This window comes from Homo sapiens, chromosome 2, assembly GCF_000001405.40.
Source record: "Homo sapiens chromosome 2, GRCh38.p14 Primary Assembly".
Lineage (NCBI taxonomy): Eukaryota > Metazoa > Chordata > Mammalia > Primates > Hominidae > Homo > Homo sapiens.
This window is the reverse complement of record NC_000002.12, coordinates 151,215,427-151,503,784: the sequence shown is the minus strand read 5'-3', so window position 1 is coordinate 151,503,784 and position 288,358 is coordinate 151,215,427. Positions and strand designations below refer to the sequence as shown.

Here is a 288,358-nt window from a genome sequence, read left to right as displayed (position 1 = left end):
AAGTCTACTGCAGGCCTACTATATTTGAGGCACCAAAGCTAGATGCAACAAAATGGTTAGATTTTTCTCATTGGTAAATTTATTTATTAATGCATTTTAGGCATGCACTAAGTGGTTACAGAAAATGCATAATTTAGTGCCCAGTTTTCAAAGTAGTAAAAATTTTTACTATTTTGGAAAAGACAACATAAATATTCATGGAATTTTCCCCCCTGTTCCTTGAATGTTATATTTGAGAGCTAGATTGTTTTTATGAGTTTCCCCCAAATAGCCCACATGTGGCTGCTATCTAAAGGATTTACGGTCATTTTACCTTTCTGGGTATTCTAATTATTTTCTACAGGTTATGTACAAAGAAAACTTGGGAACAGGCATTCCAACCACTGTGACTCCAGAGATTGAGAGAGTCAAACGCAATCAAGAGAACTTTAGCTCGGTATTTACAAATATATCATATAAGAAACTATTTCCCATAAAAAATTTACCACAATAACCCATCTTTTTTAAAGAAAGTAACATCTTAACAGCAATTCTGTGTGTGTCTGTGTGTGTTGTGTATTATTACCTGACCAAAATTATGTTAATACAAAATGACTCACATTTCCGATTATACTTGAACATTTTCAGTGACTTGACTAGATTTGAAATACTATAAGTAGAATTAACAAGATTCCTCAGCGTTATATAACTTAATGCTTTCCATTGTACTTTTTCATTTCCAGAATTAGCATTGTAGAGTTCATCATTAAAACTGTGAAAAAAGTAAAAACATTATCCTTACTAAATATTACTTACTAAAAAACTGCCTCCTCACATATAACCCCTTCCCCCATTTCCTTCCTTCCTTACTCTCTGTGCCTGTTTTAAATGTCCTCTGGGTACTTTCTTGTATCTCACAGGTTTTGTACAAAGAAAATTTGGGGAAAGGAATCCCAACACCTATCACTCCAGAGATGGAGAGAGTCAAACGCAATCAAGAGAACTTTAGCTCGGTATTTCTTAGGGGGCCAAAAAAAAAAAAATCCCTTAATTTTATTTAAAATAATAACACCTTACAAATGTAAAATTACTAAATTCATATAATGAAAATAATGATACCAAATATTACCTCAGTTTTCAACCCAAATCTAATTTAGTATTTAGTTCTGGTGTGAAATTTTAACTGTGTTTTCTCTAAAACATAGATATTTATCACTTTCTTTAAAAACCTGTAATACTCTGTTTTCTTCCTCCATTCCTCCTTTAATAACAGTAGGTGTTTCTAACTGGTGTAACACAGTCAAAAGTAAAATCTAACACCCTTTCAAAAGGACAATGTTAATTAGAATTTTATTTGTATTTATTGTGGCTGTTTAATGTATTCTTTATGTTTGCAGCTTTTAAGTTTTTTTTTTTTTATGTTTAGATGTTTATTTATTTTTCCATAAGTTTGGGAGGTACAGGTGGTATTTGGTTACTAAGTTCTTTAGTGGTGACTTGTGAGATTTTGGTGCACCCATCACCCAAGCAGTATACACTGCACCATATTTGTAGTGTTTTATTCCCTCGCCTCACTTCCACTCTTTCCTGCAAGTCCCCAAAGTTCACTGTATCATTCTTATGCCTTTGCATCCTCATAGCTTAGTTCCCACATATCAGTGAGAACATACAATGTTTGGTTTTCCATTCCTGAGTTACTTCACTTACAATACTAGTCTCCAATCTCATTAGAGGTCACTGGTTTGCAGCTTTTCTTAAAAGAATGTCATTCTTAAACATTTTCATTCAAAGACAACACAGCAATTCACAGTAAATATAATTTACTTGTCTTGGCTATTTTTTGTATGCTATGTAAGATATAAATTAATTTTTCCTTTGGAAAACTTTCAGTATCATTGAAAGCTAGTATTATTTAGCTTTCAACATTTATTCTTTATTTTGTTCCCCCAAACCTACCTGTCTCTCTCTCTCCTCTTTCTTTGGTTCCCTAATTTAATGTTACCAACAACTCATGGATATTAATTTCAATTAGTTTGAATGCTATTTGATACTCTGGTCTTTGAGAGAAGGCCTACATAAGTCAAGCCACTCCTGCCGGCAGCCTGGCAGCTGTGTTTTACTGATGTCTTTTAGAGACAGACATCCTGTGTGTGACTAAATGTCCAAAGGGGATCTATAGTTAACTCTATTTTTAAAAGTTACTGAGGTACTTCATCATAAAAACAACAATAAAAATACTTCTTTTAGGCTGTTTTTTTAGGTTAAGTCTACCTAAAAAATGATGGGTCCAGGTTGATTTGTTTGTTGGTTTTGTGCACACAGATATTGTACAAAGAGAACTTGAGCAAGGGGACTCCCCTACCTGTCACTCCTGAGATGGAGCGAGTCAAACTCAATCAAGAAAACTTTAGCTCGGTATTTGGGAGAAAGCTCTTTAACTCCATATTAAAAAATAATAATTTCTACAAAACAGAACATCTCACTGTTCATCCCTTTATAATAATCAATTTAACAAAATCTTTTTTTAATCACATCAACTGAATCCTTCTGTTTTCCAGATCTCCTACTCACCATTTGATTCTAACAAACATTTTATACTTTCTATAATAGTCCCTTAAAACTTTTTCTTTCCTTCTCTTTTCATCTTTATGTTGTTGGGACTGTTGAAGTTAATTGATTTCCAGAAAAGAAAAACCAAACACTAAAGCTCTTATTTACTTGGAACTCTTTTTATCTGATGTTTCTGGGTTAGAGATGCAAGAAAAGATACTGGACTTGAAGCCACATATAGAAATGGTGGCTCTTCCTTAGGAACAGGGATCATCTTAACATAGACCCTATTCAGATAAACAATAGCACCAAGAAAGAAAATTGCTCCATATTGAAACCAAAAGAAATCTTATTTGGGGCCAGGCGTGGTGGCTCACACCTGTCACCTCAGCACTTTGGGAGGTCGAGGCAGGCAGATCACTTGAGCCCAGGAGGTCGAGACCAGCCTAGCCAACATGGTGAAATTCCATCTCTGCTAAAAATAGAAAAAATTAGCCAAGCGTGGTGGCACATGCCTGTAGTCTCAGCTACTTGGGAGGCTGAGGTGGGAGGTTCATCTGAACCCTAGGAAGTCAAGGCTGCAGTGAGCCGTGATTGTGCCACTGTACTCCAGCCTAGGCAACAGGAGTGAGACCCTGTTTCAAAAAAAAAAAAAAAAAAAAGGAAGAAAGAAATCTTATTTTGATACTTATTCAAAACAAGCCATTTCATGAATAGAAATCCAGGCCTTCTGATTTTTTTTTAATATACAAATCAGATCATGAGCTTATATTTAATGTTATCTTTTATTAATATTGTTGCTGAAAAACTCTAACACACAAATTATTTGTGTATTATATACAACTCTGAAGCTTCTATATCAAGACCTTAGGTTCACTTATACCTGTGATGGAGAATCAAATGTCATTAGGAAAATTTAGATGGATTTTTTTCTGGGGAGTGGGAATTAATCCAAAATATTTTTAATTGTCAGTTTAAATATATTCTAAAAGTTTGATTCTTTGACATAATTAGATCAGTAACTTTCTTTGGTCCCACTGTCTTTTTGTTCTGTTTTGTTTTTTAATTACTATTCACTAACAATCCTTCAATTTTGTTAAATTTTCAATGTTAATATGTCTTTTGGAATGTTATACTCATTGTTTTCCCTGTGGGTTGTAATTATTATTCCTTTTATTGAAAGGCTTGCAACGATTTTCAAAATTATTTTCTAATTATTTTCTTGTATACTACAGTAAGTATATTATTATTTGTATCTATTTGAAACCTTAATGATCCTGGACTTTTTTTAAAGTAACCATTTGTGTTAATTTTTACACAGATTGCATTTAGGCAAAATTGCCCAGTGGTGCATAAGCCTATTAGATACTGTGGAAAATAGACAATGCCACATATTGAACCTCTATACTTGACCATCTCTACAACAACTTGAACTTAATGACAAGGACCAAATTGCCATATTGCATAGATTTGGCCTGTTAAATATTTGTTAGACCGTAAGACAAACGCTTTTTGTAGAGAAAATAAATACTTGCTAATCTAACTTAAGCAATTTTTCTATTGTACACTGAGTATTTTAGTGGTCTTAGGAAATTATTTGTATTTTTTTCCTTAATTCCTGGCACAGGAAATAAATATATTCAAGTTACAATAAAAAGATGATGAATATCAAATACACTGATATTTCACTAAGGAAATACAAAACATGTTCTCACCCAGATCTGTGCCTGAACAGAGAGGTTGACTTGTTGAATCTGTCTTTTCTGTCTGACGTCTGTAGTTTTATACCAGGTTCCCCACAAGGTAGATGAAAGGGCTGTTTTGACTGCTCTTGTTTTTTCTGGATGCTTTCTTGTGTCATACAGGTGTTGTATAAAGAAAACGTTGGAAAAGGGATTCCAATCCCCATCACTCCAGAGATGGAGAGAGTCAAACACAATCAAGAAAACTTTAGTTCGGTATTTAAAAATAAAAAATCCCTTTAATTATTTAAAAAAATGTTTAAAAAGATTAATGGCTAGATTTTAAAAATCTAATCAACTCATCCCAATAAAAAATTTGACCTGTCTTTTTCCCAACTTAATGCTGCCATTTCCTATGAATCAGTTTTCCCCATTTTGGTAAAACATTAATATAATCATTTAACTTAATAAAAAAAGTGTTCAGTATTATATTCCTGCTTTTACAAATGTAACATTCTCAGTGTCTAAGCATCCACATTTATACTGCTTTGGCAAATTTGATCTGAACCTAAAGCTTAAACAAATGTATTTTGCAAAGATCCGACTATTATCCTCGTTTCTTATTCTAACCTTTTCTATCTCTACTGTTATTTGTACAGATATTTTGAAGTTTCTTTTTTTTAGCACCTTATCATTGCTCTCCATTTGCCTTAAACATCGTTGTTCTCAATGTGTTCACCCAAACTAAAAATTAAATACTCTGACTTCTTTTGAAAGTGAACAAAAGAAGAGTTGTGTGTATGTGTCTCCATATACACAATGTTTGTAAAACCCAAATATCCCTATGTGATTAACAGCATTTTCAAATCAAAAGTAACTTCCTTGGTTTCTTGTCTGTTTCTACTTTTTTCCCTCCTTGTAACAAGGTGGGAAAAGACTAATTGCTCTTTCACGGTTGCTCAGTGCTGCAGAGATTAGTTCAAACAATGAAAATAACAACCTTTCTTTTCCTATTTCTTAGTTTTTGCTGCTCTTTCCTGCATTCCTTTGCTTTTGAAGATGTCTTTAGGCTCAAACAAACAGGTTGAGTCTAAAAGCTTCTGGTATTTCTCTTCCTCTAACTTACTCTCTTCCTCCCTTCCCACTCCCAACTGCTCCAAAGCAGGGGGAAAATGACTGATTGATTGCTTTTTTTGTTCTGGATGCTTTCTCATCATACAGGTGCTATACAAAGAAAACCTGGGGACAGGAATTCCAATCCCCATCACTCCTGAGATGCAGAGAGTCAAACACAATCAAGAAAACCTTAGCTCGGTATTTTGGAAAGAAAGGGGAAAAAATGCCACTTAACTTCAGAATTAAACTGATCTTTACATTTATTTATTTTTGTTTGAAGCCCATTTCCCTTCTTTGCTTCTAATACATCTTATATTACAAAAGGATATACTTTCCCATTTCTATAATACAGTTAATGTCAATTTTTTACTTCATCTGATATTTACAAACAAACATGTTTTAAAAATAATGAATGTTTCCATTTGTGTGGATAACAACACCGAGTTCTAACAGTCTCAAATCCTCATGTGATTGTTTAGGAGGCACCGTACTCACAAAAATGAAAAAAAATAACATGGATAACTCTGACAGCCCTTCCTCAGCAGCTGAAGTCCCTGCTTCTCTAGAGGGTGCAGATTCCCTATCCCAACAACAGCTTCCACTAAAGTAGTCGGTGGCATTTTGTCAGCATATAACTTCTGGCTCCTTGGATGACTGTGTTTTTTCCTCATCCTTAAAAAGTCCCAAGAAATGAAATGTTACTCATGGTTGTTTTTCTGGATGCTTTCTTATCGCACAGGTGTTATACAAAGAAAACATGGGCAAGGGAACCCCTTTACCTGTCACTCCCGAGATGGAAAGAGTCAAACACAATCAAGAAAATATTAGCTCGGTACTTTGGCAAGAAAAGAAAAAAACTACTTATTTAATGATTTTGAAAACTTTCATGATTTAAAATAATACGTATTAATCCTACTTTTTAAAGACAACTTAAATTTTGTGAATTTCTTTAGCAAATTTATCCTTTTTTCCTTTGGGCTACTTCTAGCCTAACACCATTCCCATTTCTATAATACAGTTAATTTCAATTTTTTATTTCATCTGGTATTTTCAATCTTTTTTTTAAAATAATGAGTTTTTCAGTTTGTGTGGATAACACCACTGAGTTCTAACTGTCTCAAATCCTCATATAATTGTTTAGGAGGCATGGTACTCACAAAAAAGGAAAAAAAAAAATAACATGGATAACTCTGACAGCCTTTCCCCAGCAGCTGAGGTCCCTGCTTCTCTAGAGGGTGCAGATTCCCCATCCCAACAACTTCCACTAAAGTAAAGTAGTCGGTGGCATTTTGTCAGCATATAACTTCTGGCTCCTTGGACAACTGTGTTTTGTCTTAACAAGGAAGCTGACCTTACCCTTAAAACCTTTCAACAAATGAAATGTTACTCATGGTTGTTTTTCTGGTTGCTTTCTTATCGCACAGGTGTTATACAAAGAAAACATGGGCAAGGGAACCCCTCTACCTGTCACTCCTGAGATGGAGAGAGTCAAACACAATCAAGAAAATATTAGCTCGGTACTTGGGCAAGAAAAGAAAAAAACTACTTACTGATTTTAAAAACTATTTCATGATTTAAAATAATACATATTAATCCTATTTTCTAAAGACAAATTTTGTGAACTTCTTTCTTTAGCAAATTTATCCTTTTTTCCTTTGGGCTACTTCTAGCCTAACACCATTTCCATAATACAGTTAATTTTGATTTTTTATTTCATCTGATATTTTCAATCATTTTTTAAAAATGAGTTTTTCCGTTTGTGTGGATAACAACACTGAGTTCTAACAGTCTCAAATCCTCATGTGATTGTTTAGGAGGCACCGTACTCACAAAAATGAAAAAAAATAACATGGATAACTCTGACAGCCTTTCCCCAGCAGCTGAGGTCCCTGCTTCTCTAGAGGGTGCAGATTCCCCATCCCAACAACAGCTTCCACTAAAGTAGCTGGTGGCATTTTGTCAGCATATAACTTCTGGCTCCTTGGACGACTGTGTTTTCTTAACAAGGAAGTTGACCTTACCCTTAAAACCTCTCAACAAATGAAATGTTACTCATGGTTGTTTTTCTGGATGCTTTCTCATCGCACAGGTGTTATACAAAGAAAACATGGGCAAGGGAACTCCTTTAGCTGTCACTCCCGAGATGGAGCGAGTCAAACACAATCAAGAAAATATTAGCTCGGTACTTGGCGAGAAAAGAAAAAAACTACTTACTGATTTTAAAAACTACTTTTATGATTTAAAATAATACATATTAATCCTACTTTTTAAAGACAACTTAAATTTTGTGAAATTTCTTTAGCAAATTTACCCTTTTTTCCTTTGGGCTACTTCTAGCCTAACCCCATAATAACAAGGTTGCTTTAATCCATAAAGTTCTAATATCAAGAAGTAACAGATTTTCCTATAAAACATCCTTTTGCTTCTCTCTCTCCAAACTTACTCTCTATCCACTACCCCCAAGGTCTCTTTGTTTTAGATATGCTTGAAATTTAGGACGGGTACGTGTGGGGTGGTGGAGTAGGTCCAATGCGGCTCTTTCTTAAATATGATTTTGTTGTGTTTTTGTGTCAATGACTTCAGGTTCTAATTTACCCTGTCAGATTTGGACAAAGAGACCTTGGGAAAAATAATCCCTGATCCCCTCCTTCAAGAATAATGATATAAATTATGATCCAATAGTAGTTTTGGCAATTATTGATTATCAATTTACTTACTTAAAAATGAAAGTGTCACCAGAATGGCTTTTTGTTTTACCAGTTTTCGTTTTTTGTTTGTTGTTGTTGTTGTTCTTTAGTTTTACTGTAGTCTTTAACTGCAAACTTTAGTAAACCATTTCCCGTAAGCTTGTGCTCTGTGACATTATATATGGTTGTAAATTACCTAGGGATTGAGGTTTGCAGGGGGACTTCAGCTTTCAGTAGCAAACAACCTTGTGGTGTCCACATTTCCACTATCTGTAGGTTTCTCCAGTACTTGAGTACAGTGCTTCTAAAACATTAGCACGCATCAGAATAACGTGCAGGGTTTGTGAAGCCAGATTGCTGGGTCCTGCTCTAGTTTCTCATTCTGTAGGTCTGTTATAGAGGGGGCCAGAGAATTTGCATTTTTAACAAGTTCTCATTACTGACCTTGCTGTCCAAGGACCCCACGTTGAGAATCACTATTTCAACAGAATTCTTCCTCTTCAATGTCATTTCCTAAATCTCCCACGTTTCCAAGAATGACACTGAGGGGAGATACCGAGGTTGAGGATTTATCATGATGTGTTACTATGTTTCTCATTTTCCACTGATTCGCCATGATAGTGATATAAGAGCCAAAAACCTTATTCCTTAATGATAAGCTGAATGTTGTATGAAACTAAAGCAAGAGGCAGAGCATAGAGGATAGCAAAGAAAAAGAGGGTAGGGGAAACCCTTTGCTTTGTCTGAGGGCCTACAGTTTTACTGATATGTCTATGAGAGTTTAAGTGCTGCAAAACAGTCCAGTAAAAAAACAGCTGCTGTGGGCCAGGTGTGGTGGCTCACGCCTGTAATCCCAGCACTTTGGGAGGCCAAGGTGGGCGGATCACAAGGTCAGCAGTTCAAGACCAGCAAGACCAACATAGTGAAACCCCGTCTCTACTAAAAAATACAAAAATTAGCCGGGCATGGTGGTGCACGCCTGTAATCCCAGCTACTCAGGAGGCTGAGGCAGAAGAATCACTTGAACCCGGGAGGCGGAGGTTGCAGTGAGCAGGGATCGTGCCATTGCACTCCAGCCTGGGTGACAGAGCAAGACTCCTCTGTCTCAAAAACAAAACAAAACAAAACAAAAAAAAACAAACAGCTGATGTATTAGGAACAGCCTCAACCTTCTCAGTGTGATTGAAGCTCATGCCTGTAACTCCTGTTTGGATCATCTCTCAGGGGCTTGACATTGAGAGACTAGCGGTAAAATGATGGTGGTTTCTCATCCTTTTGAGGAACACCACAGGTCTCTCTTGCAGTCCTCAAGGGTTTCAGGGCAGGTGCCTATCCTGGTTGTGTCTTGCTGTAACTACACTTAACTTCCTTAGGAAACATACTACTTTCCATCTAACCTAATTGCCCAAATGGTTTGGGGCCCTAAAGATAATCAAAAGTTATCTGTACCATTTCCTTTTTTGGTAACTGTTAACTCTTTTTCTTTTTGGCTTTTTGGACCCATTGGATTCCCATAGGTTTTGTACAAAGAAAATGTGGGGAAAGCCACCGCAACCCCTGTCACTCCTGAGATGCAGAGAGTCAAACGCAATCAAGAAAACATTAGCTCGGTATTGTCTTGAGAAACAAAAGTGCTTTTAATTTTGCAAAATAACTCTTGCAGTTTGGCCTGCTCCTAACCCTGTCCCAGGTTAAAAACAAACAAAATGCCAGTTACATTTGCATCTGCTCTAAATATCACACTACATTTACTGTAGCCATTAACTATTTTTAAGCTTTCTTCTTGAGAGGTGTTCTCACTAATAGTAATAGATTAAACATAACATTTCCCCCCAACTTGCAATATAATTAATAGTGATTATTACCTCGTAGTGACTTTCGGGCATGACTTTGTATCTCACAGGTGTTATACAAAGAGAACCTGGGGAAAGCAACCCCCACACCCTTTACTCCTGAGATGGAAAGAGTGAAACGCAATCAAGAAAACTTTAGCTCGGTATTTTAGAAAGGAAAAATAAATCCTTAAAATCTTAACAGCCCTGGCAAACATGGTTGTACCACTAATTTATCTTACAGTTTTTCCAAAACTTTTGTGTATCTTTAAAAATTCTTCCTTGTCCACTTAAAAACAACAAACCAACCCCACGAGGTCACAGTGATTTTACTTCTTTCTTAAACTTTTGCTTCCTACCGTAACATTTTAATAGCTTTACCTTCAGTGTGATATAACTGAGCCATAACATGAGCCATAACACCAGCTAAGTGATGATTTTCAGACCTGGTTTTCTGCTGTCTGATGCCTAGATGCTCTTTTGGCTTCCCTAGGTATTGTACAAAGAGAACATGAGAAAAGCAACTCCGACACCTGTTACTCCAGAGATGGAGAGAGCTAAGCGCAACCAAGAAAACATTAGCTCGGTATTTTCTAGGACTAAAAAGAAATAGTGCAACAACTTGGAAAATAACATTTTAACATCATAAAAACACGCCTTTCTCATTCAACTGAAAAACACACTAAAATTTTAAAAGAGAAAAATGCAACATCTTGGAAAGTAACGTTTTAACACCATAAAAATTTGCACTTATTCAACTGAAAATTTACACTAAAATAGACATTAACTGTGCTTTTACATTCCAAACCATCATACTAAACATAACAAGTTAATTGCCAATGTTTTCCTTCCCCTATACTTTGAGGTAGTTCTACGTAACCAACTATAACAAATTTACTTCCTAACATCCTCAATCTTCTGCTCTCCTTTAGTTTTAAGATACTTTATGACATGGGTAATACTCTGAAATGGATGCCTTCTTTGGATATATTTTGGGGTTTTAGTGTCTGGAGGACTTTGATTTCTATATTAGCATATTGGTTTATGAAGTCTGGACACAACCTAAGGAAAATAATCACTTGTTTTAAAGGACAGTTCTTTCAAATTCCCTACAATGTCAGATTTAGAGCCAAATACCATCGAATATGTTGATGCTGTAATTCCTAGCAAATTTCAAGAGGTCACTCTCTTTTCAAAATTATACCGTGCCCCTTCTTTGAAAATGAGTTTCATTTTCGAAGTCAAAACAAGTCCTTTCTCTTCCACTGGCGGGCCCTTCTGGTCCCCAGATTAGCCTGTTCCAAAATTGGTCATGTGTCTCACTGGGCCCCTTCAGTTGACCCAAGCGTCCCTCACCAGCTCCTATCCATCTCTATCTGCTGGAAAGGCTTTGAGGTTTCAGATTTAGGACAGCACCACTCATTCACGGTCTCTCCTGCATCAGGTTCTTTATTCTGATAGTTTCCGGAAACAAATACAAGGCAAAGCTGCCTATGTATTGGATACCCCCGAGATGAGACGGGTGAGGGAGACCCAACGGCACATCTCAACGGTGAGTCAGGAATTCTTTAGGATTGGCTGGCTGCCTGTCAGAATGTGTAAAAAGGGATATAGTCACACCATCATATTTTCATAAAGCAAATTCATGACATTTCAGGTGAAATATCATGAAGACTTTGAGAAACACAAGGGTTGCTTCACACCAGTGGTGACAGATCCTATCACTGAACGAGTAAAGAAGAACATGCAGGACTTCAGTGACATTAACTACCGAGGTATTCAGAGGAAAGTGGTAGAAATGGAACAAAAACGGAATGACCAAGATCAGGAGACTATTACAGGTAACTGAGCCTGGGTTGGGGGAGGGGATTAACTTTAAGTGAGGGGGTAGAAGAACAAAAGTAGCATTACCTACATCAAGTCAAAACATAAAGGACTTCAATCTGTTTTTCTAGAGGTGCAAGAAAGCTCCTATTATCTCATAGTTTACAAAGCTGATTTCTACCTTATCTTTGTTCTCCTCTGAGGAAAAGACATGACCCAGAACCTAAGCTGGAATAAGTGTGATTCAATCCTTTGGTGGTTGTTAAAATTCATGCCTTGGTTTTCAAGTTATTGGAAAACTCCAAGAACACTTGTTCTGATCACTGGTTTCCCTTTCAGGTTTACGTGTCTGGCGTACTAATCCTGGTTCGGTTTTTGACTATGATCCAGCAGAAGACAACATCCAGTCCCGAAGCTTACACATGATTAATGGTGTGTTAGCTGAAAAAGGCTTACAACATAAACATCACCATTTAGTATGCTAGAGTCAATGACTTTCATTTGGGCTCTGAAGTTCCTTCCCTCCAGAGTTTTCCATTTTCTGAGCTGCCCATTTGGCATAAAAATACCTTGTTAACTAGTGAGCAAAACTTACTTTCTAGATAAGTTCAAGTTAGAAAAAATTTTGTTTCACTGCCTCAGTGCATGTCTCCCATTATTATCATTTCTAATTTTTCTTCCAAAGAAAAAACAGTAGTAATTCTATTGGAGAAATAATGAAAATACATAAAATACATAGGCAAAGGGAAGAGAAAGGATTTGACCTGTAGGAACTTCCTGAGCTCTATTGCATCAAGGAAGTTTATTCATTACACAAAGCAGGCTGCACAACTTCATTCCTTCTTTTCATGTTAAAAAGCAGAATACTAGCCTGGAAAAGAGAATGAGACCCCTTTTCTACAAACAGTAAAAAAAAATTAGCCGCGAGTGGTGTTGTACACCTGTAGTACCAGCTGTTCAGGGGGCTGAAGTGGGAGGATAGCTTGAGCCTAGAAAGTTGAAGCTGCAGTGAGCCGTGATTGTACCACTGCCCTTCAGCCTGAGCAACAGAGACCCCATCTCAAAAAAAAAAAAAAAGGATATTATGTAGAGACAGTCCTCAAAGGATTTATACTCCAGTTTTCTGATCAAGACACAGAAGTAAATCCATGGTTGCATTCTGACATGTGCAATTTTAAAGGTCTGCCCATGGTATTTTGGGAACACAGAGAAAGACTCTAAATTGATTTGCAGTTAGGGAGGACTTTCTGGAGAAGTTAAAGATGGAGTCTGAATGTGAATATTACTATTTATTCATTTTGGTGAGCCAGGAAAATTGGCAGGGTGGAGGGGAGATGTTACAAATAGACTCTTGGATTTGAAACCTGGCTGTACAACTTAACTGTTCCATGACCTTTGGTCATGTACGTAAGCTCTCATCTGTAAAAATAAGAAAGACAAACCTACATCAGAATAACTGTGAGGGTTTGACCCATGGGAAAGTACTTAAAACCATGCTTGGCAAAGATAACAATAACTGAGATTCAATCACTGTTAGGCATTACTACCATAGAAATTTCATGTTTGCTACATCTCCCCCAACTGCATCTCTCCCAGTCCAAGCTCAGCGCCGGAGCCGGGAGCAGTCACGATCTGCCAGTGCACTAAGCATCAGTGGGGGTGAGGAGAAGTCTGAGCATTCAGAAGCACCAGACCACCACCTTTCGACTTACAGCGACGGGGGTGTCTTTGCAGTCTCAACAGGTACAAGTGCCTGGCGCTGATTTTGGCAGTCCCACCCGGCCAGCTCATTGATGGTTACTATAAGAGATGCTTTGAGTACAAAAACAAATTTAAAAATTTTTCATCCTTTCCTTTAATGAGAAAAGACTAGAATTGTGGAGGGCTGCATGAAGTTAGATGTTTCATTTTCTTTGATTTCTCTTTTTGGAAATCATTCTAAGTTGGGGGAAAAAGACATCACTCAGCTGCTAAACACAGATTAAAGGATACCTAGCCATTTTTCTTCTTATAAAGAATTTGCCCCCTTTTTTTCAGCTTACAAACATGCAAAAACCACAGAGCTCCCACAACAACGATCATCTTCAGTTGCTACCCAACAGACAACGGTATCTTCCATCCCATCTCATCCATCTACTGCTGGAGTAAGTGAATAACAACTCACTTAAATAAATTATTCTTAATTTTTGATATGTGCAAACATGATTATAAGTATTAGGTATTACGGTTTTTTTTAACCAAACCTTCTATTTTATATAATGCTCTTTTATTACATGTTTCATATTAATGATATCAGAAAACTTTCATTATCTAACTCAAATTAATGAAAAGCATTATTCAATAACTTAAAAAAAAAACCCAAACCTAGAGCAAAGCATCAGTTTTGGCTCATTGGTCTCACCTACTATCTTAAACATTTGCTGGGCATAGTGAATCATGCCTATAATGCCAGCACTTTGGGACGCTGATGCAGGAGGATTGCTTGAGCTCAGGAGTTTGAGACCAGCCTAGGCAACATAGTGAGACTTCATCTCTACTAAAAACCAAAAAATTAGCCAGGTGTGGTGGTGCATCTATAGCCCCAGCTACTGAGGAAGTTGAGGTGGGAGGATTGCTTGAGCCTGGAAATTTGAGGTTGCAGTGAGCCATAACTGCACCACTGTACTCCAGCCTGGATGACAGAGGGAGACCCTGTCTCAAAAATCAAGAATGTATAGATGTATGCAATGTGCCCACATATATACATGCCTTATCTTAGATCTCCCCTATTAATATATATAGAAATGGTAAGCCAAATCATCTTCACAGTTCACCAGACTACTTCACAACTCTTAGTTTAAAACCCTGGATCTCATTCATAATATCCTCAAAAGCCTAATACTTTAGGATTGATATGAACAATCTTTGTATGAAGACAACTGTCTTTATTAAATGACATACAAGAAGGTCTAAATAAGTGTTAGACCTATTATATTTAAGGAAGGGAATACTGTAAAGTTCTAATTTTCCCTGAAATAAACCAATGCATTCAATTCCAATATAAATCCCAATAGCATTTAAAGAAACTGTGCTAACCCTAAAATTTGAAAAAGCTGCAAGGATAATCAAGTAAAATTTGAAAATGATAATACTTAAGGACTCAACTAAAAAAGAACAAAACATACTATAAAGCTATTAAAATTAAATATGGATTTAGCATGGCAATAGATACAAAATATCGATTTAGCATGGCAATAGATACAAAAATAGATGAAGTCCAGAAACAGACCCTAAAAGAATTATAAATCAGCAAGAAAGGGGTAAGTTATTTAATTATATGATCTGAGGTAACCAGTTATCTATTTAGTAAAATAATAAAATTAGATACCCATCTCAAAGCATAAACTGTAGCTGTACCAAAGATTTAGATGTAAAATACAAAATTGTAGAAGTACAAAGAATAATACAGAATACTTTTTTTTTATTTTTAGAGACAGGGTCTCACTCTATCACCCAGGCTGCAGTGTGGTGGCATGATCACAGCTCGCTGCAGTCTCGACTTCATGGACTCAAGCAATCCTCCAGCCTCAGCCACCAGAATAGCTAGGACTACAGGTGTATATGCCATTCTAGGCTAATTTTTTTTTTTTTTTTTTTGGTAGAGGCTCACTATGTTGCCCAGGCTGGTCTCAAACCCCTAGGCTCAAGCCCTCTGCCTGCTTTGGCCTCCTAAAATGCTGGGATTACAGGCATCAGCCACTCAGCCCGGCCACAATTATTTTAAAATATAAAGGGGAAAGCCTTCCCAGGCAAATTCCAAAATCTAGAAGTATAAAAGTCTGGCCAATTTGATCATAAAATTTTAAATGTTTCTATAACAAATAAATACAAACATGTCAGACTGGGAGAAAACATTTACAGCATACATAACAAAAATATTAATATTGAAAAAGAATAAAGAACTCTAAAATTCACTGATAAATTATTCCCCTCGCCCTCAAAATAGGACTTGGAAGACTAAGAATAGATAATTTATGGCAAAATAAATATAAATGGCCAACAGAAAAAGGTGTTCACCATGACTAGTAACCAGGAATATAAAAATAAAAGTGCTAGTAACCAAGAATATAAAAATAAGATAAAGTACATAATACAAAGTATCAAATTGAATCAAATATCATATTGTATCATATTCGAACATTTTAACAGAAAACTTAAAAAATTAGGTCAGGAATAGTGGCTCACACCTGTAATCCCAGCACTTTAGGAGGTGGGAGGACTGCTTGAGTCCAGGAGTTTAAGACCAGCCTATGCAACAAGGCAAAACCCCATCTCTATTTGTAAAATTATTTTATACATATATATATATGTGTGTATGTATAAAATAAGTTTAAACACACATGCCATTTGACCTAAAACTTTTACCTTCAAAAGCTTTTTCTTCAGAAATTATTTGCCCAAAGATAAACGGTAGGATGCTCATTATAGTGTAAGAAAAAATGGTGACAACTAAATGTCCAGAAAAATGAAAATGGCTGAATAATTCGTGATATTATTAAAATGTGAAATTCTCTGCAGCAGTCAAAAAGGGTAAGATACAGCTATATTTACATGGAAAGACTTCCAAGCTATATTAAATGGAAAGAACAAATCACAGTATTATTTATAGTAATGTTCCACTTATGCAAAGGGGAAAGGAAATCTATTTGTGAATTTGAATATATGCATGTGATTTTGAATATATGCATGTGAATTTCAAAATGCAAGAAAAAACCATATAGGTTACATCCAAAACTACTAACCAGTGGCTGCTCCTAGGAAGAAACTTTTGATATTATCACTTATTATATACCTCCAAATTATTACAATTTTAACACTGTGGAGGATAGCTTTGAGAAACTTTTACTACTCGTATGCTCCCAAATTCCCAGAGTGAAAGATGACATGCAATAGTGCTACGGGTTTTCAAATTCTTCTCTAAAATACAAGACTGACCTCTTCGAAAGGTAGAAAAAGGCCATAAATAAAATTAGCAGCATATTCTGTCTTTTCTGTCAGTACACACACACGCACATGCGCACACACACACAATTTCATGCATACATAACTTAGTATGAAGTTCATAAAGTGTACAATGATTTTAAGCTTTTTTTCCAACCATCTCCATAATCTAATTTTAGAATACTTTCATCACCATAAAAAAAACTGTATTCAAAACTCTTCTGGTGAATTAAAACAAACAAACAAATGCTGGTGCCCATTGGCATTCATTCTCCATCCCCTTTCTGCTCCATCCAATCCTAGGTATCCATTTCCTGTCACTATATTATTTGGCTACCTAAGACATTTCATATAAATAAAACCATACAATATACTGACCTTGGTGCATGGCGTCCTTTACTTTTGAAGTTCATCCATGTTGTATCATGTGTCAGTACTTCATTCTTGTTACTACCCCATTCTTGTTACTACCCAATAATAGATCTGTATGGATATACCAGATCTTGCTTATGCATTCATCAGTTGGTGGGCATTTAAGTTGTTTCCACTTTTTGGCTATTATGAGTAATGCTGCTACGGACATGGATGTACAAATTATTGTGCAGACCTATGTCTTCATTCTTCTTGGGTATACACCTAGGAGTGGAATTTGCTGGGCCATAGGGTAATGCTGTATTTAACATGTGATAACTGCCAAATTCTTTTCCAAGGTGGCTGCACTCTTTTCCACTTCCACCAGTGGTTTATGAAGGACCCAATTTCTCCACATCCTTTCTAATGTCTGTTATTGTCTGTCTTTTTTATCATCACCATTCTGGCATGTGTGAAGGGGTATCTCATTGTGGTTTTAATAATTTGCATTTTCCAGATGACTAATTTTGAGCATCCTTTTGTGTGCTTTTTGGCTATTTGTCTATCTTTTTTGGAGAAATGTCTATTCATATCCTTTGCCTCTTTTGGTGGGGGAAGGCATTGAGTTGTAGGAGTTCGTCATATGTTCTGGATATTAATTGCCTATCAGATACATGACTTGCAAGTATTTCCTATTTTGTGGGTTCCTTTTACTTTGTTGATGCTTGCACATTCTCTTTTGTTCAACTTAAGTTTGTGGAGTCAGTCATGAGAGATCTTACAAATAGATGTGTGTTAACTGTTGCAAATCCAACATATAATATTTCCCCTTTTCCATCCCCACGAATAGAAAATCTTCCGTGCCATGTATGACTATATGGCTGCTGATGCAGATGAGGTGTCCTTCAAGGATGGAGATGCCATCATAAATGTTCAAGCAATTGATGAAGGCTGGATGTATGGCACTGTGCAGAGGACTGGCAGGACCGGAATGCTCCCAGCCAACTACGTTGAAGCTATTTAGGCATTTCAAAGCATCACACTTGTCTGCAGGACTTACAGATCCTGCAGTCAATGTTTCGGTTTAGACTCTCCACTGTTACCTAAGTTCTCAAGCTGCCTATGGTTTTTCTGTGTCAATGTGATTTATGGTAGTACCATCCTTTCTCCTTTGGGTTTTAAAATAAGTTGCAGAACAGACACTTTAAAAGCTTCTGCAATATTATTTCTGTGCCTAGAGTCTTTCTCCATTATAAACATGTTTTAACATTATTTCTTTTCTAAAACAGGGATTTTGAATATGCCAAACACATTAAAGGAAAAATAGCAGAGATGTTCACCTTTTCCTTGCTGATTGCTAATGCTTATTATTTCTAATTCAGTTCTGAAGTTATAAACTTATAATCAATACAAACCAGCAACTAATAAAACCTCTAATTCTGCAACTCTGTGGATGGAATGAGCATTATTTATGTTTAATGGTTTTAATATCTACCTATAAAAATTCAATGAAGCAAATTGTACATAAAATTACTAAAAAATTATCTAAATTTAAAAAATGTACTGTTATGCCTAAGAGTAGACATTCTCAAAATTCTATCTATACTTGCATTCAGCAAGCTTCTATTACAGTTTTAAGAACATCTGTGGACTCCAATCCTAACTTCAAGGGCATCTTTCCCATCTGTATCCAGTAGGATGGCAGCATGTGGCAAAGGCAAAGGGAGAAGAAGCAACCATAATGGCTTAATGTTTAAGTTTACAGACTGTTCTTCCTAGAAGGTAGGTAAGTCCCTGTAACTTTACAGCCGTAGTAATGCTGCCTCAAGCTTCTTAATGTGTCTGAGACTCACAGGGAGAAAATGCTCTTGTGAAGAGAGCGCACTCACTTGCGAATGACCAACGTACACCTCTATGCCAGGCACTGGGTTAGAGGCTGAAGCTCAAGTGAAGAACAAGAGACAGTTGATGCCCTTAGGGAATTTGCAGACCCAAGAAAAGGCAGATTATGCTTAACCATCCAAATGGTGCCAAATGGTGCTACTCTCCTGCTCCCAAGTCTTCCATCTTGCCTTAAACTGGATAAAAATGCAAGTAGGCAACAATCCTATTGTGATTTCCAACTCCCAAACTTTTAGAATACTAAAGTATATGCTATCTCCATTACAATGAGCCATTTTTTTGTTTGGAGACAGAGTCTCCCTCTGTTGCCCAGGCTGGAGTGCAGTGGCCCAATCTCTACTCACTGCAACCTCTCCCTCCTGGGTTCAAGTGATTCTTGTGTCTCAGCCTCCTGAGTAGCTGGGACTACAGGCGTGCGCCACCACTCTGGGCTAATGTTTGTATTTTCAGTACAGACAGGGTTTTGCCATATTGGCCAGACTGGTCTTGAACTCCTGACTTCAGGTGATCCGACCACCTCAGCCTCCCAAAGTGCTGGGATTACAGGCCTGAGCCACTGGACCTGGCCTGGCTGGTTTAGTTTTAAATTTCCTATTTACTTTATCGGTTTGCCAAGGCACACTTTGCAGGTGCTATTGCAAAGAACAACAGAACCTTTGTCTCTTACAGATTTTTCTTTAAAGCCTGGAAAATGTTCAACATGCAGCTGGCTTTCCAAGATCCTTGAGTTCCACATCCACAAATTCAACCAACCATGAATCAAAAATATTCAGAAAAAAAAAGATGGTCACATCTGTACTGAACAGCTAGACTTTCTTCTTGTGATTAGTCCTTAAACAATACAGTATAACATATTTACATACATTTACATTATATTAGGTATTATAATCAAGAGATGATTTAAAGCACAGGTCCCCAGCCTTTTTGGCACTAGGGACCAGTTTTGTGGAAGACAATTTTTCCACACAGTGGGGAACGAAACTGTTCCACCTCAGATCAGGTGTTAGGTTCTCATAAGGAGCACAAACCTAGATCCCTCGCATGTGCAGTTCATGAAGAATTTACTGCGGCCAGTGAGCTGACAGGAGGCAGAGCTCAGGTGGTAATGCTTGCTCACCGGCCACTCGACCTCCTGCTGTACAGCCTGTTTCCTAACAGGCCATGGACCTGTACCACTCCACAGCCCGTGGGTTGGGGAACCCTGATTTAAAGTATATGGGAGAATGTGCATAGGTTATATGCTAATATTAGGTCATTTTACACTAGGGATTTTAATATCCATAAGGTAGGGGTGGTCCTGAAACCAATACCCCATGGATATTGAGGGATGACTGTATATATAAAAGTAGAGAATAATCCTACATCCACCAACTAGCCTCAAAAATTATCAACTCATGGTTAACCCTGTTTCCTCTCCACCAAACCAATGCACTCCTCTCATTACCTTGTAACTTCCTTATACTGAATCTCATTATAGATTAGTCACCTTTCAGTGTGTATCTTATAAAGGACTCTTAAAACATTAATCACAAGAAAATTAACACACCTTAAAAACTGGCAATCAATATCCAATGTTCTAATCTTCCTGCCATCTGCTTGTGCTTGTTGGTCCAACGATACTAGGGAAGTCCTTTGTATATATCTCCACTACCACGTAGGCTGCAAAGAGCCATCTTCAAGAAACTATAAAAGGGAGAAATTAGGTCTATGGGTTACATCTCAATCAAATCTCACTCAAATGTATGAACTGTATTGTGTCCCACCCTCCCACCCCCAAATTCATGTTAAGTCCTAACCCCCAAGGCCTCAGAATGTGACCTTGTAAATAGGATCCTTGCAGATGCTGTTAATTCAGATGAGGCCCTAATCCAATGGCCTTGCTATCCTTATAAAAGGGAAATTTAGACAAATACACAGGCACATAGGTAGAAAGTCATATGAAGATGGGAGATTGGGGAAATACCTCTACCTGTCAAAAATGGCCAGCACACCACCAAGCTAGCTGGGGAGAGGTATGGGACAGATAACTTCCACACAGTCCTTAGAAGGAACAAACCCTGCTGATACCATATCTCAGACCTCTACTATTCAAAACTGAGACAATACATTTCAGTTGTTTAACTTATTAGGTTTGTGGTACTGTTACAGCAGCCCTAGGAAACTAATACAGTGTCTTTCAACATCACTGTTTACCCTAATTGTTGTTGTTGTTGTTTTCCTTAAAACTATGGAGCTTTTCTTCGGCTGCCATCAACATGCTTGGTTCTGCAGAGGAAGTTAAGGTCATGTTGGGGTGAGGCATTTACTTCATCTGGTGACTAGCCTGGCAGTGCCACCTCTGCCCTCGCCCACACCATGTGGACTGCCTCTCCAAGCTTGCCTGCATCTACTCAGCCCTTATTTGACGAAACCTCTCTTCTAACAAGTTCAATGAGAAACTGAACTCATTAACAACAACAACAACAGAAAAACCACCACCTCTGGATTTAGAAACCAGTGGAACCCATAAAACTATGCATAAATCAGAAAACCTCTGTGGTTAAAAAGCAGGCCATAAAAGGGGAAAAAGAAAAGGAAGGGTTCATGTTTGTGGAGGAATATAACATACACTTTGTGGTATTTGAATTAAACTATTCATACTCATTTCAGATCTCACGAAAACAACAAAACAAAAAACCAAAATGTAGCCAACAAAAACAAGTACCAGAGTTTAGTTTTTATAGTTTTATTTCAGGTAAAAGTGCATTTCTTAAAAAAATGTTTCAATATCCAGTTTCCATTGGCAAGTGATAACAGTTAACCCTCAATGATTCATGAAAAGTTTTACTGTGAATCAAACATAGAATTCTGCCCCCCCTCAACAGTCATAAAGAACCAGAAATAGTAACTGTAAGTGTGCCTACTTCAAACACTGTATAAAGCAGTGGTCCCCTAACCTTTTTTCAACAGGGACCGGTTTCGTGGAGACAATTTCCACAGACACAGGTGTTGGGGTAGATGGTTTCAGGATGAGACTGTTCCACCTCAGATCATCGGGTATTAGATTCTCATAATGAGCGCACAACCTAGATCTCTTGCATGTGCAGTTCACAATAGGGTTCACGCTCCTGTAAGAATCTAATGCCACCCAGGGGTTTGAGACCCCTAGTATAAAGCATTACACAATCAAATAAAACTGACTGCACCATTATTTCCATTATTTGCAGGTAACTGAGGAATGAACAAGTACTTCTGTTAGGCTTCAACTTAAATCATTTTTAAGACTTATCAAATACAAATACTTTGTGAATGTAAAACTAAGCTCTCTTAGCGTTTACCAAATGATCGGGACAACAATATTAGAGGGTTAATAAATGACTGATTTGGCATCTATCAGTCTTTTTGTAAGTGCTATCAGTCAGGTCTATCTACAGGAGGTAGTGCAGAAAGCAACTGATAATTCACAGACCATCAAGGTCCCTTAACATCATGGCAAATACGTAACTGTAGTTTGAGAGTTTAAGTAGGAAAAAGAAGTGTACTTATAAAGTAGTAGTGTTTCCTAGTATCTGTAATTTGAGCAATAGTAAAACACGTAAGTAAAATCAGGAGAAGCCATTCTGGAAAACACAGGGGTAACAGAAATTAAGTAATCAAGACCACATTCTGCCAGCTAGAAGCAAATAACTAAATTGACTAACATGCCATGCATGAGCAAAACCTTCCTCCATAAAAGGGATTGACAAACTCTTTAAAAGGCCAGGCAGTATTTTGACTGTTGGAAGCCATACAGACTCTGCTATACTACTAAACTCAGCCACTGTACCAGGAAAGCAGCTAAAGACAATAAGCACAGCTGTTCCAATAAAACTTTATTTCTGGATACTGAAATTTTAATTTAATATGTTTTCATGTGTCACAAAATGTCCTTCTTTTGACTTTTTTCACCATTAAAAAATGTAAAAACCAGTCTCAGCTCACAGATAGTACAAAAAACAGGTGGCATGCTAGTTTACCAATCTGTGCTCTGTAAAAAACTTAGGAGTTAAGACTGCCATCCTTCAGTTTCTATACTCAAAACCAATTTTGCTCTTAATTGTTTTCTTTTAGAAACTTCCTATTCTATAAAAATAAAAAATTCTTTAGACACTTGTTAGCTATTCAATAGTGTATCAAAATAATTGTTAGACTATACTCTATTTTCAGTTCCATGACACTTTATTTTGAAGATGATCTTCCTAGTTATATGTTGTTTATCCGTTTAAGAAACAAAGCTGCCTTTTGTTGGAAATACTTATTAACTTACTGCTTTTGTGGGAGTATTAATAATGTATTTTAACATAATCTCTCAGGGTATTTATGAACATCAATTATAATACTGTGCTATGTACAGAATAGCTCTCAGAGACTATAGGCTATCAGCTATTTCTGAAGTATACAGGAGTATATAGGACAGCTTGTCTCTCTACTAAATGTACTATGCATTAAAATTCCAGCTCAATCTGCCTTTTCCATTCTCTTCAACTCATCACTTCTCAGTGCATCAACTTCTATCAGCATATAAGCTTGCTGCCCAGTAAATTCAGCTTTATCTACAATTATAAATTGGCACACTGTGGCCAAAAATATTCCCTCTGCTACAAGTAGAGTACAAAAGTTAGAGTTTTTTTCTTACTTGTGACATCAACAATGGAAAATATTGTCTTCAATTTTTTAGGTAAGATGAACGGTTATCTTTTATTCCAACGGTATTTACAGCTTACCATAACACATTTGGTTTTAACTGTTCTTTGGAGAAAGGAAGGCTTAGTATGTAAAGAAAAAAATGATTAGGACCACATCGGAAAATTTAACATTCTATTTCAGAACTGAGTAAATTCTCACAACTGTTTAGACTACTATATTAAATATTTATAGATCTTCAAACTTCAATGACTTACACTTTAACGGCTACTTGCAAAGAGCAATATGTAAAGCCTGGCACATAATATACTTATTAACTGGACATCAGAAAGCACGAAACCCAATTTGTTTTACAGATCAAACTATCAATAAATTTTGATAAATTTTTAAAACCTATTACTTAACTTTCGGCTACATTTTCCTTAGTGCTTTCAGGGTAGTTCTTACAGATTATTTAAATATGTGAGGAAAATCTAACACCTTAACAGAATTCCAAGAAAAACTCACTTTTCGAGAATCATATTATTCAACTCCATCTTTCAAATTTCACTTTACGATGAAACAGGAATTTTCAACCACATAATATAACAGAAAATTAAGTGACCAGAGGTCCGCAGTATAATGACAGGGCATATCTGCTAGACTGACTTATTCATTATAGCACTACTAAATTTAACTGCCAGATTAATATTAGGGGTAGTGTTGATTTTCCATGTTTATTAATAACGATGATCCATAATAGAAGGCAAGATTTATTTAGAGACTAAATATATTCTAATACTTAGAAATCAACTTTTATATTAACAAAAACATAACCCACAAATACTCATGAGAAAATACTTTGTCTACTTTGCCTTATCAATAAGATTCTTTATAACTTGAAATTCTTAGTCTGCCTACTTAAAAAATAAATCGTCCATATTTTTAAAAGGCTCTTAAGCAAAATTCTTAACTTTCTTATAATTTTTGAACTTTAAGCCTTCAAAACCAGTCTGCATCCCCAATTCACAAAATTGACAGTTATAAAAGGACTTGAATCTGCCTGGCTTACCAAAACCTAAAACACAGCCTGAAGCCTCTTAGGCCCATCTACCAGCGCAGTTCACAGGCATCTGCATGAATCACCTGGGACTGTGTTTAAAAAGACTCACGGGGCCCAATGCAGATCTACTGAATCAGAATCCACTTGTTCATATGCACATCAAAGTTTGAGAGTACTATGTTAAAAATCAAAACCTCACTCTAATGTTTCTATACAAAGTACAAGGTCTTTCTAATGGCTTAGGAATAGGATAGACCATGGGTTGCAGCAATGAGGAAACAGTCTCCTCCCCCCACCCAAGTTTTAGTCTAATAATGCCAACTAACTGCTGTTTTATAGCCTCCTAGGCTGAATGACAAATTAACTTCTTGAAAATCAATTATGAAGAATATGAGATGAAACCTAGGCCTTTCTTACTGAATTAAAGTCAAAGTTGGAAGAAAAAAATTAACCCATTTATACTTTCTTTTTAAAAAGCAATTACTCTATTCTCACTCCTTTACACCTTAAAAAAATAAAACTTCACTTATATATTCACGATCCCCACCATTTCCCCCAATTTTGTTTCTTGCCTCACCACTTACTCTTCACATTTTTATGATGTTTAAATTGTAACAGAGTCTTTAACTATCTTATCTTCAAGCTGTACAGAAAAAAAAAAATCCATGGGCAATGTTAGAATTAAACTTTTTTTTTTTTTTTGCGAGACAGAGACTTGCTCTGTCGCGCAATGGCATGATCTCGGCTCACTGCAACCTCCGCCTAAAAGGTTCAAGCAATTCTCATGTCTCAGCCTCCTGAGTAGCTGAGATTACAAGTATGCGCCAACATGCCTGGCTGGTTTTTGTATTTTTAGTAGAGACAGGATTTCGCCACATTGTTCAGGTCAGTTTTGAACTCCTGGGCCAAAGTGATCCACCTGCCGGGCCTTCAGTCATGCTTTTAATGTGCGGGTTTAAATCCTGTTTTTGCCTGTATTATCCAACAGCATTATTTAACCTGATTCATCCTTTAACTATTTGGAATTAGAGTAAAGCTCCATATGATTCAACAATGGTTTTCAAACTTGTACAAGTGGCAAAGCAGCTTTAACAATGAGGTCACTGAAATATTGAAAATTTAAATCCACTCTAAAATCCAAAATAGATTTCATAGATATGGAAATGATGGGCCAGGAGCGGTGGCTCACGCCTGTAATGCCACCATTTTAGGAGGCTGAGGCAGGTGGATATCTGAGGTCAGAAGTTTGAGACCAGCCTGGCTGACATGGTGAAACCCCGTATCTACTAAAAATACAAAAATTAACCAGTGGTGGTGGCAGGCACCTGTAATCCCAGCTATTTGGGAGGCTGAGGCAGGAGAATCGCTTGAACCCAGGAGGTGGAGGTTGCAGTGAGCTGAGATCGTACCACTGCACTCCAGCCTGGGCAGCAAGGGCGAAAACTCCACCTCAAAAAAAAAAGAAAATGGCCAGGTGGGGTGGCTCACGCCTGTAATCCCAGCACTTTGGGAGGCCGAGGCAGGCGGATCACGAGGTCAGATCAAGACCATCCTGGCTAACACAGTGAACCCCTTCTCTACTAAAAATATAAAAAATTAGCCGGGCATGGTGGCGGGCACCTGTAGTCCCAGCTACTTGGGAGGCTGAGGCAGGAGAATGGTGTAAACCTGGGAGGCAGAGCTTGCAGTGAACCGAGATCGCACCATTGCACTCCAGCATAGGCAACAGAGCAAGACTGTGTCTCAAAAAAAAAAAAAGATACTACATGACAATCCTGTATGCCACTAGTTTTTTCTTCTTAAATATGCATAAGACAATTAAGACACATTTGAGTGTTATTATGATCTGACATTTGTTTTATTAACCATTAGAAAAGATCTGAAAAAACGAATTCCATTTTAATAGTGAGACAACACAGTAGAGCTAATCATGGAATATTAATGTTTTGCTATTCGGGAATTACTAAGGGGGAAATTTGCAGGAAACTTTAAGGCAAGAATATTGCAAATAAGTTGCCAAAAATATATGCTTATAGCCATAGCAAAATGAAGATTTAGCATGCTTGTCTTTGCTCCCAAATATTTTTAAATGCAGCTTTATTAAACTATAATGTTTTTAAAATTAATACTTGTGCTTATATAAAATTCAGTGATTTAAGTACATGATACTCATTTGGTCACATTTTCTGCTATTACTGTTCGGCTTCCCAAGAATTTCATTCAATCAGCAAGTTTAGTTCACACAAACGTTAAGGCACAGAGTCATGAAACGAACTGATTTTAATTCTGAAGTGTGTTAAAGTAATCTGCTCCCCTCTGCCCCAAACACATATACATAGCTGCTTATTCATACCTGTTTGCTAAAAACTCATGTGCACCTCCTTACGGTTAAATATAATTTGGGAAATTAATGATGTAAAATGTAAATCATAATTATAATTCCTTTTAAGGAAATTAGTATTTTTCTTTAGTTACTTCAAGCCACAATCCTTAATTCAATGATCCCAGAATTCTTTACAAAACCATCCTTGGTATATGAATATCTTAGACCCAAAAATATCTGTGATTATGATGAATTTATGATGATGAAAAAAGACACCAACTTTTATAGAGATCCCTGAATATACGAGAGCTAAGGAGGCACAAGGATTAAACTTTCTATGACTTGCTGTAGAATGTGTGCCTTGCTAAGTAGGGATTAGCTTCTGAATAAAATGTGAAAACTGAGATCACTCACTCATTCTATTCAAAGAAGAAGTGAGATATACTGTCAGTTAAAAAGATGAAACAAATATGGGAAGTCAGGCACTAATATTAGTTGGCAAATTTTACAAAGGTTTTAATTACATACCTCTTTAAAAAAAGAAAACCTAGGCAACACAGACATATATTAAAAACATCAGTTTCAAATTTCTTCCAAGTTTGCTTTTAAATGAAGGTTTAAAAAGCAGATCAACTCTAGATTTTGTAGTCCAACTTGCTGTGAAATACTGAAACTAACTTTCCTTTAAGAAATCTTAAGGAGGCACACTTTCTAGTGGTGATACCCTCCTCCAAACCAAAAGTAGTAAGAAGGTAAGGGTATGAACAGCAAAGTTGTGTAACATTTTCTTATTTCTATAATTTTACTTATTCTGGATACTTTTAGAAAATAAACTCATGTTTTAACTAAGACTGTTAACCAAGTACAAAACTATTTGTTGTTGCATTTGCAGATACAGTATCCTACAAATATGTGCAGCAAGCCCATGAAGCACTTCCACCGTCGATACTGATATTTCAGTATTTAATATATACAAAATGTTTCTATTGAACAGAACCAAGGTATTCACAATAAGCTGCAGAAAAACCCATGCAATTAACAAAGAATGAAATTTATAAATTAAAAACATTGTCGTCTATACATAATGTACAATCATGCATTTAAAAATGAATACTATACGTCTCATAAGAATAAATTTTCAGTCAACTGCTGCTGCATGAATATTTGCTAATGCAAATGAATAAAATCTTAGTAAATTCTGCATTAATATTTTAACCGCCAGAAGTTGAAACTTTTCTCATTTTTCTTGAAAGCTGTCCAAAGTTGACATATGCAGGAAAAATTCAAATTCTTTCGCATTTCATTTGAGGTTTTTAACCAGTAACAAACTTCCTAAACCTCAGTCCCAACAAACATGAATTAAACAAACCAACAAACAAAAATATAAACACCTTTATCAGTTCAGCAAAAATTCAAATAAAAATGTTCAATTTTACTTAAAGTATTTTACATGTTTCACCAGAATATGCACGGGTTTAAGAAAGCATGAAATAAAATGTAAGTTCTGTTACTAGTTTTGCTTTCACATCTCAGTAAGATAATTAAATTTCCTGAAAAACCACGCATAGCAGCCAAGAATACATATTATGAAAAAAAAAAGGATCTTACATAATGAACTTACAAAATTGAACTTACATAATAAGTCACTGTCCTTCAGGGTTTGAAATGTTATCAACTTTGCAAAGAGTCTCTTCTTTGAAATTGTGCTATTATTTCAGAACTTGTTTCCTCAATCAAGAAATCCAGTGATGTTTAAAAAAACCTTCAATTTTCTCTGAAAATACTAAATAGAATTTTCATGGGATGGTGATCTCCAACGTGACTGTAGATTTTTTATTACAGAGTTTGCCATACAACTTAGTTTCTCGTGCATTTCAAATAGTTGGCTTCCTGAATAATTATGAAGATCTTCTGAATCCAGCTGAAGAGCAAGAGCACTAATCTGTGCCAGAAGGTTTTTGGATAATGGAATTTCTAAAGCAACAGGATCAATTATATCTAAAAGAGAAAAAAAAAACCACAATTAAATCTATACCAGACAAAAATTAAATTTTTTACATGATCTTTTAAGTTAGTCCAAGTGCCTAGGTTTCAAATTGAGAGAGCAGGCTTAAGTCTTCATGAGGACAAGCACACAAAAAAATCTACCAGAGCTGCCGCTGCTGCTTATTATTATTATGAGATGGAGCCTCATTCTATTGCCCAGGCTGGAGTGCAGTGGCGTAATCTCAGCTCACTGCAACCTCTGCCTCATAGGTTCAAGCCATTCTCCCGCCTCAGCCTCCCAAGTAACTGGGATTACTGGCATGCACCACCACATCCAGCTATTTTTTGTATTTTTAGTAGGTGCTGGGTTTCATGTTGCCCAGAGTGGTCTCGAACTCCTGACCTCAAGCGATCCACCCACCTTGGCCTCCCAAAGTGCTGGGATTACAGGCGTGAGCCACCATACCCAACCTACCACTGCTTATTATTCTGTGCTATTCTCATAGATTATTCTGTGCTATTAAAGAAATTTAAAAATGGTAGACTACTTCATTTATTAATATAACTAGAAGAGAAAGTGTATAGTTTAAATCCTTGAGACCTTGATGGAGAAGTTGACAAGAAAAACAAGTAGACACATTTGATGTCCAATCGGTTAGTTTTTCATATACTTCACATTAAACATAAAATAATTGTTGAAATAAGGCATGGTCAAATCAGACTAAAAAAAATAACATATTTCAAGAAAGTCAGCTGATCTTCTAAATAAAATTATCCCACTTTTGCTAAAATATACCTGAGACAAGTCTTTCTTCATCAGGTGACAAAGATTTATTTTCTATTCCATTTACTGTTTTTTCAGAAATATCAAAAACTGGAATCTCTTCTAGTCCACGAGTCTTCACCTTGATTACAGTTGGAGCAGAAAAAAACGCAAAACAACAACAACAACAAATTGAAACTTTACTTTTAATAGGAGTAATAGTACAAACACTGGAAAACATTGCATAGAACCTATGTTCTACCACCCATCACAATTAAGAGCTAATACTGCTAAGAAAGTAGGTTCTAACTACACAAAATAAAGCATTACAAAGTATTTCCTCAAAGAGAGGGTTAGAATTTAACAATATTTCATAATGGTTTTCTCAGGAAATATAGCCATGGCAGCTAAGAAAATTACATTCTATTTCCCAAGTTTAAGAATGTGGTATAAAAAAGTCTATACCAGAGATTTCCAAGCTTAAATAAAATATAGAATTTTTTTAAAAAAAAGAACACAATTTTCTGGCTGGGAGCAGTGGCTCACCCCTGTAATTCCAGCACTTTGGGAGGCCAAGGTGGGTAGATCACTTGAGGTCAGGAGTTCAAGACCAGCCTGGCAAACATAGTGAAACCCCCTTCTACAAAAAACACAAAAATTACGGTGCCTGTAATCCCAGCTACTCGGGAGGCTGAGGCAGGAGAACTGCTTGAGTCCAGGAGGTGCAGCTGCAGTGGGCCGAGATCATGCCCCACCTGCACTCTGGCCTGGGTGACAGTGACACTGTATTTAAAAAAAAAAAAAAAAAAAAAAGGATACAATTTTCTTAAGTGTTCCTAGGACGTATGGACCACTGATTGAGAAAATACTAAGTTCAGAAAGTTAACTTTCTGAAAATAATAAGTTCAGTAACCACATGACTCAGCAATTCCACTTCTAGGTATATATACAAGAGAAATGAAATCATCTATCCATATAAAAACTTGCAGACACAGCAGCATTATTCGTAATAGCAAATGGTGGAAACAACCCAAATGTCTGTCAACTGGATAAACAAAATGTGGTATATACATATAATGCATATTATTCAACCAAAAAAAGTCCAGGACCAGATGAATTCACAGCCGAATTCTACCAGAGGTACAAAGAGGAGCTGGTACCATTCCTTCTGAAACTATTCCAATCAATAGAAAAAGAGGGAATCCTCACTAACTCTTTTTATGAGGCCACCATCATCCTGATACCAAAGCCTGGCAGAGACACAACAAAAAAAGAGATTTTTAGACCAATATCCTTGATGAACATTGATGCAAAAATCCTCAATAAAATACTGGCAAAACGAATCCAGCAGCACATCAAAAAGCTTATCCACCATGATCAAGTGAGCTTCATCCCTGGGATGCAAGGCTGGTTCAACATATGACAATCAGTAAACGTAATCCAGTATATAAACAGAACCAAAGACCAAAACCACATGATTATCTCAATAGATGCAGAAAAGGCCTTTGACAAAATTCAACAACACTTCATGCTAAAAACTCTCAATAAACTAGGTATTGATGGGACGTATCTCAAAATAATAAGAGCTATTTATGACAAACCCACAGCCAATATCATACTGAATGGGCAAAAACTGAAAGCATTCCCTTTGAAAACTGGCACAAGACAGGGATGCCCTCTCTCACAACTTCTATTCAACATAGTGTTGGAAGTTCTGGCCAGGGCAATCAGGCAAGAGAAAGAAATAAAGGGTATTCACTTAGGAAAAGAGGAAGTCAAATTGTTCCTGTTTGCAGATGACATGATTGTATATCTAGAAAACCCCGTTGTCTCAGCCCAAAATCTCCTTGGGCCAATAAGCAACTTCAGCAAAGTCTCAGGATACAAAATCAATGTGCAAAAATCACAAGCATTCATATACATCAATAACAGACAAACAGAGAGCCAAATCATGAGTGAACTCCCATTCACAATTGCTTCAAAGAGAATAAAATACCTAGGAATCCAACTTACAAGGGACGTGAAGGACCTCTTCAAGGAGAACTACAAACCACTGCTCAATGAAATAAAAGAGGACACAAACAAATGGAAGAACATTCCATGCTCATGGATAGGAAGAATCAATATTGTGAAAATCGCCATACTGCCCAAGGTAATTTATAGATTCAATGCCACCCCCATCAAGCTACCAAGGACTTTCTTCACAGAATTGGAAAAAACTACTTTAAAGTTCATATGCAACGAAAAAAGAGCCCGCATTGCCAAGTCAATCAGAAGCAAAAAAGACAAAGCTGGAGACATCATGCTACCTGACTTCAAACTATACTACAAGGCTACAGTAACCAAAACAGCATGGTACTGGTACCAAAACAGAGATATAAGCCAATGGAACAGAACAGAGCCCTCAGAAATAATACCACACAGCTACAACCATCTGGTCTTTGACAAACCTGACAAAAACAAGAAATGGGGAAAGGATTCCCTATTTAATAAATGGTGTTGGGAAAACTGGCTAGCCATATGTAGAAAGCTGAAACTGGATCCCTTCCTTACACCTTATACAAAAATTAATTCAAGATGGATTAAAGATTTAACTGTAAGACCTAAAACCATAAAAGCCCTAGAAGAAAACCTTGGCAATACCATTTGGGACATAGGCATGGGCAAGGACTTCACGTCTAAAACACCAAAAGCAATGGCAACAAAAGCCAAAATTGACAAATGGGATCTAACTAAACTAAAGAGCTTCTGCACAGCAAAAGAAACTACCATCAGAGTGAACAGGCAACCTACAGAATGGGAGAAAATTTTTGCAATCTTCTCATCTGACAAAAGGCTAATATCCAGAATCTACAAAGAATTATTCAACCTCAAAACGGAAATTTTTGAGGATAAACCTTGAAAACATTATGCTAAGTGAAAGAAGCCATTCACAAAAGATCACAAGTTGTACGACCCCACTTTTATGAAATATCCAGAATAGGCAAATCTATAGAGGAAAAGTAGGCATTGGCTGGACAGTGGAAATGAGGAGTGATAGCTAATGGGTCAGTGTTTCTTCTCTGGGTGATAAAAAAAAAGATTCAAAATTAGATCATGGGGAATATTATTTAACTCTGTGAATATATTAAAAACTAACTGCACCCATAGGGTAGGTGAATTTTACACGATGTAAATCATATCTTAATGAAGCTGTTAAAAAAAACCTAATTCTCATAGACTTTCCCAAGACCCATGGAAACTGAGTAAGAAAATACTTTAGAAACTAAATTCAATCTGTGAGACAGAAAATTACTAGTAGTATTGGTTTTCTGAGTAACCAGTTAATGAATGTTTAGAAGATCACAAATAAGTTAATATAAAATCAAGGACCTTCAAGAATACAGCAGAAGTCTTCAGTGGCTGGCAAACCCCAGGTCTGAGAAATTCTGATTCAGAACACTGCTTATTCTATTTTTCATTTATTCAAAACTTCTGATACAGGTTGAGTATGCCTACTCCAAAAATGGAATCTTTTTTGGATGGAATGGAATCCAAAATTTGAAGCTTTTTGAGCACTGACATGATGCCCAAATTCTCTAATGAGCGTTTTGGATTTACAGATTAGGGCTGCTAAACTGGCAAGTAGCTGCATAATGCAAATATCTCAAAATCGAAATAAATCTGAAGTCCAAAACATTTCTGGTCCTAAGCAATTCAGATAAGGAATACTCAACCTGTAGTGTCAATGGATAGAGGGTCTCTGAATGGGTTTCAGTAGTCTGTGAATCCTTCTGAAATTATATACAAAATTTTCTATATAGTTTTACAGCAGGGAAGAATCTTAGCTTTCATCAGAATCTTGAAAAATGCCCATGACCCAAAATGTTCATATGCACAATACTGACAAAAAGGAAAAATAAGAAAAATAAGTCACAAATGTGGTAGGCATCCAAACCAAAATACTGTGACCTACAAATCTGTATGGTTTTGGTAGATGTTTGGATTTGAACATCTAGGTTTTAGCAGTAGCAGCCATGGAATCAAATACCGAATGGTGGAAATGAAAGAGAGAAGGGGATGAACAGAATTTAATGAAAAAACAATTTAAAAATTTATCTGAGGTGCAATGCATAAAGACAGTACAAAATAAATGAATCAATTTCCCTGTGCCATTATGAAGTGATCTTTTAACAAACTTCTGTAACTGTACTGCTACATCATTTATTAATATACATCATAGCTAATATCTAAGTTTTTACCTGCTGCTCATGATATATTCTGAGAGCCTTTTTTACATTGGACACTTTTGGAGAACGGATAGGAAGAGTTTTTATTTCAGATGCTGTAAGAGTACTCAAATCACCAATAGTTTTTATATTCTTAGCTCTAATGAGTTGTCCCAGGCCTCTTGCCCTAAACAAAACAGAAACAGGAAATTATAATTATATAGTTTTATTTATATGCTATTTGCAAGGGTTTATCCAGTTCAATTTCCCCATTTAAGCTCAATCATAACTGAGGTTAGCCCACAGTGAAGACAGGCACATGTATGTGTAATTTAAAACAAAATTCGAATCTGATGTGTATGTCTGGTATAAGCAACAGTACTGGCAACTGAATGAGCCCACTGCGTGCCTTGTGCTTCTACATACATCTCATTAATAGATAATTCTTAAGTACACATAATCCCCTCCCCAACTTTAATCAGAAATGGACTTGGTATGTCTGATACATATTACTGCATCATTAAATTCCTCAGAGAAGTTTAAGAATACTTCATCTCCTATTGGGGATTATGCTACGACAGGGCAGCTTGATAATTCAGTTAAAGAGAAACTATCTCAAGGCATCACAAACTACCTGAAATAATTCTTTTAATCAAGATATAGTGAACGATCTACATGCACGCATTTAAGTTTCCAAGACTTAAAACATCAAGGAAACAAACTTGTAATTAGAAACAAAACAAAACAGCTGATGAACAAGTTTTATGTATGTGAGTCTCATGCTTCTTACATGTGATGACTTAACAGCTGTGTGGTTTTGCTGGTAATCTTTGTAAACTTCATCCTATAAAGTAGAAATGATATTCATATTCCTCATAAGGTTTATATTTGGATTAAACAAGATAATGATATAAGGGTTCAATGCAGCACCTGAAATATTATGCATACATCTTACTATACTAAATGTTTTTCATATTGCCTTATCTGGCCTACCTTCTCAGTTGCATTTTTATTTCAAAAATAAAATGTGTGTGAGAGTACATGCCAATCAATTCTAAACATGAGAACCAAGCAATCAGATAAGTCCTCTTAAATAAGTGGCATCTTGGAATATAAGCAAGAAGCCTAAATAACCACTTACCACATGTTTGATGTAATCTGAGGTAAAATGATGTCAACTGGTGCCACACAGTTCACCAATGGTGGGTAAACACTTTCTGTTGGGCATGGTATGGATTCTTTGGCCATTTCTGAAATCTTAGAATAAATTTCAGAAGCTGTTACACAGAGGTCAACTGACTGAACATGAAAATATAAAGTGACATGAAAACTAAAGCACTTCTTACTAAACACTTCTTTGAGCTCTTAAATTTAGGGCTACGTGATCCTGGGGACAGAAATCCTTTGGCTGAAGTGGTATTATGCTAGATAGAAGAAAGGAGAGAAAAAAACACTCAGAACCCTAGATGACTATAATTTCACAATTTTTACAACTTAGACTGCAATCATTTCTTTAAAAGTTCAAAAAACATAAAAAGAGTAATCTACTACCTAATCAATTACTTGCTGGATCATTACTGCCTCTTACCTTTCTGCTTCTCTTCCTTTCTGCTTACCGTGTACCAGACAAAAGAATATATTTTAAACCAAGGAAGAAGTTTTTCACATATATAGTTCATTTTATGACACATCATGTACATGTAATTCTGTGTCGGTATACATATATGTATATTTTAAAGCCTATAGCTTACCTTAGATTGTGTAGTAGGAGAAGTTTTAACACTTTTTCCTATGGGAGAACTATTGGAAGAATGGGACCTAACAATAGAGCACCGTCTATCAATGTCATCTGCCAATCCTGCTTGGTATATTGGATCTGCAAAGGAGACACGGCGAACCTGAAAACACAGGTCAGGATTTTACTTAACAAAATTAAAGTTTTTAAAAAATTACACCATAAATTTTCATTATGAGGTTACCCAAAAATAGAATGTGGGTTTAGAAAATTTATTTCACCAGAAGTCAGCTGCACAGTTCCTAGCGACTGCCTTCACAGATCACATTAACTCAATACCACAATTCACTCTAATTTTCTATATTTTAAACTGTCTCTGCATAATACCAAAGATTGTGAAAAAGGCACAGTAACAAAAACTTAACGAAGCCAGATGTGGCAGTTAAAAGTGTACGATCTGATTCTAGGAACTTTATGGGATTACCAGACTAGAAAGAAGACTGATGTAAAAACAGAAATGTGCCAGGCGCAGTGGCTCGCACCTGTAATCCCAGCACTTTGGGAGGCCAAGGCGGGTGGATCTCGAGGTCAGGAGTTCAAGACCAGCCTGACCAACATGGTGAAACCTTATCTCTACTAAAAGTACAAAAATTAGCTGGGCTTAGTGGCACATGCCTGTAATGCCAGCTACTCAAGAGGCTGAGGCAGGAGAATCGCTTGAACCCGGGAGGCAGAGCATGCAGTGAGCCAAGATCGTGCCACTGCACTACTCTGTCTTACAGACAGAGTAAGACTCCATCTCAAAAAACAAACAAACAAAACAAAAAACAACTTAATCTCTAGATTCTCAGCAGAAGAATTTTCAGTGTATCTTGCAAAGTTCAGACACATGAATAAGAGTAACAGGGATTTTGAAAGAACATTTTTTTTTCTTTTTTTGAGAGTCTCGCTCTGTCGCCAGGCTGGAGTGCAGTGGCACAATCTCAGCTCACTGCGACCTCTGCATCCTGGGTTCAAGCAATTCTCCTGCCTCAGCCTCCTGAGTAGCTGTAACTACAGGTGTGCGCCACCAGGCCCAGCTAATTTTTGTATTTTTAATAGAGATGGGGTTTCTCCATGTTGGTCAGGCTGGTCTTGAACTCCCGACCCTCAGGTGATCCACCTGCCTTGGCCTCCCAAATCCCATGCCTGGGATTACAGGTGTGAGCTACCGAGCCTGGCCAAAGGAATACTTTCAAAGTGTTGTTTGTTGAAGGCAAAAAACAAGGTGTCATGTCTATATATTCATGCTTGTATATATAAAATGTATTCTACAATGAATAGCAGGTTCAAGTTCAAAATTAAGGAATGCCAACATCATACCTTTTCAGGATATCTATTTTGTTAAGTATAAGACAAGTTGAGTTACGTAAATACATTTAACTTTTCCTATTTTTTTATTCATTCATTCAACAAACTATGTGCAAGGCACAAGGCCTGAAGCTAAAGCAGATATATAGATAATCCATCTTTTCTAAAGTAAAAGATCTATAATTTAGCTGAGGAAATGGGGATATAAATAACTAAATAAGATCACATCTACAAGTTGATGAAGGCACATGAGTTTTTTTTTTTAATTAGATATGGTCTGGAACATGTATGTAAAACGTAAAACAGCATAATGTTCCAACACACAACTACTAAATCTGCTTTATCAATGGCAGTGTTGCCTGCATTCCTAAATCTGTTTCCTCATATGATATTATGGTATGGGGAGCAGAAAAGATGCTAGGAGCCTTATCAATTTTGCCAAAGGTGAACAATGTGCACAGCTGCATAAAGATCTTTAGTGTTGTAAAATGAAAGACTTATCTAAAAGGCTTCAGTCTCCTTTTTTCGAAACCTTTTCTTCTACCTACCTTTTCCCTAGCAACCATTATGGTAAATAATCAAATGAGTGGCCATATAATTGTAATATTTTGTCATTCACCAGAGGTCACTGTATGGCCAAAATATCCCAACCAAATACTGGGTTCCTTAATATTTAGCCTCATTCCCCTTACCTTATTAACAGGTGATGAGATTTCATCTTCTTGGGATCTTTTTAGTCCTCTCTTTAAAATGCTCGTAGACGGAGAAGCCAAAGGAGACCAGACACAGCGTGTCTGCATGCCACTAGGACTGTCATTTGCTGACACAAGTGAAGGATCAAGTTCCCTTAGTTTTTGAGGAGATGCATTATTGTCTTCTATTATTAGCTCAGAGATAGCTGTTCCAGATGCCAGACACTGTGATGGTTCCTCCACTTTCTGTGAAGTATGGTGATCTTCCTGTAAAATATCACTTTCCATTACCATTTGATTGTTATCTAATTTTTCTTCAGATTTACTATACTCAGTATTTGTTTCAGTTTTATTAGCGTCAATGATTCCTTCTTCAGTGCTCATTTCAACTGTGTCACAAACAAAGTTGTCCATTTCTGCAGTCAACATGTTTGTTTCAGCTTCATCAGGCTTTGAGGTTTTGGTAGTTATGCCCTCATTCTCTGTTTCACCATCATGGCCAGTTTCAGCCATTGCCTCGCCGATCATCATTTCTTCATTATTTTTCATTTTGGTATTCGTTTCTTCAGATGAGTGTAGATCAGATACATCATTTCCTCCATCTAGTTCCCCAGCTGCTGTTTGTTCAGAAATCTCAGTTTGAGCATTCAATTTTACAGGTGTAGTATTATCAGAAAGACTAATATCTGAATTAAATTCCTCAGTTGCTACTTCTTTGGCATTCAGTTTAGCTGTGTCTGCTTCAGAGTCATCATTTCTTTTATTTTCTTCTATTGCTGCTTCTTCAGAAATACCAGTTTTGGTTCTCTCTTGTCCATGAAAGCTAGCTTCATTTCCTACATTCAATTCCATAGTTTTTGCTTTCTCTAGATTGGATTCTGTTACTTTACATGCATTTCCTTCAACAGTAACATTCTCTAGACTCAGTTCCATTTTTGGGGTTTCTTCTGGTTTTTCTTCTTTTGTCTCCAAAGATTCCTGTGAAACATTTTTCGAGTCTCCTAAACACGGGCCAACAGTTTTAAAATTTTCATTAGGTGACTCCTGGCTTTCAAGAGACATTGCTTCACTAGAATCCATATCACAAATTTCCTCTCTAAAGTTTACTATTCCAGAAGGAAGAGATTCTTGCATAGTGTTTTCTTTTGATTTGGTTTCAGAAACAATTAATGAATCATTAATAGTATCATTATCCTCTTTGAGACCCAAATGAAAATTCACACTATGATGTTCATCTAAAAATTGTCCTTCAGAATATGGATTAGCTTGAGAAGTTTCTGATGGGCTTACAGGTGCTTGCACATCTGCCTTTTTTGTTTCACTAATCTCTACGTCATTATTTTCTGTATTCTTTAACCCAATGAGTGACTTTTCCTGAGGTTGTGATTTTTCCCCACAGCAATCACAACCTTTAGATCTCCTCACCCTCCTACTTCTCTTGTGTTGGCATTCAAGTGTTTGAAAAGTTTTTTCTGAAAGCGAAGAAATATCTGATATCCCTATTTTTGAGGATTCTCCCAAACTACAATTATCAAAAGAGTCTCGCTTATGTAATCTCTTAATGGCATTTCTAGTCCTTAGATTTGATTCTGGCACAGGTAGACTTGTAAAGGAATATTCTGCATATTTGCTAGTTTCATTTTTTTCCTCACACACATTTGGTAAATCATCAGGAACTTGCAACAAATCTGAAGTTACTGTAGAATCCTGACATATTACAGTATTACTTTCATCTTGTTTTTCGCAAATCGGAGATTTTATGCTTACATCTTCTTCAGAAGTTGCTTTATAATCATGTGACTGATTTTCAGCTTTTATACATTCCTGTTTCACCACTTTCTCTTCTTGATCTTGAATGTCAACACTTTCATTGCTTTTGTTTTTCCATTTTCCAGATCTCTTCTTCCTAGAACCTTCTTCTTTTGCCTCCGAACTATCAGATTCTGAGTTTTCAATGCTGGAAAGCAAACCCTGAGATGCTCTTCTAGTTTGATACCGTGTTCGGCCTCTGACTAGTTTCTCAGAGGACTTATCTACAATGTCCTGGGTACCATCCCCCTCAGACTTAATGTTCTCAGGGTCTGCCTTTTTTTTATTTTGTTCAGTTTCTGCATTAGCACTAGTTTCCCCAAGAGTCTTCTCATGTAAATTACTTCCTTTCTCAATTAAATTCTCCTGTAGAGTTTGTTCAGCAATCAGTTTTTGTTTAGGTAACACATCATCTTTTATATGCAATGGACTCTTCTGAAGAGGTTTTTCTTCTTCCTTACGTCGTTCCTTTTTTTGATGACTATTTTCCTTATCTTGGCTTTCAGTGGTAGACTCTACTACTTCTGAACGTCGCCTTGAAGACCGTCTAAGGGTTTTCTGATTTGGAGTTATCTGAACCTGACTATCCTCATTTACCATTTGATCTGCTGATATTACTACTGGGGGTGTATTCTCTTTGGATTCCAAATTAATTTCTACATTTTTCTCCTCTACAGTATTAGTTTCCAATAATACAGCATTTTCCACTGTTGCTGCTTTAAGCTTTGTATTGTCATGCTCCATTGTAGATTCAGAAAGATGAACCTGATTATCTGACACACATTCTGTTTGATTAAGCAAACCAGGTGGGTTATTTTCTAAGACTACAATGCCTTCAACAGATTCCTCAGTATTTTTCTCCGGCTCAGATCTCATTAAGGGCTTAGACCTTTTATTCCCTGTTTGTTCAGCTTTACCAGCTCTCCGGCTTGATCTCTTAGTTCCATTCACTATTTTTTCAGAATCAGATTTTGAAAAAGTCCCTTCTCTTTGCTTTGCTTTTGGTAGAAAATCTGTTTTAATCATGGTTTCCTGGTTATTTTTCACTGTAACAGTTGATGAAATATTATTCAAGGGGGATGGACTAAAAGGTCTATTTTCTGAACCATCAAACTTCTCCAAAGTAATAAAGGTTTGCCTCCGACTTGTAGGGTATGGGGGAGTTCCAGCAACAGTGGTATTAGAAACTGAACTACTGCTGACAACGAAAGAATTTTCTGTACTAGATGCACATTCAGTTGATGTTTTCCTTGATGAAATTAAAGCTTTTTTTCTTTCATCATTATTACTGTTTGACATTTCTGGACTGGTTTTGTCAAGAGAACCACACTCATTATTCGAAAGGGAGGACTTTTCAAGATGTTCAGCCATACCACAGTCTTCCGTGACATCTTGAGGAATGACAATGTCACTGTCCATTTGCTCCTCCTGCACAGAAATATATACATATATATACACACACAGATTAATAACCAGCAAACGAGTTTGACTTTCTGGGAAAACTTTAGTGTAAAACTTCGGTAACCCAAAGATAATCACTGACATTCAATATATGGCAACTATTCCAAAGTTAGTGGTAGATACCTAACAGTTTGTGTTCCTAATTGTAAATATTCAAGAAAAGCCAAGTACATTTATTTTATACACACACACACACACACACTGACTAGTGTCTGCTGATATTCTGCTAGTATCTGAATGGGAGTTAAAAGGAAATCATACAATAAATCTACAATAAATTTTAAAATTAATAAAGGGAAGACCTACAGACATTTCAGCAGTTTAACAGACTGTATAATGGAAGGGTGATTCTAAAAAGCCCAAAATATGAAATGTCAAACATACCGTAATCATCATCTTAGAATCCTCCTTTGGTTTTCTGGTTAAAGTAGGAATTTCCCTGAAATAAATATTAGTAAGAATATTATTTTTATAATTATTTGAAAATGAATAAAACAGATATAAAAGTTTGATGGCTTCTGTACTTACATAGGCTCTTCCTGACTATACTGAGTAAATAAGGTATCTTGGGAAACATCCAGATTATTATACATGGCAGGAATATCACACCTGAAAAAAACTATATATAAGTAACTTCAAAAACCGGATGATATTCTTACAATTAGAAATTAAACTTATGGCCAGGTACGGTGGCTCACGCCTGTAATCCCAGCACTTTGGGAGGTTGAGGTGGGTGGGCTGCTTGAGCTCAGGAGTTCAAGACCAGCATGGGCAACATGGCAAAATCCTATCTCTACAAAAAATAAAAAATTAGCTGGGCATGGTGGCGTGCATCTGCAGTCCCAGCTACTTGGGAGGTTGATGCGGGAAGATCACTTGAGCCCGGGAGGCAGAGACTGCAGTGAGCAGAGATCATGCCACTGCACTCCAGCCTGGGTAACAGAGAGAGACTCTGTCTCAACAACATAAAACAAAACATAAAAAGAAACGAAAATTACAGTTCTACTAAATTGTTATAAAATCATGACCTAAATGCGTATTTCCCACCTCAGAGAAGAAATTCAGTTTATAAATATTTGGTACATTACTAGGTAGCTTTATACATTATGAAATGCATTTATGTAAAGTATAACTTTTCGCATTAAAATTTAGTACACGTGGCCGGGTGTGGTGGCTCACACCTGTAATCCCAGCACTTTGGGAGGCCGAGGTGGGCAGATCACGAGGTCAGGAGATCAAGACCATCCTGGCTAACATGGTGAAACCCCGTCTCTACTAAAAGTACAAAAAAATTAGCCGGGCGTGGTGGCACATGCCTGTGGTCCCAGCTACTCGGGAGGCTGAGGCAGGAGAATAGCGTGAACCTGGGAGGCGGAGCTTGCAGTGAGCCGAGATGGCACCACTGCACTCCAGCCTGGGCAACAGAGTGAAACTCCGTGTCAAAAAAAAAAAAAAAAAATTAGTACACATATTTTAGTTCTAAACACAAAGTTACACTTTTCTTGCATGAAATCTAAGCCTGAATACCAAATACCCAACTCAAGATAAAAGGCCTACAAACCGCTTTGTTTTGAGAACTTCTTTTTGATGATCAGTTAATATTCTTTCCTTTGCATCTTTTCCTTCTGGAGGTATAAACACAAAGTCAGTAGACTTTTCCTCTTCCAAAAGAATTTCACCCTTTACTTTTAAAGACGAAGATTCAAGTTTCAGCTGCAGATTTGAAAAAATAAGCAAATGTACATTTTAGCTTCCAAATTATTTTCCAATATTTCTATCACTCTCCTCTAATAATGACACCATTTTTCAATAGTGATTATGAAAGTTGATGATACTCATGATCCGTAACAAATTAGTACAATGTTCCCCACTTTCTTTCTGCCTCTAATAAATACTAAGAAAGTAGACAGTATTAAACCTCTTTACGAAGTAGGGAAGTCTGTGCTTAACTACAAAGTATGGACAAAACCGTCTGTCAGGCTAACACATGGAAATGAACTGATTTGGCAGGAGGAGAGTATATTTGCAGCTCTCAAGTTGAGGCATGACTTAGTGAAAGTCGCCAATACAAAATGCCCTACATACAAGTAACTTTGGTACTACAATATTATCTTAATAAATGTTCATTGGAACCATTGCTTTAATTCTATTTATAGTTGCTACAAGAATGTGGCAGAGGTATTCTTAAAAAATAACACTTTTCTTTCATTTCACCAGGGCCATGGTCTCAAGATTCTAGAATAACCTTTACTGGAGGTCATGGAAGAGAGAACTGTTGTCTAAAAGTCAAGTTAACTGGCAACTAGCATGAGCTAGTTGATAAGAACATAGGTGTCTTATCTAGGCATTATTTATTTCTATTCAAAATATTAAGTTCTAAAATAACAATAATCCTAAACAAAAGTTCTAAAATATTTTCTCTTGTGCTACCTATGTTAGTCATTCATAACTAGTCTCATTCCATCTCAAGGGGGCTGCTGCCTGGAATAACTACATGTAACAGTTGCTAAGCATTACACAGAAACTTACCTTTCCTAAACAGGAATCATCACCCAAGGCTTCTGGGTTACCATGCTATCCTAGCAGTCTTTCTACATCAAATGCCCTCAATTCCCCTGCAATCCCAACCTTTATTTAGTCTTTTATAGTTCTTTCATCCAATTTTTAAAGTTGTATGTAAGTTACAATATACTTTATCTTAAAATTTTTGATTAAACTTTTGAAAACATACTTTGGCTGCTGGTTTCATATTTTCTTTTTTATTCTTTGTTTGTGCCAAAAATGAATCTCTTTTTCCATTTGATTTTCTCTCCATGCCACTTATCTTCACATTTAGTTGTGAATTTTCTGTCTGTTTTATTAAAAATGAAACAATTTCATTAAATAGAACGGTAATATTTTGCTTTTCCTTTTCACGTTTTGAAAATTCCTAATAAATAGTAATTGCAAATATTGTCAAAATTTTTCTAATTATTCAATCCCATAAAAATCAAAGAAAGGAAAGCCACTGTCTAATTCAACAGCAAATGGCTTTGGTGTCTCTTTAATAGTAGCTGTTTAATACCATTCAATTTTATGAATTCTGAAAATGAGACATGTCACATAAACACATAAAGTGAATTAAATTACTACATTCAAACACTCTACCTGTAACTGAAAATATTTCTAAGAGAATATTCAAAGCCATAGAACTTTAAACATTAAACAACTGAGGGTTAATAAAGCATGTATGACAGAGCATATTTCCCCTCAACAGAATATATAGCTTTTACAGACCACATTCCACTGAACTCTTTCACAAGTCTGTTAGTTATCTAGTGGAAAATTTTTACTTCAGCCAAAAGCAAATGAGATACTTAGTTGGCTATAACAGTCTTTTTTCTCCCAAAGATTCTAAACAAAATTAGCTATACCCTAGCTGCTCCTGAATAGAAAAAGGTTTTCTAAGAACACTCTAGCTCACAAGTCTATAGTACCCGTGCCTTTAACTACTATATCTTCAGGCAGTAATCAAATATTATTAGCCAAAGAAACTTTGCTCCTAATGCCATGTGACAGCAAAGATTTATTTTCCTGATAGAAGAATTGAGAAAATCAATTTTTTAAAAATAAGAAAATGAACAGCAGCTCTGGCTTAGATATGGCTTAGTAACCATTATTTCCAGTTTTTCCAAAGCAACAATTATGTATTTTACTCTTTGTGAACAGCACAGATGAGGTACCCGAGTTCAAAACAAATGATTAATGACAAGAATTAGAGATTATTTACATGAGAATCTCTAGTGAAAAATCACAAAAGAAATTTCAGGCCACACCACTGACAATGTGGAAAAAGCCTATGTTACAAAACTCTTTTCTGTTCAGGTTCTACTTATTTATAACTTTCAACAAATAACTTAAATGTCCAAAAACAAATGAACAATAAAACCCCCCAACTTACTCCATCAGAATATGGTCCACTGGATTCCTCCATCATTTCAACAGTTTCCAAACCAGGCAACAGGAGCAGAAATTTTTGTTTGGCTTGTGTTAGTACTGGTCTTTAAAAAAGTACATAAAATATATACCTTAAGTCAAGTAGTACTGGTGAACACTGATGATCTGTTAACAACAGCACTTTAATTTTTAGAGCAGCAAAATACATCTTTATTTTTAAATAAAGACTGTTCCTTACTATGTGTATATAAAACTGAGAAAAATTAGGCAATTTTTATATTTTTCCCTGTACTTTTCTGAATTCCAAATTTTTATCATGGAAAATTCCAATAAGAAGTAGAATATTATATAAAGTATTCATGTCTAGCTTTAATAATTATCCAGGCAGGGCACAGTGGCTCACACCTGTAATCCCAGCACTTTGGGAGGCTGAGGCACGCAGATAACGAGGTCAGGAGATTGAGACGATCCTGGCTAACACAGTGAAACCTTGTCTCTACTAAAAATACAAAAAATTAGCCAGGCATGGTGGCACGCACCTTCAGTCCCAGCTACTCAGGAGGCTGAGGCAGGAGAATCGCTTGAACCCGGGAGGCAGAGCTTGCAGTGAGCCCAGATCGCACCACTGCACTCCAGCCTGGGCGACAGAGTGAGACTCTATCTCAAAAAAAAAAAAAAAAAAAAAAAATCATCTATTTCCTGTCCTCCTTGTCTCTTTTATTAAGGATAATTTAAACTGCTTTTCTTGGCTCCTGAAATCAAGATTATTCTAAGCACCAATGAAAAGGTGAAATAATGTTTAATAATTATCATGTATTCCAAATGGTAATATTTCAACTAAGGAATCCTCTGTAACAATACCCCATAAGAAAAGATTATTTGAATCAAAGTATCAATTTATATGATCACAACAGAATAGTTAGTTGTATATAAGTTTTGTTGTTAGCATACTTTAACTCTTCAGGATAAACCAACATCATCACTTTGGCAAAAGTGGCATTCCAGAACTGAGCACTCTGTTTTCGAATCTGTTTATTCTTGTGCAGAAATATTATGCATAATAGTGGGGAGAGTTGTTCAAGAAGTTCACTATCATAAGTTCCGGTGTAGCTGAATTGCAGACAAGCAATAATTTCTCCCAGTAGCTTTTCTAACTAGGAAAAACGAAAAAATAAAAGCAAAACATATACTAAATATTAACTCACAGAATATATGTTGCTATTTCAATTTTTAAAATTAAGACAATTTTAAACTAACCCCCACTGTTGCCTTAAATATATATCCCTCTTTATAACTCGACAAATTATCAGGTGAATTTGCTTTGGTTATTAATATTACAGTTCAATTTTGAACTTATTTTCTATTAACAAAAGAAATTATGTTTTTGTAATAATTATAACAAGATAAATAGTTACCTACATACGTTCACCTAGAAAACTTTGGGTCCAATCGCCATCATATACAAAGGGATGAGCTAAGAGTTGATTAACTAGGCTGGGCTCAGTGGTTCACGCCTGTAATCCCAGCACTTTGGGAAGCCAAAGCGGGCAGACTGCTTGAGCTCAGGAATTTGAGACGAGCCTGAGCAACATGGCAAAACCCCGCCTCTACAAAAAATACAAAAATTAGCCAGGAGTGGTGGTGTATGCCTGTAGTCCTAGCTACTTGGGAGGCTATGGTGGGAGAATCACCTTGAGCCCAGGAGGGCAGGGGTGTGGTAAGCCGTGATCGTGCCACTGCACTCCCAGCTAGGTGAGATTTTGTCTCCAAAAAAAAGTTCATTACTTAACATGAATTTAAAGTATTAAATCCTTAAAAAAAAAAAAACCCTATAAATGTGTTCATATGGTGTTATTAAATGTCCATTAAAAATGAAGAACAGGACAAGCGTGTTGGCTCACACCTGTAATCTTAGCACTTCGGGAAGCCGAGGCAGGCGAATCACTTGAGGTCAGGAGTTCGAGACAAGCCTGCCCAACATGGTGAAACCCTGTCTCTACTAAATACACAAAAAATCAGCTGGGTGTGGTAGCATGTGCCTGTACTCCCAGCTACTCAGGAAGCTGAGGTGGGAGAATCACTTGATCCCAGGAGGTGGAGGTTGCAGTGAGCCGAGATCCTGCCACTGCACTCCAGCTTGGGTGACAAGAGCAAAATGCTGTCTCCAGGAAAAAAAGAAAGAAAGAAGGAATAACCCCTTTAAAAATCAGCAGAATTATGTTTAAGAAAATTATCTAAACTCTATCATTTTCTCATCATGAAAGTATGGTTTATGGAGAATTGTCTATTTTTACCTTGTTGTTCAGACAACTATATACTTTAGGAACTTCATCAAGCCTAGGAAGGATAAAATAGAATACCATTTATATTTCTGCAAGTTAACACTGTACTATCTATCAAGCTAATCCTAAGAAAAAGGTAATAAAGACATAATAAATATAAATTGATGATATAAAAAGGTGCCCAAAGACTTAACAAGTAAAAAACTCAAATACTAAATATTAAGCATAAAACCATCCCATCTTTGAAAAATGAATCACAGAAAATATCTACAATAAACCTCAAAGTAATAATCATATTAACTGCTTGTTTCTGTACATTTCTTTTAGGCATTACTTTTGATGAAATATAGACTTAAAGATTTGCAAAGAAAAGTTCATGGATTTGGAGGTTGTATCGTACTTTATAAAATCTGTTCCTAAAACTTTGTTAATTTATGAAAGATAAACTGTCTTCTGAATGAACCACACAAGCTTGCTATAAAGAATATTCATGAATCCTTTCAAAATGCTTGTACGAGTTTGTTACTGAGGCTTTTTTTTTCTTTCAGGTTTTAAAGCACTGCTTGCTTCGATTCAAATAAAGGGTGATGCAAAATTAATTCAATTTTTTGGAGACCAATTCAGACACATAAATGTGTATACCCAGAAATAGTGGCAAATGTGGGCAATGATTTACGTATAAATAATGTTCAATTGTTATGAGGGAGAACACTAGAAAAACATGTATGTCCACCAATCAGAAATTGGGTAAAAAGTTTAACAGAATCACATGTAGACATTTTTAAAAATGAGATTCTCATGTATATGGTACAAGGACAGAAATCCCTCAGTATCCATGGGGTATTAGCTGGGCATGGTGGCGGCTAATTCCAGGACCACCCTCCTGCCAAGATACCAAAATCCATGGATGCTCAACACTCTAATATAAAACAAATTGTATTTGCATGTAACCTACACACATCCTCCCATATGTTTTAAATCATCTCTAGATTCCTTATAATATCTAATACAATGTAAATAATTGTCATATTGTATTTATTTGCATTCATTTTATTAATTTTTCTAAATAGTTTCGATCCAGGGTTGGTTGAATCCATGAATGCAGAACCCATGGATACAAACAGCCAACTGTATTAAGTGCATACCATATAATTAATTGCAAAACAGCATGCCAAGTAAGCTTTCCTATCTATCATGCATTTAATAGGTATGCTTGTTTGCATAAACAATTCTGAAAAGGTAAGCATTGAAAAGCAAAGGGAAAGGGAAGTAACAGGCAAAATAGACTTCCAATTTCTCTCTCATATTTCTATACTATTTTAACTATCTTTTCAACAAAAGTGTAGTTTATTATCCTCTCCACAAAATTGTCAAGACTACCATCTACAACACAGCTGATTAAAAAATAAAAGTTGCTACCTATATTTAAATTGTATACATTTAATTCAAAGCTACTTAGTCCAAAATACTTACTTTGAGTTTTCATAAAATAATGCCAGAGGTCTTGTTAAAGTTGCAAATATTTTTCGGATCATAGAAGGCAAAGAAATATGCCCAAGTACACTGGAAATAATGCCGGTGATTGAGTTGCCAATAGTGAAGAGGGTATCAGAATGTGCTTCCTTGAAGCTCAGTGTGTGGAAAGAATAGATCACTTTCACAATAAGTTTAAATAAAGAAGTCAATTTCCCTAGGGGCTCATTCTTCTTTTTGGACCAATCTGAAGGTCTCTGTGGTGCTAAAAACAAAAACTGAATTAATTAAAAACTCAAATAAATTGAAAATAGGAGTCACTGTCCACTTTTACAATTTATAGCTCACATTTAAATGTTAGATACATCAAATACATGTCCGTTTGCTGACTGACACCCCAAACAAATCATAACATAATGTACCATTAATGGATAAGTATCACTAGAACATTATCTTTACAAATGAGAATGGGAGACGAAAACTACTTGGCGGATCATGAATATGAATTCCAGAAAAACAAGTTCATTTTTTCTTAGGAATTATAAAATGCATCTCAAACTTTAATTTTACATTTCATAAAATTTCAACAACTAATATGCAAGAAAGTACCAAATTACATAAGATAGGTTCCAAATTTAAATTTTGAAAGTTAGTTTTAAAAACAAAAAATTTCCACTAAGAATGACGGACCATTTTTTTGCTCATCTATAGTACATTGATCCCTACAAATAACATTGAACAAGTCAGAGATACAAAGCTGAGAAAGAATGCAGTAAGTCTACTATTTCCTAGATATAAAGAAAAAGATTTGTCCTAAAAGTACTGTCTGATTTTTTGTACCCTTAGATAATCCCTCTGTAAACATCTACCTAGAAGAATAAACCCACATAGCCCTTGCCCAAAAAATTTACCCATTCCAAAATTACTTGTTTCTCTCAATCAATCCATTCTTTTAAGGAATGAGATCTCAAATTTAACAGAAAACGAATGCTTAATTAAAATTAATCTCATATGGTAACATGAAAAACAAGTGTTGCTACTAAAAGGAAGTTGATCTTTCTCCTTGGAATCAATTTTTCAGACATTTATGTACACTGAAAAACTATATCCAGAAATTCCCTGACAGAATGCTGAGGTGAGGTGACAGCCATTATGTCAGGAGACTGGTTACATACAAGTGAATGATCAAGTTGTAAATACATTGAGGGTAATGAAAACCAGGTTTCTCACTATTAGAGACAGTAGAGAAAAATACAGAAAAGGAATGAATAGCATAATCCATGTGATATTAGATGGTAAATGAAAGTGTATCTAGAGAAACAAGCAATAATTGTGCCACAGTAAGTATTTAGTAATTAACCTTACAGTGGAAAACCTGGCAGATGCCATCCTCAAACAAACAGGAAGTGTTAACATCACCAGTAATGGGAAAATAATGAATTGAAAAAGAACTACAGCATTATTTCTGTGGTACTCCAGTAATGAATGGACCCTGAATCTAATCTTAAAGCAATATGGTAATCCCAGATTGAGAGACTCTAAGAAAGTAAAATTGCCTTTTTTTTTTTTTTTTTTTTTTTGAGACAGAGTCTAGCTCTGTTGCCCAGGCTGGTGGAGTGCAGTGGCATGATCTCAGCTCACTGCAACCTCTGCCTCCTGGGTTCAGGAGATTCTCCTGCCTCAGATTCCCAAGTAGCTGGGACTACAGGCGCGCACCACCATGGCTTGCTAATTTTTGTATTTTTAGTAGAGACAGGTTGTAGCCCTGTTGGCCAGGCTGGTCTAGCACTCCTGACCTCAGGTGATCCACCCACCTCGGCCTCTCAAAGTGCTGGTATTACAGGCGTGAGCCACTGCACCCAGCCTAAAGTTGTTTTTTGAAAGACATAAAAGACAAGACTGAGGAACTGTTCCAGGTTGTCAACTTGTCTAAAACTATACCTTAAAATGGTTCAGAAGGGAAAAAGAATAAAATGTATATTCTGGGGGGAGGGGGGAGCAGATAAGATAAATGCAATCAACCATTAATTGAGAAACCTGAGTAAAGGAATACGAAGTTTCCACATAAACTCTTGCAGTATTTCTCTAAATTTGAAATCATCACAATGTAAGTCACCAAAAAATCCCAAGGTGATCCTGATAATAACAATTTCCTTTCGGTTAGTCTTAACATTGTTTCCTCTTCTCAACTTCTTTTAAAAATCTCCCCATTACCCAAATTTTACAGCAAGAGAACTCTGGCTCTGTTTTGCATGGACACGGAGTGGAAAAGACATTTGTAACTGTGGGTTCCTGAATTGGATATTCGGTTAAATCTAATTTCAGAAGTACCAACATAGGTAAAATTATGTCAAAATGAGACTGATCATCTTCGCTCTATGAAACTTCAGTGGCTTATAATTTCTGACATCATCTGTTATATAATCTTGGTAAACTTATGATTTTCAGAGATAAGCCTATTTTTCTGACACACTGAGGTAATCATATTAGGTCCTGGTCAGACCAAGAGGAGAGCTAAGATCAGTATGTCAAGAACATCTATAACCTATATTTCCACGGCACTCAGGCCGGGATGCTCTGACCTATAATATACTTCAGGAGCTTAACATGTTACTCCATATTGCTACTTAGTAAAAATTCAAAAACCAAAAAAGATTCTAAGAATGTTTTAGAAAACTCATCAATGGCAAATCTTATTGTTAGATAATTTTATGTCCCTAATCTTTAAACAAGAATAATATATCTCAACATCAACTAACATTTTTCATTAATGACAGATTATCACTACCTATATGGTAAGAACATATAAACATAGGTGGATATATCTGACTTCAATGAATCAATTAACAGATTTTAAAAACTATTTGCTACAAAATAACTTAAAACTAACCAAGGCATATGGTTTTAAAAATCACGCAACTTGTTATGATCCCAATTGTCCAATTTTAATCATTTAATTACCATGTTTCAGGTAAACGATGAGTTAAACTTTGTAACATTTCTGGAAAAAAATAACCAATTAACTGATCCCATTGTTTTCTTTTAAATTATAATGTCAATTCAATGACTATTTTAAATCAGGCTTGCAAATAAAAACATTTTAAGTTATGTCTAAGTTTCTTGTCCAGGTAATCCTTCATACCAGATGGAATGAGTAAAACCATTTGTACTATTAGGCAATCTCTAATTAGAATAGTATTTATCTTTCTGCGTTGTAAAAAGGAGTAAAGAAATTTTGTGTGATAGAGATAAGAGAATGATACAGAGCATATGAAAATTAAAAAGAAAAAAGAGAGAGAACATGTATGAAAGCTCCTAGCATAGTAACTAACATGGTTAAACAAGATCAAAAGTTAGTAAAATGAGGTGGCAAAGGTATTAGGACTTCCCCTGGCAAAGTTCAGTACTGCTTATGAAATACTGGACAAACAAAGGTTAAAAAATACATACTTACATTTAACTTTGGGCTGATATTTAATATTATATGGTGAGAAGTCAATGCAATCAACCATTACAGTAATAATATAAATAATTCTATCCACGAACAACAAATTCTAGGGAAGAAAGTACCACTGTTAGAAACATTCAAGTACTGGGACAGTATTCAACAAAAGTAAGCAACATGAAAAAATATAAGACTGTTACTCCCATATATCCTATGTAACACACATGCCACAGCTTACAGTACATTAAGTGCAGCCACCCACGGCTTAACAGAGATCCACTGTGAAAAATGGGTCATCAGGCAATTTCATCTTGTGAGAACACAGTGTACCCACACAAACCTAGATGATACAGCCTACTACACACCTATATAGTCTGTTGTTCCTAAGCTACAAACACATAGCCTAGGCACCTGTATAGGTGTGTAGTTACTATACTGAATACTCTAGGCAACTGTAACAAAATGGTATGTATTTGTGTATCTAAGCATCGAAAAGACACAGTAAAAATACCGTATTATAACGTTCTGCTTAGGATATGTAGCACTAGATTTGCGGTCTGTTGTTGACTGACACATTGTTATGAGGCGCATGACCATACATGATTACAAATCTTTTTCAGTTAACTGCTGAGTCAAACACTGTACTTTCTCTTCCTCAATATTTAAGAAAAATAATTCACTTTTAAGATCCCCATAAAAGCCATCATATCAACCAATAAACTGAGATTGGAAATACTAGGATCACAGATTCTCTATCAAATTCCTCTTGAAAATTATGAAGTAAAAGTTTTCACTAAACCCAGTGGAAACAAAACATAAAAAGAAGTTGCTGGCCAGGACTGGTGGCTCACGCCTGCAATCCCAGCACTTTGGGAGGCTGAGGTGGGTGGATCACCTGAGGTCTGGAGTTCGAGACCAGCCTGGCCAACATGGTGAAACCCCGTCTCTACTAAAAACACAAAAATTAGCCAGGCGTGGTGGTGAATGCTTGTAATCCCAGCTACTCGGGAGGCTGGGGCAGGAGAACTGCTTGAACCCGGGAGGCGGAGGCTGCAGTGAGCCGAGTTCACACCATTGCACGCCAGCCTGCGACAGAGCGAGGCTCCGTCAAAAAAAAAAAGAAAGAATTATTGCTCAGGATGGTGTTTTTAAAGACACATTTGACACAAATTTTCAAGAAGGTGTAATAAATTTCAAGCTAGTAGAATTTAAGAAAAAGGCAGTAACAAGGAACACATTACAATGAAAACATCAGTAGTCATTAATCTCTAATGTATAACAATATGGCATCAAAGTATTTAATAAACATGTTAATATACAGCAAATTCATAATCAGGGAGATACCTGATCCCAAGTGTCTTATAAATAAACAATTATAAAACTACATTATCACAGTTATAACACAGGATGAATTCCAAAATTAGAAGTCCTAGATGATCCTCTCTGATCACAATACAGTAAAATAAAAAATTAATGATAAAATAGCAACACATATCCATAAAAAATTCTCAAATTACAAAGCACCCTTCCAAGTTCCCTGGTGCTATTAAAAAAAAAAGGGGGGGACATCAAAGGCTGGGTGTGGTGGCTCACACCTGTAATCCCAGCACTTTGGGAGGCCAAGGCAGGCAGAATCACCTGAGGTCAGGAGTTCAAGACCAGCCTGGCCAACATGGAGAAACCCCGTCTCTACTAAAAATACAAAATTAGCCAGGCGTGGTGGCACACGCCTTTAATCCCAGCTACTAGGGAGGCTAAGGCAGGAGAATCACTTGAACCCGGAGGCAGAGGTTGCAGTGAGCCGAGATCGCACCACTGCACTCCAGCCTGGACAACAAGAGTGAAACTCGGTCTCAAAAAAAAAAAAAAAGGCATCAAAGTAGTCTATATGATCACTGATGGCAGTAATCAAAGTCTTACATGCATATGTTTGAAAAAAGCTTTAAAACAAAACCATTCAATGTATTAAAGACAAAGAAAAGTAAAAAGCTGTGTAGTAATGATCAATAAAATAAAACTACATGTTGTTTTCCTTGGTAGACTTAGATAAGCCTTTAATTACCAAGTCCAACCAAGAAAAGAGAAGACTTCAGAACAAAAAGGTTGGTGGGCTTGGCATCACGTAGTCCAACCCACTCGGGAGGTTGAAGCAGGATGACTGCTTGAACCCAGGAGGTGGAGGCTGTAGTGTGCATGGTGCCTGTGAATAGCCACTATACTCCAGCTTGGGCAACACAGCAAGACCTCATCAAGAAAGAAAGAAAAGAAAGAAAAAGAGAGAAAGAAAAAAAGAATACAACTGTAGATATGGCATTCCTTTTACACTATATAAATTGGTGAAGAACAGTTTTCTGAATCATTCTAAGAGGTCACTATTGCCATAATACAAAAATTGAACAATGAGAACTCCAATATCACTAATGAAGATATACATGCAGAAAAAAACATTAATCCTATGATAATTTAAAAGAATAGCACTGTAACCAAGAAGTGTATCCCAAAAACACATGATTCAATACAAGGAAGTATGTAAGCAACAACTTTTATGTCCTTCAGCAACAAGCAAGTATGAGGGAAGAACAGACCCATTTATAATGTTAAAAAACAGCTTAAAAACAATAATCAAGTTAGGTTAACTTTAGAAGACCTAAATAAACACAAATCCCTGGAAGGAACAATTTGATTAGAAAGACGTAAATTCTTTTCCGAATTAATCTGTGAATTCACCCTTATCAAAGCCAAGCAAAATCTCAACAGGGTATTTTGTGAAATTTGACAGACTCCAAGTTTCTTCTGGAAAAGAACAAAGGGAGAAAGCCTAACTAAGACCATTTTTTAAAGGTGATAACTGAGGGTCAACCTTCTTCCGATCAGTTATAAAAACCTGCACATTGTTTATTCAGTAGACAGATCCCAGAGATAATCACCATCATGACAGACAATGTCCCTAACCTCATGGAGTGTGGGTGAAATAACATAATAAAGTACAGAAATAAACAATTTCGAGACAGTACTAAAAAGGAAATAAGATGCTATACAACAAAAATAAACAAGCGCGATTAGGTAAGTCCTTTGGAAAAGGAAGCAGAAACCTCATGGGTAGTGTAAGGAGCTCAGATTTTTATTCCAAATCTAACAAAACACTATAATACTTCAAGAGTGACAAGATCTGATTTACATTTTTAAAGTCACTCCGACAAATACAATTAGAATTGTGCTAATAACAAGTAGAGGATATGTATATAAATCCATTTAAAACACTAAAACAATGAACATCTAACTATGGGTAGTGATTATTACTGAGGAGAAGACGTGTGAGGGGGAATTTGCTTTGTTGTTTGTAATCTTTTACAATAAGAACTGTCATTTTTGGCTGGGCGCGGCGGCTCACACCTGTAATCCCAACACTTTGGAAGGCTGAGGTGGGCTAATCACCTGAGGTCAGGAGTTCAAGACCAGCCTGGCCAACACGGTGAAACCCCCTCTCTACTAAAAATACAAAAATTAGCCAGGCATGGTGGTGCACACCTGTAGTCCCAGCTACTAGGGAGGAGAATCACTTGAACCTGGGAGGCAGAGGTCATAGTGAGCCCATATTGCACCAATGCACTCCAGCCTGGGTTGTCGTCCAACAATCACTGTGAGACTCTGTCTCAGGGGCAAGAAAAAAAAAAAGAACTGTTATTTTTACTTTCTTTTATTCCTCATTAAAATATGTGTTAGATATAAGCTATAGAGAAAACAGGCACAACAAATATCATTTCAATAATCTGCATGGAAAAACAACGGTTTCTGTGTGAAGGCCATTACCAGGATCATACACAGTAATAAATAATAGAAAAAAACAAAATGTCCTTAAAATAACAGAATTCCAGGCCAGGTGCAATGGCTCACGCCTGTAATCCTAGCACTTTGGGAGGCCAAGGTGGATCACCTCAGGTCAAGAATTCGAGACCAGCCTGGCCAACATGGTGAAACCCCATCTCTACTAAAAATACAAAATTAGCTGGGCATGATGGTGTGCAACTGTAGTCCCAGCAACTCGGGAAGCTGAGGCAGAAGAATCGCTTGAACCCAGAAGGCGGAGGCTGCAGTGAGCTGAGATCGTGCCACTGCACTCAAGCCTGCGCAGCAGAGTGAGACTCTGTCTCAAAAAATAATAAATAAATAAATAATAGAATTCCAAGTAATGGTACAACCATACTACAGAATACTAGACAGCAGTTGAAACAAATAATAGAGCTATATGGATTGACTTGAAACTGAGCCAAGACAGTGTTTTACGAAAAGTTACATAATTACTTTGGAATAAATGCAATAAGGATTTCATTGGCAAGAATACCATATATTCAAATGCATATGCAAGGATCAATATACAAATGACATGCGTAAACAGAAAGAGGTCTATTCTGGAATGACGCATATCAATCTGTTCCCAACAGCTGTCCTTTCCATGAGGAGGGAAAGAAAGAGGCCGGGCGCGGTGGCTCACGCCTGTGGTCCCAGCACTTTGGGAGGCCGAGGCGGGCGGATCACGAGGTCAGGAGATCGAGACCATCCTGGCTAACACGGTGAAACCCCGTCTCTACTAAAAATACAAAAAATTAGCCGGGCGTGGTGGCGGGCGCCTGTGGTCCCAGCTACTCGGGAGGCTGAGGCAGGAGAATGGCGTGAACCCGGGAGGCGGAGCTTGCAGTGAGCCGAGATCGCGCCACTGCACTCCAGCCTGGGCGACAGAGCGAGACTCCGTCTCAAAAAAAAAAAAAAAAGAAAGAGAAAAGAGACTTATATTTTCTAAGACTACAAACTTTCAAAGGGATTGAATTTAAAGATCTAACAGATACGTATGAGAAAGTGAGGTCCAGGAGAGCAAGGCCCTTGAAGTGTTAATCTAGAATGACACAAGCACAAGGAGATAACACAGTATAGTAAAAGATCTTCACTATTAATGATCCCAAAACTGAATCTTAGAGCCCAAAGACACAAAACTGTTACACAAAGCATACTTGTTTGCAGTATCAACTTTATCACATATAAATAGAGGCAGTAATAGGTGACAGTTCACAAATATTATCTCCATTTACTTGAAAAGAATCCTTTAAAAACAAACAAAAAAAGGTAGCATCAGGACAAACTCACAGAAAAGCCTTCATCTTCCAAACTGGACATTATCTTGGAAGAAAGTTCCTCACAGCACAAGTTCTCTTCTGCTGTTGCCACCAAAGCAGCACAACGAGCAAATGCTCTATATAATTCTGACCAAGTTCTAAGCAAAGTCTTCATGGTGGCCTACCAATAACAACAAAAAAAGAAGTTTTGTTAATATATACCTATCTATCAAAGTTTATAGAATCAATACATCTTTAACATTTTTTAAAAACACTGCAACATTTAGTGTGTCAAAAAAGACACTAACGGCCGGGTGCAGTGGCTCACGCCTGTAACCCCAGCACTCTGGGAGGCCGAGGTTGGTGGATCACCTGAGGTCAGGAGTTCGAGGTCAACATGGCGAAACCCCATCTCTACTAAAAATACAAAAAATCAGCCGGACGAAGTGGCGGATGCCTGTAATCCCAGCTACTCGGGAGGCTGAGGTAGGAGAATTGCTTGAACCCAGGAGGTAGAGGTTGCAGTGAGCCAAGATTGCCCCACTGCACTCCAGCCTGGGCAACAAGAGTGAAACTGTCTCAAAATAAAAAAGAGACTAACACAGGGTAATAACCTTTCCCCCACATCCCAGAGGTCTAACTGAAGAGAGGAAATAAGGCCATGATACCAAAAATTATCAAAGATCCAAAAGAACTTCTCTCGCCCTTCATCATTCTCCTAAGCTAGTAATAAAGTCATAAAGAAGTCTTATTTTAGAAATTATTGTGGGCTGGGCACAGTGGCTCACGCCTGTAATCCCAGCACTTTGGGAGGCCAAGGCAGGTGGATCACTTGAGGTCAGGTGAAACTGACCAATATGGTGAAACTCCATTTCTACTAAAAATACAAAAATTAGCTGGGCGCAGTGGCATGGTCCTGTAATCCCAGCTACTTGGGAGGCAGAGACAGGAGAACTGCTTGAACCCAGAAGGCAGAGGTTGCAGTAAGCTGAGATTGCACCACTGTACTCCAAGCCTGGACGACAATGTGAGACTGTCTCAAAAAAAAAAGAGAAAAAGAAAAAGAAAAACAAATCATTGTGGAAGCTGATTATAAAGGATGAAATAATATTTTCAGAAAAATACAAATCCCTCGGAAATCAATACTTGACAATGCCTTACCACTGGAAATCTCTGTTCTGAAAAAATGTGGTTTACTGGTAAAGTCAATGCACCATAGATGGCACTAAAATTATGTTCTAAGGCATCACCTTGATTTACTTCATTGGTCTAAAACAAGAAAAATAATGAAGTTAGACAAATTACCATCTTATTCTAATCCTAAGTAGTAACATAACTTATTTATAAGTAGTGGGCAAAACTGTGTTCCCCAATGATGAGATTCAAAATAAGTTTAACTCTTAACCCCTCGAACCTACGCATGTAGTCTTATTTGGAAATAAAGTCTTTGCATATGTTCAGATGAGGTCCTACTGGATTAGGGTCAGCCCCAATCCAATGAACAGTCTTTTCTGTAAGAGGAAAATTTGGATAGGCACAGACAACAATACCATGTGAAGATGGAGGCATAGTCAAGTGATGCAGCTACAACCCAAGGAAGGTCAAGGATTGCCAGCAACCACCAGAAGCTGAGAGGCATGAACAGATTCTGTCTCAGAGCTCCAGGAGAAACCAATCCTACCAACTCCTTGATTTTGGATAGCTGGTCTCCAGAACGGTGAGAGAATAAATCCCTGTAGTTTTAAGTCACCAGTTGGCTGTAATTTGTTAATTGCAATCTGGGGAAATTATGCACTATGTTTAAGTTCTAAAAATGAATCCCAGGGCCAACTCCAAAGTCTTCTACTATACATACACAGCATTCCAGCAAAAACTCATACAATAAAAAGGGCCTCTGGATCATTCTAACAGTGGGGAGCTATTTAAGAATGTAAATGACTTTTCTTCCAGAAGAATAGTGTGCTAGCTTGAGTAGCCAAAACAAGGGCTACGTTAACTATAATGTAAAAAGCTGAGCACAGTGGCTCACGCCTGTAATCCCAGCACTTTGGGAGGCTGAGGCTAAGGTCAAGAGTTTGAGATCCGCCTGACCAATACAGTGAAACCCCATCTTGACTAAAAATACAAAAATTAACTGGGCTTGGTGGCGTGCACCTGTAGTCCCAGCCATTTGGGAGGCTGAAACAGGAGAATCGCTTCAACCTGGGAGGCAGAGGTTGCAGTGAGCCAAGATCGTGCCACTGTACTCTAGCCTGGGTGACAGAGTGAGATTCCAACTCAACAACAACAAAAACAACAAAATTCCTTCGAGTTATTTCATTTTTGAGTTACAGCACTATTAGCCCAGAGAATGCATATTCCCATTTAAAGACTGACAAAGAGGCTGACAAATCATAAACAGAACTTGTGCCCCACAGCCTGCCACTATACCCACTTTTGTTAAATAGGTAAACATTGAGGATTTAAGTATTTAAATACACAGATTATTCAACTCTCAATAGATTCCTGACTTAAGGAAATGCTATATGGCTTTGAGGTAATCACCAACGTGGCTTAACTATGGGAATATATAGCCTAGTCAAGATAACCGCTGTTATTCCCTGTTAATAAAACTACTGAAAGAATCCAAGATACAAGAATTTACATCTATGTGAGCCTTCTAGGTTTATAATCACTACTGAAGAAAATGAAGCTGATTAGTCCCCATTAAGTTATAGTTTCTTTACCAGTGAGGGAGAAATGCAATAAAATCAATCAAAAGTACAACGTTTACCAATTCCACCAGAAAAAATATTTACCATCTTCTATTCAAATTCAAACTTCTATTCATTTCCCCAACTGCACTAACAAAAAAAAAAGGTCTATTATCCAAAATACGTAGCAGATTTATTTCATACCTGATTAATCAATTCAGTTAATGGGGTGACTATAACACTCCACATTTTCCAGAGATGCTCCTTATTTTCCAACTGCTTTGCATTTTGATTAATAACATTTAAAACTGAGTCACTGAAAGCTAGTGGTGAAGTTGGACCAGAAAGAACACAGCCTACAAGTGATTCCAAACTGAGAAAGAACCTGAACAAAAAATTATAAAAAATGCATCAACTTTTTGGCAGGAATATATTAATTTAATGTTAACAAAATTCTAAAATAACTGACAAAAAGTTAACGAATTTTTTTTAAAAAAACTTAAACTTATGAAATAGTACATAAATAATCTCATTCATTACATAACCTTTCCAAGACAAAGTTTCAAGTTAAAGTACAAACTTACCTTTCATCTGATACACCACATTCCAAGAAATTGTTGAAAATTAATTGAATTAAGAACAAAGCTGGAGTTCCCTGAAGGAGAAAATGAAGTCAATCTTCTCAGTTACAAAGAATAGAACATTTGTTTTTTATAATTGGTTATTTAAGAAATAAAATTGTTTTAGCATGACAAATTTAACTTTTGGCATTACTTAGGGTATGACAACCATGTTAGTAAAATTATTTCCATATACTGCACACAAAAATCAAGCTCTTGGCCGGGCGCAGTGGCTCACTCCTGTAATGCCAGCACTTTGGGAGGCCGAGGCGGGTGGATCACGAGGTCAGGAGATCGAGACCATCCTGGCTAACACAGTGAAACCCCATCTCTACTAAATAAAAATACAAAAAAACTAGCCGGGCAGGGTGGCACGCGCCTGTAGTCCCAGCTACTCGGGAGACTGAGGCAGGAGAATGGCATGAGACCGGGAGAATTAGGTTGCAGTGAGCCGAGATCACGCCACTGCACTCCAGACTGCGCAACAGCCTGACTCTGTCTCAAAAAAAAAAAAAAAAAAAAAAAATCAAGCTCTTTATAGTCTAATCATAGCTGTTTCCTCTACACAGAAAATCAAGGAATTATGAGATTCCAGATATAAAAAGAACATAGATTTAAAACTTACTGGAATCCCAATGCCTATATCCTAGAGATACTAAGTGCATTTTACATTAGCTTCCAATATTTATGGCAGTAACCAACAGTATTATCGTATATAAACAACTAGGAAACTTTCCTTTTGGAGCCATTTATTTAATCCAGGAAAATAGTTTTTTCATTCACATAGCAGCATATTTAATTCTTTATATTAACTATCAGTTTTTCCTTTAATTTGGTCAATATACTTCAAATCCAATACTCTCAGAATTTTACATAAGGTCATCTTTCTTTTTTTTTTTTTTTTTAAAAAAAAGGGAAATATGCTGGGCACAGTGGCTCACACCTGTAATCCCAGGATTTGGAAGAGCAAGGCGGAGGGATCACCCGAGGTTAGGAGTTCAAGACCAGCCTGACCAACATGGAGAAACCCCGTCTCTATAAAAATACAAAATTAGCCGGGTGTGGTGGCACATGCCTGTAATCCCAGCTACTCGGGAGGTTGAGGCAGGAGAATAGCTTGAACCTGGGAGGCGGAGGTTGCAGTGAGCCGAGATCGTGCCACTGCTCTCCAGCCTGGGCAACAAGAGCAAAACTCCGTCTCAAAAATAAATAAAATAAAATAAAATAAAATAAAATAAAATAAAAAAGGGAAGTATAAATGTTTTTGGCCAATCTTCATCATATTACATTTAAGATACTTGCATTAAGAATATCCATATTAGCAACCTGATATGCTGGTGAACCTAATACTTTCTGAGGAAGTCCTTTAATTGTAATTTCCATGAGGACCTATGAGAGATAAAAGGTTTTACAGTAAATTAGCCGTAAAAATATTATCTAATAAAAATCTGAGTGTTAACTATATCTCTAACAATTACAAGTAATGTTCATTCATTAACGTAAATATAATCTCATTAGTTAAAAAAGATCAAATACATTCATTCACTAACATGAATATATCTGCATCCGTTTTAGAAGTTCAAACACAGAAATATAAAAAGCAGGTAAAGTCTTTAATCTCCAACGATAATATTTTCAGTTCAGAGTCTATTTTCCTAGACCTTCTAAATTTCTGTATATGTAAGTACACAGAAAAACACACAACTTCTTGGGCAGCCAGTTATACACACATTCCTTTAAACCATTAAAGCCATTACACTGTAAATCACTAATGATATTAAACTCTGCAACTAACCTTCATTTTACCTTGTTACGGAATTTTTGCATCAATATATAAAAATACTGCTATATGAATGTCCATTATTTATTCAACCATTTTTCTATTAAGAGACCTTGGGGCTATTTCTATGTTTTTTTATACTACTAATAGAAATTCTGCAATTAATTATACTGGTACCCAAAGCAAATATTCAAAGGACTGCTAATAGTTGGGTCTAAGATTGCTAAATCAAACTGACTGAGCCTACCAAATTGCTCTCCAAAAATACTACCATACTGTCTTTTTTTTCTTTTTTGAGACAGGGTCTCATTGTTGTCCAGGCTGGATTGCAGTGGCACGATCTTGGCTCACTGCAGCCTCAACCTCATGGGCTCAAGTGATTCTCCCACCTCTGCTTCCATAAAAGCTGGGACTAGAGGCATGTCAGCATGCCTGGCTAATTTTTGCAATTTGCCCACCTTGCCCTCCCAAAGTGCTGGGATTACAGATGTGAGCCACCATGCCCAGTGGTAATATACTGGTATGAACATGCACTACATAACTTAAATGTCATAGAAGAGTTATGTCAGTGAAAATACATTTTCACACACTGTCACCTGAAACAGATTAGTAATAATAATAGACAGTATTAGTTTGTTCCTGGCCCATAGTACTTTCCATGTATCAATTCACTTAGTCTTTAACTACTGCTACATTCCCTCTTTACATATGGGGTTAGGCAAAGCCAAGGGAATAGATAAACTGCACAAATTTACTCAGCTAATGAATAGTTAGGCTGGTATTCAACCTAGTATGCTCCAGAGCCCTTGCTATTAACCACTATGCTATACTGCTACAGAACAAGTAACTATCAAAATACATAAAGGAAACAAAATCAGAATTTAAGGGTATTGTTTGTTCCACTGGAGCTTATTTTGAGATGCCCATATCCTCAAAATCATATCCAATTCACTTTTCTTCCTGTACTACACGGGTTTAAAAAAAAAAGGGGTTTTAATACCAAAGTCATTATCTTGGTTAAAAACAGTTAATTGAAAACAAAGTACCAACTATTAGTAGTTTTCAGCAATCTTGTCATAAAATTAAAGGACATCTGAGTTTCTTCAGTTCAAGTTTCATGTCCTTTACCCTAGTTTTTCTCTGTATGGCGGATACTTTTTTCTTACCACGTTGAAGACTTTTGTGGCTGTTGTTATAGTCACTATTAAAAAGGTTTCAAATGACTCTACAGTTAATAGAATGGCACTTATTGCAATAGGACTAAACTGCTGATGAATGCTTGATATAAAAAAGTCTTCCCAAACTAGATTTGTGCAAATATCTTCTATATAAAATTTAACTTCAGAAAATGGTTTTTAAAGTCCAACATACGGGTATTATACTTACCAGCGTTTTTGATACAGGAAATACTTCAGACTTTACTATGCTTTCCAAAGACTTTAATAAGAGAGTCAAAACTTCAGAACCTGGTTTCTCTTTTTTGTTACCTATCAAAAAGCAAAAAGAAGGGTATAGTTCTTTTTTTTTTTTTTTTTTTTTTTGAGACAGGGTCTTGCTCTGTCACCCAAGCTGGGGTACAGGGGCACAACCTTGGCTCACTGCAACCACCACTTCCTGGGTTCAAGCGATTCTCCTGCCTCAGCTTCCTGAGTAGCTGGGATTACAGGTGTGCACCACCATGCCTGGCTGATTTTCATATTTTTAGTAGAGACGGGTTTGCTAGGCTGGTATCAAACTCCTGACCTCAGGTGATCCACCCATCTCAGCTTCCCAAAGTGTTGGGATTACAGACGTCAGCCACCATGCCTGGCTGAGAATGGTGTATTTACTTTTTTTTTTTTTTTTTGATGGAGTTTCACTCTTATTGCCCAGGCTGGAGTGCAATGGCGCCATCTCAGCTCACTGCAACCTCCGCCTCCCAGGTTCAAGCAATTCTCCTGCCTCAGCCTCCTGAGTAGCTGGGGATTGATTACAGGCATGCACCACCATGTCTGGCTAATTTCGTATTTTTAGTAGAGGCAGGGTTTCTCCATGTTGGTCAGACGGGTCTCAAACTCCTGACCTCAGGTGATCCGCCCGCCTCGGCCTCCCAAAGTGCTGGAATTACAGGCATGAGCCACCGCGCCCGGCTAGAAGGGTGTATTTCTAAGCATGTAATTTTAGAGATGACTATACAGAGAGCTGTAAAAATTTATTTTTTCTAAATCAACAATACTAAGTACAGTTGACCCTTGAACGACACGGGTTTGGACGGCATGAGTCCACTCCTATTCAGACTTTCTTCCATCCCGGAAACAGCAAGTTCCACCCCTCCTCTTCCCTCCTTAGTGTACTCAACATAAAGACAAGAATATAACCCGTTTCCACTTAATGATTATGTTTTCTCTTATGATTTTCCTAACATTCTTTTCTCTAATTTACTAATATTGTTAATGAACACAGCATATAATGCACATAACGTATAAATATGTGCTCATCAGCTATTTATGTTATCAGCAAGGCTTCCAATCGATAGTAAGTTATCAGTAGTTAAGTTCTGGGGGAGTCTGAAGTTATATGTAGATTTTGGACCATGTGGTGGGTCAGCACACCTAACCCCAGTGTTCTTCAAACATTAACTACAAATTAAAAACTGGAAGCTACGGTAGTGCAAGAAATACTTTTAAAATAAATTTTATATAGTCAAACAATTCACCGGATGCTATAAAAATCATCTGATCACCACCTGTTTCAAAAAACAACATTTGATCAGTGTAATAGTGCTTACCTGATTCAGTAACTGACTTCACCAAGCTAATTAGCTCCTTCCAGATAGCACTGACAACCACATCTGTCAAACAAAATAAACTTGAGTATTTTAAATGAAGTACATATGACTACGTACTATGACTAACACTCTCCCTTTACTTCCTTACATTAAACAAATAAATTGAACAATACTTAATTTAATTTTCCTCATGATACTCAACCCTGTAGTAAGTTTATAAAACACTATCACTTCGTTTTTGTTTGTAGAAACTAAATATGGTTTATTTTTTTCAGACAGGGTCTTGCTCTGTCCAGGCTGGAGTACAGTGGCACAATCATAGCTCATTGTCACCTCAACAACCTGGGCTCAAGCAGTCTTCCCACATCAGCCTCCCAAGTAGCTAGGACTATAGGTACACACCACTACACCCATCTAATTATTTTTTTTTGTAAAGATAGCACTCTCACTACATTTCCTAGGCTGGTCACAAACATCTGCCTCAAGTGAACCTCCCACCTTAGCCTCTCCCAAACTGCCAGGATTACAGGCATGCGCTACCATGTCCAGCCATAAATGTGTTCCTTAAAACAACTATAACATGTTAACAATGAATTGTGTAACTAAGGGTAATTGTTTTATCTTTTTTTAAATTATCTTTCTTTTCTGAATTGAATGCCCACTACTTTTGGGGCAGAGATTGTTCACGGAGATTCAGAAGGATATCTAACAACCAATAGAAAAAATTTATGTGATTCATTGTGATTCTTTTTCCAACCAGTTAAAGAGCAAACAATTTTTGAAATTTCCTTTCCTCATTATTTGATAGGCCATGTAACACAGGAGTTTAGGCACAGATGCTAGAGCCATAGAGCTTGACACGGTACTACCACTCGTAAGTGACTCTGCATAACTTATGTACTTCCTGTATAACCCATTTTCTCATTTGTAAAATGAACTAACATGGTATGTTACTGCGAAAATTAAATGAATAAATGTAAAGTTCTCAATGCACAATCTGGCCAGTAGGTGGCACTATATAAATATTTGTTATTTTATCTTCATATTTTTTATTTTTTAATAGAGTCTTGCTCTATCACCCAGGCTGCAGTGCAGTGGCACAATCTTGGCTCACTGCAACTTCCACCTCCTGGGCTCAAGCAATTCTCATGCCTCCGCCTCCCGAGTAGCTGGGACTACAGGTATCTGCCAACATGCCCACCTAGTTTTTGTATGCTTTGTAGAGACAGGGTTTTGTCATGTTGCCCAGGCTGGTCTCGAACTCCTGAGCTCAAGTGATCCACTCACCTCGGCCTCCCAAAGTGCTGGGATTACAGGTGTGAGGTACTGTGACTGGCCTATTTTTTCTTCTTTTTAAACACACATTTGAGCAAATAATAAATCAAATTCTCTTACCGGGGGCATCTTTTCCAACTGCAACAAAGCTATCATGAACAGCAGTGATAAGTGTATTTGCATGTTTGGAAAAAAAGGAAGGGCTGCTGATTAACGGATGTTCCAATGGCTCTGAAAGGGAAGAATAAAAGATAATTATGTAAAACAACAGATTTATGAAATACATTTCTCACTATAAAACTTTAAAATGTCTATTAAGTAGGTGTGTTTTCTATAAAAAAAAGATTCATATTTCATACACAACTGTAAAATATTTTGGCTGCGACAAAATAACACCTCTCCTCACCCCAATGCATTAAGTCCTAGACTGTTTTAGTAATTAAAATTATTCTTAAAACCTTTAAATACCTAAGCTCAGCACAAGTTTATTTTGCTTAGCAAAACTCAAGGCTTCTGGACCCAACAAGAAATGAAGCAACATTTCAAGTCCCAAAAGTTGAATGGATGGGATTGTGGCCATTCCACCTAAATTCGAACTCAGGTTCATTCGGGGAGTTCCCGGGGCTCCGTACGGGGAGGAAGCACCTTTAAGAAAAAAAAAAAAAGAGTTAAGTCATACAAGCTCATTTTATATTAGCTACCCAAATGCATACATTTCATTTCAATGAAACTTTTAAAAACAGAGTTTAAATGTCTCAGGCATTAATCCATACCTTGAAATATTAATATGCAGGTATTCTGTAACAAATTTTGAAGACTCAGATGGCAAACAAAATAATACATATGACACACATGTATATCATATGTCTTTCAATGACATACATAAAGAAGACACTTTATAACTGCTGAGATTTTTTTTTTTTTTTTTTTTGAGACAGAGTCTCATTGTACTGCCCAGGCTGCAGTGCAGTGGTACAATCATAGTTCACTACAACCTCAAACTCCTGGGCTCAAGCACTTCTCCCATCAGCATTCCAAGTAGCTGTAACTATAGATGGATGGATACCACTGTGCTCAGTTAATTTTTAAATTTTTTGTAGAGACAGGGTCTCACTATGTAGCACAGGTGGTATCCAACTCCTGGCTTCAAGTGATCCTCCCACCTCAGCCCCCTAAATGCTGAGATTATAGGTGCCTGCCACTGCACCTGGCTGAAGTGTTGTTTTTGTTTTATTTTGTTTTTTTTGAGACTGAGTCTCACTCTGTCGCCCAGGCTGGAGTGCAGTGGCGAGATCTCGGCTCACTGCAACCTCCGCCTCCCAGGATTCAAGCAATTCTCCTGCCACAGCCTCCCAGGTAGCTGGTTATTACAGGGGCCCACGACCACGCCCGGCTAATTTTTTTATTTTCAGTAGAGACTGGGTTTCACCGTGTTGGCCAGGCTGGTCTCAAATGCCTGACCTCAAGTGATCTGCTGGGCTCGGCCTCCCAAAGTGCTAGGATTACAGGCGTGAGCCACCTCACCTGGCCGATGTGTTGTTTTTAATAGCGCTAAGATTCTGGTTCTAAAATCAACAGCTTCATGTTAGCTGCTCTGAGGCTTTTTTTGCAAGGCACCTCACATAATGTACTGAAAAAACATCCGTCTCTTCTAACCACAACAATGCGCTTACAACAGTAATCAGTAATATTAAAAAAAAAAAACAAAAAACAGAAAAACATGATAATGGATTTTTTGGTAATGAACCTAAAAATTATGAAGTGCTTCATTTCAAACGAAAAACACTGAGCAAAACCTCTCAAAGCCTTTTTTTTTCCTACTTCAAAACTATGCTTCTAGGTCAACAAAGCCTGATTAAAAAAGCAAAAAACAAGAATATCTACCTCTTACCTTTGTGTACAGGAGTCATAGGATTTAAACCTGGAGATGTAGCTACATGACACGAATTGCCCTGAGGTGAGGCATTAGAATCAATGCTTATTGTACTTTGAATCAGAGGCACACAAACCTATGGGGTAAAAGAAAACATCGATCTATAAACTATACAACTGTCACAGTTTTTAAAAGCCTCACATAATATAAATTTCATTAAATGGAGCCTTAATATATTCCATTTTACAGATCGTTTCCATGCACAAACAGGCTAAAAAGTGGAATTTGGAAAAAATATGAACATTACAACTGTATTTGCCCTAAATATGTATTACCTAAATTTGTTTATATACATCAACATCTGAACTGTACACATTACTGGTAGACTAATTTTAACTTTTTAAAACTCTGGAAAACATGAACTCAGACAAAGCTCATTTCTAACATCATCCTAGTACCAGTCACATGTAGTTACCAAATAAATTATTCCAATTAATGTATTGGACAAATGCAAAGAATTAGCCTATTGGACCCTTATAATGGTAGAATTTGGAAAATTCATTATGATGCAAATTACATTGTTGACAATGCCCATCTTCAATTATTTCATGTTATATAAATTTAAAACTCAATAATTAAAAAATTAAAAACTGAATAAAAATGGCTTAAGTATATTTATAAGTCCTCCTGTCCAAGAATGCATTCCCTGCTATGCAGCTATTTATATAAAATATAAAATATACCCCTAAAATATACCCCCAGAAGTAAAATGTACCCCCAAAATCCAAAATAAGTGATAAAGAAATGAAAAAGATGTTAGCAGAGCTGCTCCTTTTAACTGTAAAAAAATTCAAAAACCAGGCTGGCGCAGTGGCTCATGCCTGTAATCCCAGCACTTTGGGAGGCCGAGGCAGGCAGATCACAAAGTCAGGAGATCGAGACCATCCTGGCTAACACAGTGAAACCCCGTCTCTACTAAAAATACAAAAAATTAGCTGGGCGTGGTGGCGGGCGCCTGTAGTCCCAGCTACTCAGGAGGCTGAGGCAGGAGAATGGTGTGAACCCAGGAGGTGGAGTTTGCAGTGAGCCGAGATCGTGCCACTGCACCCTAGCCTGGGCAACAGAGCGAGACTCCATCTCAAAAAAAAAAAAAAAAAAAAATTCAAAAACCAAGGATGGAAATAACTGCAAATAACTCAAAAGGTTTAGGTTAAGATTAAACTTTATATCTAAATGCCAGTAAGGATATGCAAATCCTGAAGAATTCGTAAAATCATTGTGTAACAATTAAAAAGAACCTATAAATAGGATTCAGTCATTGGTTATCACTATGCAGCCTAGAAAACGGAGCAAGAAATAAAAAAACAAGAACTGGTCCAACCTTGTATCTACCCAGTGTAGCACTTGATTTCTCTCTTTTTTTTTTTTTTTGAGATGGAGTCTCACTCTGTTGCCTGGGCTGGAGTGCAGTGGTGTGATCTCAGCTCACTGCAACCTCCATCTCCTGGGTTCAAGCAATTCTCCTCAGCCTCCCGAGTAGCTGAGACTACAGGCACATGCCACCACACCCAGCTACTTTTTTGTATTTTAGTAGACACGGGGTTTCACCATGTTGCCCAGGCTGGTCTCAAACTCCTGAGCTCAGGCAACCCACCTGCCTCTGCCTCCCAAAGTGCTAGGACTACAGGCATGAGTCACCGCGCCCGGCTGATTTCTATTTCACTGATGCTGGTTTTCTTCTCAATTATATTCCAAATGCTCTAGGGGAAAAAACCCTTTGTTTAAAATCATAATGCTTGTAGAGTAAGAATGTTTGAGTACTTGCTAATTTAAAAACATTTCAGGGCCAGGCGCGGTGGCTCATGCCTGTAATCCCAGCATTTTGGGAGGCTGGCATGGGCGAATCATTTGAGGCCAGGAGTGCGAGACCAGCCTGGCCACCATGGTAAAACCCTATCTACACTAAAAAATACAAAAAATTAGCCAGGTGTGGTCGTGCGCCTGCAGTCCCAGCTACTCGGGAGACTGACACAGGAGAATCACTTGAACCCAGGAGGTGGAGGTTGCAGTGAGCCGAGATCGTGCCACTGCACTCCATCCTGGGAAACAGAACAAGACTCCATCTCAAAATAAATAAATTAATAATAAATAAATAAAAACATTTCAGGTAAAGGGGCTCCATTTCAAGCAACTGAACAATATCCCTTGTGGGAAATGAATTTAAGTTCTCTGCCAGTAAAGTGAAAGACCTTTTATATGTTCTAGTCTGCTAATAAATAGCAAAAATAACACCACAGGATTACATTGGTAAGAATTTAAGAACACATTAACAAAAACATAAAGTGCTATAGTCAACACTTGTAATGTTACCTGTTCAAAATTAGCAGGAAGATGAGGTCCAAGTCTCATCAGTAAATACCACCAGACTTCTAGTTTTGTTAATGCTAGAGTTTCTGTTCTCACATGGATGGAACTCAAAGGCTGCATTAACAACTTGAGTCTTTTTGCACTACATAGTATATCTTAAAAGAAAATAAGCACACAGTTAAAGAGACGTCCAAGCTAAAGATTAACTCTAACACTAGCTATGCAACAGTCTTTTATCACAGCAAGAGAACGTATTTTAAAATTTTTTTAAAAAAATAAATCCCCAGGCTGTCCTTGCTCTACCCAAAACTTGCATTTTGATAAACTACAGTACAGCTGAACCAAAAACACTCAATAAATCAAAAATATATTTTAAAACAAATAAGTAATATTTATTAGATATTGTGTGCCGGGGCAATTTCCCACCAGGGAATACTTCAGGTTGGTTACAAATGAGGGGATGCTATTGACATCTTAGTGAGTAGAGACTACGGACGCTACTAAACTTCAACACCACACCAGGACAGTCCTGAAAAACAAATTATCCAGCACAAAATGCCAAAACTTTGACAAATACTGTCCTAGCTGCTTTAGCATTCTCATTATCCCCATTTGACAAAGAAACGGAAGCATATGTTTACATTATGTCAAAAAAGGCTATCATTTTAAAAATCAATTATTAATATATTCCATCAAAAATCATTACTACTGGGGCCACTGACTGAATACATTTTTGAAATCTAAATAGATTCATTTAGATTCAGGACTGCCCTATCTTAACAATAATCATATTGTTAAAATTCAGCATAGAAATTAAATCCAATCTTCAGAAAAAACATTTATGCCAAATGAGTAAGACTGGGGATATGTAAAATTAAGACACAGTCTGTGCTAAAATAACTTGTCAAAAAGACCTTAAAAGGGCTGGGCGTGGTGGTTCACGCCTATAATCCTGGCACTTTGGGAGGATGAGGCAGGTTGGTCACTTGAGGTCAGGAGTTTGAAACCAGCCTGACCAACATGGTGAAATCCTACCTCTACTAAAACTACAAAAAGGTTAGCTAGGCATGGCGGTGGCTCCTGTAATACCAGCTACTCAGGAGCCTAAGGCAGGAGACTCGCTTGGACCCAGGAGGCAGAGGTTGCAGTGAGCTGAGATCACACCACTGCACTCCAGGCTGGGTGACAGAGTGAGACTCCGTCCTGAATAAATAAATAAATAAATAACTTGAAAAGGATTCTGAAACATCAATCAGGCCATGTATTTGGTGGAATGGCACTCAACAATGTCTGTTACAACTACTCTGCCATTTAGCTATTTCAATTAACAGTTCTATAAGAAAATAAAGGCTATCACTGTATGAACAAGTTCTCCAGTCCAAGACACTTCCTTTTTGGGGTCTCCTATTCTTTTTGTTCATTCATTCATTCATTCATTCATTCATTCATTCAGAGACGGAAGTTTCACTCTTGTTGCCCAGGCTGGAGTGCAATGGCATGATCTCGGCTCACTGCAGCCTCCTCCTCCCGGATTCTCCTGCCTCTGCCTCCCAAGTAGCTGGGATTACAGGCATGTGCCACCATGCCCGTCCAACTTTGTATTTTTAGTAAAGATGGGGTTTCTCCATGTTGGTCAGGCTGGTCTCTAACTCGAGAACTCAGGTGATCTGCCCGCCTCTCAAAGTGCTGGGATTACAGGCGTGAGCCACCACGTCTGGACTCTATTCTATTTATGAGAAGAGCTCCATAATAATATCTCTACAGTAGCAGAGATTAATTGCCATGCAATAAACCAATCTCCTTTAATTAAAAAATCTGATTTTACACAGGACAGTGATGGGTGCCCAATTTTTGACTACTTTTTCTAGTCGGCCACTGAGCCATTCTACCCAGTAAAATTTAAGTGGATGTGTATATAAGATTCTTAGAAGGCTATTTCTAGGTATAGGTGAGTAAGCTGTGAAGAAGTCTTTTCTGCTCTTCTGCCTTCCCTCCTTCCTGTCTGCAATTAAGACAAATCAAAGATGGCAGAGTAAAAATACAGTCATCTGATTCCTTGATGACTTCCCGGATCCACAGCATCAGTCATGGATTCCCTAGCTCTGAACTTATTTTTAACTTACTATCTTTAAACTACTCTTATTTTATGCTTTAACTTAATTCCTAAAGATTGTAGTCCCAAACATTACCTCACACTTCTGGGTTTACAGTTAGACCCAAATACATGCCAGCTCATAAACATAAAAATAAGCTACAATTTCAATTAAAAATTGTAGTAGAATGAGCACAGTGGCTCACACCTGTAATCCTAACACTTTGGAAGGCTGAGGCAGGTGGATCACTTGAGTCCAGGAGCTCGAGACTAGCCCGGGCAACGTGGTCAAATCCCGCCTCTACAAAAAATACAAAAATTAGCCAGAAATGGTGGCACACGCCTGTAGTCCCAGCTACTTGGGGGGGCTGAGGTGGGAGGATCACTGGAGCCCAGGAGGTCAAGGCTGCAGTCAGCCACTGCACTCCAGTCTAGGTGACAGGGCAAGACCCTAAGTGGGGGGAGGGGGGGAAACTATGCCCCCAAAATGTACCAGTATTTTAAATAAAAGTAATTATAGGGCTGGGAGCAGTGGCTCTTGCCTGTAATCCCAGCACTTTGGGAGACCGAGGCAGGCAGATCACAAGGTCAGAAGTTCGAGACCAGCCTGGCCAGTATGGTGAAACCTTGTCTCTACTGAAAATACAAAAATTAGCCAGACGTGGCAGCGGGCGCCTGTCATCCCAGCTACTTGGGAGGCTGAGGCAGGAGAATCGCTTGAACTTGGGAGGCGGAGGTTGCAGTGAGCTGAGATCACGCCACTGCACTCCAGCCCGAGCAACACAGTGAGACTCCATCTCAAACAAAAAAGAAAAAAAAGGCCGGGCGCAGTACCTCACACCTGGAATCCCAGCACTTTGGGAGGCTGAGGCGGGCAGATCACCAGGTCAGGGGATCAAGACCATCCTGGCTAACACGGTGAAACCCCGTCTCTACTAAAAATACAAAAAAATTAGCTGGGCGTGGTGACGAGCACCTGTAATCCCAACTAATCGGGAGGCTGAGGCAGAAGAATGGTGTGAACCCAGGAGGCGGAGCTTGCAGTGAGCCGAGATTGTGCCACTGCACTCCAGCCTGGACGACAGAGCGAAACTCCGTCTCAAAAAAAAAAAAAAGTTATTATACATTAATGCAAATAATCACAATACAAAACATATTAAAAGGAGGAAGAAATGGGATAAATAATGGTCTTTGGCAGGAAAAATATAGGATAAAAATCAACATTACTTAGCAGCTCTTGTAAACATACAGTGTTAATTAAATCTAAGATTAACTACCACCTAGTTAAGTACTCATACTAACACAGTTTTGGGCTAAATATTCTTTCTTGTGAATATATTATCAGAAAACTCCATTGAACAATAAGAAGATAAGGTTAAAGTAAATCAAAAAGAATGACTTCCATATATCAATATTAAACCACTATTAGGTACTCTTCTAGAGATCCTGAAAGAAGTAAGGTCATCGATCACTGATATTTTTATTCCATGGAAATCACAACTGCTTCCTATCATCTACTGGTTATGTGACCTCTGGATAATTACTCAATCTCTCTAAAATAGTGATTAATAATTACATCTCAGGTCTATTGTGATGATTAAATAAAATATACATAAAGTACTCAACTCAGTGCTAACATGTAAGAAAGCCACAAATAATAGGCTGGGGGCAGTGGCTCACGCCTGTAATCCCAGCATTTGGGAGGCCAAGGAGGGCGGATCACTTGAGGTCAGGAGTTCCAGACCAGCCTGGCCAACATAGTGAAACCCTGTCTCTACTAAAAATGCACAAATTAGCCGGGTGTAGTGGTGGGCACCTGTAATCCCAGCTACTCGGGAGGCTGAGGCAGGAGAATCTCTTGAACCTGGGAGGCGGGGGTCGCAGTGAACCAAGATCCCATCACTGCACTCCAGCCTGGGCAAGAGCGACCCTGTCTCAAAAAATAAATAAATAAATAAAAAAGGAAGCCACAAATCATTATTTTTCACTTTGTTCAGTTTTTGAAATACTGTGAAACAGATTTCATATTTGTGATTTCCAATGCCTAGTATGTGAATTCTATTTTCAGTACAAATTTATTCCTGTTCCCTTAAAATGAAAATAATTCAGTAGTTACTTAACTTCAACTTAAAATCCAAAAAACCAGAAAAACTTCATTTATCTTGCTTTAAGCAAAACAAATTCACAGAAAATCAAAATTGTTAAAATATTACTTACCTGGATTTAAAGCAAAATTATCTATTAAACTCTTCCAAGCAATAAAAGCTATCTTTTTAATCATGGGTGCTCCACTACGAAATCCAAGTTCTTCTAGTTGCAAGAGAGAATTGATGAAACTCCCACTTCGATGCAAGGTCTAAAAAGGGGAAAAAATCATTAAGAAGTTATTTATCTGCATGAAACAGAATAATTGCTATCATTCCTTTATTCATTCACTTAACAGATGCTCTTAGGACTTCATAATCTAATGGGGAGACAAAAGACAAATTATTCACAAAACATAAAGAGATGTGTTAAATGTTAGATATGTTAAAAGTCTTAGGAATATAAGAAAATAAACTTTAAACACACATTCTAAACTCAAGATCACAAAATATATAAAGTTTGAAGAAGCAGACAATGTACAACACAGAACATTTCTAAAACAGAAAATTAGGAGAGCAGATAAATCCCAAACTTTATCAAATCAATACCAAACAAAATATACATTAAAAAATTATATTAGAGAAAAAAGGCATTGAACCCTGAAAATAATAAAAATAACCTTTCAAACAAACTGAATGGAAAATTAAGGAAACATCTTATTTCATGGCTGTAAAAGAAATATTTTTTAAAAACAGTATTATCTGCTAATAAAAAATAGTAAAAGTGAGATAAAAATCAAGAAAACTGAATAACTTTTCTTTTTTTTGAGAGGGAATCTCGCTCTGTCGCCCAGGCTACAGTGCAGTGGTGCCATTTTGGCTCACTGCAGCCTCCAGCTCCTGGGTTCAAGTGATTCTCCTGCCTCAGCCTTCCAAGTAGCTGGGATTACTGGCTAATACTACCACGCCCAGCTAATTTTTGTTTTGTTTTGTTTTGTTTGAGATGGAGTCTTGCTCTGTCACCCGGCTGGAGTGCAATGGCTGGATCTCAGCTCACTGCAACCTCTGCCTCCCAGGTTTAAGCGACTCTCCTGCCTCAGCCTCCCAAGTAGCTGGGATTATAGGTGCGTGCCACCATGCCTGGCTACTTATTTTATTTTTGGTTGAGGCAGGGTTTCACCATGTTGGCCAGGCTGGTCTCGAACTCCTGAACTCAGTCCACCTCGGCCTCCCAAAGTGCTGGGATTACAGGCGTGAGCCACCATGCCGGCCTAATTTTTGTATTTTTAGTAGAGACAAGGTTTTGCCATGCTGGCCATGCTGGCCAGGCTGGTGACTAACTACTGACCTCAAGTGACCCACCCGCCTCAGCCTCCCAAAGTGCTGGGATTACAGACATGAGCAACCACAGCTGGTAGAAAACCGGATAACTTCTGAATTACTTCCAAATATTATGTAAGATTTAAATGGGAATACTATCAAACAAAAAGAAAAATATGAGCTCAGGAGAAAAAAAAACAAAAAAAAAAATTAAAAAAAAAAATAGGCCAGGCACGGTGGCTCACACCTGCAATCCCAGCACTCTGGGAGGCCAAGGCAGGCGAATCACCTAAGGTCAGGAGTTCGAGACCAGCCTGACCAATATGGAGAAACCCCTTCTCTACTAAAAATACAAAAATCAGCCAGGCGTGGTGGCACATGCCTGTAATCCCAGCTACTCGGGAGGCTGAGACAGGAGAATCACTTGAACCTGAGAGGCCGAGGCTGCAGTGAGCCGAGATCATGTTTGCACTCCAGCCTGGGCAACAAGAGTGAAACTCTGTCTCAAAAAAAAAAGAAAAAAAGGAAAATAAAGTACAAAATGGAAAAATGACAAGTAATGCATCACAAATAAAAAATTACATCAACACGAATGCTCCTAACAGGCTATAAACCACATATAATCTTAACAGGCTATAAACCGGTAACAAAAAAAAAAGGTTTAGAAAATAAAAAACACACAAGTTAGCTATAAGAGCTAAAGGAAATACTTCGTAATAGATCTAGCCCAAGAAGTTAAAGACACAAGATGAAAATTATGAAGCACTGCTGAAAGAAATTAAAGACCTAGGCCTGGCACAGTGGCTAACACCTGTAATCCCAGCACTTTGGGAGGCCGAGGCAGATGGATTGCTTTAGGTCATGAGTTTGAGACCAGCCTGGCCAACATGGTAAAACCCCATCTCTACTAAAAATACAAAAATCAGCTAGGCATGGTGGCAGGCACCTATAATCCCAGCTACTCGGGAGGCCGAGGCAGGAGAATCACTTGAACCCGGGAGGCTGAGGTTGCAGTGAGCCAATATAGCCAGGACAACAGAGCGAGACTCTGTCTTAAAAAAAAAACAAAAAAAAAACCCTAAATAAATGGAAAGACATCTGTGTTCATGGGTAGAAAGACTTAACATCAATGAAATGCTAACTACTCAAGGCATTATATGCAGATTCATCACAATCCCTACCATGATTCCAACTGTCTTTTTCACAGATAAAGAAGTCGATCGTCAAATTCACACGGAATTGCAGTCTCAAAAAGCCAAAACAGCCAGGCGTGGTGGCTCACACGTGTAATGCCAGCACTTTGGGAGGCCAAGGCGGGAGGATTACAAGGTCAGGAGTTCGAGACCAGCCTGGCCAATATGGTGAAACACTGTCTCTACTAAAAATACAAAAATTTAGCTGGGCGTGGTGGCGTGCGCCTGCAGTCTCAGCTACTCGGGAGGCTGAGGCAGGAGAATCGCTTGGACCCAGGAGGCAGAGGTTGCAGTGAGCTGAGATCACGCCACTGCACTCCAGCCTGGGCGACACGGACAGTCTCCAGCTCAAAAAAAAAAAAAAAAAAAAAAAATTAAAAGCCAAAACAATCCTGAAAAATAATAAAACCAGACAAACTGACTGCCAAACTTAGCATAAAGCTATAGTAATTAATACATATGATAATGGCATAAGGACAGCCATACAGACCACAAGAATAGAATACTGAGCTTGGATATAAATCTTTACACCTATGTTCAATTGATTTTCAAAAGGGTACCACAGGCCAGGCGCGGTGGCTCACGCCTGCAATCCCAGCACTTTGGGAGGTCGAGGCGGGTGGATCTCTAGAGCTCAGAAGTTCGAGACCAGCCTGGCCAACGTGGTAAAACCCCTTCTCTAATAAAAATACAGAAAAGAAAAAAAAAATGTGCCGAGCATGGTAGTGCGCGCCTGTAATCCCAGCTACTTGGGAGACTGAGGCAGGAGAATTGCTTGAACCCAGGAGACAGAGGTTGCAGTGAGCCGAGATCATGCCACTGCACTCCAGCCTAGGCAACAGAGTAAGACTCTGTCTCACAAAAAAAAAAAAAAAAAAAAAAGGGTACCACAAGGATTTAATAAAAACAACCTCTTCAGTAAAAGATATTGAGGAATCTGAACATCTGCATGCAAAAGGATGAACGTGGACTCTCACCTTACACCATATCCAAATATTCACTCAAAATGGTTCAAAGATCTACATTCAAGATCTAAAACTGGAAAATTCTTAGACGAAAGCATTGGGAAACAAAAATGACACTGGATTTGGCAACAACTTCATGAATATGATGTCAAGTACTAGCAATAACAAAAAATATATATATTATACTTCACCAAAATTAAAAACTCTGCAATGGATATTACCAAGAAAGCAAAAGAGAACCTACAGAACGGAATTAAATATTTGCAAATCACAAAACTAAGGGATGCATATCCAAAACATATAAAGAACTACAACTCAACAACAAAAATTCAAACCTACTCAAAAATGGGCCAAGGACTTAGACATTTCTCCACAGACAATGAAACAAACAGCCAAGAACCAAGTGAAAAGATGTTCAACATCACTAGTAATCAGAGAAATGCAAATCTATACCAAATCAATCCCACTTCACATTCACTAGGATGGCTATCAAAAAAAGGAAAATAAAAAGTGTTGGTGAGGATATTATGGAAGCGGAACCCCAGTGCATTACTGGTGGGAATGTAAAATGGGGCAGCTGCTACAGAAGAGTTTGGTGCTGGCTGGTTCAAGTGGCTCATGCCTGTAATCCAACAATTTTGGAGGCTGAGGCAGGCGGATCACTTGAGTTAGAGACCAGCCTGAGCAGCACGGCAAAACCCAGTCTCTACAAAAAATATGGAAAAAAAAAAAAAAAAAAAAAAAAAAAAAAATCAGCCGGGCTGGGTGGTAGTCCCAGGTAATTGGGAGGCTGAGATGGAAGGATGGTTTGAGACTGGGAGACAGAGGTTGCAGTGAGCGAGGTTGTGCCACTGCACTCCAGCCTGGGTGATAGATAGAGCCAGACCTTGTCTCAAAAAAAGAGTTTGGAGCTTTCTCAAAAAGTTAAGCATAGAACTACTACATAACCCAGCAATTCCACTCTTAAGCATATACCCAAAAAACTGAAAGCAGGAACTCCAACAGATTTGTACACTGGTGTTTACAGCAACATTATTCACAATAGCCAAAAGGTAGAAACAACCTAAATGTCTCTCAACAGATAAACAAAATGTGTTATATACATACAATTACTCAGCCATAAGAATCCAACTTTAATATATGTTATGACATGGATAAATCTTAAAAACTTTATGCTTCCAGGCACGGTGGCTCACGCCTATAATCCCACCACTTTGGGAGGCCGAGGTGGGCAGATAACAAGGTCAGGAGATCGAGACCATCCTGGTCAACATGGTGAAATCCTATCTCTACTAAAAACACAAAAATTAGCCGGACATACTGGCACATGCCTGTAGTCCCAGCTACTCAGGAGGCTGAGGCAGGAGAATTGCATGAACCCGGGAGGCAGAGGTTGCAGTGAACCAAGATCACGCCATTGTACTCCAGCCTGGGTGACAAGAGCGAAACTCCGTCTCAGAGAAAAATAAAAAAACTTTATGCTTAGTGAAATAAGCCAGACACGGAAGGGCATATATGTTATAATTTCACTTTTATGAGGTACCTAGAATAAGCAAATTCAGAGACAGGAAGTAGAACAGACATTACCAAAGGGTGATGTCTGGGTGCAGGAGGAGGGCAGAGGAAGTTTACTCTTTAATGGGTACAGTTTTTGTTAGGGATGATGCACAGGTTTTGGGTATAGATAGTGGTGATGCTTACAACATTATGAATAGATTTAATGCCACTGACTTGTTCATTTACAAATGGTTAGAACATGTATATTTACCACAATAAAAGCAGCACACCCCCTACCACCCAAAACCTGGCTTAATCATTGAACATACAGTTGATTCTCTCTCATTATTCATAGTAGTTATGGTTTTCTATTATATAAAGTAGCCTTGAACACTAAATTGGCAAATACTGAGTGATCACTCCCATGGGAAATACAGGGTTAGGTTCTCTGGACACAACACTTTTGTCAGCTGTTCAATATATAACCTGCTTAACGTCTATTAGAAGATATTTTATACAAATGAATCACTAACATCAAACTCACAGCCAGTAGCTCTATAAATCATGCCTGAACAAAGTTTATTTTCACCATTGGGTATATCACAGCCTTCCTTTGCTTAGGAACACAAACTAGAAAGCACCTGGACCCAAGCTTTAGGTTCCAAATTTAAACAGTGAAACCACCAGGAAAAGCACAGAAAAGTGAAAAATGTGGCATTACATGGATTATAAAAAGGACACCTGTTTAAGGTATGAGAACTAAAACAAAAAGGCAGAGCGTAACCTTGCTTGACCTCAGCTGGAAACATGCACGTTGTGTGACTCCAATTCTTTGCCACTTTGGGTGTCTACAAATGAAAGCAAAAGCAATGCAAGTACTGGTTTCAGATTTACAAATAAATTTTAGTGAGTAGGCATGAAATAATGAGCATCAGCTGTACAAAGGAAATAATGAGCATCAACTGTACAAAGAAAAGGTAAGAAAATAAAGAGTCCAGCATGTAAAAACTGTTGACTGTTCATTAACTGGGCACTTACCCTTCCAAGTAGTTTGACAAACAAAGGCCATAATTTTAACACGTAAGTCTCATTTTTACTCATAAATAGCTTCTGAAGTTCTGAGATTAATTTCTGCAAACAAAAGCAATTAATTTACCAAACAGACTCTTAGAAAAAAAAATCCAATACCAAAGTCTAGGAATAATTTTCAAAAACTGATTCAACCAAATAGTTTTCTCCATAATAAAAATATTACCCCACCCAAGGCCAGGTGCGGTGGGTCAAGCCTGTAATCCCAGCACTTTGGGAGGCTGAGGCAGGAGAATCACCTGCCTCGGCCTCACTCTTGAAGTCAGGAGTTCAAGACTGGCCTGGCCAATATGGTGAAACCCTGTCTCTACTAAAAACACAAAAATTAGCTGGGCATGGTGGCAGACGCCCATAATTCCTGCTACTCGGGAGGCTGAGGCATGAGAATTGCTTGAACCTGGGAGGTGGAGGTTGCAGAGAGCAGAAATCGTGCCACTGTCCTCCAGCCTGGGCGACAGAGCAAGACTGTCTCAAAAAAAAAAAAAAATTTTCCCAAAAGACTCCAAAAGGAAAACTGAAGCATATAGCAAATCCGAGTGAGTTTTTACAGTAAATGCTCTAATACAAACACTCAGATTCTACCATTAACACTTTACTATGTTGGTCTTATCACCTATCTGGCCATCCTACCATCCATCAATCCAACTTTTTTTTTCTACCAATATACTTTACCCTAAAAATGTCAGCATGCATATCATTAACTAGTTTAAATGACACTGTATTTTTTCACAATAATGAAAAAATACATTAATAGCTTCATAATCAACAGACACGTGAAATAATTTTTAGCTCAAATTTATATAAAGAATTTCATATATGCTTTGTTGCAAGCTTGATAAATGGGTTAAAGAAAGAATTTTATGGTCAGGCGCAGTGGCTCATGCCTGCAATCTCAGCACTTTGGGAGGCCGAGGCGGGCGGATCACAAGGTCAGGAGTTCGAGACCAGCCTGGCCAATATGGTGAAACCCCATCTCTACTAAAAATACAAATATCGGTCGGGCATGGTTGCAGGTGCCTGTAATCCCAGCTACTCCTGCTGAGGCAGGAGAATCGCTTGAACCCAGGAGGTGGAAGCTGCAGTGAGCTGAGACTGCGCCACTGCACTCCAGCCTGGGCAACAATTGCGAAACTGTCTCGAAAAAAAAAAAAAAATTATATATGTCACTAAAATTGAATTCATCAGAATAAAGCTATTTATGAGACACTCGAGTTACTGTGTCATACTGAACATTACCACGAAGTCTTCTGCATTTTAAGCAAGTAAAATCCCAGGTTTTAGGGGCTGGGTGTGGTGGCTCACGCCTGTCATCCCAACACTTTGGGAGAGTGAAGTGGGAGGATTGCTTGAGCCCAGGAGTTCGAGACCAGCTTGGGTAATATAGTGAGACCTTGTCTCAAACAAAAAACAAAACAAGACCTTCAAATATGGCTTTCCATGTAATCTAGAGTAAAAATCCATCCTTACAATGGTCCCTGCCATAGTCCTATGTGATTGGGCCCTCTTTTCCTCTCACTCTCATTCACTCCACTACTGTCATACTGCCCAGAGTTCCCAGAACACCAACCAGGTACACAACCATTAGAGCAGGGCCTTTTGCCCTCATAGTTCTCTTGTCTGGTTCTTTATCTACATGGGTAACTCCTACTCTGCCTTCAAATCACTGTTCAAATGTCCTTTCCTTTGCCTTCTCTGACCACCTTACATTCCTTTCTCACAGCACTCTCCGGTCCTTGCTCTTCTCCTTAGTGGTCTTCACTTACTACACTATGTACTTAATTATCTCTCCCACAAGAAAATAAGCTCCATCAAGCCTCTTTTGTTCACTGCTATATTCACAGCGCCTGCAACAATGCACTGCACATATCAGATGCCCAGTAAATATGTTAGAACAACAATGGTTAGAAAACCTAAAACCTGTGGCAAGTAATAACTAGAAAACTATAGAGACTAGGTAAGTTTATGTACATTAAATTTGTATCTACTGGGATTATACAGTAACAACCCAAACATGAGTCAATCAGTTAATGCTCTCCCTCTTTCAGAAATACAATTCCTATTTCCTATTTATTGGGAATGAAGTAAAATGTCTGGATTTTAGCAACAATAGATAGCTCCCTTCCTTACTACTATGTAATGAGCAATGTGCCTTTGCTAACTTATGCAACTCTTAAGGTTTTGATTCAAAGCTAAAATCCTATATCATAGTGCAACTATACCAATATGCCCAGACAGATTTTTTTTTTTTTTTTTTTTTGAGACAGGGTCTCATTCTGTCACCCAGGCTAGAATGCAGTGGTGAGATCATAGCTCACTGCAGCCTCAAATTTCTGGTCAAGCAACCCTCCCGCCTTAGTCTCCCAAGCATCTGAGACTACAGGCGCATGCCACCACGCCCAGCTAATTTTTAAGATATTTTGTAGAGATGGGTCTTCACTATGTTGCCCAGATGGGTCTGGAACTCCTGGCCTCAAGCAATCCTCCCACCTCAGCCTCCCGCTTTGGGACTACAGGTGAGAGCCACCGTACCTGGCCACCAGACTGAATTTTAAGCTTAGTGCAGAACCTTCCGATGCAGTATCCAGAAAATTCTTACATAAAAGAACACTCACAGTAGTCATAAGCTGCTCCGTAATAGATGCTATTTCTTGCTGTTTCTGAAGCAATAATGGCATTCCCATCTCCAGAGCAGTTGCTCCCCGCAAATGTACCTTTTGTGCTGAATGAACCACTAAAGGTATGACCAGTTTTGCCCACCTCACTGCCTCTTCTCCCATTTGAATTGGGGCTTGTTCAATTAGCCTATAATAGAGAAATCAATGAATAATTAGCGTGACCTCATGTTTTAAGTCTAAACAAGCAGTAAAATAGGTGAAACAGAAATATACACAGTACGGCCCATTTGTTTTAGAATATATACAAATATGCATATACACACAAGAAATAGATCTTATTTTTACGAATTTGCACATTATTGCTTTTGTAAATTTTTTTTAAAGAACCAATCTTGTCTTTAGATTGAAACATTTCAGTCATCCCTCAGTATCCCTGGGGGATTGGTTCCAGGACCTCACAATAATGCTCAAGTCCAATATGAAAAGGACAGTATTGTCATTCACCACAGAGCAACGTTTTGGTCAAAGATGCAGCACATTCACAATGGTGGTCCCATAAGATTATGAGGGACCTGACAAGTTCCTATCACCTAGTGACATCATAGCTGTTGTAACACTGCAGTGCAATACATTATTCATGTTTCTGATGACACTGGTGTAAACAAATCTACTGCGCTCTCATTCATATAAAAGTACGGCGCATTTACATATAGAACATAATACTGTACTATATGATAATGATAATAAATGACCGGCCGGGTGCAGTGGCTCACACCTGTAATCTCAGCACTTTGGGAGGCCGAGGCGGGTGGATCATGAGGTCAGGAGATCGAGACCATCCTGACCAACATGGTGAAACCCTGTCTCTTCTAAAAATACAACAATTAGCTGGGTGTGGTGGCACATGCTTGTAATCCTAGCTACTTGGGAGGCTGAGGCAGGAGAATTGCTTGAACCCGGGAGGCGGAGGTTGCAGTGAGCCAAGACCTCACCACTGCGCTCCAGCCTGGTGACAGAGCAAGATTCCGTCTCAAAAAAAATAGTAATAAAAAAACAAAAAATAAATGACTAAGTTACTGGTTTATGTATATACTACACTATAATTTTTATCATTAGAGTTTACTCCTACACTATAATTTTTATCATTAGAGTTTACTCCTACTTGTATTTAAAAAAAGTTAACTGCAAAGTAGCCTTGAGGGTCCTTCAGCAGATACTCCAGAAGGTAGCATCAATCACAGAAGATGACAGCTCCATGCATGTTACTGCCCCTGAACACATTTCAGTATGACAAGATGTGGAGGTGGGAGACAGTAGAATGATCCTGACCCTGCAGAGGCCCTAGGCTGATGTGTTATGTTGCTAACCAAAAAGTTATGAAAGTTAAAAAAAAAAAAAAAAAAAAAAAGAATTTAAGGCTCCTAGAATAAGGATCTAACGAGGGAAAATATGTTTGCACAATTGTATGTTTGTGTTTTAAGCTAAGTATTCTTTTTTTTTTTGAGACCAAGTCTCACTCTGTCACCCAAGCTGGAGTGCAGTGGTGCAATCTCAGCTCACTGCAACCTCTGCCTCCCGGGTGCAAGTGATTCTCAATGCCTCAGTCTCCCATATAGCTGAGATTACAGGCACGCGTCACCACGCCCGGCTGATTTTGTATTTTCAGTAGAGATGGGGTTTCACCATGTTGGCCAGGCTGCTCTCAAACTCCTGACCTCAGGTAATCCACCCACCTGGGCCTCCCAAAGTTCTGGGATTACAGGTGTGAGCCAAAGCTAATTATTCTTACAGGCCTGAACCACTGTGCCTGGCCAAAGCTAATTATTCTTACAAAAGTCAAAAAGTTTAAAAATTTTAAAGTTACAGTAAGCTGCCCAGGCACAGTGGTTCAGGCCTGTGATCCTGGTACATTGGGAGGCTGAGGTGGGTGCACCACCTGAGGTCAGGAGTTCAACTCCAGACTGGCCAACGTGGCAAAACCCTGTCTCTGCTAAAAATACAAAAATTTGCCAGGTGTGGTGGCTGACGCCTATAATCCCAGCTACTCGGGAAGCTGAGGCACAAGAATTACTTGAACCTGGGAGGTAGAGATTGCAGAGAGCTGATATCACACCACTACACTCCAGCCTGAACAACAGAGTGAGACTGTCTCAAAAAAATAAAGTTACAGAAAGTAGAGGTTAATTTATTTTAAAAATGTTTTTATAGATTTAGTATAGCCTAAGTGTACAGTCTTTATGAAATCTGCAATAGTGCACAGTAATGTCCTAGACCTTCACATTCCCTCATCACTCCTTCACTGACTCACCCAAAGAACCTTCAGTCCTAAAACCTCCATTCGTGGTAAGTGTGAGATACAGGTGTACCATTTTTTAATCTTTTTTATCATATTTTTAGTGTACCTTTTCTATGTTTAGGTACACAAATAGTATCGTGTTAGAAGTGCCTACAATATCCAGTACAGTAATATACTGTACAGGTCTGTAGCCTAGGAGCAACAGGTTGTACCATGCAGCCTGGGTATATAGTAGGCTATTCCACCTAGGTTTGTGTAAGTCCTCTTAATAATGTTTGCACAATGATGAAATTACATGATGCATTCCTCAGAATGTATTCCCATCATTATGTGACACATGACTGTATTTGCATATAACCTACGCACATCCTCCCATATACTTTAAATCATTTCTAGGTTACTGATAATAGCTAATACAATGTAAGTGCTAAGTAAGTAGTTGTTATACTGTACTGTTTAGGAAATAATGACAAGAAAATCAGAGTCTGTACATGTTCAATACAGATGCAATTTTTCTGAGACTTTCAACCCTCAATTGGTTGAATCCAAGGATGCAGAACCTACAAAGGGCCAACTGTATTACTTATTGTTATATTACTAAATTCATCATTGTTATAGAAAAGGATAGCCAGAGAACCATGACATAATCTTAGCATCAATCAGAGCATTCAACAGTGGGGAAGTTAAAGCAAGTAACTCAACAAGAAAATTTTAAAGAACAAAAAACAGGGAAGACAGAAATGTCATCAAAGAGTTTACACTTAAAAGAGTTTATGCGTTGGCATGCCTGTTACAACAAAAATGAAGAAGGTACTCTATTCCCTGCTAAACACTGACTGCCTTCCTAAACAACCCAAGCCCACTTATGAGTTTACATTATTTTTTAAATCCTTACACAAACTTTAAGATATTTTTCAAACCTGAACTGTGTATGTTACTAGCAGGAACATAACCAAGACTTCACCTTGAACATGGTCCCAGTAAAAATAAACAAAAAACCTAGTAACCCACACATATCTACTTCCATCTTTTTTCTATTACTTTTTGTCCTTGAGTCGTTTGGTGTAAATGACATTCCCCCCTTTTAATGTCTGTCTCTCATTTAAATCCCAAAAACCCTCTCCTTCAGCTAAATTTATGAAAACTATTCTTCAATTTGCACAACATCCAAATGCATACCTTACGATAACATTTAATGCTTCAAAATCAACAACAGCAGAATGCGTCTCTCCTTTGTTAAACAGTATTTCTAATGAATCAATTATACTGGATACCTAAAAAACGAACCAAATAAATACAAATGAAATAAGCCTGAACTGTTTTTATTGGCATTATAGTTTTTTCTTTTAATTGGCATATAGTTAAGATGGCATACCCAAAAACTATACTCACCATTTTGCCAACCACTTCAGAGGGAAATGTCTGCTTAGATATCACCCAAAGTGCTCTAGTACGTACATTTTTGTCTGAATTCTTAATGGTATCATTCAATTTTGAAAGCAATTCTAGAGCATTTGCCTCTGAAAAACAAGCAGTTTTAATTTTGTATAGAATAGGTGATACTCTTTAAAGTCTCAAATATAAAACTAGAGAAAACAATATACTCATCAATCATAAAATTAAATGTATATCCAGAGAACAGATCAGAGAACCAATGCTGATACCAAACTTCTCCCAAAAACACAAAATTCAGATTAGAGGGGAGGATATACTGAGAGAAAATAAAACAACAGACACCAAATCAGATATCTTGTGCAACTGAAATAACTAGATATCACTGTAGGTTTGAACATACAAGACAATTTTTGGTAAGATGTTTTCAATCCTGCATCTCTGCTCCAAAATGAACAACTCCTGCTTTAGGTTGCTAACACTTCCATGTATAAAAAAGAGCAGGCAGCAGCTTTTCCCTCAAAAACAGATGGTAACAACTTTGACATCTTTATTCCTAACTTCCCTTCTCTAAAGATAAGGGTTTCCTTTACAATGGAAATCATCTAACTATGGAGCAACAGTGCAGACTACTTGAAAACTTGGAAAGCATTAGGTTCTGTGCTTTCATTACCACTTTTAGTTCCAAATTATCCCACATTTATCATGTCAAAGAACTTTTCAATTCAGCATATTCCTTAGTGCATATGCCTGAATAAAAGTTTCCCTTTTTACAGCAATCATGTTTAAATACCCTTTTCATTTGATTTTTTTTGAGACGGAGTTTCACTCTTGCCCAGGCTGGAGTGCAATGGCAACACCTTGGCTCACTGCAACCTCCATCTCCCAGGTTCAAGCGATTCTCCTGCCTCAGCCTCCCGAGTAGCTGGGATTACAGGAATGCGCCACCACACCCAGCTAATTTTTTTTGTATTTTTAGTAGAGACGGGGTTTCTCCAGGTTGGCCAGGCTGGTCTCGAACTCCCGACCTTAGGTGATCCACCCGCCTCGGCCTCCCAAAGTGCTGGGATTACAGGCATGAGACACTGCACCCAGCAATATCCTTTTTTTTTTTTTTTTTTTTTTGAGACAGAGTCCCAGTCTGGAGTGCAGTGGCAAGCTCTGCCTGCCAGGTTCACGCCATTCTCCTGCCTCAGCCTCCCCAGCAGATGGGACTACAGGCACCTGCCACCACGCCCGGCTAATCTTTTGTCAAATACCATTATTTTTAAGAGCAAATTTTGTAGTATCGAAGTTAGAGCTATGTGTAGGTAATGATAATCTAAACATTCTTTTTTTTTTTTGAGATGGGGTCTCACTTATCACCCAGGTTAGAGTACAATGGCACGATCTCGACTCACTGCAAACTCCGCCTCCCGGGTTCACGTCATTCTCCTGCCTCAGCCTCCCGAGTAGCTGGAACTACAGGCGCCCGCCACGGTGCCCGGCTAATTTTTTGTATTTTTAGTACAGACGGGGTTTCACCATGTTAGCCAGGATGGTCTCGATCTCCTGACCTCATGATCCACCCGCCTCGGCCTCCCAAAGTGCTAGGATTACAGGCGTGAGCCACCACACCCAGCCATTCTTTCTTTCTTAAAAGCAAACCTTAAACTACAGGTTCTGAAACTAATCCAGACATAACAGTACTTTTAACAGCATCAAACTACTTATACTTAAAACTTATACTTTATACTCTAAAAATATTAAGTCATAAGAAATTTATCTACCTGATAATTCTGAGGTAATTTTGGGATTATATAAGCAAAACCCCAGGGCTTGTAGAGCAGCACTACTCAGCTCCGAGTTTTGACTGGAAATGTGAGTCTACAAAAACAAAATCACATTTATTACAAACAAGCACAACTGTAAATCAATTTTTAGAAAGCAGAAGTTGATTACAGAACAAGCATATTCATCATGTTACTCCAACAAATCCTTGAGAATACGCATAAAAAATAAAAATAAAAATAAACAAGGAATAAAATCCAAAGGCCATGTGTACAGCTTGGTAAAGAAAGGAGAGGAAACTGGATCGAGATCACCTGAATGAAGATAAAGGATATCTCTACACCTATGAAAGCAAAGAGGTCAACAGATGAAAGATGCTAAAGACATGACAGGGAAAAGGGAGCAAGGCCCTTCCACTGAGTAAACAAGAGACTCAAATCCAAAAGCTAACATCCTAGCTTTAGAGTGGAGTGACATCTCTTCCTCTAAGACTGGGAGAAGGAAGGGGTTAGAATGTAACGTTTATAAAGTATCTATTATTATCTCAATTAATAGTAAAATAAAACAATTTTTTAAACCTTATACATAAGAGAATTTCAATCCATGTCAATCTAGAAATTTTTTTTTTTTTTGAGACAGAGTTTCGCTCTTGTTGCCCAGGCTGGAGTGCAATGGTGTAATCTCAGTTCCCTGCAACCTCTGCTTCCCAGGTTCAAGAGCAGCTGGGATGACAGGCGCGCGCCACCATGCCTATATTTTTGTATTTTTTGTAGAGATGGGGTTTCACCATGTTGGCCAGGCTGGTCTCAAACTCCTGACCTCAGGTGATCCACCCGCCTCAGGCCTCCCAAAGTGCTGGGATTACAGGCGTGAGCCACCGTGCCTGGCTGTCAATCTAGAATTTAAAGCCCAACTCATACCATTTATGTAAAAGCTATAAAAGGCCAAATCTGTCAAAGAGTATCTCAATATGAAAGTTTACTTTTACCCTGTACCCCATTTCCCTTGTACCATTTCCTACTCCAAAGGGATTTATCTTCAAAACCCCCATATCTATTTGAATCAAATATCCAAGGAATCTTCAATTGTTATTCTTGAGCAGGAAGAATAGCAAATGTAAATGGTTAAATATATGAGCAGATACTTCCCTGCAGTGTCTTCTATATTTACAAAACGAAGCCAAAAAATGCAAATCCTAGAGTACAGAATGTAAGGGATATAGCACAGCAACCAGTTGTAAGCAACTAAGTAAGGCTTAATACTTTGAGAGCTACTAGTGTATCTCCTGGATAACAGCTAGTAAATGTTTGTGATTAATCTTCATTAAACTTACTTGAAAGTGTTCCTTAACGATGATGTGTCTCATTTTCAAGAATGTTGTAGATTCCTAGACACAATCCTAGCTGAACTCTGAACACGACATATAAACATGTTCTATTTTACCTGGTATGGTTCCTACTCTGAAAGAATTCAATTATCCTTTCATTGCTTAAAATTGCTTATTGTCCTATTATCAACCTTCCATGTGCATCCAAATAATTTCAGGTACAAATCCTATTTACGAACAATGCAACTTGACTCAAAATGTATGCAGTAAGGCTGGGCACAATGGCCCAGGCTTACTTTGGGAGGCCAAGGTGGGCGGATCACCTGAGGTCGGCAGTTCGAGACCAGCCTGATCAACATGGAGAAACCCCCGTCTCTACTAAAAATACAAAAAAAAAAGTAGCTGGGCGTAGTGGCACATGCCTGTAACCCCAGCTACTTGAGAGGCTGAGGCAGGAGAACGGCTTGAACCCAGGAGGTGTTCAAGCCATTGCACTCCAGCCTGGGCAACAAGAGCAAAACTCCGTCTCAAAAAAAAAAAAAGTATGCAATAGAATTCCTGATCCTATAAATACTCAATACACGAAAGTGCATGTCTTCACATCTAATTATTATAATATGGAATATGATAATGAAGAAAATGGAATAAACACTGATATTAAGTAACTAGCACACAATAAAGTTTCTGCTTACACAAAAAATGTTGATGACTGTGACACCACCAAGAGTAGGCAGTATCTCTGTTAATACTTCGCCAAAAATCACGTTAAAATGTACATGTCTGGATGAAACACTTGTTTAAAGGCACACGGCTGGGCACGGTGGCTCACACCTATAATCCTAGCCCTCTGAGAGGCCAAGGCGGGTGGATCACCTGAGGTCAAGAGTTCAAGATCAGCCTGGTCAACATGGTGAAAGCCCGTCTCTACTAAAAATATTAGCTGGGTGTGGTGGGGGCATGCCTGTAATCCCAGCTACTCAGGAGGCTGAGGCGGGAGAATCACTTGAACCTGGGAGGCAGAGGTTGCAGTGAGCTGAGATTGTGCCACTGCACTCCAGCACGGGCGACACAGCAAGACTCTGTCTCAAACAAACAAAAAGCACAAAAGCTGGGCATGGTGGCACCTACTTGTAATCTCAGCTACTAAGGAGGCTGAGGTGGGAGGATCGCTTGGACCCAGGAGTTCAAGACTGGCTTAGGCAACCTATCAAGACCCCCACCTCAATTTTAAAAATTAAAAACAAAAATAAAAGCACAAGAACAAGGTCATAATAAAAACAAACAAAAAAAATTAAAAAAAGAGAACAAGGTCATAAAAATGAGAACTCAAACTTTGGAGATAAAAGTTCAACTTTTTCATTCTAAAAACAAGGAAATTTAAAAGATGTTAAGGATAGTCAGGAAGCCATTAAGTAGGCAAGTGAAGACAGGAACACAGGTCCACAGTATGATGTCAAACATCATTTCCCTAAAGCAAAAATGATAACGGTTGTAGCAAAAACTGAGGGTGAATGAGGAAAAAGAAATTAATGCTACCTAGATTAGACCAAAGACAATTGTAATTTTAGAAGCACTTACTTAGATGTAGATTCCCAAAAGGAAAGAAAACAGATTAATCTCTGATCTCTGCTTTCAAGAGCACAAACTCAGATTCAAGTGCCCCTAGGCAACTTTAGGCAAATTAAATTAATTTCTTCACCTGCAAAGTGATCATTAAGAAATAATCTCATGGAACCATGGAGAGTTAAGTGATAAAGCGTGTAAGGTAATTAAGAAAGTACCTGAGAAGCTTTAAGTAACAATAAAGAGTATTATAATCAGTATTATTGCTGTTATTTTAGATTCAAAGCTTTTGAGTCAACTGGCAAAACTTTTAAAAACCACCAAAAGTGGCTGGACACAGTGGCTCACTCCTGTAATCCCAACACTTTGGGAGGCTGAGGCAGGCGGATCACCTGAGGTCGGGAGTTCGAGACCAGCCTGACCAACATGGAGAAACCCCTTCTCTACTAAAAATACAAAATTAGCCGGGGCGGTGGCGGATGCCTATAATCCCAGCTATTCAGGAGGCTGAGGCAAGAGAATCGCTTGAACCCGAGAGGCGGAGGTTTCAGTGAGCCGAGCCCGAGCCTGAGCCATTGCACTCTCGCCTGGGCAACAAGAGCAAAACTACACCTCAAAACAAAAAAACAAAACCAAAAAAAAAAACCAAACTACCAAAAGTGAAAAACTGTTTAACAAACAGATACATACCTTTAAAACTTTGTACAGCCGAGGAAGTTTTTTCTCAATTTCTGTAATTACTTCTTTTCCTTCTTCTCCAGTCATACGACTTAAAAAGCAGGAAGAACACAAGTTTAAGTAGTTGACAGGAAAAAAAAAAATACTCTCAAAAATACATGTACAATCTTTTTAAAAATTACTTTCTAACTCCTGCAAATGAATTGACCCAGTAGGTAAGGTCCTTAAGGGTATACAGAATATATAATGCAATATATATCAGAAATGAAAGTAGAAAAACCCTCAGAATAAGTTTTTACATCGAGTACATGCAAGTTGTGACAACCTGACTCCAAAAAGACAGAACAGGGATCCCTATTCCTAGTTACTAACGATTTGCTAAGCCTTTCCAAAGGGTTTTACAAAACTTTAGTACATTTCTATGAAAATTACTTTGAAGCATTTTGCAATTAATAAAAATCAGTGTATTGCTCTGTTAAAAAAACTCTGGGTAGCCACATTTTCCCAACACATCGGAGGTTTACACTGAAGACCCCTCCTCCAACAACTACTTCCAACCGAAACTTTTAAAAATCCCTCGCTTGCAAAACACACGTGCATGCTCCCTCGTTCCAAACACACACCTCAAGCGCAGCAGCAGCAGTACCCGGGAACGTCACCTAGAATACATCTCCCCCGCCCCCCAAGGCGTCCGCGACTCGGGCGTCCTCACATTTGCTAGACTTCTAGAACTCACATTCATTCTACGCGCCCCTCCCAACCACCTTCTTTCTCCCCACTATAGAGCGCCCCACTCTCCGCTACGCCCCGTGGCGGACCTCACCTGGTCAGAGTCAGGTAAGCGTCAGTCTGCCCTCCATGGGAGGCAGAAGGGTCTTCCAAAGTCTCCAACAGCGGCGCGAGGGGGCTCTGACCCCTGGCCGTCATGTCGGCCACCCTGAGGCCCGAACCGGAAGAGGAGAAAATCCAGTGACCGATGGAAACAGCCCCGCGGCGGCCCAGTGTGAGTCCGGCCCTCACACCCGCACGCCCGCCCGGGCCTCACAGCCACGCCGCGTCTGCACCCCAGGCCTCCGAATCACCAAACCCCAGCGCGAACCTCCTCCGGCGCCCGACACCAGACACCTGAGCCCACGCCACATTCGGGCCTGGGCCCGCTCCCGCCACCACTTTCCCGGGCAGCTTTCAACAGAGGGAGGAGATCGGCGGAGGGCGGGAGAAGCCCGGGGAACGAGGCATCTCGCCGCGAGGGGGCGGAGGGTGGGCAGACTGAGGGTTCCCCGCGGCCTACCACTGTCACCCCGATATTTATCCCACCTAGGAAGATCAGGACAGGGTTCTCTCCGCCTCTGCCCCTCAGCACCCAGACGCTGCCAGAGCTCGACTTTCCCAGCTCCGGCTGTTTACTCACGCGTGCGGCGCGCTCCCTCCTAGACCAAGATGGCGGCTGGGCGGGCCCAGGAGTGCGCGGGAGTAGGTTAGGCCTGGCGGGAGAAGTTCGAGCCAATCCAACAGTCAGCGGCACACCGGAGTTATCGATCGCCTCCCTTCCCATCCCTTCCCATCCCTTCCCTGCCCAGCTGCCGCGTCACGCCCCTCTGGTGAGCATCAGGTGGTGGTGTTTTGCCTAAGGCGAGAGACTTGAAATTCAAAATGTGAGTTAATTGCTCAGACTCACTAGACTGAACATAGTGGGCCCTCAGACTAAGTGTTCAAACTCCAAGTCCAGTGCTTGTTGAAGTTTTAGCAACAAATCAGTTAGCAAAAGGAGATAACGTACTGTTGGGTTTAAGACTAAGAGCTGGCCGGGCGCGGTGACTCACACCTTGTAATCCAAGCACTTTGGGAGGCCGAGTCTGAGGTCAGGAGTTCGAGACCAGCCTGGCCAACACATGGTGAAACCCCGTCTCTACTTAAAAAAAACAAAAATACAAAAATTAGTTGGGTGTGGTGGCGCACGCCTGTAGTCCCAGCCACTTGGGAAGCTGAGGCAGGAGAATCGCTTAAACCCGGGAAGCGGAGGTTGCAGTGGGCCGAGATCACGCCACTGCACTCCAGCCTGAGCGACAGAGTAAGAGTAAGACTCCGTCTCTCAAAAAAAAAAAAAAAGAAAGAAAGAAAAAGAAAAGAACTGTATCTCAAGCTGGTCTAGATTCCAGCTGGTCTAGGTTCCATGTGACTTTAGCAAGTTAATTAACCTATGCCTCAATTTCCTCCTCTATAAAATAGGGCTTTTAATAGGTGAAGTGAGAAAAGGTTGGAGAGGCCAATGGTTCTCAGGTCTTAAGCGTACATAACAATGGCCTGGGGATATTCGTTATTAAACTGCAGATTCCTGGGCCCCGCCCATATGCATTGTAATTCAGTAGATTTAGGTAGCTCCCGAGGATGTGCATTCTTCTGTTAGGCCCCTGGGGGGTTGAAGGGTGGGATTTGGCCAGGGCTTCTTCCCTAGAGAAACGTCAGTAAACACAATGACAGTCATTTCTCCTTACTGTGAATATGCTGCTCCTCCCCCGCCTTTTTTTTTTTTTAAGACGGAGCCTCGTTCTTTCGCCCAGGCTGGAGTGCAGTGGTGCGATCTCGGCTCACTGCAACCTCTGCCTCCCGGGTTCAAGCGAGTCTCTGACTCAGCCTCCCGAGCAGCTGGGATTACAGGCGCCCGCCACCACACCTGGCTAATTTTTGTACTTTTAGTAGAGACGGGGTTTCACCATCTTGGCCGTGCTGGTCTCGAACCCCTGACCTCGTGATCCACCCGCCTCGGACACCCAAAGTGCTGGGATTACAGGCGTGAGCCACCGCGCCCGGTCTGCTTCTCCCCTTTTCATATGCCTTCGTGCACTCTCCACAACAGACAGGATTGCATTAACTCTAAATCAGACACATGAAGCCCAGCAGCAATGGAACTCTCCATCATGGGTTCCTGGCCCAGGATTTGAGCCCTCACTCACATGTGCTGCAACTCTCAGCTCTAGAAGTGGGATGTTGCTTTTTGCTCTTCTTTGTGTCATCTGCACTTAGCAAAATGACTGCCAAACGACGCAGTACATACATAGTATGCTTATATATATATTTATTTATTTATATGTATTTATATATATTTATATTTATTTACATATATTTATATATATACACACACACACATACATATATACATATACATATATATATATATATATATATTTTTTTTTTTTTTTTTTTTTTTTTTTTTTTTGAGACGGAGTCTCGCTCTATCACCCAGGCTGGAGTGCACTGACCTGATCTCAGCTCACTGCATCCTCCGCCTCCTGGGTTCAAGCGATTCCCCTGCCTCAGCCTCCCGAGTAGCTGGGATTACAGGCATGCGCCACCACGCCCAGCTAATTTTTTGTATTTTAGTATAGACAGGTTTCACCATGTTGGCCAAGATGGTCTTGATCTCCTGACCTCGTGATCAGCCCGCCTCGGCCTCCCAAAGTGCTGGGATTACAGACTTGAGCCACCACGCCTGCCTCTACCCATTCATTAGAACATAAATTCTGTGAGAACAGGGATTTTGCTTTATTTTTTTCATAATTTCCCATTTGTAATGAAAGGACTACGGTGGTCATGTTGCTTGTATTTCTTTCATATGTATGGTTCTTTGATCTTCCAAAAATGTTATGTTTTAAATTTTATTATTTTTAAAGACAAGGCCTTGCTCTGTCACCTGGGTTGGAGTGCAGTGGTGTGATTGTGACTTACTGCAGCCCTGAACTTCTTGGGCTCAAATGATCCTCCTGCCTCAGCCTTATAAGTAGCTCAAAAATGTTATGTAAGATTTTATCATTGTCATTCCTGTGCCTAAAGTTCTCCAGCCATTCCCATCAGTAACAGGATGGATTTCAAAACTTTTGACATAACATGCAAGCCTATCATGATTGGGCCACTGCTTGTCCTTCATCTCCAGATTACTCCCACTTCATCAGATTCTGAACAGTCTGCTAAGATCTCCAGCTTCTCTGTGTCTTTGAAGACTTTTATTCAGAGCATGTATTTAGAATATTAATTACCTTCTTCAAGAGTAATAAATAAGAGTCAGGTGGCTCACACCTATAATCCCAACACTTTGCAAGGCTGAGGCAAGTGGATCACCTGAGGTCAGTTCAAGACCAGCCTGGCTAATATGGTGAAACCCCTTCTCTACTAAAAATACAAAAATTAGCCAGGCGTGGTGGTGCATGCCTGTAATCCCAGCTACTCAGGAGGCTGAGGCAGGAGAATCGCTTGAACCCAGGAGGCGGATTCAAGCCAAGATTGTGCCACTGCATCGCAGCCTGGGCAACAGAGCAAGACTCCATCTTAAAAAAAAAAAATCAACTAAAATCACACCTTTTTGTGAAATCTTTCCCTCATCTACTCTCCAACCACACACATTCTCTTCATGGAGAATTAAATGCTCCTGCCTCCCTCCTATCATGCTATAGATCTGATAAAATGAGTATCTCATTAATTTATTATTGTTTGGTTATAGGTGTTTGAGTGCAGTGGCAGAGTTGAGAGTTATCCTGATGGGGATTAATTCCATCTGTAATCTCATCTCATCAGTGCCCCTCCCTCCTATTTGACATTTTCTCAATCTGATCTAGAGTGCTAAGGGATTACAGAATGAAAACAAATACCCTTCCCCACCCAGACCCCTCTTCACACACCTTTACAACTTGGTTGCTACCCCAAAACTTCTCTTTTATAGAAATTCCATATAAATTTATATAGAAATATTTATAGCCACCCTCATGGATCTGCTACCTTTGGGCAATAAATTCATAGTACCTAGCACTCAATAAATATAATTTGAAATAATTTGTTCATATATTAATTCATCCATCTATCATCTAACTAATACACGATTTCTATCTTTCCCTCTCTAAATCCTATATCTCTTCTCCCCAGATCATCTTCCCTTTCTAGATGCCTTATATCTGCAATCCAATATTCCTTTCTAACTTCCTCATTTATGTTTTTTTGTTTTGTTTTGTTTTGTTTTGTTTTGAGACAGGGACTTGCTCTGTCACCCAGGCTGGAGTGCAGTGGTGCAAACATGGCTCAATGCAGCCTCTACCTCCTGGGCTCAGGTGATCCTCTCACCTCAGCCTCCTGAGTAGTTGGGACTACAAGAATGCACCACCATGCCTGGCTAATTTTTATTTTTTGTAGAGATGGAGTCTTGCTATGTTGCTCAGACTGGTCTCAAACTCCTGGGCTCAAGCAATTCTCCCACCTTAACCTCCCAAAGTGCTGAGATTATAGTCTTGAACCACCATGCCCAGCCACATTAAGCACACATTACTCAGCAAACGTCAAGCCTATAATCTATATCTATCAATGACTCCTTTCTCTTACTTGTCCCCAGTGGTCCTAATGATTCTCCCTTCTCAATAATTCTTAGATCTACCCACCAATGTGTATCTAAAATCTCAATTTATAGCCTAAATACACCTAAACATATTATTTCTTAAAAAAAAAAAACAAAAAAAGTTTTTATTGAGTGCCTGGTGCCATACATGCCTTATCTTTTTTTTTTTTCTTTTCGAGACAGAGTCTTGTTCTGTTGCCCAGACTGGAGTGCAGTGGCACAATCTCAGCTCACTGCAACCTCAAATGTTGCAGTGTTCAAGTGATTCTCATGCCTCAGCCACCCAAATAGCTGGGATTTCAGGTGTGTACCACCATGCCCAGCTAATGTTTGTATTTTTGTCAGAGACGGGATTTCACCATGTTGACCAGGCTCGTCTGGAATGCTTGACTTCAAGTGATCCACCTTCGTTGGCCTCCCAAACTGCTGGGATTACAGGAGAGAGCCAACACGCCCAGCCCATGCAAGCATTATCTCATTTATTTCTCACAATAATTCTAAGATGAATTACTTTCCTGGATTTACACATAGGCCATGTAAAGCTTAAAGAGTAAATTAAAACAGAGAACTTTAATCTAGCCATGTGTAACAACAAGTCTACTTGAACTACTTTCATTCATCAACATGTAATGAGCTCTACCCTGCACAAGGCACGGTGGTAAAATGGCTTTCATGATAGATTTATTACTGAATCTTGTAAGAAAAATAAAGTGTAAAGTCCTATGGGAGCCCATTATGTAAAGGGCTCATATAGTAATTCGTTTAGTAAAATCAAGTATTCATCTGTAATCCAAATTATTATAGTAAATGCAATGAGCTCAGCTTTGGATCAAAGAAATGAGTGTTTAAATACTTGCTGTGCCACTGTGTGACTTGAGATCCTCCAGAGAAATGCTTAAAGTTACCACATCTTCATCAATAAAATTAGAAGAATATACTTACATCAAAGTTCAGTGCCTAGCACAAATCTTGGCACATAATAGGTATTTAATAAGCATTTATTAAGTGATTGTATTAATTTAAAATTTCTTAATTCTTTTCTAAAATAGAATTAGTTTAATTCTTATCATTTAAAAATTGTGCGGAATTATATAAAAATCAACTCAAGGCTGGGCACAGTGGCTCACGCTTGTAATCCCAGCACTTTGGGAGGCCGAGGCGGGCGGATCACGAGGTCAGGAGATCGAGACCATCCTGGCCAACATGGTGAAACCCCGTCTCTACTAAAAATACAAAAATTAGCTGGGTATAGTGGCACATGCCTGTAATCCCAGCTACTTGGGAGGCTGAGGCACAAGAATTGCTTGAACCCGGGAGGTGGAGGTTGTAGTGATCTGAGATCACACCACTGCACTCCAGCCTGGTCGACAGAGCGAGACTCCGTCTCAAAAAAAAAAAAAAAAAATCAACTCAATATGGATTAAAGACTTAAACATAAGACCTGAAACTGTAAAACTACTAGAAAAAAAAAATGGAAAAACTTCTTGACATTGGTCTGGGTCTGGGCAATGATTTTTTGGATTTCACTCCAAAAGCCTAGACAACAAAAGCAAAAATAGACAAATGGGATTACATCAAACTATAAAGCTTCTGCTCAGCAAAGGAAACAGTCAGCAGAGTAAAGAGACAACCTATGGAATGGGAGAATGTATTGCAAACCACACATCTGGTAAGGGTCAATATCCAAAACATTTAAGAAACTCAACTCAATAGCAAGAAAACATAACGTGATTTTAAAATGGGCAAAGGACCTGAATAGACATTTATCAAAACACAACATACAAGTGTTCAACAGTTATATGAAAACATTTTCAACATTGATAATCATTCGGGAAAAGCATATCAAAACCACAATGAGATATCACCTCACACCTGTCAGAATGAGTACTATCAAAAAGACAGGAGATAACAAATGTTGGCGAGGATGTGGAGAAAAGGGAAATGTTGAACACTGTTGGTGAGAATGTAAATTAATACGGCCATTATGGGAAACTAAAGGGTCCTCAAAAAACTAAAAATAGAATTACCATATGATCTAGCAACCCCATTGCTGGGTATTTACCCAAAAGGCTTGAAATCATCAGTATGTCTCTTCATCAGTATGTTGAAGAGATGTCTGCACTCCTCTGTGTGTTGCAGCACTATTCACAATAGCTAAATTATGAAATCAACCAGTGTCCATCAATAGATGAATGGATAAAGAAAATGGAATATTATTTATTCTACACAATGAAATATTATTCAGTCTTTAAAAAGCAGGAAACTGTTTGATTTGTGACAACTTGAATGGAGCTGGTGAACGCTATGCTAAGTGAAATAAGTCAGGCATGGAAAATACCACATTTTCAGTCAGGGACAGTGGCTCATGCCTGTAATCCCAGCGCTTTGGGAGGCTGAGGTGGGCGGATCACCTGAGGTCAGGAGTTTGAGACCAGCCTGGCCGATGTGGTGAAAACCCATCTGTACTACAAATACAAAAATTAGCCAGGTGTGGTGGCATGCACCTGTATTCCCAGCTACTCACGAGGCTGAGGCAAGAGAACTGCTTAAACCCAGGAGATGGAGGTTGGAGTGAGCTGAGATTGCACCATTGCACTCCGGCCTGGGCAACAAAGTAAGACTCTGTCTCAAAAAAAAAAAAAAGAACCACATTTTCTCGTTTATATGTGGAATCTAAAACCATCGAACTCAGCAGAGAGTAGAGTGGTGGTTATCTGAGACTGGGGGTTGGGGGATAGGAGAAGATAGGTCAAAGTGTACAAAGTCTCATATAGGAGTAATAAGTTTGCTTTTGAGAACTATGAAGGAATATAGTTAATAATAATGTATTGTACATTTAAAAATTGCTAAGAGAGTAAACTTTAAATGTTCCCACCACAAAAAACAATAAGTATTTGAGGTGATGGGTATGTTAATTATCTTTATTCAGTTATTTCACATTGCATTCATAAATTATAACATCACTTTGTACCCCGTAAATATATACAATTATAATTTGTCAGTTTCGAAAAAAAAAAAAAAAATTTTTTTTTTCTTTTTTTGAGACACAGTCTCGCACTGTTGCCCAGGTTGGAGTGCAGTGGTGCCATCTTGGCTCACTGCAACCTCTGCCTCCCAGATTCAAGCGATTCTCCTGCTTCAGCCTCCTGAATAGGTGGGATTACAGGCCTGCCCTCATGCCTGGCTAATTTTTGTATTTTTAGTAGAGATGGGGTTTCCCCATGTTGGCCAGGCTGGTCTCGAACTCCTGACCTCGTAATTTGTCCGCCTCAGCCTCCCGAAGTGCTGGGATTACAGGCGTGAGCCACCACGCCTGGCCTAGAAAAATATTTTTTAAGCCACACATACACAAATAGCACACTACTGACAAATGCTGCACTATGAAGTTTGAAAGAACTTTATTTTCTATGTTATGATTTATGTATAATGGGAAAAATATCTTTTTAATCCCATGGCATGATATAAATTTGTGTTCTGTTCATTTTTTTTCTACTTGACAATCCATGAACAATATTTATATGTTACTCACTGTAGGTGAAGTGTTTTATGAGAAATTATGAGCCATAAATAATTTGTTATTCACTGTAGTACTCATAGATGCAATGTTGTCCAAGAATAATCTTTGCTTCACGGCCGGGCCCAGTGGCTCATGCCTGTAATCCTAGCACTTTTTTCCACCCGAGGTGGGTGGAAAACTGGCGGTCAGGAGTTTCAGACCAGCCTGGCCAACATGGTGAAACCCTATCTCTACTAAAAATACAAAAATTAGCCGGGCATGGTGGTGTGCACCTGTAGTCCTAGCTACTCGGGAGGCTGAGGCAGGAGAATTGCTTGAGCCCAGGAGGCGGAGGTTGCAGTGAGCTGAAATCACACCACTGTACTCCAGCCTGGGCCAGAGAGCAAGGCTCTGTCTAAAAAATAAAATAAAATAAAATAAAAATAAAAAATAAAAAAAATAAAAAAAACTTCAATAAATACCCTTGAAAATGTGAAGTTATAAGGGTTCTGAGAGACATCTGAAATACTGCCCAAGATGATAACTATTTTATTGGCTTTATTTAAAGAAAGTCACCCTTTTTTTTTTCTTTTTAAAGAAAGTCACACTTTGAGGTCTATTTTGGCATTTTAATTTTAACTGATCCCCTGATCGACTTTTCAAGAATTAATACATGGCCAGGTGTGGTGGCTAATGCCTATAATCCCAGCACTTTGAGAGGCTGAGGCAGGCAGATCACTTGAGGTCAGGAGTTTGAGACCAGCCTGGTCAACATGGCGAAACCCCATCTCTAATCTCTACTAAAAATACAAAGATTAGCCGGGCATGGTGGCACGCACCTGTAACCCCAGCTACTCGGGAGGCTGAGGCAGGAGAATCACTTGAACCTGGGAGGCAGAGGTTGCAGTGAGCTGAGATAGTGCAACTGCACTCCAGCCTGGGCAACAAAGTGAGACTCTGTCTAAAACAAACAACAACAACAACAACAACAACAACAAAACAGATAATAGACGAAAAAACTTTTTTATAATTATTTCATCCTATCACTAGTTCATATATAATGAATATACATAGCTAATAACATGCCTTATGACTAGCATGAAATTGTCTATCCTTACTTTCAAATTTCACAGTGTCATCAAATTGTATTAACTGGCCAGGCATGGTGGTTGGCGCCTGTAATCTCAGCACTTTGGGAGGCCGAGGCAACCGAATGATTTGAGGTCAGGAGTTCCAGATCAACTTGTCCAACATGGTGAAACCCCGTCTCTACTAAAAACACAAAAATATGCTGGGCACAGTGGCTCATGCCTATAATCCCAGCACTTTGGGAGGCCGAGGTGGGTGGATCACCTGAGGTCAAGAGCTCAAGACCAGCCTGGCCAACATGGTGAAACCCCATTTCTACAAAAATACAAAAATTAGCTGGGCATGGTGGTGCACACCTGTAATCCCAGCTACTCAGGAGGCTGAGGTGGGAGAATGGCTTGAACCCAGGAGGTGGAGGTTGCAGTGAGCTGAGATCGCGCCATCACACTCCAGCCTGGGCGAGTGACAGAGCGAGACTCCATCTCAATAAATAAATAAATAAACAAAAATTATCTGAGCATGGTGGTGCACACCTGTAGTCCCAGCTACTCAGGAGGCTGAGGCAGGAGAATCGCTTGAACCCAGGAGGCAGAGGTTGCAGAGCTGAGATGGTGCCACTGCACTCCAGCCTGGGCAACAGAATGAGAGACCATCTCATAAAATAAGAAAATAAAAGATAAAAATAAATTGTATTACTTAGGCACAGTGGCTCACGCCTGTAATCCCACCACTTTGAGAGGCTGAGGTGGGCAGATTGCTTGAGTTCAGGAGTTCGAGACCAGACTGGCCAATATGGTGAAACCCTGTCTCATCTCTACTAAAAATACAAAAGTTAGCCGAGTGTGGTGGCCAGCGCCTGTAATTCCGGCTACCTGGGAGGCTGAGGCAGAGAATTGCTTGAACCTGGGAGGCGAAGGATGCAGTGAGCTGAGATCATGCCATTGCACTCCAGCCTGGGCAACAGAGTGAGATTGTCTGAAAATAAAATAAAATAAAATAAAATAAATTGTATTAACCAAGCAGAGCTTTAGTCCTTTAACAGACCAAAGGCCTTATCTAGACAAACAGTTTCACTCTCTCCATTGAGTTGGGCAGAGAGTTCCTATCATTTATGGCCAAACTACTTTTTAGGTGCGAAAATTGAGTCCTCTTGAGTTCATAGTGTAATGACTAAACCTGGAGCTTGATTGAGAAGGTTTGAATCCTGGCTCTACCACTTATTAGCTATGGGACTAATGTGTGACTGTGGCAAGTTACTTGACCTCTTATGCCCCTGTTTCCTTATCTGTAAAATGGGGGTAGTTGCACTAACCTCATAGGCTTCTGAAGAGTATGTAAGTTAATACATACATGGAATTTGCTAAGAACAGTGTGTGGGCATGTGCTATAAATCTTCAGGAAAATGTTAGCCATTCAAACATTATTTCTTGGGTTTAAATAGAACAACACATTTCAAAACCATGAATCCTTCTAAATAAAGAAGCATTTTTCAGGCCGGGCGCAGTGGCTTACGCCTGTAATCCCAGCACTTTGGGAGGCTGAGGCAGGCGGATCAGAATCTCAGGAGTTTGAGACCAGCCTGGCCAACATGGTGAAACTCTGTATCTACTAAAAATACAAAAATTAGCCAGGCATGGTGGCAGGCACCTGTGATCCCAGCTACTCCGGAGGCTGAGACGGGAGAATCGCTTGAACCCAGGAGGTGGAGGTTGCAGTGAGCTGAGATCGCACCACTGCACTCCACCCTGGGCAACAGAGCAGGACTCCATCTAAAAATAAAAATAAAAATAAAAATAAAGAAGCACTTTTCCATTGAAATGGGTTTCCTAGACCACATTAAAAATATGGGACACTCATGCCTGTAATCCCAGCACTTTGGGAGGCCGAGTCGGAAGGATTGCTCGAGCCCAGGAGTTTGAGACCAGCCTGGACAACATAACAATACCCTGTCTCTCTCTTTTTTTTTTTTTTGAGACGAAGTCTCGCTCTGTCGCCCAGGATAGAGTGCAGTGGCATGATCTCAGCTCACTGCGACCTCCGCCTCCTGGTTTCAAGCGATTCTTCTGCCTCAACCTCCCAAGTATCTGGGATTACAGGCATGCGCCACCATGCCCGGATAATTTTTGTATTTTTAGTAGAGACGGGGTTTCACCATGTTGGCCAGGCTGGTCTTTAATTCCTGACCTCAGATGATAGGCCTGCCTTGGCCTCCCAAAGTGCCGGGATTACAGGTGTGAGCCACCATGCCTGGACTTCCCTGTCTCTTAAAAAAAGGGACTACAATCTATCAGTAATAATTTAATGTTATATTTCTGAAAGTGTGGTTCTGGGATCATTGCGTCAGAAAATCCCAGGTTAGCTTCTTTATATGTAAATATCTGGACCATACCTCTCAGGATAAGCCTACTAACCTACATTTTTGATATGCAGTCTAAATTATTCTTGGCAGCACCAAAGTTTGAGATTCCTGCTATGTTCAAGGCACACGTTTTCTATAACTTTGATAAAATAGTTCAACTATTAAATTTATTGTAATTGGAATACAAATATCAGTTTCCAAAAGAACCCAACTATGTATGGCACAAATTCTTTGTCTCCATCTAAAATATATTCATGGAGAGAAAACAAAAATTTTCAGAAGTTCAAGAGCTACAAAACTATGAAAACTGAACCTTGAGGAGCCAAAAGGGAAGCCTAACTCATTGTTATGCTCAGGCCTTCTGGAGAAAGAACATAATCACGCACTTTAGAAAAATGATCCAGTTTGAAGCTGGGTGCGGTGACATGCACCTGTAGTCCCAGCTACTCAGGAGACTGAGGTTGGAGGGTCCCTTGACCCCAGGAGTTTGAGGTCAGCCTGGACAACATAAAAAGACCTAATCTCTTTGAAAAAATGAAACAAAATAAAACAAGAAAAGAAAGCAAATCCAATTTGACTTCATCATCAGGGCTACTCATAGGCAGGATTAATCACTCTCTCTTGATCACTGGTTGAAGAAAATATTTCTTAAACTGCCTATTCTAGTAGACTAATATAATTGAAAAATTAAAATCCTCTAACTGTACTGTGGAAAAAACAGAATTTTGACCTAAATTTGTAAGCCTGATAATCTGCAGTCATAGGATATTGGTAGAAATATAAATTAGTGGCCGGGTGTGGTGGCTCATGTCTGTAATCCCAACACTTTGGGAGGCCGAGGCAAGTGGATGACTTGAGGCCAGGAGTTCAAGACGAGCCTGACCAACATGGTGAAACCCCATCTCTACTAAAAATACAAAATTAGCCAGACATGTTGGCACATGCCTGTAATTCCAGCTACTCAGGAGGCTGAGGCAGGAGAATCGCTTGAACCTGGGAGTTGGAGGTTGCAGTGAGCCGAGATCGCGCCATTGCACTCCAGCCTGGGCGACAGAGCGAGACTCCGTCTCAGAAAAAAAAAAAAAAAAAAAAGAAAGAAGTGTAAATTAGTATAGCCTCTACTGTTGAAGGACATTTTTCAGTATTTATCTAAATTAAAAATTCCCTAAGTCTTTGATGCAAAAATTTCACTACTAGATGATAATCCTACAGATATACACATTCATGTGCAAAATAAAGTATGCAGATATTTGTTCATTGCAGAATTGTCTGTAATATTAAAAGATTAGAAACAACCAATGAGGACATGTTAAGTAGATTAGGGAACATCTACACTATATAATACTTTGCAGCTATTAATGTCCAGTACTAATATACACCAATATCCAAAATATATTTAATGAAAAAAAGGTTCACTAAAAGGAACCAGATTCAGGGAGAACTGGCCAATTCCAGGGCTGAGGCTGAGAAAGTAAAAAGTGCTTAGAAAATGATGGGAACGTGTTAAAATGACTCGGGCCAGCCAGAAGGACTCCCACTGGCTGAATCTGGAACAATGAATTATAACCCATTGATTGAAAAAAGAGCCCATACAGATACTAAAAATGTGCAGATAAAGAAATAAAAGAAGGAGAAGGAATGTCACAGCTAGGAAATCACCATTTTGCAACAATGACATTAGTAATAATTGATTCAGGCAATAATCAGTAGGTGTTAAAACCATTGAGTAAAAGTTTAATGAAGAGCAGTTTCAAAATATCCCTCCATGATATATTTTTTAAGAAGAAGAAACGGTAACTTCACAGTGGAGACACCTAATGAATATCACCAAAACTGGTAAAAGCTGATATCACTGAGATTCCCTGATATGATTCACTGAGGAAACAACATCACTTCTACCTTCATAACCTAAATCTATCCATGAAGAATCAGAAAAATTCATATTGAAGGATGTTCTGTAAACAGAAAACAAAAAAACAAGTCCAACACAAAAGTGGCCTGTACTCTTCAAATGACAATGTCATAAAAGACAAAAGACAAAGGAAAACAGAACTGTTTCAGAATAAAGAAGACTCAACAGTCATGATAACCAAATTCAATGCGTGATTATGGATTGGAAACAACACGTTTTGTTTAAAGGAGTCGTGAAATTTAAAAAAAGACTAAATTTTCTACATTTGATAATTGTGCTGTGGTTATGTAAGAAAATCAGAATAAGAACTCACAAACAGGAAAAGATTGTTCTGTGAGCCATAGAACCAAGTAGCAACCAGAATGAATTTTGTTTTGCTCTTTTTTTGGAGACAGAATCTCCCTCTGTTACCCAGGCTGGAGTTCAGTGGTGCAATCTCGGCTCACTGTAGCCTCCACCTCCTGGGCTCAAGAGATTCTCTCACCTCAGCCTCCCAAGTAGCTAGGACTATAGGCATGCACCACTACGCCTGGCTAACTTTTGTATTTTTTTGGTAGAGATGGGGTTTCACCATGTTGACCAGGCTGATCTCAAACTCCTGACCTCAAGTGATCCACCTGCCTCGGCCTCCAAAGTTTTGGAATTACAGGCGTGAGCCACCAGGCCAGCTCAGAATGAGTTTTAAACTCGTTCATTTGATAAACACAACTCACCTCCGTGAACTACTTTTGCAAGCTAACCAATCAGCATCAGCCTCTCATGTCTGAAAGTCAACCAACCAGAGATGAACTCACTCCAAAAAAAGATGTCTGAGTACCAGCCAACCAACTATAGTAGCATCCGAGTAACCAAGCTTTTAAGGATCCTGCCATCCCATTTATACCTCTGAGAATCTACCCATCCCTGAACTCCATGCTTCCCCCAAACCCTATAGAGTCCAGCAGTCTGCCCTGCTCAGACTCTACCTGACCAGTATAGCTTTCCATTACTGTAGCATGCAAATCCAGCTTTGTCTTTTTGTTTAGATACTGAGTGGTGGTCTTCTAACTCCACCAGACCAGTCAGGCTCAACTTAGGTAACAAAGTTGTGAGTTCTTTTTCAGTTGCCAAAGACCTCCAGGTTGAAGGTCATGTAACCTGAACATGCACAGATGAACCAAGCCTACAACCACTGTCAGAACTTGCTTGCCTGAGGAGTGGGGACTGAATCAAGTGGACGCCACATGGCAGGATCCAGGATCCAATCAGATTGAGCCCTGGGGTCACCCCATAGCAGTATCCAGTTGGATCATGCCTCCCAGCATCACCTCATTGCAAGAGCCAATCAGATCACCCTTCATTACCCTATGCTTATAAAACCTGAGCCAGCCCTCAGCTTGAAGAGACAGACTTGAGCACTTCCTTCTGTTACCTTGCCAGTTGACTGGCACTAAAGCTTTTCTTTTCTCAAAAGCTGCTGCTGTGGTATTGCCTTCTAAGAGCACTGGGAAGTGAGCCCATTAATTGCTCGGTAGCAGTCTCATCCTTTAGTAATTCTGGAGGTTCCACCAAGATCATTTTGAAGACTCTTGGTTGGCAGTATTCCAGGCAATCTTCAGACCAACGGGTGCACTTACTGGGCTCCTTCTATCTAAGTTTCGTTGGTCTACCAGATCAGCTGCCATATGAAATCAGTATCAATAACCATTTGAGCTCTGTTTCCATTGAATCCCTATTACTGCATTTATTCTTCTATTCTAGGATTTATAACTAAGGAGATCCATTAGGACTAGGTGTTTGTACCAAGTAATTAGACAACTTTTGGTTCGGAGAAGCACCATTTACTAATCAGACCCAGGTATTTAATAAGGTAATTATTCCTTTTACTCTGGAGGTGTACCATTTGAAAATGTTTGCCATTAATCCACTTATTCTCCTGCTGCTTGCTTTTTTCTTTTTTTTTTTTTTTTTTCTGAGACAGAGTCTCGCTCTGTCACCCAGGCTGGAGTGCAGTGGCACAATATCAACTCATTGCAACCTCTGTCTCTCAAGTACAAGCGATTCTCCTACCTCAGCCTCCCGAGTATCTGGGTCTACAGGTATGCACCACCACGCCTGGCAAATTTTTGTATTTTTTGGCAGACATGGTTTCACCATGTTGACCAGGCTGTCTCGAACTCCTGACTTCAAGTGATCTGCCCGCCTCAGCTTCCCAAAGTTCTGGTATTACAGGCGTGAGCCACTGTGCCCAGCCTAAACTACTTTCTGTCTCTATAGATATGCCTATTCGGAACATTTTATGTAAATTGAATCATATAACATATGACCTTTTGTGACTGGCTTCTGGCACTTAGTATTTTGTTTTCTAGGTTTATCTACATTGCAGCATTATCGGTACTTCATTCTTTTTGATGGCTGAATAATATTCCATTGAATAGGTATACCCCATTTTGTTTATCCATTTATCAGTTGATGGATATTTGAAGTTGAATTAAAATCCTAGTCTAGAGCCAAATTAAGGACCATAATTAAGAAATTATAGTCTTCAGAGAAATAGCCAAAAATGTGCTATAGAATCCAGGTTTGTAAAAGATGAGTGTTGTTCTAAACTATAGACCTGTACGAAGTAAGTCAATTAATTGTAAGACCTACCAAAAAGAAAAATGTCTAAAAGCAGCAAATCATGAAGGAGATTTAAATAATGCAACTGTAAAATGTTTTAAATATAAAAATATACACTAAATAAAGCAGTTATAGAAGCCTTTATTTTAAGGATATAATAGACAAAGATTAAAGATTATAAATTAGATAAAAATAAAAAATAAACTTTGGGAAACTTTCAGTATTCTGGGTTAGATCTAGTATCTGAAGTAAAAGGGGACTTACCTTCTCTTTTTGTAAATGGGCTTAAACCTAATTTAGGGGATTTAATTTTTTTAATGAATTAAAAATATATAATTGCAAGCTTAGAAAAATATCAACTATATGGTCAACATTTTCAGACATCTTTAAAATATAAACAAACTGGAAATCAATACTTGTTACGGCACATTGTATTAAATAACCCATAGTGTCTCTGTTCTTTAAGATGTTGAAGCCTGTAGATAAGGACATTTGTAAATATCGTGAGCAGAAGGGCCATTAAAGAAACTAACGTGGCCGGGCATGGTGGCTCACGCCTGTAATCCCAGCACTTTGGGAGGCCAAGGTGGGCAGATCACGAGGTCAAGAGTTCAAGACCAGCCTGACCAACATAGTGAAACCCCGTCTTTACTAAAAATACAAAAAAAATTAGCTGGGCGTGGTGGCATGTGCCTGTCATCCCAGTTACTCAGGAGGCTGAGGCAGGAGAATCACTTGAACCTGGGAGGTGGAGGTTTCAGTGAGCCGAGATCGTGCCACTGTACTCCAGCCTGGTGACAGAGCAAGACTCCGTCTCAAAAGAAAAAAGAAAAAAAAAGAAACAATGTATCACACTGGGTAGCTAAAAAACAGGACAATTATCCAAAAATCCATCTAGTCATGTGGCTCCAAGGTAGACATGAGCACCCAACAATTCCGAGTCCTTTTTCTAATTCCCAAGGGAAATAAAACAACTTTTCTGCTTAAAAAAAAGTTTTTTTTTTCCTCTGAGAGAGTCTTGCTCTGTTGCCCCGGCTTGAGTGTGGTGGCCCATCTCAGTTCACTGCAACCTCCACCTCTCGGGTTCAAGTGATTTTCCTGCTTCAGCCTCCCAAGTAACTGGGATTACAGGCATGTGCCACCACGCTCAGCTAATTTTTGTATTTTTAGTAGAGACAGGGTTTTGCCATGTTGGCCAGGCTGCTCTGGAACTCCTGACCTCAGGTGATCTGCCCCTTCGGCCTCCCAAAGTGGCCGGGATTATAGCCGTGAACCACTGCTCCCAGCCAGAAAAAGAAAATTTCTATTAAAAATGACAGTGCCAGATTGCTTTACCAAAAAAAAGATAAGACAGATTTGAACATACATAGTAAATTGTGAAAGACTTAAGGAAAAATAAACATTATTTACCTTGGTTTAATAGAACCACCCAAGTAGTAAAAATCTAACAATTTAATGTCTCAACTATAACTGATATTTTGAGATCATTATCAGAAGAATATTCTTTATTCTCTGTGATAGAAATTGTGCAGAAAACAACATAGGACCCCTGAACTGCTATCCTCGGAATAGCCCAATTACACGATTGTCCCTTAGCTGGCATCTAGAAACTTAGATCTGGGGAGGGTTTTCAACATTTAACTGATAAGAGTGGCTCATTGTACCTAAAACTGTACAAACAATGTGTTTTTTTCTGAATACTTGCTTTTCTTTCTGAGAGTTTGGAATTTGTGTACATGCCAGGCAGGGGATGCCTACATGCTTACCCCCCAATAGAAGCTTTGGGCACAGTGTCTCTAGTGAGCTGTCCTGGTTGGCAACATTTCACATGTATTGACACAACTCATTGCTGTGGAGATTAAGCAAGTCCTATGTGAATTCACTGAGAGAAGCACCTTGGAAGTTTGTGCCTGGTTTCCCCTAGACTGTGCCCAGGTGACTTTTCCCTTTCCTGATTGTGCAATAGGTCAGTAAAGACATATATAGATATCATCTATATGCCTTAGCCATGAGTATAACTATATGCTGAGTCCTGTGAATCCTCCTAGTGAATCATCATACGTGGGAGTGGTTTTGAGGACCTCTAACCCAAACATCTGGACAGGCGCGGTGGCTCACGCCTGTAATCCCAGCACTTTGAGAGGCCAAGGAGGGCGGATCACCTGAGGTCAGGAATTCGAGACCAGCCTGGCCAACATAGTGAAATCCTGTCTCTACTAAAAAATATAAACATTGAAAAAAAATACTTATTACAACTTCAATCACTTTTACCTTCTACCTTGCATTTCTGGTTTTGTAAGAAACATCTCATATACTAGAGCAGTTTTTCCCTCTTCTGCCTACAATATGTGAATGAGCTGTTGATTCGACATAATTATCAAGTACGGTAGTCCCTCCCCTTCTCTGAGGGGATGTTTCAAGACCCCCAGTGGATGCCTGAAACTGCAAATGGTACAGAGCTCTGTATATACTATGTTTTTGTCCTGTACATACATACCTATGATAAAATTTATATTTAGGCACAGTGAGAGATTGATAGCAATAACTAATAATGTAATAGACCAATATACTCTAATAAAAGCTATGTAAATGTGGTCTCTCTCTCTCTCTCTCTGTGTCTCTCTCTTTTTCTCTCTCAAAATATTGTATTGTGCTATGGGCAGCAGAAACCATGGAAGGACTACTGTATTTCAATATATTAGTGATGTGGAAAGAGCTGCTTTCAAATGCAACTGGCCGCCTAGACCCAGCCTTCTGAGGTTTGCCAGTAACTGCTGCCTGTGTACCTTGCCAACATCTGATTCTCTGTAATATTTAAAAGGACTATGCTGTCTTACGTTTTCCAATTGCCTTTGGGGTAGGTGCTGTCTTCTACATCTTGAATAAACCCTTACAAAGGGGAAGCTTTGTGGGAATCTATTGGGAAATGTTTTGAGACATTGATTGGAGCCCTTGAGAGAGAATATTTAGCAGCATTGTCCAAGAACATTGTGGTCATTTTGGATTAAAAAGAAACATACCAAACAAAATTTAAGTTAGGAGAAAAGGCAATTTTCTAACAGACAATGTTTTCTTAGAACTGACATACCTTAGGCTTCTGTCCAAAGTGTACCATTTAATATTTTAAGCAAATCTTTATTACTCTAATTCAAATACGGATACTTTCCTCCATAAATGAGTGTGTAAGACATATTTGTAATTGCTGCAGTTAACATTAAATGTTTCTAGCCTTAAATAGCCTCCCTTTGATCAATTGTTTCCTTATATTCTTGAATTTACCATTCCTGAACAGTTCATTATTAATATAGCTACGACTTATAACAAATTTGTCCAGTAGACTCTGGCAACAGATGGCATTTTCATTTTAGAAAGTCCAAATACTCTGCCTACATTATTTCAGATGGTACGTTTGTGGAATAAAGTATTGAAATATGCCATATAGTCCTCTAAGAATACAGCTTTAGAATAGGAAACAAATTTTTCCAAATACTCAATGATATGTAACATAGTACGGTATCTACTATGATAATTTTTGGACATAGATATTGTGCCTGTATGTATTCTGTTTCATGCCTCTCCACTTCAAATCCTCCCTTCATTGCCTGCCCTGTGAAAATGGAGGTGAGCCCTTTAAAATTTACTCTTTACCAGCCTGCACACTCTGTTAAGCTTTGTCAATAGAGGGTGATGGCTGGGGATGCGGTGGCTCACGCCTGTAATCCCAACACTTTGGGAGGCCGAGGCGGGTGGATCACTTGAGGTCAGGAGTTCAAGACCAGCCTGGCCAACATGGTGAAACCCCGCCTCTACTAAAAATACAAAAATTAGGTGGCAAATGCTTGTAGTCCCAGCTACTCAGGTGGCTAAGGCAGGAGAATTGCTTGAACCCGGGAGGTGGAGGTTGTAGTAAGCCAACATTGTGCCACTGCACTCCAGCCTGGGCAACAGAGTGAGACTCTGTCTCAAAAAAAAAAAAAAAAAAAAAAAAAAAAAAAGAGGCTGCTGGAGAGATGGGGAAGGGACTTTCCTTCCTAGTTTCAGGGTTCCTGCTTAGCAAGTTCCTGCAGTGTATGTGGTTCATGTGGCTCCTTCAGCACCTAGCTCCTGCAGTGTCACGGGGTCAGGAGCACCCAGCAGCCAGCAGCTTCCCCTGGCACCTGCCTCAGATACTTTTGTAATGGAGGGTCTTCCCTAAGACACCTCTCTTTGAACAGCATTCCCCAGAAGCGTGCTTTCCAGCGAGTTCCACCAGTGCTGTACCACAGCAACTTCTCTCCATCTAGTGAGCTAGAGTCACCCTCTCCAGCAAGTTCTGGATCTCAGTCCTGGGGGCTGGAGGCTCCTCCTTGAGTGCTCTTTCTCATAGCTGCTCTGTATATCTGCTTATATCTCCTTATGTGTTTACTTTTCACTAGCCAATCTCTCATTACTCCATTCCAACGTAACAGTACTAGCATAGTAATTATTTTTCTAAAAAATATATATATTTTTTTGAGACGGAGTCTTGCTCTGTCACCCAGGCTGGAGTGCAGTGGCGGGATCTCAGCTCACTACAACCTCCGCCTCCTGGGTTCAAGCGATTTATCTGCCACAGCCTCCTGAGTAGCTGGGACTACAGGCATGAGCCACTGTGCCCGGCTAATTTTTTTTTGTATTTTTAGTAGAGATGGGGTTTCACCATATTGGCCAGGCTGGTCTCGAACTCCTAACCTTGTGATCTGCCCACTTCAGCCTCCCAAAGTGCTGGGATTATAGGCTTGAGCCACCACGCCCAGCCAAAAATAATGCTTTATATTAAATGTTTCCCTGTTCAAATTTCCATGTGGATTCTGTCTCCTGATTGGACCATACTGATACAGATATGAAACATGTATACTCTATCACCCAACTCTTGGCAGATAATAAGAATGTTTATCCTGAGCCAGACAAGGTGGGAAGGTGGCACCGCCTATAGTCCTAGCTACTTAGGAGGCTCAGGTAGGGGGATCCCTTCAGCCCAGGAGTTTGAGGCCAACCTATGCAACATAGTGAGACCCTATCTCTTAAAAAAAAAATTAAAAGAAGAGGCAGGGCATGGTGGCTCATGCCTGTAATCCCAGCACTTTGGGAGGCTGAGGCAGGTGGATCACCTGAGGTTAGGAGTTCAAGACGGGCCTGGCCAACATGGTGACACCCCGTCTCAACTAACAAAACAAAAAATTAGCCAGCCGTCGTGGCAGGTGCCTGTAATCCCAGCTACTTGGGAGACTGAGGCAGGAAAATTGCTTGAACCTGGGAGGTAGAGGTTGCAGTGAGCTGAGATCGTGCCACTACACTCCAGCCTGGGGAAACAACAACAACAACAACAACAACAACAACAAAAACCCTGTCTCCATAAATAAATAAATAAATAAAATATGTAGTATGTAGTATGCTAAGTAGTTGATCAGTTCTAGGGATTTTTTTAAAAAGTAGGAAAGAGGATATAAAATTTTAGGGAAAAGGTGGTTGAAATAAAGGGCCAGGAAGACTTTACTAAGAATATGGCTTTTGAGTAAAGAGCTGAAGGCAACAAGGGAGTGAGTCATGTGGCTATCTGGGAAGAGTACTCCAGGCAGAGGGAACAGCAGGGATCAAGGCCCAGAGTTGAGAGTGTGCTAATACGGCACAGTACAAACACCAGTGTGTCTGGGGTGGAGATAATGGTGGGAGGTGGGACGAGGGGTGACGGGAGATGAGATGACAGAGGTAAGAGGGGGCCAGATCATGATGGGCCTTCTAGGTTACAGGATGGGCCTCCTAGGTCACACTGACTTTCTTCTGAGTGAGACGAGAGGCTGTCACCATTACAGAGAAATAATATACTGTTATTATAAATGCTCTTGTTTGTGCTTGAAAAATACTAAAAACTAAAATACTTGGTGTTTTAGAAGGGAAAAATAAAAATAATTCTATTAAGATTATTTTGTAAGTGATCCCCATTCACTTTCGCAGGGATAGAATTTCAGAAGGCAATGTGAAAATGAGCTGTGTACTGAATTATACACGTATATTTATTTTAAATGAACATATTGACTCAATTAAAGCTAATACCACGAAACTTTGCCTTTGGCATCATGAGACTCACTGTGAGGTTATTAAAACTTAGACAAAATTTAAAAAGTAAAAATAAAAAACTTAGGTACGTAGTGATCTTATTTATAATTGACCGTAAAGTAAATGCTCAAAAATGATGATTTGTATTTTACAAACACTGTTAAGGATTTGGCTCTTCCAGTGGAATCCCAAGAGCCTGTGTCTTTAGGGAGTTTACTTTTCTGCACTTACGCTTTGTGGGATCTGATTTCTTCTAGTGGTTTGCTTTGTTGGGCATTTGTTTAGAAGGAAACAAAATAGCTATGGATATATGCTTTAGAAATCTAAAAAACAACACGAGACATGAAAACAACTTGCTTTCACAATAACAGAGGAAGAAAAAAGTTTTTTTGAGGAGGAAGAGTTGAAAAACAAATTCCTGAAAAACTTCCTTTTAAAAAATATTCAGTCCAAAACCTGAACTCAAATGTTATATTAAACAAAATACTGAATATATACATATACCAACATCGGTACATTTGTTTTATTTTCAGAGAATGATTTTAATATAAAGAACATATTAAATTAAAAGTAAGCATTACTTAAAAAAAAAAACCACCTCCAAACCCACACATAAGCACAGCAAAGAAAAGAGTAATAGAGAAAAGTCTACAAATAAATCTGAGCTGATATTAAATTAAAAACATTCAAATAAAGTAGAATTACTAGACACCAAGAATAATAAAGCAGACATGCAAGAGGATGCTAAGTTGAATAAAGAAAATTAAGTTTTAGACCAGGCGCAGTGGCTCATACCTGTAATCCTACCACTTTGGGAGGCCAAACCGGGTGGATCACTTGAGCGTAGGAGTTCAAGACCAGCCAGGGCAACATGGCGAAACCCCATCTCTACCAAAAAATACAAAAATTAGCCAGGTGTGGTGGCCGTGCCTATAAGTCCCAGCTACTTGGGGGCCTGAGACAGAAGGATTGCTTGAGCCCAGGAGGTTGAAGCTGCAGTGAGCTGTGACTGTGCCACTGCACTCCAGCCTGAGGGACAGAGCAAGACCTTGTCTCAACAAAAAAGAAAAAAAAATTAAGTTTTAAAAATATTTTTGGGCCAGGCGCAGTGGCTCATACCTGTAATCCCAGCACTTTGGGAGGCCAAGATGGGTGGATCACCTGAGGTCGGGAGTTTGAGACCACCCTGGCCAACATGGTGAAACCCCGTCTCTACTAAAAATACAAAAAATTAGCTGGGCGTGGTGGTGGGTGCCTGTAATCTCAGCTACTCGGGTGGCTTAGGCAGGAGAATCACTTGAACCTGGGAGGCGGGGGTTGTAGTGAGCCAAGATTGCACCACTGCACTCCAAACTGGGCGACAGAGTGGGACTCCATCTCAAAGAAAAAAAAATGTGAAGGTAAGAGCAATTTACTGAAAGAATCATCTATATATATTATAAGGATTTCTTTAAATCAGTTGTATAACCTATTTTTATAGGTCTTAGGATATATAATTATAATGTATCTTAAATCTTGCTAGTAAGGTTTATAAGTGATTCAGCCAAATCTGCAGAAGTCATTGTAACCTATCTCTAACCCTACGCCTACTACACTATTGAGATATGGGGGAACCTAGGTCAGCAGTAGTAGATGGTATTTAACATCATTTGAAATATTTCCACACATTTGTTTTTTATTTTTATTTTTGTTTTTTTGAGACGGAGTCTCGCTCTGTCACCCAGGCTGGAGTGCAGTGGCACGATCTCGGCTCACTGCAAGCTCTGCCTCCCGGGTTCACACCATTCTCCTGCCTCAGCCTCCCGAGTAGCTGGGACTACAGGCACCCGCCAGCACACCCGGCTAATTTTTTGTGTTTTTAGTAGAGACGGGGTTTCACCGTGTTAGCCAGGATGGTCTCGATCTCCTGACCTCGTGATCTGCCCGCCTCATCCTCCCAAAGTGCTGGGATTACAGGCGTGAGCCACCGCACATTTCCACACATTTGAATATTCTCGGGAAACCCTAAAGGACTTACATTTATCATCCATATCAATAATAAGAGTGGCTGGGCGTGGTGACAGAGTGAGACTCTGTCTCAAACAAATAATAATAATAAGAGTGCATTGTACTTTTTAAATTTGCACACATTCTTCAATTTTCTATAAATATTACTCCCAAAGAGAACCAAAAAAATGAGAATTCTGATAAAGAACAAAAAACCTATGGAGGTGAGGAAAACAAAGTAAAAAAAATCCATAATCAAGAAAGTGAAAAAGTATTAAATGTAGTAAGAAAACATATAAACAGAGAAATGTTATACAGGCCTTATTTAATATTCACCTTTAACATTAAGTTAATTTCTCCAAGTTTAAAAAAATAACAGTCTTCTGTTCATGGCTTCTTGTTTATGCTTTGTTATCTAGAATTATACTTTAATTCCTCAAAGTTTAAGTCTGCATGAAACTGATTATTAAGAGATGCATTACCTTTCTATCACTGCTGTAAAACATTACAACACACTTAGTGGCTTAAAACAACACTTATTTATTTATTTATTTATTTTTGAGATAGAGTCTTGCTCTATCGCCCAGGCTGGAGTGCAGTGGCACGATCTCAGCTCACTGCATCCTCTGCCTCCTGGGTTCAAATGATTCTCCTGCCTCAGCCTCCCAAGTAGCTGGGATTATAGGCATGCGCCACCATGCCCAGGTAATTTTTGTATTTTTAGTAGAGACAGGTTTTCACCATGTTGGCCAGACTGGTCTTGAACTCCTGACCTCAAGTGATCCACCCGCCTCTGCCTCCCAAATTGCTGGGATTACAGGCGTGAGCCACTGCGCCCGGCCACATTTATTATCTTACAGTTCTGTAGCTCAGAAGTCCAACGCGGGTCTCACTGGTCTAAAACCAAGGTGTTGTCAGGGCTGTGTTTCTTTCTGGAGGCTCAGGGGAGAATCTGTTCCTATACCGTTTCTAGTTCCCAGCTGCAACCCACGTTCTTTGGTTCATGGCTTCCTTCCTCCATATTCAAAGCTAGCAACATAGCATCACTGTGACCCTGCTTTGTTGTCACCTTTTTTTTCTCTGACTCTCTTTTTATGCTTCCTTCATCCACTTTTAAGGACCCTTGCAATTACATTGGACCTATGTGTATAATCCAGGATAAGCTCCCTATTTTAAGGCACTTAATTACATCTGCAAAATTGCTTTTGCCATGTAAGATAATATAGTCACAAGTTTCAAGGATTAGGACTTAGACATTTTAGAAGGATGGAGGATTTCTGCCTACCACAAAAGGTTATGTTTAAAATCCCATTGTCTGACAACTACCTCCTATCTCTCCATTCATTCTCTCTTATACTCTGATTCTACAGTCTTTGAGCCTTTGTGGGAGCTTCACTTCATCAAGTCTACCACTTTTTCAGTGTGCCTTATTTACTGATGTCCTCTCTTCCCTTCTAATTAAACTACATTCTGGCCGGGCATGATGGCCCATGCCTGAAATCCCACCACTTTGGGAGGCCAAAGCAGGCGGATCACTTGAGGTCAGGAGATTGAGACCAGCCTGACCAACATGGTGAAAACCTGTCTCTACTAAAAATACAAAAAATTAGCTGGGCATGGTGGCGTGTGTCTGTAATTCCAGCTACTTAGGAGGCTGAGGCGGGAGAATCGCTTGAACCTGGGGGGCAGAGGTTGCAATGGGCCGAAATTGAGCCACTACATTCCAGTCTGGGTGATGGAGTGAGACGCTGTCTCAAAAAAATAAATACATAAATAAGTGAAATAAGAAATAAAAATCAAAAAAATCTGCATTCCATGGGTTTTTACAATCCCTCCTTTAAGCATGCACACTTCTTCCTCCCTTGCCCCTTTCTTGTTATACTCACACGGCAAAAACCCAGCAGCGGTTAACGCAATTCTCCCTCTAGCCTGTCTTTTTCTCGTGAAGCTGAACGTGGCTAGAAGAAAACACCCTTGCTGACCAGTCTCCCGTTAAATTCCATGACCATGAACTTCAGATGGGCCCTTTGTGCTGCCTGGTAATCACATGCTATTTCCTAGTTCATTCACTTTCCCACTTTCCTAGAAGACTCTTTCATGCCTTCTCTCTTCTCAACCTCTCACATCTACCTTTCCATCCTCACTGTTGGCTCATGACTTGACTCTTTCTTCACTGAGAAATGCAAAGCAAGAAGAAGTTCCTGCAGATTCCTACCATCTATCTTCCCCACCTGTCGACTTCTGTGGCCTCACACTCTGCCTTCCTCCTAAAGGGTCTGGGGGCAGAATCCACAGGGTCGTGATCTTGCATGTGGGATTGAAAGTTTATTTCCAATGACTTTTATCTGAAATCTAGCATGTCTTTCAACTATGAATGTAGTTAATAAATGTAGCATTAGCAGTACCTGTGCTTTTAGCCCCGAAAGACACTACAGATATATGAAACAGTTTTTGTAGAACTCATAAAATATTGTATACGTGTATTACCACTTTGAAATTATTATTATTATTATTTTTGAGACAGGGTCTCGCTCTGTCACTCAGGCTAGAGTACAGTGGCAGTGGCACTATCACAGCTCACTGCAGCCTTGACCTCCCAGGCTCAAATGATCCTCCCACCTTAGCCTCCCAAGTAGCTGGGACTATGGGCACATGCCACCACACCCAGCTAATTTTTTTAGAGACAGGGTTTCTCCATGTTGCCCGGGCTGGTCTCAAACTCTTGGGCTCAAGCCATGTGCCTACCTCGGCCTTCCAAAGTTATGAGATTACAGGTATGAGCCACGGTACTCAGTCTACTTTGAAATTATGGTAGTTACTCGACCCACTGCTAGATCTTATATACAGCATTAATAAACACATGCTTTAATGTATCACAGTTTTTTTTGTTTGTTTTTAGATATGGGGGTCTCACTATATTGCTTAGGCTGGAGTGCAGTAGGGCTATTCACAGGCATAATCATAGCTCACTGCAACCTCAAACTCCTGGGCTCAAGCCACCCTCCTGCCCCAGCCTCCTGAGTAGCTGGAACTATAGGCATGTGCCACCACACCTGGCTTTGATTTTTTTTTTTTTCAATGATTTGATAACTGTGTTTTAATATAATTAGTTTTCTTTGTATTCCTTTATATTTTATGCATTTGAAAACATTATTCTGACCATCCAGAAATTTCACCCATCAAAGAATTTATGGTATATATAAAGGCTAAGAGTCCCTCCTGCAGGTGAATTATCCATGTCCCTCTCTAAATCCAGTCCCTCTATTTGTGCACTAGATACTATCTCCTCTCACTGTGCTAAGTGTCCTCCTTTTGCCCTTCTGGATCTGTTCTCCACCTTCTCCTTGCACTGGGCCCTGGAGCTGATCTCTGTGCAGTATCAACCAGATCTCGTTGCATTCTGACTTCTGTTGGGATGAGACAATGGGAGGTACAAGTAGTACAGAGAAGGGTGGAGGAGGGAGACTTTGGGGTATTTATCCTCAATCCCTCCCCATGGCCTTAGGTGGGCAGAAGCTCTTTTCCGGCTTTGGTTGGGCAACCCTTTCCTGTGGCTAAAGCTCCCTGTCTTGATTTCATATAACTGCCCCTGATTTTGCTCCTTCATGGCCCTCCTGCTTTGTGAGCACCCTGTGATTCACCATTCCTTCTCTTAAGTCAGCCCATTCCTCTATTATAATCTCTCCAGGCTCCCTCTTTGGAGAGTGTCATATGATTTTTGCCAGGGGCCTCACAACTGCATGGGCTCAAAGAAATGGCCCCAGCAGCTCTCCCAGCTGAGTTCATTCATTCTCATCAAGAAAGTCTCCTTTCAGCCCACTTGTCCTTACAGCTACCACTTCCTTGTTAGCCAGACCCACTGTCTCCAATACCTCTCCTTTCTCCTCTAGTTCACTTTTCACACACTTCAGTTGGGCCTTTGCCTCCTCCCCACTGAAACTGCCCATCCAGGTCACTGATGATCTCACAGTGTCAGTAGTTTATAATGCAGCACCCTAACCTATGTTTAATATGTAGTCTATTTATTATGTATATTAATTATTATCTCTCTCCCTCCACCAGAACATAAGCTCCTCAAACGTGGGGATTTTTGTTCCTTTGGTTCTCTGGTATTCCCTAAGTGCCTAGAACAGTGCTTGGCACATGCTTTTTTTTTTTTTTTTTAGCGAAGTCTCACTCTTACCCCCAGGTTTGAGTGCAATGGCTCAATCTCAGCTCACTGCAACCTCCGCCTCCCGGGTTCAAACGATTCTCCTGCCTCTGCCTCCCAAGTAGCTGGGATTAAGTCGCTTGCCACCATGCCCGGCTAATTTTTGTATATTTTAGTAGAGACGGGGTTTCACCATTTTGGCCAGGCTGGTCTTGAACTCCTGACCTCAGGTGATCTGCCTGCCTTGGCCTCCCAAAGCGCTGGGATTACAGGTGTGAGCCACTGTGCCCGGCCGGCACGTGCATTTTTGTTTAATTTAATTAGATGGTAATCATTGCTTGTTTAGGGATGGAAAGGCGTGATACCTTTCCTTACCATCATAAGGCCAACACTCCTATAACAAAGGCAGGCTAACAAAAGAAAAGCATTATAAATTTATTTAATCAAAATTTTATGTGACATGGGAGCCTACAGAAATGAAGACTCAAAGACCCAAGGAAAATTGTATTTTTATGTTTAGGTTTGATGAAGAATAGACGGCCATGTAGAAATGTGATTGGACAAATCATGTGATCTCATGGCAATAGACCAAGTGGGGAGGCCCAGTAAGGCCTGTCTGTCTAGATTCTTCTTGGCCTCTCTGTGTAACACTCCTTCCTTCTGGGTGTGGGGCAGGACTCTTCTGGAATGAGGGTCTGCAAGGGAGAAGGAGGACAGAGAGACCTTTCTAGGTTTTATAGCGTGCTTTTTGGGAGAGGAGTCTGTAACTAGACTTGAGGAAGAGGAATTTTGGTTCTGGTTGCTTTTTTTTTTTTTTAAAGACAGGATCTCACTCTGTCTCCCAGACTGGAATGCAGTGATGCAATCATAGCTCCAGTGCAGCCTCAAACTCCTGGGCTCAAGTGATCCTCCCGCCTCTGCCCCCCAAGTAGCTGGGACTACAGACATGTGGCACTATGCCCAGATAATTTTTAATTTTTTAATTTAAAATTTTTTTCATAGAGATGAGGTCTTGCTATGTTGCCCAGCCTGGTTTTGAACTCCTGAGCTCAAGAGATCCTCTGCCTCGGCCTTCCAAAGTGATGGGATTACAGGAGTGAGCCACTGCGCCCGGTGAATTCTGGTTTTTATGACTTGCTTTGGAAGAGGAAGACTTGGGGCAAGAGGGAAGATGGAAGGAGAAGGTCACAGAGATCTTGCTTCTGAGGCCTTCCAGTCTCCTTTAGCTCAAAGTACTCAGTATCCCAAAGTGTCATACTTTAGGGTATCGTCTGAGTCCCAACATCCCTCATTACCGAGTAACAACTGTGTTTTTTTCTCCCTAAAAAGGTGAAGTGACAAAACAAAAATAAAATATAGATGAATACATGTCATATCTTATAATGGGAATTTTTATTCTCTTAAATAAAAGTTATAGGAGGTCATTGGTTTGGACTTAGCTTCTGCACCAGGCCAAAGAGACCAAACCAAAATGGAGTCACTCATGCTAAAGTTTCACACCACCAACCCGAAATTAGTTGTTTATCTGACCTTCCAAGAAACCAAGAGCCACAGAGAGATAATAGCCAAACCCTCAAACAGACCAGTTTTAGCTGGCATGATAAGGAAGTTGCCTCTGCTTTAACCTTTATAAGAAAAGTAACTTTGAAACAACCAGTCTGCTTTTTGTTTTCTGTTTCTGCTCTCCTCAGCCCTTTTATATCAATAAAACCAACGTCCTCTGCTCAGCTCATCAGAACACTCATTCTATTTTAAAAATGAGGTGCCTGATTCTAGAATTGCAAATAAAAGCCAATTAAGATCTTTAAACTAAATTTGTTGTCATTTTGTCTTTTGACAGTCCTAAACATAAATATGAGAAAAGAGACCTCAGCAAAATCAAGTATAATTGCAAATAAATTTTAACATTTGATATATTTTAAAGAACCATTAAAGTAAAAGACAAAATATAAACTAAAAATTAAATTACAGCATATATGACAAACATGGACATATATAATAATTTCTAACAAATCAATAGAGAAGATTATATCAGTTTTTAAAAATAGTGAAAAAAAGGCATGGAAAAATAATTCACAAAAAAAATTAACAAAAAATTATATAACCATCAATCTCATGAATAAAGAAATGCAAATTCAAACTACAGTGAGGCCTCATTTTTGCCTATCAAAACAGAAAATTTTATTTTAATTAACCTTTGATTCAGTAATTCTATTTCCAGGTCCTTGTCTTAAATAATTAGAGAGGTGCACAAATATGTGTGTTCAAGGATATTTATTGCAACAATATTTATGAAAATGACCTGAAATTCCAACAATAGAGACAGGCTTAAATAATGCATAAAACATTCATATCATAGAATATTTTACAGCTGTTTAAAATCATGTTTTTGTAGAATAATCAATGATTTCAGAAAATGTTTATAAAGTTCAAGATTTAAAAAGTATAATACAAAACTGTACATAGAGCAGGATTCCAAAATTTCAAATGCAAATACATATAGGTACATATATACATATACCACAAATAGAAAAATGACTGAAAGAAAAAAATATGAAAATGTTAACGCTTGTTATTTCTATGCAGTGGGATTATGAGAGGTTTCATTTTCTCGTTTAAAGTTTCCTATATTTTCCAATTTTCCCTAAATTATGTATTGCTTTCACATTTAGAAAAATAATAAATAAATGTTAATAATAACAGTGAGATCAAAGGAGTTCCAAAAGATTCCAACATAAACACTGTGTGTTTTGATCATCCTTTTTTTTTTTTTTATAAGTGGCTAAATCTTCCAGCTAAAAAGTTTTTATTTCCAGTAGAAGTAGTACTTGTATTTTTTCCTTGACTGGATTTGGATACAGGATCCATTGCAACATATTTGATTTGGAAACCTCCAGCTGTCACTGAAGCATCACTTAGAAACTTCAAGGTCATGACATTTCCTGTTGCGGGGAAGGAGGCAAAAGAACAAAGATGTTACTCTCCTTTGATTTGGCTGACAATTCAAAGACTCTTCATTCTCATAGGAGAATATAAGAATTCATGAACAAGATTCCCAGAATTCAGAGGTCGATTCTCAAGCTGAAGAGTCTGTGGTTTCATTGCCGCATGGAACAGGGTGAGAGACGTTTGTATTTTTTCCTTTGGTCCTCCAATCTATCCTACAGGAAATTTTGTCTATTGTATTTATTTATTTATTTTTGAGATGGAGTCTCACTCACTCTGTTGCCCAGGCTGGAGTGCTGTGGCGCGATCTCGGCTCACCGCAACCTCCGCCTCCCGGGCTCAAGCGATTCTCCTGCCTCAGCCTCCCGAGTAGCTGGGATTAAAGGCACGCACCACCACACCTGGCAGATTTTTTTGTATTTTTACTAGAGACGGGGTTTCACCATGTTGGCCAGGCTGGTCTCAAACTCCCGACCTCAGGTGGTCCACGCACCTCGGCCTTCCCAAGTGTTGGGATTACAGGCGTGAGCCACCGAGTTGGCCTCTCTCTTGTATTTAAAAGGTACTCTTGGGCTGGGCCTGGTGGGTCACGCCTGTAATCCCAGCACTTTGGGAGGTCGAGGTGGGCAGATCACCTGAGGTCGAGAGTTCCATACCAGCCTGACCAACATGGTGAATCCCCGTCTCTATTAAAAATACAAAAAATCAGCCGGGCTTGGTGGCGTGTGCCTGTAATCCCAGCTCCTCGGGAGGCTGAGGCAGGAGAATCCTTGAACCCGGGAGGCGGAGGTTGCAGTGAGCCAAGATTCTGCCATTGCACTCCAGCCTGGGCAACAAGAGCAAAACTCCGTCTCAAAAAAAAAAAAAAGAAGATACTCTTTGTAGAAGGAACATCCACAGAATTACAGGAGAATGGCAGGGCAGGTCAAACCAGCGATGGGTGGATGAGTTATTTACTAAATGATGTCAGAGCAACAAGTTTCACATTTATTAGAAATGAAGCTAGATTCCTACTTTACACAGAGTACCTAAACACATTTTACCGTAATATAAAGACCAAAATGTGCTAAATAAAAAGGAAAAACTTTATTATATAACATAAAATATAGGAATATTTATATCTTTTTCAAAAAGGAGGCAAAGGCCTTCTTTTTGTTTGTTTTTGGAGACAGGATCTCACTATGTTGCCCAGGCTGGTCTCAAGCTCCTGTGCTCAAGTGATCCTTCTACCCCAGCTTCCCAAAATGTTGGGGTCACAGGCATGAGCTGCAAATATATATAAACAAAAGCAGAGTATATACATTCCTAATGCTTGCTTTTATCTATTAACTCATTTAACCCCCACAACAACACTGCGAGGTGAGGGGGATACTTTTTAAATATTCATTTTACAGATAAGAAACTGAGGCACAGAGTGACTACTAAGTAGCTTGCCCAAAGCCACAGAACTAAATGGGCAGAGTCAGGTTTGAGCACAGGCAGTCTGGTTTCCGAGTTCATGCTCTGATTCTCAGACTGCTATTTTCTCATATTTGGAAGATTTGCCTAAATATAAAAAAAAAATTTTGCACGAGACAGACTGAGAGAAAATAGGGTTAATATCTCTAATATACAAAGAAATAAAAAAGAGAAAGACAAAAGCGCCAAAGAATATGCAAGAAATATAAATTCATAGGCAATTCATAGGTGTTCAAAGGGCTAATAGACATTTAAAAATGTGTTCAAAAACACTACCAAAAATTCAACTTAGATTATTAATGATACTTTTTTGCTCTTCTATTGTGAGAGAATTCAGAGAATATTCAGCTGGTTAAAATGTAAATTGGTTAGGTATGAGTCGACAGGCCTTATTAAAAAACAAACAAACAAACAAACAAACAAACACAAAAATGGCCGGGCACGGTGGCTCACGCCTGTAATCCTAGCACTTTGGGAGGCCGAGGCGGGTGGATCATGAGGTCAGAAGATTGAGAGCATCCTGGCTAACACAGTGAAACCCTGTCTCTACTAAAAATACAAAAAATTAGCCAGGCGTGGTGGCGGGTGCCTGTAGTCCCAGCTACTTGGGAGGCTGAGGCAGGAGAATGGCGTGAACCCGGGAGGCGGAGCTTGCAGTGAGCCGAGATCCTGCCACTGCACTCCAGCCTGGGCGACAGAGCGAGACTCACTCTCAAAAAAAAAGAAAAGAAAAGAAAAGAAAAGAAAATGTAAATTGGGAGTCAGCCAGGCAAGGTGGTTTATGCCTGAAATCCCAGCACTTTGGGAGGCTGAGGCAGGAGGACAGCTTGAATTCAGGACTTCAGGACCAGCCTAGGCAACATAGCAAAACCCCATCTCTACTAAAAATAAAAAATAAAAATTAGCCTTGTGCGGGAAAATCACTTGAGCCTAGGAGTTTGAGGCTGTAGTGAGCTGTGATGGCGCCCTTGCACTCCAGCCTGGGTGACAGAACAAGACCCTGTCTCAAAAAAAACAAAAAAAAAAAAAAAAAAAAGAAAAGAAAAAGAAATGTAAATTGGCACTGTAGGAATCTATTTTTTTTTAAAGTAGAATTACTGAGTAAAGACAGAGGTTTTAAAATGTTCATTGAAACGTTGAATAACAAAAGAAAAAAATCAGAATCAAATGCCTCAGAATGTTAAATATTAGTACATGACAAATTACAGTATATCCATACAGTGACCTATTAGGCAGTCATGAAAAAGAATTTGAATGATCTAAATATCATACTCTGACATGGAAATATGTCCATAGTTTCCACATATATAATGTTTGTATAATAGAAAAACATCTGGAAGGATGGTCACTACAGAGTTATCAAATGCCTTTCTGGGATGGAGAGGTGAGGAGAGTAGGCACATCCTTACTTTTATATCTCTTATTAATGTGGTAGGATTATGGACAATTTCAGGTTCTTTCTTTCTTTTTTTTTTTTTTTTTTGAGACAGAATATCACTCTGTCTCCCAGGCTGGAGAGCAGTGGCATGATCATGGCTCACTACAGCCTTGACCTCCCTGGACTGAGGTGATCCTCCTACCTCAGCCTCCCGAGTAGCTGGGACTACAGGTACGCATCAGGATGCCTGGCTAACTTTGTATTTTTAAATTTTTTTTGAAAGGGAATCTTACTTTGTTGCCCAGGCTAGCGTGCAGTGGAGCCATCTCAGCTAACTACAACCTCTGCCTCTCAGGTTCAAGTGATTTTCCTGCCTCAGCCTCCTGAGTAACTGGGATTACAGGCACGTGCCACCACACCGGGCTAATTTTTTGTGTTTTTAGTAAAGATGGGGTTTCACCATATTGGCCAGGCTGTCTTGAACTCCTGATCTTAAGTGATCCACCCGCCTTGGCCTCACAAAATGCTAGAATTACAGGTATGAGCCACTGTGCCCGGCTGACTTCTGTATTTTTTTGTAGAGACAGGGTTGCATCATGTTGCCCAGGCTGGTCCCAAACTCCTGAGGCTCACGCCTCTCACCTTGGCCTCCCAAAGTGCTAGGATTATAGGCACGAGCTACCATGCTTGGCCAATGTCTTTATTTTCTATTTTTGTTTTGTAATCTATACCCTGGGTTGAGTAAGCGTATATTTAAAAAGAAAACCAGATCAAAATGTTAATAGTATTATGCTTGATAGGATTTTTTTTTTTTTTGAGATGGGGTCTTGCTCTGTCACCCAGGCTGGAGTGCAGTGGCACAATCTCAGCTCACTGCAACCTCTGCCTCCCAGGTTCAAGCGATTCTCCTGCCTCAGCCTCCCAAGTGGCTGGGACTACAGGCGTGTGCCACTGCACCTGGCCAATTTTTTGTATTTTTAGTAGAGACGGAGTTTCACCGTGTTAGCCAGGATGGTCTCGATCTCTTGACCTGGTGATCCGCCCACCTCATCCTCCCAATGTGCTGGGATTACAGGCGTAAGCCACCACACCAGGCCTATGCTTGATAGGATTTTATGTTAACTGTATCTTATATCTTCTTTTTCTATTACTTTGTATCAATGTCCTCTTCCTGATTTTTTGCTAAATCTTTGGCTTTTTTGTTTTAACTATATTCTTTTCTGTTTCTTGATTTGTTTCTCTTTGAATGATAAATTGTGTGGGTTTTTTTTTTCCCAGTTTCTTGAAGTTGTGCCAATAAAACCCCACCACTGATTTGATTACATTTGGAGTAAGTTGTCTACTTTAGAGAAAAAAGGAAAATGTAAAATTTCAGACTTTTTTTTTTTTTTTTTTTTTGAGACGGAGTTTTGCTCTTGTTGCTCAGGCTGGAGTGCAATGGCGCTATCTTGGCTCACCACAACCTCTGCCTCCCGGGTTCAAGCAATTCTCCTGCCTCAGCCTCCCAAGTAGCTGGGATTACAGGCATGTGCCTCCACGCCTGGCTAATTTTGTATTTCTGGTAGAGACGGTGTTTCTCCATGTTGGTCAGGCTGGTCTCGAACTCCTGACCTCAGGTGATCGGCCTGCCTTGGCCTCCCAAAGTGCTGGGATTACAGACGTGAGCCACGGCACCTGGCCTAGGCTTCTTTTTAACTTCTTTGTTTAATAGGATTCTCATCCCCCAACTACCTCCTACAGCAATAAGATGTTTTCTTTCAACTTTCTGTTAATATAAAATATATTTTCAAGAAAGGAATGAGAGATAAGTAAACGGTTTAATTTAATAGGTTATCTTTCTTAAGGGAGTTTGTAACAGAATAATGAACTAACAAGGTTTAAGCATTAATCATTCGATAACAGAGCAGGAAGTTCCATCTGTTACAGTTATGACGAATAAATTAGAATTGAGTCACTGAAAGGCTGGGGTGTGGGAGTAAGTTAACTAGTAGTATCTGAGTACTTAGAAATTGCAACTCAATGTAGTTTTGTTGTTTATAGTTGCAGAAGTACTGTGATAGTTTTATGACTTGGGAGAAAATAGAGCACTTAAAAATGCCAGCTGCTGGTGCTGGTGATGGAAATAAAATAAAATACTGAATACATGTAAGAAAGGAAGTTTTTAGCCAGAAAATAGCAGTATGGGATAAATTAAAGAGTGATATTGCATATTGAGATAAATTTATGCGACTACAGGGCATTTCTTGAGGTACATTTCTTGGAACAAAGTCACAGAAAATAATGGGGGGGTGGGCAATATTTGGAAAGCACTACCTATTATATCTGGTCTTTTCAGATTTACTACACATGATTAGCATATTAAAAGATCCCTGCTGTCTTCCAGTGAAGAAACCTGTTTGATATTGTTTAACCCAACGTTTTCCAAATTTATTTGACCTTAGAGCCCTCTTCTCATGTAACATCTATTTAAATCTCACAGAACTTTGTTATTTGAAACATTCTCTGGAGAATATTGTACTAAGATAAAAATGTAATGAATATGATGTAAGATTGTTTTAGTGACAAAGATTTTTAATGACTTTATAAATGACTTCAACCCTTTATCAATGAAAAATTTCAGCCATTTTATTAGCACATTTATGGAAATCATAAACTATAGCAATATTTGTGGATTTGCAGATTCAAGACTCTCAGATACATTACATTTTCAGCAAAGAAGAGTTTATACATTTTTTAGTGCAAGCAGTTGGCATAAATCTTTAATTTTTTTTTTTTTTTTGCATTTTACAACCTAGCAAGCTGCATCTGGTGTTGGTTCTTTCAACTTTAAAAAGTGAATAATAACTACTATTTACTATTTAACAGTGTCCCTTTACTTTCAGGGACACTGTAAAGAAACAAATCATAGTTTTGGTCCTCAATTTAAAACCTTACCTGTACTGATGATGTCATCTGGAAGCTCATCTCCACAGTATCTGAAAAGGAATTTTTAGAAAAGAGATGTCACACAAATGAATATTATACAGCTAGTAAAGTGGCTGTTACTGATAATTAAGCCTCTAAGTAATAGCTCATTGTTCCATAATTTTTAAAATTTCTATTGTTATTTTACCTGGATTTGTAAGAGAGAGTAGGAGTTAAAACAAAGTTTGTTATTTGAAATAATCTTCTTACAATATTGATGATATTTTATTTTATTTTATTTTATTTAGATGGAGTCTTGCTCTGTCGCTCAGGCTGGAGTGCAGTGGCGCAGTCTCGGCTCACCGCAACCTCTTCCTCCTGGGTTCAAGCGATTCTCCTGCCTCAGCCTCCCAAGTAACTGAGATTACAGGCATGCACCACACCTGGCTAATTTTTGTACTTTTAGTAAAGATGGGGTTTCACCATGTTGGCCAGGCTGGTCTTGAACTCCTGGCTTCAGGTGATCCTCCCGCCTCAGCTTCTCAAAGTGTTGGGATTACAGGTGTGAGCCACCGCACCCAGCCAATGAGATTTTAAAGGAAAGATATGTGTGGCATTTTTACTTTGTGTAACTAGAAAATTTTGTGCAGCAGATAATTTGAATCTATTTGGAAAAATTAAAATTTTCTTTCTTTTTTTTCAGATGGAGTCTCGGTCTATAGCCCGGGCTGGAGTACAATGGCACAATCTCAGCTCACTGCAACCTCTGCCTCCTGGGTTCAAGTGATTCTCCTGCCTCAGGCTCCCGAGTAGCTGGGATTACAGGTATGTGCCACCACACCCTACTAATTTTTGTATTTTTAGTAGACACAGGGTTTTGCCATGTTGGCCAGGCTGGTCGCAAACTCCTGACCTCAGGTGATCCAACTGCCTCGGCCTCCCAAAGTGCTAGGATTACGGGCATAAGCCACTGTGTCCAGCCTTAAAAATTTATTTCTAATTAATTTTATAAAGTTTTCTTCACAGTTGTAGAAGAATGGGCATATGCTTGGTGATATTAATATTTTGAATTCTAGGATAGACTGATTTAAATCTGGAAAAATTATTTTGGACCTTATAGGTGTAAAAGGATTTGATTTTTATCTGAATCATGACTTGAAAGGAACCCTTTTACACATATAAAAAGGTAAGGGTTTTACAGGTTTCTAAATATGTAATTTATTCTAGAGGAAAAGTCTAAATTTACCTAAAGGGTAAATTATATAATATAAATCCAAGAAATAACAAATTAGCCTGTTCAAACCTCCTAAAGACAGTAGTTTATTATTTTATATAAGATAGGATGTTGCTGTATTGCCCAGGCTGAAATACAATGTTTATTCATAGGCTCCTTCCCAATTCTCAGCACGGGAGTTTTAATCTGCTTGTTTCTGACCTGGGCAGGTTCACCCCTCCTTAGGCAACCTGGTGGTACCCTACTCCTGAGAGGTCATCATATTGATGCTGCTCTTAGTGTGGACACCCCACCAGCATAGCGCACTGTAGCCCAGAACTACTGGGCTCAAGTGCTCATCCTGCCTCAGCTTCCAAAGTAGCTGGGACCACAGGTGTGCCTGCCTGTACTTTGTTCTTAATTCCCCAACTCTACTTTGTGTCTTCATCAAACTATTTTTATAAACTATCTTTTCTCTATAGCAGTAGTCTGTCAGCTAAAGAAGAAAACAAGGCCAGGTGCGGTGGCTCACACCTGTAATCCCAGCACTTTAGAAGGCTGAGGCGGGTGGATCACCTGAAGTCAGGAGTTTGAGACCAGCCTGGCCAACATGGTGAAACCCCACCTCTACTAAAAATACAAAAATTAGCCAGGTGTAGTGGTAGGCGCCTGTAATCCCAGCTACTCGGGATGCTGGGGCAGGAGAATTGCTGGAACATGGGAGGCAGAGGTTGCAGTGAGCCGAGATTGTGCCACTGCACTCCAGCCTGGTGACAGAGTGAGACTCCGTCTCAAAAAAAAGAAAAAAAAAAAGAAAAAAAGATGTAGAAAGAAGAAAACAAAACAAAAAATATTTTCCCTTAAAAAACTCTTCATTTTTGCAAGAAATGCCTTTGGTTTTCTTTGTATTTAAATTACACATTCAAAATCAACATAAAAAGGGATTGAGTTTGTCATTTTTAAATTGTCCCCATTACAATTTTTTCCCCATTAAATTACTATCATGTATAATAGAGAATTGAAAACTGATAGTCTATTGATAATTGATAGTCTAAAATATGGGTTATTAGGTGGGGACCTGAATATATAAAATACCTAATTGTACACTCTTTAATTTGCAATATATCATAAGACACTCAAAATTCAAAGTATATTAAAGATTTGGAGTGTGAAGGAAAAGGTTGTGTTCTAGCATGTTGAAAAGCCAAAGGAAAAATATTAAAGAGAGAAAGGGTTAAACTTTGCTTATTTACCTTACTTCCATAATACTTAGCACAATGCTTTGTAGGAAGAAGAAAGGCAACAATTACTGAATTTATAATCTTTTTTTTTTTTTGAGACAGAGTCTTGCTCTGTCACCCAGGCTAGAGTGCAGTGGTGCAGTCTTGGCTCACTGCAACCTCCACCTCCCGGGTTCAAGTGATTCTCCTGCCTCAGCCTCCTGAGTAGCTGGGATTACAGGCGCCTGCCACCACGCCCGGCTAATTTTTGTATTTTTAGTAAAAACAGGGTTTTGCCATGTTGGCCAGGCTGGTCTTGAACTCCTGACCTCAGGTAATCCACCCACCTTGGCCTCCCAAAGTGGTGTGGATTACAGGCGTGAGACACCGTGCCCGGCCCTATAATCATTTTTAAGGTTGTAAGAAATTAGAACTTAAAAACCTGAACAATTTTTGCAACTCACATATCTTTCTTCCTCCTATTGTTAGTCAGATCTTGAGGTGTTTATAACATAGACTAACTAGTTCTTACAACTTAGCCATAATCCAAAGGCAGCTCTCACTACTTTAATAAGTATGTTATAGTCAGATCTTGAGGTGTTTATAAAATAGACTAACTATTTCTTACAACTTAGCCATAATCAAAAGGCAGCTCTCACTACTTTAATAAGTATGTTGTAGTCAGATCTTGAGGTGTTTATAAAATAGACTAACTAGTTCTTACAACTTAGCCATAATCAAAAGGCACTCTCACTGCTTTAATAAGTATGTTGTAGCAGCCAGCTAAGAAAAATCTTTGTTGAAAAATGATATGGTGCTTTAGGAGAGTAGAACTATTCCAAAATCAATATTATAGGGACAGTTGAGGGAAAATTAAAGAAGCATCAAACAAAATACTGGACGTTCATTTAACTTCCTGTATGGGGACCCATACGTACCTTCCCACAAAGCCATGGACATCATCGTAACTGTCATATATTTCAACATAATCAGCCAAGCAACCTGGGTCATCTTCAAGGTCAAAATCTAAAAAACTCAGGTGAATACGCTGACCATACTTGAGTCTAATGTGCCAGTAGCAGATTTGGTTATCTTCGTACTCATTTGGGAAGCCTGGAGATTTAAAAATTTGCTTTGGATCTGTAAAGACGCCACCACACTCCTTTGCTGAAATGAGAAGAAAAAAAACGTAAAAACCCCAAAGCATTAGGAAAAACATTATCCCTGTTAAAAATGACATTTCTTAGCAATCTATTACTTTTTATGAAATGTTAAATGTCTTAGTATACAGCATCTATGGTATATTATGTATGCTTTTAGCTAAAGAATAAATGTATTTTTTCATCAATAGTTACTAAATTCTCTAAAATGAACATGGACTCTTTGTGAATTTATTTTTATTTTTATATTTTGAGACAAGATCTCGCTCTGTCACCTAGGCTGGAGTGCGGTGACCCAATCATAGCTTATTGCAGCCTTGAACTCCTTGGCTCAAGCAATCCTCCCACTTCAGCCTCCTAAGTAGTTGGGATGACAGGCATGTGCCACCCAGCCCTGGTAATTTTTATTTTTTTTGTGTGGAAATGGATCTTGCAATGTTGCCCAGGCTGGTATTGAACTCCTGACCTCAAGTGAGCCTCCTGCCTCTGCCTCTGAAAGTGCTGAGATTATAAACATGAGCCACTGTGCCCAGCCATGAATTTTAAAAAAGTAAATATAGTAAGAAAAAAATGGCTAGGTGTAGTGATGCTCACCCTTAGTCCCAGCTAATTGGGAGGCTGAGGCAGAAGAATCTCATGAGCCTAGGAGTTTGAGGCCAACCTGGGCAACATAGTGAGACCTCCAGCTCTAAAAAATAAAAATAAAAATAAATTTTAAAATTAAAAGAATTGTAATGTAATTAATTGTACTTTTAAAAATATTTTTATTTTATCTTTTAAGGCATAACATAACAAGTCTTTTGTGCACACGCCTATTTTTTGTTGTTGTTGTTTTTTGAAATGGAGTCTCACTCTGTTGCCCAGGCTGGAGTGCAGTGGCACAATCTCGGCTCACTGTAGCCTCTGCAATTGTTCAAGAAATTCTTATGCCTCAGCCTTCTGAGTAGCTGGGATTACAGGCATGAGCCACCACGTCTGGCTAATTTTTGTATTTTTAGTAGAGATAGGGTCTTGCCATGTGGGCCAGGTTGGACTTGAACTCCTGACCTCTGGTGATCGACCCACCTCAGCTTCCCAAAGTGTTGGGATTATAGGTGTGAGCCATGGCACCTGGCCTATGTCTATGTATTTTGACAAATATATACACATTTATATTACAAACAGCCCTATCAAGATGGTAGGGACTTTGCCCTGTGGTGTCACCATATGTCTTCAGGGCCACAAGCACTTAGAATAATGGATCCCATAAATTCTGCTTGGAAAATCATTATACAATTTCATGATCGCAAGAGACTTTAAAGTCACTCTAATCCACTTAAAAGGAATAATTTATAATTATTCTGTATACTGCCTTTACTGATTTTAAACTAATACCCTAATCCTAATATTTTAAGATTTGATGGAGATATTCATGTTTGTTTTTCCAAGTCATTCATCATTTAACAGATTTCAATATGTTATAAATTGTCATAAGAAAAACAAACACATATAAAACAAAACAAAAACGCTGTCTCAGAATCAGTGGTTTGCAATATGACCTAGAGGGAAAGCTAGGAAGAAGCCCTGGTTAATTTTAATTCCATATCAGGTAAGTGTCTAATGTCTAGAAAAAAGATGCTCCCCAGCCTTTCTATGCTCCTGTTCTGCTTTGATGAAATAAAGCAGAACAGGAGCATAGAAAGGCTGGGGAGCAACAAATGAAGGTCAAGGATCTAGTTCAAGCTTGGTGACTACTCTACACTTCATTTTCTTCATTGGTAAAATAAATGTAGCCATACCTTTCCCATTATCTATCACACAGGGTTATTCTAAGGATAAAATACAGAAAATAATTTAAGGATGTTATGCAACCCATAAGCTATTCTTACTGTATAATAAAATATACAACACATAGTTTGTATGTCTGCATAAGGATGTACATTGCCAGCTTTAGGAGCGAGTTGTTCCATCCCATAGCATCCAATCTTTGTTGTATATATTAATAGATTAGAAAAAATTCAAATATTGAACTAATTTGGCTGCCTATTTGGCTATATTTATTTAGATCTATATTTTATGTTATATCTAGTTACTGCCTCATCTATTATTTAGAATATCAGCTCTAACTTGGTGACATTGATTAATCAATAATGATTGCTTTATTTTTGTGAAGCCATTATTTTTTTTTTTTATTCCAGTGATGTTTCAGTGAGCTGTTCCCCCAGTGCTAGTTCAGGCGGTCAAGTCTCCTTCAAGTTAACCACATCCTAAATAGTCAGCATACCACCAAATCCAAAAGCGAGCTAAATGCACTGAGAATTGGGTAAAAACAAATCTCCCAGGATTCTGTATTCCCAGAGTGTATTCAGCCTCTCTGAGAAAAGAAAGCAACTTATAATAATTTATAATTTAGGATTATATTCTTATGAAAGGGCAATGAAATACTGAAAGGACCATTTCATTGGCACTTCTTCAATGACTCTAGAGTTTAATCTATGGAAATTATCCAGTGGAAGCTCAGAGATCCTAAAGTTTATCAAGTGAAAGAAGAATCAGAGAATACATTTGAAAAGAAGAGTTACTCTTAAGAGTAAAAAAGAGTGGTCTGCATAAATATATTTAAGAAAATGTAAGAGAGGGAGGGAGGAAAGGAAGATACATATTGTTGACATAACTAAATATAGGACTAAATTAGTACTGTATAGTATAGGACTAAATAAGCTTAAAGCATGTCAAAGTGACTTGAAAGTTAAAGTTACATAAATGCACTGTTAAGTATTTATTCCTATTTTGTCTCAGTTAAGACTAGTTGTAGCTGTAGGCAAAAATCTTTCTACTTGGACTACACATAATTTTGAGATATAGGTTAGTTACAGACATGAGAAACTATTCTCCAAATGTTAATATAATTAAATAATAGATTTTATAATAATACACTAAAACCTCACTATGTAACTCTCCTACTGTGTTATGGAATTTCTTATAGGGTAAATCCAAATGGGACACATCTGAGGATGTTTATGATCCTAAATGCCAGGAAGACTTTGTAACATACTGTAATATTTTGTAACATTGTCCTGGTGGAAATATACCCAAAAAGAACAGCCTACTTTTTCTCCAAGAACGTGACCTAAGAATAATTCTTTATAGTAATTATGAGTTAATTTTCTCATTATTTCCTAGTTGCAAGCAAACATGGAAAAAATATGAATAAAAATATATGGTATAATGATAGCTAGTATATACAGTATATAATTGTTAAACCATAGAATTAGAGTTGCTTAGTTTGGAAGTACTAGCATATATACACAAAAAGAAATTAAGGAAAGAATTTATTTGTTTACTTTGTCTCCTTTTCCCCGTTGTATCAAAAGGACAATTTTGAATAGTTACCATTTGGTAGCATCACTTTATTGTTTTAGCTAATTTACTGTGACAAGTTTTTAATCTGCTTTTTTATTTTCTTTTTCTTTATGGCTGGGAAGTTCCCTGGCACAGAGAAGATCTGAATTCTCAGTCCCATCTGCCTAATCATTATTGACTCCTGATTTGGGGTTACTTAATTCTCTAAGTTTCAATTTCCTGATTTCTAAAATAGGTATAACAATAGCTCCTTGAAGAATTATTGTGAATATTAAGTTAGAGTGTAGACGAAGGAACACAACTCAATGTCGGGTATAGTATAAGCACTTTATGAATTGTAGTTATTAGTAGTAGTTATTATTACCAAAATCAATTATTTCTGGAAAAAGTAGCCATTTCTTTTTTAACAACCTCTTAGCAGCATGGAACTGTTTTTGCAAAACATAAAATTATTATTTTTAACACACCGTGTGGGTTGTAGCAATAGGCATCCCATCTTTCACTCCTATTGAGACGGATTCCATAATCAATAATGCCAGTTTTTCCAAATCCACAGTTGGGCCCTGGCTTCACAATGGGGTATCCAACTCTGCCCTTAGCCATCCATCCAGCAGCACAGACATGAAATCCTGCAAGAAGAAAAAGAGTTATGGACTAAACAGGTAAACTGTCTTGGCTAAGCAAAAGTCATCTTAGCAAAGATAGCCACTTCCAATAGTAAGTTTCTTAACTGGTCAAATCCAGTTCATGTAAAAGGGAGAAAATTGCTTCCTTAATTAGACAAAGTGTGAATACACATGAAATATAACTTCTGATTTTTATTGGAAAACTACCTCTTACTTGAAAAAAATGCAAATGGACTACAAATTATTGTGGGTATGAAACTAATCCAAGTTCAGAGCTGGCTTCTTTTCACAAATGACGTATGGAATGCCATGAGACAATTTCTGAAATTATCAATTTTGAAAAAATATTTTCAAGTGGTAATTTAATTTCTATTTTAGGATCAATTAAGATATTTGTAATATCTTATTTATCTATTTTTTGAGACAGAGTGTCACTCTGTCACCCAGGCTGGAGTGGGGTGGTGCAATCTTGGCTCACTCCAACCTCCGCCTCCTGGGTTCAAGCAATTCTCCTGCCTCAGCCTCCTGAATAGCTGGGCTTACAGGCATGCACCACCATGCCCAGCTAATTTTTGTATTTTTAGTAGAGATGGGGTTTCTCCATGTTGGCCAGACTGGTCTCAAACCCCTGACCTCAAGTGATCTGCCCACCTCACCCTTCCGAAGTGCTAGGATTACAGGCATGAACCACCACGCCTGGCCTATTTATTTATTTAGAGACATGGTCTTGCTCTGTCATCCAGGCTAGAGTGCAGTGGCATGAACACAGCTCACTGCAGCCTCCACCTCCTGGGTTCAAGCAATCCTCTCACCTCAGTCTTTAGAGTAGCTGTGACCACAGGTGTGCATCACCACACCTGGCTAATTTTTTAATTTTTTTTGTAGAGATGAGGTTTCGCTATGTTGCCTAGGCTGGTCTTGAACTCCTGAGCTCAAGCAGTCCAAAGTGCTGGGATTACAGGTGTGAACCACTGCACCCTATCAGATATTCATAATGTTTTAGAAGATTTGAATAAAGATAAATTCTCTCATACATTTCAAACAAAGGCTCAGCCCTGTTTCCTTTGCTCAGCCTCAGAGGCTGTTTTAGTATCTGTCAATGCCACCAAGAGCAATTTTACTAGAGGTCCAGGATGGCCAGTAAAGACTATGGGCTTTGTCTCTTCCACTCCAGTTACTATGCCCCATGCCGCCCCCTGATTACAGACCAGCAGTCATCTGGGGAGGCTTTGGGGCATTTGAGAAAACACTCTTATTTTTTTTCTTGAGTAATGTATCAACTTTGCCGGATGTTATCCAGTCAGCAAAGGAGTTCTGAATGGGGGTGGCCCATTCTCCCCAAAGGCCAAGAGAGATGGTAGCAATCCACTTTTGTATAAAGAAGCATGTAACACCAGTTGATTGCTGGGATTTTCACCAGGTCTTCTGATACCATCTTCCCAGTTTCTTTCTGCTTCTATCTCACGACCTTCCTGTCCTCCTTTTCCTTATAGCTTTTGATCCTGAAGTACAAATACATTCTCCCACTTAATGGAAAAAAATTGGGGAAAAAAGCCACTAAATTCAATATTTCTCTACCAAGTAAATTTCCTTGTAAGACTCAATATAGTACTATAGCATCATTTAACAGCCACCATACTGAGAAGTCAAAGAGATAGAACAATACTAAAAAGAATAGCAATGGCATTGAAATTAATGAGAAATTTAAATAATATTGAAATAATGAGGTTTTCATTTTCTTTTGACTTGTATTTTATTAGGTCACACTGGGTTAAGACTCCACATAAGTTGGTGGTACTAGGAACTGTCTGCCAACTCTAGGCAGATGGATAGGAGAAGTCAGAGAGCAGAAATGTCCTAGGGGCTTAGTGATATATCAGAAGGGGGTTGGAGAAAGAAGTCTTACTAGGGCTTAGGAAAGATGGATTTTTTTCCTCCAAGGATAAAAAAGAAGAAAAATCATTGTGAAATCAGTTACCAATTTTTCTGGCTGCCTCTAGCTGCTTGTAAGTTGCGAGATGGCCGCCTTCAAATTCACACACCGCCTTAGCTTCTGCGTAGGTGAGCTTGTATTTGCCAGACCGTGCTTCTCTGTGGTACACACCGGCTGCTCGTTCTGCAAAATCAGATGATGTCATAAAAGCACTGTTGTTCCTTCTTACGGAACAGGGGAAATTCTGTGGCCTCAGCTGGAAGATTACAACAGCTATTGTTCCTGCCAAAGGGCTTTCTGGGTTGGCTGCCTTGGGTAGCTAAGTTTTCACTGTTAGGAAACTTTGGGGAAAAATCTGAATGAGGGGGAATTTTAGGGGAATTTGGGGCCATAAACAGAAACTTTAGGCTAAATTATGTTTTTTTGTTTGTTTGGTTGGTTGGTTTTTGTTTTGTTTTGTTTTTTTGAGACGGAGTCTCTCTGTCTCCCAGGCTGGAGTGCAGTGGCGCGATCTCAGCTCACTGCAAGCTCCGCCTCCCGGGTTCACACCATTCTCCTGCCTCAGCCTCCCGAATAGCTGGGACTACAGGTGCCCGCCATCACGCCTGGCTAATTTTTTTTTTTTTTTTTAAAGTAGCGACAGGGTTTCACCGTGTTAGCCAGGATGGTCTTGATCTCCTGACCTCGTGATCCACCCGCCTCGGCCTCCCAAAGTGCTGGGATTACAGCCATGAGCCACTGGGCCTGGCCTAAATTGTGTTTTTGATCGATAGCCTGAAATAAAGTTTTCATTTTTTTTAATTTTGTATTTTTATTTTGTGAGACGGAGTCTCACTCTGTCGCCCAGGCTGGTGCAATCTGGGCTCACTGCAATCTCCGCCTCCTGGGTTCAAGCGATTCTCCTGCCTCAGCCTTCCGAGTAGCTGGGATTACAGGCATGTGCCACCACAATCAGCTAATTTTTGTATTTTTAGTAGAGACGAGGTTTCATCATGTTGGCTAGGCTAGTCTTGAACTCCTGACCTCAAGTGATCCACCTGCCTCGGCCTCCCAAAGTGTTAGGATTACAGACGTGAGACTCCGTGTCCGGCCTAAAATAAAGTTTTTAATACAACATTGTATTGCAACACTATCCACAGGTGATAAAGTTTTGGCTTTCTGTTGGATTTAAGCTATATAAAAACGTGCAAAGGTAAGCAATAGGGGAAAGAAAAGGAGGTGAAGGCAAAAGAAACTAGTGAAGATGGATCCATTATGTAGGCTCACAATGACGTAGAAAAATAAGCTAAAATATCCAATTGAGGGCAATGACTAATGCAATATAATTAAGAATTTAGGCCGGGCGTGGTGGCTCACGCCTATAATCCCAACACTTCGGGAGGCCGAGGCGGGCGGATCACGAGGTCAGGAGATCTAGACCATCCTGGCTAACACGGTGAAACCCTGTCTCTATTAAAAATACAAAAAATTAGCCAGGCGTGGTGGCAGGCACCTGTAGTCCCAGCTACTCGGGAGGCTGAGGCAGGAGAATGACATGAACCCGGGAGGCGGAGCTTGCAGTGAGCCGAGATTGCGCCACTGCACTCCAGCCTGGGCGACAGTGAGACTCTGTCTCAAAAAAAAAAAAAAAAAAAAAAAAAAAAAAGAATTTAGTAAGACAAATAAAAACTGAGGAAAGATCTGAAGGGATCCAAAGCAAATACTAAATTAGGGAAAAGAAAAATAGATTCAAACACAGCAGAGAAAAAACTGGACACACCTAACTACCAGTTAATGCCTCAATTTTTTATCTGATTTGTCTTTTTTAGTTCACATATTTTTCCCAACATATTTTAGGCAGTGTTAAGTCATACATGAGTTGTCTTCCAATAGATCACTGTTTAAATGGATTGTTTTGAGTTTGGAGTCCCTTCTACCATAGAAACAATGTGAAAAGATTCCCAGGACAATAGTCATAACATTAGCTCTGTAGTTAGCTCTAATAGTTCTATGTAGTCTGACATTATGGTTAAGTCTCTGTATTCTGACCTGTGCAATCAGCCACCCTTAGGACCATTTGCAGTGAGGACATACATATTTCTTGGCACCAAGAAATGAATCCAGGAGAATTAGAAATATAGTTCTTTGTTTTCCACCCCAAACTGAAGTTGACATTGCCACAGCTCAATAAGAGAGGGTGCTTGTTTTTCTGAACTCCAAGGATCCTGCTCTTATACATTACATAGTAAATCCCATTACTCACACACAGAGGACCTTAGTCAATCTGATGCTCGAGGTCAGAGAATACCAGGAACATCAGTCAAGTTGTTTCTCTATTGAAAGATGCCTGCTGCCCAGTGTCCTTCATACGGCAAAGCCTCATTAAACTTTTGCTAGTTTTCAATTTAGTTACTTTGAACATCATACCACGGGGTATTTTGCTAGGTGCTGTGGGTCAGGTTCTATCCTCAAGGAACTTGGACACTAGTGAATATTTTGAATTTCTTTATCTTGAAATAGAGGAACACTAAAGCTTTTGGTAGAGACAGGAGGCCTGTTTAGCTTACTTACGTATTATAATAGAGATTGTTGTTAATCATTAAAAATGTTAAAAATTATATTTCCTAAGAATACAGATTAAAAGACCTGTATTTGAAAACAAATTTTGTAAAAATTATTTTAATGTATACAAAGTTTTCTCAAACTGATTTTCTTCATATTTTATTTCAAAATTAAAATGTGATGTATACGGAAAAAATGAACGGAGATTTGGCCGGGCATGGTAGCTCATGCCTATAATTCCAGCACTTTGGGAGGCTGAGGCGGGTGGATCACCTGAGGTTAGAAGTTCCAGACCAGCCTGGCCAACATGGTGAAACCCCATCTCTATTAAAAATACAAAAGATTAGCCGGGTGTGGTGGTGCACGCCTGTAGTCCCAGCTACTTGGAAGGCTGAGGCAGGAGAATTGCTTGAACCAGGGAGGCAGAGTTGCAGTGAGCAGAGATCATGCCACAACACCCCAGCCTGGGCGACAGAGTGAGACTCCATCTCAAAAAACAAAAAAACCAAACCAAAACAAAACAAAAAAATTAACAGATTTAAAAAAATAATAATTTTAAGTTTTCCTCCAAGTAATTTTTCATTTTTTAAAAATCTTTTATTTTAAATTCGGGGGTACATGTGCAGGTTTGTTACATAGGTAAACTCACATCACAGGGGTTTGCTGTACAGATTATTTCATCACCCAGGAATTAAACCCAGTACCTCTGTTCCTCTCCCTTCTCCCACCCTCAGTAATTTTTCTTAAACTTTTGGTACCTACTGAAACTTGTCTAGTAATAACATAATAACAGAAATAGCAAAAAATTTTTGTTATAATTTCTGATTTAATTTATTAAATATTAACATTCCACATTGTTCCTCTAATAGCGCCAAACTTCCCAGTATGTTGCCATATGAACAAATAGAGAACTCTTGGAGTATGTACCTGACAATTTTAAATAAGGTGTTTTATTAAAAATATTTCTCAATTCAGAATTTTGAGCTATTAAGATGGACCTTTGTACAATGAATCCTAATTTTACCTTTCAGAAGCAATAATATTTTATTAATTTATCTAGTCAATAGTCATTTATTAAAACTGAAAATTTGTTTAATAAATGTTTTCTCCTTTTAGTGAGTGGCGGCAGTAGAAATGGACTTTGGTTCCACTGCTGTTTCTACCATGGAGTTGTATAACCAGATGAGCCTCAGTTTCCTCATTTGTCAAATGGGACTAATGATAGCTTCTGGACCATAGAAGGAACTCAAGATACGTCACTTTTCCTTTCTTTCTTTTTTTTTCTCTGAGACAAGGTCTCACTCTGTCACCCAGGCTTGAGTGCAGTGGTGAGGTCACGGCTCACTGCAACGTCTGCCTCTTGGGCTCAAGTGATCCTTCCACTTCAGCCTCCTGAGTAGCTAGGACTACAGGCATGCACCACCACACCCAGTTAATTGTGTTTTTTTTGGTAGAGACAGAGTTTCTCTATGTTGCCCAGGCTGGTCTTTTTAATTCCTGGGGTCAAGCAATCTGCCCACCTCAGACTCCCACAGTGCTAGGATTACAGGTGTGAACCACTGCATCCCACCTTCCTTTCCCTTCTTTTTCAGATTCAACAATAAAAATAATTGCTTATCTGTGCATTTTTTATTCTCATGATCCATGTAAAATGATTGTAATTTCTTGTCCTTAACTGTGGTTTGTTTTTGTTTTAAGTACTATTTTAAAAATTAGATGATACCAGAGTTAAAATAAGCCTTAGGGATCCTTTACTTCAACCTTATCATTTTACCAGATTGGAACCATAACCTAGAGAATTTAAAGTAAACTTGTCCAACTTGCGGCCTGCCAGGACGGCTTTGAATGTGGCCCAACACAAATTTGTAAACTTTCTTAAAACATTATGAGTTCCCTGGGCCAGGTGCGGTGGCTCACGCCTATAATCCCAGCACTTTGGGAGGCCAAGGTGGGCGGATCACGAGGTCAGGAGATTGAGACCACCCTGGCTAACATGGTGAAACTCTGTCTCTACTAAAAATACAAAAAATTAGCCAGGCGTGGTGGCGGGTGCCTGTAGTCCCAGCTACTTGGGAGGCTGAGGCAGGAGAATGGCGTGAACCTGGGAGGCGGAGCTTGGAGTGAGCCGAGATGGTGCCACTGCACTCCAGCGTGGGCAACAGAGCGAGACTCTGCCTCAAAAAAAAAAAAAAAAAAAATTATGAGTTGCCCAAGACAATTCTTCTTCCAATGTGGCCCAGGGAAGGCAAAAGATGGGACACCCTAGATTTAAAGTGTCCTGTTCTTGATAGTTGCTAACAGATGTATCCCTTCTAATCCAACTATCTTTCCTTCCTAAATGGTTTCTAAAAAGATTATATTGATCCAACCAACTATAAACATCTGTGCTAGGCTGGCTGGTCAAAAATTTGCCCCAGATTGAAGCAATTTGCAATTATCCTGACCCTCAGATTTGTAGCATACATTAATAGACGTTTGAATTTGCTTCTCTCTACCTCTGGGGCAAAACTTCTATTGTCCAGGTTTATATTTTTGTAACATATGACAACACTTTAAAAGACAACTCTAAATTACTTGATTATTAGAGGGTTTGATAATATTTCAAAGTTTATCTGCCTGGATTTAATTCTTACTAGCTTTATGACATTTAAAAAAAATCCTGACAAATATGAGTGTATTTCCTATATTTGACTGTATTCAACTAAAATAAAGAGATGGGCTCATTCCTCTACTAAATTTCAGATCCCGTCTTGGCCAAATGGATCACAGTGAAATTAGTTCACTGGCTCAAGCTGAAAAAAATAGGCGGCAAGGCTGTGCATTACAAATTAGGCTTTTTAATGAAATCCGCATGGTTGCAGTTATTACCAGAGAGAAACATGCTGAAAGGGAAAATATTCTACAACTGTGCTGTTTAGAAAGCATAAAATCAAAATCTAGGTTAATTTCGCCTTCTCTTTATTTCTTTATTCTATGCAAGAATCTATGCATTTTTCCCCAAGAAATTCAATTTTTTTTTACTATTAAACACAATAATGAACATAGAGCAATATCAATTTGTATCATGAGAATTAAAGCATTGTTTAGCATACTGTAATCTAAGGGGTGTTTTGGATTTTCTGCATTTTCCTTTTTTGATCTATTGTTTATCTTCACTGTTTGGCCTGTCTCATTCCTTACATTTAACAAAACAAAATAACAAAAGAAACTTTCCTTGTCTAACAAAAGGGTCAGAAAAGTATTTATATGGATAGTAGAAACAGAAAGAATCAAAGTGGTAAGAATGCATTCAGAAGGAGAAACATTTTTCACTTTTTTCTGTACTGCAAGCTGGCTTGGTCAAAATAGTCAAAATGTTTGAAAAAACTAAGATATAGACTATAGCTCAGAGTCCATGAAGCAATTATTATAAAATTTTCGTAGACTCCAATTTACCTGTTAGGATTCTGAAATCTGATTGCAAATGCATTGACATAAAAACAGAAGACTATATTGGAGTTTCTAGTTGGTTAAAGAAATACTCCTCACTGTACTACTACATCTGCTTTGAAAAGTTTAAAAATATATTTTCATACTGAATATAAATATTAACTGCTATTTTCTACTGAACAATTCACTTTATAAAATGCTATTTTTAAATTTTAGAGGACAAGAACGCTTAAAAAAAAAAAAGCGTATGTATTCCAAAGGCTATCTTTCCTAAGCATTTTCTTTGAGAACATCAGCCTTGTACAGAATAGAAAAAGTTACTGCTTTAAATTTCCTTCTCCATGATTTAAAGAATTGACATTCTCAACAAGAGGCTCATGAGTGAAGGTTCTTACCAAGCCATATGGAGTTATGAAAAATTCCATCCTTGAATCCCCATCCTTGAGTGTCTTCCCATAGCAAGAGAAATAAGTAAATTAAGATGATCATATCGTCAGTTGTAGTGAAGTAACAGCCTGTTAGGGGCTGCTCACAAATTCTCAGAGCAGTGGCTGAAATGTGACTGAAACATCTGGTTTCCACATCTTTTAAATAGTTTTTTTCAACTGTGAGGTCAGCAAGTACTCTCCAATGGCATTTTCCGCTGTAGAGTTACACAATTATCTCAGTGTCTGAAGCAAATCCTCTGACTCATTTGCATTGGCAACCAAAACTAAGGAGATAGAATGATCATCTATGTTTTAAAATTAACTTACTAAGAACGGAGTTCATTTATTGTTAGTCACAAACACTTTTCTGTTAGAAAGTTTGTGTAACTTGATGCAGATTTAGCAGTGATTAAAAGAAAATCGAACTTCAGTAGGAATTTCAAGATAAATCCTAAATGTCTTATTTGCAGTGTCAATTATGGGATATGGGGTTAAACACTAATCTTTTATTGGTAATGTTGGACTGGCTTTTCTAAACATTGTCAAGCCTGTGTAAAAAATTTAAAACAAAAAGTATGCACAGCTTGGAGAATCCTAATTTTTCTCCAGTGATATATGACTTCCTTATTCTCTGCCTGCTTTTCTTCCAGGGTGGGGTCTGTTGCAGTCTTTGGTGTGTTATGGTCAGCAGCTAAATAAATGTATCAGCTCCCAGAAAAGTATTTCAATTTCAGAGCGTCAGGATGTTCCAGCAGCTTTGGGATGTCCTATTATAACACAGTTTTCCCAGGCCACAAATTCTTGAAGTGTTGGGAGAAAGGTGGGTAGACTAACAAAGTTAATAAAAACTTGTCCCTAGCTTCCCTAGACCACTCTAACTTTGAAGAAGACGATCAAGGTAATAGATAATAATTATTACAGTAAAGTCATCATGTCTTCAAATATCCCAAACTTTCCTCTTCCTTTGTGTAGAATCCTTGGGTAACATATCTGATAATACTCCCACTACCGCTGATGCTAATGGCATTTCCTATTGTTCATTGATAGCCATTTATTGGCAACTTTTGATTTTTTTACAAAATTGGTCATTTTTTGCTACTTAGATTCTCTACTTTTGGTCTCAAATTGCTTCCCATTCACTCCTATTATAGCATTCATTTCTCCCATGCTTTCTTAGTCCCTCCAATGATGTTGGAGTTCTTTGAAAAAGCCAACTTGCTAGACATGCTCTGGTTTGAAGTTAGCTTTGAATCCCTTAGACATCTTTGCTTTGAACATCTCAGGTGTGTTCTGGTCTCATCTCTTCTCAAAAGAGCAGTTATGGGGATGTAGGCTGAGAGTACAGAATTTATTGGATGCTCACTGAGGTATACATAAAGTTACTAGCATTGAAAATCTTTATTTTGGACTGGTGGCACATGAAAGATGAGGGAATTGTATCCAAGTTCACAGATAGGGTTAGTGAATTTAAGTTTGTTGCAAAAGAGAAAGGTATAGTTTAGACCAGGTGGGTGTGACTATGGAGAAGACAGGCATGGTTACTGAGAGCAAGATTCATAGGTAGTTGGAAGGAATAAACCATGATATTTCTTTGGAAAGTATAATTATATGCGTATTTTAAGTTTGTGGTTTAGGAAGTAAATATAACTTTAGTTGTGCAGTGCTACAGCAAAACCTTCCCATAGTCTTTCCAATTCTTTTCTTGTCACATCCTCCAGCTGTGCCCTTTCTGCATCTCTCTCAAGCACCTAATTTCCCCCTAGTTCTCATTTATCAAAAATTACTCTCAGGAAAGGGTTTGCAATTAATCTTTAGTTAGGCCAGATAACTAAGAACAGATACCCTTCTGTGTTCATTTGCATTTTAATGAAGCTCCAAGTAGAGCGAAGTGTGAATGTTCAACTTCTTTTAACACGAAAATTTAATGAGTTGCTTTGATGAATTAACCCGATCTGGGGTGGAGGATTTCTTTCTCCCCTCTCCCAACTCTCATGCAGAATATAAATATTTCCCCTTACCTCTGCATAGTGTCTGAAAATCTCATCCTCCATATCATCAAGGAAATAGAGAATAATGCCTAATGATGTAAGTTCTGATTTTGAGGGGCATTCAATAAAGGAAAGAGGAAATGGGGTTTTCATATGGAAAAGATGCAGAGGGTAATCCTGAGGACGAGAGAGAAGAAAAGAGAGAGTAGCAAAGGAAATGTTGCCTATGAACTTACCTTGGAAGTTGTCTAAGAAGCACCCTCTGCCCAGCCTCCAGCACACACCACCCAGGATAAGCCTCATGAGGAGCTGAGAGAAGATACACTGATAAAAGTTCCTTTCAGGCCGGATGCAGTGGCTCATGCCTGTAATTCCAACACTTTGGGAGGTCGAGGCAGGAGGATCACGAGGTCAGGAGTTTGAGACCAGCCAGACCAATATGGTGAAACCCCGTCTCTACTAAAAATACAAAAATTAACTGGGTGTGGTGGCTTGCTTCTGTAATCCCAGCTACTCAGGAGGCTGAGGCAGGAGAATCGCTTGAACCCGGGAGGCGGAAGTTACAGTGAGCCAAGATCGCGCCACGGCACTCCAGCCTGGGTGCCAGAGCCAGACTCCATCTTAAAAAAAGAAAAAAAAAGTTCCTTTCAAGGTTCTGGAAGACTTAACCAGTCAAGTATTTTGCCTTCTCAGAGGAATGCCCTCCCCTTCCACTATCTCTGGGTCAAGATGTGCAGTGGCTCCTTTCGCACATATCACCACTAGCTGAAAACCCAGCAAGACTGCTTTTTGTAGAGGAGTTCCTGTTTTGGTTGCTTTTCTACAATGTTCCAATGCCCGTAAGCCTAAGCAGCTATTAGATACCTAAAGGCATGGTGGAGAGAACTCCATATCTGAATTGGGATAGGGCTGCACTGAACAAGCTTAAGATCTCTTAAGCTGCCACGATAGTTAATGATGTCACTATTGCACAAAGTTAACTGAAAAAATGAGACACTAGCCAGTGTGGTGGTGTGTGCTTGCAGTCCCAGCTATTCAGGAGGCTGAGGCAGGAGGATCACTTGAGCCTAGGAGTTGGAGGCTTCAGTGAACTATGATCATATCACTACACTATAGCCTGGGCAACAGAGCGATATGCTGTCTCGAAAGAAAAAAAACAGCAAGAGAGACGCTAAAGTAGAATTTTAAACATCTATTAGCAGTTAAGAGGAAATATTTTATATCCTTTTGACATGCTGAGTCTCAGCTGACAGGAAAAAGGGATGGAGAAGTGTCAGGTGAATATAGACAGGAGAAAAAGAAAGAGAGAAGGAAAACAGGTTCTAAGACAACATGTCTGATTATACTTAAGACTGGATTTGAATGGCAAGATGTGCAAAAATGCAATTCTTTGATACACTGTATGAAAATTAAAATATAAATTATATCCTTTATTAAGCATATGTTGCAATCTTGGAAAGAGCAGGAAAAAAACCAAGATGAGATTAGCAAAGGGTGGAGCTCCGTGAATCACAAAATATGTCAATACAGGACATTTTTAACACTGCCAATAAGGACATAAAATTGCAATACAGGAATGCCCCACCCATCCCAGAATCTCCACATGGACTAGGATAGGAATAAAAGCAATAAATGAAGAAAAACCCATTCCCCTTGAGTGTGACTTAAAATGATTGGAGAGAAATTCTTATGTGTGACATAGAACATACTTAAAGAAATGAAACATGTGGCATTGTACTCGTTCATTCAATAATCAGTGCAAACTTTTACAGGGTCAGTGAGCAGGATAGAGCCTAACTAGAACAATGGGAAATCTTTGGAAAAGTGAAATATTTATTTATTTATTTTTTTGAGACAGAGTTTCGCTCTTGTTGCCCAGGCTGGAGTGCAATCACAATCTCGGCTCACTGCAACCTCCACCTCCCAGGTTCAAGCAGTTCTGCCTCAGCCTCCCGAGTAGCTGGGATTACAGGCATGCGCCACCATGCCCGGCTAATTTTGTATTTTTAGTAAAGATGGGGTTTCTCCATGTTGGCCAGGCTGGTCTCGAACTCCTGACTTCCAGTGATCTGCCCACCTCGGCCTCCCAAAGTGCTGGGATTATAGGCATCAGACACCATGCCCAGCCTATTTAATTATTGTATATCAAAAAGCTTTGAGACAGTGAATATGAGCCTATGTACAACACCGAATGGAATAATGCACTTTCAAGTTTATGGGTAAACAGATGTCAGAAAGAGATCCAAAATTGATGTCGGACTTCCAGTTGTTAATGCAGTGTGACAGTTGTTAGTAATCTTCACCAAATATTTCCAGCTTGTCAACTTCCAGCAAACATGATAGCATTGTATGTGTGTCCCTCTGTGGTTTGGTGGAACCATGTGATTATTTTTGGCTAATGAGATGTGAGCAAAAATTATGTATGTCATCTTAGAGTGAGAATTTGATTGCTAATGCTCCAGAACTCTTTCCTTCTGGCATGGCGGGAAACATTTGTGATGACAGCTGCTCTTTCACCCTGATTCCAATTGATCCCTGGATTTTATATAACATGAATGAACTATAAACTTTTGTTATTTTACGTTATTGAGATTTTGGGGTCATTTATTACTGCTAGCATAACAATCTATCCTGATTTGTAGGAAGAAGTGAGCTAATATAGATATTAAAACAAAGGGTAAGTTTAAAAGGTTAGCAGTCTAAGGACATTCAGATGCAAAAACTAAGACAAGAAGGAGAAATACGAAGAGGAGGAAATAAGAATGAGGAAAAGAAGACAGTGATTAATGGATTTAATATTCTTCCTCTGCCCACCTCCCAAACTCCTAATAACACACAGCTCCTCGATCTATGATTTGCCTCTCCAAATTTATTGACCAGTACCCCCCCCATATGCATTTATTCCAATCAGACTGCTTCCTGTTCCTCTAAGTCTTGAAAACATGTCTTCTTTCCTTGCCTCTTGTCTTCTCTAACTAGTCAGGGAATCACCGAACTCAGTGTTAGAAACCAAGAGATCAGCTGGCTCAAATTCTACCTGTTGTAAATCACTGCTATGCTGCCCTTATTTATTCATTTATTATTTGAGAAGTGAGGTCTTGCTATGTTGCCCAGGCTGACCTCCAACTTCTGTGCTCAAGTGATTCTCCTGCCTCAGCCTCCTGAGTGGCTGGAACTATAAGTGAACATCATCACACCTTCGTAACCTGAAATCCTTAAAACTTTGGCTCATCCTTAAACTGAGGCCTACAGAGTAAGTCTTACTTCCATCGGCTTTCAGGAAAAATTTCTATGACCTATGAAGCCCGGAGCAAAGAATCAAGCACATATATTTGAAAACAAATTTAAAATATGCTCACTTAAAATTTCCCTTTTAAATATTTTTACAAGATAGGTTCTAAAACATTACGTTTAGAGTGATCCTATGTGATAAAAGGTACATCTTGAGCCTAGAAGTTCAAGGCCAGTCTGGGCAACATATTGAGACCCTGTCTTTACAAAAAAAAAATTTAAAAATTAGCTGGGCATGGTGGTGTGTGCCTAACTATTTGAGAGGCTGAGGCAGGAAGATTGCTTGAGCTTGGGATGTCGAGCTATAGTGAGCTATGATGGCGTCACGGCACTCCAGCTTAGACAACAGAGTAAGACAGCAAGACTCTGTCTCTGTCTCTCAAAAACAAATGAAAAAAATTAAAAACAACAAATAAAGAAAAATATATGTGTAAATATATGTAAAGGGAAAGTCCAGAAAGATATACACACAAATGCCAAATATCTCTGCATGGTGGAGTTATGCTTTGATGATTGGGAGCTTTCTAATTTCCTCTTGTTTTTTTTTGTATTAAATGAATTTTTGTCTAATAAATATATATCATTTGTGTAATGAACATGCATCATTTGTGTAATGAATAAGAAAAGTTATAATTCATATACATATATTTATTTTTTATTTTATTTTTGAGACATATATGTACATATATTTAAAGGTCTTGGCCTAATTGACACAGCAATGAGACTGTTAAAGAATATTTGCTTATTTATTTTTATTTTTTTATTTGAGTTTCTTTTTTTATTTGAGTCTTGCTCTGTCACCCAGGCTGGAATTAAAAAAATAAAAATAAAAAAACTAAAAAAAAAAAAAAGCAAGCAAGAAGATGGTAATATATATATTTTTTTTTGAGACAGAGTTTTGCTCTTGTCACCCAGGCTGGAGTGCAATGGCACGATCTCGGCTCACTGCACCCTCTGCCTCCTGGGTTCAAGGGATTCTCCTGCCTCAGCCTCTGGAGTAGCTGGGATTACAGATGCCCACCACCACACTCAGCTAATTTTTGTAATTTTAGTAGAGACGGGGTTTCACCATGTTGGCCAGGCTGGTCTTGAACTCCTGACCTCAAGTGATCCACCCTCCTCGGCCTCCCAGGTGCTGGGATTACAGGCATGAGCCACCACACCTGGCCTAGGATGGTAATATAATTTTTGAAAATAAACTTTTCCTTTCCATCATGTAGGCAGAGGCTACAGTGAGCTGAGATCATGTCACTGCACTCCAGCCTGAGTGACAGAGTGAGATTTTGTCTCAAAAATAAAATAAAATAAAATAAAATAACTGTGAGAACAAGAGTATTAGGATTTTACAAATTCCTAAGAAACTGGAGTATTGTGTTTTTAACCAAGTATGTGGTTAAAAGGAACTATTGTCTTTCCAAAGAAAAACAGATTAGTCATTATAGGATGAAAGCCAAGTAATAATTCATAGATTTGTGCTAGGTTACATGGCACAGAAGGTTACTTTTTTAATTTTAATTTTAATTTTTTGAGACATGGTCTCACTCTGTCATCCAAGCTGGAGTGTGATCATGGCTCATGGCAGTCTCAACCTCCCCAGGTTCATTTTTGTATTTTCTGTAACGATGGAGTTTTGCCATGTTGGCCAGGCTGGTCTTAAATTCCTGGGATCAAGTGATCCTCCCGCCTCAGCCTCCGAAAGTGCTGAGATTACAGGCATGAGTCACTGTGCCCAGACAACTTTTGGATAACTCCAGTGTACTTGAGGTCTATATCTTAGCGTCTAAATAGATATTTAATTTTTTGCAAATGTTTACTGAGGGCATTGTTTATGTTGAGCATTATGCTGTATATAGTAGGTAGGGATATAAAGATTAATAAAATATCATCTCAAAGAGTTCACACTTTCCTATTTGGAATATTCTCAAGTTGATTTGATTATTCACTTGGAAGTTTTGGAAAGGGGTTTAGTTAAATGTAATGCTATGTCCATTGTCATTCCACATCCTCTGGCACAGTGAAGGGAAAAATCTACCAGGAAAATGTTTGATCTTAGGATCTTTGGTACTGATAACGCTGGCAAGAGTAGCTGCCACCAGGGCTAGTGGCTTTGTCCATGAAGTATTAGATATAGTTAGGTAGGCCGAGTGCATCCTTCTTCAAAGAAATAATTTGTGTCATCGGAAACAGCCTGCCTTTAGAGACAACTTCCTTTCTGCCTTGATGTCCTGCTCAATTGCTATGGACAAGATCTTTGCATCTTCTTCCACTCATCATCCCTTCTTTCAGTACAACAGGTAGGATGAAGGGAAGGAGAGAAATCAAGCACATCTCCTAGATCTTTCACCTCTGTTACCAAGAAGCATGAGTGAGAGAAATCCTAGGTTTCATTCTTGATTTCTCTCACCAATCTCATCCAATCCACTTCCATGTCCTGTGGTCTCTACCTTCAAAGACAAAATGGTAGCAGAGATTGTTGGAAGATTACCACAAAGGTTCTCTTTTTCCTGGGCACAGTCACAGACTCTATTTCCCTGCCCTTTGCCATTTTGTGCAGTCAAGTGGCTAGATTCTAGCTAGTAGGATGTGAGTTAACATGAAGTATAACACTTTCTGTCCAGGCCCGTGAGGCGTTTGCTCATTTGCGATCTGATGCCTGAATGAGGACTTTTGAGACTTTGAGGAGAGTGGAACCAAAAGACAGAAAAAGCCTCATTTTCTGTGTGACCAGGTAGAGGGGATTGCACCAGTCAGGAACACCAAACAAAATTCTACTCGGTTAAGCCACTGGGATTGGGATTTACTTGTTACCCTAACTAAACAATACCACTGATTGGTCTGCCTCTTTCCATCTCTATGCTACCACCCCAGTCCATGACACCACCATCTCTTGCTTAGACTGTTATAATAGCTTCTTATCTCCTCCCTTTCTCTTTTGCTACCTAGAAGTCATTCTCTGTAAAGCAACCTGGATGCTGTTTTAAAAGCAGAAATCAGACCTTGTAACTTCCCTGCTTAAAAACCCCTCAAGTTTTCCTGTAGCACCAAAAACAACATCAATCACTTGATCCTGGCTTCCAAGCTGCCCGCCATTTCCCATGCTCTGGGTCTTGTCTACTTCTTAAACCTCACCCATCCTGTCTTAACTTGAGCATGCCAAGCTTGTTCCCACTATAGGGATTTTGCAATCACTGTTTCCTTTTTTTGTGATAAATCTTCCCTTCGTCTTCTTTCTTGCATTCAATCTCAGCTTAATTACTACCTCCTAGGTGAGGACCTTGTTACCCAATCTAAAGTAGCATTCAGTCACTTGTATTTTAGGACCCTATTTCTTTTTTTTTTTTGAGGCAGGGTCTCATTCTGTCACCCAAGCTGGAGTGCAGTGGCATGATCTTGGCTCACTGCAAGCTCTGCATCCAGGGTGCAAATGATCCTCCTGCCTCAGCCTCCCAAGTAGCTGAGACCACAGGCATGCACCACCATACCTGTCTAATTAGGACCCTATTTTCTTAAATGTCAGGTTTTTTGAGGTATAATTTATGTCCAGTAAGAGTTATCCTTTACAAGGTATACCATTCTATGAATTCCAAAAAACACATTCAGTTGTGAAACTGTCACCGTCACAATCAGGATGTAGAGTATTTCCGTTACCCCAAAAAGTTCCCTCAATATCACTCTACTTTAGATCTCTGCATTGAATTTATCACCATCTAATATTCTTACTTTATGTATTCATGTATCTTTTCATTCATTTGTTTAATTGTTGTCTTCTACTAAAATATATGTCCATTTAAACAGAGATCTTATTTCCTCACTCACCTCTGAATCCATTGGTATGCTGTAGAGTCTCAACAAATATTTTTGAAGGAAGGAAAGTGAGAAGGAAGAAAGGCAGGGAGGGAGGGTAGGAGGGTCTCTATGACTTCACATGTCCAGAGGGGATGTGTAATAAAACCTTTTCTAGAGTGCTTTTGAGGACCACAGGAGATGTTGACTAAAAGCCCCTAGCATCATGCCTGGCATTCAGTAGTCTACAGTTCATGTAGTTACCATCGCCTTTGAAGTTAGTTTATCAGTCTTCCTTGGCCAGCTTGATGTTTTCAGTAAGACTGGTCTTCTTCTTCTTCCTTTTGCTGTTTTGTTCCATCATGCTGCCTTCTACTGGTCCAGGGCTTTTTTCTCACTAGTGAGACAACTTGACAACTTTTCAAGGCATGCAGGTCACTGACCTCTCTCGGCAGCCTCCATACTAGCAGGAAAGGGAAGCTTTCAGGTTCCTTCTTGCTCTGGCCAATAATTGCATGAATTTCTTTCACAAGACCCACGGTCCTATATTAAGGAGTGAGATAAGGGATTCTCTATTGTCTCCTGTCTTTACAGCTCCAGTGACTCAGCAGACAAGCTCACTGATATGGTTCTCGTCTTGAATTGTAGCTCCCATAATCCCCAGGTGTTGTGGGAGGTAATTGAATCACGGGGGCAGTTACCCCCGTGCTGCTGTTCTCATGATAGTGAGTGAGTTCTCATGAGATCTGATGGTTTTATAAGGGACGTCCATCCTCCTTCCCTCGGCACTCACTTCTCTCGCCTGCTGCCATGTGAGACATGCCTGTTTTGCCTTCCACCTTGATTGTAAGTTTCCTAAGGCCTCCCTAGCCATGGAGAACTGTGAGTCAATTAAACTCCTTTTCTTTATAAATTACCCAGTCTTGGGTAGGTCTTCCTAGCAGCATGAGAATGGACTAATACACTCACTCTGCTGTGAGATTCCTGAGCTCTCTCAAGGATTTACTGTTCTTTCTAAGCTCCCTTTAGTGTGCAACCTTGACCTGAACCTCAAAGGAGTCAGCACCCTTCATGTCAGCCCTGATATCCTTTCCAGAGAGGCATTTGCCCATAGCTGATGCTCACTTAGCTTCAGGTTGCAGTTTTCAGATTTCCTATGGCATCCAATTGAAAATGCTCTGTCATCATTCTCTACCCCCCATCTCAAGGGTACTTCTGAATGTCTGTGTGCATGGGGGACCTTTGTTTTAGTTCTTCTTAGCCAATTTAGCATACTGTGCAGCAATGTAAAGAATGAGAAGGAAGAATTCCAGTACTCATGGGGGGACATTTATTTAATCAGTATTATTTGAGTATTTTAAATGACAAGTAGTTACTGAGTAACTAAAATTAAATTAATCTAGAAATGTAAAAAAAGCCAAAACTGATTTGATCTGTTATCTAACTTGAGACCTGGGAGAAAGTTTCATGAGCCTCTTTCTGATACCCTCATCTTGCAGACATAAAAATGGATGCCCACAGAAATTAAACTGGCTAGTCAAAGTCATATTTATCAGAATCTGAACTAAGACCCAGGTCTGTTAACTCCTGTTCACAAATCATTACTAAAGTCAACATGCTATCTCCTGGCGAGGGAAAAAGTGGTGAAGGCCCAAATGAAAGCCTTTCTGGCTATTTAATACACTGTCACTGCACAGCCAAAGCTCAGAGATATCGATAGCCTAAGAATCAACTGGGGGAGGCTGGCATATAAATCATTGCTGTGGCACCCTTGAAAAAGAAGATAATACTGCATATATTGAGATGAAACAGTAGCTAATAGCAATAAATGCATTCTTTAAACAAAAAATTATCTTTAAACTGTGTTAGTGTCTTGATGAGATAGTCTTGCCAGGGCCAAAATGTTCCAAGTGAAGGGAAACACATTTATGGAGGTTCGGAAATGGAAACAGATGACTCCTTTGGAGAACAGCAAGTTCTTCAGTATAGCTGGGGAAGAAGGGGCATAGTAGGAGATGGAGAGAAGTGGTAGGAGATGCGGCCTGAAGGAAGCACCAGCCAAGTCTTCTTTGCAAAAGTAAGGAGTTTGAATTTTATCCTGAAAGCTAGGGACAACTTGTAGGGGCCAAGAAACTTTCTAAAACATGTTTCTTTTCTTAATTACTTAAGCCTCAAGACTCTTTTCAGAGGTCCTCTCATTCATGAACTTGTTTGACTCCTTGGACAGTTAAGTGTATTTTATTTATTTAAGAGCTTTAAGGGTTCCAATCTGTTTGGAAGGAAGATATTTTTAACCTGATGTTTCTCTCTCTCTCTCTCTAGATACACAGATAACATATATTTGGTATACTTTGCCATCAGGTGCTATTGGGAAAATAAATAAATATAAACAAGAACACACATACCTTTTTTTTTTTAAGACAGGGTCTCACTCTGTATTTCTGCTCAGGCTGGAGTGCGGAGTGACACAATCACGGCTCACTGCAGCCTCGCCCTCTCAGGCTCAAGCGATTCTCCCGCCTCAGCCTCCTGAGTAGCTGGGACTACAGGTGTGTGCTACCATGCCCAGCTAATTTTTGTATTTTTTGTAGAGACTGGATTTCACCATGTTGCCCAGGCTGGTCTCAAATTCCTGGGCTCAAGCAATTTTCCTGTCTTGGCCTCCCCAAGTGCTGGGATTACAGGCATAAACCACCACTCCCAGCCACATGTAATTTTTAAAAAATAATTATTTGTCCATGTTTGTTTCACTATCACCTAATGAATACCAGTTAGATTTTTTTTTCTTAGATGGAGTCTTGCTCTGTTGCCCAGGCTGGAGTGCAATGGCGCGATCTCTGCTCACTGCAACCTCCGCCTCCCAGGTTCAAGCGATTCTCCTGCCTCAGCCTCCCGAGTAGCCGTGATGACAGACACCCACCACAACGCCTGGCTAATTTTTATTTTGTATTTTTAGTGGAGATGGGGTTTCACCATGTTGGCCAGGCTGGTCTTGAACTCCTGACCTCAAGTGATCTGTTGACCTCGACCTCCCAAAGTGCTGGGATTACAGGTGTGAGCCACCACGCCTGGCCCTACCATTTAGATTTAAAAATCTCCTCCTTAGAAACAGATTGTAGCCCTTAAATCTCTCCTATAGAGAAATTACAGAGCTGCCATGAAAGATAAAAAAATTTAAAAAAATACATTCATAAAAGGACTAAAAACTAGAAAAAATATTGTCATCAAACAGACATTTTGAAAAATTCCAAAGAGAAACAAAATTAGCTGGGCACAGGAAAATATATAAGCAGGAAAGTACTTCTACTAAAGGTGGAAGTGGCTCCAGGATTGTTCTAAAAACACAGCAATGGATGTAAAGAGTAAGAGGGGTCTCTCTAGCAATCATTAGTGTGATGGGGGAAGCATCCAGAATGGTTAGTTGGTTCCTGTCCTGGCAAGTGGAAGAGAGCATAACTGTTCCCTCCTTGTGGAAGGACTGAGGGTGAGTACTGCAGTCAGAGGAAGGGCAGTATCCTGGAGGACTATTTTACCCTCAGAAGGGAAGAGAAACTGGTATTTCCAGTAGATGAGCTATTGTCACATCCCAAGAGGGCAGCAGACTCTACTCCTTCTTCACAGTAACTGGTGCAGACTCTATTGAACAAAGCAGAATTCTCGGATCCCAAATACCCATATGAACTGAAAACCAAACATCATCAACCATTAAATGAAGAGCAAAATCATGAAAGAGAAGCACCGAACTCAACAGACAGAACTAACACAGAAGGAAGCTGAATTTATATATCAAAAAGCAAGAGTAGATTATAATCATGAAACAAGAATAGAATATTCTGAAACAGAACTAATGAATGATGATGGCAATATAATCATTGAAATAAAAACTCAACTGGTAACCTGAAGAGCAGAATGGACACAATTGAAGACTGAATACAAAATGGGAAATTAAAAAGAAGAATAATTCCCGCACGTAATGCAAGAGAACAGAAAGATGATGAGTATGATAGAAATGTTGAGACAAGACTTAGAGACCCACATTTTTCACATTTATCTAGGCTATCTAGGCAGATCCTAAAATAATGATGTTGAATATATTCTCATATGTTTATTATTGGTATTTCTAGCTCTGGAACTTTTTTTTTTGAGACAGGATCTCACTCTGTCACCCAGGCTGGAGTGCAGTGGTGCAATCATGGCTCAGTGTAGCCTCGACATCCCGGGCTCAAGTGATCCTCCTGCCTTGGCCTCTCGAAGCTGTGGGATTACAGGTATGAGTCACTGTGCCTGGCCTGGAACTTCTTTTTTATGCTAGGCTGAATCACTGAAGCTAGTCACATTTTTAAGTTGTTTTTTTTTAATTTTTAAATAAGACTGTCTCACTGTCACCCAGGCTGGAGTGCAGTGGCACAATCTCAGCTCACTGCAACTTCTGCCTCCTGGGTTCAAGCAATTCAGCCTTCCGAGTAGCTGAGATTACAGGCATGCACCACCACACTCAGCTAATTTTTGTATTTTTAGTTGAAATGGGGTTTCGCCATGTTGGCCAGGCTGATCTCCAACTTCTGACCTCAGGTGATCTGCCCACCTTGGCCTCTCAAAGTGCTGAGATTACAGGCATGAGCCGCTGCTCCCGGCCTGCTGGTCAAGTTTTAAGGATTAGCAAGAATGATGACTCAGACTAGGCTGAGACTACCTTTGCAAGAACAAGGACACTGATGCTCCAGGTATGTTCTTTTTTTTTTGAGACAGAGTCTCCCTCTGTTGCCCAGTCTGGAGTGCAGTGGTGCAATCTCGGCTCACTGCAAGTGCCACCTACCGGGTTCATGCCATTCTCCTGCCTCAGCCTCCCGAGTAGCTGGGACTACAGGTGTCTGCCACCACGCCCAGCTAATTTTTTGTATTTTTAGTAGAGACAGGGTTTCATCGTGTTAGCCAGGATGGTCTCGATCTCCTGACCTTGTGATCCACCTGCCTTGAACTCCCAAAGTGCTGGGATTACAGCACTTTGCCACTGCGCCTGGCCCCAGGTATGTTCTTTTCCAGTGCATCTCATATTTGTCATGAAAGCATACCTACGGTTTGGTTAGCTCTGCTACCTTTAAGAAAGTGGAATCCTTCAGGTCAGAAGATCCCAGAACTATGGGTCTTTTATTCTGTTTTGGTTTGGGGAGGTGGGTAATGAAAGTCAGAAATGTTAGCAGGTGGGCACAGTGGCTCATGTCTGTAATCCCAACACTTTAGAAGGCCTGAGGCCAGGAGTTCAAGATCAACCTAGGCAACATAGTGATACTCCATCCCTACAAAAAAATACAAAAACATTAGCTGAGTATAGTGGCATGCACCTGTAGTCCCAGGCACTTGGGAGGCTGAGGTGAGAGAATTGCTTGAGCCTAGGAGGTGGAGGCTGCAGTGAACGGTGATTGCACCATTACACTCCAGCCTGGGCAATAGAGCAAGACCCCATTCCTTAATAAAATTTTTAAAAAATGTTAGCACTCACGACTTTAACTTATGATCACAAAAGGGATTTCCAGTGTCACAATGGTATACTTTCATGTTTTATTTTTGCTTTGCCATTGGATGTACTCAGAGTTTCAGTGCTAAAGGCCTGCACCTTGCTTCTCATACGATCTTTGCCTATTTTTTCATTAAGTGTTGACATTTGCCTTTTTTTTTTTTTTTTTTTGAGATGGAGTTTCACTCTTGTTGCCCAGGCTGGAGTGAAATGGCCTGGTCTCGGCTCACTGCAACTTCCACCTCCTGGGTTCAAGCGATTCTCCTGCCTCAGCCTCCCGAGTAGCTGGGATTACAGGCACCCGCCACTATGCCCAGCTAATTTTTGTATTTTTAGTAGAGACGAAGTTTCACCAAGTTGGTCAGGCTGGTCTCGAACTCCTGACCTCAGGTAATCCACCTGCCTCAACCTCCCAAAGTGCTGGGATTACAGGTGTGAGCCACTGCGCCTGGTGACATTTGCCATTCCTTTTTTTTTTTAAGACGGAGTCTTGCTCTGTCACCCAAGCTGGCGTGCAGGGGTGCTATCTCGGCTTACTGCAAGCTCTGCCTCCCAGGTTCCTGCCATTCTCCTGCCTCAGCCTCCCGAATAGCTGGGACTACAGGTGCCCACCACCACCCCCAGCTAATTTTTTGTATTTTTAGTAGAGACAGGGTTTCACCGTGTTAGCCAGGATGGCCCTGATCTCCTGACCTCGTGATCCGCCCACCTTGGCCTCCCAAAGTGCTGGATTACAGGCGTGAGTCACCGCGCCCAGCCAACATTTGCCATTTCTAAGCATTCAATATAACATCTATGTTTCCCTTCCTTCCACTGCAAAAGAAACTATTATTATTCAAAATTCTGTTTCCTATTCCCTTATGAAACTCCTTTATCCTCCACAGGTAGAATACATTTCAGTCAGATGTTTTTAAAAGAAATTTTTTTGTAGACATGGGGTCTTGGAGTCTTGTGATGTTGGCTAGGCTGATCTTGAACTCTTAGCCTCAAGCAATCCTTCTGCCTCAGCCTCCCAAAGTGTTGGGATTGCAGGCATGAGCCACCATACCTGGCCTTATCTTAGACTGTCTTAAGAAGAGTTCATTCTTATGATAACAATATTTTCTGAGTCAAAAGTGAGGTCAGGCATTGGCTTAGACAAGGATTTCATGACCAAAAACCCAAAAGCAAATGCAATAAAAACAAAGATAAATAGCTGGGACCTAATTAACCTAAAGAGCATTTGCACAGCAAAAGGAACAGTCAGCAGATTAAACAGACAACCCACAGAGTGGGAGAAAATCTTCACAATCTATACATCTGACAAAGGACTAATAACCAGAATCTACAACGAACTCAAACAAATCAGTAAGAATAAAACAAACAATCCCATCAAAAAGTGGGCTAAGGACATGAATAGACAATTCTCAAAAGAAGATATACAAATGGCCAACAAACATATGAAAAAATGCTCAACATCATAAATGATCAGGGAAGTGCAGATCAAAACCACAATGTGATACTACCTTACTCCTGCAAGAATGGCCATAATCAAAAAATCAAAAAAACAGTAGATGTTCACATGGATGAGGTGATCAGGGAACACTTCTACATTGCTGGTGGGAATATAAACTGGTACAACCACTATAGAAAACAGTGTGGAGATCCCCTAAAGAACTAAAAGTAAAACTACGATTTGATCCAACAATCCCACTACTGGGTATCTACCCAGAGGAAGAGAAGTCATTATTTGAAAAAGATACTTGCAAATGCATGTTTACAGCAGAACAATTCCCAGTTGCAAAAATGTGGAACCAACCCAAAAGCCCATCAATCAACGAGTGGATAAAAAAATCTGTGGTATATATATATATGATGGAATACTACTCAGCCATAAAAAGGAATGAATTAACAGCATTTCCAATGGCCTGGATGAGATGGGAGACTATTATTGTAAGTGAAGTAACTCAGGAATGGAAAACCAAACATCGTATGTTCTCATCGATATACGGGAGCTAAGCTATGAGGATGCAAAGGCATAAAAACGATGCAATGGACTTTGGGGACTTGGGGGGAAGAGTGGGAAGCGGGCGAGGGATAAAATACAACACATGTGGTGCAGTGTATACTGCTTGGATGATGGGTGCACCAAAATCTCACAGATCACTACTAAAGAACTTACTCATGTAACCAAATACCACCTGTACCCCAATAGCTTATGGAAAAATAAAATAAAATAAAAATGAGGTCAGGGCCGGGCATGGTGGTTCACTCCTGTAATCCTAATACTTTGGGAGGCTGAGGCAGTTGGATAACTTGTGCCTGGGAGTATAAGGCCAGCCTTGGCAACATGGTGAAATCTCATCTTTACAAAAAATACAAAAAATTAGCTAGGCATGGTGGTGTGTACCTGTGGTTCAAGCTACTTGGGAGGCTTAGGTGGGAGGATCACCTGAGCCTGGGAAGTCAAGAGTGCAGCGAGCTGTGACCTCACCACTGCACTCCAGCCTGGGCGATAGGAGTGAGACACTATCTCAAAAAAAAAAAAAAAAAAGAGGTCAGGACATAACATTGACACATGGTAAGATTTGTTGAGCGCATAAACAAATGTATTCTTTTTTTTTTTGAGACGGAGTCTTGCTCTGTCGCCCAGGCTGGAGTGCAGTGGCGCGATCTCGGCTTACTGCAAGCTCCGCCTCCCTGGTTCACGCCATTCTCCTGCCTCAGCCTCCCGAGTAGCTGGGACTACAGGCGCCCGCCACCAGGCCCGGCTGATTTTTTGTGTTTTTACTAGAGACGGGGTTTCACCGTGTTAGCCAGGATGGTCTTGATCTCCTGACCATGTGATCTGCCCGCCTCGGCCTCCCAAAGTGCTGGGATTACAGGCTTGAGCCACTGTGCCCGGCCAACAAATGTATTCTTTGAAAACACTCCTGTTCTGGAAAAGGCACGCCACAAACATAGCAGTTATTTCACTGAATGTATAGGTGTGGCTTAAAAAATAGCACCTGCAACCTAAGGAGCATACCAATCAGCATCAGAATGGTAATTTGTAAGAACCATACAGCCTGGTACTAGGAAGAACGCAGATTTGAATTCAGGTGAATTACCTTTGTGACCTTAAGCATATTACTTTCTCGCTGAACTTCAGTTTACTTGTCTGTAAGATGTGGGTACATATATGCTTTGCAGTGCTCCTCTGAGATTTAAGGAAGCTAATCTATGAAAAGGGCTTGCGATACCTGATGCACAGTCGGCACTCAATGAAAACTCATTCCCTTGTGACTTTATCGTGCATTTCTCAAAGAAGTCCTCATCAAGTATTTAATTGGATTATCATAATACAGATAATGTTTTTAATTTTGGAAAATTAGTTTTGAGTACACCACAACTGGTCTGGAATATTTCATTCGCAAGTTAGAATAAAACATAAATCCATTTAAAAAAAGGTCTTCCATTTCAGTCGTCATTATCCTCATTTCTCTCCATCTTACCAAAAGAGCAGTATCAATGGCAGTGGAATTGCAAACCAATTGGCAGCTGAATAACTTTCAACACTCTCTCTGTCACACACACACACACACACACACACACACACACACACACACACACGCATGTGCACATGCACACAGGCTGCCTGAGTGCCTGTGTGCACAGAGGCACACAGTTTTCTGAAACAGAAAAACATTCCAGGAGACAGTGATGCTTTTAGGATTTTCCAAGTGGAATTTCCTCTCTTCCTTTCCTTTCTTGGTTTTGTCCCTCCCAGCAGGTCAGAAAAAGGTGCACAGCAGGATGTGAAGATCTCTCTGCTCTGAGCGCGGGCTGGTTCTTTCGATGTCAGGGAACTTCTCAAATGAGAAGAGATGGAAGAAGAGATTTTTGAGGGAGGAGAGAGAAAGTCACTTTACACCAGGGAAGAGGAAGAGAGGAGACTCAGAATGCAAGCAAACACTGCTGTTCTTCTTCCGCTTCGTTAATACGAATTACTGCCAACAATCTGCTGCATTCACATCTTGCTGGGTATTTAAAAATCCATCCCAAATTTGCCTCATTTCTGTCACTCTTCTTGGTGTGCTTGTAGATGAATGGTTATAGAAGTTTATTTGTAAAAATGGTAAATATTACTTCTCTATTAAGATCAAATTTTTTCTCGAAAGATTCAACACAACTAATTATTATGAAAATAAATATAATTATCGTACTGTTGAAATACTTAATATAATTATATGTTGTGTGGCGTCTCAGGCTACTTGCCCCTGACTGTCTCACCCACCCCTTGCTAACCTGGCTGCCTTTTTCTGTGGGACAAATTCCTCCTTAGCTTCCTGAATATTTCTCTATGTCAGACTTATTTTATCTTATTTTTCCAGATTAGAGGTTTTTGGTGGTTGGGGGAAGAAGTGCTGCAGATATACATGGCTTAGCTTTTCTCTACAATATGATTTTTAAAAGTAATGTTCATCTAACTAAAAAGCAAATGTTTTTCTCATCATTGTCAATTGGTTTTCAAATACTGTCCCTCTCTCTAGATACTATCTCCCACCCCTCCAGCCACATCAAAAGTCTCACTATAGGAGTATTGGGACTATGGCTGAAATTTTACTGTCAAGCGAACTTTTACTGCTTTTCCAAAGTTCTATCCAAATACCATCTCCTTTGTGAAGTGTTCTTTGCTTCTCTTGAGCAATTAATCACTTGAATCATTTCCTTCTCTGTGTTCCCATAGCACAAAGGACATATCTCTACTATGCGTAGTGTATCTTTTTGCATATCCGTCTCCCCAACATTGGCTGTGAGGTGAATAAATGTTTTAAGCACTTTTATTTTTATTTTTGTAGACATGGAGCTTTGCTATGTTACCCAAGCTGATCTCAGACTCCTGGTCTTAAGCGATCCTCCCATGTTGGCCTCCCAAAGTGTTGGGATTACAGGCATGAGTCACCACACCAAGCCACACCAGTTTTAAGCACTTTTAATACATAAGGACAACTTGCCCTCTAGTTGAGTACCTTTTCTCCTCCACTCCAACAAACATTGGATAGCATAATTCTAAAACTCTTTGCTAACAACTTACATCTCTTTGATTACTTTTGTGATGAAACATTAAACAATATGATTTGTATAGTAATGACTGTTTGTGTTTTAAACTGACCATGTTTTGAGTTCAGTTCAATTCTATTATTATGATGTGGCTGACCTCCCCCCAACCTATTACTCCTTCCTATTTGTCACTCTGGGGATTATATGGTAGTGTACTTATCTTGCAAAATATTGCACTGTGGTAATATGATTAAGTTATTTCATCAGAATATAGTATTAAAGCTATAATATGTTCCTGGAAAATTGTAGTGCTGAGCCATTTCTTAATAGTTATTTCTGCCCAGTCACACTACTTCTGAATTACACATCACTACTAGTAAGTCCAATAAAAATTTATTCCAAATGACGTGTTTGCTAATAAATCTGGAGAAAATTTGAAAATTCCCTGGGAGTCAGCAGAAAATAGTTTTTTTTTTTTTCCTGAGACAGAGTTTTGCTCTTGTTGCCCAGGCTGGAGTACAATGGCGTGATCACAGCTCACTGCAACCTCCGCCTCCCGGGTTCAAGCGATTCTCCTGCCTCAGCCTCCTGAGTAGCTGGGATTACAGGTGCCCTCCACCATGCCTGGCCAGGTTAGTCTCAAACTCCTGACCTCAGGTGATCTGCCCATCTTAGCTTCCCAAAGTGCTGGGATTACAGGCGTGAGCCACCGTGCCTGGCCAAGGCTTTACACATTTTAACAAATTTAGTCTTTATAATGATTTCTACCTTCTCCACCCTACTTGGTTTCCTGGGAGGCTGAGATTTGTAGACAGCATCATCAGGGTCACTTGCCATCTGACCTTCAGGAGTGTATGGCTGATGGGAGGCACTGGCATGAGATTGGAGGAAGGAAGGAGGAGGGTCAGGTTGGGATATGTGTTTCCTGACCCCCTTCCTGCCAGATTGAGGCAGTTGTCTGCATCCCTGCTAGAGCATGGAGCCCTTGTGGCCGCCTACATACAGCTACCATCTGGGTGCTGATAAATCATTTCTCCCTTCCTGCCTGGGAGTGGTAATGGTGTTCTGCCCAAATCTTTATAACCAGTGTCTTTATTAAGCCTCCTCTGTTATCCTCCTGGAGTGCTCCATCTCTTTTCTGCCAGGATCCTGGCAGATATGCTTGATTGATAGTTTGGCTGAATGTAGAATTCTTAGTTAGAAATAACCCCTCTCAGAATTTTAATGACATTGCTTATTGCTTCTGACTTCCGGTATTGCTGTTGAAAAGTCGATATTTTGATTCCTGAATTTCTGTCTCCCCAACCCTAAAATCTTGTAAAAATCTTTTTGTCTCTGGTGTTCTGAAATGCCACAAAGTTGCATCTTTTTGAAAGACTTTTTCTACCACTGTGTTGGACAATGAGTTCTTAAAATCTGAATGCATATGTCCTTGAGTACTGGGAATTTTTCATGATGATTTTGCTACTGATTTTCTCCTTTCTTTTTTTCCAAGTTTTCTGTTTCTAGGATTCATGTTTCTATATAATAGATGTTGGAACTTCTAGTTTTACCCTCTAGTTTTCCAGATCTTTTCACTGTTCTTTTATACTTTTTGTCTTTTTTATTTACTTTCTGAGAGGTTTGCCTAACTTTATCTTCCAATGCTTCTATTGAGTTTTTCATTTCTGCCATCACCCTTCTTTTATTTCCCAGATCTGTTTTCTGCTCCTTGAATAAGCCATTTAAAAGTAGATATTTTTCTTTCATGAGTGTAATATCTCCTTTTGACTATATAAGGATAGTGGTTATGTTGGTTTTTGAAGTTTACTTCTTCCTTCTTAGACTCTGTTTCCTCCAAACTCCTTTTGTTCTTTTGTTTTCATCATTTTTTATATTAAATGTTTCTGCAATTCTGATAACCCATGAGTGTTTGCTCATATTTAAGAATTGGGAGTAAAATAATGAATAGTGTCCTGAGTGCACGGGTGAGTCTTCTTGACTATGACATTCATTCTAGGGTGATCTGGCTGGGCTATATTGTTGAAAAACCCTCAATGTCAGTATCTTTGGGTCTGAACCCTTGGACTGGTCCTGGCTGTCAGGTTGCAGGAGTGGTGTGGGGGACGAACGCCAGGGTCTCATCATTCATTATGCAAATATTCGCTTAATCATTCTGTTTTTAGTATATCACATTTATTCTCCATTGTAACTGATTTTGCCCTGTCCAGAGACCCTCTATTTTACTGCCTTCAAGGACGAAGACCCTCCAGTCTTCCACAGGGAAAGGAGAAGGGCGGTGGCCAAGCTGATCAGGGTTGGGGCATGGATCTGGGAGTTATGATGATTTCACAACAGACTTTCAACCAACCTTCACATTTTTTCGACTTTTCTAAGTATATGGCACTACCAATTCCTGAGGCTTTTTTCTTTTTCTCTATAATATAAACCAGTTAATGTTCTTAGAATGCCTCACTACTGGAATAGGATTTAACTATCTTTACTGCTAAGGTAGTTGCCCCTCTCATATGCTTTCTAGCTTCCAAAATCTTTATATTAGAGATTTTTAAAAAATATAACCTTTTAGTGTCATTTTAGCAGGATTTTAGGATGGAGAGAATATTGATGCTTTTGTTAAATTCACCATCTTTACCTACTTAAAGCTGATTATAACTTCTCACAGCTGAAAAGAGTAATCTATAATAGCCGGTTCTTTGCCTTCTATATACTTTAAAGCACTTGCTTCCCCAATATTTGGCTGTTTATTGATCGCTAATGAAACAAGACCACTTGATAATTTGTTGCGACTGGTAAGATATATTCTTCTTACATGGAAATGAACAATCTTTTTTTTTTTTTTTTTTTTTTTTTTTTTTGAGACGCGTCTCGCTCTATCGCCCAGGCTGGAGTGCAGTGGCGTGATCTCTGCTCACTGCAAGCTCCGCCTCCCGGGTTCACGCCATTCTCCTGCCCCAGCCTCCCGAGTAGCTGGGACTACAGTTGCCTGCCACCACGCCTGGCTAATTTTTTGTATTTTCAGTAGAGATGGGGTTTCACCATATTAGCCAGGATGGTCTTGATCTCCTGACCTCGTGATCTGCCCGCCTCAGCCTCCCTGAGTGTTGGGATTACAGGCGTGAGCCACCACGCCCGGCCAGAAATGAGCAATCTTATGAAAAAAGCAAGGGTGACTCAAGAACTGTGCTCTGAGTATTGTTAGAGCACCATTTTAACAACTTAATATGTCCCTATTAGGGCCAGGTAATTTTTGCCCTTGGCCACGGCCACCATGAAACCGTGGCATTTTGTTTTAGCACCTTCTTCTGTCTTTTGAAAAATCTCTCAATACATATGTTCTCAGGAGGAGGTAGTAGCCACCTTGGCCTTGGCAGATTCAGGGGACATGTGGCCTTGGATCATCCTATTGGACATTCTCTCCTGCACTTTTTCATTCACGGATAGAAGGCCGTGGGAACAGATGGAGGCCCTATCTGTCACAGAGGCAGAGGCCTTGTTGTCCTGTTGGAGGACAGTTGCCTGGGTTTCTGTTGTTTGACCTGGTCACACAGTCCTCCCTGAGATTATTCTCAGTTTTCAAGCCTGCTCATCTGGCCACTCATTAATTTAGTCAGCCTTGATGACCTTCTAATAAATTTCTCTTTTACTTAAGATAGCAAGCCATGTTTCAGTTGCAAACAAAAGCCCTGATAAAAACACTGCAACCACAGGAAATGAATGTGCAAGTGCCACAGGAGGCTGGGAGGCTGGGATGGAAGAGAAACGAATCCACCAGGCCTTCAGTAAATAAATTTAAAATACTTGCCCCTTTAGGAATGGATTGCCAGTATTCCCTGCCTATGAAAACAATGGTGGACTTTCACAATTTTTTTTCTTACAATCTAAGAGGATGTCAATGGCCCACTTCTGTGCCTCTGAAATCCCATGTTTGTTTTACCAGAGCCAAAGAGAATGACTCACTAATGAGGACCAGATTTGCCTTGTCTGAAATGCCAAGGGAGTTGTTTAGTAATATTTGGGAGGAATCCCTCATAAATAGCACCAATCTAAAATAGTTCAATAAATTAAATGGGAAATTCAATTGATTTTTGGGCTACCAATATTATGTCACTCTTATATACTCAGTTAAATCAAATGAGTTCAATTTGATTTACGGAGTAATAGTAACAGTTACTCGATTGACAGCAATCTAATCTGACACACACACACACCTTAAGATATTTTAAGTACAAAAGAAATAAATGAAAAAATCTTATTGTAAAAATAATTTTAAAACAGCACAGATATATTTAAAGTAAAACTTGAAAAAGCCTCTTTTTTAATCCTCACTCTCCCCAATCTACCCCCAATCTCATTCCCTCACCATAGATAACCTCTGTTAACAGTTAGATTTGTGTGTCCTTCCAGACCTGGCTGTTACTTTTTCTTTCTACATATCTATACACACATTTGTAGATGTGCCTTTTTACATATTTTTAGTCTTAATCATGTTACTTTGAGGCATGCTTTTTTATTTATCCAATATATTTTAGAGATCTTTTCAAATCAATACATGTAAGACTCCCTTCATTTTTTAAAAGACTATACTGTATTATATAATATGACTTAACCACAATTAACTTGGTGAGTACCATATTTCTGAACTTAAGTCGTTTGCATTTTTTTCTCTATTATAAACAACGCTAACATGGATATTCTGTGTTATATATTAAATGCCTATATGCACATAAGTGTTTTGGTATAGTAAATTATTCCTAGAAGTAGAGTTGTAGGTTAAAGCTGTGCATGTTTAACATTTTCAAAGATCCTGCCCCCCATCAAATAGTCTCCTGTGGTTTTAATTTGCATTTCTATGCTTACTAGGGAGTTCCAGCATCTTCCTTTATACCTTTGTTGTGAAATTACCTGCTCATACTATTTGTTGACTTTTCTAGTAGATTGATTATACCTTTCTTACTGTTTGCCTGAGTAGTATTTTCATAGTAAAACACTTACTTTTTTTTTTTGAGTCTGAGTCTCGCACTGTCACCCAAGCTGGAGTGCAACAGCGTGATCTCGGCTCACTGCAACCTCTGCTTCCCGGGTTCAAGCGATTCTTCTGCCTCAGCCTCCTGAGTAGCTGGGATTACAGGTGTCCACCACTATGCCCGTCTAATTTTTTGTACTTTTTTTTTTTTTTTTGAGACGGAGCCCAGGCTGGAGTGCAGTGGCGCGATCTCGGCTCACTGCAAGCTTCGCTTTCTGGGTTCACACCATTCTCCTGCCTCAGCCTCCCGAGTAGCTGGGACTACAGGTGCCCACCACCACACCTGGCTAATTTTTTGTATTTTTAGTAGAGATGGGGTTTCACCATGTTAGCCAGGATGGTCTGGATCTCCTGAACTTGTGATCCACCTGCCTCGGCCTCCCAAAGTGCTGGGATTACAGGTGTGAGCCACCACGCCCAGCCGATTTTTTGTATTTTTAGTAGAGATGGGGTTTCACTATGTTGGCTAGGTTGGCCTTGAACTCCTGACCTTGTGATCCACCCGCCTCAGACTTCCAAAGTGCTGGGATTACAGGCATGAGCCACCATGCCTGGCATAAAACACTTTCATGATATGCAGAACTTTAAAAGCAAATGACAATTTCACCTCCATTTTGCCTTAATTGACTTATCTGAAGCAATATAAATACTTACTGACTTGCTGAACTTTTTAAGTTGCTTGCCAAGAAGTATATCAATGCCAATCACGTGCATTAAACTGACTTATACTGTATATCTCAAAAATAATTTAAAAAGACAAATAAATTACTGAAGTTATATTCGCTAGATAGCTCTTTTAAATGTTATACTTTTTTTTTTTTTTAAGAGATAGGGTCTCATTCTGTTGCCCAGGCCAGAGTACAGTGGCACGATCCTCCTACATCAGCCTCCAAAAGTGCTAGGATTACAGGCATAAGCCACTGTGTACAGCCATTATATACATTTTAATTAATTTAAAAATTAGAGTGTTTGTAGACCTACGCAAGTTTATGCTAACATTGATATGGAAAGGCACGAGTTCTAAAATAGGCAGCACAATCTTGAAAGAACAGAGAAAGAAGAATCACTCTACCTGATATTAAGGCATACTATATGGCGATAGTAATGAAGACAATGTGTCCTGGCAGAGGGATAGACACAGATCAATAGAATAGATTTTAAAATCCAGAAATAGATCCACACAAATATGCTCAACTAATTTTTGACACAGGTGAAACATTTCAGGAGGAACAGACATTCAACAAATGATGCTGGAAAAATTAGGCATCCATAAGCAAAAAAATGAGTCAGGACCTAAACCTCACACCTTATTCAAACATTAACTCAAAACAGATTATGAACTCAAAGGTAAAATGTAAAATTATAGAAGTTAGGGAAAAAAGAAGAAAATATTAAGGATCTATGGCTAGGTAAAGAGTGCTTAGATGGTACCAAAAACACTATTCATAAAGGGAAAAATTAATAAATTGGACCTCATCGAAAGTTTTAAAACCTTTGCTCTCTGAAAGATCCTGTTAACAGGATGAAAAGACAAGCTACAGACTAGGAGAAAGCTTTGAAATCCATATAGTTAACAAAGGACTAGTATCTGGAATACATAAAGAATACTCAAAATGCAACAGCAAAATAACAAACAATCCAATCAGAAAATGGGCAAAACCCATAGACTGTATACACTAAAGAGGTGTACAGACAGCAAATGAAAAGATATTCAACATCATTAGCCATTAGAGAAATGCAAAATTAAAATCATGATGAGATATCACTATCAGAAGGGCTAAAATTAAAAACAATGACAATAACAAATGCAGATGAGAATGCGGATAAACTGAATCACTCATATACTGCTGGAGGGAGTATCAAATGGTTAGTCAATTCTAAAAAAACAGTTTGGCAGTTTCCTAAACTAAAGAGGCAAAAGACAGTTCTTAGAATGGGAGAAAAAACTTACAAACCATGTATCTGATAAGGGTCTAGTATCCAGAATATAAAGGACTCATAATAAAAATTGAAAAATTGGCACAGGATCTGAATAGACATTTCTACAAAGAAGATATTCAGATGGTCAATGAGTGTGTGAAAAGATACTCAACACCATTGGTCATCAGGGAAATGCAAATCAAAAGTAGTTCATGCCCACTAGGATTGATAGAATAAAAAATCAGATAATAACAAGTGCTGGTGAGAATATGGAGAAGTTGGAAACTTCATCCACTGGTGATGAGAATGTCAAATGGTGAAGTCACTCTGAAAAACAGTCTGGCAAGGATCCTTGTGGTGAAGTGTTACCATTGAGGAAACTGGGTAAAGGGCACATAGGAACTCAGAACAATTTCTTTCAATTGCATGTGAATCTATAATTATTTCAAAATTTAAAAGTTTAATTAAAGAACAAAAAACAACAGGCACAAAGAGGCTTAGGAATTTCGTTTAATACCTAACAGAAAAATCAATAATTAAAAAATTATGGTAGATATCTTCAAGTCAACTCTATATCAAAAAATGTTCCTTCTTAGAAAGGAAACACCTTTTTAAACAGCCTTGGCTTTTTAAAATTTAATTTTTATACTTATCAGAGTTTAAAAAGTCAGATAGTTCTAGAAGACTGAAAATATGGTAACTTGCTAGACTTCTCAACTGCTGCCTCATAATTTCCACTTTCAAAGTCAAACATTTTACATTATTTCAGAAGTTTCTTCAGGTATTTGGCTCTGTTTTTCTATAATAATATGCTTATAGTGCTATTTCTTATTTTTTCATTTTAGACACCATTCATTTTCAACTATTTTGTGTATCATAAAAGATGAGGATTTAGCTCTCTTATCTCCTGCCTACCATCTCTATACTTTCCTACTCCCATCCTCCCAATATGGTTCTATCAGAAATGTAAAGAATATTAAGTGCTTATATTATCATGACTATGCAAATATTATTCTTAGCCGAGTGTACTATGATTAAATATTAATTCTTGCACAAGTCTTTGTTTTTCTCTGGAAGTGATAATTGCCTTTTCCCTCCTATTTACTTAGTTTTCTATGCACTTGTTCCTAATTCAGCTCCAAACTGTTTACAGAATTATAAAACTGCATTCAATATTTGAACTTGATTGGTTTGCATGAGAATACAATTCTATATTGTTAATCATTTTTCCTTAAAACTGTAAAAGCTTATTCCAACATCCAATTTCATTGAAAAGACTGTTGTCTTTATGGTCTGTAATATTTTGTATGTGACCTATTTTTTTGTCTCTTTCTCTGGAAGCTTTTTGGATCCCTTCCTTCCTTCCTTCCTTCCTTCCTTCCTTCCTTTTCTTTCTTCTTTTTTTTTGAGCCTCCAGTTTAATAGTTTCCAGTTTAATAGTTAATATTCAGCCTCCAGTTTAATAGTTTCTTGTTCCTTTGTTCTTAAATGCTATATATATTCTCTTATCCTTGTTAGAATATTAATTATAAGTTTTAAAAACATATTCATCCGTTCCTTGCGTTATTGTGCACCCACATATTTGTTTATCTCCCTCTTCCAAGCAAGAAGCTTTTATCAAATGTTGGATGATCCTTGACAACTGGAAGCTCTGTATGTATGAGGTCTGACAAGTAGGGAGTTTATAGCAGAGTGATTGTTCAGGTATCTGTTTTTTTTTTTTTTCTGGGCAGTAGCTGTTGGCCTTCTTTTCTGGGGCTGGTCACTCTCTCCAGAAAGGAATCCTCCACTTTCATCTCAGGATGGTGGTGATGGAATGATCTGGGTGCTGAGGTTGGTAAGTCTCATTGTTCAGAATGCAGATTTGTACTTGATCTCTGTGTTGCCAGTAAGTTACCTCAATCATGCCTGCATACCTGCTATCCTTGAGTCTAGAGATTTTTCTGGTTTAACCTCCCCTGAAAATAATGTCAAGCCTTCTGCAGAAGAAGGAGGGTCAGTTGCCTGGCTGTGCAGGTTATGAGGAGATGTACTGGTTGAACTGCTTTTATGCAAGACATCAGCCAGTCCTCCCGATTTTAGCCTCATCTGCTTCCCATATTCAGAGACAACTTGTGGCTCTAATTTCTGGGCCTTTGAAGGACTTGGTAGCCCAATCTATGTGCTTCTTGGCATCCCTCATCCTCACCCCTACTGCAATCATTTAGTTTCAGCTTCCGCTAGTCTGCTAAATCAGTTATCATAAGTCTGTTTTGTTGACATCTCTTGGTGGCTATTATTTCTTCTCCCATTCTCTCTGTGCCTATTACTTTTTGAAGTTTTCTTTTTCTCTTTTTTTTTTTTTTTTTTAGGACGAGTCCCGCTCTGTTGCCATACTGGAGTGCAGTGGTGTGATCTCGGCTCACTGCAACCTCCGCCTCCTAGGTTCAAGCGATTCTCCTGCCTCAGCCTCCCAAATAGCTGGGATTACAGGCACCTGCCACCATGCCCGGCTAATTTTTGTTTTTAGTAGAGATGGGTTTTCACATGTTGGCCAGGCTGGTCTCGAGCTCCTGACCTCAGATGATCCACCTGCCTCAGCCTCCCAAAATACTGGGATTCCAGGCATGAGCCACCGCGCCTGGCCTAATTTTTGAACTTTTCTTTCTTTCTTTTTTTTTTTTTTATACAAGGTCTTGCTCTGTTACTCAGGCTGGAGTGCAATGATGTGATCATAGTTTGCATAGTTCACTGCAGCCTTGAACTCCTGGGCTCAAGTGATCCTTCTACCTCTGCCTCCTGAGTAGCTGGAACCATGCCTTGCTAATTAATTAATTAATTAATTTTTTTTTTTTTTTGGTAGAGACAGAGTCTCACAGTGATGCCCAGGTTGGTCTCCAACTCCTGGCCTCAAGTTATCCTCCTGCCTCAGCCTCCCAAAATATTGGGATAACAGGCATGAACCACTGCACCCGGCCTCCATTTTACATTTCTTTACCAACAATTTGGTGAGATTTTGGGTGGCAGTGAGGGTGAACAGGTGTTTTACTTTGCCGTATTTGAATGGCAGTCTAAATTTTTTTTCTTTTTTTAGACAGGGTTTCACTCTGTTGCCTAGACTGGAGTGCAGTGGTGTGATCTATGCTCACTGTAACTTCTGCCTCACGGGATCAAGTGATCCCCCCTCCTAAGCTTCCCTAGTAGCTAGGACTGCAGGCACACGCCACCATGCCTGGCTAATTTTTGTATTATGTTGTAGAGATTGAGTTTTGCCATGTTGCCTAGGCTGGTCTCCAATTCCTGGGCTCAAGTGATCCGCCTACCTCTGCCTCTCAAAGTGCTGAGATTACAGGCTTGAGCCATTGCACCTGATCTGCAAACTTCTTGCATTCTAATATAAACGGTGGTTGCTTCCAAAGGGTAAGTCTTATGGAGTATCCGCGTACTCAGGGAGTAAGAAAATAATGCCAGCACTGTCCACTGTATGTTCTATTCTTCTTTAGTAGGAATTTTCACATGGGCCTAAGACTGCCTGCTTAAGGACCATATCTCTGTATACAAGGCTTGCCAAGTGGTAGATTTCACAGCCAAATCTAGGGGTGTCTATGGGACTAATTTCTTTCTTTTTTTTTTTTTTTTCATTTTACTTTAAGTTCCGGGATACATGTGCAGAATGTGCCGGTTTTTTATATAGGTACTTATTACATAGGTATACATATGCCATGGTGGTTTGCTGCATCTATCAACCTGTCATCTAGGTTTTAAACCCTGCATGCATTAGGTATATGTGACTAATTTCTTGCCAATTCTGTGATCTGGAATATAAAGCAACAAGATAGAAAACAATCTTGAATAGCAACCCTAGAGATAACACTACAGAGCAAGACAGAAAAATCTGGATTCTTGACACTGTGAAACTGCCGCTCCCTTGTGCTTGGAATGCTGTGTAAGAGAGACATTAACTATAACTTCTATTTTGTACAACCCTCTCCTATTGCTTTTTATTTGTTCATGTTGTTTTTCTTCCACCAAGTAAATATTTTAATTAATAAACAATATTTTATGTTGAGGAAGTCAAGAATTATGACATGTGGTAAAGTGATAAAGAGGAAGGATGAAAAAGGAAGAAAGAAAAGAAAAATGGTTAATAATAAATATTTAAGAATTTTAAAATAAAACAAAAACAAAAGAATAAAACATTATTCCTTTAAGATTTAGAGAATAAAAAATTCTCTTCCTGCTTTTGGCATCTTTTCTACAAAGAGCTTCTGTGTACCATGTACTTTGATTTTTTTTTAAATAAGAAAAGGTTGGAGAAAAATAGCATCATGTAATACTTGGTAGTTGACTAATCTTAGGTTTATTTTATTATTAGTGAAAAATGGGATGCCTTTCTTCTATTTCTATATTTTAGTCAGACATTATGTCATGCAAACTGATTCCATTTTTAATAGTTGTTTTCTGGTGATTCAGTGTCTTTCTCATTTATTCCTTCACCGTGTCTAGATTCTTGTGTTGGGAGAAGATGATATTAGGCTGATATGTTTTATTTAACATTGACCAAAAAAGTTCAGAATGTTGATATTACTTTTATTTTTAAGAAATAAAACCAGATTACTCTTTAAATATCTATTTTTATTTTTCTTTATTATTATATTTATGGGCATATAGTTTACATACAATAAAATGCACAAACATTACATGTTCAGTTCAATGAGTTTAGACAAAATAAGACAGAATACTTATAGCACCTAAGAACTTTTCCTCATGCTTCTTCCCAGGCAATATTCTTTGCTATGGTTTGAATATTTGCTCCCTCCAAAACTCATGTAGAAATGTACTTGCCCGGCTGGGTGCGGTGGCTCATGTTTGTAATCCCAGCACTTTGAGAGGCCGAGGTGGGCGGATCACGAGGTCAGGATTTCGAGACTAACCAGGCCAACATAGTGAAACCCAGTCTCTACTAAAAATACAAAAAATTAGCTGGGCATGGTGGCGCATGCCTGTAATCATGGCTACTCAGGAGGCTGAGGCCCAAGAATCACATGAATCCACGAGGTGGAGATTGCAGTGAGCCGAGATGGTGCCACTGTACACCAGCCCAGGTGACAGTGTGAGACTCTGTCTCAAAAAAGAAAAAAGTACCTGCTCTTGTAACAGTATTAAGAAGTGGGACCTTTAAGAGGTGATTAAGACACGAATGGATTGATGCTGTCTTGCACTCTCTCCCTCTCTTGCCCTTTTGCTCTTCCGTCATGTGATGATGCAGCAAGAAGGTCCTTGCCAGATGTTGGCACCTTGATATTGGACTTCTGAGCCCCCAGAACTGTGAGCCAATAAGTTTCTGTTCATTATAAATTACTCAGTCTGCGGTATTCTATTACAACAGTACAAACAAATTAAGACATCTTTCAAACCCTCAGAGTTAAGCAATGTTCCGATTTCTGTTATTGCAGATTAATTTTGCCTGTTTTGGAAATTCATATTTTGCTCAACATAATTGAGTAAAATTTTTTGAGGTTAATCTATGTTGCTGTGGGTATTGGTGGCTTTTTTTTTTTTTTAAAACTGATTCCATTGTATAAAAATATTACACTTTTAAAATCCATTTTCTTGCTGACAGATGCAATAGGTATCCTCTTTCATGGCTTCCAGTGATCCTCACCTCCTGGTATTCATTCACATCCTTGTGTAATCTCCTCCCTATGAGGATGGGTTCAACCTAGCAACTCTTTTCTAATAAATAGAATATGGCAAACGCCATGGCGTGTCACTTCCAAGATTTGGATATAAAACATTTGACTTCCATGTCTCTTCTTCTCTGTGGTTCTTCTGGCCTGCTTGTTGTGATAAAGCAAGCTGTCATGGGGTCCACATGTCAAGGAGCTGAAGACCTCTGGCCAACAGTCAGTGAAGAACTCAGGCCATCAGTCTAACAGTCTGTGAAAAATTGAGTCTTTCCAACAGCCATGTAAGTAGACTTGGAAGTAAATCCTTCTCCAAGCAGAGCCTTGAGATGATCTCCAAATCCAATCAGCACGTTTACTGGAACCTTATGAGAGAAGATACTGCTGCTTTTTTGATGAGATTTTTGACCCGCAGAAACTGAGATAATAAACGTTGTTTCCCTTTACTTTTTGGGTAATTTGTGATGCAGCAGTGGATAGCTATTATAACAGACATTTGGTTGTTTTTAATTTTTTTTTTTTTTTTTTTTTTTTGTGATGGAGTCTCACCCTGTCACCCAGTCTGGAGTGCAGTGGTGCGATCTTGGCTCACTGCAGCCTCCACCTCCCGGGTTCGGGCGATTCTCCTGCCTCAGCCTCCCGAGTAGCTGGGACTACAGGTGCACACCACCACGCCCAGCTAATTTTTGTATTTTTCATAGAGACGGGGTTTCACCATATTGGCCAGGCTGGTCTCGAACTCCTGATCTTGTCATCCACCCGCCTTATCCTCCCAAAGTGCTGGGATTACAGGCATGAGCCACCGCACCCAGCCTGTTTTCAAATTTTGGTCAGTGTCCTATTTCATTATTTATTTTCTATTTGTTCTTTGTTTCTCTGTTTCAGTTTTCTTGCCTTCTTTTGGGTAATATATATTAATTTAAAATATGCCATTCTATCTCATCTATGGACATTTTTAGCTACACCTATTTAGTGTTATTTTTTAGTGGGTATTCTAGAGATTACAATGTTGATCTTTAACTTATCACAAACTACAAATACTGTTTTACTATTAAGTAAATAATGTAAGCCTTATATAACCATATAACTCCATTTACTCTGGTCTTTTGTGTTCTTGTTGCCATATATGCTACTTCTATAATATGTTGTTATTCTTTTGCATTAAACATATTTTACCTATACTTAAATATATTTGAAGCCAAAAGAATAGCAATGTATTGTGGCATATACATATAATTTATAGCAAAAATAATGGCAATGTATTTAAAGTGGCATTTTACGTTTACCTAGATATTCAGTAGGTGCATTTCATCATCAGAGTATTCGGTGTAAGATCTAATAATAAGACCTTATTTTGAAAGAAGAATAAGAGCCTTAGAATTCATCATCTCCAAAGAATAAATGACACCACAATATAGTAGTTACTTGGATTTCAGAGTTTGGAATCCAAGCTCTGCCACTTACTGATTATACAACATGGGGCAATGTACTCACCATCCCTTACTTTTCCTATCCGTGAAATGAAGATAAGAAAATCTACTTTACATCATGGTTTTCAGGAACAAATCAGATAATCATTGTCAAGTCCTTGGTGTATTTTCTGGTATATAGTTATTCATCTTAACCACAGCTACCATCATTGTTACTGCTGCTGTTACTGTTGTGATTATTGTTGCTATTATAATTAGCATTACTACTATTTGTACTAGTAGTGGTGGTGGTGGTGCCTAATTCTCTTCCTACCTGTTCCTTACTTCTTTTCTTTCTTTTTTTTTTGAGTTGGAGTTTTGCTCTTGTTGCCCAGGCTGGAGTGCAATGGCGGGATCTCAGCTCACCACAACCTCTGCCTCCCAGGTTCAAGCGATTCTCTTGCCTCAGCCTCCTGAGCAGCTGGGATTACAGGCATGTGCCCCCACGCCCGGTTAATTTTGTATTTTTAGTAGAGATGGGGTTTTGCCATGTTGGTCAGGCTGGTCTCGAACTCCCGACCTCAGGTATCCACCCACCTCGGCCTCCCAAAGTGCTGGGATTACAGGCATGAGCCACCGCGCCTGGCCCCTGTTTGTTATTTCTTAGTCTTCTTTTAGGGCTCTTCTATCTCTATTTACTCAATAACATTCATATTCTCCGGGATTGTGTTCATGAGTCACTTTTCTTGCCCTTCTACATAGTCTCACTGATTTTTTTTTTTTTTCCTATGAGAATCAGGGAAATGGAGTCTCTAATTTTTTTTTTTTTTTGAGATGGGAGTCTCGCTCTGTCGCCCAGGCTGGAGTGCAGTGGCGTGATCTCGGTTCACTGCAACCTCCGCCTCCTGGGTTCAGGTGATTCTCCTGCCTCAGCCTCTTGAGTAGCTGGGATTACAGACACACACCACCACGCTCAGCTAAGTTTTGTATTTTTAGTAGAGACAGGGTTTCACCATGTTGGTCAGGTTGGTCTCGAACTCCTGACCTCGTGATCTGCCTGCCTCAGCCTCCCAAAGTGCTGGAATTACAGGCGTGAGCCACTGTGCCCGGCCTGGAGTCTCTAATTTTTTAAGTTATTTTGTAGAGTATTAACTGACACTTGTATACAACCTCTTTTGTCAAGTTTTGGACTCATAATCCAAGCCTATTAGACATCTCCACTTGGCTATCCAGCAGATGCCACAAATTCACTATTTGCTAAATAGAACTTATCTTTCTCTTTCCAAGCCTGCTCCTCTGCTCATGTCCATACAGTAGTAAGAGTATCAGTAACATTAGATGTCCACACTAAAAACTGGAAGTAACCTTGGACTTCTTTTTTTTTTCATTTATCCATTAATTAATCATAAACCTGGATATATTGTACTGGAAGATATAACTGTGACAAGATATCAATCCTATGTCCTTAACAGAACTCATAGCCTGACAAGCTCCAATTGATTACTAAGTCCTACTAATTCAACTCCCTAAATATTTCTGGAATTTACCCTTTCTTCTTTGTTTCCTTAGCCCTTACCTTAATTCAGTTGTCATCATCTGATTATTCTGCATTTATTTTCCCCCTGGCTCATTTATTACTCTACAAGAATGATTTTTTTTAAAAAAAATTATTTCCATCAGTTTTTGGGGAACAGGTGGTATTTGGTTACATAAGTAAGTTCTTTAGTGGCGATTTGTGAGATTTTGGTGCACCCATCACCCAAGAAGTATACACTGAACCCAATTTGTAGTCTTTTATCCCTCACCCTGTCCCACCCCTTCCACTTGAGTTCCCAAAGTCCACTGTGTCATTCTTATGCCTTTGCATCCTCATAGTTTAGCTCCCACTTTTGAGGGAGAACGTATGGTATTTGGTTTTCCATTCCTGAGTTACCTCACTTAGAATAATAGTCTCCAATCCCATCCAGGTTGCTGCAAAAGCCATTAATTCATTCCTTTTTATGGCTGAGTAGTATTCTATTATATATATACACCACAGTTTCTTTATCCACTCGTTGATTGATGGGCATACTGGTTGGTTCCATATTTTTGCAATTGCAAATTGTGCTGCCATAAACTTGTGTGTGTAAGTATCTTTTTCATATAATGACTTCTTTTCCTCTGGGTAGATACCCAGTATTGGGATTGCTGGGTCAAATGGTAGTTCTACTTTTAGTTCTTTAAGGAATCTCCACACTGTTTTCCATAATGCTTGCACTAGTTTACATTTCCACCAGCAGTGTGAAAGTGTTCCCTTTTTACCGCATCCATGCCAACATCTATTTTTTTTTATTTTTAAATTATGGCCATTTTTGCAGGAGTAAGGTGGTATCACACTGTGGTTTTGATTTGCATTTCCCTGATCATTAGTGATGTTGAGCATTTTTTCATATGTTTATTGGCCATTGATCTATCTTCTTTTGAGAATTTGTCTATTCATGTCCTTAGCCCACTTTTTGATGGGATTTTTTTTTTTCTTGCTAATTTGTCTGAGTTCTTTGTAGATTCTGGATATTAGTCCTTTGTCGGATGTATCATGATTGTGAAGATTTTCTCTCACACTGTGGGTTGTCTGTTTAGTCTGATGACTGTTCCTTCTGCCATGCAAAAGCTCTTTAGTTTAATTAGGTCCTAGCTATTTATCTTTGTTTTTACTGCATTTGCTTTTGTTTTCTTGGTCACAAAATCCTTGCCTAAGCCAATGTCTAGAAGGGTTTTTCCAATGTTATCTTCTAGAATTTTTTTTTTTTTTTTTTTTTTTTTTTTGAGATGGAGTCTTGCTCTGTTGCCCAGGCTGGAGTGCAGTGGCATGATCTCGGCTCACCACAACCTCTGCCTCCTGGGTTCAAGCGATTCTCCTGCCTCAGCCTCCTGAATAACTGGGACTACAGGCACTTGCCACCATGCCCACCTAATTTTTGTATTTTTAGTAGAGATGGGGTTTCTCCATGTTGGTCAGGCTGGTCTCAAACTTCTGACCTTGTGATCTGCCTGTCTCGGCCTCCCAAAGTGCTGGGATTATAGGCGTGAGCCACCATGCCCGGCCCTAGAATTTTTATAGTTTTAGGTCTTAGATTTAAGTTTTTGATCCATCTTGAGTTGATTTTTGCATAAGGTGAGAGATGAGGATCCAGTTTCTTTCTCCTACATGTGGCTAGCTAGTTATCCCAGCACCATTTGTTGAATGGTGCTTTCCCCACTTTATGTTTTTGTTTGCTTTGTTGAAGATCAGTTGGCTGTAAGTATTTGGGTTTATTTCTGGGTTCTGTATTCTGTTTCATTGGTCTATGTGCCTATTTTTATACCAGTACCATGCTGTTTTGGTGACTATGACCTTATAATATAGTTTGAAGTCAGGTAATATGATGCCTCCAGATTTGTTCTTTTTGCTTAGTCTTGTTTTGGCTATGCAGGTGCTTTTTTGTTTTCATATGAATTTTAGGATCGTTTTTCTGGTTCTGTGAAGAATGATGGTGGTATTTTGATGGGAATTGCATTGAATTTGTATGTAGATTGCTTTTGGCAGTGTGGTTATTTTCAGAATATTGATTCTACCCATCCATGAGCGTGGGATGTGTTTCTATTTGTTTGTGTTGTCTATGATTTCTTTCAGCAGTGTTTTGTAGTTTTCCCTGCAGAGTTCTTTCACCTTTTTGGTTAGGTATATTCCTAAGTATTTTAATTTTTTGTAACTGTTTTAAAAAGAATTGAGTTCTTTATTTGATTCTCAGCTTGGTTTCTGTTGGTGTATAAGAGAGCTACTGATTTGTATATTAATTTTGTATCCTGAAACTTTGCTGAATTCTTTTATCAGTTCTTGGAGCTTTTTGGAGGAGTCTTTAGAGTTTTCTAGGTATACAATCATATCATCAGCCAACAGTGACAGTTTGAGTTTCTCTTTATGGATTTGGATGCCTTTTATTTCTTTCTCTTGTCTGATTGCTCTGGCTAGGATTTCCAGTACTATGTTAAAGGGGAGTGGTGAGAGTGGGCATCCTTGTCTCATTCCAGTTCTCAGAGGGAAGGCTTTCAACTTTTCTCCATTTAGTATTATGTTGGCGGTGGTTTTGTCATAGATAGCTTTTATTACATTGAGGTATGCCCCTTGTATGCCCAATTTTGCTGAGAGTTTTAATCATAAAGTGATGCTGGATTTTATCAAATACTTTTTCTGCATCTATTGAGATGATCATGTTATTTTTGTTTTAAATTCTGTTTATGTGTTGTATCATATTTATTGACTTGTGTATGTCAAACCATCCCTGCATCCTTGGTATGAAACCCACTTGATCATGGTGGATTATCTTTTTGATATGTTGTTGGATTCGGTTAGCTAGTATTTTGTTAAGATTTTTGTATCTATGTTCATCAGGAATATTGGTTTGTAATTTTCTTTTTTGGTTATATCGTTTCCTGGTTTTGGTATTAGGGTGAGACTGGCTTCATAGAATGATTTAGAGAGGATTCCCTCTTTCTCTGTCTTGTGCAATAGTGTCAATAGGGTTGTTACCAGTTCTTCTTTGAATGTCTGGTAGAATTCAGCTATGACTCTATCTGGTCTTGCACTTTTTTTTTGGTATCTTTTTTTATTACCAGTTCAATCTCATTGCTTGTTATTGGTCTGTTCAGGGTATCTAATTCTTCCTGATTTAAATTAGGAGGGTTGTATCTTTCCAGGAATTTATCTATCTCCTCTAGGTTTTCTAGTTTATGCACATAAATGTCTTCATAGTAGCTTTGAATGATCTTTTGTATTTCAGTGGTGTCAGTTGTAATATCTCCCATTTTGTTTCTAATTGAGCTTATTTGGATTTTCTCTCCTCTTTTCTTGGTTAATCTTGTTAATGGTCTACCAATTTTACTTATATTTTCAAAGAACCAGCTTTGTGTTTCATTTATCTTTTGTATTTTGTTGTTGTTGTTTCAGTTTCATTTAGTTCTGCTCTGATCTTGGTTATTTCCTTTCTTCTGCTGGGTTTGGGTTTGGTTTGTTCTTGTTTCTCTAGTTTCTTGAGGTGTGACCTTAGGTAGTCTATTTGTGCTCTTTCAGACTTTTTGATGTAGGCATTTAGGGCTATGAACTTTCCTGTTAGCACTGCCTTTGCTGTTTCCCAGAGGTTTTGATATGTTGTGTCACCACTGTTGTGCAGTTAGAATAATTTTTTAATTTCCTTCTTGATTTCATTGTTGACCCAGTGATCATTCAGGAGCAGGTTATTTAATTTCCATGGATTTGCATGGTTTTGAATGTTCCTTTTGGAGTTGATTTCCAGTTTTATCTCACTGTGGTCTGAGAGAGTACTTGATATAATTTCAATTTACTTAAATTTATTGAGACTTGTTTTATGGCTTATCATATGGTTTATCTTGAAGAAAGTTCCATGTGCTGATGAATAGAATGTATACTTTGCGGTTGTTGGGTAGAATGTTCTGTAAATAGCTGTTAAGTCCATTTGTTTAAGGGTTTAAATCCATTGCTTCTTTGTTGACTTTCTGTCTTGATGACCTGTCTAGTGTTGTCAGTGGAGTATTGAAGTCCCCCACTATTATTGTGTTGCTGTCCATCTCATTTCTTAGATCTAGTAGTAATTGTTTTATAAATTTGGGAGCTCCAGTGTTAGGTGCATATATGTTTAGGATTGTGATATTTTCCTGTTTGACAAGGCGTTTTATCATTATATAATGTCCCTCTTTGTCTTTTAACTGCTGTTGCTTTAAACTTTGTTTTGTCTGATATAAGAATAGCTACTTCTGCTTGCTTTTGGTGTCCATTTGCATGGAATGTCTTTTTCCACTCCTTTACCTTAAGTTTATGTGAATACTTCTGTGTTAGGTGAGTTTCATGAAGGTAGCAGATAGTTGGTTGGTGAATTCTTATCCATTCTGCAATTCTGTATCTTTTAAGTGGAGCATTTAGGCCATTTACATTCAGTGTTAGTATTGAGATGTGAGGTACTATTCCATTCATTGTGCTACTTGTTTCCTGTATGCCTCTTTTTTAATTGTATTTTTGTTTTATAGATCCTATGGGACTTACGCTATAAGAGGTTCTGTTTTGATGTATTTCCAGGATTTGTTTCAAGATTTAGAGCTCCTTTTAGCAGTTTTTGTAGTGCTAGCTTAATAGTGGCGAATTCTCTCAGCGTTTGTTTGTCTGAAAAAGACTATCTTTCCTTAATCTATGAAGCTTAGTTTCACTGGATACAAAATTCTTGGCTGATAATTGTTTTATTTAAGGAGGCTGAAGATAGAGCCCCAGTTCCTTCTAGCTTGTAGGGTTTCTGCTGAGAAATGTGCTGTTCATCTGATAGGTGTTTCTTTATAGGTTACCTGGTGTTTCTGTTTCACAGGTCTTAAGATTCTTTCCTTCGTCTTAACTTTAGATAACCTAATGACAACGTGCCTAGGTGATGATCTTTTTGCAATGAATTTCCCAGATGTTCTTTGACCTTCTTGTATTTGGATGTCTAGGTCTCTAGCAAGGCCAGGGAAGTTTTCCTCAATCCCCCAAATATGTTTTCCAAACTTTTAGATTTCTCTTCTTCCTCGGGAATGCCAATTATTCTTAGGTTTGGTCACTTAACATAATCCCAAATTTCTTGGAGGCTTTGTTCATTTTTTCTTCTTCTTTTTTCTTTGTCTTTGTTGGATTGGGGTAATTTGAAAATCTTATATTTGGGCTCTGAAGTTCTTTCTTCTGCTTGTTCAATTCTATTGCTGAGACTTTCCAGAACATTTTGCATTTCTCTAAGTGCGTCCATTATTTCCTGAAGCTTTTATTATTTTTTATTTATGTTATCTATTTCACTGACGATTTCTCCCCTCATTTCGTGTATGCTTTTTTATATATATTTTTTTTTCGAGACAAAGTTTCACTGTTGTTGCCCAGGCTGGAGTGCAGTGGTGTGATCCTGGCTCACTGCAGTCTCCACCTCCCAGGTTCAAGCAATTCTCCTGCCTCAGCCTCCCAAGTAGCTGGGATAACAGGCACCTGCCCCCCATGGCTGGCTAATTTTTTTGTATTTTTAGTAGAGACAAAGTTTCACCATGTTGGCCAGGCTGGTCCCGAATGTCTGACCTTGGGTGATCCACCCGCCTCGGCCTCCCAAAGTGCTGGCATTACAGGAGTGAGCCACCGTGCCCAGCTTTGTATTGTTTAATTTTTTTATTTTTTTTTGAGACAAAGTCTTGCTCTTGTCCCCCCAGGCTGGAGTGCAATGGGATAATCTTGGCTCACTGCAACCTCTGCCTCCTGGGTTCGAGTGATTCTCCTGCCTCAGCCTCCTGAGTAGCTGGGATTATAGGTGCCTGTCACAGCGCTGGGCTAATTTTTGTATTTTTAGTAGAGACGGGGTTTCACCACCATGTTGGCCAGGCTGGTCTTGAACTCCTGACCTCAGGTGATCCGACCGCCTTGGCTTCCCAAATTGCTGGGATTACAAGTGTGAGCCACCGCACCTGGCCTCATTTTTTAAATTCCCTTAACTTGGACTTCATCTTTCTCTGGTGCCTCCTTGATTAGTTTAATGACTGATTTTCTGAATTCTTTTTTAGGCAAATCATAGATTTCTTCTTGGTTTGGATTCATTGCTGGTGAGCTAGTGTCATTTTTTGGGGCTGTTAAAGAGCCTTGCTTTGTCATATTACCAGAATTGTTTTTCTGGTTCCTTCTCATTTGGATAGTCTATGTCAGAGGAAAGGTCTAGGGCTCAAAGCTGCTGTTCAGATTCTTTTGTCCCATGGGGTGTTCCCTTAATGTAGTACTTGCCCTTTTCCTATGGATATGGCTTCCTGAAAGCTGAGCTGTAATGATTATTATCTCTCTTCTGGATCTAGCTCTTCAGCAGGTCTGCCAGGCTCTGGGCTGGTACTGGGGGTTGTCTGCACAGAGTCCTGTGATGTGAACCGTCTGTGGGTCTCTCAGCCGTGGATACCAGCACCTGTTCTGGTGGAGGTGGCAGGGGAGTGAAATGGACTCTGTGAGGGTCCTTATTTTTGGTTGTTTAATGCTCTATTTTTGTGTTGGTTGGTCTCCTGCCGGGAGGTGGTGCTTTCAAGAGAGCATCAGCTGTGGTATTATAGGGAGGATCAGGTGGTGGGTAGGGGCCTAGAACTCCCAAGAGTATATGCCCTTTGTCTTCAGCTAGCAGGGTACATAGGGAAGGACCATCAGGTCGGGGAAGGGCTAGAAGTGTCTGAGTTCAGACTGTCTTTGGGCAGGTCTTGGCTGCGGCTGCTTTGGGGGATGGGAGTGTGGTTCCCAAGTCAATGGAGTAATGTTCCCAGGAGGATTATGTCTGCCTCTGCTGTGTCATGCCGGTTGTCAGGGAAGTGGGAGAAAGCTGGCAGTCACAGGCCTCACCCAGCTCCCATGCAACCCAAAAGGCTGGTCTCACTCCCACCTTTCCCCCGACTCCCAACAGCACCAAGTCTGTTTCCAGCAGTGGGCGAGCAGGGCTGAGAACTTGCTGCAGGCTACCAGTCTCCCAGCTGCAAAAGCAAGCAGGGCTTTCGTGTCTGCCTGCTTTTGGAGTCTGCACACCAGAATCACTCCCTCCCCGGAGTTCTGGCCAGGAGATTTTGCATTCTGTTGGAATTGTTACACAGTTCAGCTGGAGGTTTCCTTTTCCCTGTGGTCTTTTCCCAGTTCCTCTGGCAGCCCTCCCCAAGGACTCCTGTGAGGCAAGGCAGAAATGGCTTCCCCGGAGACCCAGAGAGCCCACAGGGCTTATCCCGCTGCTTCCTCTACCCCTGTATTTCACTCAGCTCTCTAAATTGACTCAGCTGCAGTTAATGTCAGAATCTCCTCCTGTGATCTAGACCTTCAGGTTCCCCTGTGAGGGTTGTCTCACGCAAGTCTGTGTGAAGAGACCACCAAACAGGCTTTGTGTGAGCAACAAGGCTGTTTATTTCACCGGGGTGCAGGTGGGCTGAGTCCGAAGGAGAGTCAGCAAGGGTGGTGGGATTATCATTAGTTCTTATAGGTTTTGGGATAGGCGGTGGAGTTAAGAGCAATGTTTTGGGAGCAGGGGGTGGATCTCACAAAGTACATTCTCAAGGGTGGGGAGAATTACAAAGAAATTTCTTAAGAGTGGGGGAGATTATAAAGAACATTGATCAGTTAGGGTGGGGCAGAAACAAATCACAATGGTGGAATGTCATCAGTTAAGCTATTTTCACTTCTGTGGAACTTCAGTTGCTTCAGGACATCTGGATGTATATATGCAGGTTACTGGGGATATGATGGCTTAGCTTGGGCTCAGAGGCCTGACATTCCTGTCTTCTTATATTAATAAGAAAAATAAAACAAAATAGTGGTAAAGTGTTAGGGCGGTGAAAATTTTTGGGGGTGGTATGGAGAGATAATGGGTGATGTTTCTCAGGGCTGCTTCGAGCGGGATTGGGGTGGCGTGGGAACTTACAGGGGGAGATATTCAACTGAAGAAGGATTTTGGGGTAAGGAGTGATATTGTGGGGTTGTTAGAAGGAGCATTGTTATTCTCTTATTTGGAAGACACAAGGTCCGAATAAAAGAAGGAGAAAAACAGGTATGAAAGGACTAAGAATTGGGAGTACCCAGGACAACCAATTACAGAGTGTCAAAGGGGGTTCGGCATAATTATTTGCTTGGTTGGCATGTTTTTGGGCTCTATCCTTGAGTTTTTTTATGTTGTCATAGACCAGGCCAGATTGATTTAGGTAAAAACAACCTTCTTCATTTAAAAATATACAGAGTCCCCCCTACCTTTTTTTTTTTTTTTTTTTTTTTTTAGCAGTGAGTAAGTTAGGGCCTCCTCGAATTTGGAGGAAAGAGAAATGCAAAGCCAGCAATTGTTTGTTAAAGAAGGATTAGAAAGGGCTAGGAGAGAGTGACTGAGATTGATAGTGTGGTGGAGATAGCTGGGGAGAGGTAGAGGGTGGCATAAGAATGGGAACGAGAATAAGAGTAAGTATAAAAGTAAAGAATAGGACTTCATCAGGGTGAAAGTATTGGAGGGTACTTTATCACTGAAGATCTTCTATCCACTTCTAGATAGACTTAAGGGTGGCGATTTGAGGTAAAACCAGGAGCCACTAAATACCAAGAGCCTCAGAAACTGAGGTGGGAAGGCCAAACCGAGGAATTATGTCTGACAGAAGGGAGGAAATGACCATGGTGGCCTTCTCAGACCCTGTGAGAAAGGCCTCTACCCACCCAGTGAAAGTGTCTACCCATACCAAGAGGTATTTTAATTTCCTGACTCGAGGCATGTTGAGTAAAGTCAATTTGCCAGTCCTGGGTGGGGGCAAATCCCCAAGCTTGATGTGTAGGGAAGAGAGGGGGCCTGAACAATCCCTGAGTAGTAGAATAGCAGATGGAACACTGAGAAGTGATTTCCTTGAGGATAGATTTCCACGATGGAAAGGAAATGAGAGGTTCTAAGAGGCGGACCAGCGGCTTGTAACCTACATGGAAGAGGTTATGAAATGACAGAATAGAATGGGCCTGTGAGGCTGGAAGGAGATATTTTCCTTGGTACAAGAACCATTTGCTTTGTGTGGGAAGAGATTGATAGGTGGAAGTTTCAGTTGGGGAGTAGGTGGGAGTGACTAGATGAGGAGAAAAACTGCCGTGAGGGATAGAAGTTGGAACGCTAGCTGCTTTTTTAGCTACCTTATGAGCATAAGCATTGTCCTGAGTGATGGGATCTGATGCCTTTTGATGGCCTTTGCAGTGAATAATTCTAGCTGTCTTTGGAAGTAAAGCAGCCTTGAGAAGAGTTTTTATTAAAGAGGCATTAATGATGGAGGACCCTTGTGTAGTGAGGAAAACTTTCAGCTCATAAAGCAGCATGGTGGTGCAGGATATGGGGTCAGCATAAATATTGATGAGTAGTCCCTTTACAAGAGTGAGGACCCGAATTAAGGCAATGAGTTTGACTTGCTGAGAGGTAGTGGAGGGGGGCAGAGCAGTAGCCTCAATGATAGATGTGGAAGATACTATAGCATAGCCTGCCTTTGCTGGTGAGTGGTGATTAGGCTTGATGGAACTGCCATCAATAAGCCAAGTGTGATCAGGGTAACGAACACGAAAGAAGGAAATAAGGAGAAATGGAGTGAATGTCAGGTGGATCAGAGAGATACAGTCATGGGGGTCAGGTGTGGTATCCAGAATAATGTGGAAGGCCAGATTGAAGTCCAGGCCAGGAACAATGGTAATTGTGGGAGACTCAACAAAGAGTGAGTATAGCTGAAGGAATTGGGGAGCAGAAAGTATATGTGTCAGGTGTGAGGAAGAAAATAGATTTTGAAAGTTATGAGAGCTGTAGAGAGTGAGTTGAGCACGGTTTGTGATTTGGAGGGCCTCCAAAAGTATTAAGGCAGTGGCAGCTGCCACACGCAGACATGAGGGCTAGGCTAAAACAGTAAGGTCAAGTTGTTTGGACAGAAAGCCTACAGGGAGCGGTCCTGGCTCTTGTGTAAGAACTCCGACCGCACAGCCCTGCACTTCAGCTGTGTGTAATGAAAACGGAGTGATGAGTTAGGGAGAGCCAGTGTGGGAGCAACTTTTAGGGCTGTTTTTTAAGGAATGGAAAGGGGAGTGGGGAAAGGATTTAGGATCTGTGTGGTCAACTAGGTTTGCTTTTGTGAGTTTATATAATGGTTCAGTCAGGATGGTAAAACTAGGTATCCAAACGCGGAAGTACCTAACCATGCCCAGGAAGGAGAGGAGTTGTTTTGTAGAAGGGGTTGGGGTTTGGGAGATTAGCCGGACACAATCAGCAGGGAGAGCACGTGTGTTTTCATGCAGAATTATGTTGAGATAGGTAATGGATGAGGAAGAAATTTGGGCTTGACTGAAGTAATGGGGGCTGTCCGTGAAGCCTTGCAGCAGTACAGCCCAGGTAATTTGCTGAGCCTGATGGGTGTCAGGGTCAGTCCAAGTGAAAGCAAAAAGAGGCTGGGATGAAGGGTGCAAAGGAATACTAAAGAAAGCATGTTTGAGATCCAGAACAGAATAATGGGTTATGGAGGGGTTGTGGAGGGAGGTATTGAGGATAGGAGAGTATATGGCTTTGGCACCATGGGGTGATAGGCAAGACAATTTGGTTGTTAAGGTGCAGATCCTGTACTAATCTGTAAGGCTTGTCCGGTTTTTGGACAGGTAAAATGGGGGAATTGTAAGGAGAGTTTATAGGCTTTAAAAGGCCATGCTGTAATAGGCAAGTGATAACAGGCTTTAATCCTTTTAAAGTGTGCTGTGGGATGGGATATTGGCATTGAGTGGGGTAAGGGTGATTAGGTTTTAATGGGACGGTAAGGGGTGCATCATCTGTCACCAAGGAGGGAGTAGAGGTATCCTGTACTTGTGGATTAAGGTGGGGAGATATAAGGAGAGGATGTGAAGGAGGCTTTGAATTGGGGCAAAAGATGGCAATTGAGGTGTGGCTGTAGCCCAGGAATAATCAGGGAAGCAGATAATTTGGTTAAAATGTCTCAGCCTAATAAGGGAACTGGGCAGGTGGGGATAACTAAAAGGAGTGTATAAAAGAATATTGTCCAAGTTGGCACCAGAGTTGGGGAGTTTTAAGAGGTTTAGGAGTCTGGCCGTCAATACTTACAACAGTTTTGGAGGCCAGGGAAACAGGCCCTTGAAAATAAGGTAATGTGGAGTGAGTAGCCTCCATGTTGATTAAGAAGGGGACGGACTTACCCTCCACTGTAAGAGTTACCAGAAGCTCGGCATCCACGATGGTCCCGGAGGCTTCTGAGGCAATCAGGCAGCATCAGTCTTCAGCCGCTAAGATGAGAAGATCCGGGAAGGAGTCAGTCAGAGAACCTTGGGCCAGAGTTCCCGGAAGAATGGCTGCCAGGCGAGTTGAACAGTCCAATTTTCTGTGGGGTCCCACACAGATGGGACATGGCTTACGAGGAATTCTGGGCTGCGGGCATTCCTTGGCCCAGTGGCCAGATTTCCAGCACTTGCTTCTGGGGGAGGGGGTTCTGGAGGAACCCCTGGCAGCTGTGGTTCAGGCGTTTGGAGTTCTTGTGTGCTGGAGCTGTGGCTGGGGTTTGTCTCACAGTGGAGGCAAGGAATTGCAACTTAGAAATACATTGCTACTTGGCTGCCTCTACTCTATTATTGTACACCTTGGAGGTGAGGTTAATTAAGTCCCGTTGTGGGGTCTGAGGGCCGGAATTTAATTTTGGGAGCTTTAGTTAATGTCGGGAGCAGATTGGGTAATAAAATAAAATGCATACTGAGAATAAGACGGCCTTCTGACCCCTATGGGTCTAGGGCAGTAAAATGTCTAAGGGTTGTTGCCAAATGGGCCATGGACTGGGCTGGGTTTTTATATTTGATGAAAAAGAGCCTAAATCCTAGCTGATTTGGGAGAGGTCGGATAAAGAGAAAAGGAGCATTAACCTTGACTATGCCTTTAGCTCCAGCCACCTCTCTCAGAGGAAATTGCTGGGCAGGTGGGGGAGGGCTAGTCGCGGAACAAAACTGTAAGCCAGACCGGGTGAGGAGGGGAGGTGATAAAAAGATTGTGGGGTGGGTGCGCAGAGGCTGAGGAAGAATTGGGACCTGGCTTGGCCTGGCGAGGAGCAGCCTGGGGAGAAAGGGAGGTCAGATGAGTCTGTAGAAAAGGAGGATTCAAAGGACTCAGAGCTTGGGGTGGAGACTGAAGGAACAGACAGGAGAGAAAGAAGAAAGATTTGGGACAAGTCTCATTGGGAGCAGAGACTAGGGAGGGACCAATGTGTAAAAGAATGCCTAGACGTCAGGCACCTGAGACCATTTGCCCATTTTACCACAAAAATTATCTAGATCTTGTAGGACAGACAAATCGAAAGTGCCATTCTCTGGCCACTTGGAACTACTATCGAGTTTGTATTGGGGCTAAGCAGTATTGCAGAAGAAAATAAGACACTTAGATTTTAGGTCAGGCGAGAGTTGACGAGGTTTTAAGTTCTTGAGAACACAGGCTAAGGGAGAAGAAGGAGGAGTGGAGGGTGGAAGGTTGCCCATAGTGAAGGAGGCAAGTTCAAAGAGAAAGGTAGAGACACGGACAAGCGGGGTGGGAAGCAGCCCTGGGCTGCAACGTGGGTGAGCAGCCAAAGCAGGCGTCCCTGCAATTGACTTGCCACCAAGGGAACGTGAGTGAATGACCAAGGCAGGTGTCCCCGCGGAGATCAGACACCAATGGAACATGGGTGAATAATCAGGGAGGCATCCCCGCAATGATTAAACACCAAGGGAAGGTTGCCTTCCCGAGTCTGTGACCGGCGCCAGAGTTTTGGGTCTACGGATAAAATGTGTCTCTTTTGTCTCTACCAGAAAATGAAAGGAATTGAAATTAAGAGAAGGGAGAGATTGAAGGGTGGTGCCAAGATTGAAAGGAGAAAGAGGTTGAGGGATAGTGAGAGAGATTGGAGAAGAGAGTAAAAAGAGGCTGCTTACCCGATTTAAAATCAGTGAGCTGTTCCTTGGGCTGGTTGGTCTGAGGACCTGAGGTCGTAGGTGGATCTCTTCACAGAGTAAGGGTGAGGACAGGGGACTGGTCTCCCAAAGGAGTCCCGCTGACCCGGGTCTTCGGCACCAAATGTCTCATGTGTCTGTGTGAAGAGACCACCAAACAGGCTTTGTGTGAGCAACAAGGCTGTTTATTTCACCTGGGTGCAGGTGGGCTGAGTCCGAAAACAGAGTCAGCAAGGGTGGTGGGATTATCATTAGTTCTTATAGGTTTTGGGATAGGTGGTGGAGTTAAGAGCAATGTTTTGGGAGCAGGGGTTGGATCTCACAAAGTACATTCTCAAAGGTGGGGAGAATTACAAAGAAATTTCTTTGTAATTTCTTAAGAAATTACAAAGCGTGGGGCAGAAACAAATCACAATGGTGGAATGTCATCAGTTAAGCTATTTTCACTTCTGTGGAACTTCAGTTGCTTCAGGCCATCTGGATGTATATGTGCAGGTCACTGGGGATATGGTGGCTTAGCTTGGGCTCAGAGGCCTTACAAGGGTGTGTGTTCTGGGGCAGACAATCCCCCTTTCCCAGTTCCACAGCTTGGGCAATCACTGTGTTTGGGGTGTCTCCCAGGTCCTGCAGGAGCAATCCTCTTCCTTCAGAGGGTCTGTGGGTTTTCTTGGCTTTCCTGATTTATTCCTGCAGTAGTTCTGGAGCAAAAGTTCATGATGAGAGTGTCCACACACTGCTCTGTCTGTCCAAGTGGGAGCTGCAAACTGTCCTGCCTCCCATCTGCCATGATGTTCTCAAGTCTCTCTTGTCCCTTCTCTCTAAAATGCATTGGTGAATTCATTCTTAAAAATACAGGTAAAGCCTCACATTCCCTGTGAGAACACCTCCAACCATCTTTTGCACATCTCTAGCATATCACTTAGCATATCACGTTAGAAAGTTTTATTTGATATATTTCTCTCCTTTGAGTATAGGAAACCTCAGTTTCATGAGGATAGCAATTAGCTGCATTTATTTTGTTTGTTTGTTTTTGTTTTTGAGACAGAGTCTCACTTTGTCACCTAGGCTGGAGTGCAGTGGCGTGATCTCGGCTCACTTCAACCTGCACCTCCTGGGTTCAAGCAATTCTCCTGCCTCAGCCTCCCGAGTAGCTGGAACTACAGGTGTGTGCCACCACACCCAGCTAATTTTTGTATTTTTAGTAGAGACAAGGTTTCACCATGTTGCCCAGGCTGGTCTCGAACTCCTGACCTCAGGTGATCCACCCACCTTGGCCTCCCAAAGTGCTGGGATTATAGATGTAAGCCACAGCACCTGGCCTGTTTATTTTTAAAAATAGTACCAAGCATATAATAAAAACTCAATGAGTTAGTGAATGAATGAATGTAGTGAATACAAGATTCAGTCACTTAACTATGGAGTGACAACCATCTTCTTTTACTCATTTAACACATTTATTTGGCAATTATTTGTTTCATGTCTACTTTATGCCAGGCATCAATCCAGTACAGCCAATGAGCAAGACACACAAAGTTACTGCTTTCATGGAGCTTACATTCTAGCAGCAGTGACAGAGAAAAAATGGAGCAATAAGTAAACAAGGAAATTATCAGATAATGATGAGTGCTTTGAAAGACTCAGCATAGGCTGACATGATAGAAAAGAGGGTCAGGAAAGGCCTCTCTGAGGAGGTGACATTGAAGCTTAGATCTGAATGACCTGAAGGAGCCAGCCATGCCAGACAGATGGGAAGGCTGGAGCAAAAGCCCTGTGGCAAGAATGAACTTGACCAATTCTCCAAAAACAAAAGGGAGAGCAAGGTGATGAAAGAGCTTAATGAAAGGGGGAACTTACTGTGAGGGGAAAGGTAGGCAGTGGCAGGTACTGTGGGGCTGCGTAAGCCAGGTTGGGCATATGGAGTTGAATTTATATGCAGTAGGAGGTTTTTCAGCAGGTGACAACATGATTTAATTTATGTTTTAAAAAGATCACTCTGGTGTCTCATCAGAGGAGAACTTATAGTGGATTAAGAGGGGGAGCAGGGAGTCATCTCAGGAGGCTACTGCAGTTGTCCAGGGAGAGTTGATGGGATGGTGGCTTGGATGGTGATGGCAACAATGGAGAAGGGAAAGAAGTGTACTGGTTCAGGGACATTTTGGAGGTTTGCTCTTGAGTTGGATGAGTAGCAAGAGGGGGTAAGAGCTTTCAAAGATAGTTTGATGAATGCAAATCCTTTATTCACTTTTGTTACCAGGAATTTAGTACTAAGGATTTTATTCACCTTTGTGACCAGGAATTTAGCACTAAGTATTAGTCAAAAGAGAAAAGAGTGTGGAATCCTTTTGCACATCCTTGCCGATGGCTATTGGGTCAAGTGGAAAGGTAAAGAAGACTTGTTTTTGGACAGAGGCTGACCTTGGGGATACTAAGCATTTTCTTGAGGAGGGGAGTTCTTTGGCTAACAATATTTAATATGCCCTCGCAAGATACCAAAACCAACCAGCAAGAGACGCATAGCATCTACTGAGGTGCCAACAATATCAGAAGTTGAAGATGCCAACACAAAAGGACCTCTTGGGCCTTTCTTTTAGGTGTGTCAGTGAATGTGAGATGTGGAGAGACAATGGAACATGGTTAACTGAAGTCTTTTTCAAAAATGCCTTCTAGGAGACCATCAGGCTGCCTACTGGAGCTTTGGCTGCTTTTCTAGCCAAATAGGAAATGTGTGAGTGTCCTAAGGGCTCGGGCCCCGTCTTAGTCATCTTTGAATTCCCACCCAAGGATTAGCAGAATGCATGACATAATACATTGCAAGAGCTGAGTGAAGATTTAAGCAAAGGGAAAAATGATAATTGTCCCAGAGGATAGTCCAGCCCTTTGTATGCTGTAACCTCAATATCAAATTTATGTTTTGTGGTTTGGCTATGATCCCATTAAGGCTAATTTCTCTTTCTTGGGAAACATTCGATCATAATCAATTCCTTTGTTCCGTTTTTTTTTTTTTTTTTTTTTGAGACAGGGTCTCACTCTATCACCCAGGCTAGAGTGCAGTGGCATGATTCAGCTCACTGCAACCTCCCGAGCTCAAGCGATCCTCCATCCTTGGCCTCCCAAGTAGCTGGGACCACAAGTGTGCACCACTGTGTCTGGCTAATTTTTGTATTTTTTTTGTAGAGACAGAAAAATACCCAGCTTGGCTAGTCTCAAACTCCTGGATTCAAGCAATCTGCCTGTCTTGGCCTCTCAAAGTGCTGGGATTACAAGCATAAGCCACCATGTCCAGCCTTCCACATGTTTGATTAAATATGCTAAACCCAATTTTCCAATGTACATTTACAAAATAATTTTTATTTTTTGTTCTGTTGCAAATTTTTGTGTCACTTGATAACTAATTGCCACCTCAGTTATATTTACTTATATGTACAAACATACTATATACAAATTTTCTTCATTTGTTAAAGAAAATAAAATTTAATTGAATAAAAATTATGAATACAAATAAACAAGTGTAGAAATAAAGGGTACCCATAACTTTGCCTTCAAAGAAACTTTAAAGATTTACACAGGGACTTTTTTCTATGTATATATACGCATACACACACACACACACACACACACACACACACACATTTTGTGGGGGTGACAAAAATGGGATCACTGTAGACTTAATGTTTTGCAATTGGATTTAAATATTCTTTTAAAATATAAGTAATATAATTAATAAGTGGGAACTTAACTTTGAGTTCAGAGTGTGCTGCTTCTTCTTTTTCTCTTTTCTTTGACAGTATTTCTTTTTATACCTTTTATAACATAGAACATTATTCTATGAGCCCAACTGAGAAAATGAATGGAAGTTCAACTAAGTAAGATGTCAGCCCAACTTAAGGACTTAGGCATCTGGTGAGTGGTTGGACAAGATGACCTCTGATTTCTCCAACTCTGAGATTCTGTGAATGGAGACAGGAGATAGGAATTTGTAAGGCTAATTGGACTGAAAAGACTGAATTACTGGTATAAGGGAGTTCTGGGAAATTAGGTTGGAAAGGTGGATTATGGCCTGGTTGCATTTACATCTTGGCTCTCCAGCTGGGCATGTAGATGCATGTTGGGAGCAAATGCACATCAAAGAAGAGTGACAAGATCAGGAATCTTCTGCTTCCCCTTCTCCTTCCCCTTCCCCTTCCCCTCCCCCTTCCCCTCCTCCTCCTCCTTTTTCTTCTTCTTCCTCCTCTTCTTCCTCTTCTTCTTTTTTCTTCTTCTTTCTTCTTCTCCCTTCCTCTCCTCTCTTTTCATCTTCCTCTTTTCTAACTTTTATAGAAAATGAATATCAAATTCTCTCACTTTTATGGGCCTCCTCTTCCTTGAATTCCCATATGAAGTAACTTGAGCTCACTTCCCATATAATGAAGGAAAGTTCTATGCCAGATACACAAATCTGTCCTCTCTTTTCCTATAAATCTGAAAACAGTAAATCTCCATAAAGACAGGGACTAGTTTTACCTACATCGTCTTACAATAGTATACAAAGACTTGCATGCAAATAGGACTCACTACAATTTTTACTTTTTATTTTTTAATTATGGTAAAATACACATAACAAAATTTATCATCAACCATTTTTAAGTGTACATTTCAGTGGTATTAAGTACATTCACATTGTTGAACAACCATCACTACCATCCATCTCCAGAACTCTTTTCATTTTGCAAAACTGAAACTTGGCCGAATGCTGTGGCTCACGCCTGTAATCCCAGCACTTTGGGAGGCTGAGGTGGGCAGATCACCTGAGGTCAGGAGTTCGAGACCAGCCTGGCCAACATGGTGAAACCCCGTCTCTACTGAACATACAAAAAAAATTAGCTGGGTCTGGTGGCAGGCGCCTGTAATCCCAGCTACTTGGGAGGCTGAGACAGGAGAATCGCTTGAACCCAGGAGGTGGAGGTTGCAGTGAGCCGAGATGGCGCCGTTGCACTCCAGCCTGGGGGACAAGAGCAAGACTTTGTCTCAAAAAACAAAAATAAAAACAAAAACAAACAAAAAACAAACAAACTGAAACTCTATGCTCATTAAACAATAACTCCCCATTCACTCCTTCCCTCATCCCCTGGCAACCACCATTCTATTTCCTCTGTAAATTGGATTATTCTAGGTTCCTTATATAAATGGAACCACACAATACTTGTCCTTTTGTAGATGACTTATTTCACTTAGCATAATGTCCTCAAGGTTCATACATAATCTATTCTATACCAGACTTTCCTTCCTTTTTAAGGCCAAATAATACTCCATTGCATCTATATGGCACATTTTATTTATTGACTCATCTAACTAAAATTATTTTGATAAGAATCCTGTAGCCCATAGATCCATTAAGGCCACAGACTTCTTTTGGGCCTGCAAAAGTCACCACTGTATCACTTAAAAGTTTCCCAACATTTCCTGATTTTGTTTGACAGCCTAGAATTCTTTGAGATGCTTTTTATTCTCAGACATAGCTGCTGTTCTTTCAGGGATCAGGGTATCTTAGGGCCAGGGCTGTGGTTAAATAGGAAGAAGGGTAAGATCAAGGCCACAAGTAGGTTAATATTACCTTATTCAACAAGTATTCACAGGTCACTCTTTTTGGAAAACACCACCTTAGTTGCTTTGGTAGCTACTCTATATCACAATGGCCAGGTGGCCTTTGGGTGGACAGAGTGATATAATTTGTAAATCAATGGGCTTGACACTACTTAGACTCTGGGCTTAATAACCAAGATAGACTCTTACAGAGAAGTTGTGCTTTTCACACACATGCAGGCATTTCCACAAGTCAAGAAACAGCAGAAGATACTGGACGCGGTGGCTCACGCCTGTAATCTCAGCACTTTGGGAAGCCAAGGTGGGCAGATCATGAGGTCAAGAGATCAAGACCATCCTGGCCAACATGGTGAAACCCCCATCTCTACTAAAAATACAAAAACTACCTGGGCGTGGTGGCGCGTGCCTATAGTTCCAGCTACTCAGGAGGCTGAGGCAGGAGAATCGCTTGAACCTGGGAGGCAGAGGTTGCAGTGAGCCGAGATTGTGCCGCTGTACTCCAGCCTGGGTGACAGAGTGAGACTCCATCTCAAAAAAAAAAAAAAGAAACAGCAGAAGATGGACAAGAGACTCTGCCTCCCATCTTCCCTTCACAACTCACCCTCCTTACCCCAACTACCTCCTTCCGGTGGCTTGGTTTTGAGGCCATGTTGTAAATTAGCTGCAAAAGAAGACCAGGGAAGACGTTTCTCCTACACCTTGCAAGCCCCCCTGTATTTTCAGTATTTCTGGTAAGGACCTCACCACATGTGGTGCAGAGCATGGTGCTATGCAGAATGATGTAGAGAGAATGAATTTTCCCTTTCCAGACACATTTTATGTTATCACTGTTGTCAAAGCAGATGAAAAATCAGGTTGCCGCTGAGTCACAGCCTCCACAATGGCACACCCCCTCTCCTCCATGTGTCCAGAGAACTGATGTAATTTCTTAAGAGATTTCTCAGGAAAACGTGATTCTTTCTGTGTATCTCCCAGTAATGTTACTTTGGTTTATGCTCATAAAAGCATAGGTTGGCTGTAATCTTAATTAGCCCTCACTGAACAATATTTTTCTTATTTTTTTCCTAGGGTTTTCTTCAGTAACCATATCTAATTTTTTTGTCATAGCAGTGTGCCCCAAGAAAAAGTTTCAGACAGCAGAAACAGATCTAAAGATTAATAGCATATAAAAGATTTTCTACTTTTTTTCCCAAAAAGTGAAGCTAATCTGAATGAAATATAAGAAAGTGTAATTTTTCTAGACGTTTATGTCTGTACCACAGCAGGGGGGTTCCCTTGTAAATGAGTTATCTTTTTTTTCCAAAAAGAAGTTTATTGCAAGGAGGCTTATTAACTAGTCCTGGGAGTTGATGAAAGTCCCATCTCTTTGCCTGGGGTGTGTAACTCAGTGGGAGTCAGTTCCACACGGAGTTTTGGTGGCGATGATCTCACTATTTTATACCTCATGTCTACACTTTAGTTTATGTAAAAAAGTTCCTTTCCCTGATGAAAAATGTCCCGTCTGTGACAAAGTTGTTCTTGCCTTTTCGTGTGTCCTTTTTTCCTCCCAGTTGGACATGAATCACACTCTTCATATTTTGGTATGTAGTAGTTATTAATTAATTCAACCAGTTGAAGACAGTCCCATGCCAGATTGTTACTGGCACTTGTTATTTGACATCTGTGGGTACAACTGGTAATGAGCAGGCTTTATCTGAAATCCTCAGTCAGCAGCACAATATTCCAGGAGATGGGACCATCACAGCTAGCATGCACGCCCTGCTGCTTTCTGCCTCCCACCTAAAGGCTAGGAGATGGCCACATAGATGCAATGATCTAGGGCTAATAAAGTATGGGCTTCCCTAAAGTTGCTTCCTTACTGGACTACTAGAATAACATTAAAGTTAATTTAAAAATTTCTAATTGATATATAATATTTGTACCTTTTTATAGGGTTCATATATTTTGTTACAGGCATAGAATGTATAATAATCAAGTCAGGGTATTTAGGGTATTTATATTTTTGTACTGAGAACATTTCTTTCCAGTATTTATTTATTTGTATTTCTTTGTACTGGGAACATTTCAAGTCCTCTCTTCTAGCTAATTTGAAATATACAATACAATGTTAACTGTAGTCACCTATTCTGCTATAGAACATTAGAACTTATTTTTTCTATCTAACTGTATATTTGTACCCATTAACTAACCTCTTTCCATCCCTGCCACACTCTTCTCAGCCTGTGGTAACTACCATTCCACTCTCTACCCCTGTGAGATCAACGCTTTTAGCTCCATGTATGAGTGAGAACCTGCAATATTTGTCTTTCTGTGCCCGGCTTATTTCTAAAGATAATTCTTTAGGTTAATATTTTAGCTCTGTAAAATTTCATTTAAACTAGAGCCCTTAACCTAGGTTCCGTGGACTCCCAGGAGTCTATGAATGGCTTAGGTGGTAAGTGAAACATCTGAAATTTCATGCAGGTTTTGTGTATGTAGGAATGCTTCTGGGAGAAGAATTCCTAGCTCTCATCAGAGTCTCAAATATATCTGTCCCTCCCTCACTCTCGAAGTGATTTGGGGGATTGCAGTGTGATATATGTATAATAGTTCCCAATCATTTAGTCAATTAACCTTTATTAATACACATAGGATAAAAGATTGCCTGAGAAGGGCACCGTATTAGTGAGGGTTCTCAAGAGAAACAGAACCAATAGGATATTTATAGATATATGGAAAGAGATTGATTGTAAGAGATTGCCTCATGTGATTGTGAAGGTTGAGAAGCCCCACAATCTGCCATCTGCAAGCTGGAGCCCCAGGAAAACCAGTAGAGTAGTTACAGTCCAAGCCCAAAGCCCTGAGAACCAGGAGCTCTGGTGTCCAAGGACAGAAGTAGATGGATGTCTCAGCTCAAGCAGACAGAATAAATTCACCTTTCCTTTGCCTTTTTGTTCTATTTAGGCCTTCAATAGATTGGATGATGCCTGCCCACATTGGAAAGAGCAGATCTCCTTTACTCACTCCACCAATTCAAAAGCTACTCTCTTCTGGAAACACCTTCACAGACATGCCCAGAAATAATGTTTTCCCAGCTCTCTGAGCATCCCACAGCCCAGTCAAACTGACCCATAAAATTAATAACCACAGGCACTATGTTAGACATTTTTGGGAGAAACACAGATACAGCACAACTCTTATTTTGGAAAAGATTACCATCTTTGGGAGAATGAATTGTATAATCGTTCCCCAAAGACAGCAATGCAAGGCTGTAAATGTGCCCAGTAAGTGGTATGGACAAAATGTGCTAAAATAATTTAGAGAATGGAGGGATCACTAGTGGCCCTTGGGTTGCTGGAAAAGGAGCTTAAATTGAGGCTGAAGATGCATCAGCAAAGCCTGACACTGGTGTTCAGTCAGCATGCTCTAGAGGTTTAGACCAGTTGTTAAATAATGAAATATTTTTGTGTCATTTAGTAAGTAGTAGCAGTCTTCCCCCATCTCCATCCTAGCGCCTTCACCAAGCTGGCCATACCTGTTCCTCCACCAGGAATTCCCAACTTCTCTTCCCCTGAACTTCCTAAGATCTAGCAACTGAGGGATTAATGGCCAGCCTAGAAAGAATTCTCTGGGACACTGCTCCAGCACTCTGGTGAGAGCCATTCTCATGGTTCAATGTCCATGCTGAGCAGTTGTGTTTTCACTATCACCACTGCATGTATAGTGTGTGTGTGGGTTTGTTGAAAGTTCACTTGTCTGACTGTATGACTGAAATAATAGAAAGAAAAGAGGAAACAACTTAGGGGAGGAAAATAGTAAGAGAGAGGAGGCCTAGTATGTTCTGGAGTTGGATAGCTGACTAATTCAGTGGGATGTGGAAGGGAGTAATGGCTGATGAAGTTACCGATAAACTGTAGCCAGCCTGTGGTGGAAAGTTTGGTATTGGGAGTGACGGGAGGGAGTGTACATCTTACACTCTGGAATTTGGATTGTATATATGGGATGTCATCTGCAAGCGCTTAACATGTCGAATGACATGATGATACTGACCCTTTTAGAAGAATAATCTGGCACGAGTATACAGGATGAAAGGAAAGAGAATCATTAGCAGGGTAAATTCCAGATGTAGATTAGCCCCATGAAAAGTCCTGCGGGAAATTCAACTATGAATTTTCATGCAAGAGAGTATGGGGAAAAAGAGACACTGGCTGTGGCATGAGAAATGAAACTGGGCAGAATTTTTGAAATCAAGTTTTAAGAAATCTGTGCCATCTGATCACATTGCCCTTTGCAGGAGGCCAGATTAGGTTTGTGGCCACATAAAAGGGGCTGTATGAGCAGCAGAGAAAACAATTGCTGCTTGGTATATCTTCAGAGACTACATCACAAAAAACCCACTCAATATTACCCATCTTTCTTACGTGTACAGTTCATTAAAGAATATGGCAAAAATGGCCAGGCACGGTGGCTCACGCCTGTAATCCCAGCACTTTGGGAGGCGGAGACGGGCGGATCACGAGGTCAAGAGATCGAGACCACCCTGGCTAACACAGTGAAACCCCGTCTCTACTAAAAATACAAAAAAATTAGCCGAGTGTGGTAGTGGGCGCCTGTAGCCCCACCTACTCGGGAGGCTGAGGCAGGAGAATGGCGTGAACCCGGGAGGCGGAGCTTGCAGTGAGCCAAGATCGCGCCACTGCACTCCAGCCTGGGTGACAGAGCGAGACTCCGTCTCAAAAAAAAAAAAAAAAAAAAAAAAAAGAATATGGCAAAAATAAGAGAAACAGAATGAGTGAGAGAGAAAGATCTTAGACTTACTATCTGACTGACTTGTTTTTATGTGTTCTATCTAAATCTAGATCAGCAAACAACTAAGTCTTGGCAGCCCAGAATCCGTTCCTGGCACACACTGCACAATTCGAGGGGACATGAGGAGGCATTGTGTGGTGCCCATCCAGTGTCATTTTATGCAGTTGTCTTGGTGACTGTATTCAGGTCTTGCATTTTATATTTTAACCTATCAAATTATTTTCTCTATGCAACAGTCATCCCTTTCAACTCTTCTAATTATAGCTTAAAATCAGAGGACAATATTAATATTAATAATATTATTTAATTTTGCATTTACTGTTCAAAAAGTATTTTTATGTACATTAGCTAAATTAATCCTCACCAAACACCCTATAATTGGTAGGTAACATTATTGTCATCATTTTTACATTTGAGAAACTGAGAAATGGACCCTCGGAAAGCTAAAGGGAAATGCGATCAGTAGTAACATTTTTTTGAGCACCTATTATATACCAGATCCTTTACATATGCCCAAGTTCACAGAGCTAGTCAGGGTCAAAGCAAAGACTCAGCTTGGTTCTCCTGGTGATTTTAAGGTGGTGCAATTTCCATGACAAACCAGCCTACCAGGTGTTGTTTGTCCACCTGAGAAAACTTCTATTTGAGTATTGGCACCAAAATTAGAGTTCTTATTCTTCAAAAAGTTGAAAAACAGCTGAGGTCAATCTCCCAAAAGGCAACAACGTTTCCATTCCAATTCATAAAGTCGCGAAGCAGTAAGATCTGAAGGACACTGTTTTATTTTTATCGGAGATGAAGCTTGTTTTTATTTACAATTTCCCTGGACGGGTTTAAGCCCTGAGAAGGATGAATTAACTCTGCCTTTGTATATTAAACATTATCAAACATCCCCATGCAGATATTATGTTATTAAAATGAGTCCTGTGTGTGAGATCATTCTATCTTGTTACATTGTACACTAGGGCAAACTATTTAGAATAAATTGAAATGAATAATTAATGAAAGAGAAGAGAATACCTCTTTCAAGTTCCCATATACACTTGCCCTGTTCTTTTTTCTTGGCTTCTCTTACTTCCTCTTTCCACTCTTTAGTGTCATTTTGACTCATTTCCCCTCACTGTTTATTCCTTCCTTTCCCTCAGAGTAGCTATAATGGCAGCCTAGCTACAAGCAAGAAGCCAATGCTCTCTGAAGGAGATGGCACGAAAGATAGGAACAGCTCTTGCTCTTTCCTCAGGAAAAGCACACCAGGGTGTGGAGACAAAAGGACTCCATTTTGGATGCTGATCTGCCATATTGAGTCCTGATTAGCCCCAGTCCCATGAATGCCTCCTAATTCCTCATTTATTTACTGTCCTTAGTGTAAGAACATGTCAAACCTGATATTATCAGACAAACTATAGGCTATAATGCATATGGCATTCTTGCCTGTTTTGGAGGGTTGCTTTTAATTGTCTTGCTGGAGCACGTATACCCTTTCCCTGTGGTATATAAGCCCTGGGTCTGGGAAGCAACAGTGCAGAGATCTGCCTTGCCGCCACATTTCCATCTTAACTTTCCATTAAAACACTCCTTACTGACGAACTGGATTTGTCTGCCTTGTTCTTTGGTAGCTCAACTCCTTTGGCATTTGGGGGCTGCTTTGCATATACCGCCCCTTCATGAAACACAGGGACACCTAGAAATACCTCACTTTCCGTCTATGGACTCGGCCTCCAGGCTGGAAACAGTAAGAGGGTTCTGCGCTTCGTAATAGCCAGGTGGCACATAAAACCCGTCGACCAGAATGACAATCTCTGGTCATGATTTTAGTGAACCAGTTAGTGTACAGCCTTGTCACTCAAAGTGTAGCCCAAGCGTGTCCGGAATTGGTGGGTTCTTGGTCTCACTGACTTCAAGAACGAAGCTGCGGACCCTCGCAGTGAGTGTTACAGCTCTTAAAGGCGGCATGTCCTGAGTTTGTTCCTTCTGATGTTCGGATGTGTTTGGAGTTTCTTCCTTCTGGTGGGTTCGTGGTCTCACTGGCTCAGGAGTGAAGCTGCAGACCTTTGCGGTGAGCGTTACAGCTCTTAAGGCGGCGCATCTGGAGTTGTTCGTTCCTCCCGGTGGGTTCGTGGTCTCACTGGCTTCAGGAGTGAAGCTGCAGACCTTCTTAGTGAGTGTTACATCTCATAAAGGCAGTGTGGACCCAAAAAGTGCGCAACAGCAAGATTTATTACAAAGAGCGAAAGAACAAAGCTTCCACGCTACGGAAGGGAACCCAAGCAGGTTGCCACTCCTTGCTCCGACAACCTGCTTTTATTCTCTTATCTGGCCCCACCCACACACCCTGCTGATTGGTCCATTTTACAGAGAGCCGATTGGTCCATTTTACAGAGAGCTGATTGGTCCAACAGGGTGCTTACTGGTGCGTTTACAATCCCTGAGCTAGACACAAAAATTCTCCATGTCGCCACTAGATTAGCTAGATACAGAGTGTCCACACAAAGTTTCTCCAAGTCCCCACCAGAGTAGCTACAGAGTGTTGACTGGTGCATTCACAAACCCTGAGCTAGACACAGGGTGCTGATTGGTGTGTTTACAAACCTTGAGCTAGATACAGAGTGCCGATTGGTGTATTTACAATCTCTTAGCTAGACATAAAGGTTCTCCAAGTCCCCACCAGAGTAGCTAGATACAGAGTGTCCATTGGTGCATTCACAAACCCTGAGCTAGACACAGGGTGCGGATTGGTGTGTTTACAAACCTTGAGCTAGATACAGAGTGCTGATTGGTGTATTTACAACCCCTTAGCTAGATATAAAGGTTTTCCAAGTCCCCACCAGACTCAGGAGCCCAGCTGGATCCTGCACGGGGGCCGCAGGTGGAGCTGCCTGCCAGTCCGGTGCCGTGCGCCCGCACTCCTCAGCCCTTGGGTGGTCCATGGGACTGGGTGCGTGGAGCAGGGGGCGGCGCTCGTCGGGGAGGCTCGGGCCCCACAGGAACCCACGGAGGCGCGGGGGAGGCTCAGGCATGGCGGGCTGCAGGTCCCGGGCCGTGCCCCGTGGGAAGGCAGCTAAGGCCCGGCGAGAAATTGAGCACAGCAGCTGCTGGCCCAGGTGCTAAGCCCCTCACTGCCCGGGGCCGCCCGCCGCTCTCAGTGCGGGGCCCGCCAAGCCCACGCCCACCCGTAACTCGCGCTGTCCTGCAAGCACCGCGCGCAGCCCCGATTCCCCCCGCGCCTCTCCCTCCACATCTCCTCGCAAGCTGAGGGAGCCGGCTCCGGCCTTGGCCAGCCCAGAAAGGGGCTTCCATAGTGCAGTGGCGGGGCCAAAGGGCTCCTCAAGTGCCGCCAAAGTGGGAGCCCAGGCAGAGGAGGCGCCGAGAGCGAGGGAGGGCTGCGAGGACTGCCAGCACGCTGTCACCTCTTACAAGAAACAGCACCATCAGCATCATCTAGGAGCTTTTGGAATGCAAAATATCCACCCTAATCCTACAGAATCAGAATGTATATTTTAACATGATCTTCAGCTGATTTATATGGACATGGAAGTTTGTCAAACACTGGTGTACAGAAAGTCTTCTTGCCCAAAAACATATTTTTCCCTATCTTGTAACTATGCCACACATTTCAAGGGAGATCCACAGAAATAATTTATTATATCAAGATATATATTAGGCTGGGCGAATATATATCTTCGTAGATACATATTAATCTATTTTGATAGATTAATTAGGTGGTGGCTCATGCCTGTAATCCCAGCACTTTGGGAGGCTGAGGCTGGTGGATTGCTTGAGTCCAAGAGTTCGAGACCAGCCTGGGAAATGTGGCGAAACCCCAATCTCTATAAAAAATATACACATAAAAAATTAGCCGGCTGGGCGTGGTGGCGTGCACCTCTGGTTTCAGCTACTGGGGAGGCTGAGGTGGGAGGATCTCTTGAGCCCCAAGGCAGAGGTTGTAGTGAGCCAAGATCACGCCACAACACTCCAGCATAGGTGAGTGAGACCCTTTCTCAAAATATATATATGTGTGTGTGGGGGGGGGGGGCGGCGGGAGGGAATTACATTCCTATACTTAGGCTCACTAAGACCAACCAGAAGACAAATTTAACGTAGTACAAAAAGTTGAGCTCCTTTGCCTCTTACTTTTTTTTTTTTTTTTTTTTTTTGAGACGGAGTCTCGCTCTGTCACCCAGGCTGGAGTGCAGTGGCGCGATCTCGGCTCACTGCAAGCTCTGCCTCCCAGGTTCAAGCGATTCTCCTGCCTCAGCCTCCCGAGTAGCTGGGACTACAGGTGCCCGCCACCACGCCCTGCTAATTTTTTTGCATTTTTAGTAGAGACGGGGTTTCACTGTGTTAGCCAGGATGGTCTCGATCTCCTGACCTCGTGATCCGCCCACCTCGGCCTCCCAAAGTGCTGGGATTACAGGTGTGAGCCACCGCGCCCGGCCACCTCTTACGTTTTTTAAAATTCTGGATAGGTTAGTGACTAGTGAGTTTCTTTGTTGCAATCATTTGATACCTCTTGTAAAGTACTATTTCAGACAGGAAAATAATCAGAAACAACATATTCAAACACCAATCCAAATCTTGCTGCTTGACAATTTCTAGAATGCCTCTGGCAGCCCCATCAGGCAAAACAGACTACAAATTCCCAAATTAAAAAACATAGTCAAGGCTGGGTGCGGTGGCTCACGCCTGTAATCCCAGCACTTTGGGAAGCTGAGGCAGGTGGATCACGAGGTCAGGAGACCGAGACCATCCTGGCTAACACGGTGAAACCCTGTCTCTACTAAAAAACAAACAAATAAAACAAACAAACAAACAAACAAAAAACAATTAGCCGGGTGTGGTGGCGGGCGCCTGTAGTTCCAGCTACTAAGGAGGCTAAGGCTGGAAAATGGCGTGAACCCGGGAGGTGGAGCTTGCAGTGAGCCGAGATCGTGCCACTGCACTCTAGCCTTGGCGACAGAGCCAGACTCCATCTCAAAAACAAACAAACAAAACAAAAACAAAAATAAACAAAAATATAGTCAAGCAAAATACATGTCTTTTAGTATTTCCTTAGCTGTTTTCACTATGTTTATGCATGTTTTCTTAAAAACTGAGCTCCCTGAGAAGCTGAATTGACATATTTGGATGCTTTGCTCAATTCTTTCTCATTTGAGATTTTTGGCGATAAAAGTTAATATTTTTATTTTTCCAGCATTCCAAGGCTATGTTCTCTTTGGGTCTCTGAAAACCTCAAGATTCACTGGGCTTTTTCTCCTTTGTGATTTTAGGTTCAAAGCAAACAGTTGGGTTTATCCGACCATCAGTTCATCCTATGAGAGTTCTGTCAGAAGCCATTTTTGGTTTATAATTGAGAAAAGCAAAGCAGGAAAACATCAGCAGTATTCTCAGACTTTCTTTAAGAAATTTCCTTAATATAATATTGAGATTTACTGCTATCTTACAGCCTTGAATACTACAGATAAATGTTTATTTTTGAGCCTTTAGTTTATAAGCAAAACACTAATTGTTCTTCTTTATAGCATTGTCAAGGATACCAACTTTATTCTCTATGTACTTTATTTAACACAACAAAATTTTCTAAGTGATTGTTTATGTTTATATGATAAATCAGTGGTCCAGGCAGATTTGACAAGATAAAGTCCTTTATTCTTTAATTTTATTATTATTATTTTGCTTGAATTTATTTCTATTTCTAAGTATTTGATCTACCTCATAATATTTTATTCACTTATAAAAACTTATTCACACACATGAGTATGAAAAGCTATACAAAGGGGTTGTTATAACATTGGGTCCAGAGTATTTTACTCCTACTCTAGTATTTAATGACTAGTTAGAAATAACTATTTATACAGTGTGCACTAGGTACAGTTACTGCAGGTAACATAAAATAAATTTTTAAATGACCTTATTTCTTAAAAGTACTTTTCTAGGGAGGAAGAACAAAGATAAAGAAAATGTAAGAGAAAAATTGAAAAAAAATCTCACCGTAGTATAAGATGAAACAAGTACAATTTAGTGAGTGCTTTCCATGGGCAGAGCACTGTGTTTAGTCCTTGAAATGCATCTCTATCTCATGCACCACACCTTTATTTTATAGATGAGAAAATTGAAGCTGAGAAACTTCAGTAACTAAAAATTGAAATTCAAACCCATTTCTGACACCAAAACCATGCTTTATTTATTTATTTACTTTTTGACAGGGTCTCGTGCTATTGCCCAGGTTGAAGTACAGTGGTGCAGTCACAGCTCACTGCAGCCTTGAACTCCTGGACTCAAGTGATTCTTCTGCCTCAGTTTCCACAAATGCTGGGTTTATAGTCATGAGCCACCATGTCTGGCCAAAATCATGCTTTTAACTATACAGTACTGCTTGCCTGATAAAAGAGTAAGTATTTTCCTTTACCACTTATGTAGTCCAATGGGAACACTCTTGAAAACTAGAAGGAAGTTACAGAATTCATTTGTATCCCCCCAGGATCTTGCACAATACTGGGCATAAGTGTTCCAGTTTCCCCAAGGATGAACTGCAAACCAGATCAACACAATCTTAGCAACAGCAGCATAAGCTTGGTGTAGTAGCCTTTTCTTAAAAGAGAATCATCATGTAATAGATATCAGGTAGCTTTCTCATAGTTTGCATAATCACTAAACTCTTGGTGCCTCCCATTTGTTTTATGCTATATTAGTCCTTTTGGACTGTTATAATAAAACATCATAAACTGGTAGTTTATAAACAACAGAATTTATTTTTCACAGTTCTGGAAGCTGCAAGTCTAAGATCCAGGGTCCTGCAGATCTAGTGTCTGGTGAGAGCCAGCTTATTGATTCATAGATTACCTTCTGTCTGTGTCCTCACATGGCAGAAGAGGTCAACAAACTCCTTTGGACCTCTTTGATAAGGGCATTAATCTCATTCATTTAGGCTCCACCCTTTATGACCTAATCATCTCCCAAAGGCCCCAGCCCTAATACTGTCACCTTGGGGGTTAGGATTTCAACATACGAATTTTGGAGGAACACAAACATTTAGTCCATTGCACATCCCTCTGAGATTTTTCACCCGATCTTTCTTCTCAGTCTACTTTCTCTACCTTAATGAATCAACTCAATTTTCACCTCTTCTGTGAAGGAAACTTCCCTGACCTCCTCAGGTAGAGGGGACTACGCTCTCCTTTGTTTTTTACTACTTCTGGTATCCTACCCCTTCCAACACACATTAGACTGTATGTAATACTGGTGTGTGTGTGTGTGTGTGTCTTTATAGAAAGCCTGGGAGGAGTTCATTGCCATGTAGTCAGGGAGACAAATGTGTAACATAATATTCACCTCACATCTGTGTAGATTTACATGAGATATCCAAGGCACAGAGTGCTGCAGCTCATGTGCAACATATTTATTGAGTGCATGATAACATCAATAAATAACTTTTATATTAGGAGAGGGCGTAATTTACTAGAGCATTCCTCGAAAGGTCCCATCAGAAACTCCCCAAGATTTTAATAACTGTTCCTTGAAAAAAAGAATATATCGCTCAAATTGATTTGATAAGTTCAAGGTTGAATAAAGTTAAAATTTTTAATATGCACAAATTTTTAATTTTTCCCTGCAATACTTCTTGGAACTCTTAATGTGCCAATGTGCATTGTGAATTTCCAAAAGTGGATTCAGAATGCAGCATTTCCTAATTGTATTGGGCCATAAAATTCCATGTTCTCCATGTACCCTAGGACACAGTTTGGAGATATTGTTGAGAGTAGAGTATGATATCATTGTCACCATATATTAACTGCTTGATTTTGGGTCACCTCTTTATGCCTTAGTTTCCTCAACTGCAAAATGGGGATAATACCTTCCTGCCTGCTTCAGACAGGTGAAAAGAAATGGGAATAATACCTATATCTAATATTGTTGTTGGCAAAACAAAAAGGTTTATAAAATGTCCAGGAGTTCTTAGTAGATGTTAGCAATTACAATTATTAATAGTATGTCCAGGAGCCAACTCTTCATCTTCAGATCTCTAACACTTTGCAGAATACCAGATTTGAAGCTGAGTTAAATTCAGACTGTTAGTACATGTCTCAGCTTTAGAATGTAGGTGTCCAAAAAGACTTCCCCTCCACCTGTATCATTTGCCTTTTAAACAGAATCTGAGTCAATATATTAAGTTAGTCCTGTTCTGGCCATGGTCCTGTCCTTTAGTATCTTCTTGTAAAAAATAAAAATAAGAAGAAATGAGGTTCAACTAAATAACCTCGAGAGTTCATATTCCCTCTAAAATTTCAAGGTAAAACTAAAGTAATTCTTTCTCAAGTTGCAGCAGAAGGAGTTTTTGTATTTTCTAACTGGTCTGATAAGCACAAAGAAGTCGTTTTTTTTACTTAGAAATGCCATTTTACAGGAGGCTGAGGTGGTGGGATCACTTGGGCCAGAGCTCAAGATCAGCCTGGGAAACAGTTAGATACCTGCCCCCAGCACCCAAATTAAAAGTACAAAAAATCTGGGTGCGGTCGTGAATTCCTGTAATCCCAGCTACTTGGGAGTGGAGGTGGAAGGACTGCTTGAGCTCAGGAGTTGGAGACTGGGCAACAGAGCAAGACTCATCTCAAAAAAAAAAAAAAAAAAGAGAAATGTCACCACTTTAAACTGGTTCCCATCAACCTTTTTGATACAAAGAAATTTTACTTTTGTTAAACTATTTTAGACCACTGTATCAGTTATTATATGTGACTAGGTAGCATGATAACCTATAATTTATGCCTTGAAATAATTTTGACTCATTTTCTTCCCACATCTGTATTTATGAGCCGGGGCAGCTGTGGGGTGGTTCTTTGTGTGGGATTAAGAGACACTGCAGTTCTTGAAATAAACCAGATGTTTGAATTTTCAAAGGAAAAGTTCACACCTAGTGAAGTATTTATTTACAAGCTCCACAACAAAACAAGAGATTATAAGAAAACTTTCAAGGGACATGGGTCACAGAAACCAACAGGAACACCACAGCTTTCCCAACTTCATGGCCCCGGGGGATGTTACAAAAGACACAGAAACGCCGATCTTGTGCTGACTGTAAACATTTGTCAACTAGTGTTACAATGACTAAGAAATTACAAAAGAGTTACAATCTGATGAAGAGCGATTCCTGCTTTGACTTTATTTGGTTTCTATCCACTTTTCCAACATACCTTATAAAATACATGCAAAAAACTGGTTTTAGAAAGCGTTCCCTAAAATTAGTGTGTACGGAAACTTCAGGTATACTTCTGCTTTCCTCCGCAAAACCACCCCTTTTTAAAAATCGAAAGTGAAATTAGTTTTTTTTTCTGTTAGTGACTAATCATTGGAGACAACCATGTTTAGTATTTGAGCATTGGTTAAATGCTAAAGAAAAATCGCCGTTAAAGCAGTTTTCTTTTTCACTGTCTTTTTCTTTTCGCGGGGAACCCAGCTGTTCCTGCGAGGGCCACCTCCTCAGGAAGACCCCGCAGCTCTCCCGCGGCGCTTCTGCAGGAGGCAGCGACAGTTTCGAGAACCCGGGCCTTCCCCTCCCAGTGCCTCCCGGGGTTCCGGCGTTTCAGGCGCTGCTGTTTTCCGGGAAGGGCAGGCGCGCTGGGCCTTGGGGAGCTGCGCTCGGCGGGCGGACGCGGGTGAGTGGGGAGTCCCTTCCCCGGCTGCCACTCCCGCCGCTGGCAGTCCCGGGCTGGAGAGCCGGGGGTGGAAAGGGAGGTGGGAGCCCTCAGCGCCGACGGAAGTGGGACAGCGCCGGAGTTGAGACCCTGCTCCCCGGGAGCTGCCCGCAGCCGAGTCGCGGAGGCCACGCCGCCTTCGAGGGGGCGCACCTGCTCCTGGGCCCGCTGTGCAGTCTCTGGGCCGTCAGGGCTTCGAGCCTTGTCACTTGTTTGCTTTGCTTCATTGAGGAAATTGAAACATAAAGTTATTTGTGTTTCCTCGCTGTTTTCTCTCTTTTTTTTTTTTTTTTTTTTTTTTGAGACGGAGTCTCGCTCTGTCGCTCAGGCTGGAGTGCAGTGGCGCGATCTCGGCTCACTGCAAGCTCCGCCTCCCGGGTTCACGCCATTCTCCAGCCTCAGCCTCCCGAGTAGAGTAGCTGGGACTACAGGCGCCCGCCACCACGCCTGGCTAATTTTTTTTTTTGTATTTTTAGTAGAGACGGGGTTTCACCGTGTTAACCAGGATGGATACGATCTCCTGACCTCGTGATCCGCACGCCTCGGCCTCCCAAAGTGCTGGGATTACAGGCGTGAGCCACCGCGCCCGGCCCTCGCTGTTTTCTCCGAGTGTCTCTGGAGATAGTCCTTAGGAAAACGGATTTCTTAAGAAAACGATTCTTGGTAGGGGCAGTGTTGTGCAGTCATGGCTGGCGTGTCAGAATAGGCAAGGTTTTTCTTGAAGGAGACATCCGAAGGAGAATACTGTGTTTCCAGTCTGTACAACAGGCAGACGTTCTATTGCCTTTCTTTTTGCTGCCACGCATGCATATAGGAAGATTCGATTCTACACGGCCTGGCACCGCAGTTATATGATTGTATTACGGAAATACGGTGATGTTGATTTGTATCAGTTTTTTTAATTCGCTGCCATAACAAATTACATGGCTTTAGTGGCTTAAACACATAGGAACGCGCGCGCGCGCGCACACACACACACACACACACACTCACATACACAATTTACTATCTTAGGATTCTGTAGCAGTCCTACTGAGGTCTCACTGGGTTAAAATCAAAGTGTTGGCAGGGTTGCCTTCCTTTCTGGAAGCTCTTGGGGTGAATCCTCTTTCCATCTTCCGGAGGCCACCTACCTTATTTGGCTCAGCAGCCCTTCCTCCATCTTCAGGGCCAGCAACATTGCGCCTCTGAAAGTTCTTCCGGGGTCACATTTCACTCTTGACTCTTCTTCTGTCTTCCGCTTTCACTTTTAAGTAGCCTCATGATTACACTGGGCTCCCACAGATAATCCAGGATGCTCTCCATATTTAAAAGCAAGCTGATTAGCAACCTTAATTCAATCTGCAGCCTTAATTCTCCTTTGCAATATAAACTAACATAATCACAGATTCTTGGGATTAAGATGTGGACATCTTTGAGGGAGCCATTGTTTTGCCTACTACATGATTGCATAAAAGGAATGACCATACATCCCACTCATGCATAGAGCAAAAGTATCCAGATGCAAAAGATGCCAAAAGGGTTCTGGTGGTGTTAGATAGTAGACCATTTATGCTGAGAGCCTTTATTACAGGCTCTTGGAATATTGGCATTGTCACAATAATAAAAATAAAAAGCAATTAAATAACATTGCAGTTTCTGTCTTCTGAAATGTAATAAGAGGACTTCATATACATGTGATGTCCTGAGTACAACAAATACTTAAGTCAAGATACCACATAATTCTCTAAATGGAGTGTTTTCAGTGTGTAAGCTTATACTGAGAAAGTGCTCTGAATGTCTGCAGGGAGGAGTAGACATGGTCCCAGCCCTCAACATGTTTACTGATGTGTCACGGAAAATGACATAGGTACACACGTAATTAAAGCGCCGCAAAGGAGATAAAGGAGGGGGAGTAACATCCTTTGGGGGAATCAGAAAAGGCTTCGGGAGCTTGGGGAAAATTTGGAATGGACCTTGAAGAACAGTAAGATTTCATTAGATGGAGATTAAGTTTGGGAGAGGAGGAAGGATGTGACAGTTTGAGGGACAGAGGAAAGAAAAGGAACTATCCAAGTGTTCAGTGTGGTTAGGGAACTGGGTTGAGGAATTGACTAAATAGGACGGGAAAGTGAGTTGGAGTTAGAATGTATCAGACCATGGCTGACCATTAAGAAGATTTTGCAGTTGTTGATACAATAGCGATATATATGTATATATGTATGCGTGTGTGTGTGTGTGTGTGTATGTGTGTGAGAGAGAGAGAGAGAGATGTGGTTTAAATATATATATACTTATATATATATATCGTCTCAAGGCATCTCAAACTTACAGAAAAGTTGCAAGTACAGTAAAACAACTTTTCCTTTTCCTAAATTATTTAAGAATAAATTTCCAATCTGGTGACCTATCATCTTTCATTATATACTTGAGTATATATTTCCTACAAAAAAGATGTGCTCCGACATAACCACAATACAGTCATCAAAATCAGGAATGTGGAGTGCTACGTTACTACAATTTAATAATCAGATCCAATGTGAATTTCACCAGTTGTCCTGATAGTGTCTTGGATAGTGTAGGGGTCAAGGGAAAACTTCCTCTTTGCTCTCTGAAGGGCAAAGGCAGATTAAAAAGGAGAAATGGCATACAAATTTATTAATGTGCACAGGGGAAAAAAATCACATAGTGATGATACTGCACAATGGGGTACAGATGGTTATATTCCCTACTTTTTAGGGGAAAGGGAGATGTGGAAGTGTGGATGATTATAGGGGGTTAGTAAATGATTTTTAAAGGAATTCAAGGGACTCGAAGAACATACAATGGCCTTGGACAAAGCCTGTTGGGCTTGCAGAACAGACAGTGGTTGTAACCCAGGTTTGTTGACAGACTTCAGTCTTCTTTCTGTGATATGAATTCAGAATTAAAAACTCAGGGAAGGGACTAGAGGTAATTGTTCTGTTTTCTGGCAGGTCCCACATTTAGGCAGATAGGAGAACATCAGTGCACCTTCATCCTGTGCTTTGGGAGAGACAGAGGAGGAGGAGGGGGAGGTCAGAGAGACCTTGAGCCATCTTCAGTTCACCATGTCAAAATGCCATACTTCCGGGTATCAGTTTCTGAGCCCCAGTGATAGCAAAAGGATCCAGTTGAGGATCATGCTTTCTACTTAGTTGTGAGGTCTCTTTAGTCTCCTTCAGTATGGACATTTCTTAGTCTTTCCTTGGCCTTCTGAACTTGAAACTTTTGAAGAGAACAGGGCAGTTGTATTGTAGAACCCCTCAATTTGAGTTTGTCTGATGTTTCCTCATGCTTAGATTCAGATTATGCATCTTTGGCAGGACTGTCGTCGAAGTTACATTGTGTTCTCAGTGCACCTTGTAATATGTTACATTATTTTGATTTATTCCATTATTTACTTTGATTATCTCATTATGTTGATGTCTGCCAGACTTCTCCAGTATAAAGTTACTCTTTTCTTCTTTGAAATTAATAAACATTTTGTGGGGAACTATTTTGAAGCTAACTAAAAATTCCTTTCTTCATCAAAATTTCTAATTTATCTGGACTCAGTTTTTTACTTTAATCAACAGATTTAATCATTACTACCATTATGTATTTTAATCTTTAATTTATCCCCAGATTTGGCCACCGAAAACCATCTCAAGGTGGATTCTGTGTCGTTTCAACATGTCATCATCATTCTTTAAGCATTTCCTTGCTTTTTGGCATCATAAGATGTCCCAGGCTCATCTTGCAGTTTTTCTATCCTGGTTTTGGGATCAACCATTTCTCTAAAGAGTCCTGGTTCCTTTTGGTGGAGAATAGTATTAGAAACCAAAGTCTGGGTGCTGAGTGTGCTCATTGCTCATTGTGGTTGTATCTGCTCTCCCAGGCCTTCTCAGCAGACAGAGCTAGGGTATATATGTATTTGTATATACACAAGATACACACATAGGCATTGCTTTTTTTTTTTTTTTTTCTGAGATGGAGTCTCACTCTGTCGCTCAGGCTGGAGTGCTGTGACGCAGTCTTGACTCACTGCAACCTCTGCCTCCCGGCTTCAAGCGATTCTCCTGCCTCAGCCTCCCGAGTAGCTAGGATTACAGGTGCATGCCACCATGCCTGGGTAATCACACATAGGTATTTCTATCTGTCTGTCTATTTATCTATCTATCTATCTATCTATCTATCTATCTATCTATCTATCTATCTCAATCATCAATCAGAAACCACAGCTGCAGGATTACATTGAAATCTAGTTCCAATCAACAGTATTTATTCTTGTTTTCTCCATTTCCATATTTATAATTATCTTCTCTGACGGTGAAAAACTTGGCTCCTATTATCCTCCATATATTTACTTACTTGATCAATTCTGTGTATGTACTTTTGGCCACTGGAGCCCTTTCAGTTGGGTCCCCATGTCCCTTTCACATACTCCCATCATATTGTATGTGTTTGTGCATGTGTTTTAGTGCTTTTTACTTTTCTGGCACTACAAGATATTCCAGGCTTATTTTGTATATTTTATACCCCAGACCTAGAATCAGCCATTGCTCCAATGAGCCCTGGTTTCTTTTATTGAAGAATATTATTAGAAACCAAGATCTGGGTGTTATGCGACTCTCCTCTTTTTTTGACACTCCTGTGTTCATTAAACTAAGACATAGCTAAGTTTTTGCTAGTCTTCTATTTTATTTTTAAGGAGGAATAGATGTCTTTTATTTCTTTTTCAAGAATATTGAGAATTTAGCCACTTGAAATCTTGGAAAATTATATGGCAGACTGTTTATTAATGTGTATCTAAAAACATAGAATCATGATATCCTTTGTCCCATTTTTGATCTGAGAGTTTTTCATCTCAGTAAATTCATATGTAGGCAAGAGTTCTTAAATTTTGTGTACCATGGATTCCTTTGCCAGCTTGGCAAATCCTATGGGCCTTTCTCCAAAAAAAAAACATTTAGTCAATGCCTGTGGGGACAGGCATGGTGGCTTATCCCAGCACTTTGGGAGTCCAAGGGGGGCGGATTGTTTGAGCCCAGGAGTTCGAGACAGTCTAGGCAACTTGGCGAAAACACATCTCTACAAAAAATACAAAAATTAGCTGGGCATGGTGGCACATACCTGTAGTCCCAACTACTTGGGGGGCTGAGGTGGGAGGATCACTTGAGTCAGGGATGTTGAGGCTGCAGTGAGCCGTGTTCATGCCCCACTGCACTCCAGCCTGGGCAACAAAGTGAGACCCTATCTAAAAAAAAAATTAAATGCATAAAATAAAATACATAGAATTACAAAGTAAATCAATTGTATTGAAATATGACTGGGATTATAGGCACCTGGCACCACGCCCAGCTAATTTTTTTTGTATTTTTAGTAGAGACGGGGTTTCACCATGTTGGCCAGGCTGGTCTCAAACTCTTAACCTTGTGATCCACCCGCCTTGGCCTCCCAAAGTGCTGGGATTACAGACATGAGCCACCGCGCCCGGCCAGAAATCAATTGTATTGAAATATGGTTATCAGAATATTTAAAAAGCAAATGTTTGATATAGTGATATATATCAATGTATTACAATATATTACAAGACCTAGTGGTGAGGTTAGTAACTAATGTAGAAGCAATGTTAAACACAAACTATTTTAGCATATCTGCAACAATATTCTATGAAACTATCTGTGCTTTCTATTGGTGACTATCACAGGTGCTGTGAATACTACTGTAGTTTGTTACCATATTCATAATTGAAGAGAATGCTAAGCTTCAATTAGAGGTTATTAGAAATAAACATATAATTTCTTCCCAATCCATGTTTATGGACCCAGCAGGAGAGTTAGTGAAAGCTTCAGGTAAGAACACCTGCGTAGAGAAAGCATATGTTGGAGGCCTCTTGACTTTGTTTACATTTGGGGAGAACAATAGGGAGAATTAAATATTTTAATCAAAAACTTTGAAAAACGTTGGAAAACCAAAATAGTATTCATTTAAAATGGAGCATGATATTATGGTTGGAATGTGAACTACAAAGGAACATTAATGTTCATTACTTTCTATATATTATTTTGTTGAAAAGCAAAGGATTTTTAGAATCTTTTTATATATTATAGGTGTGAAAGTTATTTGAAATATTGGCCAGGTGCTGTGGCTCACGCCTGTAATCCCAGCACTTTGGGAGGCCGAGGGGGGTGCATCACTTGACAAGAGTTCAAGACCAGCCTGACCGACATGGTGAAACCCCATCTCTACTAAAAATACAAAAATTAGCCGGGCATGGTGGCAGGTACCTGTAATCCCAACTACTTGGGAGGCTTGAGACAGGGGAATCACTTGAACCTGGGAGGCAGAGGTTGCAGTGAGCCAAGATCGCACCATTGCCCTCCAGCCTGGGCGACAGAGAGAGACTCTGTCTCAAAAAAAGAAAAAAAAAAGGAGTTATTAAAATACAGACTTTGTTTGGATATAAGCCATATGATAATAAAGCCTTTGATGATGGGAAAAAAAGATATAGCAAAGAAGAGATGTTTCTTCCATAAAAGGGTAAAAGTTCTTATTTCTTTGTTCTTAAATTTGTGTATATATGCTATGCTTATAATATTTATTTTTTATAATATTAGGGGATCATGGAAGCTGATAAAGATGACACACAACAAATTCTTAAGGAGCATTCGCCAGATGAATTTATAAAAGATGAACAAAATAAGGTAAAAAGGAAATTACTGGGTATTATTAAAAATTATTTTATATCTATTAGTTTTGCAGTAAGGCATGTTTTGTATGTCTTTGTCCAACATTACCTTGAATTTGGGAGGCCGTTAGGCTTTAAAAAAATTTTTAACTTCCATTATGTTATTTAAGCCTTACAAGAAGTGTCATATTTTTATTCTTTCTCTTATAAGGCTTACAACACTAGCTGCTTTCTCACTCACACCCTCATTTCTTGGATTTGCATCAACAAGTTAAGAGCATAGTCAGCAATTATCTCATTAGACCCCAAGAGGGAACGGAGGCCCAGGTAGCTTAAACCACTTCCCCAAGGTCATATGTCTGGCTCATTAAGGTAACTGTGTACTATGCGATACTATGGGAATCACAGATAATTAAGAACAAAAACAACAACAACACCAACAACAAACTGCCCCAGAATATGTCCGCTATTACAGTGCAATTTAAAAGTCTTATCATGCTCACAAATAGCTAGGAAAGGAGTTGATGCAGCACTGAAGTAATATTCAGAAGATCTGATCTCAATCTTTGCCTTACTATACAACTTTCTGTGACTTCGGTCTAGTGTAAAAGGTGGTTTCCTGATTTATATAATGGAGATAGTACTACTTGGCAATGTTAGAATAGACAGGTGATGATGTAAAATATTCAACAAATGCATTATTCACATAGTCATATTTATTCTGAGACTGTCTAATGTCTTTCTTTGGTCAGGATGAGAGAAATTTATAGTCTTTAGTTCATTCGGAAAAATGAGTTCAGGGGCTATTTACTTTCTTTGGTACCATTTGATATTTTTAAGGGACTAATTGATGAAATTACAAAGAAAAATATTCAACTAAAGAAGGAGATCCAAAAGCTTGAAACGGAGTTACAAGAGGCTACCAAAGAATTCCAGGTACTCTCTTAATTATTTTATATACTACATTTTTGATGGATGCATGGTTTTTGGAAAAAGCATTTTAATTACACAAAATTCATTTTTAAAACCTTATCATCATCCATGGCACCACCATTTGTAATAGTTCAAAATGGAAAACAACCCAATGATTCCTTCATAGTAGAACGAATTAGTGAATTGGGGTATAGTCATATGATAGAAAACTACACAGCAATGAGAATGAACAGATCATAATGACATGCAGCAACACAAATGAGTTTCATAAACACAATGTTAACACAAAAAAGACAGAAGAGGGCATACCATATGCTTCCCTTTAAATTAAGCAAAAGCAGGATGTTTGAAGTTAAAACAGTGGTTATTTTGGAAGCAGGTAAGACCCAGAAGGGAACCCAAGGGGGTTTCTGGGGTGTTGTCATGTCCTGCCTATCATCTGCGTGCCAATCACGTGTGTTAGCTTTGTAAAATTTCATCTTGCTGTACTTAATGATACATGCATTTTTCTATTATTTACGTACACTTTAATAAATTTACAAAAACAAAAAATTAATAAAATTTACCAAAAAAAGATGGTCATTAGCAAATTACTGTTGGATCAAATTCTGGCTTTTCTCACTGAGTTCTTTTATAATTCTTCTCATCCAAGGTGCTTTGGTAATTTAGATGAGTTTCACGGTTCAAAAAATTGGACATATATTAATCCTCACCATTTAAATTCTCTCCTAAATTTTCCTGTATTTTAATTGTACATAATTTTCACCCATTTTTTTTCTTAACAACTCAGATGTTAAAAAATTAAAGCATTGAGGCTGGGCGCGGTGGCTCATGCCTGTAATCCCAGCACTTTGGGAGGCTGAGGCGGGTGGATCATGGGGTCAGGAATTCACGACCAGCCTGGCTAAGATGGTGAAACCCTGTCTCTACTAAAAAAGAAAAATTAGCCAGGCATGGTGGCGGGTGCCTGTATCCCAGCTACTTGGGAGGCTGAGGCAGAGAATTGCTTGAACCTGGGAGGCGGAGGTCGCGATGAGCTGAGATCACACCACTGTGCTCCAGCCTGGGCGACAGAGCGAGGCGCCGCCTAAAAAAAAAAAAATTAAAGCATTGACACTTCTTGTTTCTGAAGTGGGAGATAGGATATTGAATATCAGGAAGTGAGGTTTTCTGTGTTTATGAGATGGGTGACTTTGTGCAGAAGACTCTGTTAAGATTCTGGTTACTTCTCAGACTGGAGCTAGAATCATGCAGTCTTATAACTCAAAGAGCCTTTAGAAACCGGCCAGCCCTAGTCGACCCACTTTGCAGAGGACCAAACCTGTGATCAGAGAGCTTAAGTAAATTTGCTGTCTGTCGCAGTGTGGTCAGAAATAGAATCAAGCTTTCTCACTCTAATTTCAGAAAGCCCTTGCTCCTCAGCATATACTGGGTATTTCTGCATTATTGGGTAACACTCTGCCTTTACTCAGACATTGTAGACTGTTTTGATGTCAGCCTTACCGTAATCAGAAGTTCCACTGGAGTTATGCATAAAGGCAAAGAATAAATGTAAGATTAAATTGAATGACTCACTGAATATTTCTAATCTCTGTGTTATTTTCAGCATGTAAAATAACCATGGGCAATAGAAATGCAAGCATCTATCTCATTTGTGCATTTATGTGTAGTTATATGAATCTGTTAATCCCAATAATTCTAAGCAGCTAAGTATAACCACCTACCTTTATCTTTCAGGTTACAATTTTTTTTTTTGAAACAGAGTTTTGTTCTTGTTGCCCAGGCTGGAATGCAATGGTGCGATCTCGGTTCACTACAACATCCGCCTCCCTGGTTCAAGCGATTCTCCTGCCTCAGCCTCCTGAATAGCCAGGATTACAGGCGTTTGCCACCACGCCCAGCTAATTTTTGTATTTTTAGTAGAGATGGGTTTTACCATGTTGGCCAGGCTGGTCTCAAACTCCTGACCTCAGGTGATCTGCCTGCTTTGGCCTCCCAAAGTGCTGGGATTACGAGTGTGAGCCACCTGTGTAGCCTCAGCTTACAATTTCTGTTGATACTGTCCCTTCTCATTTTTTATAAACCTAAGTTGTGGTAATGGTTAAAAAGTTGATGGGCAGGTGTTGGGGAAGGTGGAATTTTTAAATTTGATAAATTTAACATCATCTAATTCTGGGCCAGGTGTGGTGGCTCACGCCTGTAATCCCAGCGCTTTGGGAGACCAAGGCAGGCAGATCATGAGGTCAAGAGACCATCCTGGCCAACGTGGTGAAACCCTGTCTTTGCTAAAAATACAAAATACAGAAATTAGCTCGGTGTGGTAGCGCATGCCTGTAGTTCCAGCTACGCGGGAGACTGAGGCAGGAGAATTGTTTGAACCCGGGAGGTGGAGGTTGCAGTGAGCCGAGATCACACCACTGTACTCCAGCCTGGCAACAGAGTGAGACTCTGTCTCAAAATAAATAAATAAATAAATAAAATTATCTAATTCTAGAGTCTTTCTTTTTGGATGAAATTATCTGGATTTGAAATACCATATTATACCCAACACTATATTTCATACTTTGCAGCAAAATTAAACATACTATCTAATGATTTCCTTTTGAGATAGTCTATTATTGGCACTTGTTTAAAAAGTCCTTATTCACATGAATGATGTAGGCTTTAGAACTGAACACCATACAATATTGACAGTTTAAACATTGATTAGAAAAAAGTGAGAGGATTATATATTTTTAATTTCATCTGTGAAATGATATTAAAAGATCAGCATTTGATTACTGAGTACTTACATGGGAAAAAGCAATTACTAAAAATGTTAAATAAGACCATACTCAATATTCTACAAGGTTCTAAAATTAGTGGGGAATGAATTATTGGATGACCAAATTACATTATCATTGGAAGGACTTAAGTTATTTCTCGTCTTGATTTTAATCAAACATTTTCATTTGGATTAGATTAAAGAGGATATTCCTGAAACAAAGATGAAATTCTTATCAGTTGAAACTCCTGAGAATGACAGCCAGTTGTCAAATATCTCCTGTTCGTTTCAAGTGAGCTCGAAAGTTCCTTATGAGATACAAAAAGGACAAGCACTTATCACCTTTGAAAAAGAAGAAGGTATGACTAATGTTAAAAAATATGACCATGTTATTTGGAAAGCACTTTCATAGACATTTAGCTATTACTTCGCTAATATTACTTCACTTATATTATTTCTTATCCTCATAGTGACGTTCTGAGGCAGGTATGATTATTCCCATTTTACAGATGAGAAAACTGACTCTGAGACAAGTGCCTTGAATATGATCTTGTATTCAGAAAGCCATGACTGTGGGACTTAATCCAGGTGCTATGATGATGTCCAATACCAGCCTCTTTCTACTCCACATGCTACCTCCAAATAATGATAGTAATATTTCAAGGTAGTAGAGCTGTACAGTTCTCAGAGACATTATCACATTTTATACTCACACAATTCCATAAATATAGGAGGATAGGATAGTTATTATTGTGTACTTTAAATATAGACATGCCAGAGCCAAGAAAACAGATTCTGAGGATGTTTAAGTGATTTACCTAAGGGAACATAGCCAACGAATGAGAAGAGCCTGGGAGCTAGAGATTTGGAATGAAACCTAATGTTTGCTAAGTCTGCCATGGTGAGGGCCCCTGTTCAGAGCTGGGGGTTCCTGAGTGGGGAGGATCTGGCTTTGAGTGCCAGCCTTGTCCCTTCCTAGAAGCATGATTTGGGATAGGTTCTTTATAAACCTCAGGGTTTTATACAGGTGCTTCATGGTAGTACCTACTTCATGAGGCTGCTTTGAGTATTAAATGAGAAATGTTGATAAAATACTTAGCACAATGTTGGACACTTAATACAAACTTAATGGATGTTAGTTTTTGCTACATGTTAGAAATTTTTCAGATAAGGATACAGAAGCTTAAAGAAGATAATTAACTTGCTTAAAGTCTATACGGTTAGTTGCAGAGCTTAGAGCCAAACCCTGAGAGTCCATGTACTTCCACTGGGCCAATATTTCTCTCGGTAGGCCACCAGCCCAGGCCTTTGTTCTTTTATTTAAGTTATGTGGTGAGGGACCAGATGGTGTTCCCAGCCCTTCCAGTGCTCATATTCTGACAGTCTATAACCCATGTTTCCTCAAAACTGGTGCACCACTGTAGCCTGAAAATAAATGTTGAAAGGCATTCCAGCAGGACAGTATCTGTGCGTAGAAGACATGCATCGCCAGTGTGTTTTCCTTCACCCTGGAGCTACTGCTACAGGTAGAAGAGGAGTCCAGGACTCATACTGGCGACTGGTAATCGGGATATAACTAAAAGATAGATATAAATGAGGATTTGGGAGGCAGGATTTCTGCACAGCAATTTCCTGGGAATGTTGGAAATGGAATTCTCTAAAAGCACCTACATCATTGCTTCTACGCTTGACGTGGCTCTGAGCTCCCAATCTCCTGGGACAGCAGTAGGTTTGAAACACAATTAAGTAGGAGTTGGCTCTTGATTGTCAGAGTCACAACAATTGAGACACAAGCGGTCCCTCTCAGCTGTATCAGATCACCAGATGTTGGGGGTTTGTGGAAGAGTGGGAGGGAAAGAGGATCATCTGAGTATTACTCATTGATATTTTCTGTTATTGTCTGTTGTCATTAGCAAAAAAACACAAAAACACAAAAAAACAAAAAACCATCATCCAAGTTATAGAGTCATATTTTGGTACAGTGAGTTGAATTCCCACATGGCCAAGGCCCTGCCTTCTGGCCCTTTTTTCTCTTCCTCCAGCTGTGGTGTGGTGCCATCTGGTCTGGTTGTCATAAACACATGTGAAGTTTTATAAGACAGAGAGTGAATGTCACTTATTTTCATGATACATTGGAATAGCAGCCCCAAATATCAACAACTGCAGTATTATAAACTCATGCCACACAATTAAAAATAAATGCCCACTCACATTTTTAATTGACATAGAGTTGCCTTTTGGAGTGCTAGTGATTTTTAGCATTTTACTAAACCTCTCCCATTTGCACAGGTAAATTAGACTTGACAGCTTTGTGATCAATATAGCAGGACTATCAACTTTTTAAAGAATGATTTCAAGAGCATTTTTGCAAAAGTGGAATTCGTCATTAAGTATGACCAAAAAAAAGACTCACTCTTTGATGTTCCAGCCTATGTAGTCTTTAACATGTAATCCTTGAGAAGACAGAGCAAATGAATATATATTGCTCTAGTGCTTGTAACATATTAAGGAGTAACAAATGATAAGGTTAAGTAAAATCAAGACTAATTGTACAAATGACACTTAGCCATGAAAGTTTTCCCAGCTTACTGAACATGGGACACTTTCTGGCTGTGCATTAATGTACTAGGGGAATCCTCTGGTAATTGTTAATAGTGGAAGGAAGGGTATGTGGCTGAGCTGAAGTAATATATGAATTCTGGAAGATTGTTAGGCTTATCTCTTAAGAGATAAGAGAAAAGATTCATCTTATGAGAAGAATCTAGAACTTGAGAACTTCTACATTGTGATTTTGCTGATATACTTTGACATTAATATATTCTACTTTGGGACCAAGAGCAGTGGCTCATCCTGATAATACCAGAACTTTGTCTGGGAGTCCGATGCAGGAGGATTGCTTGAGTCCAGGAGTTCCAGAGCAGCCTGGGTAACAAAGTGAGAGCTCGTCTCTACAAAAAGTTAAAAAAATTAGCTAGGCGTGGTGGCATGCACCTGTAATCATAGCTATTCTGGAAGCTGAGGTGGGAGGATCTCTTGAGCCCAGGAGTTTGAGGTTACAGTGAGCTATGATCACATCACTGCATTCCAGCTTCAGTGACAGAATGAGATCTGGTCCTCCTTCCCCCTGACCCCCCAAATTATATATTCTACTTTGGTAGCAAGACCATTATCACTTGGAATCACCGCCCGCCAAATTTTTAAAATTAGACCCTTTAATATTAAAGAAAATTAAAAATATTCAGGATAATTTGTTCTTAAACCAAAAGCATAACAATTCTTAAAATATTGGAAATTAATACTTCCTTCCTGAATTATTTTTCAGTTGCTCAAAATGTGGTAAGCATGAGTAAACATCATGTACAGATAAAAGATGTAAATCTGGAGGTTACGGCCAAGCCAGTTCCATTAAATTCAGGAGTCAGATTCCAGGTAACAGGATGATTAAAATTTTTTGGATTTCTGTTCATCACAAGCACTTCTCTCATCCATATTTCTGAACATCAAATCATTTTCCAGGTTTATGTAGAAGTTTCTAAAATGAAAATCAATGTTACTGAAATTCCTGACACATTGCGTGAAGATCAAATGAGAGACAAACTAGAGCTGAGCTTTTCAAAGTCCCGAAATGGAGGCGGAGAGGTGGACCGCGTGGACTATGACAGACAGTCCGGGAGTGCAGTCATCACGTTTGTGGAGATTGGAGGTACTCAAGGGTGTAGAAGGTTAACAGACACTCTGCCATTTCAGTCATGTTCTGTTGTTTCTGAAAGTATTCCTATTCTACTTCTTTTATTTGGAATGTATTAGCATGATAATTGGGGATTTTAAAAAACCTTATAAAATAGTAGAGTGTAGGAAATTATTTCCAGGGACAGTACTAGGAAAGATAATATTGCTACAAATAGGCAGGGTGCAGTGGCTCACCCCTGTAATCCCAGCACTTTGGGAGGCGGAGGCAGGCGGATCACTTGAGGTCAGGAGTTCAAGACCAGCCTGTCCAACATGGCGAAACCCCATCTCTACTAAAAATACAAAAATTAGCCAGGCATGGTGGCAAGTGCCTGTAATCCCAGCTACTTGGGAGGCTGAGGCAGGGAGAATCACTTGAACCCAGGAGGTGGAGGTTGCAGTGAGCTGAGATCACCAGGCATAGTGGTGCGTGCCTGTGGTCCCAGCTACTCAGGAGGCTGAGGTGGGAGGATTACTTGAGGCCAGGAGGTTGAGGCTGCAGTGACCTGTGATTGCACCACTGCACTACAGCCTGGGAGACAGAGTGAGACCCTGTCTCAAAAAACAAAATTAAAAAAAAAAATTGATGGATTAGATTTTTTCATGACAAAGTAATACATGCTTTTTTAAGGAAGGTGAAATAATACAGAAGAGCAAACATTTAGTAAAAATGAGACATTTCGGCCGGGCCCGGTGGCTCATGCCTGTAATCCCAGCACTTTGGGAGGCCGAGGCAGGCAGATCATGAGGTGAGGAGTTCGAGACCAGCCTGACTAACATGGTGAAACCCCGTCTCTACTAAAAATACAAAAAAATTAGCCAGGTGTGGTGGCGCATGCCTGTAATCCCAGCTACTCGGGGGGCTCAGGCAGGAGAATAGCTTGAACCCAGGAGGTGGAGGTTGCAGTGAGCCGAGACTACGCCACTGCACTCCAGCTTGGGCGACAGAGTGAGACTCCGTCTCAAAAAAAAACAAAAAGAGACATTTCCTCAAACTTCCCTTTCTCCTACTATTTAGTTAGTTATGGTTATTTGGGTGTCTTTCCAGGCTTTTCTCTGGGCACATTAAAACATGTCAATATCCTTTTTTTTTTTTTTTTTTTTTTTTTTTTTGTGAGACAGAGTCTTGCTCTGTCGCCCGGGCTGGAGTGCAGTGGCACTATCTCAGCTCACTGCAACCTCCGCTTCCCGGGTTCAAGCAATTCTCCCACCTCAGCCTCCCGAGTAGCTGGAATTACAAGTGCATGCCACCATGCCTGACTAATTTTTGTATTTTTGGTAGAGACGGGGTTTCACCATGTTGGTCAGGTTGGTCTCGAACTCCTGACTTCAAGTGATACGCCCGCCTTGGCTTCCCAAAGTGCTGGGATTACAAGCATGAGCCGCCGCTCCTGGCCCAATATGCATTTTTGACCTGAGCTTTTGGATGATGTTTAGGACATCCTGGTGGGATGTGTCAGGGAGAGCTATAAAAGGAAGGGGTCTTGAGGGCTACAGTAATATGTTGTCTTGGAAATGAACAATAACTTGGTGGAAACTTCCATAGTCAAGCATCCAGATTTTAATTTGCCAAATTCATATATTCATTTAGCCTGTTTGGTGTTAGTTTGTCTATATCTTGGATTTTAAAAAATCTGGCCAGGCGCAGTGGCTCATGCCTATAATCCCAGCACTTTGGGAGGCGGAGGCGGGTGGATCACTTGAGGCCAGGAGTTCAAGACCAGCCTGGCCAACATCGCGAGACCCCTTCTCCACCAAAAATACAAAAATTAGCGGATGTGCTGGCTCACGCCTATAGTCCCAACTACTTGGGAGGCTGAGGCAGGAGAATTGCTTGAACCTGGGGGGTGGAGGTTGCAGGGAGCTGAGATTGCATCACTGCACTCCAGCCTGGGTGACAGAGTGAGACTCGGTCTCAAAAAAACCGAAATAAAATAAATAAAATAAAATAAACTAGAATGCAATTTATAACTCTACTGTGAGAGATAATACTAGCTTTGGAACCTGTGTCCTTGGGCCATCTGGGGATGTTCTCCTAGAGGTTACATCTAGCCAGATGGGAAAAATACTTCTGCAGGTTATAGGTTATCCAGCAGGTAACTACTGAAGGATGTGAAGGTATTCTGGAGATAAATATGCCAGATACTTCATAAACTGTGTCTTACTGACTCATCACAATAATCTACAGGGTAGGTACTGTAATTATGCTTATTTTACAGAAAAAGAAACTGAGGCTTTAAGAAGTCAAGCAACATATCCAAGGCCACATAGCTCATAAGTAGCAGAGCTAGGACTGAAGCTGGTCTATTTGACTCAGGACCTGTACTCTTTTTTTTTTTTTTAACTGTGATAAAATATATATAACATAAAATTTACCATTTTAACAATTTTTAAATGTACAATTCAAGGGTACTAAGTACATTCACAATGTTGTACAACCATCACCACTATCCATCTCTAGAACTTTTTAATCACCCCAAACTGAAACTCTGTACCCATTTAACAATAATTCTCCATTACCTCTTCTTCCAGCCCCTGGTAACCATCATTCTACTTTCTGTCTCTATGAATTTGCCTATTCTAGGTACCTCATTCAAGTGGAATTATACAATATTTGTCCTTTTCCTGTCTGTCTTATTTTGGTTAGCATAATGTTATCAGGGTCCATCCATGTTGTGGTATGTATCAGAATTTCATCCTTTTTAAAGGCTGAATAATATTCTCTGTGTGTGTGTGTATTTTATATATCCATTTTGTTGATCTGTTCATCTGTTGGTGGATGCTTGGGTTGCTTCCACCTTTTGCCTATTGTGAAAAATACTGCTCTGAGCATTAACGAGCAAGTATCTGTCCGAGTCCCTGCTTTCAGTTGTTTCGGGTATATACCCAGAAGTTGAATTGCTGGATCATATCATGTTCTATTTTAATATTTTGGGGAACTGTCATACTGTTTTCTACAGTGGCTGTACCATTTTACATTTCTATCAGCATTGCCTCAGGGTTTCAATTTCTCCATATTCTCGCCAATGAGGGCCTACACTCTTAATCATTGTACCATATTGCTGATCCAAGGTAGATGAGTGAGAAGAGTCATAAAAAACATGGTTGTATATTCCCAAGAACTGTTTTTGTTAAATGTTACAGTCTTGACACACATCCTTTCACCACTCTAGGAGAAAAAAATACTGCTAAAAAATAGACTATTCTTTGTGTTGTAGAAAACTGATGAATTTTTATTTCCTTTCAGTTTTTCTAGATGACATTCAATCCCCTCCCTGCTTTGGTTAACATCATTACTTCAGTTTATTGAATATATTGAAAAAAATGTATATAGTATTCTAATCATAGTTTTCACTTACAGCTTTTGAGAAACTGGGAAACAGTCCAGTCTTGTTAGATGAGTGGGTTACTTTCTGCAAAAGACTATGGTATTTTTTATAGCTCAAAGTAGATCTGTCTGAGGACATTGCAACCCTTTGTGCATTGATTGACTGCAGTGAATAATTCAAGATGGAATGAAGGCTTTAAACCTCATTATTGTTTGGTCTTGTAGTTTTCAAAATTATGTACTGTGAAGTCTTCAAAGTGGGCTTTAGAATTTCTTAAAAATTAATCTTTTAACTCAATATTTACTGTAATAGTGTTCTCTTTGAAGGAAGTTTTAACTTTGGTTAAAAATGCTTATGATATAAAAAAGACAAGTATTGTTTTTGTTTTGCTTTTAGTGGCTGACAAGATTTTGAAAAAGAAAGAATACCCTCTTTATATAAATCAAACCTGCCATAGAGTTACTGTTTCTCCATACACAGAAATACACTTGAAAAAGTATCAGGTAAAGTCATCTCTGTTCTCTCATTTTCAGAACTCACTGCCCAAACCCACCCCACAAAAAATAAAGTTGTTGTGAGTCTGTTACTTATGCATCTTATCAATGAGGGATAGCAAAATGGTTTCTTTACTTCATTTTTGCTTGGTGCAAAATGAGTTTGTCTTTTGAAGGAGCATTTTAATGCAAAACTGTACTTTATTATACAATTTTTAAAACTGAAATTACTCAGATAATGGCACAATTTTTATTTTTGTACATGGAGACATAGTTGCATTTCTCTCATATGTCTACTGTCAGTGAGCATGAGAAAGAATTCCTGCCTACTTTCTCTGAACTCATTATCTTTACCCCAGACCTGCTCCCTTTTCCTCTTCCTTCTCAGGTATCCAATGGTACCACCATCTACCTACTCCACCAACTTAAAAGCTAGAACTCATACTTAACTCTTCAGTTTGCTTCACCTCCAACATTCATTTGGTCACTAAATCTTGCCAGCTCCACTTCTGACTACCTCTTTACCTGGTCTTTCTGTTCCCAGAGCATCCCTCCTTTCCTCTGTGTTCCATAATGCCACCAGAGTTCTCTTTCTAAAACTCAGATCTGACTTGGATATTCTCTTGCTTGGAAAATCTTCCTAAGATTTCTTGTCTCTTCTAAGATAAAATAAAAAATATTAAGCAGAGATTATGAATGTAAAGTTTTGTAATTCAAAGCTCTTAGAAATCTTTCTATTTATCATTTTTTCCTTCTTAGATATTTTCAGGAACATCTAAGAGGACAGTGCTTCTGACAGGAATGGAAGGCATTCAAATGGATGAAGAAATTGTGGAGGATTTAATTAACATTCACTTTCAACGGGCAAAGAATGGAGGTGGAGAAGTAGATGTGGTCAAGTGTTCTCTAGGTCAACCTCACATAGCATACTTTGAAGAATAGACTTAACAGAATCATGAAAACTATAGCTTTTTAACCCGGATTACTGTAAATGTTTGACAAAAATGAATATGCTTTTCCTTAAAAAATGAAAACTTTAATTTTTACCATCCATTTATGTTTAGATACAAAACTTATTTCCATGTTTCTGAATCTTCTTTGTTTCAAATGGTGCTGCATGTTTTCAACTACAATAAGTGCACTGTAATAAAAAGTTTTGTTTATAGATTATGTGTATTGGTGCCATGTCTGCTGAAATCAACCTTAAGTGATTCAGATGTCCCCTGCCAGTGCTGGCTCATCCTGTTATGGTCTTGTGGGCCAATTCAGTTGTGGCCCCATGCCCACCAATATGCAGACTTGACTCTTAACATTTTCCAAAACAAAGGCAGTTACATTCAGCAGTTGGTGATTCCTGTAAACTCAACTGAAGATTCGAAGGACTTCAAGAGCAACCATTTACCACTGTGCATAGCATTTCACTCCACAACTCTAAAGGTTCTCAGAGCTGAGTGTGATCTTTTTCTTGAATTTCTGTTCACCCAAGTGCCAAGTGTCCCTTGATTCCTTCCAAGCCATCCCCTCTCCAAATAGAGCTCGTAAAGGACTAGCTTTTTCTTTCTTTTGCACTTACAATGGAAACAATTGGTATAAGAGTTTGAAAACCTTGGCATGGAGAGAGAGGTAAATACAAAGTTAGTGACTCATCACTTATCATGCTCGATGCTGGGGAATGACTGGAGGTAAAAACACAGTACCTGCCCTCCAAGGGTTTAAGTTTAGTTGGAAAGAGACCCAGTTTACTAGCATCTCACTGTTTTTAACTTGCAGAAACTTTAATGATAAAATTAAAGATTCCTATTCAGAGAAGGTAAAAGTCTTTTTGGTAAAGAACCTTTAGGCCGGTTGCGGTGGCTCACGCCACCAGCACTTTGGGAGGCTGAGGTGGGCGGATCACTTGAGGTCAGGAGTTCGAAACCAGCCTGGCCAACATGGTGAAACCCTATCTCTACTAAAAATACAAAAATTAGCCGGGCATGGTGGTGGGCGCCTGTAATCCCAGCTACTTGGGAGGCTGAGGCAGAATTGCTTGAACCTGGGAGGCGGAGGTTGCAGTGAGCTGAGATCGTGCCATTGCACTCCAGCCTGGGTGTTGCAGTGAGACTCTGTCTCAAAAAAAAAAAAAAAAAAAGAAAAATAGAAAAAAAACCTTTGGACAACTTCTATTCTGACATGGTAGGTTTCATGAAGAACTGGCAGCAGAATTAAATTCATATTAAAATGCTGGCAGAATGAAAGGCTTTTAGAAAAGGTTCTAAACCTATTGAATGCTGCCTGGCATCTAAAACAAACAAAAGGAAAAGCTCGAGTTTTGCTTCTGATATTTTATTTTTAGTTTTTAAAGTTACATTACTCTCAGGAGTTCTCATTTTCACCTTTCTTTAAAGAATGAGAGATGGTGCCTAAAAACTACAGTTTATGATAAATCTTCATATTTACCATTTAAACAAATCTCTCGTGTCTATTATTCTTTTTAAAATAGAATGACTATTTAAAGCTCTCAAAAATATTAAGAAGAAAACTTTAAAGTAGCTTTTTAATTTCCATTTTGCCAGTCTCACTGGCACAGAAGGTATTGTTGATAGTCTGTGGCAGATTGCCTATCAGGAAGAATTTTATGTTAATATTTATTTAGGACAAAGTTGAAATAGTCACTTTTGTATTTTGGGGGGTCCTCTTCAGGCAGTAAAATTGATAATTCAATTCTAAATTTTCCTATGTGTTTTTTTATAAATATTTCTAGCTTAGAAAATTATACTTTTCTTTTGGATTCCTTTCACCCTCACCCAAGAGCAGTCTGGCTGGATGTCAGAAAACAAGTATTGGCTCTCCTGCTTATTCCTAGAGTTTTAGGGATCTTACAGAAGGACAGCTGTCTTTGAAAACTTATCAAAAGTACATATTGACTGTTTAATATATTGAATATTAAGAAAGGGGCCTTCATATGTATGTCCAAGATGAGCTAACTCCAGACATTGCCAATATGATAAGTCATATAGATACATATGTGGAATTACAAGTTCCTCTTGCTGTTTGTTGATTTATCAGGCAGCACAGGCTAGGTAATGCCACAGTAACAAACAACCTGCCAAACCTCATGGGCCTAAACAATTCTTACCCATGCTGATTATCCAGCACAGGTTGGCAGGGGGACTCTGTTTATCCTCATCACTTAGAGACTCCATTCTTGAGACAAGAATCATGGAGGGTGGAGGAGGGGGAGGAAATGTGAAATCTGGAAAGTCTTGTATCAGCAATTAAATGCTGTGACCCAGAAGTGATTCTTGTCATTTCTTCTCACATCTCATTGGTCAGAAATAGTCACATGGCCCTATTCAAATAGAAGGGACTTGGGCTGGGCATGGTGGCTCATCCATGTAATCCCAGCACTTTGGGAGGCCAAAATAGGAGGATCACTTGAGGCCAGGAGTTTGAGACCAGCCTGGCCAACACAGTGAGACCCCATCTCTATTTAAAATCTAAATACATGTATATATATAAATGCTTATATATCTCTATTTTAAATCCAAATATATATATGGGGACTAGGAAATTCTGTCTTATCAAAAGTTAGGAGAAACAGATATCGCTGAGCCAGAATAATAACCAGCATAGCCTACCTGTCTTACCACCAATATTTAGTTCATTTGTCTTCTCACACAAAATACACTCGTAGTCATCTCATCCTTAAGGGAGAAAAACAAGAAATTCTATCCAATCATGATATTAAACTCAAAGTGCATGAATTCAAAGTGCTCTACATCAGGTCTGAATGTTACTCCTCTTTATGCAGAGACCCTCACACATCCAATATAGAGTAGCGGAACTGGAATAAGATGAGTGCAATAAACTCTTACACTTGGAAAGGGAAAGAATGGGAGACACATAGCCGTCACTGGGCCAAAGCAATTCTGAAATCCCATTCAGTAGATGTGTGCTCCATACTCCCAGGGTGTGGAATTTGGATTAGGCCCTGATTCCATTCTCTAAGAATTCTCTTGCTCATTGTCCTTATGGCTCTTGAACATTCTTCTTCTTCTTTTTTTTTTTGACACGGATTCTCACTCTATCGCCCACACTGGAGTGCAGTGGTGCGATCTCAGCTCACTGCAACCTCCGCCTCCCAGTTGAACACTCTTCTTTTTCCATTATTCTTCTTGGCCATATCTAGAATGGGCATTTGAAATCTCTTGGAATCTGAAAAGCTTCCCTAGTGCACTTCCTATGGTCAATGTTTGTGACCAAAGTTATAAAGTTTTGAACAGTCATGGTCTCTTTAGTCTGGAGTGGTGGTTATTTAGCTGGTAAAATGGAAAAACTCAATAGGCATCTTGTCTATTTTATTCTGGTAAGCTTACACATCCACAGTTCTTTTCTAGACTTACTTTTTAGAGTTGCTACTGTTCTCTGCTTTCTTAGCCTCATGCTTCTTTCACTCTCCTCATTTAATTATAGATACTTTGGGTCTATCAGGCCACACTTTTGCTTTCATTTCCTTGAGCTATTTTGTCCAGTTGAAAGGGTTTATTGTATTCCACAACCTTAATTGGTGTTTTCGCTCTGAGGGATCCTAATCTATTTAGAGATTTACACCTTGATTTGATCCCCGCGATAAACCGGAGTTCTAATCAATCTTTGTTACTCAACAGGCTTCTTGGTTTTATTGTTTATTATTTGGGAATGAGAAATGTTTCTTCCAGCCCCATAAGTTGGAAGTTCATATTTCTGGACTTTCTCTATTCCCTTTCATTCCTGCTTTCAAACTGGCCAGTTCTTTTCTAAAGTCATTTCTTTCTTATATTATTTGTTAAATGCACTCAATGATAACAGAAAAATGCTAATAACTTTCTGCTTCCCATACTTAAAAAATAACAACCCCAAAACCACAAGCTAATTAGGTACATTATTTGCTTTCCAAGCTATCACATGACAGTTTTACAAAGTACTTTTATACTGCATAATGTGGGTCACCATCCTTCTAATCTCTGATAACTATTTTCTTCTTATCTGCCACTTGGCCTCTAAGCCAAAGTCATGTATTTCAAGTAGTGTTTGGATTGTGTGGTTTTTTTTTTGGCCATAGCAGTACTCCATTTCAGAATACCAATTTCTGTATCAATCAGAATAGGCTATGTGATGCTGATGTGAAAAATTTTTAAATTTAAAATTTTTAAATTTTAAATCTTTTTAAATTTCAGAGACTTAAAGCAACACACATTTATTCCTTCCTCAAGCTACATGGCCATTGATGGTTCAACAAAAAGAGCTCTGCTCATGGTAAACACTTAGGGACCCAAACTCATGGCAGCCACCATCTTTACTATTGCTAGATGTTATGCCAGAGGAAGAAAAGAGCTTTGAAGGGTCTTTAACTGGTAATTAAATTTTTGGCCCAGAAATGATACTTGTCACTTCCACTCACAACTCAGAACTAAGCATATGGACCTACCCAACCATAAAGGAGCCTGGATGTTCATTCTTACCATATGGTTGGAAGGCAGAAAGCCAAAACTGTATGGGAAATAGCATTAATGATACCTGCTTGGTATTAAAAAAGAAAAGATGCTCAATCTTGAAAAATACACATAGTATTATGGAGATAATAAAAATCACCAAAAGTACACATCCAGAGATAATGGTAAATATTTTTGTGTTCTCTTTTCTATTCTTTTTTTCCTTCTAACCACATCACATTTAATGCTGTAAATATACCCATATACCCTATGCTATTTGTCACTTCCTTATTGTTGGGAATAAGGTTGCTTCTAATTTCTTCACACTTATAAATATTCTGATGTACGTAAGTCCTTATATGTCTTGGTACATAAGACATTTTCTGCAGTTCTGACCTTACTTCAAGGTGATAATTGCTAGGTTGAAAGGCAGAAGGACGAAAAACTCTTTTAAGGATCTTGTTAAGTGAGGCCAGAATTGCTTACTAGAAAGGTAGGCATTGGTTTGTACTTTCATTAACAGTGTAACCAAGCACTATCTCATTGCTCCATTTCAGCACTGAATACTACTTATCTAAACATGTTTTCTTTATTCTATTTTTGGAAATTTTCATAACACATCCCAGGGTTTTATGAAAATAAGTAATTACCAAGATACGGGTGAAACATCCTGTAATGGGTTTTGCTTTAGTTTTTTGGTGTCACAAATGAAAAACGTTCAGGAAAATGTTGATTTTATTTCTTTCTTTCTTTAGAGATGGAGTCTCGCTCTGTCACGCAGGCTGGAGTGCAGTGGCACAGTCTCAACTCACTGCAACCTCCATCTCCCGGGTTCAAGCGATTCTTCTGCCTCAGCCTCCTGAGTAGCTGGGACTACAGGGGCAAGCCACCACGCCCGGCTGATTTTTTTGTATTTTTAGTAGAGACGGGGTTTCACCTTGTTACCCAGGATGGTCTCCATCTCCTGACCTCGTGATCCGCCTGCCTCGGCCTCCCAAAGTGCTGGGATTACAGGCATGAACCACTGCGCCCGGCCCTCCAATTTGATTTTATTAAAGCTTCAAGACAGAAAAGTACAGTGAGGCAAGAGGCCTTATAATTGGGGCTATAAGATGTTAAAAGATTTTCTTGAATGCAGTTTTAGTTAGTAATATGCTGCTAAAATAATTTTGCCACATTTGGAGTCCTCTTTCTTCAAGGGTGTTGGAATAGTTTGGCATATATATGATTAAAGGTTACTGTAGGTCATGTTCGATGGCACAGATAGGTTGACCTGGATTCCCAACTCTAATCCTAGACCTCTCATCATTTTCTGGAGAGAATGGAGACTTCAGTTATGAGTTGGGGAAAGCAAGAAAGACATTCAATATAAACAAACATATAAAGATATTTTCAGAAAGAGGCCAGGGCTATTAAGATGGTATAACGGGGTGATGGAATGATTAAGTAGGAAGATAGACTGGGTGATTAGAGCTAGTCTTTCTGAAGAGAGGTTATTGTGTTGGAGGCTGAAAGATCGAGGGGCATGACTGCCCTCAGCATTCCTTCTGGGTGGCATACTCAGTTTGTCAGTTTGCCAACATTCTGCATTTATGAGAACAGTTTGCTGTTTACCCATACAGCCTCCAGTGGTATACTGAGTTGATCACGACCCTCAGTCTTTCGGCTTTAACATTATTGTAGCTAAGACCCAAGTGACAGCAGGAGCCAGTCAAGTGAAGATCAGGGCGGAGCTATTGAGGCAGGGACACAGTACATAGGTCAGGCAAAACTCCCAGGCTGATAGCTTGTTGCGATTGCAGCAGAGGGTCAGGGCAGTGGTAGGAGATCTGGCCAGAAAAAAAAGGATCAAGGTCATTGTGGCTCAGGTGAAAGCAATGCAAACAATGATGTGTTTAAACAGAAGTCGAATCTGATTTACATTTTAAAAAGATCCTTCTGGGTATGGTAGCAAGAATGGACTGAGGAGCTAGAGAGGATGGAGACTGGATGAGGATGGTAGGGATGCAGCTGGAAAGAGGGACTGATACTGGGTCCCTCTGGAAGGCCCATTGTTGGGGTATACTAAGAAGGATGAGGAAAAGAGAAATCAAGAACTGGGTCATGAGCTTGAGCTCATGGGTAGACAGTGCTGCCAATTCTTGAGAGGGAATTAAGAAGGGGAGAAGAAGGGTTCTCCTTGTTAAATTCAGATGCTTGTTTGACATTCAAGTAGGCACTTAGATATATAAAATCTGGAGATAAAATATAAATTGGGGAATTACATACAGATGTACCTCATTCTGTTTTTTTTTTTTTTTCTTGAGACAGAGTCTTGCTCTGGAGTTCTACTTGTTAAATTTCAGATGCTTGTTTGACATTCAAGTGGGCACTTAGATATATAAATCTGGAGATAAAATATAAATTGGGGAATTACATACAGATCTACCTCATGCTGTTTTTTTTTTTTTTCCTTCTTGAGATAGAGTCTTGTTCTCTCGCCCAGGCTGGAGTGCAGTGGTGTGATCTTGGCTCACTCTGCCTCCCGGGTTCAAGCGATTCTCTAGCCTCAGCCTCCCGAGTAGCTGAGATTACAGGTGTGTGCCACCACGCCCGGCTAATTTTTGTATTTTTAGTACAGACGGGTTTCACCATGTTGCTCAAGCTGGTCTTGAATTCCTGAGCTCAAAATGATCCGCCCACCTTGGCCTCCCAAAGTTCTGGGAATACAGGCGGGAGCCACTTCCCCCTACCTCATTCTGTTTTAAAATCTTCATAGCCTTGTGCCTTACTGATATATCATCAGCCGTATAACAAATAGCTCCATCCAATGATAAACTAGGTGGATCCCAGTTTATAAAAAAATTATTACTACCTGTATTTCAAGCAATGTACAACTAAAATTTCTATACAATATCTTAGTGCCATTTGCGCACTATAACTTCAAGTTCAGTTCTAAAAGTAGAATTGCTGAGACTAAGAATATGTGCATTTTACATTTTTTTGCACTTTACATTTTGATAAAAATCTTTAGAAGTATTTGCATCCATCTATGCTTGCAGCAACTCTGATGCTTACATTCAGGCTAACACTTTCTGGTTTTGCAGATCTAGTTGTGAAAAATGGTATCTTATTATTTCAATTTACATTTCTTAGGAGTGGGATTGGGTTTCTTCATATCTGCTAGCCATCTACCTTTGTTCTTCATGCATTCATTGATTTGATTTTGAAGTTTGTCCAGAGATTCCCTGTGTCCCCACAGGCGCCATTCGGGGTTCCTGTGCTAAGGCATGGACAAGGTGGTGAGCTCTCTGCTGGCAGGGACCTGGCGCTCTCATCCTGTGTCCTTAGCACCCGGCAGAGGTCCAAGAGGGCTCCTGGTCTGGGCTGGGAAGGTGACCAACACGGCGTTGGGGGTTGAGGTGGGGGTTGGGGAACTGGGGTAGGTTGTGCAGAGGAAAAGGCCCAGGTGAGCGGTGGGGGAAGGGGAAGAAGTCTGGACAGATAATAAGGGCGTAGGAAAGACATCCAGATTTCACTGAGTGCAGGGCTTTTTAAAACTGATGTTAGAAAAACTTGATTTGCTGTTGTAAAAAACCATCTGTGTGAAGTAGAAATTGATATCAATAACATGATAGAGAATACGTTCTAAAAAGTAAAGGTAGCTGGATGTAAAATTCTGGCAGAAGTTTAATATCCTAGATGGTTAGTTTGAGGCCAGCAACTAATGAGGATAAAAGCCTTCTCCATGGAAAATTTTGGACAGTTATCTGGAGAAATATTACAGTGCGCATCAACCAAATTGAAATGTTTTCAAAAGTGTTGTAAAGTTTCATGTAGTAAAAAGGTTTTAGCCACATGCCCTTCAATTTCATGGCATCGAATATATAAACACAGAAGAGAGCATGCATGCAAGATATTTAACTCCCTTACATGATAATGCATGCGATTCAAAACTATCATGACATCTAGGGCTCTCTGCAACTACGAGATGATTGATGTTAGGAAAAGCGTAGCCCCCCAGTATCAACACAGGAAGCGGCCACCACCTACTATGTGTTTTCCCTTTTTGCGTTTTTTCTTTTTTTAAATCAACTCTGCCGTTGTTGCTGCTGCTTAGCAAAACGGGTAAAAACAAAATTGCAATCACTGATGCATCACCCAGAGAATTCCCAAATTTCCTGTCGAGGAATCCTCTCGGCCTCTCTCCAGAGTGCTTCCACAAGTTGCAAAACTACGGAGGGCGTCTGGGCAGGCGCTGGCAACAGCACTCCTGAGTCCGAGCTCCCACTCAGAGGCCACGAGGTCGCAGAACAGCCGGATCGGGTGGAAGGACCGCCCTTTTCTTCGTAGCCTCCAAGGGAGCTGGAACAAAAAACGAAACCAAAACCTGCCTGCTCGCTCCTCTCCCCATCGCCTGCGTTCCGCTGGTTGTGGGCTTTCTGCGGCCGCTGAGGGCGCGTCTCCCCTCCGCCATGGCAAGTTGCTTTTGCTTTGGGTTTTGCGGTGCAGGTCCGTGCCTGTACCGTCGCCATGGTCCCCTAGAAGGGCGCGGAACCGGGCGCGACGGGCCAGGGTGCAGGGCTGCGCGGGAGGGGGCGGCGCACGGAGGGGCCCCAGGGACCCCGGGGGCCCCGGAGAGCCGTCCACCCCGGCGGGCAAACTCAGGTCAGCCTCGCTGCACCCTTCCCAGGTGGCGGCATTGCGCGCTCCTGAAATTCACGTACGGCGGTGCAGTATAGGCCCGCTCCAGAGGCTCAGGACTAGGCTGTCACCTCCCACACCCACTGCCCAGGCGACGGGGACGCCGCCGTTCGTCGAGGAGCTGCTTCGCAGGCTGTTAGGGCTTAACTGTTGTCCTCCCACGCCTCGGGGGGAACAAAAGTGGCCTGATTAGCCAGAAATGGAGGTCACAGCTGCCTTTTGAAAAGGGCTAATAAGAACGATTCGAGCCAAGGACGCAAGTCAGGAAGACATCCTCATGTCTTATGTCTGCCTTGGTGCGAATTCTTGTCTTAGCAAATTCAAAATTTATCCTTCTGTGTTTTGTTTTGTTTCCATCAATCGCTTAAAAGCCTTGGCAAGGCCTTTAATTCCTGCTCTGAAATGCTAGAGTCCCGGAAATGCAAAAGCAAGTACGTTTTTGTTGACCTGGTGGCGGTAGAGGCGTCGTCATTGAAAATAAACAACTGATTTTGAGAAAATCAATATAAACAAATGCAGTCAATGAATCTTCTGTTTCTTCCCAATGCCTTACTTACAAAAGTAAAGTTTTGCTATATACTTTTTGCTTTCTGATAAGATGGCCAAGTCTGTTATAACACAATACTGATGCAAGGAAATGCGCCATCACGTTAGTATGTCTTGGCTAAAAGCTGCTCGTTTCAAAGTCCTTGAAAGGACTGTCTTTCTCTAGGCATTTCTTTATCTTAATCGTGGGTAGAAGAGATGAACAACCCTCATTATTCATAATTGACCTCAGTAAAATTATCTATGTTAGCCATACTTTCTCCAACCTATGAAAGGGAGTTAAGGACAAATATTGGCAAGTCATTGAAGTACTAATTCATTAGATGATTCATAGAAACTAGTTCTTACCAAACAAAATTTACATCTTTATGTTTTTTTCTTCTAAAAATACTGGTTCAGGGAGAAGTTTCTTTGATTTTAAAGATAAATTACCAGTAGACATTCGAATAAAGAAATATGGTATTAGTACTAATGAGGGCATAGAGCTGAAGTAAGATTTCCTGAGTTTAAATTGATTGCATGTTTTTCTTTGATATTGTTGGGGTGCAGAAAATGATCTCCCTGCCCGGCACGGTGGCTCACGCCTGTAATCCCAGCACTTTGGGAGGCGAAGGAGGGCGGATCACTTGAGGTCAGGAGTCTCTACTAAAAATACAAAAATTAGCTGGGCGTGATGGCATCCACCTGTAGTCTCAGCTACTGGGGAGGCTGAGGTGGGAGGATCACTTGAGCCCAGGAGGCGGAGGTTGCAGGGAGCCAAGATCACGCCATTGTTCTCCAGCCTGGGCAACAGAGCGAGGCGCTGTCTAAAAAAAAAAAAAGACTTCGAGAGGCCGAGGGGGGAGCGGATCACGAGGTCAGGAGTTTGAGACCAGCCTGGTCAACATGGTGAAACCCCATCTCTACTAAAAATACAAAAATTAGTCGGGCATGGTGGCTGATGCCTGTAGTCCCAGCTACTCAGGAGGCTGGGGCAGGAGAATCGCTTGAACCCGGGAGGTGGAGGTTGCAGTGAGCCAAGATCGCGCCACTGCACTCCAGCGTAGGTGACAGAGCTAGACTCCATCTCAAAACAAACAAACAAACAAAAAACAAGAAAAGAAAAAGATCTCCCAAAAGAAATAAAAACAAATGCAGTGAGTGAATCTTCTATTTCTCCCTAGTGCTTCACTTAGAAAAATAAAGTTTTTCTTTATGCCTTTTTTGCTTTCTGATATGATGGCCCTGCCTTTATTCTTACATTGACAGGGTTGAGCATTTCTGTTTTTTTGTAACCATATTTAAATTTTCAATGTTTTTATTTTTATTTTTTTTGAGACAGAGTCTCACTCTGTCACCCAGGCTGGAGTGCAGTGGTGCGATCTTGGCTCACTGCAACCTCCACCTCCTGTGTTCCAGCCATTCTGGTTCCTCAGCCTCTGGAGTAGCTGGGATTACAGGCGCCTGCCTCCACTAATTTTTGTATTTTTAGTAGAGATGGCGTTTCACTATGTTGGCCAGGCTGATCTCGAACTCCTGACTTCAAGTGATCTGCCCACCTCATCTTCCCAAAGTGTTGGGATTACAGCCGTGAACTACTGCACCTGGCCTTTTTTAAGACTTAGCAGGTTTGGTCTAAAGGTGAAAAACCGATAATAATGTAAACAGTAAATATTGTTTATAGCAGGTCCCAATAGTGTGCTATGATTACTTTTTCTCCTTTTGGTCCAGTGTTATGTGTATTTTTCCTTTTCCACTTCTAGGAAAATGTTCCCAGCAAATGGGTCAAATGGATTTTCTTTCTTTCTTTCCTTTCTTTCTTCCTTTTTTTTTTTGGGGACGAAGTCTCCCTCTATTGCCCAGGCAGGCTGGAGTGCAGTGGTGCTCACTATAACCTCTACCTCCCAGGTTCAAGCCATTCTCCTGCCTCAGCCTCCCAAGTAGCTGGGACTACAGGCATGTGCCACCACGCCCAGCTAATTTTTGTAGTTTTAGTAGAGTTGGGGTTTCACCATGTTGGCCGGGCTGGTCTCGAACTCCTGACCTTAGGTGATCTGCCCGCCTCATCCTCCCAAAGTGCAGGGATTACAGGTGTGAGCCACCGTGCCCGGCCTGCATTCCATAATTTACTTAAAATCATGCAAGTACTTTAGTTTTCTTATGATTTTTAGGCTGGGGCCCCTTCAAATCCCAGAAATGGGAGAGAACTTGCTCTGGGATATACATGCTAGCAGGTTCTCTCTGAAGTGTTCATTCAGGCATTTTTTGTTTTTGAGACAGAGCCTTGCTCTGTCACCCAGGCTGGAGTGCAGTGGTGCCATCCTGGCTCACTGCAGCCTCGATCTCCTGTGCTCAAGCGATCCTCCTATCTCCGCCTCTGGAGTAGCTAGCTGGGACTATAGGTGTGCACCACCACACCCGGCTAATTTTTTCTGTTTTTGATAGAGACTAGGTTTCACCATGTTGGCCAGGCTGGTCTGGAACTCCTGGCCTCAAGTGATCCGCCCACCTTGACCTCCCAAAGTGCTGGAATTACAGGCATGAGCCACCATGCACAGTCAGGCTTTTCAGGCCTTTTTTTTTTTTTTTAAAGTAAAATAATCCTCAAGTTTTTTTCCTTGTGGTTTGGCCCAGCTGCCTTCATTACAGCATGTTATGTGCATGTCCAATCTTGTGTGCACTGGGGGTAGGGAATGTGAGGAGACAGCTGGAGCAGTTGTTTTACCAATACCCTGTCAACAAACCCTTGGTTTGGTCCCTTTATTTCTGAGGTTCTGCTCTGAAAGTCGTCACCTGTTCACTATAACCCCCTTTTGCATATTCTGAGTTAGCTCTTTCCCTCTGTCTTATCGTTCCATATACTTCCATGTATTTTCTTTTCTTTTTCTTTCTTTCTTTTTTTTTTAGATGGAGTTTTGCTCTTGTCGTCCAGGGCTGGAGTGCAATGGCACAATTGGGCTCACTGCAACATCCGCCTCCCTGGTTTAAGCTATTCTCTTGCCTCAGCCTCCTGAGTAGCTGGATTACAGGTGCCTGCCACCACACCCAGCTAATTTTTGTATTTTTAGTAGAGACGGCATTTCACCATGTTGGCCAGGCTGGTCTAGAACTCCTGACCTCAGGTGATCCACCAGCCTTGGCCTCCCAAAGTGCTGGGATTACAGGCGTGAGCCACCACGCCCGGCCACTTCCATGTGTTTTCAATCTTCATTTGTTGAACTCTCCTGTGCTGATTGCTCCCTTCAACTGGGTTTATTGTTTTTAAAATTATCTTTTTTTTGTGAAGGAGTTTCACTCTTGTTGCCCAGGATGGAGTGAAATGGGGCGATCTCGGCTCACCCCAACCTCCGCCTCCTGGGTTCAAGCAATTCTCCTGCCTCAGCCTCCAGAGTAGCTGGGATTACAGGCATGCACCACCATGCCAGGCTAATTTTTTGTATTTTTAGTACAGACGGGGTTTCTCCATGTTGGTCAGGCTGGTCTCGAACTCCCAACCTCAGGTGATCTGCCTGCCTCGGCCTCCCAAAGTGCTAGGATTACAGGTGTGAGCCACCGTGCCTGGCCTTCTTTTTAAAATTGTTTTACTTTCATTTTATGGGGCTCTTGGGATGGACAGGACACTGTGTGTGTGTGTGTGTGTTTGTGTGTGTGTGTGTGTGTGTTTGTGCACGCATGCGTGCTCTTACACTGTCTTCCTGATCTGGTAGGTCAGAAATAGTTTCAGTGGAGTCCTGTTGAATAGAGAGGCCTCTGGACTGAGGGCCCCAAATTCCTTTCAGGTCTGCTAACCATCGCTGTAGCCCATGAGCTGTCCTGTCCAACCCTGGGTAGCTTAGGACAGTTTATGTTTGAGCTCGGGTGGACTGTTTAAAAATTGGGAGAAGCTTATAAATCCACTTCCCTAAATGAGGCTGAGGGACAAATTAAAGCATTTAAATAGAAGCCTTAACTGGATAATATAAGTTCAAAGAGATTGAGCCCAACAAAGGGTCTACTTGCAGTTGATACTCTGTGCCCAGCATGGTGGCAGGGTCTGCAATAGTGTGTACTTGCTGTGGCTGACTTTCATGTCCGATATGTGCTGGAAGTCAGGCTTTACTCCACTGCAGTCCCCATGTTCTTGCCAGGGGTTGGTTGGTTTGTTTATTTATTTATTTAGAAACAGAGTCTCTTGTTTCCCAGGCTGGAGTGCAGTGGTGTGATCTGGACTCACTGCAACCCCCGCCTCCTGGGTTCAAGTGATTCTCCTGTCTCAGTTTCATGAGTAGCTGGGATTACAGGCGCCCGCCATCACGCCCAGCTGCTTTTTGTATTTTTAGTAGAGATGGGGTTTCACCATGTTGGCCAGGCTGGTCTGGAACTCCTGATGTCAGGTGATCTGCCTGCTTCAGCCTCCCAAACTGCTGGGATTACAGGTGTGAGCCACTATCCATGGCCCAATGTTTTATTTTTTTATGGTAACTTTCCTGATTCTGACAATAAAAGTAGGGGATGTGTTTCTTACTGTCTTACATACTTTAGACTCTACAATGTAAAGAAAACATACAGCCACCTCCAAATACCATATTTTGTGGTTAGTTTGACTTATTTTTAATTAATAAATTTTTAAATTTATGTTTTTGATCTTTTCCTTTGTAACTTCTTCCATTATTTTTAGGCCTTCCTAAATCAGACAAATATTAACCAATATTTTCCACTTATGAAAAAAAGGGTGGCTGGGCGTGGTGGCTCATGCCTGTAATCCCAGCACTTAGAGTGGCTGAGGCAGCAGATCTCTTGAGGTCAGGAGTTCAAGACCAGCCTGGCCAACATGGTGAAACCTCGTGTCTACTAAAAATACAAAAATTAGCTGGGTGTGGTGGTGGGCACCTGTAATCCCAGCTACTTGAGGGGCTGAGGCAGGAGAATCGCTTGAACCTGGGAGGCAGAGATTGTAGCGAGCTGAGATCATACCACTGCACTCCAGCCTGGGTGACAGAGTGAGACTCCATCTCAAAAAAGAAAAAAAGAAGGGTTTAATTTTTACATTTAACTCTTAAATTCATATAGAGTTTATGTTGGTATATGGTGTGAGGCAAGGATTTACTCCCCTACACCCCTTTTAAAAAGTATCTAACCAGCTGCACCGGCACTTTTATAGAATAAGATATTCTCTCCACTGAAGTGTGATGTCATCTTTATTATATAGAGTCTTGTGTTTTTAAAGAATAACCTGCTGTTTCTCTTACAGGCATCAGTTTTGAATGTCAAGGAATCCAAAGCTCCTGAAAGAACGGTTGTAGTTGCTGGTCTTCCAGTTGACCTTTTTAGTGATCAATTATTGGCCGTATTAGTGAAGAGCCACTTCCAAGACATTAAGAATGAGGGCGGAGATGTTGAAGATGTGATATATCCGACAAGAACCAAGGGAGTTGCATATGTAATATTCAAAGAAAAAAAAGGTATTTCCAAGTCAAATTTTTGTAATTTTAGAAATACTTCTTCAATAAAATTTAAAAATTACATTTTATTAAAATGATCCACGGAATTGGTAAATTTTAAAGTAGTTTTTTTTTTGAGACACAGTCTCACTCTGTTGCCCAGGTTAGAGTGCGGTGGCATGATCTCAGCTCACTGCAACCTCTGCCTCCCAGGTTCAAGTGATTCTCCTGCCTCAGCCTCCTGAATAGCTGGGATTACAGGAGGCGCCTGCCATCACGCCCAGCTAAATTTTTTATTTTTAGTAGAGACAGAGTTTCACCATGTTGGCCAGGTTGGTCTCGAACTCCTGACCTCAAGTGATCTGCCTGCCTCAGCCTCCCAAAGTACTGGGATTACAGGCATGAGCCACCACGCCTGGCTAAAGTAACTTTAAAAAAAAATATTTTATTGTGAATATACAAATGGCACGATATTGCTTTAGGAAGAAAAGATATGAAAATGGCTCATGATAAAGTTGTTAGTGACTGGCAAATTCTTGAAAACTTTCTTCTGTATTTTGAATCTGTCTATATCTTGGGGTGAAAGTGTTACATTTTATTGTAGAAAACCTGTAAAATACCGACAAAATGGAGAAAAACCCCACAAAGATGATATATAATCTCATAAACAAGATGACTACTTTGGGAATTTTCAGGTGGCCTCAATTATATATTTTAGAATAAATGGATATTCTAATATAGTATCTGCCTTATTACTGGCAAAGTTGAATTGAGAAGTGTGGCTTGGATTTGAGATCAGAATGAGCCATTCTGCTCCCTGCACCCAATCCCTGACTTAGATGGTGAGGAAGTTGGGTTGGCAGAGCACACATACCCCTTCAGCCTCATGGAACGGGCAACCTTCTTTACAGCTTAGTGGCTGGCAGAAAATACATTGCCAGAGAAAAACAAGTCTCCATGCCAGGCTCTTGGAGGTGAACATACCACATGGGGGTTGGAGCAGAGCAAGAGAACTTGCTTTGCTTGAGGGATGACAGAGTCCAGAGAAAGATCCAAGGCACTATGGATTTTCAGTACCTTTAGCTGTCACCATTAATTAAGTCATTCCTTCTCAATGGGGATGTTCAGGTAAGGGATGGCAGGAGGGGCTCAGGGGCTCATTTTTTCTCTAAGGAGATGGTAGTGTTTTTGAAAGTTAATATTTTATATGTTGAATTGGCAACTCAGAGAGACAGAGAGAGAGAGAAAGAGAGAGAGAGAGAGAGATTGGCCTCGGTCATTCATTCATAAATATTTTCTGAGTACCTGTTATTTACCAGGCAGCATGCTGGGTCTTGAGGATACAGCAATAAGTGAAATAGGCAAAGCCTTTTTTTTCTTGAGATGTACATCTGGACAGATTTTAAACAAATGAATCTATAATATGTTTGGTGCTTTATTTATTTATATAAAACTTAGATATTTGTTTATTTAAATATATTTATGATTATATATTCATAAATAAGTGCTACGACAAGACATAAAGAAGAATAAAGGGATAGAATATGACGGAAAGTGCTGTTTTAGATGAATAGGAAGGGAAATGCTCTGTTTAGATGACATTTGAGCAGAGGCCAAGGGAATAATTCATACAGATAAGTGGGGAGAACATTCTAGGCCAAGGGAGGGACTGGTAATTTTGTGAGTGGGGAGCATGCTGGGTGTGTGGAAGAACAGCAAGGAGGCCTGTGTGGCTGGAGTGGAATGAGCTGGGGGAGAGTGATAGGAGATGTGGTTAGATGGGGAGCCGGGGCCAGTTTATGCTCAGTAACTGCTGGATCATGGAAAGGTGTCTGGGATTTTATTCTGGGGTGAGATGGAAGGTTTCAAGCAGGGGATTGACAAGATTGGACTGCCTTTTCTTAAATGAGCAACCTAGCAGCTGTTTGAACAACAGGAATTACTACTCATCGTTGGCTTTGATAGGGCAGTACCAGGGCAGGTGATAAGAACTGGTGGGTATTCGGGACATGTTGATGGATTAAATATCATTTTCTGTGGTGGAGAACACTGGGGATAGAATACATTTGGGAGGGAGATAGTTATCAACAGTTCAGTTTGGGTCAATGAGATGCCTATTAGGATAATGAGGTAGAGAGTTCTACAGGCAGAAGGGAGAAAGATCGAGGCTGAAGATAGAATTTTGAAAGCGATTCACGTAGAGATGTTGTCTAAAGCCATAGAGATGGTTGAGATCACCCAGGGGATGGGGTACAGGTTAGCAAAGAAGCATGAGGCCTGAGGTCCAGGTCTCGCCAACATCTAGAGAATGGGAAGAGAGGAGGATTAGGAAGGAGACTCAGCAGGTCAGCCAGTGAATTGGGAGGAAAACCAGAACAGTATGATATCTTGGATCAAGAATGTAAAGTCTTCTTGTGACTAGAATTAACAGAGATGGGGATATACCTTTACATTTTTGTTTTTTATTCATGCATATAATACCTTGTGTGCTTTATAACATGATTTGGATAATATTTACACATAAAATGAACTTTAATGAGTTAAAGTGCAACAAAAAAGTGATTTGAATGTTGAATTTAGAGGAAAAATGTAGAAAAAAATCTTAGACATTCTTCTATAATTGAATATGCCTATTTTTATTAAAAAATTATTAGTGTATCATGCCATAAACACTTCTGATGCCAGTGTTTCCACTTAGTTGCAGAGAATGTCATCAGACAAAAGAAACACTGGCTAGCAAGGAAGACTAGACATGCTGAACTCACAGTCTCTCTCAGAGTCTCTCATTTTGGTGACAAGGTAAGGTGTGATGCTGTAGGTGTACTGATAGTCCTGTATCCCATTTCTTTTTTGAAGTTTTTCTTATGGCAGGCGACACAAAGTGCTCTCACTCCATGACTTCTAGGAAGGAAAATGCAAACTCCCTGAGTCAGTGTTAAAGGCCAACCCTGGCCCTTGAAATTTTGGTTATCACCTCATCTATTTTTATCTTTCTATGTGTGTCACTTAATGTTTTATTTTACAAAGTGTATATTTTTTGAGAAAAGGTCTTGCTCCGTCACCCAGGCAGTGGCATAATCTTGGCTCACTCTAAACTCTGCCTCTTGGGCTCAGGTGATTCTCCTGCCTCAACCTCCCGAGTAGCTGGGACTATAGGTGTGTACCACCAGGCCTGGCTAATTTTTGTAGTTTTTGTAGAGACAGGGTGTCCCTATGTTGCCCAAGCTGGTCTCAAACTCCTGGACTCAAGCAGTCCTCCCACCTCAGCCCCCCAAAGTGCTGGGATTACAGGGGTGAGCCACCACGCCCAGCCTCACTTAATGCTTTTAAAGTGATGGTAAACGCTTATACTGTCATGGATGATGCCAGGTACCAACCTAAAGGCTTATTTTGGGAAAAAACAATTAGAATGAACATTAAAAAGAAGCTTTGAAGAGACAGAAAGTAAGAAAAAGAGGAAAAAGTTAAAATCCAAAGCAATGGTTTACCAACTTGATTCTGTAAGACACTCAGAGTTGTATGCAGCCATCTGATGAACTTGACTGGGGGCAGGAATGACTCCTGGGGGAACCCTATCCAAGCAGAACCAGAACAGTTTGTATGTATTGGTTCTGCATAAAACTGTTTCAAAAAAGAATTCTGCCTCTAAAAATTATTTGAGCCTGTCTGTTTTGGGGTATGTGGTGAGGGAGTGTGAATCCCAAATTGAACAAAATGGGATAACTTTGATGGGCTGCCCTGGTGCAAGAAGTCAGGAAGTCTGGGGCAGGCAACTGGGGCCTGGTTTATTGCAATTTCTGCAGAGAAAAGAAAGTGGCAGAAAAGAACATGTTTATGTAGTCTTTCCCACTAGGCAGTACTGTTTTCATTTCTCTCTTTTTAATTTCAGATCTTCAGCTCTGTAAATGCCATCCTTGATCTTTCTGTTTTTGGAAAAGAAGTTACTCTAGAAACTCTGGTAAAAGACCTGAAAAAAAAAATCCCGAGTTTAAGCTTCAGTCCTTTGAAACCCAATGGAAGAATCTCCGTGGAAGGATCATTTCTGGCTGTCAAGAGGCTCAGAGAATCTTTGCTAGCAAGAGCATGTTCTCTCTTAGAAAAAGACAGAAATTTTACCAGTGAGGAGAGAAAGTGGAATAGACAAAATCCCCAGAGGAATCTACAGAGAAGTAATAACTCTTTGGCATCAGTCAGGACCTTAGTACCTGAGACTGCTAGAAGTGGAGAAATGCTTGTGCTTGACACAGATGTTTTTCTTTACCTGAAACACAAGTGTGGATCTTATGAAAGCACACTGAAAAAATTCCACATTCTGAGTCAGGAGAAAGTGGATGGTGAAATCACCACAATTTGTCTAAAAAGCATTCAAGTTGGTTCTCAGCCAAACAATGCAAAACATGTAAAAGAGCTCATTGAGGAATGGTCACATGCTCTTTACTTAAAGCTTAGAAAAGAGACATTTATTTTGGAAGGAAAGGAAAATAGAGAGAAAAGAATGATCAAAAGGGCATGTGAACAATTAAGTTCGAGATACCTTGAAGTCCTGATTAACCTTTATAGGACACACATTGACATTATAGGATCTTCTTCTGACACTTACCTGTTTAAAAAAGGGGTCATGAAATTAATAGGGCAAAAGGTTAGTTAATAAAATCTCAGCAATATAGTCATAAGGGCTGCTTTCTCTTGCTGAGCAGTGACCATTGCCATGAATGAGGCTAGCTTTACACACCGTATCTCATGAATCCTTATAGTCATCCTTCTTTGTCAGTGTTGACTATCCTCATGTTACAGCGGAAGAAACTAGGATTTGGAGAAGTTAAAACACTTTTCTGAAGTTATCCAGTTGACAAAGAATGAGGCTGTGGCTTAGCCCAGTCTATCTGATTACACAGATAATATCTAAGGAATAAAACTTTGAAAAAAACTCACCAAACTTTTTTTTTTTTTTTTTTGAGATGGAGTCTCGCTCTGTTGTCCAGGCTGGAGTGCAGTGGCGTGATCTCGGCTCACTGCAACGTCCACCTCCTGGGTTCACACCATTCTCCTGCCTCAACCTCTGGAGTAGCTGGGACTACAGGTGCCCACCACCACGCCCGGCTAATCTTTTTGTATTTTTTTAGTAGAGATGGGGTTTCACCGTGTTAGTCAGGATGGTCTCCATCTCCTGACCTTGTGATCCACCCGCCTCGGCCTCCCAAAGTGCTGGGATTACAGGCGTGAGCCACTGCGCCCAGCAAACTCACCAAACTTTGAAGGAATCTTACTTTCTCTGTAACTCCAAATTATTAGAGAATAATAATTATTAAGAAGTAGCCTTAACATATGAGAAATTTGAAAGGTGATTATTATGCCATGGGCAATTTCTTAACATTTACAGTTTGTGTTTACTCCGTGTAGAATTAGAATACTGGCAAAAATCACTGGGGAAACTACTTAGATGGAAAGCATATCTTATGCAGGTAATCATTATTTGACTAAATTCTATTGTTTCAAGGCTGCTGGCCACATAGGATGTTTTTACTATTTTTTTAGCCTAAGTGCTTACATAAAATGGTGATTCTTTTATAATTGTGCAAGTTGATAATATTAATTGAGTCATTCTTGTCACATCCAACTAAAACAGACTCAAGAAGCTAGGGGGAAAAAGTACTTGGGACACATAATATTGCTCCAAGAATGTAATTCTCTGTGAGCCTGGCTACTGAAACTGCTTGCTGTAACCTGAGACCAGTTTTGTCTATAGCTGCTGAGATAACTTGCTGTAACTCTAGGACTAATTTTACCTATGGCCATTGCCCACCAGTTGGAGCTTGCCAGCTCCCCAGGGCTTTACTAATACCAATGAACTTTCTCTTAAGATCACAAGTTGGCCGGGCGTGGTGACTCATACCTGTAATCCCAGCACTTTGGGAGGCCGAGGCGGGTGGATCACAAGGTCAGGAGATTGAGACCATCCTGGCTAACATGGTAAAACCCCATCTCTACTAAAAATACAAAAATTAGCCGGGCATGGTGGTGGGCGCCTGTAGTCCCACCTACTCGGGAGGCTAGAGGCTGAGGCAGGAGAATGGCGTGAACCCGGGAGGTGGAGCTTGCAGTGAGCCAAGACTGCACTACTGCACTCCAGCCTGGGTGACAGAGCGAGACTCCGTCTCAAAAAAAAAAAAAAAAAAAAAAGAAAGACCACAAGTAACATTCTTAGTTTTAAATAAAACCCTCAACCTTCTCTTTGTTTGTTGGACATACTAAAGATCACCTAGAATTGAAATTCTTTCTTCTCAAAACATTAAATTTAGTTTTGTGTCTACATTTTCATTTTGACTTTGACATGCATGGTGTCAGAAGTGGGATACAAAGCTGACTCACCTCATGGAGAATCATTGGCCTTTGGAGTTATGGCATGAGGTACCCATGTTGGGGCCCTTTGAACCCCCTACACCCCCACCACTTTCACAGGTAATCCTTTCTCCCTCCAGTAAGTATCTCTTGGACAGAACTCTCAGATATGGTTCGAGTTCTGTTTTATTTGGGATATGATTAGGGAGAGGTCTTTCCCCCTCTTGTTTGGTAGATCTGTTGGGTAGAATTATTTTCCCCCTGTTGACCTCAGCTGCGAGGTTTGGACCTTGAGGCTTGGATGAGGGAATTTTTCCCTTTCTTTGGAGAAGGCTTATCATTCTTACTGGTAAGCATGTATTTTATTTTCTGTCCTGTCTTGTATTTATTTGGCCTTTGTGTATTCAGTGCTTGCATTTACTTGGCTTTTGCATAGTTGACATTAAATCAGAGCACCCACGAAATGAGCTCTCAAAGTTCAAAGGCATGCCAGAATATTTTCTGGAACTCCAGCTAGTAACATATTCAAACATTACAGGGATCATTTAGTCTGTTTTTCTTAAAACTGAACTAAAAGATGGAGGCTATAAAATCATACACTCCAAATAAGATATGCATATTTCATTGATATCTTGAGGCTAAAAAAAAATAAAAACAAAAACAAAACACATTCAGGATACAAATATTGCCTTGTTAAAAAATACTGTCTCAAAGGTGGCTGAAACTTTCTTTTCTAGACCTTTCCCCTCCCCTTCTTACAGTATCCCCTCTTTATCCTTCTCTAAACAGCTATTCTAACATACTACTTAAATAAAAACACTTGAAAACCAGCAGATATAAAACAAAGTCATTTTGACCTTCCTACTGTTTTTTTTTTAAAGCAAAGATTAAATTCCCATGTAAAACCTTCCTCCCTATACAAAAAAGAATAGCAGCATTTTTATCTTCAATGACAAAGAATTGAGTCCAAGAAAATACTGTATAAACCTTGTTAAAAATCACTCTTGTCTTTTGGTCCTACTCACATAATTCAGCACACTTTCACAGTTAACTATTTTTTGTTCAATTTAGTGCACTGGTGAGTGACTCAAACTGCTTTATCCCAAATTTGATTTACAGCCTTTATAAGATTGCCTATTAAAAAAGCTTAAAGCTTATCCTTAGCCCATTTTGTCAGAAAAATAATTTGCATCTAATCATTTTTATAAACTGGTGAATTTACGTGTTTTACTATATCATGACTAAAATTCTAAAATAAAAGTTTTAATATCTTTATGTATATGTGTTTAAATGTGTTTATGTGTATGTACATATATTATGTTGAATGTTGTATCTACATAAAAGCTGGTGTAGTCAGCCAGAAATCCCTTAACAAATTTTATTCTGATTGGTTTAAATAAATGAGCACTCATATAAAATGTATAGTAATTAACCCCCAGTTTTTTTTAGTTGATGTGACTTAAGTAAATCTTTGATAAATTAATTGGTTTTAAAATTGTGGATAAAATAAAATTAGAAATGTCTTCAAAATTGTCAGCAGACATTTTTGTCTGGGTTTACTGGTCAGACAGTTTTATATTTGCCTCTGCTAGATGTTTTAAAGTCATAAAGCCTAAAACAAAATGATCTTTGTTTATATAGTTTTTAAATAAATATGATTATATTGTTGTTTTAATAAAAATAGCTGTAACTTTTCTGAGTTAGCAACAGGGTGGCTGTTTTTAACTTTAAGGTTCTTACTTAAACCTTAATATCAAGATAAATACTTCATGGTAACAGTCTATAAAACTGATTAATAAAAACAATGACTAGTTCTATCTCAATTTTCATAAATCTAGGAATAATTGAGAAATAAATCTTATAAATGAAATAAACATTTATAAATGAGCTTTTCATGTAATTTTAAAATCTTAAAATTATGTTAAATGATACTCATTAAATGTCTGGATCATATCCAAATTAAAAAAAAATTGCTAAATACATAGACATTTGTTCTTGGCTTCTTAGGTTTTATAAAAGGACTAAAAGTATTTCGGTCTATTAATCAAAATATAAATTTAGGAAAATACAATTGATGTATTAAAAATTATATGGTAAATTTTTATCCTAAGATAAAATAATTGGTTGTTAAAAATTTTATTTTTTATTTTTATTTTTTGAGACCGAGTTTTGCTCTTATTGCCCAGGCTAGAGTGCAATGGTGCAGTTCCAGCTCACTGCAACCTCTGCCTCTTGGGTTCAAGTAATTCTCCTGCCTCAGCCTCCCAAGTAGCTGGGATTACAGGCACCTGCCACCACACCAGGCTAATACATTTTTTTTTTTTTTTTTGAGACGGGGTCTCACTCTGTCACCCAGGCTGGAGTACAATGGCGCGATCTTGGCTCACTGCAACCTCTGCCTCCCGGGTTCCAGCGATTCTCCTACCTCAGTCTCCCTAGTAGCTGGGATTACAGGCATGCACCACCATGCCTGGCTAATTGTTGTACTTTTAGTAGAGGGGGGTTTCACCATGCTGGCCAGGCAGGTCTCGAACTCCTGACCTCAGGTGATCCACCCACCTTGGCCTCCCATCTTCCTGGAACTTTTTGAAACAGCAAGAACTCAAGGTGCAACAGTTACAGGTGGATACTTTTTCATAGCACATACCCCCAAAAACCTGGGGATCCTGGGTTACATAATGAGCTCCTTCTTGGATTATTTGCAAGAGTCTTCTAAGTGGGCCTTAATTCACCCTGTACACCACTACCAAATTCATGTGTCTGAAGTGATTCCTGGTATCTGGGAGGCTTAGACTGGAGGTCTGGTGTTAATTGCCCCACTCTGAAATTTCACTGCTATATTTAATATTTAATCATTTTATTAAATATTTAATATTTAATCATTTTATTAAATATTTAATATTTAATCTCGTATTGTCTTTTTTACCCACTTATAGCATGTATTTTCTGAAAGGTGTAACTTAATCATGCCCATAAAAATGCAGTATTTCATTATGTATTCACTGACACTTTTTGGTTTTTTTAAATGTCTGTTTTTAGATGTGAATAACTTTCTTTCCCTCCTCCTGAGGACTAAAGTCTGATTTTTTATCTTGCCCAAATTCCTATCTAAGGGGTCTGGGGAGTCATGCCCTGCAAACCATAAACTCTCATCAGATGGGTTTTATTTAACCCTGTATATCGTGACTTGCTTCCAATCTGGCATGACAAGGAAGAAAATAAAAATGTTTTACCCCAAAATATATTTCCTTGCCATATCTTGAAACTGCCCTGCAAAGTTTCTTGTGGGAAAAATCCACATTCTATAGAGAATCCCCTTCCCCCTTTGTTTTCCTTCTTCCTTTCCAGATCCAGGAGATAATCAACTGAGAGCCAGGGACCATTTTAAATCCAATAAGAAACATTTTACAACCTGCTCTCTCTGAAGTCTGCTATCTGAGAGCTTCTTCTGCACAATAAAACTTGGTCTCCACAATCCTTTATCTTAACCGGAACATTTCCTTTCTATTGATCCCAGGTCTTCGGATAAACTCAACCAACTGTCAACTAGAAAATGTTTAAATTTACCTATAGCCTGGAAACCACCACTTTGAGCTGTCCTGCCTTTCTGAACCAAACCAATGTATTTCGTAAATGTATTTGATTGATGTCTCATGCCTTCCTAAAATATGTAAAACTAAACTGTACCCCGACCACCTTGGGCACATGTTCTCAGGACCTCCTGAGGGCTGTGTCACGGGCCATGGTCACTCATATTAGGCTCCGAATAAATCTCTTCAAATATTTCACAGAGTTTGACTCTTCATCAATACCCCCAAAGCTAGTAAGCATCATTTACTTACAGGCAGTCCTGTGTGTTAGAAGGATACTGCCTATATGGCAGTCAGAGCAGAGTGGTTGAGGGCATGGGTTTTTTGGCTTGATAGATTTGAGGCTGAATTTTGGCAATACTACTTACTGACTTGTGGCTTCCATTGCACATCTATAAAATGGGGATAATAGCTACTGTTAGAAGCATGTGAACCAGAACAACTCCATCTTGAATAGGAGCTGGGTAAAATGAGGCTGATACCTACTGGGCTGCATTCCCAGACGGGTAAGGCATTCTAAGTCACAGGATGAGACAGGAGGTTGGCACAAGATACATGTCATAAAGTCCTTGCTGGTAAAACAGGTTGCAGTAAAGAAACCAGCTAAAACCCACCAAAACCAAGATGGTGACGAGAGTGACCTCCGGTGATCCTCACTGCTACACTCCCACCAGCGCCATGACAGTTTGCAAATGCCATGGCAATGCCAGGAAGTTACCCTATATGGTCTAAAAAGGGGAGGCATGAATAATCCACCCATTGTTTAGCATATCATCAAGAAATTACCATAAAGATGGGCAACCAGCAAGCCCGGACTGTCTATGAAGTAGCCATTCTTTTATTCCTTTACTTTCTTAATAAACTTGTTTTTGCTTTACTCTGTGGACTCATCCTGAATTATTTCTTGCACGAGATCCAAGAACCCTCTCTTGGGGTCTGGATCTGGACCCCTTTCCTGTAACACTATGACCTCATAAGATTTTGTGACAATCAGGTGAAGCTGTCAGCCTGGGGCTGGGCTCCTTGTAACTAACAGTAGCCAGCCGTTCCTCTGATTCCTGCCAGTCAAGGGAGAGAAAGTGATGCAGTTCAGAGTAATAAGGGAAGGCGATTTTCTTTTGCTTCAGGCCTTTTTCTGTAGTAGAAAAACAGGGGAAGGAAGACCATGCTTGATATTACAAATCTCTTATCTTACAGATACAGAGGTATAACTGAAGCAGGGTTCATTGTTTCACAACATAGTTTTGAGAGGGAATATCAGAATTCTGTCCTGATGTTTTTTATGCCCTAGGGCAGAAGGAGTGGTTTGTGTCCTGGTGGAAGACAATAGGCCACCCCAGCTTTTGAGAGGGCAGAGCTCTGGCTTCATTATGTTAAGGAACCGCCGGGTTCTTCTCTAGTCTGGAGCATCTTAAAGGAACCACGGAGATAGCTCTATATAATGCCTCTAGGAGTGTGGATCAGAATCGATTCTTTTGGTTTTCAAATTTCCCCTCTGATTTATTTTTTAAAGCAGGGTCAGAGTTGGACTTCTGCGGTTGGCTGTATATTGTAACCATGCCACGTGGTCAGAAAATTGCTTCAACCCTTTTAACTAATCCATTCTGTTTCATCACTGTCAAAAGACAAAATTACAATAAATTTAGTTGAAGATCTTAATTGGCTTTTATTTGCAATTCTAAAATTGGGCAACACTGCATTCTATAAGATAGAATGAGTGTTTTGATGAGCTATGCAGAGAAGGTTGGTTTTATAGACATAACAGGGCTGAAGAGAGCAGAAAGAGACAACAAAAAGTGGACTGGTTGATTCAAAGTTACTTTTCTTGTAAGGGTGAAAGCAGAGGGCACTTCTTTATCCTGCTGGCTAAAACTGGCCTGTTTGGGGATTTGACTGTTTTCTCTCTCTTCCGATTTCTCAGTTCAGATAAACAACTGAGTTTCAGGTTAGTAGCGTGGAACTTTAGCATGAGTGACTCCATTTCGGTTTGGTCTGTTGGGTCTAGTGCAAGAGCTCAGTCCAAACCAATGGCCTCCTATAAATTTTATTTCAAACCACACTGGGGCACAAGATAAGGTCAGTCTTTTTAAATATTTAAATGAATGACTCTAATCTTTATTTTTTTTTCTTTTCAGTTTTAAGATGGCTTTTTTCTTTTTCTTTTTTTTTTAACTCTCTCTCTCTCTAACTCCTAGGGATACTTACTCAGCAGAGGGTGTCAGGCCTAAAGGAAAGAAACCTGTTAAACTTGCCCAGTTTGCCACGGGAACCCATCCTGTTTAACAAATTGTCTCCAGTTGTCTGTCATTTTAGTGCAGTCCTTGTCATCATGCTGACCAAGTCCTGTGGCCATCGCTGATGGCTGTACTTTCTACAGGTGAAAAAAGAAGAGTCTGCCCAGTTAGACTCAGCAGTGTTCATTACACAGCGAGGTAGGCCTGCTCCCAGCAACGTGCATCTTTAGGGACAGAGCCCTCTCCTCTTACAAAGTTGGCCCTCATTATTCACAGATTCCATATTTATATGTCGGCTTACTTGCAAACATTTATCAGTAACCCCCACTCCATGTGCACAAAATGGCAAAAAATTTGAGCCACCTGTATGTTCCCAGGTGTGGCCTTCCTATTTCAGCTCTCTTATTGTAAACAACTGTCTTTTTCGAGGTCTATTTAATGATACATTTTCCACGTTTTTACTTATTTTTTATTTTTAGAGACAGGGTGTTGCTCTGTTGCCCAGGCTGGGATGCAGTGGCGTGATCATGGTTTATTTGGTTCAAACGCTAAGCTTGGGGCTCATTCTAAGCAGCAAAATCACCAACTAAATGCACAAAAATGTAGGGCAGGTGTGGTGGCTCAAGCCAGTAATCCCAGTGCTTTAGAAGCCTGGGGTGGGAAGCTGAGGTAGGAGAATCGCTTGAGGCTAGGAGTCTGAGAGCAGCTTGGGCAACAAAGTGAGACCCCCATCTCTACAAAAAAATAAAAAATAAATTAGCTGGGCATGGTGGCACACACCTATAGTCCTAACAACTTATGAGGCTGAGGCAGGAGGATCCCTTGAACCCAGGAGTTCAAGCCTTTTTTTTTTTTTTTTTTTTTTTGAGACAGAGTTTCACTCTTGTTGCCCAGGCTGGAGTGCAATGGTGCGATCTTGGCTCACTGCAACCTCTGCCTCCCAGGTTCAAGCAGTTCTCCTGCCTCAGCCTCCTGAGTAGCTGGGATTACAGGTGCTCATCACCATGCCCGGCTAATTTTTATATTTTTAGTAGAGACAGGGTTTTACCATGTTGGCCAGGCCCTCAGGTGATCCACCCGCCTTGGCCTCCCAAAGTGCTGGGATTAAAGGTGTGAGCCACTGTGCCTGGCACAGTTTAAGCCATTTTTAAAAGGTACATTCCTGAAAGAAGAAATAAAGCTGAATTGAAGTTGAGAGTGAGGCCAGGTGTGAATCTGGCATTCTCTTGACACAGCTGAAAAAATTTCTTACATGTGCAAGAGACCAGTCTTGAAGAGCTGTTACTGCTATCCTGAGAATTCCTATATAAGGGACTTCGGATGTGTTCCTGAGATGAAACTAATTTACACCCGGCCTCACTCTCAAATTCAATTCGGCTTTATTTCTTTCAGGAATGCATCTTTTAAAAAAGGCTTGAATTCCTGGGTTCAAGGGATCCTCCTGCCTCAGCCTCTTAAGTTGCTAGAGCTATAGGTGTGTGCCACCATGCCCAGCTAATTTATTTTTTATTTTTTGTAGAGATGGGGGTCTCACTTTGTTGCCCAGGTTGGTCTTAGACTCCTGACCTCAAGCGATTCTCCTACCTTAGCCTCCCACCCTTTTAGTGTTTAAAGTGTTTTCTAGAGTTCCTAAGTGTAAAAAGACTGGGATGTGCTTTACAGAGAAAATACATATATTAGATACATTTCATCTAGGCATGAGTTTCAGTGCTGTTGGCTGTGAGTTCTTTGCTAATGAATCAACAGTGTATATTAAATAAGGTGTCTTTAAACAGAAACACACACCAAACAAGGCTATGTATTGATTGATTAATGAAAATATGACCAGAGGCTTGTGGGAAACTAATCTTGTATTTCTGTCAGGAGTGATGGTTTAATATTTGTGGACTCGTTGTTCTTGAAAACTTTATAGGATACAACTGTCAACAATCAACAATACATACAGCCATTTCTCTAAGGTGACCCAATAATGCCAGAGAAGATGAGTCAGAAATTCTTTCTGTATGAATTTGTGGACGGACCAGACTCTCCTATTTCCTATTTTTTTATTTTTTTGGGATGGAGTCTTGCTCTGTTGCCCAGGCTGGAGTGCAGTAGCACAATCTCGGCTCATTGCAACCTCCACCTCCTGGGTTCAAGTGATTCTCCTGTCTCAGCCTCCCATGTAGCTGGGACTGCAGGTGCACGCCACCATGTCTGGCTAATTTTTTTGTGTTTTTAGTAGAGATGGGAGCTCACCATGTTGGCCAGGCTGGTCTTGAACTCCTGATCTCAGGTGATCCACCTGCCTCGGCCTCCCAAAGTCCTGGGATTACAGGTGAACCACTGTGCCCAGCCTCTCTTAGTTTCTAAAAGATCATCCCTGTCCCTCTTGCTGTTCTCCTGTGGCCAGGTACTTACCTGTGTTCCCTAGACAAGGGGACTCTGTCCTCTTGGTCACTGCCATTAGCTAGGGAGGTGGTGGTGATGTGGCACAAGGTGGAAGGGTAATTCAGAGATACGATGGTGCAAATCACCCTTGCCCATCTCAGGCAGTCTTCTAGCTCTACTCCTGTGGTCTTTTTTTTTTTTGGCCCAGATATGGAGGAAATTTCTCATTCCAGCCTCAGAATGATTTGTAGTGGGAATATTTACTGTCTTGCTCTCATCTCCCCAACATATAATTGCAAAAATAAAACAATCTGACACTGGTACATTTCCTGAGATCTGAGCTGTCCAGTTGTAGCCAAGGTCATCCTGATAGAGAATGATGTAAATACTATAAACAGTTATCTATGGGTCCTATTTATGTCATTCCTAGAAGAAAACCTCGGGATTCACTGGAGACTGAGGAGTAAATCAACACTATCCACAGTCAAATCAGGTTTGAGCTGGGCTGCATTGAATTCACAATCAATCAGAACTGTATTGGATTTTGTTGCTGAACCTTAGCTTTTGGTGAAGAATTCAAAGGTGGCAATGTTTTCCTAAATTTGGCATTCTTTTGACACAGCTGAAAAAATTTCTTACACGTGCAAGAGACCAGTGTTGAAGAGCTATGTTATTGCTATCCTGAGAATTCCTATATAAGGGACTTAGGGTGTGTTCATTAGATGAAACTAATTTACACCTGGCCCCACTCTTCAATTCAGCTTTATTTCTTCTTTCAGGAATGCACCTTTTAAAAATGGCTTGTGGCAGAGTAGCTATAGTTTTAAAACATAAATACACAAAAGTGTCTATAAAACTATGCATTTCTATATACTCAGAGATGAAGAGGTTATTCATGGTAAACAAGCCTTCCTAGATTGGGTGTATGTTTTCTTGCCCTTGCTTTCTTTTTTAAAATACCATTTATAATACTTTGTACAATCAATTATTATTTTAAAGTACATTAATTTAGCAGATGTCAATTATTTGTAACACTTTCTATGCTTCCCTTTTCTTGCTACCTGGTGCCAAGGCCTGGTCCTAAGGATTATTACAAACTGTGTGTATGTTTTTCTTTCATTTTGCCTCTCATCTTTTTTACTTTTTTTTTTTTTGAGACACGGTCTCACTCTGTCATCCAGGGTGGAGTGCAGTGGTGCAATCTCGGTTGCAGTGGTGCAATCTCGGTGCAGCCTCGCCCTCCCGGGCTCAAGCGATTCTCCTACCTCAGCCTCCCGAGTAGCTGGAACTAGAGGCTCATTTTTCTATTTTTTTGTAGAACAGGGTTTTGCCATGTTGGGCAGGCTGGTCTGGAACTCCTGGGCTCAAGTGATCCGCCCAGCTCGGCCTCCCAAAGCGCTGGGATTACAGGCGTGAGCCATCGTGCCTGTCCCTCTCTTCTGTTCTATTTTTATCCATTCGATGCCATATCAGAAACAACGGTAAGAATTTATTGCTTTTAGAGGAACCTCTGTCTACTCCCAATTCTAACCCAAATGCAGGGATGAGTAAAATGAAAAAGTGGCAGTTTGAAATAAAGGAGCTATTAAAACAGTAGGAGTACCTTGGAAACAGCAGCAAGACTTCTGGTAGAGATGATGATGTTACTTTGATGTTGTTGCTGTTGTTGTTTTAAAGAAGCCTTTGCACTCCTATATGATGATGTTACTTTGAATGGTGGACTGTGACATCTTCTTCCACAGACTGAGGAATAAACATGTAGCTTCTGACTCTGGACTTGATATTCAGTAATCGTTATCTTTCATTATCAAAGATAATGAAATAATTCCTTCCTTATTGTTGAGTGGTATGACATAAGAAATACGCAGCTAAAAGGGCATATATCATGGAACTATTTACAATGGGATTATTTTTCTATTTCTAAATTGGTTTGAGAATCAGAGGCTGTTATAATCTGAAAAAGCACTAGAGGGAGCCAGATCCCTGTCTGAGGAATTCTTTCCTCTGGTGGGGAAACACTGCTTGTAGCCCACATTTAAATCAGCTGTGCTGGCTTCAGTGGCGCAATGAGTTAGCGTGGTACTTATAAATCAGCTTGCAGACTTGTGAATTTTGTGCCCAGCCTTAGACATATAATTTCAGGCAAAAATTCCCATATGTATCTTTAATAGAAAAGGGATTTTAGCATTACCAAGATATCATTATGTATTTTTTACTTGTTATTTTTATTTTTTTGTGGAGCTCAGTTCACATTTTTTTTTAGCTCAGTTCACAGACATGATTCCACGTGCATTAGAGATTTAAGAATCACAGATCTTAGAGGGTAAAGTGTTACACAATAAAGGGACCTAAGAGACTTCCAAATACAATTGGTGGACCGTGTTTGGATTATGATTCAAGCAAAGAGTGATAAGAAGATGCTGGTGAGACAACTAGGGAAATTTGAACAGGAAGACAATCTTATATCATATTATGGGATTACTCTTAATCTTTTTCGGTGTCATAATGATATCTTGGGGCTGGGCATTGTGGCTCATGCCTGTAATCCCAGCACTTTGGGAGGCCACAGTGGGAGGACTGCCTGAGCCCAGGAGTCTGAGACCAGCCTGGGTAACATGGCAAGACTCCATCTCCACAAAAAAAAAAAAAATAAAAAATAAATAATGATATCTTCTAAAATCCCTTTTCTATTAAATATAAATATGGGAATTGAAAGTATGTGTGCGTGTGTGGAGAGAGGTGGGAAGATAATAGAAGAAACAAGATTGACAACATCTGGTAATTGTTGGAGCTGGAGTTCATTATGCTATTTATTCTCCCTTTGTGAATGTTTTAAATTTACCTTTAAAAGTGAAAATGAAAAAGTAGAGACACTATATTCTTACAATATATATTTATGATGTAGTTTACCACCATTTATGGCTAATGTGTATTTCTTAGGTTGCAAACTAAATTTGCAAGAAAATATCACCTTTCCCCATAATTGAATTTAATTTCTAGTTTGAAGTTTTATTTTACTAGATGTCAGAAACCAAATATCAATTAATTCAGAGTAACCTCACATTGCACTGAGTCAAAAAATTAATTCAAGATCATCTTGGTCAATTCTGGATTTTTCCCACCTCATCTGCCAGCAGAATTGCTAAGTGAAAGTGAGTGAGAGGTGGTGCTGGTGAGTCAGGGGCTGGTCCTTGGTTGTCACCTCCTGAGTCAGATATCTAGTCAGACAACCTTCACCTTCTCTTGGGTAGGTTTGTCCTTGCAAATAACAGCCACATTGTCTGACGACCATCCGTAAAACCTCCCCAGATCTGCCTCTCCCTAGCTCTGTCAAACCTCCCTAGGGATGGGGAAACATTCAGAGGCTTTCACTCTGGCTTTCTCAGCTCTGCCCTTGTGGCCATTTCCGCTGTATTGCTCCAACACTATGTTTGTCATGGAAGGTCCTGGAACACTTCTCTAGGACATTTGCCACTTCCACAGGTTCTATTTGGGAACAAAGGCATTTTCTGCTTTCAAACCCTTAACAAATCTAGGGGCTTCAGTGTTCAGTCCTCAGAGACTAGGGATGTACACAGGCCACGTTCTAATATCTAATATCTCTTCCTGAATATCTCTTCCTGCAATGTCTAATATCTCTTCCTGAAGCCTGTGTTGTCTTCGTCTGGTCTGGTGGGTAGACTTAGCTCATAATCTATAATGATTGCTTATAGCATAAACATACCCAAAGTCCTTCAGAGCTCTGGATGCAGAGAAAGGTCACAGGTTCACAGAAATCATGAAGAAAAATTTTCTTCAATTAACATAATAAAATACTGTGCTATTGAATAATTTTAATTCAAAACTTAACATTTGCTTCTCACCACATAAATAAACTAGTGAAGCAGTAGTAAATAGTAGTTGTGAATGTAGGTTCTGGGCTTAGAGACCAGTGTTCTAATCCTGCCTCTGTCTTTTTAGTACGGATCAGGCACAAATTAAAGTTTCTAAATCTCATTTTTTTTTTTTTTTTTTTTTTTTTGAGTCAGAGTCTTGCTCTGTCGCCCAGGCTGGAGTTCAGTGGCGCGATCGCGGCTCACTGCAAGCTCTACCTCCCGGGTTCACACCATTCTCCTGCCTCAGCCTCCCGAGTAGCTGGGACTACAGGTGCCCCCCACCATGCCTGGCTAATTTTTTGTATTTTTAGTAGAGATGGGGTTTCACAATGTTACCCAGGATGGTCTCGATCTCCTGACCTCGTGATCTGCCTGCCTCGGCCTCCCAAAGTGCTGGGATTACAGGCGTGAGCCACCACGCCCGGCCCTAAATCTCATATTTTTAAATCATAAAGCAGAGGTATTGATATCTACTGTGCAATGTTTTGGGGGAGGGTTTAACAAGAATATGTATATAAAGTGCACATAGATTTTGGCCCTTTGTATAAACCTATAAATGGCAACCATTTTTATTATTAAGAACAGCAAACAGGCAGGAAAAGCCCCTTATGCAATTTTTGCATCTGGTTAATGAACCTTTCTCCTACGACTTCCTAAGTTATTAGCTCAGATCTCAAAGAACCACATAGGAATCTGGGTGCAGCCCGGGGCATGGAAATGACCACCGTTAAAAAAAAAATTCTCTCTGGTATCCACACCAAGGTACATGGAGCCCAAATTCCCAGGCCATTTTAAGAAATAACTGCTTAGACTTTATTTCTAGTGTGGCCCATTCTTTATGAACTGTCAGTAGAAAGGAAGCAGATGAAAAGAGGAATTCCAAGAGTATAATATCACCATGCCCTCATGAAACAGGAGAAAAGAAACCAAACAATTTATAGTGGACAGTTTCTAGATGTTTATTACCAGGACCTTCTGCTTAGAGTGAGAAGAATATCCAAATGAATGCCATGTTCCTCTCCAGCACTGTAAGAAAAAGCAAAGTTACTTTATTCAGGCACCCATCTCCCCTGCTTTGATGGCTTTGGTGTTCTGGCTAGGAGAGAAAGATCCACTACTGCCCTGTTTTCCGAGGAGGCCTTAACAGGGATTCCATGCTGAACTGGCTTCTGATTCCTCTTTGTTCTTGGATGTTAGATTTCAACCCCTTGGATAGAGATGTCCAGTGTTGTAATTAGCCTCCTTCTAGAGGCAGCATGGCGCTGGTAAGCTACCAAGAATTGGCTTGGAGTGGAAAACTGCAGTCTCAGATACATGCAGGCTCTCTACACAGATGCAATCTATTAATTAACCTTATGCACCCAGAGTATTTCATTAAGCTTTAATGCTTTAGTGCTTAAAGTAGGTTCTGTGAAAAAAACATGACTCATACTGAGAAATCAATTGATGTTGCACTATTATTTAACATTAACCTCTCAGATAGGGTATTTTTAACATATGTCCTTGGTGGGCACCTGTATTCACTTCCCATTGCTGCTCTAACCCCTATGATTATGTTGGGTCCATCAAGATAATCTGGGTAATTTCTTCGTCTCAAGATCCTTAACATAATCCTCTCTGTAAAGTCACTTTTGCCATATAAGGTAACATTATCCACAGGTTTTAGGGGTTAGGATGTGGACATCTTTGGGGGTTTTTATTCTGCTATCCACAGTCCACCTCTGCCCCCCAAATCTTTACTTCTGTCCACATGTAAAATACATTAATCTCATTCCATCTCCAAAGATCTCAATCCATTACAGCATCAACTCAATGTCCAAAATCTAATCTAAATTTCATCAGCTCAAAAGTCCCAAATCTCATCAGGTTTGGGTAAGGCTTTGGGTATAACTCATCCTGAGGCACAATTCACCTCCATCTGGGAAGTTGTGAACTCAACTAAAGAAGCAAGTTATTTGCTCTCCAAATACAGTGGTGGGACAGGCATAGGATAACAGATATAGACATTCCAGTTCAGAAGGGGACAAAATGAAAGGAAAAAAGGAGTCATCAGTTTCAAGTGAATTTGAAATCCAGCAGGGCAAACAACATTAGGTTTCAAGGCTTGGGAATAATCCTCTGTTTCGCAGCTTTGCCCTCTGGGCTGAAGGCTCTGCCCTTGAAGTCATCCTTTCTTCTTCATGAAGGCTAGCATGTGTTTGCAGATGAGTAGTATTTTCAGCCTGTTTTCTACCTGTAGAATTTTGACTCTTCCATGATTACAAAATGCATGCACAGGTTTTTCTCAGTGTTACTATTTTCTGAATTCTCTAAAATGATTTATAATTTTCCAAAGTATGTTCATGTAAACAAAATTTCAGATTCTACATATGTATAAACTTTCAGTTGGTTCTTATCAGGATTTTCAGTTTTCTGGTAGCAAGAAAACTTGAGATAATAGCTTTCTTCTGGAAATAGGATTGTTGGGTTAAATCATTAATGTAGTCTTAGAGAGAGAAGGCACAAATAACTATGTGTATGTTCTATGGGATAAGATTATAAGAATTATTGGCTAGTGGATCCTTTCTATGTTGCCTAGAATAAAAACCCCTGTGACAGACGTTCTTTTCTTAAAAAAAAACCACATATTTATTTTAGTTTTAAGGACACATATACAGGTTTGTTCTATAGAGAAATTGTGTGTTGTGGGGGTTTGGTGTGTTTTGTGAGCCGGGTAATAAGCATAGTACTTGATAGGCTGTTTTTCGGTCCTCACCCTCCTCTCAGCTTCCACCCTCAAGTGGGCCCTGGTGTCTATTGTTCCCTTCTTTGTGTCCATGTGTATCAATGTTTAGCTCTCACTTATAAGTGAGAACATAGGATGTTTGGTTTTCTGTTTCCACATTAGTTCGCTTAAGATAATGGCCTTCAGCTCCATCTATGCTGCTGCAAAGGACATTATCTCGTGTGTGTTTTTTTTTTTTATGGCTATGTAGTATTTTCTCATGTATATATACTATATTTTCTTGATCCAGTCTAACACTGATGGGCAGTTAGGTTGATTCCATGTCTTTGCTATTGTGAATAGTGCTGTGATGAACATACATATGCATATGTCTTTATGGTAGAACGATTTATATTCCTCTCGGTGTATACTAAATAATGAGATTGCTGGGTTGAATGGTAGTTCTGTTTGAAGTTCTTTGAGAAACCGCCAAACTGTTTTCCATAATGGCTGAACTAATTTACATTCCCTCCAGCAGTGTATAAGCAGTCCCTTTTCTCCATAGCCTTGCCAGCATCTGTTGTTTTTTGACTTTTTTTTTTTTTTTAAGACAGAATCTTGCTCTGTTGCCCAGGTTGGAGTGCAGTGGCACAATCCCTGCTCACTGCAACCTCCCCCTCCTGGATTCAAGTGATCCTCCTGCCTCAGCCTCCTGAGTAGCTGGGATTACAGGCGTGTGCCACCATGCCTGGCTAATTTTTGTATTTTTAGTAGAGACAGGGTTTCACCATGTTGGTCAGGCTGGTCTCAAACCCCTGACTTCAGGTGATCCACCCACCTTGGCCTCCCAAAGTGTTGGGATTACAGGTGTGAGCCACTGTGCCCGGCTTTTGACCTTTTAATACTAGCCATTCTGACTGTGTGAGAGGTATCCCATTGTGGTTTTGATTTGCATTTCACTAGTGATCAGTGATGATGATCTTCTTTTCATATGCTTGTTGCCCACAAGACATATGTATATGTCTTCTCTTGAAAAGTATCTGTTCATGTCCTTTGCCCATGTTTTAATGGGGCTATTTTCTGCTTGTTAATTTGTTTTTCTTATAAATTCCGGATATTACACCTTTGTCAGATGCATAGTTTGTGAATACTTTCTCCCATTCTGTAGGTTGTCTATTTGCTCTGTTGATAGTTTCTTTTGCTGTGAAGAAGCTCTTTAGTTTAAATAGGTTTCATTTGTCAGTTTTTGTGTTTGTTGCAATTGCTTTTGGTGTCTTCATCATAAAATCTTTGCCAGGTCCTATGTCTAGAACTATATTTACTAGGTTTTCTTCAAGGGTTTTTATAGTTTTAGGTTTTACATTTAAGTCTTTAATCCATCTTGAGTTGATTTTTGTATATGGTGTAAGGAAGGAGTTCAGTTTCAACCTTCTGCCTATGGCTAGCCAGTTATCCCAGCACTATATATTGAATAGAGAGTTCCATTTATGGTTGACTCTGTCAAAGATCAGATGGTCGTAGGTGCACAGCTTTATTTCTGGGCTTTTTATCCTGTTCCATTGGTCTATGTGTCTGTTTTTGTACCAGTACCATGCTGTTTTGGTTATTGTAGCCTTGCAGCATAGTTTGAATTATGATAATGTGATACCTTCAGCTTTGTTCTGTTTGGTTAGGATTGCCTTGGCTATTCAGGCTCTTTTTTTGATTCCATATGAATTAAAATTTTTTTTTCCAATTCTGTGAAAAATGTCATTGGTAGTTTGATAGGAATAGCACTGAATCTATAAATTGCTTTGGGCAGTGTGGCCAATTTAATAATGTTGATTCTTACTATCCATTAACATGGAAAGTTTTTCCATTCATTTGTGTTATTTCTGATATCTTTGAGCAGTGCTTTGTAGAGTTGTTGTAGAGTTCTTTCACCTCCCTGGTTAGCTGTGTTCCTAGGTATTTTATTTTAATTTTTTGTGGCTATTGTGAATGAGATTGAATTCTTGATTTGGCACTCAGCTTGGAGAGTATTAGTGTACAGAAATGATCTTGATTTTTGTACATTGATTTTGTATCTTGAGACTTTGCTGAAGTTGTTTGTCAAATCTAGGAGCTTTTGAGCAGAGACTATGTGTGGGGTTTTCTAGGTATAAAGTCAGATAGTCTGCAAACAGAGATAATTTGACTTCCTGACTTCCTATTTGGATGCCTTTTATTTCTTTCTCTTGACTGATTACTCTGGCTAGGACTTCCAGTACTATGTTGAATAGGAGTAGTGAAAGTGGGTATCCTTGTCTTGCTCTAGTTCTCAAGGGGAATGCTTTCAGCTTTTGCCTGTTCAGTATGATGTTGGTTGTGGGTCTGTCATAAATGGCTTTTATTATTTTGAGGTATGTTCTTTCAATGCCTAGTTTTTTGAGGATTTTTAATATGAAGGGATGCTAAATTTTATCAAAAGCCTTTTCTGCATCTATTGTGATGATTGTGTGGTTTTTGTTTTTAATTCTGTTATGTGATGAATCACATTTATTGATTTGCATATGTTGAATCAACCTTGTATTCCAGGGATAAAGCCTATTTAATCACAGTGAATTAGCTTTTTGATGTGTTGCTGGATTTGGTTTGCAAGTATTTTGTTGAGGATTTTTGTATCTATGTTTATCAAGGCTATTGGCCTGAAGTTTTGTTTTTTTTGTCTTTCTCTGCCAGGTTTTGATATCAGAATGATGCTGGCCTCATTGAATGAGTTGGAGAGGAGTCCCTCCTCCTCAATTTTTTAGAATAGTTTCAGTAGAAATTATATTAGCTCTTTTTTGTACATCTAATAGAATTTGGCTGTGAATCTGTCTGGTCCTGGGCTTTTTTCTGGTTGGTAGGATTTCTATTATTTATTCAATTTCTAAACTTGTTATTGGTCTGTTCAGGGTTTGAATTTCTTCCTTGTTCAGTCTTGGAAGATTGTGTTTCCAGGAATTTATCCATTTTTTTCTAGGTTTTCTAGTTTGTGTGCATAGAGGTGTTCGTAATATTCTCTGATGGTTTTTTGTATTTCTGTGGGGTTAGTGGTAATGTCTCCTTTGTCATTTCCGATTGTGTTTATTTGGATTTTCTTTCTCTTTTTCTTTATTAGTCTGGCTAGCCATCTGTCTTATTTATTCTTTCAAAAAACAACTTCTGTTTTATTAATCTTTTGAATGGTTTTTCATGACTCAGTTTCATTCAGTTCAGCTCTGATTTTGGTTATTTCTTGTCTTCTGCTAGCTTTGGGCTTGATTTGCTTTTATTTTTCTAGTTCCTCGACGTGTGATGTTAGTTTGTTAATTTGAGATCTTTTTAACTTTTTGATGTGGGTGTTTAGTGTTATAATTTTTCTTCTTAATACTGCTTTAGCTGTGTCCCAGAGATTCTGGTATATTGTATCTTTGTTCTCATTAGTTTCGAATAATTTGCTGGTTTGTGCCTTAATTTCATCATTTACCCAGAGGTCATTCAGAAGCAGGTTGTGTAATTTTGATGTAATCATATGGTTTTGAGTAATCTTCTTCCTATTGATTTCTATTTTTATTGCACTGTGGTCTGAGAATGTGGTTGGTATGATTTTGGTTTTTAAAAATTTGCTGAGTATTGTTTTACGGCTGATTGTGTAGTCAATTTTAGAGTATGTGCCATATGCAGATGAGAAGAATGTATATTCTGTTGTTTTTGAGTGGAGAGTTCTGTGGATGTCTGTTAGGTTCATTTGGTGATTAACCTTCTTGAGTTCAGATTTTCACCACATCTGCCCTATATTAATTTCCTATTTCTTTGATAAATTACCACCAATGTAGTGGCTTAAGATAACACAGATGTATTATAGTTCTGAGGGCGGAAGTTTAAAATGTGTCTTACAGGCTAAAATCAAGGTATTGACAGGGCTGGTCCTTCTAGAGACTTGAGAGGAGAAATCATACTTTACCATTCCTAGCTTAGAGGCTGCCAGCCTTTCTGGAGGCATGGCTCCATATCACTCTGACCCTCTTTCTTCCCTCTTACAAGGACTCCTGTGATTACATAGGGCCCACCTGGATAATCCAGAATAATCTCCACATCTCAAAATCCTTAACATAATCACATATGCAGTCTCTCTTGCTGTGTAAGTTACAACATATTCACAGGTTCTGGAGATTAGGATGTAGATTTCTTTGGTGGGCTATTTTTCAATTTACCATATACCCATTAATATTGTGCCTCACAACTAAATTGGCTCCTGCTAGACATCTTCAATGGCTTCCTACTTCTTCCCACACAAATTCATATTTATTTTAGTGTTTTTAAGGCCTTTTATATTTGGAGTCCCTTCTTTCTAATTTCAGCCCTCACTTCTTCCTTGCATTTAACCTCTGTTGTGATAGGGTAGTCTTTGTATATTTAGTCAAACTTCTGTGCCAGCTCTCTCACTGGGAATGTCTTTTCTTTGATCCATAAAAATCCTACTCATTATTTAAGGTTCATGCTGAAATCTTGCCTCTTAACTGAGACTTCTCATGGAACTCTGTCCTCTTTGGTTTCTTTCTTCATGATCTTCTAAGGCATTTATGGTTTTTGTACAAAACTTATTATATATATGTTTATATATACAATATTAGTTTTTTTACTATTACTTCACTTGTGTTTTCCTTGCCTCCTCATTTTATTTATAAACTCTTTGAAAGCAGAAAAAAAGTCATATGTATTTTGCTATTAAATCACCCTTAGCATGGTTTTAAGCTTATGGTAATGCCAAATAAAATATTTGCTCACTGCCTCATTGGGAGCTCTTTCAGTAGGTCCATGGTTTTCAGAGACTTTCACTTAGAATATGGGAAAATAGAGCCCAGACTTGCCATCTACTGAAGAAACAGAAGGGGATTTTTTATGTACCCATTCTGTAATCCACTGTAAAGCTATTCTTCTTCATTTGCATTTTAAGATCTATGATTTATAATCTTTATAACCAAACTTTTTCAACATTGTGATAAAAGCTAACTGGCACCCAGTGCATCCATTATCCCAAGTGACTTCACTTTGTGGTCTAGTGCTTGGTTTGGTCCTATGTCCTTGTGGTTTATAGAGGACTCTGTTGCCTCTCCTGAGCTCAGTTGGGTTCCAGGGATGAATAGCCATCATAAAAGTTTCCTGCTAGGCTTAGTCCACTTCACTCCTGCTGTGGGTAGTTTTTTTGTGTGGGTACTAAACATTGTGCTGAGTATTTTACATGTAACATCTCATTTACTCATTTCATTATACTTGAGGATAATTCAGGGAGTAGGTTTGGGTTAAGTAAAGGGATATAAAGTTGTTCAATTCTGTGTTCAATGATTCTTCTTGAGATGTTATGGCATAGCTCAGTAACAAAAGGAATTCTTCTGGACAGTTTTCATTTTGGCCCAATGCCTGAAAGGTAACTACTACATGTTTCATCACAGTATGGAGGGCAGTGAGTCAATTGTTTCTTGAATTTTAGAACACTCAGCTATCTTGCCATTCAAACAACTGACTCTATCCAGTAAGTTCCAGTGTTTTCTAGAGGGTGCTGAATATTCTTATCTTTTTAAAATTTAGATGTGGGTCTCTTTCTTATTGGGGTTGGGGCCAAATGGAAGGATAGATTTGGTTGCTTAAGCCATTGAAGTCTGATTACAAATTGAATGTGACAAGTAAGACTGCCAGTCTAGAAGTTATAACCAAAAGCAACCCTCCCAGTTTTTCCTAATGCTATATATGTTTTTTTGTGTATATTTTTCTATGCTCAGTATTTATGGTGATCAGAAAAACAAGTCATATTATCTGACACATCATACATCAAGATATTTGCAAACATGCTAACCATTTCAACAGAAGTTAGAATTTTATGTACAATATGGTATCTTTTTGTAGTTCTGGGCTCAGCTATGAAAATCTGTTCCATTCTTGTAGTTTTCTGAAACTAAAATTTTGACTCTTTCTAGACTATGGCAGAGTGTATGTGAATGACAAAGTAAATCCTCTCATTTTGTAATTTTGGACTTAAATTTTTGGTCTCATGTTTAAAGTCTCTTCCATGATCTATGTAAGTGAGTGGATAAATGAAAGAGCATATTCATTGGTATCTTCCACAGGGGCCTCTCTGGCCACTCTTTAGGATGACCAGGTACTTATAATGAGGCCCTATGTATGAAGAGCCTTTCATGCAAGGTGATTTTTGGAGGGCTTGAACACAGAGACAAGGCCTTTCTCAAACTTACAAGAATAAACTATGTGGCTTTTTTGTCTGTTTGCTTGCTAGTAATTATTGGTGCATTTTGGTATAATTTTGTCTAAGACTTGTTTTCATTATAATATGCCACCAGGAAGGAAATTGTGGGGTAGTGGAAGATGCCCCCACCTACTTCTGATTGTGAATCTATCAAGGAGGCTTTCAACATTTACCAAAAAACCCCCGATAATTGCTAAATAGACAGTTTGGCTTAGGTCAGTTTGCAATACTGAACCTGGCAGAAAGGTATTATTATTATTGCTTTCATCTTATGTATATACCTAATACACTTAAATGAATATGCTGAAGCTCATAAAATTAAGTGACTGGTCAGTGACAGAGTTAGGCTGTCAGAGGTATTTGTATTTGCTCTTTATCTTTATGCTAAACAATTGAGTTATGTTTATATTCACCCTGGATAATTGGCAATTATATGAAGAATATAACCTGCCATATAGAGTAGGGCAAGAAAATGTTAGAAGACTTAATAGTACTGAAACAAAAACGGCTTCTCTTTTGGAGTTAGCAGCACTTAGAAGCATGGCACATATTTTGCACATTAAGTAGGCCTATTTTGTCTCTTATTCCTGTTGCTATGGAAGAGAAAATACGTAGGAAGGAACTTATTGATTTCCTATAAGGCAAACTCACTAGTGGAATTTTGCCTGAAAGGGACTCTATTGCCCAAATCTCACAAGGTGAGAAGCCGTTATTGACCCAATATCATGAAGACATAAGAGAAGTTGGCTTGTGTAGATAATGTAGTTACTGACATAGAAATTGATTCCTGGACACACACACACACACACACACACACACACACACACCCCTCACATACACAGACATCTTTATATTCTATAAAGCTATTTTGATTCATTTCAATCAATTCATTTTTCTCTATGTTGATGTCTCAAATTATGGACTATTTTACATATTATTTTAGCCAGAAATAGCTGTCTTCAAAGAATATAAATATTGACTATAATAAAATGCCAGTATGTAGCTTCTACATTTATATTAATTTTGATAGATATTAAATGATAATATCATTTAATGATATTATTAATAATATCTCGGCTCACTGCAAGCTCTGCCTCCTGGGTTCACGCCATTCTCCTGCCTCAGGCTCCCGAGTAGCTGGGACTACAGGCGCCTGCCACCACGCCCGGCTAAATGATATTATTAATGATAATATCATTTAATAGCAATTTACATTGGGGTATCACTTTCAGTGAAATTTATAAAACACTTCACATAGCAAAATAAAACATTTGTCTCTTAAGGGTAAATACTGATGTCTGATTTATACTCTGTGAACAAAATATTAGACAGCCATCTGCATCACTATAGATTATGGAAGATTAGAGTAATAAAAAACTACGTTTTAGAAAAAGTGCAGCAGTGCAAAATGCTCATCTTAAATTTTTCTTACTAGCTGGTAAACTCATCTCAGCTAGGGAACATCTTTAATCACCATGAAATAAATAAATAAATCTCTGCTGTTACTCATCTTGCAGCACAATACATACAGTTGTCCATGTAACAAGCAGCCCTATTGCCATCCAATGCATGTATTATTTATACTGCTTAACTTTAGGATTTCTAATTTGTGGCTCATGTATGAAACCATAGTTTATTTTCTCTGTTCCAAGAATCCTGATATATATGAGGTATTTTTTTAAGCTATTAATCAACTTAGTATCTTATGCTTCAGTTTCTGCTGTTTTTTAAGAGTGATAGTTTGTGTTTTGGATGTGCTCCCCAGGTTCTCTTTAAACACACTTGATGACACTATCACACAGCTTACTTTTTATATCTAGGTGATTTCAAATATAACTGCATATTTGATAAGTATTTGATTGGGTCTTTTGTGCTTGACATAGTAATAAAAAAACTAGATGGAAATTTAATTCTTTATATAAAGTAGAAAATGAGGAATAGGAACCGATATACAAAAACAAAGCAAGTGATAATCTTCAACTCTGTTGTGGAACTGTGCAAAGCTAACTCTAAATTTAGCAGAAACGTAAAGTTCTATCCTTGGGTTCAAACAGCAACTTGCATAGGTAAAGGTTGGGGGTTATGTAACTTTTTTTTTTTGAGACAGTCTCGCTCTTGCCCAGGCTGGAGTGCAGCGGCGCCATCTCGGCTCACTGCAAGCTCTGCCTCCCGGGTTCACGCCATTCTCCTGCCTCAGCCTCCCAAGTAGCTGGGACTACAGGCGCCCGCCACCACGCCCGGCTAATTTTTTTTGTATTTTTTAGTAGAGACGGGGTTTCACCGTGTTAGCCAGGATGGTCTTGATCTCCTGACTTTGTGATCCGCCCACCTCCGCCTCCCAAAGTGCTGAGATTACAGGCGTGAGCCACCGCGCCCGGCCGGGGGGATATGTAACTTAAATAGAGTAAAGTAGATATTATGGTTGTCTAACATTCATTGGACACTTCTTCTCTTGTGTAGCTGCCATATGGTTTAGGTGAGCCCCAGAAGTGGGACCTAAGCCAATGGGGTAATAGAGGTTCTATGTCATCTGCCCCAACGATTGGTTCAGGTGACCCAGGCTTTAGCCAATTATTGCTTGTGTTTCTCCAACCGCAAGGACTGGTTCTGAGGTGGTCCAAATACCAAGTAGCTCAACACTTTTGATCAATGATTGTGGAACTTCTCTGTCTCCAAGAGGGAACAAGAATGCATATGGCCTTATATTGCTGCTGCAAATGATCTTGCCTCCGTGAGAAAAGTTAACTGGAGGACAAAGCCAGCACATGATGGGAAAATTACAGAGAAACAGGGTGAGGCAGCGCTTGAACTATATCAGTTCACATTATTTCTGGACTTTTCAGTTACTTGAAGCAAGCTTCCTTTGTAGATTTAGTTAGTTTGAATTGGATTTTTCTGTTTTATTAAAAATTATGTATTTATTTTTGTTAAAAAACTTAAAATAATACAAGTATCATATCTGGAAAAAACCTAGAGAGGATTTCTGGGATTAGAAAATAGTAAATTGAGCTAACGAGATTACCCATCTGCTACAAAAACTTTAATATACTGGAAAAAATATTTTAAAACAACCAGAAATAAGGAGAGACTGAAAGCCTCAAGTATAAGTTTTTAGGGGAATGGCATCACCATCTGGAGCTCTATATCTGATGCAGACATGAATCCTAATTGTCAGAGGTTGGGTTTTAACCTCCGTATAAAGGCAAGAGATGGAGGCAAAGTGGAGTCTGCTGGAACCAAGACTTCTACAAAGCTTAAGATCCAGGAAGTCTTCCCTCTCCATAACAGAATGGATACTAGAATTGTACCAACTAGCTGAGATAAATCACAAGAATGTTTTCTTTTGCCTAAATGGAAAAAAAAATCCCTATTAGAAAATAAACTCCCTGGCTGGATGTGGTGGTGCATGCCTGTAATCCCAGCATTTGGGAGGCTGAGGAGGGTGGATTGCTTGAGGCTGATGGATTGCTTGAGGCCAGGAGTTCGAGACCAACCTGGCCAGTATGGTAAACCCCATCTCTACTAAAAATACAAAAATTAGCTGGGTTTGGTGGTGCACACGTGTAATCCCAGCTACTCAGGAGACTGAGACACAAGAATTGCTTGAACCTGGGAGGCATAGGTTGCAGTGAGCCAAGATCTCACCAACTGTACTCCAGCCTGGGCAACAGAGTGAGATTCTGTCTCACAAAAAGAAAAAAAAGAAAACCCCTGTGTGGATGTGAAATCCGAATGTGCACTATTCACCTAGTGTAAGAACCACTTATCCAAAAAACTAAAAATAAAAGCTGACTTCAGCTAAGTGAAATTTCCAGTGTGTTTTACAGAAATAATGTGAAAACAAGTTTGCACAAACACAAATGACACATGATATATTTCACTAAAAATGCAAATAAGCTCAGAAGGAAGGAGTGAGATATAAGGTGCAAGGAAAACAAATAAATTGTAAACCTGGTTAAATCTAAATAAACTGATGATCAAAGAACTCCACAATAAAAAAAGATTGATTTTTTGAGGGAATGTAGATGGTGGTACTTAAAAAAAATAGGGTGAAGCTAAAATACTGAAAAATGATAAATGGAAGATGGGAGGGAATGATTGAAATTAAAGTGTCCTAATTTTTTTAAATCATTCAGGAATATTATAGAAATACTGACTAACTTCAGATATTTGGCTAAGTATGCATGTTAAAAATTTAAAGTTAATGCTAAAAGAATAGAAATTGAAATACAGGCCAGGCGCCGTGGCTCACACCTGTAATCCCAGCACTTTGGGAGGCTGAGGCAGGCAAATCACCTGAGGTCAGGAGTTTGACACCAGCCTGGGCAACATGGAGAAACCCCACCTCTACTAAAAATACAAAAATTAGCTGAGCGTGGTGGCACGCACCTGTAATCCCAGGTACTCAAGAGTCTGAGGCACGAGAATCGCTTGAACCCGAGAGGCGGAGGTTGCAGTGAGCTGAGATGGTGCCACTGCCCTCTAGTCTGGGCCACAGAGCGAGACACTATCTCAAAGAAAAAATAAATTGAAATACAATATGACTACGTGTGGATATATGTCATTGTGTAAATTAAAAAAAAATTGAGGTATAACTTAGTAGTACACTAATCTTATGTGTGTTCAATCAAATTAAAAAAAAAATACCTGTTGTATTAGTCAGGGTTCTCTAGAGGGACAGAACTAATAGGATATATGTATTTAAATATATATACATAAACTCCTCTTCATATATAATGACTTACACGATCACAAGGTAAGGTCCCATGATAGGCCATCTGCAAGCTGAGGAGCAAAGAAGCCAGTAGTGGCTCAGTCCAAGTCCCAAAACCTCAAAAGTAGGGAAGCCAACAGCGTAGCCTTCAGTCTGTGGCTGGAGGCCTGAGAGCCCCTGGCAAACCACAGGTGTAAGTCCAAGAGTTTGAAAGCTGAAGAACTTGGAGTCTGATGTTCGAGGGCAGGGAGTATGCAGCACGGGAGAAAGATGAAGGCCAGAAGACTCAGCAAGTCAGCTTCTTCCACCTTCTTCTGCCTGCTTTTCCTAGCCACACTGGCAGCCGATTGGATGGTGCCTACTCACATTGTGGGTGGGTCTTCCTGAGGGTGGGTCTTTCTCTCACAGTCCACTGACTCAAATGTTAATCTCTTCTGGCAACACCCAGAAAGACCCAGATACACACAGAAACAATACTTTGCATCCTTTAATCCAATCAAGTTGACACAATATTAACCATCACACCTGTTTACCGCTAGAATAAGATATGGGACATCACCATCACCGCAGAAGCCTCTCTTGCAATCATTGTCCTATAGGTAATCATTATTCAAGTTTCCAACTTCATAGATCACTTTTACAAGTTTTTGAACTTCAAAAAGTGGAATCATATATATATATATATATATATATACACACACACACACACATATATATATACGCATATATATATGTATACACCATGGAATACTACTTAGCCATAAAAAGGAATGAAATAATGGCATTCACAGCAACCTGGGTGGAGTTGGAGACCATTACTGTGAGTGAAGTAACTCAGGAATGGAAAACCAAATATCATATGTTCTCATTTATAAGTAGGAGCTAAGCTATGAAGACACGAAGGCATAAGAATGATACAATGGACTTTGGGGATGCGGGGGGAAGGGGAGCAGGGTGCAAGAGATAAAAGACTACACACTGGCTACAGTGTACACTGCTCAGGTGATGAGTGCACCAAAATCTCAGTAATGACTGCTAAAGAACTTATCCATGTATGGCCAGGCGTGGGCTCACACCTGTAATCCCAGCACTTTGGGAGGCCAAGGTGGGCAGATCACCTGAGGTCGGGAGTTCGAGACCAGTCTGACCAACATGGAGAAACCCCATCTCTACTAAAAAAAAAAAAAAAAAAAAATTAGCTGGGGGTGGTGGCGCATGCCTGTAATCCCAGCTACTTGGGAGGCTGAGGCAGGATAATTGCTTGAACCCGGGAGGTGGAGGTTGCGGTGAGCCGAGATTGTGCCATTGCACTCCAGCCTGGGCAACAAGAGCAAAACTCCATCTCAAAGAACAAAACAAACCTTATCCATGTAACCAAAAAGCAAAGCAAATAGTTTTGTTCCCCCAAACTATTGAAATAAAAAAAGTGGAATCATACACATATAATCCATTGTGTTTGTCCTCTTTCAACATTTTGTCTGTCAGAATTATTCATGTTGTTTGTAGCTGTAGTTTATTATTTTTCAAGCTGAGTAGTATTCCATTGTAAGAATATATCATAATTTATTTATATATTCTATTGTTCATGGATATTTAAGTTATGTCCTATATTTGCTATTATGAATAAAGCTGCTATGAGCATGCTTGTACATGACTTTTGGTGCACATATACACTCATTTCTTGTGGATATATCCTATGAGAGGAACTATTGGGCCATAGGGAAGGGGTGTGTTTAGCTTTATTAAATACTGTCAATAGTTTTACAATTGATTGTACAAATTTACACTCTCATCAGCAGCATATGAGAGTACCAGTTATTCACATCCTCACCAATACTTAATACTGCCAGTTTTTTTTTTTCCTGAGACAGGGTCTTGTTTTGTCACCCAGGATGGAGTGCAGTGGTGCAAACATGGCTCACTGCAGCCTTGACCTCCTGGGCTCAAGCAATTTTCCTGCCTCGGCCTTCTGTGTAGCTGGAACCACAGGTATGTGCCACCACACCCAGCTAATTTTTTATTTTTTTTGTAGAGACAGAGTCTCACTTTGTTGCCCAGGCTGGTCTTGAACTCCTGCACTCAAGTGATCCTTCTGTCTTGGCCTCCCAACGTGCTGGGATTACAGGTGTGAACCACCTCACCTGGCCTATAAGTTATATTTTTAAAAAATTTATTGCTGATAAAGATATGCCACCTCGCCTGACCTATAAATGATATTTTTAAAAAGTTTATTGCTCATAAAGATAGACAATTGATTTTTAAATATTGATCTTGCATCTAGTGACTTTGCTAAATTCTCTTGTTATTTCTGTTTACAGAATATATATTTTTGGATACATATTTTTGGATATTCCATGTAATAGATGTATTTGTAATTATTCTGTTTGGGATGTTGTTACATTTCTCCAATCTAAGGAGACACATCTTTTACCAGTTTTGGAATTTTTCCTGCCATTGTTTTAGTTGAACACAGCTCCTCCATTTTCCCTATTTTTGAATTTCTCTCTTTCATCTAGACACATCATTGTAAAATTGCACATTGCAAAAGACAAAGTGAAAAATCCACAAAGCAACCTGAAAAAAAAAGATTACTTACAAAAAAACAATGGGTAGATTGACAACACATTTCACATCAGCAGAAATAGAGGCCAAAAGACAGTGAAACAATATATTTGAAGTGCTGAGCTACCTACCTAGAATTCTATTTGAAGCTAAACTTTCATTGAAGAGAGAGGGTGAAATAAAGACATTTTCAGAGAAAGATTCAAATAATTTAATTCTCCCATAACTTCGCTAAGAACTATGAAGTGGCTCATGTTACTAAGAAGTGAGAATGGAGAACAAAACAATATTGTGTGTGGGAAAGGGGAGCCATAACTACTGATGCTGGAGAGATTTAAGCAAGTACAAGAGATTATCATGAACAACTTTCCACCAATGCATTTTAAACCTTATGTTAAAGGAATAATTTTCTTAAAAAAAGGTTTCAAATTGGATTAAAGAAGAAATAGCATACTGGAACAGACCAGGATTCATTAACAACAATGAATAAAGTAAAATCATCTCACATGAAAAAGCCCAGAAGATTTAAGGGTGAATTCCAACAACCGGCAAGAAACAGATTAACTATATAGTTGTCACTCAGTATCTGCAGGCGATTGGTTCCAGGACCCTCAAGGATACCAAAATCCACAAATACTCAAGTCTCTTTCGTAAAATGGCATAGTATTTGCATATAACCTATGCACATCCTCCCGTATACATTAAATCATCTCTACATTACGGATATTAGCTAATTCAATGTAAATGCTATGCAAACAGTTGTTATACTGCATTGTTTAAAAATTTGTGTTATTTTTATTGCCAAATTATTTTTCAAATATTTTCTCTTAGAAGTTGCTTGAATCTGTGTTTGCATAATCCCTGGATATGGAGGGCTGACTGGATACAGATTACTGTAATAAATAAAAAGGAATTTTCTATTCCCAAACTCATTTTATGATACCTATATAATTTTGGTAAAAAACCAAAATGTACAATAACTATATAAAAAAATTATGAGCTGGGCATGGTGGCTCATGCCTGTAATCCCAGCACTTTGAGGGGCTAAGGTGGGAGGATTGCTTCAGCTCAGGACTTCGAGATTAGCCTGGGTAACATAGTGAGACCTCATTTCTACTAAAAATAATAAAAAATATCTAGCCAGGTGTGGTAGTGTGCGTCTGTAGTCCCAGCTACTTGGGGGGCTGAGGAGGGAGGATCACTTGAGCCCAGGAGGTCTAGTCTGCAGTGAACCATGATGGTGCCACTGCACTCCAGCCTGAATGACAGAGAGAGACCTGTCTCAGAAAAAAAAAATTATGAACACATATACTAAATAAAATATCAGCAAATAAAATTTGCAACTGCCTATCATGATCAAATAGATCATACCTAGGTTGATTTTACTTCAGGAATAAAAGATATTAACTTTACACTAAATGTAACTGCAAACCAGGAACTCTTCCTTAAGCTGAAAAAGCATATCTGTCAAACCCACAGCAAGGATCATACTTAGTGGTGATACATTTGAAAATAATACAGACTGCACTCTGCTCAGCAGACATGTTGTCTTTTGAGGTTTTATTTAGAATGACTGGTAAATGTTCTCTTTTGTTTCCCATAGAACTCTGTATTTGAAAACTTTTATACTGAATGATAAAATGCAGTTCATGTCAGAAAAGCTGTGATCTACAAATAGTTTATTCTTATGTGTCAACCAGTTCATTCAAGCACTTCCAGATATCAGTGCTAGATGTTTGGTTTTGACATTTTGACAAAGACAGACTGCTTATATTTTAGAGCATTCCATCTTAAACTCTCCCTAAATCTGGTTATATATACATTTCATACAATATCTTACCCCTATGTAAATAAAACATAAAGTCATTGGAAAAATTCATGACACAGACATTGCCATTAATTTATGTAATATGACAACAATGAGTGCTATATAAACATACTGAGACTCTTGCAATTGTATGCTATAACAAAAAAAAACAGGTATAAGGGCTAGAAATCAAGAAACAAAATGGTTGTGATTCATAGATGATATGATTGTCTATGTAGACAATCCAAGAGAATTGGAACTAATAAGAAAATTCAATCAGTTACTAGATACAATATAATTACAAAACAGTCAATGACATTTTATTCAGAGACAAAATGCAATTAGAAAAGGTAATTAGAATAGAAATCTTGTATATAATGGCAGAAAAATTATAAGGAACCCAGGAATAAATTTAATATAAGATATGCAAGAACTTACTTCTAAAATTATACAACTTTATTGAAAAGTACGAAGGAAAATCTAAGTAAATGAGAAGACTCTCAGTTTATGAATGAGGTTACCCAGTGCCATATGGCAACTGTTCCTAAATTAATTTATAAACAATGGAATTCAAAAGATACTAACAGTAGAGTTTTTTTTCCATAAAACTTGGGATCCTGAGCCAAGGAAATTTTGAAGAACAAGTACAGTAGTCCTGTTACCAGATATCAAGAGTTAGTATTTTAAAAACACTATTAAATATCAAATCAAAACAGGTATTATTAGTATAGAGATAGGTAAACCTTTGGAAAAAAAGTCCAGAATCATATCCATATCAATATGAAAACTTGGCGTATTTACTCACTCAATGCCTATTAAGCACTCTCTTTTTTGCTAGCAGGGGCTTCTTCAAGCTGTCTTCCAGGTTCTTTTGACAGGATACCAGCAGTCATTGATAGCTTATTACCTGGCATTACAAATTTTCCTGATTCATCTGTACATTTCTTGCTCTAACATTGGAATTAGTTATTTCCTCAAGAAATCTTGATTTCCCTTATGGGAAATATCTTACCCATATGTAAATAAAACATAAAGTTTTATTTATCCAGCCTGAATGACAGAGACCTGTCTAAGGAAAAAAAAATTATGAACACATACACTAAATAAAATATCAGCAAATAAAATTTGCAACTGCTTATCATGATCAAATAGATCAAGTCTAGGTTGATTTTACAAGACACAGACTATGTGTTAGGAGTGCTCATTGCTACTGGGTTGGTCATTGTTTCTAGCACTTTTCAGTTGACAGAGCTAAAAAATTAAACATATATATTCATATACATACGCACATATACATATATTACATTTAAATATATATATATAATGTGTATATATATAATGCATAGTTCAGTGTATACATACATATTTAAAGATGAAAACCCCATGAGTTCATAGTGATACTGCCAATTCAAATTCAGGAATGCAAGATTTTTACTTAACATTCTCATCTATTAAATCTATGTCTTCTTCAGCCCTGGAAATCATGGTTGTTAAGGGTGTTGTTACAGTGGGTAGCTAGTCTGGTATAAGCAAGCAGGAGAGGGCTCCCCTCCCCCACCACACCCTGAGTGTCAGGTGACCATCTGGTGACGATCAGGCTGATGTTCACTGTCTAAATAACAATTGGTCATAGCTGGTGCCGGGGAAAAGCAGTCTTCCAATAGATAGGAAACACCTGAAACTGGTGATCAGCCGCTTCCCAATAATATGTCAGGATTTGGGCAAGTGGGTTCAAGCATGAGCATGCAGAGAGTCTACCCCAAGGGAAGAATCAGGGGAGAAGTAACACAAGACCCCGGAACTATGCCAGTGTATAAAACACCAAGTCAAAAGGTCAAACTGCGCACTTGATCTCTCAAGTTGCCCACTTGGCCGTCTTCTAAGTGTATTTTATTTCCTTTCATTCCTGTTCTAAAGCTTTTTAATACACTTTCACTCTTGATGTAAAACTTGCCTCAGTCTCTCCTTCTGCCTTATGTCCCTCAGGTGAATTCTTTGTTCTGAGAAGCCAAGAATTGAGGTTGCTGCAGCCCCGTATGGATACTTTCCACTGATAACAACATGAGGGATGAGAAAATTAGAATATTCTAGCATTACTAATTTGCTTTATTATACACAGAATCATCTCAGAATACTAATACTAATACAACCACTGCCAATATGATCAGAGAAAAGACTTAGTTTTGTTGTAACTATTGTCTGTGGCTTTTGGTTTTGCTGTATATTTGTTTTGTCTGTTTTCATGTGACGATTTGGGGGGATTCAAATCTATGCTACTGTTCCTATAGCAGCATATGTTCCAAATCCCCTTTTGAAAAGTGGTGAAATATTCTTCCCTGGATAATTAAACATACACAAAGAGTAGTCCAATGGGCTGATGACTGTTTAATTTAGTCTAGGATGCGCTTTGTTGTTCACTACTAAAGGCCATTGTAGTGAACTAAAAGAACATTGTAGTGTACTAAAGTCCACATGGTGGTCTCTTCTGGTTCATCCTACTGGGGATTCTAGAATAAGTTCAGTCAAGCTGCAATAGCAGTCAGAAGGTGTCTCTGGGGCTGTGATCAGTAGAGGGCCCCAGGCACCGCTTGTAGAGGCTTAATCTAGCTAATAATCTCTTTTTTTGAGACCCAGTTTCACTTGTTGCGCAGGCTGGAGTGCAATGGCATGATCTCAGCTCACTGCAACCTCTGCCTCCCAGGTTCAAGTGATTCTCCTGCCTCAGCCTCCCGAACAGCTGGGATTACAGGCGTGCACCACCACGCCCGGCTAAATTTTGTATTTTTATTAGAGGTGGGGTTTCACCATGTTGGCCAGGCTGGTCTCGAACTCCTGACCTCCAGTTTTCCACCTGCCTTGGCCTCCCAAAGTGCTGGGATTACAGGTATGAGCCACTGCACCCGGCTCAATAATCTTAAGCAACTCTTCAAAACTACCAACATAAATAAACAATCTAAGTCAAAACAGTGTGATTGCTATCAAAATGCAGATTAAGAACCGTACCCTACTGCCTCTTTTCAATCAGATTGCTTCTCTACACCCCTTCTATGTAGATTTTCTGGAGCTGGCACTTGCAATAGTGAACATGTACTGTTTTGGTTGCCCATCACCCATTTCCCTTACTTTGGCACACACACTAATTTCCTTTTGAAGAATTAACTCTCCCTCTGGAAATTTTCTTTTTGGGATTGTCTACCCACTAAGCAGGCAAGTGACTCCAGCTTGGTTAATCAGATGCTCCTGGAACTTCCAGTCTTGATTGGAGCAATGCAGAAAGGGTACGAGATGCTAGGAGATTATTCGTTCCAGTGATGGTAGGTGTGGAGAATGTTGATTAATTCCACTTGCTTTGGAGCTACCCTGATTCCTAACCTTTTTTCGACTTGTTTCTCTGGTATTGCTATCAATTTTGTATGTCCCCTGATATCTACCTAATATATTCATGTTCTGTTTAAAGTTGTTTGTTACTTGTGACCAAACAACTATCACTGATTTAGTGGTGATCTCTGGAGTACATAAGAAATCTTGTCTATTTTAATTGCAATACCTCTTCTAGCAGTTCTGATCCTCTTTCCCTGCTCTATTTAAAAAACACACACTTTATAACTTACTTATTGTGTTTATTGTCTATCTCTTTCACTAAAATATAAGCTCTATGAATGCAAGGATTCTTGATTTAAATGTGTTT

At 39.6% G+C, this 288,358-nt stretch overlaps 5 protein-coding genes, 2 long non-coding RNA genes, 2 other non-coding genes and 1 pseudogene across 106 annotated transcripts in view, besides 15 other annotated features; 6 read left to right on the top strand and 4 right to left on the bottom strand.

Moving 5' to 3' along the window:
• NEB (nebulin) overlaps positions 1-18,446 on the top strand; it is a 249,138-nt gene extending 230,692 nt beyond the window's left edge. For 9 of the 47 annotated variants that reach the window (XM_011511227.3, XM_011511226.3, XM_005246613.3 and 6 more), the window contains 17 exons: positions 344-436; positions 900-992; positions 2,302-2,394; positions 4,395-4,487; positions 5,433-5,525; positions 6,067-6,159; positions 6,752-6,844; positions 7,417-7,509; positions 9,532-9,624; positions 9,918-10,010; positions 10,340-10,432; positions 11,291-11,398; positions 11,504-11,687; positions 12,010-12,102; positions 13,267-13,413; positions 13,708-13,814; positions 17,852-18,446. In XM_011511227.3, the coding sequence (XP_011509529.1) occupies positions 344-436; positions 900-992; positions 2,302-2,394; positions 4,395-4,487; positions 5,433-5,525; positions 6,067-6,159; positions 6,752-6,844; positions 7,417-7,509; positions 9,532-9,624; positions 9,918-10,010; positions 10,340-10,432; positions 11,291-11,398; positions 11,504-11,687; positions 12,010-12,102; positions 13,267-13,413; positions 13,708-13,814; positions 17,852-18,025 (1,836 nt within the window). In that variant the 3' untranslated portion in view covers positions 18,026-18,446. Of the gene's footprint in view, positions 1-343; positions 437-899; positions 993-2,301; positions 2,395-4,394; positions 4,488-5,432; positions 5,562-6,066; positions 6,160-6,751; positions 6,845-7,416; positions 7,510-9,531; positions 9,625-9,917; positions 10,011-10,339; positions 10,433-11,290; positions 11,399-11,503; positions 11,688-12,009; positions 12,103-13,266; positions 13,414-13,707; positions 13,815-17,851 lie in introns of those variants that run through there. The other 38 variants (XM_047444477.1, XM_005246594.3, NM_004543.5 and 35 more) reach the window with 34 other exon arrangements.
• RIF1 (replication timing regulatory factor 1) overlaps positions 1-93,883 on the bottom strand; it is a 124,534-nt gene extending 30,651 nt beyond the window's left edge. For 3 of the 48 annotated variants that reach the window (XR_007077534.1, XR_007077537.1, XR_007077532.1), the window contains exons 1-37: positions 93,752-93,883; positions 93,258-93,371; positions 92,447-92,525; positions 88,866-88,962; positions 87,097-87,224; positions 86,884-86,978; positions 83,406-83,595; positions 80,743-80,835; positions 74,863-75,001; positions 70,557-70,708; positions 68,205-68,322; positions 66,782-66,958; positions 66,434-66,544; positions 65,039-65,101; positions 63,658-63,758; positions 61,794-61,880; positions 60,456-60,526; positions 60,076-60,256; positions 58,340-58,447; positions 57,210-57,359; positions 52,080-52,179; positions 48,626-48,890; positions 47,165-47,207; positions 45,822-46,024; positions 44,875-44,974; positions 43,666-43,785; positions 42,496-42,647; positions 41,463-41,543; positions 41,319-41,373; positions 37,665-40,901; positions 35,639-35,785; positions 35,234-35,311; positions 35,029-35,144; positions 33,921-34,074; positions 29,713-29,821; positions 28,566-28,928; positions 20,450-20,586 (exon numbers count right to left, since the gene is read on the bottom strand). Coding sequence is in view for 29 of the 48 variants with exons in the window: in NM_018151.5 (NP_060621.3) it covers positions 28,714-28,928; positions 29,713-29,821; positions 33,921-34,074; positions 35,029-35,144; positions 35,234-35,311; positions 35,639-35,785; positions 37,665-40,901; positions 41,319-41,373; positions 41,463-41,543; positions 42,496-42,647; positions 43,666-43,785; positions 44,875-44,974; positions 45,822-46,024; positions 47,165-47,207; positions 48,626-48,890; positions 52,080-52,179; positions 57,210-57,359; positions 58,340-58,447; positions 60,076-60,256; positions 60,456-60,526; positions 61,794-61,880; positions 63,658-63,758; positions 65,039-65,101; positions 66,434-66,544; positions 66,782-66,958; positions 68,205-68,322; positions 70,557-70,708; positions 74,863-75,001; positions 80,743-80,835; positions 83,406-83,595; positions 86,884-86,978; positions 87,097-87,224; positions 88,866-88,962; positions 92,447-92,525; positions 93,258-93,361 (7,419 nt within the window). In the remaining 19 variants the exon portion in view is untranslated. Of the gene's footprint in view, positions 1-599; positions 752-4,244; positions 8,557-20,449; positions 20,587-21,612; positions 28,929-29,712; positions 29,822-33,920; positions 34,075-34,116; positions 34,732-35,028; positions 35,145-35,233; positions 35,312-35,638; positions 35,786-37,664; positions 40,902-41,318; positions 41,374-41,462; positions 41,544-42,495; positions 42,648-43,665; positions 43,786-44,874; positions 44,975-45,821; positions 46,025-47,164; positions 47,208-48,625; positions 48,891-52,079; positions 52,180-57,209; positions 57,360-58,339; positions 58,448-60,075; positions 60,257-60,455; positions 60,527-61,793; positions 61,881-63,657; positions 63,759-65,038; positions 65,102-66,433; positions 66,545-66,781; positions 66,959-68,204; positions 68,323-70,556; positions 70,709-74,862; positions 75,002-80,742; positions 80,836-83,405; positions 83,596-86,883; positions 86,979-87,096; positions 87,225-88,865; positions 88,963-92,446; positions 92,526-93,257 lie in introns of those variants that run through there. The other 45 variants (XR_007077543.1, XR_007077538.1, XR_007077533.1 and 42 more) reach the window with 44 other exon arrangements.
• Positions 93,575-94,273: an enhancer, noted in NCBI's record as "NANOG-H3K27ac-H3K4me1 hESC enhancer chr2:152266026-152266724 (GRCh37/hg19 assembly coordinates)". NCBI's record gives its function as "activates a minimal SCP1, AML or CMV promoter by ChIP-STARR-seq in naive H9 embryonic stem cells {active_cell/tissue: H9 hESC(naive)}" and the evidence as "EXISTENCE:reporter gene assay evidence [ECO:0000049][PMID:30033119]".
• Positions 93,811-93,970: an enhancer, noted in NCBI's record as "active region_16637". NCBI's record gives its function as "activates an Ori minimal core promoter by ATAC-STARR-seq in GM12878 lymphoblastoid cells {active_cell/tissue: GM12878}" and the evidence as "EXISTENCE:reporter gene assay evidence [ECO:0000049][PMID:35858748]".
• Positions 94,274-94,972: an enhancer, noted in NCBI's record as "NANOG-H3K27ac-H3K4me1 hESC enhancer chr2:152265327-152266025 (GRCh37/hg19 assembly coordinates)". NCBI's record gives its function as "activates a minimal SCP1, AML or CMV promoter by ChIP-STARR-seq in naive and primed H9 embryonic stem cells {active_cell/tissue: H9 hESC(naive and primed)}" and the evidence as "EXISTENCE:reporter gene assay evidence [ECO:0000049][PMID:30033119]".
• Positions 94,676-94,970: a silencer, noted in NCBI's record as "tiled region #847; HepG2 Repressive non-DNase unmatched - State 10:DNaseD". NCBI's record gives its function as "represses a minimal TATA promoter and a strong SV40 promoter by Sharpr-MPRA in HepG2 cells {active_cell/tissue: HepG2}" and the evidence as "EXISTENCE:reporter gene assay evidence [ECO:0000049][PMID:27701403]".
• On the bottom strand, positions 122,445-146,193 carry TNFAIP6 (TNF alpha induced protein 6). Of its 2 annotated transcripts, none has more exons than XM_047445635.1 (6): positions 146,025-146,193; positions 139,705-139,842; positions 137,568-137,729; positions 133,537-133,765; positions 130,196-130,236; positions 122,445-122,800 (listed from the first exon to the last, which is right to left on the bottom strand). In XM_047445635.1, exons 1-6 carry the CDS (start codon positions 146,116-146,118, stop codon positions 122,739-122,741), a joined length of 726 nt encoding a protein of 241 aa, XP_047301591.1. In that variant the 5' UTR covers positions 146,119-146,193; the 3' UTR covers positions 122,445-122,738. The 2 variants fall into 2 exon arrangements, with proteins under 2 accessions (XP_047301591.1, NP_009046.2); NM_007115.4 differs by lacking the exon at positions 122,445-122,800 and adding an exon at positions 123,739-124,421.
• On the top strand, positions 124,414-165,959 carry LOC101929319 (uncharacterized). Its single transcript, NR_110248.1, has 3 exons — positions 124,414-124,597; positions 130,869-130,990; positions 164,386-165,959. It is a non-coding gene; the product is annotated as an uncharacterized LOC101929319 (long non-coding RNA).
• Positions 129,311-129,360: an enhancer, noted in NCBI's record as "active region_16636". NCBI's record gives its function as "activates an Ori minimal core promoter by ATAC-STARR-seq in GM12878 lymphoblastoid cells {active_cell/tissue: GM12878}" and the evidence as "EXISTENCE:reporter gene assay evidence [ECO:0000049][PMID:35858748]".
• RN7SL124P (RNA, 7SL, cytoplasmic 124, pseudogene) lies at positions 131,501-131,773 on the bottom strand (annotated as a pseudogene).
• MIR4773-1 (microRNA 4773-1) lies at positions 135,374-135,451 on the bottom strand. The gene has a single exon (NR_039931.1). It is a non-coding gene; the product is annotated as a microRNA 4773-1 (primary transcript).
• Positions 135,374-135,451, top strand: MIR4773-2 (microRNA 4773-2). Its single transcript, NR_039932.1, has one exon. It is a non-coding gene; the product is annotated as a microRNA 4773-2 (primary transcript).
• Positions 164,160-164,680: an enhancer, noted in NCBI's record as "OCT4-NANOG hESC enhancer chr2:152195619-152196139 (GRCh37/hg19 assembly coordinates)". NCBI's record gives its function as "activates a minimal SCP1, AML or CMV promoter by ChIP-STARR-seq in primed H9 embryonic stem cells {active_cell/tissue: H9 hESC(primed)}" and the evidence as "EXISTENCE:reporter gene assay evidence [ECO:0000049][PMID:30033119]".
• Positions 184,695-184,744: an enhancer, noted in NCBI's record as "active region_16635". NCBI's record gives its function as "activates an Ori minimal core promoter by ATAC-STARR-seq in GM12878 lymphoblastoid cells {active_cell/tissue: GM12878}" and the evidence as "EXISTENCE:reporter gene assay evidence [ECO:0000049][PMID:35858748]".
• LOC107985827 (uncharacterized) lies at positions 196,886-200,064 on the top strand. The gene is made up of 3 exons (XR_001739220.1): positions 196,886-196,902; positions 197,992-198,077; positions 199,977-200,064. It is a non-coding gene; the product is annotated as an uncharacterized LOC107985827 (long non-coding RNA).
• Positions 213,529-213,948: an enhancer, noted in NCBI's record as "active region_16634". NCBI's record gives its function as "activates an Ori minimal core promoter by ATAC-STARR-seq in GM12878 lymphoblastoid cells {active_cell/tissue: GM12878}" and the evidence as "EXISTENCE:reporter gene assay evidence [ECO:0000049][PMID:35858748]".
• Positions 214,009-214,088: an enhancer, noted in NCBI's record as "active region_16633". NCBI's record gives its function as "activates an Ori minimal core promoter by ATAC-STARR-seq in GM12878 lymphoblastoid cells {active_cell/tissue: GM12878}" and the evidence as "EXISTENCE:reporter gene assay evidence [ECO:0000049][PMID:35858748]".
• NMI (N-myc and STAT interactor) lies at positions 214,117-233,315 on the top strand. 3 transcript variants are annotated; one of them, NM_004688.3, is made up of 8 exons: positions 214,117-214,192; positions 220,831-220,917; positions 221,742-221,837; positions 224,795-224,957; positions 227,921-228,027; positions 228,115-228,301; positions 232,053-232,159; positions 232,910-233,315. In NM_004688.3, the coding sequence occupies exons 2-8, from the start codon at positions 220,837-220,839 to the stop codon at positions 233,090-233,092; spliced, it is 924 nt and encodes a 307-aa protein (NP_004679.2). In that variant the 5' UTR covers positions 214,117-214,192; positions 220,831-220,836; the 3' UTR covers positions 233,093-233,315. The 3 variants fall into 3 exon arrangements, with proteins under 3 accessions (NP_004679.2, XP_005246998.1, XP_047302226.1); XM_005246941.3 differs by having other exon boundaries at positions 214,117-214,894; XM_047446270.1 differs by lacking the exon at positions 214,117-214,192 and adding an exon at positions 219,495-220,753.
• Positions 214,149-214,348: a silencer, noted in NCBI's record as "silent region_12006". NCBI's record gives its function as "represses an Ori minimal core promoter by ATAC-STARR-seq in GM12878 lymphoblastoid cells {active_cell/tissue: GM12878}" and the evidence as "EXISTENCE:reporter gene assay evidence [ECO:0000049][PMID:35858748]".
• Positions 214,479-214,528: an enhancer, noted in NCBI's record as "active region_16632". NCBI's record gives its function as "activates an Ori minimal core promoter by ATAC-STARR-seq in GM12878 lymphoblastoid cells {active_cell/tissue: GM12878}" and the evidence as "EXISTENCE:reporter gene assay evidence [ECO:0000049][PMID:35858748]".
• Positions 214,549-214,598: an enhancer, noted in NCBI's record as "active region_16631". NCBI's record gives its function as "activates an Ori minimal core promoter by ATAC-STARR-seq in GM12878 lymphoblastoid cells {active_cell/tissue: GM12878}" and the evidence as "EXISTENCE:reporter gene assay evidence [ECO:0000049][PMID:35858748]".
• Positions 215,399-215,568: an enhancer, noted in NCBI's record as "active region_16630". NCBI's record gives its function as "activates an Ori minimal core promoter by ATAC-STARR-seq in GM12878 lymphoblastoid cells {active_cell/tissue: GM12878}" and the evidence as "EXISTENCE:reporter gene assay evidence [ECO:0000049][PMID:35858748]".
• Positions 241,839-242,068: an enhancer, noted in NCBI's record as "active region_16629". NCBI's record gives its function as "activates an Ori minimal core promoter by ATAC-STARR-seq in GM12878 lymphoblastoid cells {active_cell/tissue: GM12878}" and the evidence as "EXISTENCE:reporter gene assay evidence [ECO:0000049][PMID:35858748]".
• Positions 241,922-255,845, top strand: RBM43 (RNA binding motif protein 43). Of its 2 annotated transcripts, none has more exons than NM_198557.3 (4): positions 241,922-242,060; positions 248,042-248,252; positions 250,930-251,030; positions 252,121-255,845. In NM_198557.3, the coding sequence occupies exons 1-4, from the start codon at positions 242,058-242,060 to the stop codon at positions 252,877-252,879; spliced, it is 1,074 nt and encodes a 357-aa protein (NP_940959.1). In that variant the 5' UTR covers positions 241,922-242,057; the 3' UTR covers positions 252,880-255,845. The 2 variants fall into 2 exon arrangements, with proteins under 2 accessions (NP_940959.1, XP_047300205.1); XM_047444249.1 differs by lacking the exon at positions 241,922-242,060 and adding an exon at positions 242,249-242,717.
• Positions 242,109-242,378: a silencer, noted in NCBI's record as "silent region_12005". NCBI's record gives its function as "represses an Ori minimal core promoter by ATAC-STARR-seq in GM12878 lymphoblastoid cells {active_cell/tissue: GM12878}" and the evidence as "EXISTENCE:reporter gene assay evidence [ECO:0000049][PMID:35858748]".
• Positions 255,846-288,358: the final 32,513 nt, after the last annotated feature.

Excerpts from the sequence above, each read along its gene's own strand:
- TNFAIP6 (NM_007115.4), bottom strand. The coding sequence starts at position 146,118 with ATGATCATCTTAATTTACTTATTTCTCTTGCTATGGGAAGACACTCAA. Across the intron at positions 139,843-146,024 it reads TCATAACTCCATATGGCTTG|AACGAGCAGCCGGTGTGTAC; the intron begins GTAAGAACCTTC and ends CTGATTTTGCAG. Across the intron at positions 137,730-139,704 it reads AGAGGCAGCCAGAAAAATTG|GATTTCATGTCTGTGCTGCT; the intron begins GTAACTGATTTC and ends TTCTTCTTGCAG.
- NMI (XM_047446270.1), top strand. The coding sequence starts at position 220,487 with ATGGTGGCAGGTACCTGTAATCCCAACTACTTGGGAGGCTTGAGACAG. Across the intron at positions 220,754-220,830 it reads GATGTTTCTTCCATAAAAGG|GGGATCATGGAAGCTGATAA; the intron begins GTAAAAGTTCTT and ends TTATAATATTAG. Across the intron at positions 220,918-221,741 it reads TAAAAGATGAACAAAATAAG|GGACTAATTGATGAAATTAC; the intron begins GTAAAAAGGAAA and ends GATATTTTTAAG.
- RBM43 (XM_047444249.1), top strand. Across the intron at positions 248,253-250,929 it reads AATATTCAAAGAAAAAAAAG|TTGCAGAGAATGTCATCAGA; the intron begins GTATTTCCAAGT and ends GTTTCCACTTAG. Across the intron at positions 251,031-252,120 it reads TCTCTCATTTTGGTGACAAG|ATCTTCAGCTCTGTAAATGC; the intron begins GTAAGGTGTGAT and ends TTTTAATTTCAG.